General features: G+C 37.9%; 5 protein-coding genes across 14 annotated transcripts; 1 reads left to right on the plus strand and 4 right to left on the minus strand.

Moving 5' to 3' along the window:
• Positions 1–757: 757 nt before the first annotated feature.
• Positions 758–4577, minus strand: spata4 (spermatogenesis associated 4). Of its 4 annotated transcripts, none has more exons than XM_023328317.1 (6): positions 4364–4577; positions 3728–3857; positions 3361–3479; positions 2986–3182; positions 1716–1762; positions 758–1064 (listed from the first exon to the last, which is right to left on the minus strand). In XM_023328317.1, exons 1-6 carry the CDS (start codon positions 4459–4461, stop codon positions 978–980), a joined length of 678 nt encoding a protein of 225 aa, XP_023184085.1. In that variant the 5' UTR covers positions 4462–4577; the 3' UTR covers positions 758–977. The 4 variants fall into 4 exon arrangements, with proteins under 4 accessions (XP_023184085.1, XP_023184083.1, XP_023184082.1 ...); XM_023328315.1 differs by having other exon boundaries at positions 1689–1762; XM_023328314.1 differs by having other exon boundaries at positions 1659–1762.
• A 1445-nt stretch (positions 4578–6022) lies between these two features.
• asb5 (ankyrin repeat and SOCS box containing 5) lies at positions 6023–11993 on the minus strand. Its single transcript, XM_005800612.3, has 7 exons — positions 11678–11993; positions 10494–10573; positions 8899–9006; positions 8523–8673; positions 7980–8114; positions 6566–6757; positions 6023–6427 (listed from the first exon to the last, which is right to left on the minus strand). The coding sequence occupies exons 1-7, from the start codon at positions 11880–11882 to the stop codon at positions 6300–6302; spliced, it is 999 nt and encodes a 332-aa protein (XP_005800669.1). The 5' UTR covers positions 11883–11993; the 3' UTR covers positions 6023–6299.
• A 1124-nt stretch (positions 11994–13117) lies between these two features.
• Positions 13118–25400, plus strand: ctso (cathepsin O). The gene is made up of 8 exons (XM_005800591.2): positions 13118–13378; positions 14708–14813; positions 15034–15158; positions 18243–18410; positions 18506–18627; positions 22795–22958; positions 24361–24453; positions 24557–25400. Exons 1-8 carry the CDS (start codon positions 13208–13210, stop codon positions 24589–24591), a joined length of 984 nt encoding a protein of 327 aa, XP_005800648.1. The 5' UTR covers positions 13118–13207; the 3' UTR covers positions 24592–25400.
• Positions 24690–29837, minus strand: tdo2 (tryptophan 2,3-dioxygenase). Its single transcript, XM_005800590.2, has 12 exons — positions 29726–29837; positions 29486–29588; positions 29295–29385; positions 29084–29154; positions 28688–28815; positions 28406–28592; positions 28181–28288; positions 27958–28069; positions 27754–27811; positions 27131–27210; positions 26108–26198; positions 24690–25895 (listed from the first exon to the last, which is right to left on the minus strand). Exons 1-12 carry the CDS (start codon positions 29758–29760, stop codon positions 25742–25744), a joined length of 1218 nt encoding a protein of 405 aa, XP_005800647.1. The 5' UTR covers positions 29761–29837; the 3' UTR covers positions 24690–25741.
• Positions 29838–38361: 8524 nt separating this feature from the next.
• LOC102218607 (teneurin-3) lies at positions 38362–226966 on the minus strand. Of its 7 annotated transcripts, XM_023328547.1 has the most exons (32): positions 226351–226966; positions 226143–226274; positions 210499–210990; positions 208485–208760; positions 151271–151496; positions 137328–137566; positions 126097–126222; positions 118635–118849; positions 113769–113979; positions 112644–112745; positions 110382–110576; positions 108522–108722; positions 101516–101701; positions 98892–98912; positions 96671–96694; positions 95077–95223; positions 94344–94578; positions 88530–88649; positions 86139–86400; positions 85091–85358; positions 82593–82736; positions 71448–71697; positions 69629–69649; positions 63675–63907; positions 60993–61147; positions 51401–52284; positions 49193–49368; positions 48660–48895; positions 45397–45693; positions 41063–42674; positions 40498–40628; positions 38362–39987 (listed from the first exon to the last, which is right to left on the minus strand). In XM_023328547.1, exons 3-32 carry the CDS (start codon positions 210767–210769, stop codon positions 39235–39237), a joined length of 8217 nt encoding a protein of 2738 aa, XP_023184315.1. In that variant the 5' UTR covers positions 210770–210990; positions 226143–226274; positions 226351–226966; the 3' UTR covers positions 38362–39234. The 7 variants fall into 7 exon arrangements, with proteins under 7 accessions (XP_023184315.1, XP_023184314.1, XP_023184320.1 ...); XM_023328546.1 differs by having other exon boundaries at positions 226143–226966; XM_023328552.1 differs by lacking the exon at positions 126097–126222 and having other exon boundaries at positions 226143–226966.
• Positions 226967–276100: the final 49134 nt, after the last annotated feature.

Genomic DNA, 276100 nt, shown 5'->3' on the forward strand with positions numbered 1-276100 from the left:
TGATAAAGATTTTAAAATAAATGGGCTTGTTAGCAATATTCTAATTTATAGAACGGGTCTGCAAATTTGACTATTCATTTTTCATATTTGCCACACATTTTCAGTGGGATTTTAGGTTCTAACATTGATTTGTTAGAACATTTGTTTGCATCTCTGGCTGCTTGTTTGGTGCTGCTGGAAGGAAAAGCTTCACCCCAGTCTCAGTCCTCTGGTTTCTTCCTCCACTGTCCTGCATTTATCTGCCTCTGTCTTTCCTCTCATCCTGTCTAGAACTCTGTCCCTGCTGAAGAAATCATTTCTATAGCATGACGCTGCCACTTCCATGCTTAATGATGGAAAGGATGTGACCAGAGTAATGAGCTGCTCTAGTTTTCTGCCATAGAATTTGAGTTGAAGCTCAAACATTCAGTTTTAGTCTGATTTGAGCAGATCACCTTTTCCTACTTGCTGTTGTGCCATTTCTCCTTCCATATTTAGATGATGCATTGCTCCAGGAGATATTGAAATTTTGCGATATTTTTATGCAACAAAACTGGAAAAGTGCAAAAGGTATGAATATTTTTGCATGCAGTGTTGGCTCTTACATTGTCCTAATTGGGCAAAATTGTCTAAAAACAGTGTGGATACTTAAAATTTCCAAATTTAAAAAGATTAAATGACAATTTTAGCTATTTTGTAGCTACCAAAAGATAAGATAGATCTAATTAAACTAAATATGATGTTGTGTGTACATGTTCAATGAAACACACAGCACAGCTAACTTTTTCCAAATCTCATTTAAAATGTCCTTTAAGGACATAAAACTCTGATGTGGCAGTAGTGTTGTCATGGTGGAAGGATTTATCTTCCAACACCATTAGGAGCTTAAATCTCTGCTTTATGTGAAACATACAGATTTTTGAGAACATTTTATTTATGTTTTCAAGCTAAATAGCATTAAAAGCTTTTTAGCCGTCATGTTAGAGGTTGGTGGTTGGTCATCCTGATTCTGGCTCTTTTGGAGATTTCTTCTTCTTCTTCTTGTCTTCAGTGTTTGAGTGATCTATCTTAAAAAGGGGAGATAGCTGCAAAAGAAAAAGAAAACATCAGTGAACTCTGTTGGTTTCAGTATATCAATAGATTTCATGGGAATTAATTGCTGAAAAATTAATTTTGACTGGATTAGATTGTGTTCAATTTAGCATGAATTAAATTGAAACACCTTAAACCAAAAGTAAGAACTGTGTGCAAAAAAAAGCATTATCAATGTGTTTTATTTATTTTTTATTTTATAGTAATTAAATAAGCAGCTAGTTGGGTGGCTGAAGTGAGGGAACAGTATAAAATGAACTTCAAAACCTTCAGTTATTTCTTTTAAAATACCTATTAAGAAAAAAATGTGTGTTTCCGTATAAACCTGTATAAACTCTCAAGGTTCCATAAGAATAGTGGCAGCGCAGGTTCATTCATGAACAACATGCACTCAAAATGACCACACGATGCTGCCACCTACTGGTACAAACAGACACCGCAAACAAAGAGGCTCCGTACCATAAAATAAGCCACATTTCATTGTTTGTTTTTCTAACTGTTTTATAACTAAAGTAATCATTATTTGACATAGTTTTACTGAGAGATTATACTTCACCAATTCTGCAAATCAGTTGATGAATATTCACACTGTGATGCAGTGAGTGTAAAAGGTTAACCATTGAATTTCTGACAGGTTGGTTCACTTTTATCTCCTTGTAGGAAACAGGAGCTCCTCTCCATGTTGACGAGTCTGAAAAAAGAGCAAATACAGATATGGAACAATGAAGCTAAGTATATTTTACCAGTTATTAAAACACATGGAGTCCTCATTTTTATTTGACTACAAGGAAACATGAACTGATAAACATGAGACTTTGCACATTGCAGTGGCATTGTGGGGACAATCCATGCTCAGTGCTGCAGACATTCACCGTGTCTTGACTCAGAATTACATGCAGATTTTTTGTTTTCACAAGACTTCTTTAAAATCCTTCTGACCTGTTTGGGAGACAAACATTTATTGTATTCTAAGACAAAATATGCTTTTCATATTATCATAATGTATAATTTTCATAATGTATCAAACTTTGATATCCCTCTTAAGATGGAAAAAGTGAGCAGAAATAGTTTTTAAAAATGCATTACATGAAGAGATTTTTAAAGATATAAGTTCATGTTGTGTAGTTTTTCAAAACTGCACAATTGTTTAAATATTTTAAACAATTCCTGCACATTTTGTCTCCATTGTAGTGATAGAACGACAGATCAAAATGTTACCATAAAATGTATATATATATATATATATATATAAGTCAATTTTGGTTAAAAAATTAATTTAAATACCTTAGCTTTATCTAAATAACATACATAAAGCAGGGAATATCTGATAATATAATTTTACCACTTGCTGATTTCTGTCATGATATTAACTGTTAAAAAACTCTAAAGTTTGACTTCTTCCATCACTGGATTACAGAAAAGATCAAACATAAATAGTTAAAGGATAAATGTAATATTTTGGAGCCAACATACCTTTAAATACTGAAGGGATAGGATATGAATAAAACAAAATCAATCTTTCTATTGTTTGTAGACAGTTTGTTCATTTTAAGATCATTTTTGCCTCAGAATAAACAGGAATGTGGAACTATGAAAACATGAACTAGATTATCCTGCATGTGGACTCTGACCAGAGTGTCTCTGGAAAAGAATGGCAACAACCTGGGGAGAAACTTTAAGTCTTTTTTGTGTTTATAATTTTTTGTATTTATGCTTAAAGCATATAAATATCTGCAACAATAAACAAATATCCAAACAAATGTCACCCTCTTAATGAACTTCCTTTATCTTAGTCAATGTGAGATAAAGTCACCATCAGTTCATCTAAGTTGTGTGAAAACTAACTGCTGCTGCCACCTTTGTAAATCTAATCTAAAAGACTAAGAAAGACCTGATGACCCATGAGTGACCCACCGGTGGGGAGAGACCTGTCTGCAGCTGTGTGTTCCAGCTCTCTTTCGCCCCTGCTGATTTGTGCTCTCCTCTGGTTTGAACTGACGTCTGACTCGGCCATGATCCCTGCAGCTACCAAATTGTTCCCGAAGGACCTTGACGATGTGGAGTGAGTCAGTGACGAGGGTTGTGACTGCTGACCCTGGACATCCGTGACACTGAGAAGAGAGTGAATAGTTGGTCATCTGTTGCCTTTCTTCTTTACTTTACCAAGAAGTGATTTTGTGGATGTGACACATTAATTAGGTTTAAATACAAAAACACATCAAAACCTTGGTAAATTCAAAGAGCAACATCATGAGATAAGATAAGATAACTAGGTTTAACTTAAGTTACTTCTGATTGGTCAGCATCTCGTAAATGTCCTGCACCAACTGCTCAGCTGCTCCTGGTTCACAGTGTATACTTCCATAGATTACTTCCTTCGATAGCTCCAGATTCTTCTTCTTCAAAAACTAGAGCAATAACAATTTTGAGCACAAATAGTCCATAAAAATATTACAATGAGTTCTCATTAAAAATATACGTATACTTTAAGTTGTTTTTATATTTATAATATTCCTATTTTAAAGGTTTGTTTGTTTGCATGTATATTTGATCTAATTAACCCACATGCTAACCGGATGTGGAAAACAGCTCGTTATATTTTTGGATATAAAATATAATAACTTTTACTAACTTTAACTTTTTTAATAACTCTTACCTTCTGTATCCGGCTCCAGTTCTTCTGCTTGGAAGAAAATGATACTCCGTTGTGATATGAGTACACTGAGATGTCATGGGGGTAATAACGAGAAAATATCTCAGCAACCAGGTAACCATTGGATAAATCCCTGGAAGTGGAGGAGAGGACACCATTAAAATGAGTTGTGGAAGGAATTAAATGTCCATTCAAATAATCAAAATATGAATCAAGTACAGTCATTTGTAAATGCAAAATTCAATCATTAAATTCTAATAGTAGTAATGAATGAGATACATGTTGCCTCTATTTAAACAAAAACACAAATCTCTTATTTACTTAGAGATAAATGTTTACTCATTTAAACATGACTGTGATGAATTAAATAAGAAGAAAGCTATTAGATTATTTTATATTCAGATCTTCTTAGGTTACATCCAGTTTAAAAATTGTTCTGATAATATCTGTACACACATGCAGGTAGGCTGACATTTCTAGAGGTTTTGGAAGGAAGCAAACTATTATTCATGAAGCGACTAATTTTAAATAAAAGTTAGCGTGCATTCAGGGGAAAAGATGGTGTTATTTACATTTTATCAGCTTGGAGCACATATTTTTATTATACTATATTATCTAAAAGTGTAGTTATTGAAATACCTTCGCAGATTCCTTGGGTGAAATGATAGTTCCAGATCTTGGAGCCACTTGATGACTTCTCTGTCAACTCCTGTCTTATGACCCTGAGAATAAGACATTTTCCTCAGATGAAGATGAATCAAGATGAGCTCTTGGAAACCGCTAACATTTACTCCACCAGCAGTTAAGCTTTCCTCTGAAATGGCCTTTTTCTGTTTTTCCGTTTCTATGGCAACCAAACTGGCTTCTCGTTCTCGGCTTAACCTCTGCTGCCATCTAGCGGATAAGTAACAGTTTTGAAGGGAAATACAAAGCAAAGCGTTTCTGAATACTAAATTGTATTCAAAGGTACACACGTTTTATTTCACCTACAATTGACAATGAGATGCTTCAGTCTAAATGTTTATTCCTTAATCAATGTTATATAAAGGTTTTTTATCAAGTCAACATAAACAAAAAAATCATGAATGCACAAGAGTCAACTTTAAATCATCAAGTAGTGTTCAGTGCTTACAATATCAAATAAAAGAAACTTGTTCATGTATACTGTAGTGTGCTATTATTACATGAAAACCTCTTAAAACAATATTTTTTCCATTATAAAGTGCTCATGTGGTTTTAGTTGCTTGAACTAACAAGGCATCAAATACATGTGCAGAACAGAAATGAAGTGATATTTACTTTTTCATAGCATCTGGTAGGATGACTATAATATAAACTAGGGACCCCTAAAAGTTACAGCAGCAATTTCCTTTACAGTCAGTAACCTGACTGTAAGTTTTATTCACATACACTCCCAGTCAGAAGTTTATATCCATGCATTGTTCATTTGAACCATAATTATTTTACACACTTAAAACTTCAGAGTGGTTAAAAAAACAGTTTATGTTTTTAAAACCAGTTTATTTGAATTATTTGTGGATTTTCTGTAATCCACTCATGGTAAAAAAAAAAATACAGATGCATGCTTAAAAATTAAGATTCACCTAATAATGTTTGGATAAATGTTCTTTAGTAATTTGCAGGGAAACCATTAATAAGAATCGGACATGATTCTGGTTAGATATTTAACCATTCTTCTTTTTAGAAATGGGAAAGTTTGTTTTATTTTTCTTTGTATGGACTCTGCTTTAAGCACAGTGCATGAATTATTAATAGAGGTAAGCCTAGGTGATTTTAAAAATGATTCAGCCTGTTTTATGTATTACAAAGCTGGTGCTGGTGTGTGTTTTGGGTCACTGTCCCATTAGACTCCCCCTGTTGTGTCCAATTTTCACTCTTGCCAATCACACTGCCCAGCGAAAATGAAAGACATGAGTACATGTACAGGAACAACCAACACGGCTCCAGCCTATCATTAAGTGGAAAAAGCTAAAAGACGAGTGTCACCATCCAGAGGGAAGCATGTTTGGCATGGACTGACCAAGAAAGTCCACCTACAGCTAGAGCAGGGGTGGGCACTCCTGGTCCTCGAGGGCCGGTGTCCTGCAACTCTTAGATGTCTCCCTGGTCCAACACACCTGAATCCAACAGCTGAATCTCCTTCTAAGTGCAGTCAAGTTCTCCAGAGTCCTGTTAACGACCTCATTATTTGACTCAGGTGTGTTGAAGTAGAGATGCATCTAAAAGTTGCAGGACACCGGCCCTCGAGGACCAGGAGTGCCCACCCCTGAGCTAGAGGGTCACAACTTGGACACAGTTTGCTGCTCCCACATTTATATGACATTGATTCTGATGATGGATGGATGTAAAGTTCTGAGCTGAAGTGCATCTTTTGGTTGGTTGGTGCAGTTGGGTATTCCCTTTATTCAGTTTCTGCTCTGTGTCTGGTTGAAATAATCCCTTATGGTGTGTTGGGACCACAGCATTACGGCCAAACCGGTTCTGATGTGTTTAGATTAGTTAAAGGTATATTCCATAGAGTCCATTTAGGGGCACAATGTCTTGGTTCTGCTGGTCATTGGTACTGCAGGTAGTTCTTGAGCCTGTTGGGAAGAGGAAGGTGAGAAACAAGGTGGAGTCTGTCGCGGCCAACGCAGCTTCTGATGCACTGACGACACAACTGGCTCAGCAGGCGCGGCGTAGCTGTGAGAAAAACACACAAAAATCTGACCTGAAAATTGTTTGTAACAAATCAGGAAATAATGACGTTTTCACTGGAAGTAGCCTGGATGTGAGGAATCATGAAGCCAAGTTGGAACGCAGGTCAGCAATGAGTCGTACCTTCGTAGAGCAGCAGGAAGCCCTCTGTCAGACTGCTGGGTGGAGCCACGTCTACCGGCCTCTGAAACTCTGTGTTTCTGGCGTTAATATCAGCCCCAAAGTCCAGCAGCAGCTTCACCACGGCTGTGCAGTCCTTTTCTGCTGCCGCGTGTAGAGGCGAATCCAAGGATTTGCCTTTCTGAACGTTTGCACCTGTATGAAGAACAAAATAATGATCTGAGATCAGATTGAGGTCATGTACAGCTTTTTCATCATGACCATTAAATTCCAAGCTTCAGATTTCTGTCTTTTTATGTAAATCTACAAATTCACCACATTTTACATAAACTCCTTTAACCCTGAGAACCTTTTCATCTCATTACCTTTAATCGAGAGTAACAAGATTATAAGCATGAACAGTCAGCTGAAAATAAGCTGTATAATATGTTGTGTGTGGATTGTTTACTGACAACCAACCATTGTCTCCTATTCATTCCACTTGAACTTGTTCATATTTTGTCACTTTACAACATAAGATAATTGTACAGTGGAAGAAAAATGATGTGTGATTTTCACATTTAATAAGGAATTTGTGTGGTGTTCATCCGTAATCTAATATTCTCTATAACTATAACTTTTTACATCAATACCTGTTATGTATGATCTTGTATATTACTATCTATGAAACAGGTTTAAATGTCCTATTCATTTCTGGAAATGTGAAGTACTCCTACATTTGCAGTATCAAATCTTTACATTTGCCCTGTATTAGTATTTAAATTATTGAGCATAATATTAAGTGCATATTCCACCCTCTTGTCTAATGCTTTTATGTTTCACATTTTTTGTATATTTTATTCTATTTTTCTATTTTTTTTGACATTCCTATCATGTTTGTACTTGTGTATGATTGTTTGAGTAAATGAGTGCAGCACCTTCAAACATCTGGAAATTGTTCTCAGGGATGAAGCAGACTGGTGCAGCTCCACATTTCCCAGTTTCAAACCAGAAACCAGTGTGTATCAGAAGTTTCTAAAGCCATGATGTCATCATCATCTGGGCTTACCCTCATTGTCTAAAGAGATAGTAATTATTCTTTTGATTTTGAAACAAATAAATGTCTGACATATTCTCTCTCACATTATTGTAAAAATTAGCAAATAGACATAATTTTGGTAAGCATAACAGCCCTCAGAGAAGAGAAGTTTGGATTATTTAAAGGTGTATTTGTCTTTTTATTTGGTGCATGTAAACTTCTGGTTTCAGCTGCACTAAAGTTTTGTTCAGAGTCTTTTTAGACTCTGTAAGCATGCATTTCCACAGGGTAAGGATTTATATCCTAACCTTTCATATTCTACTTCTACTTGAGTGGATGCGTAGGACTTGCATCTGTCTCTGAGGAGATGTAAATATCCACACTGTGCTCCGAGCTAACCTTCCTTCAGGAGTTTCCTGGCACACTCCAGCTCTTGGCAGATGCAGGCAGTGTAGAGAGCTGTACCCAGGTGAGGAATGTCCATGTCCACATCGGCCCCCCAAGTCACCAGGGCCTCAACACAACCATAATGACCTGGAAGTAATGGAGCATGAAGATAGTAATCAGTATGCGACAATGTGAGGTGATTCTCCAAGCTGTCTTCTCCGGTCAGCTTCATTTATTTTTAAAGCTGTGGTTTTTTTACACTGTAGGTCATTTAGAAAGAGTGTTGTAGCAGAGCAGGAGACATAAACACAACTTGAAATATGGGATTGAGTGTAAGCCTAGATAAGGAGAAATATTGATAGGTAAAACATTGCAGGCCATCAATGAAGCTAGGCTGCTGTTTCTCAGCTAGAAAGCAGAAATATTTCCTTTTTCTTTTATGACTATTTCTTTGGATGGATTGTAAACAGCTTATGACCTGCTAAAGCAGTTTTTCACCCTTTAATGTTGGCTTTAGGCTCTCGTTTCAATACACCATATTCTGTCATGTTATACCTTTGCTGGTTGCTTCATGTATCGGTGAAGGTTGGTATACAAGGCTCTGGGGTTTTGCTCCATTTTCCAAAAGGATTTCAGTGCAAGCCACACTACCCACCATACAGGCATTGAACAGAGGGGTGACTCCATCAATTGTAGATGCATTGACCTGTAAAAACATTTTTATTGTTATTTTTAGCCCATCTTTAACAATGCAGGTTGACTAATGGCAAACGCCAGGGGGAACAATTTAATCGCTCTACAGTGTCCGTAGATGGAGAGCAGCACATCTCTCATTTGTTATCCCCTCCCGGAGTTTCCCATCCATGGAAATTACATTTGACCTCAGCAGAATGGCAGCATTAAAGAGTCTCCAGGCCAGAATGTGACTTACATTCGCTCCTGCATCAATGAGCGCCCTGGCACAGGCAACATGGTCTGCGAGGCAGGCCTCATGAAGGGGTGTCACATGGTCTATAGTCAGAACATTCACATTGTGACCCTGGAAACACAGCACAGCAGCAGCCAGAGAGACTTAGTGGGAAAATTTGTTTTAAGAAGCACTCGGCATCAGACGCGCTCTGTCAATCTCCAGTGGTGAACAATGGGAATTACACGAACATTATCAAAGCTTATCTCTTCGCACAAGACGGAGCCATCATCCTTAGTTACGGCTTTCAATGATTACTGAACTTTACCGCAAAGTCACATTTCAACTCCACAGATTAATTAGCCTGCTAATTAAAGTGAAGCTCAAACTGAAATCTGGTTGAAATTCTAGTAATTCACCATGTGAATAGTCATGTTGTCACTGATGTGTCTGATGTGAACAAAGCATCTCAAACTTCAGCACATGGTCTTCCGTGAGTGAGCAGAAGAAGAACAAAATGAAGATTGCAGTTTTTTAATCCAGCATTTCTTTAAGAATGATATAGGTAATAAGAATATTTCATTTTGCACTGAGACAGTTTTGGCCTCTAACACAGATAAACCCGAGGCCCAGAGATCCTGGGGCAACAGAACACACATCACAATGTGTCTCAACTTCAAACGGAAGTTTTGGGATCTTTTTGTGATCAACCAACACTAAGCAGTGCACTATAAAATCGAGGCAGAAAGATGCATCATTTTTTTCAACTTTTTTATGAGCAAGGACATAAAAATGTGGCACGACTTTGTAGCAATACCTTTCCCATCAGTCAAAATCTTTTGGGTTATTTTCTTACAAAAGTTTGACATCTTGACCTGCCTTTCTTGTGAAATAACTCAAACTCAGTTAGTTTTGATGGGTAACATCTGTACACAATAAGGTCTTACCAGTGATTCACCATTAAAATTGGGTCTGGTTAAAAACTGGGCCATTCTAACACAGACATGTTTGATCTAAACTCTTTTGTATGTTGAAGGTTATTCTGACAGAAAGTGAACAAGTCATTGAGATCCTGTCTTAGTTTTTCTTTCAGAATTGTCCCATATTTAGCATCTCCACTGCATGATGCTGCCTCCACAATGTTTCACTGAAGGGATGGTGTGTTTATGTTTTTGTGTTTGTTTTATGCAAGTTTGATTTAGGCTTGATCTGATCATAGCACCTTCTTCTATACACTTGCTATCTTTGTCCATTTTTCTGTAAAGCAAAGATTTGCAAAAGAATTAGTTAAAGGGGCTAAAAAAATATGCATGACAATTTTATAGTTTGTTTTGGTCTGTCACATAAAATCTCAACAGAATTCATTTAAGTTTGTGCTTTTAATGTGACAAAAAACTGCAAAAAAAATGTAAAGGATGTGAATATTTTTGCAAGGGACTGTGTATGCAGCTCACTATGACTTCTACCCCACACTTTCCACTCCTCTATCTCTTTATCAGACATTGAGTCTACAAAGGCACTGAGCGCAATTTAACAGCACCAGAGGTGGCAACAAAAGCCCAACATGCGTGGAGATAAGGGGACAGACATTACCCTCTGAGAGATTGTGTTCCCTTCACCTGTAAAATGAGGGTCCTCAGGGCGAGGAGGCGGCCCTGACTGGCAGCGTCGTGGAGGGGTGAGCGGTCTGCCCAGGATCCTGCAACAGGAATATAAATTCAGTGGTTGCTTCTCCCCACATTTATTCCAGATTGATACGTCCTGTTGTCCAGAGGAGAAACACGACCTTTAGAAACTACAATGTGGAACAATACAAAAACCTGTCCTTGTGATGCTTGATCCAACAAGACATATTGTTTTAGCTGTATTGGTTCTAACCTTTTGATATATATTCAAGTCAGTATTGTGTAATGTGAATCGCACCCCCACACCAGACACACCTGAGTCAATATCCAGAATAACAGCTGATGCATTCCACACGCTATCATCTTCATTATTCTCCTCCTCCATTTTCATCATAAATTATAGATAACAATCAACTGAACTTCCTCCTTTTATTCATGCAGCATATTTTCCTCAACTGCCATTTCAAATACAGACATATAGAGAGACATCAAACAGATTCCTCCTAACAAGGAAGACCTTATCTACAGGAGCATGACTAATATCCTGATTTGAGCTAATTGGTATTCCCTTTGAGTGATAGCTGCAGATTATGTTGTCGTGTCTGTCTTGCCCCAGAATGTGTCTCCGCGGCGCTTGTCCCCGAGAATGTGGAGTGTTGTTTTGGTTGCTGTGTGAGTGTGACAGGGTGCACTGCATAGCTGGGAATGGAAAGTAGGGCAGGCTGAGGTGGGTGGAGGGGGGGAGGGTGGATATCATGACTGGGTTCTATTATTATATTAGAGAGAAAGCTGCTGGGCTGATCAAGTCTTCGTTTAAAATGGAATACTTCAGGATTTATAAGTGGCTATTAAGCATGAAATGAAAGAAAAGTAGGCATTAATTCATATCCCTGCTATAAATGGGCATATAATTAATGGCTTTTATAGTAAATGGATAAGTGAAACAGTATTTATAGCACAGAAACTGTGTAAATATGGTGCATGTGCCCTTGATTTACAACCAGGAGGATTTCTTACGTCTGACCTTACAGGTGATGTCAAAAGTGTCACCATGAGACTCCCTTAAATACAGACGTGTAGTTGTGTCATATTTCACATCATATTCTACTTCATATAACCCAGTTTTATAATAAACAGCATCAACACAGTTATTCAAAAACTTTTCTCCCGGTACTCACTGTGTTGTTGACCGTAGTCATAGAACTCTGCTGATATCCGGGCAGCTTCTTTACGGTTCCCACGGACTATATAGAAGTATGTCAGCAAGTTGAGAGAAATCTTAACAAAGAGCTTGAAGCAGAACAGTGCCAAAATGCTAAGATAGACATTGGACAACTGGACTGCGAAAGGCTTGTTGGTGAGTTCCACCGCTCGGTCTGACATTTCCTCAAAAGAGTTTTGCTTATGAAGAAGGCAGGACCAGATGCTGCTCCAAAAGGCACAAGAGTTGCCTACTTTTCTTCCACTGTACTCTCTGATCGTCCGGACCTGACAGAGTGCAGCCTGCAAAAAAAAAAAAAAAAAAGCCCTGCAGCTGCTACTGGGCCTGAGAGCAGCTACTGCAATGTTTTTAAACACTGCCTGCGGGTGTGTGTGTTCACAAGTTCTGAAAATTACAGAAGTGCCTGTTTGGTCATGAGAATCTAACCTTTAGTAACAGTAAATGATACAGTATATATATGCTTTAAAAATATGGTTCTCGTAAGATTTAATAAATGGGTTTTGAAGAACCTACATTTTGTTTTAAAATCTAATAGTACATATTTTTTAATCAATCAAATTCTTAATGCACGCTGTCTCAATAAATACTCACTAGAGGGTAAAAGTAATTAAACATATTAGGAAAAGAGCAAAGAAAAAAAACATTGATACAATTATATTTTATGGATCTTCTGGTGGATTTAAAAGCGAAATGTTCAATTTGGTTTGGCTTAGAATAGAATAGAATAGAATAGAATAGAATAGAATAGAATAGAAATTGTATTTAATATCCCACATGAGTGAAAACACCAGATTAAGCATAAGTGGAAGCATGCATAGTCGCACAAAAGAAAAAGGCATAAATAAGAGGAGAGACTGTGCAATAAGATCAAATTTACAATGAAAAATAATACTGTACAGTTATTCAACTCAGCATTCTCAGATTAAAAGGAATGTTCAACAATATGTGCAAATGACTATTAGATATATAAGAAAATAAAAATTATATATTAAAAAATAAATAAAAAGTTAAAATATATTCATTGCATTAGTTTAAATTAGTCTTACAACTACTTTACCATATTTAATACTTATTTTCTTTTTTTTATAACAGTTACTGTACTGCTACTGTACTTATCAGTATGCCATCATCAGTTCCTGGAATCTGTATCCATTTCACAACACTTCTGTTTTCTCATCCTGTCAGACATGTTTGTTTTTATCTGTAAATCACCCCGCGGTAAATGTAACCTGCAGACTACATTATAAGAACTGATTGGTTGATCCTGGAAGAAGTGATAATGGATTTGGTTTGAACTGTGATATTATCATTTTTAACAGGTTGTTTTTACACCAGCTCTCTGGAGCGAAATTGTCAGCGTTTCCCTGGAAACGCCTCTGTAGTTCTGCGCGTGCGCGCAGCGTGACCGAACACCTTTTCCGCGAACATCAAACGGCCTTTCTTCCTGTGTTTACCTCTCCGTGTTGAGCTGCTTTTTATTCGTCTAATGGCGGTTTTGCAAATGTTTTCGGTTATTTTAGTTACTGCTGCTTGTTTTGGTGAAAGTGTTGCTAATTTAAATGGGTCTGGGATTGATTTCTACTCGTTCAGGAAGAAGTTTCACCGTTTGTATGAAGTCAACAGTGAGGAATTTAGCCGTCGTCAAAGCAATTTTCAGGTAAGAGATTGGAGATGATGAGGAAGAGATAGAGAGAAAATTTTTGTCCTGTTTTAACTCGAGACTGTTCTAAACTAAGCATGCAACTGTGTGGAAGCTAAACAAACGGTTACCTGCTTTCTGTTCAGGAAAAACACAATCCGACACGTAAAGTTGTAAAAATAGCGGCGCAGTTCATTTCCTGCAAAAGTTCAAAACTTGAAGTTCAAATTATTTAGTGTCCTGCTAAATCATTCATACCTGTTTGAATTTACAGCCACAAGTCCTAAAGTGTTTTATTGGACGTTTATGTGACAAAGCAAAACAATGTCCGTAATTGGAAGTGGAACCGTATTCACAATTTTAATATTGTGGGAAAAAAAAAATCTATAAAGTTATATTTAGGTGTATATTTAGACTATTGCGTCCTCTAACACAGGGGTCAGCAATCTTTGCAAATAAAAGAACCACTTTCTCCTAAATACCAAAGCGACAGAAAAAGATTTTAAAAACATGTCCAAAAATTAATTATTTTTAAAGGAAATTAAATTAATTTGTTTTGTTTTATAACAAAATTAATCGAAGTTTCACTGAGGGGGAAAAATATATATATATTTTCAGCAGAGTAAACCCTTTCAATAAATATGTTAAAAATATAAAGCGCATAGTGTGATGCTTTATAGGATTTATATCACACTTTACAAGATGTTTTGTTCTCTGTCACAAAAAATCCTAATGAAAAACATTCAAGTTTCCAGTTGTAGCAAAATGTGAAACAGGTTGTGAGAGAAACTTTGCAATGCAAATATTTGCAGTCCTTGTACCATTGGTGCTCTCTGTTCTAGATATTCGTTAGCTGCTAAACCTTATACTCTTTATAATTAATGACCTATTTGGTTTTGTAAGAACCACAGTGGAGGGGCCAAAGTGCCTGGTGGCTCTGGAGCCACATTGCAGACCTCTTCTTTGTTTTGCTCTGTCACAAAAAATCCTAATGAAAAACATTTAAGTTTCCAGTTGTGACAAGACATTACTGATGTTTAACCATCTTACAATCTAATGTAACACAATGCAAATATTTTAAAATATGTGATAAATGAATAATATTGTTTTGGTTGTTATCATGTACAGTTTCACTCCACATCCATTGTTTTGCTTTTTTAATCTAATGAGAATATTTAAAAATGTGTATTTTATTTTTTGTATTTTTCTGTTTTTCCCCTTGTTGTTTTTCCTTCTTTTTCTTTCTGTTCTTTTTCCCTCTGTCTTTCTGTATTCCTAGAAAATATTTCAACGTTGCTTTACTTGGTTAACTATCATCCAGCATTTGTGTTCCGTGTGTTTTTACAGAATGCTGCAGTGCGACATCTATACCTGAACTCATTTTCCAGGCAGACACAGTCTGCTACATATGGCATTAACCAGTTCTCTGACCTTTCACAGATGGAATTTAAGGGTGAGAGGAAAATTCCTTGTGGATTTGAAGCTTGCAGAATTGAATAAGTTGCATGTACTGAGTGTCTGTAAACTAGCAAGTTAAGACATGGTGAAGATCTTTTATCAAATCACTTCTTCTAAATGTGTTTAGTCATGTTGTCTGGCTCTAGAGGGAAGAACCATTGTTAAAGTGGATCTTTGTATCCAGGATTGAGTCTGGACTGGATCTTTGTTTGCAGATGTTTACCTTCGAGCAGAAAGCAGCAGTGCTCCTGGCTTCGTTGGATCGACCAGAGCGGGGCTCCCGGCCAAATATGACTGGAGGGATAAGGGAGTGGTGGCACCAGTCCAGAACCAATTAGCGGTAAGGTTAATACAGACAGATGATGGATATACTGGATGGCTGTTACACTCAAATCACTGTCAACAGAAATAAACAACGTGGATTAGTTCATCACATTAAAATTTGCTAATGGCAATCCTTTGGTCATAACAAAATAGTAATCAAAAAATTTATTTGCACCTTTCGGGAGACTGGAACAGAGGTTTACTTTGCAACAGGATAATGACACTAGACATACGGCCAGAGCTGCAATAAAATGGTTTAGTGTCACATGTATTTATGTGCTAGAATGACCTAGTCAAAGTCTGTACCTGGATAACTGCTGTTCAGAAAATCTCCATCCGTTTTCTAAACTTGAGCTGTTATGTAAGGAGAAAGCGCAAATATTTTAGTTTGAATTTGCAAAGCCAGTAGAGATGAACCCCAAATGACCTAAAGCTGACATGGAAGGTGGGGGCTGAATACAAATGCATGCCACACCTTTCAGATTTTGTTTTTTTAAGAAGGTTAGAAAACTTTGACTAAAATGTTTTCTTTGTCACAATGATGCACAGCTTTGTGTTTGTCACATCAGATCTCAGTAAAGTTAATTTGAGTTTTTTGTTTTCAACTTGAAAAAATGTGAATACATTCAAGTAAAATTAAAATATTTACAAATCACTTACCTTTGCAACGTCTTCGTTTGTACACAAGGAAAATTTGATCTTTTAAACTAGACTCTAATGTAATAATACATGTGCAGTAATTGAATGCTGTTTAATTATATTATTTGGTTTTATGATTAGATTTTTCAAACAGATGGTAATTTCTTCAGTTAACCTGGTTAATGTGGGTGGAGTGAAAGGATTTCAGTTAGTACTGGCAAAAAAACCAAGGTTGACCTTACTGAAAGCCGCCACCTGCCACATTCCTGCAGCTTCTCCACATTTCAGCAGCTGCTGTGCTCTCCACAGCTCACAGTGAACGTTAGTGGCAGAAAGTTCAGCTCAGGGCTTTAGTGGAAATTTTAATTTCAGACTTTAGCTGCCGTTCCGTTTAAAATGGAAAGCATAAGTTTGAATGTTTATCATAAAATAGATATTTTACCACGTCGCAGTTTGAAATGAAATTACGGTGCGAGAGGTTCACACATTTAGTTTCAACAATCTGGCTTCAGTTCGTCACCTCACCATCTGCCTCGCCAGCTCCTCCTGTCTCCAAAATGCAGATATATACGGCAGGTCAGTGGTGCCGTACAGGTGCACGCATTCTCACTTATCAAGTCTGTATTTTTGCTTCATGTGTGAAACAGGGTTGGTATTTTTCAGCCCTGGATTTGCGCATCTACTTTCAATATCAGGAGGGACAACTCATCCCTCCTGAAATATCTGATTTGCAGCTACTGTACTCTTAAGTACAGTTATGCAGTTCAAAATCCTAAGTTCCACTTAGTCTTTAATTATTTTGGTAATAGTATAAATAATTGCCAAGTATTTAAACTTTTTAAATGAATGCATGTTGGAAACTTTCACATTTTCACACCCAAATCACCTTCCCCTCATCTTGGATATATTTAGAAGTCTCAAACTAAGATTTACGACGAGTGCACAGAGAGTTCTCCCTTCTGCAAATCAATTTTAGTCTTGGAGAGTTCAGCTGAAGGTCAAACATTCATCTGCAGTAGTAATGGACAGAATACATATTTGAGTGGCAGGGGAGTTCAATCGTTAAGGAAAAGCAATGAAACGATGACAAACCAAGCCTTTGAGACTTCAGCTCAACGAGCAGAAGGGACCTGGGCTCCAAAAGAACTAGGCTTAGTGAAATGGAGTTGTTGCATGTCCTTTATGAAGGTTCACTTTTTGCTCTTTTTGTCCTTTATCTCTTTAGTAAGTCAATTTGCTGCGGGGGATGATATTTTCACTCGAAAGCACTTCTCCTAAGGGAGAGACGTAACCTATACAGGAGAATGCTGCATGATAACATGGTGTATATTTCATCCTTTTGAGTACAGGGAAAGTTTAGAGCTCCTGGGAGACTCTGTAAACGACCCGAGTCTCTGCACTCACCTACCTCAGCTCGCCTGCAGTTTATCTGCCCACATTTCTTATTGTCTGGCTTGTCTGTGGTCCTTCCTGGGCTCGGTACCCACGCAAGATTAATTTATAGGCAGAAGATAAAACACGATGCCATGCACACAGACACCAAATATCAAGTCAATTACATCAGATAAACTCTTCTCTACTCAAAGTTTCCTTGTCTTGATTCCTCATTTATAGCCTGGGTGCATTTCAGTGCTCACAGATGGCTTTAATATTTTGTATGCTTGGTGCATACTTATCTCCAGTCCAGGCAATCAGGATTGAATTTAGCTTCTGTATTGATTTTAAGCCATAGAACCACTTTGATAAAAAATAAATAAATAAAGTGTTTCAGACAGCAAACGGTTCATAATATTTATGAGAATTTCTGCTGAGGGAGTGAACATGATGTAGTGATCTCCATGCGGTGTGAAGAATATAATTTGTTAAAATATTAAAGAGGGGAAGGAAAAAAAACTATTTCTCCGCATAATAAGGTATTGCATGCTCTGAATGAAATAGCTACTGGTTTCTGGAAGGGAATGAAATCGACTTCTATCCATTTTTATTACAAGAATTACTTTATGCTTTATGAATATTAGAAATGATCGTCTCTCTAAAGCTTGAGTAACAGCTGGCTCTATGTATTTCTTCATAATGTCGCTAATAGATGAGAGTGGAGTTTATTCATTTAAATTTTCCCCAAGAATTTAGTTATAAAGTGTTTCTGTCAGTAGGTGGCAGCAGAAAGCAATTAGTCACAGTTCATTTGGTTTAGTCATCTCATCCATCTTTTATGATTCAATATAGCAAAAGAATTAGATTTGAAAATGTATTAATGTTAATTTATTGTAATTTAACAAATATTTTCTGCTACAGATTCAGTTTTCATCTGAACTCAGAGACTTTATATGTGTGGGACTGATTTTTGCACAAAGGCATCACCCACCTCTACAATTCCATGGAAAATAAATGCTATCAGACTAAATGTTTCATTGGCAATATTTAGCCCCTTACCTTATTTCACTGTTTCCTTGTTTTGTAGTGTGGGAGTTGCTGGGCGTTTAGCACAGTTGGTGCTATACAGGCCGTTCATGCTATGGGAGGCTCGCAGCTGGAGCAGCTCAGTGTGCAGCAAGTTGTCGACTGCTCCTATAAAAATGAGGGCTGCAATGGAGGCTCGCCCTCCCACGCTCTCGCTTGGTTAAAACAGGTGAGGTTTGCACTGCATTACAAGTTGAAACAGAAATGACTGTTAACATGTTCCTTAAATTTATGGCTCAAACTGACATGTTCTTTATAATGTAGACCAGAGTGAAGCTGGTGAGTCACTCAGACTATCCATACAAGGCCAAAACCGGAATGTGCCATTTCTTCTCCCCAACACATGAGGGTGTTGCTGTGAGGAACTTTTCCCTGCATAGCTTCAGGTAAGAGATAAACGTTTTAAAGCACAATGAGCAGCTGAAACTACATATATATGGCATTAAAATCACTCATTTCTATTTGTCTGACATTAATCCAACCAGTCAGGATTACTAACATTATTCCAGTTTTTTTTTAATTACTGTCTTCATATTCAAAAGTTTAATTGCACTGACTAGATTGCTGTGCCTTTAATTAATTTTGATGCATTTTAAGGCATCCTTCTCATACACACTGCTTTCTTTGGTGACATTACAAATTTTTATTTAGATATATTAGTGAAGACATTAGGAAGAGAATTGTGTAACTCCTGAAACTGTAATCCACAGTGCCGGTTCGATACCGTCCCGGGCTGAAAGGCCACTCACTACAAAGAAACTATTATTCCAAAAGCAACATAAAAAAACAAATCACATTCTGTTTATTTAGTTAGTTTATTATCCAGAGATTAATTGGTCTTAAACCAAAGTGTTTGGTTGGATTGATCAATGTTACAGTGAGTTTACAGACCCAAGAACACCATCCCAACCGTGAAGTATGAGGTCTTTTTTTATTTTGTTGCAGGAAGGTTTTGTGCACCTCACATAATATCTGCTTTCATGAGGACAGGAGCTTGTGTGGAAATATTGAAGCAACGTTTCATGATATGAGCTTTGAAGTTTTAATTTTGGGCTCAAACTTGCCTTCCAAATAGACAATGACCTTAAGCATCCAGCCAAAGTGGTTACAAGGGGGCTAAAGACAACAAAGTCAGTGTTTTGGTGTGGCCATCAATGGGTCCAAATTACAGCAAACTATTGTGGAAAGTTTGTGGAAGGATATCCAAGTCATAAATCATAAATTCTACAAATCACTAAGGAAATGTATGTAAACATCTGACTTTTAGGAAAAAGTAATTAAAACAATAACAGATTTTCTGTCATTTAGCAACTGAAAATAATCCTGGTAATCCTAACTGACCTTAAAAAGTAAAAATTTAGTCTGATTTAATATCTACATGCACATATTTGGTTTTAGTTATATATAGTAAAAGCTAACAATGAATGTAATTCTGAATTTTAACTTGGTGGTTAAAGAGGAAAAAAGTACAGAGGGTGTAGTATTTGTCCTGTCCAATCACAGACCACAAACCACCGTGATCAGTCTGTCAACACAGGTTCTGATAGCTCAGTAGCACAAAGGTGTTTCTGTCTGAGTCAGGTGTTATGGCTAATGAGAGGCAAAAATATTTGTTTACTCATGATGGGAAGATGGTTTTAATTGAGCTTTAATTTACGGACGACATTTTTCCAAAAGAAAATGTCATCTTCTTCAACTGTAAGACTGTAAATATATTTGAAACATCACATATGCTGAATGATAGTTTTCACTCACAGTGCCTATGTTTAAGCTCAATGTTTAAAGAGATGTTGATACCACTCCTTGATAAAATATGCAATGCTATAGATGTAGACGATAAAACCAGACACAGAAGGCTATAAGCATAATTGGATGCTTTTTCAGTTACTGTTTATTTTTAAGGGTCCTTCAAAAGGAAATTCAGTGAAAAAGCAACAATAATAAAAACCAGTCGGCCTGGTAATAAATCTGCTAGTTGTAATCATCTCACGTGCAAAGGAGACGCATAAATCACTTGCCAGGGAAATGGGAGGATGAGTGATGACCGTGGCCAAATGCCCACTGGTTTGTGTTGCCACCAGCTGGCCTGGACTGTCATCCAGGCAAAGAGTCTTATAAGCCTCTGCTTAGCAGAACACAGCAATTGGCAGCTGAAAAAGGAAGAGTTCAAGTGTTTCACTTGAGAGCAGATTTGCGCTGCTACTGCAGGACCCTGGATCTCCATCAGATGGACGTGTTCGCCTCGCATCTGTGTTCAGAAAGCAAAATGATTCAAGAAAAACTAATATATTCTGAAAATGTGTGAGCTAGCTGGGAAAAAAATAAAAGGAATAAACACCAGAAGCATGAAAGTTGTTCCGCTTTTCAAAAGGTGTGTTCTGTTAGATGTCAGAGAAATCTTTCTGCCTCCAGTCCGAGCCGTAAAAACCACCATGAGCACAGAGACTGACGACATCGTGAAGCAACGCTCCAACTTTCCAGAATTTGTATTGATCTGTTCATAGTTCTGAGTGAAGTTCACTGTGATGTTTATCAACAGCCATGTTTGTCCAAGGAGGTCAGGATGAGCAGGACTCACAGAAAGCTGTGATTTGCAGACTTTCTCTGGCTACAAATGTAATAAACCTGCACTGGTTCCCAAAATGTGCTCTGCTCAGATGAGACCAAAACTGAGCTTTTGGGGAGGGATGGGGGGTGTTAGGTGCTTTTGTTGCAAAAACACTAGAGCTCTGAATACAAAGGCATGCCACATTTTTCAGATTTGTATTTTGAAACATTTTGTAAACCGTGTATAATTTCCCTTCTGCTCTATGATTATACCCCACTTGGTGTTGGTCTGTCACTCACATAAAAACATAATAAAATATGCTAAAGTTGGTGGTTTTTAACGTGACATGAGAACATTCAAGCACTTTATTTATACAGCACTTTTCCACGGCTCTGTATGAGCCTGCCTAATAAAATAACTAAAAAGATTTAGAGATCTCAGGCTGAGAGAAGATTAAGGGAAACCAAGGTCATAATTTTCAGTAGTAATTGAACTTCAGGTTCTTAAATAATAGCAGAAAATCCTTCTGAGCCCCCAATGGAATCAGAGTACTTTAAATCAAACTCAAGCAGGGCAGAGCTGCTGCTTTCTGCTGCTATCATAGACCTTCATTAAATCTCACGTTTAGCCAGTTTTCTGTGGCTGTGACTTATTTTCTAACAAAACAAAAGAGATGATTGTAGATTTCAGAAGAAACTGGGTTAGATCCCTCATGGGAGAGGAAGTGGGGGTGATGGAGGAGAATAAATACCTCTGTGTTCACCTGGACACAAACAAGCTAGAGAAGTAAGTTTGAAGAAACTTGAATAGCATGAATTACATTGACATTTAAGTTTCCTCTGGAACTAATAAAGGATTTGAGAGAGGGTTGAAAAAAGTTTAAGGTGAAAAATAAAAGACTAAAGGAACTGATTTTTATTTTAACTTAGTAGTTTGGACAGCAATTCTCTGAACGTTTTTATTCATATTTCAGATCCCTACCTTGTTTCTAGTTAAAGCAAGTTGGTAGTGTTTCATGGGTATTGTTTTTGTTTAAATAAAAGCGCAACAGTGAAGGTGTATTGTGACCTTATAACACCTGACAGTCAGTTAAACAACAAAAACTTTGGAATTGACAGGTGAGGCTTTTTAAAGGTTGATGTTCAACTAGAAAACTGCAATCAGTGCATTTCTATCATTTGGCAATTTTCTACATTGAAGGAAGTTTACAGCTCATTATTCTCATTAACTGCAAGTGTGAGAGTTGAATATGCTATTATTTGTGTTTTGAATTTATTCTTATTTTCTGTGCTAATCCCATTTGTGGATTGTTTTTGTCCCTTATGACTCCAAATTTATCTTTGTCAATGAAACTTCCTCTGAATTTTCCGCAAGCGCAGCCTGGCCTTGTTAAGACAACTTAAAGCAAAGTAAAGATGATCTTCAGTCGGAGTAAATGCCAATGTCACGCTACCACTTGAATTACTCGTTTTACCCTTTTCAACAATTCTCTGATCTAGCATGAAAATGTCTCTTTTGACCTGCCCCCTGTCTTCAGGAGTGGGACGTCTTCAGATCTTTACTGCAGCACAGCGAAACACAAACACCATGACAAAGTCAAAGTGGCTTTTCAGAATAGTTCGTCACATAGAAAGAGGCCCTATGGACGACATGTAATGAGCCTGGCAGCGGAGGGCATCACAGATTCCCCCAGTGGGAATCGTCTGGCGGGATGACAGGAAGGGGCAACAGAAGGGGGCCTGCATATGCTCACTGTAGAAGAAAAGAGAATATATGTCATATTTGTTCAAAAGCAGATGTACTAATGAGAAATATGGATAGTAGATCAACTTTAATAGTGAGAAGATGGCAGAAGCATGTCCATCTTTCAGATGTTTGAAGAATCTTTAAAGCTTTCAGCACATGTTCAGCTCTCTGACTTTCTCATGTTCTTCAAATAGCAAGTTAATCAAAAGGCCAAAGAAGCCACCCATAGAGAATATGCTTCTGTAATTTTCTTCCACAGTGGTCAAGAGGAGGCAATGATGGGTCAGCTGGTGCAGTTTGGTCCTTTGGCTGCCATCGTGGATGCTGTCAGTTGGCAGGATTACCTGGGAGGTATTATCCAGCACCACTGCTCCAGCCAATGGTCCAACCATGCTGTCCTGGTTGTTGGATACGACACAACTGGTACAAACTCCTGCACTACATGCAACGGGAACATTTATGTGGCTCTGTATTCTGCTTTAGATAATGTGGGCTGTAAAAGTAATTTACGCAAATTAGTGCTGCGGGAGAACAATATGAGGCCCACTGTGTCACTAAGGGGAATATATTATTCAGAGATCGTGGAACTAAGATGTGAGGATTTTAGTTCCTTGCGTTTTGTTCCTCACGTTTGAAAATAAAGGGGATGCTAAGTTTACTCTTTTATTCCAGACCAAATTTCCAGTCACTTAATTTGTTAGATTCTCTTCCAGTCTGTTGAAATGATCAACATCAGGGGCTCCGATGCTAAAGAAAATGGAGTGTGGAGCCAATATTTGTTTTTCCAAACCTAATCCAGTTCAGTTATTCCTCTAACCAGTTGATGAATTCACAGTTGAAACTAGAAATGTACATACATCGAAAAGAAAGACTTGCACCTTTCTTTTCTCACTGTCTGAAGTGAAATCAGACCAAACTTCTCTTGTTTTAGGTCAGTTAGAATCAAATATTATTATATTTACTATAATAATAATAAATTATTACTATTTGGTAAAAGCCAAAACTAAGAGAAAACAATTTGTCAGATTTATTTATCAATGCCATTAAAATAAAGAAGTTTACATACTTTCCTTAGTATGTGGTGTAATTACCTTTCAACTCTATGACCGGTCAGATGTTTTGGGTTTACTTGTATGGAGTCATTGTCCATTGGGAAGACCCATTTGGACCCAACCTTTAACTTCCCGGCTGATGTCTTTAGATGTTGTGTCAATATTCTTTACATAATGTTCTTTCCTCATTATGTCATCTATTTTATAAAGCACATCATTTCCACCTGCAGCAAAGCAGCTGCTCATCATGATGCTGCCACCACCTTATTTCACAGTTAGGATGGTGAAGGCGTCCAGTTGGCTAGTTATGGTTCTCTTTGTGTTTTGCTTCCTCCTTTCTGAGCGGCCTTTCAGCCCATGTCAGTACAGGACCTGTTTCATTGTCTTTCCATCTTCAACAGTATCTTCACAAGATCTGTGACTTTTAAAGAGGCAATAATCATTCTGTATGCAAACTTCTGGTTTTGAAGACATTAATAAATAAATCTGATATTCTTTCATTATTGTGGCTTTTGGCAAACTGGAATAGTTTTGGTAATTCTGACTTGCCTAAAAAAGTAAAAAGAGCAGTTTGAGTTTTCTTTAACTGTAGCTATTTACCCTCATATTAAATTCCTACCATAGAAGACCCCCAACTGATTTTCATATTTCTCAGTTTGAATAATTTAACACAGTCTTATTTATGGTGTATTATAGAAAGAAAACAGTATTTATGTAAAGGCATAAACACAAACAACATATCAAGCTGATGAAATTCATGTTTTGTCTCCTAGGAGAAATACCTTACTGGATTGTACAGAACTCCTGGGGAACGACATGGGGAGATCAGGGTTACGTTTATGTAAAAATCGGTAGCAACATCTGTGGTGAGTTAATCTCCTTCATCTTTTTGCACGTTTTGATGCATTAATGCAGTCTGTTGTTCTCCTAAAGTGTTAATCACGCTTTTCTTTTTGGGTTTCTTCCCAGGTATCGCAGATTCTGTGGCAGCTGTTTTTCTTTGATGACAGTTTATATTTGAGTCAGATGGGTTTGTGTGAGTCACTGCATGCGGCTGCTTCCCGTTGCCAAAATGAAATAAGTCATCTGCTCGTCTTCAGTGTCACTGTGGATAATGCTTTTATTGAAATGTAGCCATCTTGTGTCACAAAAACAAATAAATCTCCTCATATGTTTGCAACTGTTGGATTATAACAACAAACTGTGACACAATAAAAGTATTTTCACTATGCAAAATACATGCAGCTTATTAAATACAAAACACATTTTAGAGCTCATAATTCTTCTATACAAATATATAATGAATTAGTAGATAAATACATTACCAAATTATGCAGAATACTATACAAAACATCTGAAAGAGCTACATCATTAGGATTATGTAATAATTCATGGCTTCTCTTTGATATCATCATATTTAAGCAGTGCAAATGTTCCTGCTTTAGACATTGACATTTTTATGCTTGAGATTTCATCTTATTTACACTTTGTTTCACTGAAGGTGCATCTCGGTTTGTCTGTAGCGGCCCGCTGTGACATGCTGACATGAAAGGCGTTCTGTAAAACCCGGCAGCGTTGTCCCTCTGCGTAAGGTTTGATCATTCCACCCACTGATCCGCTTGCCTCCAGGTCAGTTCTTCTTCATTTATATAACAGTTACTGAGGGAACATCTGAGCAGGTCTAATCAAGGAGCCGTCTGCCGCACTGTGACTCTGAGACAAGATTAAAGTAAAATAGCTTGATTCGGTATCGTGAAATATTTAATGTCAGACATTATGTCACAAGCTCTACGACTCGTTTTATTTTTGTGGTTTATTTTTACCACATGCTAAAGCTTAATATTTACAAGCCTAACTACTCAGTTCAATCTTATCTTTTTCTTTATACACTCAGTAAGTCACCTTTACATCCATTTAACTTGGTATAAAACAATAGGTTCATCATTTTACTTACTTACATGAAGTTTACTACAATGTTTATTGGTCTTGAGTAAAGTAAAGTTGAATCAACTTTAAGTCAGAGTGATGCTCTGACTCATGCATATATTGGCCCAACACAGGGGCTCCCTACACCTACACACTTGGCAAATAACTCCCCGGCTGCGATCTCTGTCACAGCGAAGGGAAGCCATAACAGACGGCTGAGATGAACTCCTAGTCCGAGTCCTCGCTGCTGCAGTAGGAGCTGTCGCAGCACTCGGCCATGTACAGGAAGGTGTGAACGTTGGGGTTCAGTTTGGGCACCCAGTGACGAGGCACCAGGAACGTTGCCAGGTTAAATAGATCCACAAACACTTTGTAGCGGTCACTAAAGAGAAAGAACATCATGTAGTTGTAAGTTGGACACTACAGAAAAATGCTGTTGCTCTGAAAAGTCCAAACTTTCTGGGAAACAACATCTGAGAAATAGGTTATTGTTCGATAAGAGTATCTCAGTTCTGTCCTTATCTAAATCATCTTGGATGGGCTCTGCAGAGTGATGTTTGCAGTCAAGAGACTGAAGTTAAAATTAAACAATACCTGACAGTGGATCTTAAGTAGTGGTAGCCTGATGAGCCCCCCGTGCCTGCTTTGCTGCCAATCATTCGATGTACTATGCACACATGGTTGTCTTGAAGGGAGAACAAGAAAAAAAAGTAAAAATCTTTGGTTTGATATCATTTGTGCTGCCACTTCCAGTGCACTGTTAAAGTATTTATATCCCTTTAACTATTTTACATTTTTTCATGTTAGGATTTTATGTGATACACCAACACAAAGTGACACATAATTGAAAAGAATATATCAGCTCAAAAGTTAATTTACAATCCATTTGTGTTCAGCTCCATTGATCGGGGGTGTTTCTCTAAACCTCTAAGGCAAAGAAGAGATTTTGCCTCTTCTTTGCAAAATAGAAAACTACAACACATACCAATGCTTTCATTCTTACGTTTCAATCTTGCATGTAAGCCAAAAAAATAAAATTTTAAACCCATCTGACGAGAACGCCACATGTTTGCTGTGCCTGCTGCATAGCTTGTGGCGAACTTCTCAAGGCTTTTCTTCATATCTTTCTTCTTGCAACTAATAAAATTTGGATTTGTTTTTACTGTACTCCCACCTCGCACCATTACCTGTTATACCAAGATTAAATTACTCACAAGTGGAATTTTCTAATTCTGTCGTTGTTTGCATTGAATTTTATTAAGGTCATTTTTTATTTTTTATTAAAATGAAGAGGGATGAATATAAATGGAAACATATATATATATATATATATATATATATATATATATATATTTTTTTTTTTTGTAAAAAAAAAAAAAAACACTTTGAAAACCATATACCCTTTTCCTTTTTACCTCAATATCATCCTCTTTATTGTTTTTTCTACATTTCCAGGTTTATGGACATCTAATCTGAGTCACTTTTTAATATCATATAGTCTCTATTGAAACTATATGGATGAACAGCCAGATCTGTTTATCCAGTTCTGGCTTTAAGCTAACTAAAACACTCTGTTGCTGACACGGTATATGCAGAAAGTCCCATAGAAATACTTACATCTCCATTTTGTCATGAGGGTGTCCATGTCCATGAGGGATGTGAGCAGCTGGAAGGGAACCTGGAACCTTGGCTCTTCCCTGAAAGGTAAAGGAAGGTTTGATGTTTTAAACATCTCATGAAAATCCTTCTAAATTTTAATGGGAGTAAAATGAGAGCAGCTGTCTCCTGTGCACCACCAACAACCTCGGCAGTTTTGCACTAATTATCACTGTGCAGTTGCTGCCGGATGACTTTGTTAGCTCTGCTGAAGCCTTAATGAGCCTCATGTGACATTCTGTCCTTATCACATGTGTTACGCAGCTACGACACCTTTAGGAAAATCTGACAGACATGCTCAGACTGTTGAAGTTTCCTCAAGACCTCCTTACTAGTGCTGTAGGTGTCGCCTGGCTGACAAGGTTTCAGAACCGGGCTTGTGATATGGAAATGTTATGGGGAGGAATTAATGAGCACCCCTGCCTCTGGAACTTGCACTGAGATGTTCTTAAGTTAGTCCCTTTGGAGGTGCCAACACCTTCCAGATATAAAAAGTAATGTATGAAGTGTAATAATATGGTGTAAATGCTGCAGTTTCACTAGAGAATTAAAGGTGGAGAAACACAAAGAAAAGCTTAACTTACCTGTAGAAGTAAATCATCAGAGCACCTTGTAAAGCCTTGTAAGACAGCCGCCTTTCCCCTTGTTAGCAAAAACAAAATATATTAATTAATTTGAAGCAACATAAATTTACTTTATTAGTGTTGCAAAAGTTCAAACTCGACAGGACTCAGTTTTGAGGAAACGTTGAACACAGAATATTTCCAACAGTCTGATTAAACGGCTACCTTTGCTGACCAGATGTTCATGACGCTTTTCATCAAATAGGGACATGAAGTGCTCTCTCTGTTGGACGACCTCAACCATCAGCTTCTCCTTCTCCTCTGACTCTGGCATTTTCTACAAAAATAAACAATGCCCGCAAACAAAAAAACCAAGTTCTGTCAATCATCCATGCACTTCGGGGCGAAGCTGGTAAAGTTTGTTCTGGGAGCTGAAGTTATTTCTTACCTCGATTTTCTTTTCCTCCACATTCAGCCCGTCAAATATATTGATTTCAAGCCGTTCCCAGAAATTGAATCCATCCACTTCCAAGCCAGGCGTTCTCTCCAGCCACTCCTGAAAGAAAGGCCCAAAGGTTTTATGCCATTTATTCCCTGCTCAGAGCAAGTCCAACCACACAGTTATGTGAATTAACGTGGTGGGGAATCAATGGCAAGAAGGACTGAGACGAACCTCAACCAGCTTCAGAAGTGTTGGCTCTTGCTCTGTCTCTAGAAGCGTCTCAGTGTCATCCCCTTTAATGTAGTCCTTGTAATGCCGTCGGTTGTAAGGAACCCTCAGGTTGTCCTGCACCCCGATTTTGTTCTCCAGAAGTCGAAACTGAAGGCTTTCAAACCCAGAAGCGGAAGTCAGGTACGTCCTGCAGACACAAGATCAAATAAACATCCACAAGCAATTCATTAAAGACATAGCGCCTAAACATATAGTTATTCATGAGGTTGCTAATGAGTTTACCTGAAGTCAAAGAAATCCAGCGCTGTCATTGTTTCCAGAACTGCGAATTGGTCGACCAGCAGTCTGAAGATCATTACTATCCGGTGAATCCGTGTGTTGACTTTGAGCATGTTGCGTTCATCTCTAACCTTAGGGAATAAAAAAACATATGACTTGACCAATAATGACAATACGGTCTCCAAAAACCTCCTAAGAGAAAGAAGCTGTAGTAGTAATGAAACGTGTATCGGTTTTGGGGCAATTAGACTTTCTTGTTTTTATCTGCCTGAGCTCTAAATTTAAAGGTAACTTTAATTCAGTCAGACACTGAGATCTGACTCTTGTGAACAGTTTGAAACCTTAAATATTGAGGCTCTAAATCTGTCAGTACAAAATATTCTTTTCTGTGTGACTTACATGTCCGCTGATGAAAATCTCCCGCACCGAATCGAGCTCAAAAAGAATCTGCTTGAACCACAGTTCATAGGCTGAAATAAAAATCAAAGGTTTCAACAACATAAATACATCTGCATCAGATGCTCAGCTGTCAACAGTGAAGTAGGTCATCAACTTTCAGGTAAATAATTTTCTGCTTGTTTAAACACCAGTAAGACATATTGAATGGTACCTTGGTGGGTGACGATGAAAAGATGCTCATCGTGGATTTTATTGCCTTGCAGTTCACTTTGCAACACTTGAGCTGTGGTTATTTTGTCCAGCTGAGGTTTAAAATTAAGTAAAGCAAACAGCAAATGGTTGGTTTCTAAGTTTCTTTCTTAAAAACGTCCCAAAGATAAAATGTAAGTCTTGTTGTTTTACCTGCAGGTAGTCTCCATAGATGATTCTTCCTTTACTGTCCTTGTCTGCCCCTGCCTGCGAGGCATCCTGGCTTTCTTCAATAGAAGGTTTACTTTTGAATAACCTGCAATATGACAGAAGGCAGCCCTCAGTCATTTGGACTTTTTTTTATCAACAGAAATGAACAGGCTTGCATTTTACTGTGTATGCAAAATGTGAAAAAAGAAATAAAAGTCCTTAAATATGATAACTGAAACATACAAATGTTTCTTCTCAAAGTACGGGCATCGACTCATGGTTTATCCTAGTCTGTTGCAGCAGAGATGTGTTCCTCTTTGTTTTATCAAAATTTACTAAAACGGTCTTCAACTCAGTCTGAGTTTTTAAAGATGCAACTCATCCAATCAGTCGGTCACCATCCGACCCGCCTCTATTTGTCCCATGCTGTCTGTGTTTATCTTGAACTCTGGTTACAATCTGGACTTTGTGTTACCAAAAAAAAAAAGATAAAAGTTCACAGTGGCTGATTTTTTTTTTAATGAAATCAAACTGGATTATTTTTGGTGTCAACTGAAAACATGGAAGTTTGACATAAAAAGCTGGATAGGAAACGAGGCTCACCTTCACTGCAGCTTACAGGAGAACATCATCTGCAGCAGAACCCAACAGGTAGTTCTGATTGTTTCATTCTGTTTCTATTTCAGTTCTTTCTTCCTTCGTCCTCCTTAGAGATCAATTGGACAGGTCTAGAACCTCCTGACTGTTTAACTCCGTGGTTGTTTTGGTGATGGGTTTTGGCTCCTAATGAAGAAAAATCCATCTATCATTTACAGAACCAGTAGAACGTATTGACCCCCCTTCACTTCTACATTTTTTACATTATAGACTTATTCTAGAACCAGTTAGTGTTCAGTTTTCTTTTTAAAAAAAATTAGACACAAAACAGTTTGGATTGACATGTTCAAGATGTGTTTGTTACTAACTCCACAGAAATGAGCGCTCCTTCCAGAAGGCCATTCAGGCCTTAATTGTAGAGGCCAGATAGAAGTTGGTTCTGCTGGAGGTTTCTTTCTGTTAAAGGGTAATTTTCCTCTCCAATGTCGCTGTGTGAATTCTCTGGATGAGGAATTACTGCAAAGTCAATGAGTTTGCAAGTCGCTGAGTACTACTACAGGATTAGTGGATTAGTGCAAGTCAATGATTCAATGCAATCTGCTGGGTTTCCTTAGAAAGAAAACTAAATGATAAAAAAAAAATCCTTTAACTCTCTTAAGTAGGGTGTGTTGTGAATTGGCTCTATAGAAATAAACAGAATTGAATTGTCCCAGAGTGACCCTGGAGTGAAGCTAAACATGGTTGTGACCAACCAGCCTGACTCGGTTTGAAAGGTTCTGCAGAGAAGAACGGGAGGAAAATGATCAAAACAGGTTTACTAAGTAAAGCAGGAATGTCTTTACTAAGCATGTGAAGATATTCCTGAGATGACTTAAAGGTGTGATTGCAACCCAGAGTTCCTCAACAATATGAGTTTAAGATATAATGAGATCATTCATATGTGTGTAGATTGCTGAGAAAAAATATACTCAAATCCATCTGAAATAAATCAGTAATGTAACAAAATCAGAAAAATTGAAGGAGTGTGAATAAGTTTGTTGCCATTATATACTGCTCAAAAAAATAAAGGGAACACTTTAAGTGTTAAACACCTGTTTAAGTGTTCCCTTTATTTTTTTGAGCAGTGTATTTACATGTCTCTACAATACCAGATGAGCACATTTACACAAAATGTCTTATCTTCCATTTTCTTTTCTAATCTTATGCAGAAATTGTATCATATTTTTAAAATGTCTTTACACTTTCACCAGAAACTATTTTTTGATAGTCTGTCTCATGAACAGTTTTCTGATCACAATGACAGCAGAAATAAAAAAGTGGTTGCATTAAAAAAAAAGAAACATCAAACATCTTTAGAAACTTAAACCGAGTCCAGAGTCATGAGCAACAATCCAATTATCAACTAAACCATCAACTGAAACATTTCCTTCCAGATTTGAGTTTTTAAAGTTTTTTTTTTAAACTATTTAAATTTAAAATTTCTGGCTTTTTAAAAATCTTGCGAACCTCTTGGATTATCATAATGATTGTTAGTAACATTAGATTGAGTGTTTTACAATAAGCAGTGAACCTCTATGTGGACAGCTCTATGCCCGGTCAAAGGTCATTGTTGCTGTTTACTGTTATATTTGTGATGAATCAAACAACCTGCTGTTGCATAACAGATGGACCTGCTCTGTTCTTTACACAGAATGACCTGCCGCCCTGCACTGACGTGGATTTTACAGAAATGTCTCATCTACAGATTCATGATGATGATAAAAGCATTTCTTTTATTTCTTGAAAAAAATCAAATTTTTAAAATCATTTTTATTCGTGGCTTAATAATAAATCAGATGCAATTTTAAAGGTTTTTTTCCTGTGCATGTGTGTGTGTGTGTGTGTTAAATGTTTTATGAACACATTCACATGCTTTTTGGAAATCACTGCTGCCAGTCTGCAGGTCATTCATCTGTAAATATTTGCACTTTGGTTAATATTTAATTCTGCTCATTACTGCATCTCAGTGGCTCTAAGAGTATTCTGTGAAACACTCCGACAGTTTCCAGAGAAAAAGCTTCTTTGTTTTGTAGAAAGCGGGTTGAGAGCTGCTGAGGACAGCGTGTTGGAAACGCAGCCTTGTTACACCTGCAATATCAGCTGTCACACAAAGTTCATGGGAACTGTTTGTTTGCTTTGGGTCTCAGGTGGCAGGTTCTGTAGAAAATAATGACAAGCTTGATGGCCTCCACCACAACACGCCGTCAGTCACAGCAGCCGTTTAGGAGAACCGTTGAGCCGGTTTCATCAGTGAAAAACTAAGATTTCACAGTCCGCCCTGTGAACCTCCCAGATCATTAGCTTTGTGTTTTTTTTGTTGCTCTTTGTGGACTTAACCAAGTTGAGTCCCATCAGCGCGTGCAGTAGTCCTACAAGATCAGAGGGATGGTAATAAGCAGCTATTTCTGAATTGGGACAAGGTACGAGCCTAGCATGAGGAGCAGCGGTGGCCCCAGAAAGCTTTGTTCTTGTTCCCATTTAGCTGGGATAAATGGGACTCTAGTGGAGACGGGTTATGATAGATGAAGTCTTTGAGATGACATGAAGCCATCACTGTAGATTTTCTGAGCCTTAACAAACCCGTCCATCACGCTGGAAGGACACAGGTGTCTTTATGAGTCATCTCGGAGGTCTGAGTTTGAGGCGGATTAAAAAGGAAGCAGGGAGATGTCCTGTTTTTGTTCTGGCTACCATGTGAACCCTTCCTGTGAAAGTTTACTCGTATAACTGTCTCCCCTCCATGTCTTTGAACTCTGCAGTCATAATTTCCTGCTGCGGGGATGTTTTTATCAAGCAGCGCGCCTTGCCTCCAGCTATGATTTGTGATCTTAATATAACTTTTAATCATTTTTCAGCTCTCAGCCCATCATTTTAAATGTCAACATTCTTATCCGTGAAAAGTGTTCAAAAATCAAACAGGGAAAAAATAAAACAACAAACGTGCCGGTGTGTGACCTGCATGTTCATTCTGCAGGTTTTCCACCCAGTCAGGACTAATTATTCTGAAAGCGAGGGCTGCATCCAGCTTTTTGCAAAATATTTACTCCCTTACAGATTTGTTCTATTTTTGCTTTTTTGATTCCATTAAAATGTAAATTTAAATGGACTCTATGTAAAAAGTAGTTGAAATGGTGTGAAAAGTTTCAATAAATACTTTGGTAATAACTGCTTTTCAACACTGTGAGAAATTTTCAGTTTTAGTTCTGTGAAAGTATATTTAAAAAGGAAAAAAAAAAAAAACAAGTTGTTACAAACTGGTAGATATTTTCCTTCAGGATTTTCTGCTAGAAAGTTGATTGTTCCCTCAGTTCGGAAAAATAGCCCAGACCATGATGCTGCCACCACCAAGTTTGATTAACTGTAGTGTTCATTTTCTGAAATGCTGTGTTAGCTCTCTGGTTGGTGCAATGCGACACAAACTTTCTGAAATATCTCAAAATATCTTCCAAATGTCTAAGTGATCATGGAGGTGATTTTAGGCAAAGTTTTTGTCTAAAATCAAAAAGACGTGACGTTTTACAGGTCAGACGTCCTGTAAGTGTTCTTGATGTTGTCTTGGAGTAATTTTGGTTGGATGGCTTCTCCTTTTTTCCAGTCTGTGGAAATTTGCTCTTACTTTGATTCCCAAAGACTTGGAAATAAATCTGGACGTTTCCCCAGGCGGATGGATTTTGGTCACCTTGTTCCTCGTCTGTTTTAAGATCACGATGTGGTGTGTTGTTTTTCTAAAATGTTTTGTGTTTCCAGAAAGTTTCTTTTAAAGTAATTTATTGAATCTCTAGGGCAGGTATTAATCAGACCGGAGAGGGGCTATTGAAGTTGGACTCAACCTTCCAAAAAATACAATTAATCACAGGTAATAAAAGATTTAACTAGAATATCAATTAGTTCTCCATGCAGGGCCCCGTTGGTTTGGGCAACCTTTTTTCCTCATCATTATTTGAAAACTGCTTTTGACATAAATTATTATTAGAAGAAATCTGTAAGAGTTAAAATACTGTTCCATTGTTTTGGAGTACAGAATCTGCCAGTTATGATAATATTCTTTTTTCCTAAATAAGATGTTTAGGCTAGCTTCTTTTTAAGGTTTAATTCTCTATGACTCTATTCTATAAAAGTATGATGTTGTCTTGCCATGTGGGGAACAAAGACTAACAGAAAGCTTGTGATCACAAGTGAACAAAGCCGGATTTTCTCTGAACATCTGTTGTTCACACACTGTCTGTGCACCAAGAGCTGCTTTTATCCTGCATTTTGTCACCTCTTTGGAAAACATTTGCAAATAGAAATAGTGTGTGTGGCTCTATGGATAGTTTTTTTAAGTGGGCAAATGAAAGTAAATAGTTCCCATATTTTTTGAAAACTTGTGCATGAATTTTTTACACCTCTAAATGAATGATCTTACTTCCAGGTCTGTGTAAAGCAGTGGGTCCACAATCTGTCCCATAAAAGTGAATGAACAATGAATTCACACTAGAATTGGCTGCTTGTTGAACTGTAACACATCAGCTGTAAACAGAAATCTAACACAATAAATGAATAAAGCTGTCACATAAATACCATAAAGCTCTATTAAACATGCATTAAACAGAATCTGAAGTGATTTGGATTATATTACAGTGTTTTGTTTTATTAAAAATCCGGAGATTTTTTTCCTTGTGATAGGTTCCTTCCAACTTCACATTAATTAGTAAATCTCCAATGGCATCTTCATTTTAAATAACGAGTTTCATGTCTTACAGTATTAATTTTTGACAGCTTATAATTAGAGCTTCCATTTTTAAAGTCTTTATCTTCAAAATAAAAAAATAAATTGCTGCAAAATCAAACCTGATTTGCTTCTAACACTGCGGCCAACCCATCAAAAGCTGAATAAATTCAAGCTTTTTATCTTTAGAACAAAGACTTTATGACACAATCTCTACTATAGACCTGTGCCAAATCTACAAAATCAAAAGATGTAAAATGATTTTCCATGATCAGAAGCGTGATTCTATATGGATGCTCTTTATCTAACGGAGAAGCTCAGTTGAAGCATGGAAACTGCTTGATTTTTTCCAGGTTCTCTGCTGTGGTTGTTGCACAATTCTCTTGGTTCTTTGATGTTTTTGCAAAGAAGTGCCATCCCTTTTATACCAGCCTTTGAAGTCGGTCTAGTTGGAGTGCATAGTGATATATAGCATGCTGTTTCTTGGCTATACTTACTGTGGTCACAGTGAGATACTGCAGCAGCACTGCGGTTTATTCTAATATCACTGGCTTAGCTATTCCATTTGATGTCTCTTTAAATTAACCTGGAGTTTCCAGAAGTGATTGTTTAGCTCCCAACATCTGGCTCTTTAATCACAAGAAGTTGACATGATTGTTTGAAGTTGGAGCTCAAAGCGGCGCCGTTTTCTGACCTTTCTGGGAGCGCGGCATCGGCAGCCATTACAGGTGAGCCCACTGGATGAGTCTGATCCATGTACTTTGTACCACTAGAGAGCATCAGAGGGCAAAGGAATATGGGAGGCCTTCATATTTAGCAATGCTTAGTTTGAGTGAGGATTTCTCTGAGGAGGTTGGTGTAATTTAGAAGGTACAGTGCCATGTTAAATATAAAATTCCTTAAAGCTTTTCAGATTATGTCTGGCTACAGCACCAAACTTTGACACAATAATGCACATTTATGACATGGGAGTAAAATTAATTAAATGCATTCAACATCTTTTTTTTCTTTTGATCCTAAGTGTAATCCAGTTTAACTACCACTGGATTTTCTTTCAACATCATCTTCAAAAATCAACTCACTGATAAATCAACATGAATTCAATTCAATAGTTTTTATCTATATATAGCACCAGTTCACATCCACTGACCTTTCAGCAGTAGTCATATTGAACATGCATGTTTCAACCACAGTGGGAAAACACTGGCCTAGATTCCAGACCAAGGGTTTCCAACCTGCGGCTCCGGAGCCACTAGTGGCTCTTTGGAGCTCCCTTTGAACTAAAATAATAAAAAACATACTTTTTTTTTCTCTTTTCATTATTTTCAGGAAATGTCAACATCCCATAGAAGCAAATGCATTTATTCTTTTTCTCCCACAAAGTTTCTTCTAAAAATAAAAATAAAAATAAAATGGAGGTTCTTCAGATATTTATCAAAAAAACAAGTTTTATTATTTTAAAAGATCACGTATCATTTAAACATCTAGACAATTTTTATTTAGCTGACTGAGGGTAAAATTGGCTGTTTAGATGAATAAGCCCTAAATTTAATTAAGAATCTGTGGAAATTCTTGAAAATTGATATTTTCTGTCTGGTCTGAGATTTTAGCTGTTTTATAAAGAAGGATGAACAAAATTTTCTATCTCATTACTGCAGGGGGTCTGATAATGCACACCACATTTCAGAAATCCTATTTAAAGAAAAAGTAAAAAAAATAAATAAATGTTTTTCTTCCATTTCTTGCTGCATCTTTTGATGTTTGTGTTGTTTTGTTGGTAGTTTTATAAAAAACGTTATTAACACAAAAATAAACTAATATAAGTTAATTGTACTAATGTGATGGGATCATAAATATAGCATTTCTTCACATTATTTAGTTTGATAAGAAGCAGATTATGTCAACCTTTTTAAATCAGTTCTAATATTCAGATATTCTTGGGGACACTTGAGCAGCAAAGAGGAGGCCAAACAGCAACAGCAGGAAGCAGCTTGTGTGCAGAAAATGTTCGGCTCCCATTTGGTTTGGGATGCTGTTTGAAGTTTGCCATGGAACAGAGCGAGCTTTACTATGAAGGGCTTGTTTTCAGAACGATGCATTTCATCACAGAAACCCTTCTGCACTTTGATGAACAGCACTTGGCGATCAGTGGAATCCTGATCACAAAGCAATTAGACTTTATGATCAGGAGCAATTAAACAATCAAAGATGCACATAAACCCGAACCTGAAAATTTGAGTGTGACCCTCGGTGAGCTGGCGGATTTCAGTCAACAGCTTCGTTTTCAGGTAAATTACACCCAGAATCCCTTCAGCTACGGTTCACACACTTCAGATGAGAACAGCTTCAAGCTGCTGACTTCAAAGTCAAGCTGCATTTGTCTTCTTTGGCTTTGTAGCTCAAAGGATGTATTTTCAATCATTAATGCAATTTGTGGTGTTTATTTTTTATTTAAAAACCCCTTGCTATTCATACATCGCCAGTTTGGAAGACTTTCTTTGATGATTTTCAAATTAGTGACTGATTAACGCTTGCTTAAGTTGTTTTCCTCTCGTTTTGAAAAATGTTTTAAAGTGGAAGAATGTATTTGTAAGAAGTATCCAGTGGTTAAAAACCAGAGCATCCAAAAAGAACCCTGAAATTATTTTAATTCTAAACGTTGCTCTGCCAGCCTCTGTTTGGGCTTGTTTATGTAAGATGACTTCATGAAATATTTGTGCTGTTTGTTGCTGCAATATTTATTGTTGGACAGGAAGCCATCTCAAAAGCATTATGCCCAGTAAATGTTAAATTTAGTGGAAGTGATAGCTGACTTTGCGTTAGAGATACATCACAGTTTATGAATATGTTTTACTGACAGTCTGTTTAAGCATCCGGGTTCCTGCAGTCTGGAAAAGTTTTCCAGGCCTGAACATTTATGTATTCTTTGTTTTACTGCTTAAGGGATGAAAAAATAGATTTTCTTACATAAATCTATATTAAATTTCCCTAATTTGCTTTTTGTGTGCCACATCTCAGCTGGATTGATTGTCACACTTGTTTGGTTTTAAATAGTTTTCTTACAAATATTTATTTTTTTATATATGGGAATTTCGTCTCCCATGTAAGAACCATCAGCAGTATTCTCTCCCCAATGCTGCACATATTTGCAATAATTCAATCTTGTTTTACACTTTATAAAAACACTATATACACACACGTTACAAGAAAGGAAAAAAACATTTTATTTAGCCTTTTTGATATATTTACATTTTGAATGTTTTTACTGACAAATGTTTTGCTTGTGTGAAGAAACTTGGCGAATAAAACTGATGGTGATTTTGAGAAAAGGTATCAAAAATGTATGATTAAAACTGACTAGATAATATTAATGTTATAGATTTCTAATTTGAGCTGATTTAAGTTGTCAAAAATGTTAAAACCAAACGACTAAAGCTAATGAAATGAGTGTTAGAAACTTGAAGCTCAGTAAAGAAAAACGGTGCCATTTGTGTAAACAGCCTGGAAACAAAAAAATCCCAAAATATATCAAGAATGAAATTAAAACCAGCTTGACTTTATTTATGTATAAACACAACATAAATTACTGTTAATGACTTGTACAGACATTGATTCAGTTTCTTAAAAAGAAACAAAAAAACTGCATAAAACTCTTGGATCATTTACAAAAGATGGTGTCCCTGTGATATCCAAGACACACCTGTGCTGCTCCACATCCTCAACAAAGTTCATCACGACTTCGCTGCACGTTTTTTCTCCCACAATTACTATTTTAGGTATTGAAACATCTTTTTTTCCATTTAAAAGCATTTTAAAGAGAATATGACATATTGATGTTTTACAGTGCTAAATCTGGTATACATAGTGGTTGTCTGGTGAGAATAAACATCAGAAGTCTCTTGGTTTTAAAAACAAATATTTGCTTGAGAACGCTGCTTGCTCTAGGAACGTGGATCCATGAACCCGGTACTTCTAGAGAAGTGCAGGGATGCATAATGTAAACATTTCCTCTGTTCCATTGACACTTTGTTCAACCACACGTTTCCAGATGAAAACATAAAAAAATCAAACATAAAACACCTACATCAGCTCAGCGTCTGGTTAAAAACATCCAGGTTCCTCTGCTTTGGAGTCCCGAGTCCAAAAGGCTTGTGCTACAGAGGAGCTGACCTGTAATTGCCATGTTAAGGCTTCGTGTAGTTGTACATTTACTCTGAAGTCTGTAGGTCACAATGCACAGCATCGCTTTTGACCCCTTTTTCTCCTTCTTTTTTACTCGTTTCTTTTTTTATTGTATTTTTTACAAAACAAAGCCACACTCTGTACATAACAGCAGCTGTTTCATTTCCTCCACATTGATTTCACTACCAAAACTCAGTTTCTTTGGCAGGTAACGCACCTCGAATTGTTACCTTTTCCCAATCTCACTTTGCCGCAGGAAATGGATGTTGTTGGCGTTATCTGCTAATTCCGGGTACTGCTCGATGGGAAGCACGTAGTACCCGTCGTATCCCAACACTTTCCCACCACTCAGCAGCTGCCTCTTCTCCCCCTCTGTCCAGGGGCGAACCCCCTCCTCCCCGTCACGCACCCGCTGCTGCTCTCGGGCCCACGCCCCCGCCAGGGCGCGCTGGCGTGCAAGCCCAACCACCCGCACTTTCTCCTCGTCCACCGTGGAGCCGTAGCGGATGTGAAAAGCCAGAGCCCCGGCGCGGATCTCCACGTCTGCAAAGCGGCGAGTCCTGCTGTCCATGACGGTGGTGGACTGAGACACCGTCATGTTGATGCCGTTCTCCAGGGTCTTGTGTCCGCTGGTAAGGTGCAGCGCGGCGAGGTCGGCGTCAGGGAGGCCCGGCTTCACAAAGAAGTGCGTGTCCCGTCCTTCTATGGTGAAGTGGAGGTCCTCCAGGTAGAACGCGTTATTGAGGATCGTCGCAACCTTAATGCAGTCCTCACTCGCCACGTTGAGCGTGTTTGTGTGGACACTGCCTTTATATATGGCAAACATAACAGCTCTTCCGATGGGAGACTTTGCAGTCGAGAACCACAGCCAAGGCTTTTCACCTCTTCGACCTCGGCTGAGATGGACCTCTGGCAGCCGCTCGAATGACAAGAGAGAATGCGCTTGTCTGGTTACTTCCTGCTGGACCCCAGAGATAGACTGTAGGAAAAGTGCAGTGAAACGTTAACGCCTGAACATGGCAGAACCTGAGTCTCTAGGCCATTTAGAACCAGCTACTGCTTGGCTTCACAGAGCTGCTTTTTATCCCTATTTGAGGCAGTGGTATTTTTAAGCCATGCTCTTAAGTCTAATGTAGATAAATCTCTGATGATTTCCTTTATGTGAGTGTGTTAAGGTTTAAGACTAAGGATTTCTTGCATATATAACATCAAATAGTGTTTTAACAGCAGCATTTCATATAAAATTAGACAGCATGAACACATTTCAACTATTAACCGAAGGTAGGCAGAGGAACACACTTTCTAGTTATATGATTATAATTACTATACAAAAATAGACCAATTAAGGTGGATATTCCATGAAATACATGGCAGTCTAATTAAGGGATGGCACCTTCAAGACAGTGAAGTAAACAAAGTATTTTTTTTTCTGTATTAGCTGCAGGTTCTATTTATCTGTTCAGTAAATAAAAGAGCTTTTTTTACCCACCGGCAAATCATCCCACAGCTGACTCTTCCTCAGCTCATAGGAGGGCATGCTCAGATCAAACTTTGGAACGGGAAACCCGGGAATGGTGTTGTGAAGATGAAACCCAAACGTTACAAGCCAACTGTTCACATCTGCAAAATCAAAAGAAGACTTTAAAAACTCATGACTCCCATCCTAACGTCTGTAAAAAAAAAAACAAAAAAAACCCCCAACAAAATGCAATATTTAAGTAACTACTTATCCAACCAATCCAGGCATATTTGAAAAAGTTATTCCCCTGTAATAACACCACCCTCAATAAGCAACAAATATTGCCCAATATAAAGGTTTCAGGTCAAACAGAAGACAACTATAGAGGTGTTAAAACTTAAACTCAGCACTGAGTTTACTTTAAAAATACTTAAATCATCCTCATCTTCATCATTCAGTTGACAAATCAATTAATTAATAGCTAATCTGAGCAAACTACTCAGTATTTTTGTTCAGTGGAGAACAGAAGAATAAAGATATGTTCTCAAAAAATACAATTATCAAAATTCTCTGCTTTAAGAAGAAGATATCTTACCTGCAACATACTCTTTCAGTTCATGGACCTTGCTGATAGGATTATTATTTCTGAACATGTACAAGTTAAAAGGAGCCGGCTCTTTGGCAACCTTTTTCCAAGCAGAGATATCTGGAATCGTCCACCTGCCAGACATGATATCATAATCCTGCTCTCCAAAGTGCAGCAATTTGGTCAGAGGATCATACAGTCCACCATGAAAGCCCAGCACCAGCTGAAAGTCAGGGTTAGAGTCAAAGTAGATCTCGCCGTACGCGGTGTACTGAAGCTGTTTGACCAGAAGGCCGTTGCTGGTGAAGACGGCCAGAGGTGTGCCGGTGTTATCACAAGCAATGTAGAACTCTTCTCCACTGCTGATCTCCATAGCAAAGAGATGACCTTGGAGGTCGTAGTAGAAGGAGGTGATCTCTGAGCTGGAGTGGTTGTATACATGGGTTATCCTCTCTGGGTAGCTCAAATCTGCGTAGAAGTACTGCAGGTGCTGGCCCAGACTGGTCTTAGTTGAGACTCTGCGTCCGAGGCCGTCGTAGCGATACTGGATTGTCCAGCCGCTGCTTTTGCTGTAGACCCTCACTAGGAGTCCTTTGGAGTTGTACTCAAAGATTTCTGCTCCTCTCTGACGGAGGAAGCCGTCTTCGTCCATCCTGTACTGGATGTCTCCGAGGCGGGTGATGCGGTCTCGCAGGTCGTAGCGCAGAGGCAGGAGCCGGCCGCTGTTTCCAGCATTCAGCAGGTGCAGATTTCCATTCAGGTCATATGTGTAGCGCCACACTACTTTGTCGTTTAGAAACACGGTCTGCAGCTGGCCGTCCACATCGTACTCATAGCTGTATTTGGTGGTGTTGGCAAAGGGACCAATCTTGAGTTCTCTCTTAGTGACTCTACCCACATCGTCGTACTGGAAAGTAATCCAATACATCAGTGAACGAAATATCTCATACTGGATCTCCTTGATGCGTCCGTGTGCATCAAAGTGTTTTGTGTACGTCATGACAGCCGTGGAAATGATCTGATTTATGTCATAGTAGATGACACCAAACTTCCCAAACTGCTCGATCTTTCCTGAGATGTCGTCAAACTGGTACAGGTCGATGGGTAGCGGCGTTTCGTTGATGACGCCTTGGACGCTGGTGACACGCAAGCTGCTGTCATACGTGTAATCGAAGCGTGCGTTCACCATGCCATCTTCACTGAAGCGAAAAATCTGCCGGTCCACCAGGGGACCAACTTGGCGATAACGGATGGAGCAGATGAAGCCTTCGTTCTGCAGGTTGACCGTCTTCAGCACACCTGCCGTCTCGTCGTAGGTGAAGCTGACTCTCGTGCTGTCGTACAAGATCTCAGAAATCTTGTTCTGCCGGCGGTATCTGTACAGAACTCTACGGCCGGTCCCAAGATGAGCTACTCTCAGCAGGAGGCCGTCTTCACTGTAATCCACAGCTACCGAGGCGTTGCTCTCAGGTGGGTGATAAAGGTTCCTGTAGTAGCCCACTGAACGGATGGTGTGCATGGTGTAGCGGGCCACACTTGGCATGGTGACAGCAGAAAGCCGCTCGAGAGAGTCGAACTCAAATATGTACTGCCGTTGACTGTGAAGCAGGAGAACCATAGACTGAGGGGAAGAGAGCAAAACACAGTGTTCTTTTTTTAGTCGCTTGCCTGCAGAATATATTTTCAAAGCAAGGCAGAAAGTAGAAATTTTCTGGTTTGAGGAAAGGTGAAACCTTGTGCATAAAAAATGTAGAAAGTAGAACTGTGACACTTGTGAGACCTGAGCTACCCGAGTTCCACATCATCAAATCAATGCAAAATTACCAAGAGAAAGGGATATCTAGTGTGCTAGGTTAGGACTTAGCTAAAAACATTTTAATGAGATACAGTCTGATTTAAATGTAATTCTTACATACATATACATTTCTGTGACAGCTGTCCCGACTGTCACAAGCAGACACTGCTGGTAATGGTTTTTTGTTTCCCCTTAATATTACTTTATATATTGATTAGTGAGTAGTTTAGATTTTTATCTTTAAATTTGTTTTCATTAGTCTGACTCTTTAGTTAACTATTTGTTGTGCACCCATTTAGTTAACTTTATGTGTCAGTTCTTTGTATATTTTGTTAAATACAACAAATTAATTATTTTTCTTTTGAGTTACCAGTTTCCTCTGGACCTGTGGCTGAAAATCAGAGATGAGCTCCAGCTGATTGGTGTCCATATATGGTTGTCAAACTTCCTCAGCAGACCATTCCATTTGTTCACCAGGGGAGGGGGAAATTTGGTCTTTAGTTTAATTTTACCATTTATTTAATGTTTCTTCTTTTGGAAAGTTAGTTAAATTCTGATATTTATTTCATTTATAGATTTAGTAATATTCTGACCAATATTTGTTAGGTTTTTGTGTGTTTAATTACCCCCTAGTGTGTGTTAATGGTCTGATCAGCCACTATTTAAGTTCCCCTCATGTGTTGTTTGTTAGGTCAGTTTGTGCTTGAGTTTGTTCTGTTACCACCTGAGTTGTAGTTTGTTATGTTGACCTCAGTTTGGGCCCAATTTATCATTTTTGGATTCTTTTTGTTAATAAATTAAGATTATATTTTGAATTTTCATCAACGTCTCTCTGGCTGGTTCATGCAAAACCTTCACAATTTCTATCAGCAATTTATTAACTCCTGGCATCCAGACAGCCTGCTTAATCAAGTCAAAGAATATGCATTTTTTAGAGTGTGCTCTGTCTCCCAAAGTCTCTCTGTTAAAATGTCATGCCCAGTCATCCGTCGCTACACTGAGGTTTCCTGAGCCCCCTTGTGCTGCCAGTGTCAGTGTTGACATGGCCTTTCTAGGTCATGCAATGACAGGATGGAGTCAGAAGAGACTGGAGGAAAAAAAAGTATTTGCATGTTTTTGTTGCTGATCATTCCTGCACAATTTTAAACACAGTCTACAAGAGATGAGGGGAAGTGTACATCTGAGAGCTGCTGTTTGACATGGAACAGCAAAATACACAAAATGCATCAATGTAGTTAACTTTTATTTATTTATATGTATCTTAAATGAGGACTGAAAATTTAACATATATGCAGGTGAAATACAGAGCAAAACCTGAAAAAGAGCTGAACATGAAGCAATCAAAACCACCCTGAGTTATAATATTAACATGCACCTATTAATAAAAATCAATACATTAAAAATATTTGTTACAAATTTTGACCAAAATAACATTTTCTGTTACTGTCATTAAAAGTAATCACAAACACCATTTTACAGTTTTTTTTATATCATCAAAAATTTTCCTTGAATTTAAATAGCATAACCTTTTATTACACGTTTTACTTGTGATCCGAAATCCATGTTCTGACTAGTTTTAGTGAAAGTGCCTTTAACTTATTCAACTAAATACAAAACACATTAAATTTCATATTTATATAAACAATAAGCAAACAAGCATATCCTGCATATTTAATGCTGCTGCTGCTGTTGGTGTGGAGACGACGCTTTTTATTGCACCGTCTGGATCTGGACAGACCAAACATTTCCTTATGTCTCATCTTAAGTACTTTTCTTGTTAAGCCAAAGACGATATTTTGGGAGCATTAGTTCTTCCCAAATTATTCTGATTATAGAGGTGAAACCTGAAGTTTACATACAGCAAATAAAAAGAGACGTCCGCCTTTTTTCCTCAGTTACTGAAGTTAAATCAGACCGGATTTCCCAAATGAGAAAATGATTGAAACAGATTTTTGTTTACATCTTCAAGATCAGAGGTTTATATAAATGACTGCAAAAACTGAGAAAATGTATGTCAAATTCTGATTTTGAAGACATTTACACATAAACCTCTGACATATTCTTTTTCTTGTTAATGTGATATTTTGCAAATACAAATAATTTTGGTCATTTTAACTGACTGTAAACAAGAAAAGTTTGATCTGATTTAGATGCAAATGTTTTGTGTCTTTCTTTTTGGTGTATGTAAACTTTCAGCTGTATGATTCTGCAGTGTTTTGGGTGGAGATGCTGTGTTTTAAAGAGTTTATGACTGAATAGCACATTTAGTCCATTTTCCACGATGAGCAATGCATTTTGAGGTAGAACGTCCTGCTGCGCTGCTCCTGCTCACAGCCTCACACAAATGTTGAGAACAAATGTAATTGTAGCAGTGGCAATTAGCCTTCCTGCTTAAATCATGTTGAGGCCTCCTGAACTTAATTAACCCTGACATATATCAGAGAAACAGCAGGGAAACTTAAGGTCCACATTTATCTTCTGGGGTAAAACTATTCTGCTGCACAATATATCTTTCTTATTATTTCTGCTGGTGATGCGATTTTCTCACCTGTTCAAGGTAGGTGTAGCTCCATATCTTCCCATCTGCAAACACCTTGGAAATCAGCCGGCCTTGGCTATCATACTCGAGTCTCTCGGTGGTGGGGCCTCTCTGTAGGGCACTGATTTGCCCGGTGCTTGTGCGGCTCACATTAACTGGCAGTAGCTTACTGCTGGGCACCCACAGGACCGGGTGGCCCGCAGTGTCATATATAATCTTTAACAGGAACTTCCTGTGGTCGTCGTAAATCTTCTCAGTCCTCAGGGTGCGATCGTAATCAACAGAGAGAATGTTCCGTCCATTCACCTGTGGGTAAAATTTAACAGCTGGTTAGATAAAAACTGTACTCTGAGTTGCAGCCAGGATCCTCTTTTAACTGAAAGCTCTTTAAAACGTACAGTTAAACAGAAAATAAAATATGTATATAATTCAAATGTTACTTCTTTTCTGTATAAGAGAACACATCACAAAGAGGAGCCTTTTAAACAGAAAGACACTGTAAACTGTTCAGACGGTCTTAAATTAAAGGTCTTAAATATGGTGGTGACAAAAGTCACAGTGAGTTCTTGCTATCCAAGAGAAGTTCATGAAGGAGAGTAAATCATAAATCTGCATCAGAGTCGGGGAAGAGGGAGCAGGAAGAGATGGACTGGACTTATATAAAGCTCTGGAATATTAATGATCTTCTAAGGCAGGGGAACGAAGGTCAGGCCTAAGGTCACAGACACGGTGATCCTAAAACTAGAGGTGGAAGTCCATTAAAAATTTTATAGAGTTAATTGCAGGGTCTGTTATTAATTAATCACAATAAATCAAAAACTATTTAAATGGGCAAAATAATTTTCAATTCAAAAACTTTTTTTGCTGCTAAATTATTGAATATGTATGAACCCTACAAAGATAATTATTGTTTTTAATCTGTTATTTGACCATCAGATTGGAGCTTTCCAGAGTTTCCAGAATCCCTTCTTCAGAAATGTTGAGCTGTGGACACTGAGATTAGAGCAGGCGAAGTCGGTGCTGCTGCAGCATGGTTAGCATTGAGATGCTGTTCTAGGCTTGAAAAGCTTTGCTGATAGGACAACTCCTCTTAACACAACCTGAACACAACAACAGACTTTTCCCGTCGGATCATGTTAGAAGCAGAAATGAACCCCCAGTGGGCCCAGAGAAGCGGCTTCGTCGTCCATCACTGTTGTTAGTAAATGTTGTTTGTGTGTCAGATTTATGTTTGCATGTAAAACATAAATTAATTAATCGAGTTAAAATTTTGAATGATTTAAAATCTGCATTATTAATTAATCAAAATGAATGTGTTAAAGCGGTTTAATTAAAAATAGCATATTTACATATCGATATGTTTCAATGTGTATGCATGTTTCATTTTAATATCAATAACATTTAAAAACCAAATGTTAATGGATTAGAAAGAGGTGTGATGCTTACGTTGGATTGTAATCACTGGGAATTTGTTTGGGAATGAATGTTAAGTGAGCAAACATGACAAACGACCTGAAACGTTATTTGTTGAAGTTGATTTCAACCATTAGACATCAGAACTTTTTCATCTCTTTTTCAAACTGCAAATCCCACGTCTAAATTTTATTGTGTTTTTTCTACTGATTTCTCAACCAACGAACTGTTAAATATTGCAAAGCTGTTCCTCAACTCCTTTGTTGTGGTTTAAGTATTTCTTTCACATAAACACATTTATGAAATATTTTTAACTCTTAAAAAAGTTCTGTTTTTTTATTCAGAAAATTTATCGTCCATTAAAAACATGAAGTCTTGGTGTATTTTAATGATGCTGAAAATAATAAAAAGGTTGAGAACATTCAAGTAATGAAGCTCCCTCCTGTTTGTCTTGCTTTCGGTATAATTAGCTTCTTACAAAAAGCAGCACAATCAGTTTCCTGATTAGCCTGGAGCACAAACTGCAACAGCACAGACGGCGATGCCAGAAACACGCAACAGGTGCCAAGCCACGAGCGACACAGCTGCTGCTCATCAGCCTTTTTAGAGGTTTAGTTTCTCTATCTGGCCTGAAGGACATCATGTTCATGGTTATCTAGTTATTCTAGCGTTTAGAGCTGCGATTATAAACAAATCGATTAGATTTTTGTGATTTCTGGATTTGATCTGGCAGTATAAATACTGATCATTCAGATTATTTTTTAATAACTATAATTTCGAAAAGTATAAGAACAATCCAAATATTTTTTTGAGCCTGGCATGAACACTGTTTTTAATCTGTTTTTAGCATATTAGCACAGCTAGCATTACAAAAACAACAACAGCTACAAAATGGAGATCCTCCTCTTAACTCTGAGATTGCCAAAACATTTGACACATTTTCAGGTTCAGCATTGAAAGCTAAATGTTAAAGCAAACCAACGACCATTAAACCACCGTGCAGCCCAACCGCAGACATGTTACTGAAAATAAAGGTTTTCTTTAACTACCTTCTGCACTTCTCTGACTTCGCTTTAGACATCACATGATGAAATTAGCAACAACTGAGTCATCTTCACTCAGTAACAGCGTTCATACCAAAGAGTGTTGTTAGCACAACTGTGACCAGTAATTTGTTATTTCATCACTTAACTGTCTTACCTTCACTGGTCAGCCTCTTTTTTTCCAAATGTGCCACATGCAGATATGGATGTGACTTTTTATTTGTATTGAATGATCACTGTTTTTTTATTATGCATATACTGTATGTAATCATTATATTTTTAGTGACACAGAGCAACACATTTGGATTTTATAAACTATAATTTGTTCAATGCTTGTAAAGTGGAAATAATTTCAGATCTGACACCAGAATCTTGCTTTGCAGAGAAGTTGTGGATGCTGAGAGTTTCACTTCAGAATTGTTTGTTCTTAATATATTTACTCCACTGTGGAGTGGGATGATAAAATAACCAAAATTATTAGCAATCATTTCTTTTACTCATATTTCACACATTTCTTAGGAGGCTTTTTATCTCCAGATTATTGTGAAATGTTCATCGCTTGCATATTGGCTTGGATATCATCTGCTGTCCTCTTTGTTTAATAGAAAGTGTTACTGGCAGCAACAGTGAATGTGTTGTCTTTATTTTAGGAGAAACAGTAGTTTTTAAACAAACTGCCCAGAATAACCTTCTGTTTACAGAACCAGTTCACACAGTTTTACAACCTCTCTTTTGTTTTTTATGCGTCTCATATCATTAGTGCCGCCTGTGCCACAGAGGGGAACAGAGGGGGATTTAAACCACATCCACACTTACCCTCAACTTTCGCCCAAATACGATAACTTTCCCTCTGGCTTGTTCTTTGCGAAAGCGCCACTCCACCAAGTTTTGCCCAACCTCTCCTGGCAGGCTCATGTTGCGCCTGGCGACAGTCGGGTTGGCAGCTCCAGTCAGGATGTGGGGCTCTGTTTGGTAGTGGGTGTCCATCCCGTTGGCGTAGGTAATCCTCAGCGAGTTGTCGTAGCCCACTTGGTAGCTGCTTCTACACTGGTCTGTTGGTGGAGAACAACTGTTTAGCATCTCTGATTTTATTTGAAGTCTAAAAGAAGAGTGATGTGAGGAAATAACGGGTCCATCTGGTTGTGGAAGAGGAGAAAGCACTTAGTAACAAGGTTGGTGTGTCTCCCTGACATCCCAGCCCACACTCCCAGAGAGCAATCATTTACACTGCCGGACCCTCTGAGTCATAATGATACACGACTCAGGCTTACTCAACATTGCCCTGCAGACCCTTGAAACAATGATAAATAACAGCTGCTGTGCTGTGGAGCCCGGCGACAAAGCCTTACCCTGAGCCAGAGTGTAGAAGGCTCGGATGGTGGAGGAGTTGGTGGTGATGCTAATTTCCTCCTCTGTCAGGGAGCTTTCGATGTCCACCATCAGAGCACTGTATATGTCTGTGTACAAGTTATTCACCATTCCCGTGGGGAACGTCACGTTCATTAGGCGGCCTTCACTGTCGTAGCTGTTTGACAAAAGGAAACATCAAAAATGACAAAGCATTTATATGTATGAGGGCTCCCAGGCTACAATGCATTTCAATTATCAGCTGTTTCATACTTGGGTGAGACGGCTGACTTTCTTGTAATTAAAATGTCACATTTTCATCCCCGGATATCTCACACTTCTGGCGCAGAAGAGGAAGGATGTCTGTGAAAGTGGCTCAGGCGCAAATAAGGCTGAGTGACGCATCTCACAGCTATCAGGAAGATTAAATAAAACTACACAGACTTATAATGAGTTTTATTTTATTTTTTAGAGTGATTGATGTGTCATAATCATGATTGGCTGTTTGGCTGTTTTTGTTGTAGTGAGGGTATCATGTGCAGCTTAATGTCGTGACAAAAAAATGACGCTGAGATGCTTTGCTTCCAAAACAAATTGGATTATGATAAAAAAAATCTAAGTGGCTTACTTTAATTAAATACAATTATTTATTTTATTTAATCTCTTTTTTTACACTTGTGACTGCTCTAATAGCACTGGTTAATAAAAAATAAAAACAAATGTAACTCACTTTATGGAGTTATTGAGGTCTAACTGAGCTATTTTACACATCTGAGGGACATTTTATAATTAGATTTCAATTAATTCTGCACCCATGGCAATTTGCAGGTAGGAATGATTCACCATTTATAGAATAAATGTGTGACAGATTCATGAAACATACATCACAAAAATAGTTACTTTTGACACTTTGAATCTAATCCTCAAAGCAACAAAAAATCTACAACATGACCATATTTAAAAAATATATTAATAGGGATCAAAGGTATAAAATAAGCAATTTTAAACAGCCAAATTCCTGGAAAACATTAAATCTGCCTTATGTTTCTATATGCTGTTTTAATGTGTAAATATATACAGTGGGGAAAAATGTATTTGACCCCCTTCCAAATTTCCTTCTTATTTTGCTTTTTTGTAAATAAGTAAAATTAATTAATATAGTGCTTCTCAGAAGACTCACAAAGTTCCTTACAAGTTAAAGTACATGTACATTTACAATATGAACAAAAAAAATACTGCAAAGAAATACAATAATTCAAAGAACGTTCGTATATAGGAATGGCTGTGAAAAATATCGGTTTTAGTTCAAGGTCATACAAACCCAGATCAGCTGACCTTAGCAAGCAGCTGAGGCAAGTCGGACACATATGAAGGTCCCTGGCCATGCAGGGCTCCATATGCAACAAAGAGAACTTCACACTGGACCCTAAAACCGACTGGACGCCGGTAAAAATGCCAAGGCAAGAATCATGTGACAGAATGGACCTGATCTTATCACAAGGTTGGCTGCAGCACTCTGGACCAGCTGAAGGCGGCCTATACATCATCATCAACATCATCATCATCATCAGGTCAGAATGTTATACTAGAGATCTGAATCACTATTAAGCTAAAAAAAAATAAAAAAACAAGAGCGTTTTAATATTCTCGCAAAGTCTGATGTGTAATTATAACAGACTTTAAAAACTTGACCACAGCTTAGGGTTAAAGGAACAACACAGGACAGTAAGAGCCTCTGTCTTGGCATCATCTGCAACACATAAATAGGAAAGAAAAGAAAGAAAGAGGTGGATCTAAATAAACTTAAGTGATCTTGCAGACAAATGTTCGCTTTAATCTACTGCACAGCCCACACATAAAAACACACCTTCATTAAAAATGTTCATGTGCAGATGCCTTTGATTTTTAATTAAAACTTTAGTAGAGTTGCAGTTTATTAATAATGACAGAAGGTAACATCAAAAATAAATAAATAAAATTTCAATTACATGACCGTTAATAGTTCCTTCTTATCCTGCAGATGCAGGGTGTGGTGTTTCATTCCCAAACACAATTCTACCTGCCAAAGAGCAAATCTCATCCGTTTACATCATGTTTATTAGCATGCACAAAGTGAAAGGTGTATTCTAATTTGCACTGTGAGCTGTTTCCTTAATTTGAAAGCTAAATCAATCAGACCGTGCCAAATCATTCCCAGTATTTCTACTCACTCATAGAAAGTTGTCCAGCCGATCTCTGAAGTCTTTGTGGCCAGCAGGCCGTTGTTGCCGTGATACGTGAGCAGCACCAGCTCCTGACCCTGCGCGGTCAATGTTTTCAGGCCACCGTTGGTGCCCATCGTCAGCCAAATCACCTGGTTGTCAGGGGCGACGATCCGCACCGGCATGCGGTTGGCATCCCTCCGGATCCTCAGCGTGTTCCCGCTGCTGTCGGTAGCAGCTGTGATGTCGTTCTCTGTGCTGTAGCTGAACGTGTACTTCAGGTCTCCGGTGAGCAAGCTGGCGGTGTGTTGGTGGGTGCCGTTGCTGTCGAACATGTAGACCTCCTGAGCATCGGGGGAAGCCACCTCATAAGCACCGCCATTGGAAGTCAAAGTTGGCCCGTTTCGAGAGATAGCGCGGATGCGGATGTTCCCCAGGTCTGCCACATATAGCGTTCCATCTGGAGCCGCCACTAATGAAGAAGGACCATTCAGCCTCGCGTCTTTGGCATAGCCGTCTCCTGTCTGATAGCAGTCGCAGTTGGCATCGTTCTTGCAGTCGCAGTCGGAGGGAGCTCCGGCCAAATGTGTTATCTCCCCATCCACGGAAACCTTCCGAATCCTGCTCATCTTCCTCTCATCTGTCTCTGCGACGTAGATGGCACCGTGGTAGGATATGGTGATGGAAACGGCCGACTCTAGAGGGGTTAAATGAGCTCTTTGTCCACCAGCTACGCCTCTCTCCAGTCCAGCCAGCGGGCAGTGGACGGGTCGGCCTGCTGCAATGCTGACCTGACCGTTCTCAGTGATGCGCAGCACGATGTTGTTGTCCAGAACATACAGAGAGTTGTCCATCGGGCTGACTGCTAGATCTGTGGGCCACTCTAAAATCACCTGCAATGCAGAAAATAATTACATATAATTCTAACTCTAATTTAATTGAGAAAAAAACAAGTATTTTATTCAGTGATATCTTCTTTCAGCAAAAGTGCTCCATGAAGTTATTTTTATAAAACTTTTATCACACACACACTCACAATGTGTCAGCAAACATAGCCAAAAGGCAGATGAATCTGCGCAGACTGAATCAGAAAAGTGACAGATGTTATTGTGTCAAGAAAAATAAGAGCCAGAAAGAATTACAAACCCCGGCCTCCTTCTAACCTCCACAAAGCTCACTGTGAATGGCAGATTGTCAGTGTCAGAGTGTGACAGAAGAGGCTTCACACTCAAATCTGGAAATCTTTTGTATGGAATATATCAAGAAGGAGCATTTTCTGAAGCACAATACTAACATCCTAACACACTGTGCCTCACAAAAGTATTCACAGCCGACGAACATTTAGATTTTGTTGTGTTACAACCACAAACTGTACTGTATTTTTATGGGGTTCTATATGATAGAGCAATACAAAGAAATACATTTAGTAATGTGGGAAGAAAATTCTAAATGGTTTTCAGCTTTTTTACCACTAAAAATCTGAAAAGTGTGGTGTACATTTTTTTTTTTTTTTAGCACATCCATAATTTTCACTGCAGTTTGAAACTGCAGGAGTCTCTTCCAGTTCTGCTCATCTAGAGACTGAATTTCTCACCAATTTTTTTTGACCAAATAGCTCAAGTTCAGATCAAGATTAGACTTTTAAAGTATTGCCACAGAATCACAATTGGATTTAGGTGTGGACTTCACACTATAGATAACAGAGAGCAGATGGCTACACTTCACTTGTGTTAGTTGGTCTAAAATATCAAATAAAATAAAAAACACTGAGGTTTGTGGTTGTAACATTTTGAAATCCAAATATATCTGTGAGGAACTGTTAAAAGATTTGTTTTAAATTTATTTGGCCTTCATTTATACAAGTTGGCTCATTGAGTTTCAATATCTCATTTAGAAGAGAGACAATTAAGCCAACCAATCAGAGAAAAAAAAAATGCATGGAGTTGAGAAAGTCAGAAATTTATTGTCTAGACAAAGACCTACATCTTTCCAACTTTTCCCAAAAATGCAGTTGTTCCATCACAATAAACAGCTTTAATCCAGTTTTGGGCTATTGCTCCATATTTGAATACAAACAGATCTACCTGGAGGGGATTAAGTCCAATACAGAATTTAAATCTTTCACCTGCAGGATTGTCTTTTGTTTACCAAAGCTGGGATAAAAGATTTTAAAGAGCCAGGAGGAACTCTGTAAATTTTGATCCTACAAGCTCATAACTGGGTTGTTTTGTTGTGTGGCTGGCATATAAAACAGATGGACTCCCCTCTCAACAATGAAACCAGGATCCTAAACCGTATTTCTGTGATGACCTGCAGTAGGAGGCTCCCTTCGGGAAGACACAGCAGTAGATAGTTGGTAAATCCACTTCTTTCTGACCAATAAACAGGTGATCATGTCTCAGTCACCATTGTTTTTGTGGCTGATCCAACCCCGGTCCTCTAGGCCCACCGTCCTACATGTTTTAGAAGTTTCCCTGCTTTAATGTTCCTGATTCAACTGATTGCAGTTCAACAAACGCCTGTTAATCAGTCATTAATTGAAATCAGCTGGACTGAAGAAAGGAAATACCTAAAACATGCAGGGCAGTGAGTCTGGAGGACCAGGGTTGGGAAACACTGATTTAGATGACTTCTAAACTCAGTTGTCTGAACTGGATTTTTAGGGTATTGTAGTAAATGTCTGTGTTTTATTTATTTTTAAGTAATTAGAAAATCGTGAATTATTTCCCTTTTATTTCATGATTAGACAAATCTCAATAAAATCCAAAGTTTCTGGTTTAAAATATTACAAAATGTGACATTTTTACACTTTGTAATATTTGCTAATAAAAGTGGGTTTACTTTATTAAACAACAGCTTCTAGTTTTACTCAGTGGTGCCGTCCAGTAGCTGAATGTTCATCTCTTCCAAAAAGTCTAAGGTCTTTGACTATTTTAACATGTTTGGGATAACTAATCTGTTCATTTTAATGATTTTCATCTTGACAGTGTTACATTTCTTAGTGGATTTCAACCTAAGTAAATGAGCATGTCTTATACAAGAACATTAAGCATGCAATTAACGCCTTCCTGCTCCATTAAAGCTGTGCGGTTTGGTGGTGTAACCTGAAAGAAAAGCTTCACATGGTGATCAATGACATATATCAGAATAAATCAAAATGACATGAAAGAAAAGTCTCCTGCATTTAAAGTGATGAGATAATTAATCACATCTTGTAGAACATTAAGCGAGCCAAAGCCAAACTCCTTCTCTAACAATTACAGCCGGAGTTTCTAACAGGATAAAAAGCTTCTTTTTCTAACAGCGGAAAAATGACTAACCTGGCCTTGAGAAACAACACCATGTCATTAAAACTGTCCAAACATCCCTAATTTGTGTTTTTCACTTGGTGATTAACAATAAAAAACAATGCCTTTAAGGCTTCCACTAGTTAAATTGCAGCGAGCCAGCTCTTCAGCCCGGGTGCCGGAGGATCACACAGTTGTGCCAATGCTTTGTCTTGGCTGCTTTGCACCAAATGAGTTGGTTAATAAGGAAAAAGTAACAAGCTTAATGCTTTCTGTTCATGTTCTCTCATGTTCTCCCTCTTTCAGCACACCACCCACTCACAAACACAAATACTGATTGCTTTCTGTTCTGTTCACAAGGAAAATACTCCCAAACATCAACTGAAATGAAAGCTTATTATACATTAATTGCACTTATAATGCAACAGAAAGAAATCATTTGTAATATCTGCTTTTGTCACATAAGATTATACAACATGTGTCTGGACCTCATGCATTGTGTGAGTTTGTGAAGTCAGGCCACCTCAGTAGGAGTAACAGCTTAAAAGCTTTTCTTGGTCTCTGAAGATACAATTTCTCTAATTTAGCATTTTCAGGACTTTATTAATATGTCCTGGATTACTTTATCTATTTAGAACACATTTTATGGACTAATTATTATTGAAAAAGTTCATGTAGTATTCATGTAAAACAATGAAGAAAAATCCCTTTTGACACACTGTATTTCTCACAATAAGAATAACAGAAAGCTGCTTGTTAAATTTAAAATATTTTTTGGTTTGAGTTATTCCCTGTCATGGTTTGTGAGATGATTGCAGATTTGAACATTAAAAAGAAATCACACTAATATAATTAGACTTAAATTAAATAATTATGTCAAATTACTGATTCAAAAGACAGATTTGATTCTTTGTACACAAAACCAGATTTTATGATCATGCATCCACTCAGTTTTCATGTCTTTTTGATCTTTGGAGTTTAAATAAAAAAAACAAAACAGTGTTACATTTAGAGGTCCCCACTGGAGATAACAGTGACATTGACAGATGTATGAAGTCTGCGACTTTTAAGATACAAAGAGTTATTTTTCCCTCATTTCAGCTAAATTAAATTAGTTTAAATTTGCTAAAGTTATCTACTAATAAAATTTGTTATATTTTTTAAAGAACCACTATTTCTTTTCTGTTTCTAGGTTTTAAAATAAAAATGTTTGCAAGAACAGGATATACATATATTTTGTTCCAATGGGATTTTGGTATTTATGGAAAATTATTAAAAAAGCACAGAGTTTGACATATGACTGGTCTCTTTCTGTTGCAAAAATATATATTTATATATTTTATGAAAAACATGAAAAGCAGCTGGTTTCATATCATTTTAGCCAAAGTTATTGAGGACCATTGTTGAAGGTCCAAAGAGCCTCAGGTCGACTCGCTCACCCCGAGTTAAGCGACAGCAGCCATGATGTGAAAACTCACACAGAAAGATGAAAACATTATGATGGCAGAAAAAAAAAATCAAACACTGAGGGAAACATGACCTTATTGTAATAAATGTTTTTCCAGTAGCTAAAGTCCCAGTTTGCTTCATTCAGACAAAATGTTCATATTAAGCCATTTTACACCAAATGTTTAACTGTTTTGATGTCAATATTTTAGAGGTTTTATTATCATTATTATGTCTTTCTTGAGTTTTTTCTCCTTACCTTGATAACACAGAAGGTGTGAAGTATTTTGTTTCTCATCTATCCAGTATGTATTTTGTCATAAATACAAACATGTTATTCCCAAATAACAGAGTTAGTGTATAGAAAAATGTTACCAAGTAATTTGTCATACTTGTTTTTGTTCAGATGTTTAATAAATGTGTTAAACATATCTTAATTAACCCTGATACTCAGTGAAGAAAATAATTATTTTTTTTAATAAAATGTGACATATGCATTCCATTTAGTCTGTGCTATATATCCCCCTATATTTATATACAGATATTTATATATCTCAGAGTTAATTTGTAAGGATGAATGTGTCTGAGTTGGGTTATTTCTATATTTGTAAGTGAGCAGCGGTCTCTGTTTTTCCAGGATGATAATTCATCTGTTTGGTGTTAGTTTCAAACAGCAATGCTTTGTCTTGCGCACAAAGTGGGAGGAATGGAAACAACTTTATTTCCAAGAGCAGAAGCAGTAAAACGAATCATGGTGTGAAAGTTTTCACTTTAGTGTGATGAAAGTCTGTTTTCTTGCCCTTTTTTCTGCATTATTCACCTGAAATCAGCTCACAGAACTCTCAAGGTGTGCAGCAGAGACAGATCTGGACGTTGAAGACTCTATTTAGCGTCCCAGTTTCAGAATCGTTTCTTGTCCTCCATCAAGAGAGGATGAGCTTTCGTGTTACCTTAGTCTGAGGTAGGAGACTGAAGCTTTCTTGGACAAAGCCGCCAGCAGTCGTGCTCCGCCAAGTAAAAGAGGTTTTATGTGATCAACAAGCTACAACTACTGAGCACTCCCTTATTATCATGTGCGGTGCCACAATTACTTGTGGAACACTAAACATTATTCAGCTCTGGCTGCAAGCGAGCACGCCCTCCCAAACTCAGTAATTATTCTTTCCTCCTTATAATTGGCTCTGAGATGAAAACTCATCTCTTTTTGGACCTGAAGTCACTTAGAGGTGTAAAAACCTCCCACTAATGTTTACATATCACCTTTATTACACTACATTTTCTAATGTAGTGACCGTAAATACATAAAATCTGCCCTTTCACACAAAATTCATCTTGATTATGAAAAATAACCTTGATGGATCTTTTAGCCTATTAGCCGAATAGTATCTTAAATGAATGTTATTTTGACCCTGAAATATGATCTCAAGTTTCTTCTGAATGGCAGTCAATGTGTGTCAAAATATCTAATATGAATGATTTTATTTTATTCATTTTGAAATTCAGAAAAATGTTGATCAATGAGTTACATTTTGAAAAAAAGCAAGTCTGTTCACAGTTTTCCCTCTAAAATCCTGATATTTGCACAGAGATTTCTGTGCATTTCTAAGCATTTGAGGACAAATAATTAACACTGATGATAAAGTTCATGGACAGATTTATTTTGGTATTTGGACTAACTTTGACAAACTCCAATTCAAAATATAGAATTATGACTTGACGGGGAAAAAAGGGAGTATCCTAGGCTGAATATAAATCCTTTAAATCAGAGTTTGTGTACATTGATATGGAGCCCTCAAAGGAACATGGGGAAAAAAATTATTTTGCGTTCCCTCGCAATACTTTTGTGTTCCCTGGCAATACTTTACTGATCAGTGATGTGGCATAATTGAATACTGTAATCCCTTCTGACGGCGGACGCCATACTTTCTGCTTTAATATAAGGTTATGTGAGGTTTTTCCATGAATGTTAATATCTCTTTGTGAAATATCTGAAGTTTTATATTTTTTTCTTTAGGATAGAAAGGCACCACAAACCTATGATATAAACAAAAACTTTCTGTAGGAAAGAAATAAAAATACATCCTAATTTGGACTATTTCTGAGTTATTATCGTGCAGTAATAAATCATCTGACAGATTTGATTGTCTCTGCTGTGCTGGTTGTCTGAATGGTTTAAAGGGCCGTTTTCATGCTCAGTTCCATCTCAACCTTAACAGACACAAGTATGCAGTGAATAAATCGATTTTCAATCTGTTTCTTGCAACAAAGAATTATTATAACACAAGGCAAACTAATGATGGTAAAGGGCAGCACTGGGTTAACTCTGGGAATCTCATCTGTCCGTGTATCAATCAACTCCAAACCACTTCTTTGTTCTGCAACAATTATCAATTTATTCCATTTTGATGATCATGCTCCAAACTTTGCAAGGACTGACCGCCCGCTCACCGTTTCCTCATACACACAAAGCCAGCAGGCCAGTGACCTTCCCATTCATACGTGACGACAGCCACGCCCACATTGACACGCCCACATCGACACGCCCACATCGACACGCCCACCACCCAGGTGTCAAAGCCGCTGCTCCTGTCATATCAATAACTACTTACTTCATTCATATGGCTCTTACAGAGCCTCAGTGAAAACGTGTTTGTTATTATTATTAACTCTTTGGTGCAAAACACTGATTGAAAATATTTTTTTTACTGCATGTTTATGTCTGTTAAGGCTAAGATGGAACTGAAAGCAGCTCTTTAAACCATTCAGACTACGAACACAACAGAGACACAATTAAAACTGTCAGATGATTTATTACAATAATAACAATATTACAATTATTACAATAATAATAATTAGCAATGATAACTCAGAAATAGTCCAAATTAGGATGTATTTTTATTTCTTTCCTACAGAAAGTTTCTGTTTATATCATAGGTTTGTGGTGCCTTTCTGTCCTAAAGAAAAAGATATAAAATGTCAAATATTTCACAAAGAAATATTAACATACATGGAAAAATCTTACATAACCTTGTATTAAGGCAGAAAGTATGGCGGCCGCCGTCAGAAGGGTTTACAGTATCCAATTATGCCACATGAACTCATTAGTATTATTGAGAGGGAACGCAAAAGAAAAAAAAACATTCCCATGTCCCCTGGAGGGCTCCGTACATTGGCACCGTTATTTTGTTCGTAAAAAGATAAAACATATATTGTTTAAGTTTTAGACCCAGTTTATGGCCAGAAATCCAGTTAAACCTATAAAGTTTAACTGACCAAACATGTAGTAAAATGCCAAATTTAGATTTTTCTGATGAATCAGTGAAACTGATGGATGAGATGTTAAAGTCAAGGCGTAAGGTGACAAGTTAAAGATAAAGCCTGTCTAGTACAAATAAGCGTGGATACTACCGTGTTTGCAAGTCATTATATTTTTGTCCTTCAAAATATAAAAGAAGGAAAAAGCTAGAAAATTAAACCTTTCTTCATCCTTTTTGAAAAAAATATAAAAATTAATTTCTGTACTTTCAAAAACTTTCCAAGGCTGTGGAAGAACCCTGATGTAATGAACCTGGAAAAGGATTGCAGCTCCAAACTGAAGTATTTAATTTACAAGTTCACTGTTTATATGTTCTTTTATTTCTTTAGTTTAAACTGTGTTGAAGGAAAATATTTTCCAATTTATAATTTTTGCTTTTCCCAGATTGTTCCTCTCATTTACTGTTACAGATTAAATACTATAAATCAGAATTAGACCACAAGCCATTCTTAAACTTTTGAGGGTGACCACATAAAATCAGTTAATATTTTTAATGTTCATTTCAAATGCATAAACCTTCCCCTCTTAAAAATAATTACTTATAGAATAGGTGTTTGTGTCTTTGAGTTGTTTTGCTTGAACATTTTTTTAAATTTTGTAAATCACAAGGGAGTACACATTATTGTGATTAATAGTATAATTAATCCTTCTATCCAATTTAACTGATGAAATACATCCTACTTTGGAAATAACCAGAACCTCCTCGCTTATTTAAATCTATACAAGCGATTGCTCAATGGGGAGGAACCAATTATTCCTACAGAATGGATTTCTAGTAGATCATGAGAATGATTAAGAATAATTATAAAATACACAAATGTAATTCAAAAGCAGCATGAAATCTTCTGCAATAATTGCATCTTTAAAAAAAATCACAACAAATGTCGTCTGAAAGTAAATGAGAGTTTTTAAATAATTTATTAAATGGATTGGTGAAGAGTCCAGGCTGTACCTGCCTCTAGTCCAGTGACTTCTGCAGATAGGAGGATAATTAGCTTAGATTAACTCTGCCTTCAAGAGTTGCTTTGTTGCGACAAACATTTTTCACATCATGAGGGAAATACCAAAAAAAAATCAACCCGTCTTTTAGGGCAATTAAAACTATTAGCATAAATAAGTAAGACTGATTTTGAAACAACTGAATATTAAGTGTATTTAATTTAACTATTCAGATTTCAATATGCTAACAAATTTCTTCTGGCAGAAAGCAATCACACTTTCTGAGGCAGAAGTTTAAATTTCCAGAGAGAGAGAGAGAGAGCTGTTTTCCTATTCCGGCAGCATCCAAAACATCAAAATTACCAAATAATTTGGAAACTCCTAGTAATACTAAAACCTATGAAGCGTGGAAAAAAGCATCCTGCAAGTGTTGCTTTCCCTTATAAACCAACTGCATGCTGTGTGTGTGTGTGTGTGTGTGTGTGTCAGTAACCACATCTCACTGTGGAGGGATGGCTTGAAATGGGGTTACAGAGCTTGGAGCACAAGGTGGCACTGTGACACACTCTGCAGAAGTGTTAACAGCTTTCTGGCACTTCTTTGTTTAAGTCACCTGATTGATGTCCATGCTGCTGTCACAGGTCAGGGGACGAGCCGATGTCAGGTCGTTGGAGCCGAGGAAAGTGGAGATGATGCCGTTCTGGTCCACCTTTCTGATCGTGGTGCCGTCGACGAAATAAATCAGCCCGTTCTTGTTCACGGCGATGCCTGTTGAAAGCAGGTGGGAGGTGGGAGCGGCGGTGGTGGTGGTAGAGGGGGGATGAGGGAAAAGGAGAGAAAACAGAGGGGAAAAGAGCTTGTGATAACAGGCAAACATGGTAGAGATGCCACATCTCTGCTTGCATGACTCAGTGGACAGAACACGATGGATACATGTGTCAAGCTCGCCTTCCCATTATTCAGGTCACTGCAAAAAGCACAGCCATCAATAATTTACAGGCTGCTTTTCTGCTATTAAATAATTTCTCAGGCAGAAGTGGGAAAGGCTGTATTCCTACAGTATATATATATATATACTGTATATACATATATATATATTTATATATGTATATATGTATGCACTTGCCTCGCCTCGTCACCCCCTCTGTCTAAAGACGACCTCAGAAGGCGGGGGGTGCAAACGGCTGCTGCTTTGTGGAGATTCTTTGACTTCCGCAATCATCACGATCCGCTCATCATTTGACAAACAAATAAGCGAGGGGAATACAACCGACAGCTGCTGACAATTTTTCTTGAAAGGGGTTAAAGATGCACAGTTGCCTTGGTGACAAGTGAGGGCTAAATTGTCTCAGTGATTGACTGTTAGCTCAAATCTCTACGCCAAAGCAAAGCCAAGCCAGTGTGGGTTTGCAATAACCAGATGTCCCAAACTGGGAAAATACATTAGCGGGGTGTAGTGGCTTCTGCATCACTCTCCGTGTCACTGTGCTGCTTAATAGAGATCACTGCCTTTGGGAATTCAGCCATACTTCATAACCAGGACGGCTGTTTTCTATCCGTACCGATTTTAACTGGCTGCGGTTCAGGACTTCATTTCAAATAGCCGCTGATCCCAGGAAGTACAGTGGATGACTACGCTATAGTTTTCCAAAGATTTTAACTGTTCTGAATGTGCTATAACTTTACTCTTACCTCCAGAGAATTTCTTCTTCAATGAAGTCTTTAAAAGCTTCTATGGAAGGTTAGTGGTTTGGTTTGACCTGTGGGCTAGGGCTGCACAAGATTGCTTTCTGCTAAAACATTGACGAGCTGTGGGAGCTGGCGGTGAATCCTTGGGAGCTGGCTATCTGACAGCCTGAGATTCTCAGACAGATGAAATGTGTCACATTTGAGCAGAGTTCAGCAAATGTCTGAGGAGAGAAAAAGGAAGAAAAAATGGAGCCATCTGCTGTTTCTTCTCTTGTCTCGGCTTCCACCCACTCCATCATTAGAGTCGTTCCCTCAGATTGCCTTCACTCAAGCCTTTATCACCTAGCCGAAGCTTAGCTATTGCAGTTGGCACTCAAAAGAAGACAGCAATGAGCGAAAAAAACAATTCATCCTTGCCTTTTATTCCGAACGAATTTATGGAAAAGGCGTCGATTTTGCCACAAATGACCCTCTGCTATCTGAATGTGGACAACAGGTTGTGCAAAGCACTTATCGGTTTGTGGGCAGCAGTTATTTCACAAGGAGCATTAAAAGCCAGGAAACTTGACTTTTACAGTGCTTTGCAGAAGAATCCAAAGCCCTTTCAAAGATGTTTTTCTGTTTTATCCAGCTACAAACACAAACTTCAATGTATGTTATTAGGATTTGATATACCAACACAAAGTAGTGCAGAAAGTGAAGTGGAAGAAACATGCTGCAGTTTTCAAACTTTTTGTATTTTACAAATAAAAGTCAGAAAAATGTGGCATCAATTTTCAAGTCTTGCCACATATACCTAATTGTATTTGTGTCTGGACTTTGACTAGACTCTATGGCTGTCCAACCCAGTGATTTGTAAGTAATTCCCCCCTCATGAACTGGTGTTGGCAGGTTTGCAATTGGCCTAAATTGTGCTGATGTCAAAAGCCTACACTGCAAAAACATAAAATCTTACTAAATATTTCTAATCAAATATCTTAGTGCACTTGAAATAAGACAACATAGCTTACAAGAACCTTTTCAGTAAAATATAGCAGCTTGTTTTAAGTTCATACCTCCTTAATACTAATGAGAAAGTTCTAGTTCAAATGGCAAATTATATTAGTGGTATCATGGAAAAAATGTACTTGAAAAAATATTGGAAACCGTGCCATCAGCTTTCTCTACTTTGTTTGGATGTAATGAGACAAAATGGGAAAATGTTCCGGTTGTGTGAATACTTTTTCATGGACATGTAAAAGAGTAAGAGAAAGATTTTAAATTAATAACATCAACACTTGGAATAATAATCCACAGGGATATCCTCACATGTAAACTAAAGTATCATTTGCATTTCTGGAGGTAACAGCTTTTTAACAGGGAACAGAAAATTGCTTTAATTGCTGAAGTATCAATGTTTTCTTAGGAGCCTTGCCTGTTTGCTTTGAATTTTACATGAGAACCACAACCAAAATTAATTAATTACAAATGAGTAAGCCGTCATTTGGCACGGTGCCCAAAGCACACATAAATTCACATCTAGCAGGTGCCACTTCAGAATGAGAAATCCATCACCGCGATCCACCCCTCCATTGAGCAGAACATCTTCATCAATTTTAAATGATACCTTTGGGTCCGGTGAGGGAGGCCTCCGGAGCTTTCCCGCCGTCGCCGCAGTGGTTCTCATCGAAGGGCAGACAGTGCTCTCCGGTTCCTGCCACCACCTCGGCGTTGGACTGCAGCTCCTTGGTTCCGCCCAGGATCCTGGGTCGGTAGATGCGCCGGGAGTTTGTGTCCGACACGTACAGCTGGCCGCTTACCGGGTCAGTTGCCAGGTAATACCGGTGGGCTGGGTTGTTGCTGCGTTCAAGGAGATAACTCAGGGTGAATTAAAGCTGCAGACAGCATTTATCTTTAAAAGCTCCTTCTTTACACTAGAGATGGAAACCTAATGCTTCAAATCCATCTGTAAGAACCCATTCATTAATCTCTATAATAGATTAGAAACTACATTCAACCAGACTTCTTTAGTAGAAGCTGACCAGCAGGTTATTCCTGCTTAATGCAACCTTTCACTCTGACGTTCTGAACCATGACAGAGCTCTCCTGGGGATTAAATATAATACATACACGACTTTATTTTCATTAATAGTGTACCACTATATGATTTTCCTTTAGGATTTATTAAAGTAGTTTTCAACTTGGTTCTGTTTTAATTAAATTCTATTCATACACAAAGTGAGCGCTGATAAAATTAAGCCTGTACCATCTGGGACTCACTCTCAGGATTCTCTAGTTAGAAAACTGCCCTCAGCAAATACTTACAAAAAAAAAACATAGGTTTACTACAAATGTTCCATTCATTCTGGAGATAAACACACAGAAATGAAGCAGCACAAACAAGCATAAACACAAACATGTACAGAGCAGGTCACATCTGCTGACAGCTAGCTGGAGAATCTGCTGATTTGTTCTTTTTTGGGTTGATTCTTTGCATGTTTGGACAATTATTTCCTGTGGTTTTGGATGCTGTGCAGCTGGAAGGATTTCTGCTCTTGCCTTTTTACTTTCAGACAGTTGCTACGATGTGTAACCGTGGCAACATGCTATTCTTTTGACTACATTTGATTAACATCTCAAAGCTCAAATAGAAACCTGAACTACGACCCCAAATCCAAGAGGAGTTTAAAAAAGATGGCAGGCAGGACCAAAGAGCAGTCTGTCGGCACAGACTCATAATGTCATAATGTGACACAGAGGCTCAGTTCTGTTAGCCACCAGCCGCTAAACTGAAAGTGGATCCACATTTATTTTAGCCAAAATCAAGAGTTTGCTACCTGCCACTATGTTCTAAAAGGTTTAGTTTTTTGGCCATAAGCCCTCCAGGTGAGCTCCACACAAAACAAAGGATGTTTACATCCTGCCTACATTTAGGTATGTTGGAGGGTCTGTTATGCTGTGGGCCAAGGACTGGGTTTGCAAATTAACCTGTGGCTAGCAAAGCTACACGAAAAATAGCAATTACTTTGTTTCTATCATGTAACATGGTTTACTGTGCTGCTCTTCATTAAATAAACTTAAATTGAATTGAGCCTGTTGTAGTTCATGGCCTCATTGACCAGTGATACGCCAGGACAGAAGAAATAAATAGTCATTTGTTTGAAAATGAGTCGTTGATTGGTTGTCCAGCAGAATGATGATCTAAAACATGAGGCCAACTCAACAGATGGATAACCAGACACAAAACCAAGCTTCTTAAATGACCATCCTACACCCCAGTCCTAAATCCATTAGAAAAACCTGAGGATGAGCTCAGAGTTGGAGGATAAGAGAAAATCCAAGACTCTAAACCATCTTGAGCGATTGTGCAAAGAGGATTGATTAAAGCATCCTAACTCTGTGACTCCAACTTTGCTAAATGTCATAAGAGAAGATGAGGTGTTTTCCTGTTGGTTGGAAAGATCCCAGCAAATGTATACAATGTTATTATTATTTTTTTTGGTTTGTGATGATGCTCCTGCAAAAAGAGATGAAGTTGAATTTACTGTTGCTCATGTTTAAACATCTTTTTTATAAGCTCTACTTCATCAAGATCCACAGAGGTTCCTAAACCTTACAGGCAAATAAATCCTGGAAAGGGCCTGGGTGCCACTTTGAGCAGCAGATTAATCGCCTGAATTAAAACATCTTGCAGACAAAGAAACTAACATGTTCAAGCAGGTGAAAGTGCTTTATAAAAATCACAATTCCACTCCTCAGTTTATTAAATAATTTGAGCACAAAATAACTTTCACTGTTAAGAGTTGACAGGGGGAATATCTATAGCAATAAAACAACCAACTCTGGTAAATATTACAATCTGTGTCAATCTCAGCAGTAACGCCATCTTTAATCACAAGCCATCTGAAGGCAAAATTATAGATCTGCTCCTTCTGGCAGGTGTTTATGTGAGCTAGGTGAGCAAATCCAGCAAATCCATCTGCAGTCCAGTGAAGCCAAAGGACCTGGTGCTAGGGGAAAATGCAGCTTTGTGACTCTGTGTGGCCTCCTATTTTATGCTGAAATACATAAGCCACCTATAATTCTATTACAGCTGATAATATAAAAAGGCCATTTCATTTACCACAAAACCTTGACTCTGAGGTTATCTCCTTGGCTGCAGACAACGACTATAAAGAAATCTGCAACAATAAAAATAACTGAAGTTCTACATAACAACAAATATAAAAGAAGAGTAATAAAGCAAACAATAGCATGATTGAATAAATCATTGTATGTTAAAACTAACCTACAGAAAATGATTACAGCCAGTCACTCTGGGTAGTTGTCATTAAGCATGTTATTTTGTGAATCCTGCGCTCTAACTCACTAATTAACAGTAACTTCTTTGTAGTTACACAGATGCTGCTTAAAATCCAGAGCTTATTATCAACTTTAAATTAGAAGCAACATTGTCATGTGAAACAATAATGAACTTAATTTGTGAATTTTTAATGCTGCGATGAAGCTCTATAAATAATTCCAACAGCCGGGAAAAAAAACAAAAACAAAAAGCGGTTGAACCTTTGAGGATGAAAAGAAAAACTGGAAAACAGAAGGTTGCAACATGGAAGTGGGACTAAATTTAACCGGATACCACCACCACCACGGGGTTCCAGTTTGCAAAGCAGAAATGACAACTTGTGTGCCAGATCATTTCATTTGTTATGAGACTCCTGTGGGGAGAAGCCTCTGGAAATTATAGAAATGACTGGCTTATGTTGACAAAGCGCAACAATTAATGGCATCTCTTTCTGCTTAATTTGCCTTATTTACAGTTAAATAACCTTCTGCAGTGTAAATATAGACACATGATGGAGCACATGACTGATATTTTTTATCTGCACAATAATCAAGCATGCAGACTAATTGTGTGTGACATTGGATTTCAACAAACTACATGTATTCAAAAACAACTGACCTCAGGCTAAACTAGCAGGTACTCAAGGAAAATTAAAGAGCTCAAAGCAGAGGCCATAAAAATGAAATCAGGTGGCTTCACTGTGCAGTTGTAAATGTTGCTTCTCCGGTTGTACTGAAGCCTAATGGTACCTCAGTCGATGCCGGTTCGGCCCTGGATCTGGATAATGTGGCGGCGAAATAAATGTGGCAATGAAACATCTTTGTAAAATGATAAAGATGTGGTCATAAAACTTGACGGCCATCATAAGTCCAAGTAAATGTTCAAAATAGGTGGGCACTATTTGAGATCTTATAAAAAATTCAGTAAGTCAAACATTAGTAACCCCTTATTTTATAGTCAACCTGCAGGGGGTTGGACATAATAAATGAGACACCTCGCTCCTGTGTTTTACGGTTCAATGAAACATTTATGCAACAAATATTACCTTTGTGCACTTTTCTGATGGTAAAACACATGGAAGTTTAAAGAGAAATTTTACGTCTTGAAATTACCAACAGGTTTTGTTGTTCATTTTGAAGATCAATTTTTTTCTTCCCAAAGTTTCCTGCATTTTTTTCAGCACATCTCAACAGTGTGACCAAACCTGTCACAGGTGCTAACACAGGTGTCAGTCACCTCCTGGTCAGGCAATCACAGAGTCCTGGAAGCTGGCATTGGCCTGCAGGGATTCAGAAACCTCTGACTGATCTGGAATTCAGCAGCTCTCAAAGCATCAAGCTGCTGCATGTCACTCTGTCTCCAAGCTCCACAAACTATTGGTTTATTTGTGCTGCACATCAACAGCAGTGCACAGAAATCTCTCAGTATATCTTTAGACTCTCTAACCAAAGAGAAAAACTTTCTTCTAATATTTTAAAATGATCTTGTGCTTCAAATTATCTTTAATCTTCAGTTTCCACCAATTAGAATTTCAGATTAGGCTCCAGAACATCTTGGCAGACTTTTAGATTTGCCACAAAAAAAGCAAAGAATAAAGAAATTAGAGCCAGTTTAAAAGCCTTTAGGCAGCACATTTCAGTATTCCTTTCATCCAGTGTTGGATTTTACACCTTTTTAAACCTATCTTGGTGTCTAATTAACACATGGCAGTGTTGAATTCATTAGGCCCGACAACCTTTTCATTCAGCTGAGTGTTTGAAATGATCAGGAAATCTGAGTTCACTACATGAGTCAGGCAAATTAGATTTGAAATCCACACAAAGGTCCCCATCCATTTCCCATAATCTGGTCATCTCACCAGAGGCGTTGCCGTGACAGCCAGCTTAATACAGTTACAGCAGTTTTACTGTCTGGAGCACCTCTTGCTCTTGTCATGTTAATCATTGGGAGAAGCTAATTGCTACCAAGAAGCATCTTCACTTGATGCAGTGATGTTGCCATGTTCATGAATACAGAGCAGTGGTGCAAGGCCCTCCGGATGAGAACATCTGCCAAACACCATCACTAGAAATGTAATTACAAGCTTTGCAATGATACTGAACTTTATTTCAGAGCTCTGATGTCGGACATGTAGGCGTCTCTTTGCATTTCTGCATAATTTTTCAAATCGGTTAAGGCTCCTTATGCATGTTTCCCTCTTTTACATAAAGCAGATGTACTAATTCTGAAAATCTGTGTGCTTTCCCTCGTGTTTAGATGTAATCAAACCATCACTGATTTGCTATAATTACAAAAGTCAATTGCCGGTGCTTAAATGAGTGTAAAAGGCAAATAAAATATATTTGTGTGGCGCATTTTCGATAGACAAAGCTATCTAAGAGGCTTTGCAATTAAAGTCAAAGACAAAAATGTAAAGGAAATTGCATTTAAAAACATAAATCATCTATTCAAAAATGTTCAAATGTATTTTAAAAATAAATAGATTTTATTTTTTAAAATAAAAAAACCTCATCAGTTCATTTTGAAAATGAAATGATGAGGTAATTGTTGACTTTTATATGGAAGCTGCAGAAGACAGAAATGTTTTTAGTCCTGATTCAAAGGAGATGACACGTCTAAGATTTTTAGAGATTCTGTTACTGCTAATTAATTCATAGTGTAAGGCCCAACACTATTAAGTGCCTTACTAGATCAATTATATGTTTAAATGTATTCTTTACAGAGAAGTAGTCTGGGAAATAATATAAATTTGCAATGATTCAAACTGAAAATAAAAGTATGAAGAACTTTCTCTGCATCCTATTTAGACAGGAATTTTTGTATTCCAGCATTTTCATTTCGTCTCAGTCTATCACAGAGCCTATGTTTGTTTGTATTTTCCATAGTATTTTGTCTAACTGATTGCTGATCTCCAGCATTGCCTTTTAGAGCCCAAAACAATACATGATAATACAAAAGCTCCATAAATTTAATATAACAGGGACATTTAGATATTGAAATAAAGTGGGGTAAGAATGGAGCCTTGAGGAACCCCACATGTAATCTGTTGCTCAGATTCATAACTAGAAAATGTCACAAAGTGTCAGTGTATAAAATAAAATCTAAATCAATGTAGCACAGTTCCAGTCGATGCTTCTCACTGTGATCTAGCAACAAAAGGCCGAGTAATTCAAGTATTTTCAGAGACGGTGACATGCAGAAAGGACAGAATAAAACATGCACTATAATAATTCACCTACCTGTGTCTAAAGTCTTTATTTCTATGACAGGATGCAGTGGAAGCAACAGAAAAAGAGGAAAGAGAATAAAGACAATGAAACATTTTAGTTGGAAATTTTCTGTTAGTATTTATATGGCTATCTTTTGCCATTTCTTTGATTTATGGATGTCTGACTCTCCAGTAGATTTTTATTATTTAAGTTTAAACTTTACACGATTTGTGAGATCTCAACAAGACGTATGTAAAATGGGCAATCAAGAGCTTGGTGAAGAAAGTAAGAAAGTCAAAGTCGTCCCCTTGAAGAATCAACACAGCCAGCAGAGAAGGTCACATGCAATGACAGTCTGTTTGGCAGACGGCGCAGAGGTGGAGTTATTACCCACAGAGAGGGAAACATGTCCTCCTGTGTTCATGAAGCACCATCCGGTATTACCACTGCTATTCTCAATTTGACCGCTCATATTGAAATATTGATTCAGCCATTTGCTACATTGACCACTGAAGCCAGAATATAAACACAGGCTTAAAGCGAGCACTGACTAAAGGAGGTTCAGGATGTTTCCATTTGTACAAGGTGGCATGACTGAAACTAAGTGCATGTTTGCTCTAAAACGATCAATTTCTGACACAACATTCTCTGTAAAACTGTTGGACTTTTTCTACAGTGTGACACAAAGAGATTTGGCTGTTTTTTTTAATTTAATTTAACAAAGCTAACATGAGTTCTTAGCCTCTTGATCTTGTAAAAGAGCTGCTTGGAGATGTAAACCATTATTCGTCTGGTAAAGTGTTGCTGAGCATGCAAGTTGGTTTATAGCGGCGCCCTGATTTTCATCCAACCGCTACATCATTTCCAACATCCGTTATGTAGAGGCGGATGCCTGTGCAGGTGCATTAGCAGGTTTCCAGGGTGGATTAGCATGTTCGCCTTCCAATTCAGATTTGCTCTAAACATTCACCCTTTTAATCCTGATATTAACTCTCATAATCAGTGAACAGACAGACAGCCAACAGTGCAGTGACCTCCATCATTTTAAGGCGATTTTCATGTTATTTTTGTCATGTATGCGTCTCGCAGAGGGTGAAGGCCCAATGTACATTTAATCAACATCTGCCACTTTAAAATAAGCCAACTGGCCGAATCAGAGTCATTGCAGAGAGAAGCCAACTTGGCATGAGGACGTAAATCATCCCAATTACACGCTGAAGACAGGATGTCTTTCCTAATTATGGAGATGGATGGGGAAAAGATTTCAAATTTCTATGAGAACTGGAAAGATGTGTGTGAGTTAAAGTCTGCCCACCGTGCCATTTTAGTTTTCCCTCACTATGCTGAGCTCTACTCAGCAATGACAAGAGAGATACTTGATTACATCATAATTTAAGGGTCAGCGAAAGTGCATTGTGTAATTTTCCCCCCTTTTCATTGTCTATCATGTTCACAAAACATTCATAAATATACAACAACAATAAACATGTTTGAGGCAGATTGGTTGGTTTTGTTTATTTCATTACATTTCTTCTATGTCTGATATAAAAGTTAGTTTAGTGAATTTAATTTATTGATTATTATTTAGCTAAATAGTTTAGCTAAATGTCATGTTTAGCTAATGTTGCATTTTATAACTGGATAAATATTTAGACATTTAACTAAATATTTAATAAATGTGAAGCTTTACAACTGATAATTATCAGCTAAGTTTTTAACTTTCTGTTTTGTTACACCTCAATATTCATACATTTGATTAAATGTTTAGCTGTAGATAGTTTGTTTCTATGTATGCATGTATAACCTTTGAGACTATAACTTTACATATGCTGTATCATTTTTCTCCTACCTGAGCTCCATGATGCTTGTCACGTTCCCAGATGGGTAGATGCGGCGGATGAAGTTGAAATCACCGACGTAAAGGCTTCCATCGATGCCCCAGGCCAGAGCAACTGGCGCCAGCAGCTTGTTGCCCTGAGCTTGCCCGTTACAGCTGGGACATGAGATGCTCCTGCGTCGTCCGTTCCCCATCACCGTGGAAATCACTGGGGGCTGGAGAGAGATGAACTGGTTCTCGCCGCTGCCCTTATAAAGGATTCCTGGGAAACAGCACAGCAGTTATTCACAGATGTGAAAGCATGGCTGTCGTTTGTTATTGGCACGACATAACTGGACTCATTATTCAGTTATCAAACCAGAGGATATGATGATGAGAAAAGACGGACTAAATGGACTGAATGGCAGGACTTTTGTTTATAACAAGAAAAGGCGAAACAAATTGTATGGTTTAAGGTTTCAGTTCTAGTAATGAAACTGTATTCTTGGTGCATTTGGTACAAAAATACAAGGATGGATTTGCATGACCATACAAATCCAACAACCCACTGACAGCTGAAGACAATAATTTTTATGTGTTTTTGGTCCCCAGCATTCTACTCATGGATATAGTCCCTTTTAATGTTCCTATAACTTTTCACTTAGGTTTTAGTGATAGACCAGGACAGAGGCAAATAAGACACATCTGTCTGTCCATCTGTCCATTCCTGTTAGGAATTAGACCTGGTGCCAAGAAGCTCATTTGCATGATATACATGTCAAACGTCTTTTAAAAAGCACATAAAAATTTAAAGTCTGTTTTTCCATGTACACATGCAAACACAAATCTCTATTTTGGTCTGAATTTTTATAAATACATCATTTTTAGTGATATTAAATGGAGCTTTTAGATAAACGGCCATTTGTTTTTCTAGATATTCGGCTTTGTGTCGACTAAGGCCCAGATTTCCCTCATTTTGATCAATTGTGTCATGATCTCTTTCAGACATTACCCAGAATTCATGACTACATCTCTTTTCATCACTGCAAACACTGCACCAATCTGCCTATTAATCTCAACCATTCATAAACCAGAAACAGAGTTTCTTAAACTATTGAATATAACAATACACAATTCTCTACAAATTTACCAATAAAATATTAAATACACCTTCAGCTTGTATTACCATTTTACCCCTAAATAGTATCAGGGAAATTAATGCAGTGTTTGTGTCCTTGGTGTTCCTGAGACAAATTATTAAAATGGAAAGAAACAAAATACAGCAGTTCTGTCTGAGAACTGCTATATTTTTTGTATCTGAGAATACTTTTTAAACCTTAAGGTTTGGTGTCACCTTTTTATTGGGATGTTTATCGTAGTTACTGGCTGGATGTCTGTAAAAAATCTAGGAAAATATGACATTTACATCATTCAGGCTTCAAATGGGGGGTTTTAATTCTCCCTCAGTATTTAGCTTGACTCCCTCTTGAGAACAGTTTTTTTTTCTATTGCAGGTGAGACACTGGCTACTCACCACTAATCCACATAACCTCTTGCTCAGACAATAATGTGATTTAAATAGCTCAGGGACCGGAGGCTGCACAGGCAGCATGCTGACCATCAGCATGGCAGAGCCGCGGCCCCGCCCCAGCGGATTCCTGAAAACCCTCCATGAAGCTGAATCATATTTTATATGAAATGATGTTCTTCTAACTTGACAGGGAAAGCGCTTCCCCCAAGTCACAGAGAGGCAGTAAACATAAACACGGAGATGTGGACACCGTCTTAATGACGGCCCATACGTCACGCTGAGGACTCACTAAACGTGGTGAGTCATAACAGATTAATATTTTAACAAGGGGCTGATATAACAGGCTTTCTTCAGAGCAGGGCGGGGTGGGAGTATGGTGGGACATTCTTCAAAGTGGGAAAAAACACATCAAAGGGAAGAAGTGCATGCTTGGAGCACTTAATTATTCACATCCAGCAACTTGTGTGATTTCACTCTGCCTCTGTCCTAATTAGTGGATCTATGACGCCACCAACGGCCACATAATGCTGTACTCCCACGGAGCCACACCGTGAGCCACTGCAACCCTCAATATATGTGAAATTAAGTGTGCAGCTTGTCCCTCCTCTGATTAGTTCCTCTCATTGATTTAGCTGATTGAAGGGCAAATTCAAATGAAGACGCAGACCAGTGAGACTCCTGACGATCTGACCAATTCGTCTTCTGTACCCGACAGCATTATACATGAGCCTCTAACCAAGACAAATAGGTCCAGGACGAGGCTCTCCGCGCAGCGCCTGGAAACGTGTGACCTTGGGACTTTAATTGAACTGTGATCCATTTGTCGGCACATTGAAAAGAACACACACAGCGCGATGAAAACACTCGGTGAGCTGAAAGGTTGAGGGTGAGCCCAGGAAAAAATGAACACATCAGAAGTGACAAATAAGCTGTATAATTTGATCTGAATTTTAATGTCTGTTTGCGTAATGACTTCTTAACATTCACGTGGAAGACAGCAATGTTGCTAATATGCAGGATGCAGCTGGGTGTGTAGGACATGGATGAGTGTCAACGTTGCAGCCGTCTCACAGTTTGGCAGACGTTCAGCTTAAAAGAATTAAAAAAAGAAGGATGCTGAAGTCGTCCTGGCAAGTCAGTCCCGTTCTTTCCATTTACACTTCCATCACAGTTTACTGTACACACAAGTCTTCCCATAGGCTATTAGACAGTGTAATGGAATAGATTAAATACTGCTATCAATCACCAGCAACCCCCCACCATTACACCCACACTTACTATTGACACTGTACTCTTTTACTTTGATTTTTCTCTCAGACACAATGTCTTCTGCCAGCTTAGTGTGAGAGAGCAGATTAAGGTTCAGCTTCCCTCCCTCAAGGACACTTTGGCCATGACACATTACGGCTGATGATTGTTGTGAGGATCAAGCTTGCGATGTCTCAGCTGGAGAGCTCCACTGATGGGAATTTGGCTTGTGACTATCCAAAGCTCCAGGCTGTAGGAGGTGGTGTTAGTGGGGGGGGGGGCTCCTACGGTGTCTCCACTAAAAAGGGGTTTTGGATTCCACAAACATGCATCCAGAACTATTTTGCACTTCTAAGTCTGGATGAGAACTCAGAGAACTGTGATATGATTTCCCAAAAGCGAGATTCGGTAAAACAATTTATTCACAAAGTCCTGCACAGGCTGCAGCAAAGTCCCCCAACAGATTCTGCGGGAGAGAAGTCAAAGAACAAGCATGGCAGCTGAATGGATCAGCCGCTCGGGACGTGTCTGCTCATCGATTAGAAATATGAACGGCTTCAAAATCTGGGGAGAAGTTACTTGCTCAGAGACGATGGATGGCTTCTCTCCTGTGGTGAATATACAGAACCAGAGAGTCTCACCGGTATGGAAACCTCAAAGATAACACAGACTTACAATACGATGCTCTTCAGAAAACCATTTCAAACACAGGAAAACAAGATGTCACTGGTTACGATTAAAACAGAGAGCAACAGCTGTCACCACGGCTGATCTAATTATTTAGTATATTACTTATTGCAGTAGATAATACCTGGGTTTCTAAACATCTACATGAAAAATAGAAAGAAAGACAAAAGAAGAAAATGAGTTTCAATACAAGGACTGAAGAAAAATTGAAAAGAAAAAAAGGACACAAAGAAAGAAAGACAAAACAGGAAAGAACAAAGAAAATAAAGAAGAGATACAACCCAAAGAGGGTAAGGGAAAAGGACACAAGGAAAAAAGAAAACCAGGAAAGATGAAAGGAAATAAGGAAAGAAAGGGAACCAAAAAGGGAAAGATGCAAAGAAGCCAGGCAGTAAGGAAGGTCAAATGATAGGGAATAAAATCCTAATCTGCTTTTCAACATTTTATCAGAGCTTAAAAATACTAAAATCAGATTCGCACTGAGGTGTCTCCTTTTTTTAATATTAAAACATTGGCAACCGCACTGGTGACATCGTTTTAGTTTCCACTCAGTCATTATAATTTGCAACTGGTAATATTTGCAAACAGTCAGATTCGTCTTTCACTTAAGGTAAAGAAAGGTCTGGCCGTCTTCTTTCAGCCAGCTGACCGGCAGTGGGGCTTCCTCTGGCATCTCGTTAAAAGAACTTTAAATTGCAGGAAGAGTTTAACGGATCATTTTGGCCATTATTTTTAGGTTGCTTGTTATCGGTAGTGGCCGTATGTCTAACTCAGGCGCAGCTAAACCTGCAGCTACTCAGAGACTCAAACAATGACAGAAAGACAGTCAAACAGTCCAAATATAACTGTCTATAAAACTGATGGTGAAAGAGACATTGAGGAGGCCTGAAGGCCATGAAAATAGAAAACCAGAAGAGGATTCATTACATGAATTATTGAGCAAGGGCCAAGATGTCATCTGCACAAACTCTGCCTGCTGCCTCCATATAGGAATCATAATTCCTGAGTGCGCTGCCCAACACGAATCCATTCCTACCTGGGAGACATTACACCAGGTAATAATTTGTTTGATAAAAGGCTAATTTGAATCATGTGGGGGGAAATAAAAAAACGTCTTTCATGTTGACATCACAGCTTCTGAGATGATTAATGGCGCCGGCGCAAGGCCGAGCCTCCATATGTGATAAAAAACTGGAGCGCCCTGAGCAATGTCACCTTGGTGACACGCGGCGAGCACAGAGAGTGGTAGCGGACGAAAGGGAGTGTGTCTTAATTGGACCCTGTCCTTCTTTGTTCCTCTTTGCTGTCTTTCTTCAACGTGCCACCCGGAGCCCCGCTGATCCTGTGTGAGGCTAACGGCAGGCAGCAGACCTCTGATTCCTTAAAATGCAGCATGTGTGTGAGCCATACAGTGCTTACTCTCACAAATACAGCCTTTCTGAACCCTGGCTGTGTCCAATAAGTATCGGCTATGTTACCCAAGATAGAGACAAGGTGCAGATTGAGGGGAAAGCATATCCACTTGTAACGAAGAAACGAGGGGCAGGAGGACACGACTACAGTGCAGACACCAGCAATTTGCCTTATCTGGTTTGACAGGCTGTGGAGTCGAGTCGGGGGGAGAGGAGCTTCTGCTCAGGCCTTACGCCACAAACGATGAGAGGAAAAACTTCTCAGATGTTCCAAGTGGAGCAAATATGAAGCAGGAATCACAACAAAGCGAGATAGCAAATGTTTGGAGATAAACTGCAGTGCACCGGCAGGACCACCGCTTGCTCACATGTCTGGTAAGGACATTAGTCAAGCCGAGGAGCATTAAAGAATCAATACCCGAGCAGCAACGAAGGCAAACAGTGATATTTGGATTCATCTTCTTGTCGACTGAGAATATCGAGCTGAATTTCCCTCCCAAACTCAGTAAATTCCTAAAAGCCTGATTCCTGACTGAATCCTTCACTGTGGAATGAAAGATTGCAAGAAAACAAATTTGGATGCATTAAAAACAAACAAAAAAGCCCACTAAAACCTTTCCACACACACACACACACACACACTGAAGGGCAGATTATTTTTGGACTGTGAGGAAACCGGAGTAGAACATGTAAACTCGAACCGCAACGTTTTTGCTGCAAGGCAACAGTGGCACCAACTATGCCAACATGTTGCCCCTGAGCGCAAATTAAAACCTTTAATTATTCATATTCTGGGATATTTAATGTTAATTTACAAAATACATTTATTACGGACAGGAAATGAGATAAGAAAAGAGCAATGCATAAGATGTGTTATTTTAAAAAATGCATATGTGTACTTATTTTTAACTAAAATATCAAAAAATATTAAAACTGTATTAGAAACGTCTTTATTTGTAAGATAGTAATAAAAACCGTCCTGCTGCTGAAAAGCATTTCACAGGTTCCCACTCATATTTTGAGAACATATCTTTCTGAGTGTGGAGACTTTCATTGCCATCATCCTAAAATTTAACTTGTTTCATCCAGTTTATACTGGTGAAAATTAATACCACTTTCACTCAAACATTTGTGGAAACAATAAAAGATTAATTTAAAACTAAATCTACCAGGAAGTTCAGCTGCAGTTTGGCACAATTTTTATAGAAGAGACTTCATGATCTATTTATTTATGCTTTCTGTTGTGTGTGGTTTTAATTTCCATTTTATATTTATTGTTTTGGTCATTTTGTTAATTTATTTTAGATATTTGAAATATCTGCAGCTCCAGTGCTAAGTGTTTTTACAAAATTAAAGTTTATTGATCTTTGAGATGATGAACTGGTATTGCTAAGCCATTATCATATTACTTGCACATGGTCTCAGACAATAATTTGATCATTTATCACATTAATATCTGGGACAATTTATAATCCAGTAAAGTCATGGAATACTTAATTAGACATATTTTTCTCAACATCTTACTGATCTAGATCTATTTTACAATGAATAATTTTCGGTTTTTCTGTAGAAAAAGTAGCATATACCCGGATTTATTATAAATGGATTTATTTTGCCTTTATTTACCCAGATGACTCAAAGAGAACCAATTCTAATTGATTTCAGATTTGTATCTGTAAAAACCACAAATAATCATTTAGCCCTTTTCCACCTGCTTCGCAATTTATGTTGGTGAATCAATTAAAATCTCAATACATTGAGGGTACTTCTGCAGAGAGCTGCACAAACTGTCACAAACAGCTGAGATTATTTCAGACTGCTGTCTAGCAGTGAAGATAGGATGGTGAACTTTTCATAAACTGTCTTGCCAAAGTTCTGGATAAAAAAACATCCAGTCCTACCAAGCGTGCTGTGTTGGCTGGAGCTGACAGGACTGCAGACTGAAACTATTCTGCACCGATATTAAGCCCCTGTCAAACAGAGGTAGTAATTTAGACAGAAAGCCACAAGACTGCTGAACTATTTTTGTTCATTTTAAATTTAGACAGACTTTGCAGTGATTTTTTTTCATAACGGGACAAGTGAAAAATGTGAGGATATGGAGCCTTGGGGAGACTGCAACATTTAGTGCACAGGAAACGCTCCGCGCCATCTGGTCTGTGCTTTATTTCTGTAATCACTGCTCCCATGTACAACAACAAGCCCTCAGCATGACGGTTCTTAAAGCAGGGCGACGTTTGGTTTTCTGACATCTTCCGACGCAGTACGGCTCAATCTAATAAAGGATGCAGCAAAGTATTTGCATATCACATGCTGCAGCTATCTGTTGATCATGAATGCAACTCACAACAACTCCAACTGAGACGCCGCCGCCGTGAAGGCTTTGGAGGTGGTGCGCTCTACTTTGAGACGGCTCGGATGAAACAAGGATGCACCACCAGAACACGAGCTACAAGCATATTCTTGTTTTCTTTCACTCACTTCACAAACTTTGGGTTCTGAATGGCTTGACAGATCGGGTTTGGAGATGAGCTTGGAATTCTGTTCTTTTGTTGCTTGACAAGATGCAGGACAAAGTAGAAGAAACGGTCTCTCTTCTCTACAATCCTATCTGATAAAAACACATTTTTCTTTATTCTCTGCAACATTATGCATGTAGTACAGATGTTTAGCATTAAAGGATGAACAGGAGTGTAGCTGTTAATACTCTTGAGAAGATTTAAAAATAAAACTACACTGAGGGAATATGCAACATAAACATGCCGCCTTACATCCAGAGCTCCTCTAGGTGTTGAAATATCAACTCACAAAAATTATTTTAGCATTTTCTACCTAAACTTTGTCGAATCTTGCCTAAATGAAATAAGTAAGAGGCAGATTTATAGTTGTGTGTCTGGAGGCTGCAGAGGATTTGTAAGGAGCCTCTCTAGAGCCAGTGAGCACATCCTCTTAAACCGACTCTACATCACAGCTGAGGGAAACTCCTCAGGGTCTTTAAGAACTAAGACTGCTTGTTTATTTTAAACTTTAGTCATCAGCAAACATTTTTTAAGTACTCAAAATATTTATCTGCAGCATCCGTGGTGTGCGGTGCAGGTCATGGCCTGTAGGAACCTTTAGCAGCATCTAGGAGCCGAGCAGAAGGAAGAACACCTCGTACTTTAAACAGCTTTAACTGTGAGACACGTTCACTGTATCCCAACAGCTTCTGGAGGCTAAAAGCTTTAATGAAGAACGACATCCATCTTTGTTCTTTGAAGAAAATTCGTTCAAAGACGCAGCTCTGCAAAGAGCAGTAAATCAGAAAAGTATAATATTCCTACGCTGAATTACACTTAAAGTGTGTGACAACGAAAAGCGAGAACACAACCCTACGTAGCCGAGAACCTCATGTTTCACTTTTCCATTCTACCTGATCGAAGGTGTCGGTAAATACAGACACCTCATGCTCCAAAGAAGGAACTAATCTAAGGAGTTAATACAAACAGGTCAAATCTAAGCGTTTATTAACGGACTGTTACATTTAACTCAACTAAATACTGACTTAAATGAAGAAATATCTTAATGCTGCTTTAGGCCAACCTACTGTACATCCTAACTCTTTGTAAATGTATACATTTTTTCAATAGAACAGGTTAAAATAATGACGTTTTATGAGTATGAAACTGAGCCATCTGTTATGTTACCTTTTCTTCTGAGCTTGAGTCAATTCCAGGTTTGGTACCAAGCTTGACAGCCAATGATGAATTTAAATATTTTTTATATAATTTAATCATAGCCTAGTGTAAAATGATACACTAAGGTGACATACATAGTTTTGAAAGACAAATATAGAGTTTAATTTCTAAAAGTGGTAGTGTCTTTAAAACAATAAAAAAGTCAGCGAAACATGTGTGGAAAAGTTCTGAACTTCTGTATTATTGGTACCGATTGGTCTCATTGAAAAACACAGGACTCCTTGTCAAAAGGTCAGGATTTTATGGTTGGAAAATTACACTTTTAGGATTCATTTTACACGGTATTTAGTCTCGGCTTAAAATGATCCACATTTTGACTTCAAAAAACATTTATATTTGAATTAAGTATCTGTCTAATTTAGCTTAACTTTAGTGGAACCATTTTGTTGAGACGTATTTTCAACCAGCTCCCAGTTTTAGTCTGTAAGGCTGACAATCCATCCAGTTTTAATAAAGCTAACTTCAGTTACCCTGAACTACGTCTGTGGTTATGTTCCAGTGAGTCTGTGATTAACGTCGTCCTTCTTGGAAAAGTCACTGAATGAGTAGTAATCCTAAATCAGCTACTGCTCTCATTAACTCTGTGTACTCAATTTTTCTTTCCTGTAGAAACTACTCTTGGACTAGTGCTTCTGTCTTTTCTATGTACCTTCTCTATCCTGTCTAATCCCCAGCTGATGAAGGCAGATCGACGTTCATACTTGACCTGGTTCTGTTGGAGGTTTCCTCTGATAAAGACAAGTCATTCTTTTAACACATACTAGCTCAGTATGAGGGGTTGCTGCAAAGTCAGTGACTCAATAAATCTGAGCTCCTTTTCCCCATCATATGTGTATAAAGTCAAACCCAATGTTATTCTTACCCTTTCAGATTAAAATTTCAATTTACTTTCATTGAACCAAGAAGTTTGTTTCTGCTAGGAAAAGATGAAGCCATCTCACAAAAGATAAGACAACTTAAAAGAAAGATCTGCTTTATTTGCGGCTCGGGGTTAGAGAGGAATGAATGAATAAAGAAATTTAAAATAACATTTTTTGAAAATAACAAGCAATTACAATGAATTATGAGTTGGCAAAAAAAGTCTGAGCGAAAACTATTTTTTTGCCCGAAGGGACGCTCCAGCTTTATGAAAAAACCTAACGTAGAGGAGAAGATGAGGACTTTTTATGATATATTTGTGGAAATTGTTCCTATTTTCACAGAAGCCATGAATTTCAGATACTGTTCATCTGCAGGAGTAGTTTATTTTTCAAGTCTGACACTTTTCTTTCTACTGGGATTATCTACTTTCTTTTTTTTTTTTTAAGTACACACCATGCTTTCATGTTCATGGACAAGGATGGACAGAAAACGCATTAAAAAGGGTCAAAGACCAGGGAAAAGTTTCAGAAAGCATCATGAACTATAGATCCAAACCACTTCAAAACTTCTTGAAAACAGCTAAAGTGAAAACACACACACCCGCCCACCCCCGCCCACGCACCCACACAAACAAAACAGAACTAAGCAAAAGCCTCAATAAATGTAACTATAGGCATAATGCATTTATTGTTCAAGCTCGCCAGCATACTGAAAACAACATGAAGTAGACACATGAAGAATACTTTAAAATTGATTCATTCCTGTCATTTTTTGTTTTTATTTCCTATTCATAAATCATTTTTAATAGAAAACCTACCATGGAGCAGAAAAATATAAGCCAACACTGCTGTTTAACAATCATAAGCACTAAAACAAAACCCTCATGAATCATAGGCAGCCCAGTCAATGAAAGAAAAACTAGAAATGCTCCAATATGACTATAGAGCCAGGCTGAATATTTTTCAGATGAAAAGGAAACCAAATTGCGGAGGACAACTGGAACAACAATTGTGCACCGTAGAGGTTTTAATGTCAAAACAGCGGTCTGGCAAACTGACAACAGACAGCAGCCTGAGGCCCAGAGGCAGACTCCTTAGAAGTGCCTCTGTAATACCGCCTTCCCTGCAGCCGCGCTCTCAAACCCTTAAACAGTGTGCTGACTGAATTTCTCGAGTGTGACCTCCATGATGCTGTCACCCAGCGGTGACTCTGCTGTTTTTGTACTTGATTATTTCATTTCGCCTGTTAGGCTCTCGCATGTCTCTGGCAGCGGCTCGACGGAGACCGGCTACTTTGTCACGTCCGTCATCGGTCACGCAGGACCCGACTAATCCATGCCAGGAATTAACTTTGTTTATTGAAATGATGTGAGAATCAAACCTGATGCCTGTTCGTCAGAAGCGTGAGCAGAAAAAGCCGTTGTCTTACTAAAACAGCTGAGTGGTGTTGAATCGTGGCGAACCCTGCACCCCGCTGACTTACACACTGATTTATTCAGTCATTACTGTGAGTGATCGGCCCTTCAAAACTCTCCTCTATTATCTCCAGATGGGATGACGAACCATATTTCATTCTGATTTGAGCCTTTACTGCGGTGATTCGGGGTAAAGACCACCTGCCTGTAACCCACAGAGGTACCTATTTCTGCACCACAGACACACACACATGCACACACACAATGCAGGTAATGAACGTTTCTTACCGTTTTGGATGTCCAGGATATGATGTTTGTCCAACATCCAACCTCCCATGTTAGAGGCATCCAGTTCATAGCCCTGTATCACCACCGTCCTCTTCTCCCACAGCACCACATCAAGGCAGGACTCATATTCATATCCCACTGACACTGAAAATAATGGCAGGAGACGCCAACGGTGAGCTGGGCTGCAACCTTTTTACTTGACACTTATAGCAGCAATGAGGCTTGTAGCTCGGCAGACACTGAGTGCATGTTGTGGTTGTTTTATGTGTCGCTTGGCTCTTTGGCTGTGCACTTCTCCCCAGCTGGGTTGATTTTAAAAGACCTGTGGGGTTTCCGTATCTCACCTGCTCCGTTTGAATTTTATGTGCTCTCCTCTTATTTATCTTGTGTAAATGCAAATGAAGCAGAACGCAAACCAGTGTGTGAAGGCGGGGGTGAGTCTCTTTAACAATAAAGGCTCAAGCGGAGCCCATTAAAGTAAACATCATAATCACTGCGATGTGGTTAAAAACACGAGCGGTGCATGAAGATGTCGGATTCTTATCAAACTTCTTGATTTTGTAAGAGGGTTTTCTGTTTTCAGGAAACTTTGAGAATCAGGGCTGAGCAGTGATATGGTATTAAGATACACCAGATTATTTTTAAAAGGCCGCTGTTTTACTTATTGAATAACATCTTTAAAAACTGCTAAAAATAATTTTGTTTTGGCGAAGAGACAGACCAGAAATTATGTTCTGCAATCATCTATTGTTAGGTGAGACCATCAGTTCTCAAACTTCTATGCAGGTACTGGTACCTGGGTTATTTTTAGTGCTTCCTGATTATTTGCAATATAGCAGATGACAGAGAACAAGTAAACAAGTCATTGCGGCTCCTTCTTTCTTATTTTTCTCTCTAAGGTTGAGAGTTGAATTTGGGAATAAAACCAAATGAATTTTAAACATGTTCTATTTCAGTGGTTCCCAAAGTGTGTGGCGCGCCCCGTAGGGGGCGCAGTGGCATTGCAGGGGGGTCACAGGAAAAGGTATGGATGAAAAAACAAAAAAACAGTTACACAAAAGTGTTTCACTGTAAAGATGGTTTGTAGTGTGTTTTGTTGCAACCTGAAGTGTGAAATAAACTTCAGTGGAGTTTGCAAACAAAATATGTGAATAGGTTTATCGATGTGTTTGCCCAGTTGATTTTTTTCTCTTTTTTGGGGGATTTTATTGTAATCCACTGGGGGGGCCCAGAAGAAAATCTTTGGGAACCACTGTTCTATTTCAAGACTAGAATAATTTTAACTTTCTGTCAAATACTTTAGATATGCGCAACAGAAAAATCACATTTTTAAAGTAATTCAGAATCAGATTCATCAGAAAAATCTGTGAATACTGAAGTGTGATGAGGCAGGAGTCCACTGTACAGTACTCCAGGTGTGAAAATGTTTATTGAAAAATACTTCTTTAAAAGCTCACCATTGGTTTACCACAGCTGACGGAGTCTGGTATTCAATGCAGAGATATGGGATTTTGATGTCAGTCTGTCTTTCCCAAATGGAAACTTTTGGTAAATTTCAGCTTTTTTATGTTAAAGTTCATGCTTGTAAACTTCAAGTTCTTAGTCTGAGTGAAGAATGGGTTTTATTAGAAAAACTTGGTATTTATTGAAGTGGTAAAATAAAGAATGGCTTGAATTATGTTGCTTGATGCAATTTGAGTTCATTGTTTCATCTTAAACCTAAGCCACATCAAAAATCCCTTTAAAAACAAAACCTATAGTCAGATGTTATACAACATAACCATAACACAGCCAGCCCTGCAGATGGAGATGATTTCTTTAAAAAAAAAAAAGACTTAATGTTCCTGGAAAAGGGATTTTGTCCAACCCCAATGAGAACGCTACTGTTTTCCATATTCACTTCTCTAAGTGTCTTGTCTTGTCTCCATGCTGTAACTGCGAAGTAATTTCCCTGCTGGGATGAATAAAGTACTTCTATTCTATTCTATTCTATTCTATTCTATTCTATTCTATTCTATAAAACAACCAATATGCATAACAAAAAACCCAGGATTAGAGTATTCACACATCAATATGATGATATTTGTATTCAACCATATTTAAAATAGTAATTTGGTAAAAAACAAAAAAAAAACAGTTCCACATTATCTTTTTTCTACTTGCTCCATGCAGATTTTTTAAGGCCACTGCCTCATAGGCAATATTTTCATTCTTGCACAGCTGCTGAAATATCATACATGGAAAATAAACAAGTCAGCAGAAAAAGCATCGGCCTTCAAAAAAAATGCCGCACGGAGGGATTTGAGGATTTCACACCAACTGCTACATCTTTATTGCTCATGGTAACCAAAGCAGTCCCCGGCCAAATAATCTTCAATTGAAAAACAAGTAAAATCAATCTCTAAAAGTTCACGCGAGGTTCAGCGCCTGAGGGCGTCTGACAGCGAACTTCTGCTTGCACAACATCTTTAGTGGGCAGCTTCACAGCAGGAACTCACCCACAGCCTCTGCCAGGCCGAAGACCTTCTGATTGTAGGCGTCTGTTTTATCCCAGATGAAGGTGTAGGAGAGGTCAGGGAAGGCTGGGAAAGACTTCTGGAACTGACGGCCCATGACGGCCACCATCAGGTGGACTTTCATCAGGCCAAAAGGGAGGCGATCCTGGGTCAGAAGCACCTTGAGGATGGGCTTGTAGCCAGCTGCCCTGGAGCTCAGGTAGACCAGGTTGAGGTCACTGCCTGGTATGGCCACTTGCTCATGAAGCACCTATGATTTTAATTAGCAGTCAGACTGGTGCCAAAAGCACAGTATGAAGAGCAGACATTCAAAAAAAACCTCACACACAGCTAACAGGAGCAATGGGAGTCTGTATTTAACTTAGAGAAAGGCCCTAATTACAGTTTATAAAGTTACTGTGCAATCTACAAACTCTGTGCAGATTACAGTGGTGTGCAAGAAAAATGGCTTCACCGTAAAGGCAGCAGATGAGTTCTTTAGTATCAACAAGCAGAATAAAAGTCAAATACTGTATGACTACTAACAGAAACTGTCTCTTTAGGGTGTCTCAGTTTGGACCTGAAGCTGCTATTATACAAAAAAAAAAGAAAAAGAAAAAAAAACACACATACACACAGCAGTTTGCTTTTCTGAGCTAAAACCTGGCACAGATAGATGCGGTCCCGACAGAGAAAGCAAAGGCTGCAGTCACATTTCGCAGCGAGGGATTTCTCTGAACTGGCCACAGACTAAACATATTAATCTGTGCTGCTGGGAGACAATTTATTGCTTTGTATTTGGGGAGATACTCTTCCATAAAGACCCAAAAGGCAGCCTGAAAGGCAGATCAGACCCTGTGTGAAATGAGCAAGACAAGCCACTGTGAAACGAAGATAACATAATCAAAACTGCAGCCTGTGATGCTTGGATCATTCCTGAGTGAAAATACAGCAGTCATTCAAAAGCAATCAGATATGAGGGGAATTTGAAATTGGCTATAAAAACAATGAGAGGTAATGCTTCTGAGTCACCTCGGCGCCGTCCGCTCACCTGGGTCTCAGGGATGATGGGGTTGTCCTCTGGGGACGTTTTGTAGAGGGTGGAAAGCGGCGAAGCCAGAATGTACGGGTTGGGCCTGACCAGGCCGGTCAGGTAGCAGCTGGGGATGTCGTTCTCTTCCCGCTTCATCACCACCGTGTCCATCACATGGAAGACGTTCCAGGGGAGCCACACGGTGCGCTGCAGTGTGGGGAACGGCGCTCGCTCATAACTCAGGGTCAGGCTGGCGCCGCCGTTCGCCAAGAGGTCAAACCTTCACAGGACAGAAATATGTGGAAAACACTAATACTGCTTAACTGTATCTATTGTAAACTAGCTCATTGTTTCAATGCACCATCTAAACCATTTTAACTGCCTTTAAAATCATTTACCATACAGATTATCCCCTATTCGCAGTTCACAGATTTTTCTGTGGAAGGTAAACTGAAATTCTGTATCTTGGTGCAATGCTACCTGACACGTTAAAGGCTGCATAGCAACCATTCATTTTCCTTGCCCCTGATTGGCTGTATCAGGGGCAAGACGTTGATGTTAGATTCTGCTGTAGTGATACGATGGTTTCCACTGTGCATATTAATGCATATTAAGGTATATTTGTTGTTTGAATTATTAAAATACTTAAGACTCCCATTAAAATGCATATTACTGGCTATTTTAACAGTTCAAACACCAAATATACCATAAAATTCAATAACACAAAGAGTGTTATTGAACTCTTTGTTCAATAACACTTTTATTTTCTATAAAAGGGCCAACTTGGCCCTTTTATAGAAAATAAGATCCACACTCTTCCTTACAGCCAATCGGTGCCAGGGAAAATAAATGGCACCTCTCTAATTAGCATTATGTGCTAATAAGAGATACGTTTTATTTTCATACATCCTTACTAGAGGTTTGTCCACATGTCTCTGAAACTACTTATATTGTAAATCTGTATTTTTCGAAGAGGCTGTACAATAATTTTAGCTAAATTAAAGATTTTTTAGAATAATATTGTTCTTCTAAAGTGAGGGATTTGTGGATTTAATAAAGTGATACCTAAACACAGAATTTGGGAGAAAAAAAAATATTTGGTTTGATTTCTGATGAGAGCTGTGGACAGTGAATCTTTTTTTCCAGACCACCAAAGCAGAGAAACTTTTTTTTCAAGTCCCAATCATTCAGCCTCCATTTAACATTCTCATTCACTGAATCTAATTTATTACTTCTGTTCAACCAGGCATGGCGGTGGCAGGAACGTTATGGCTGAATTTGGTTTGGAGCGGTGGTGTTGGGGGGGTGGAGTCTGGGGAGTTTCCTCTGGTGAACTGGTGTTAATTAGTACGACGTTACTGAGGGAAAGTTACTGGTTTGGAAATGAAGGGCGAGTCTTTGAAGTGCTGCTCTATATAGTCGCTGAGCTTCACACCCAGGGGGCGCAGCATCTGTGTGGTGACATCGCATGTATTCTCATGCACAGAGATACACTTGGAGGTTTCAGTGCATATGTACTTCTCTCATGCATGCCACCCATACCCAGAGTGACACACACACGCACACACACACACACACATATACGCGCCAACAGCCAAGCTGTGCAGCTGACCTAAAACAGCTTCCTTCTCAAGCTCTCTCCTCTTTTGGGCAGTGGGGAGCTCACAGCTGCAAGAGGCCATGCTTTGATGCTGCCCCTCCACCCTCCCTTCTTAACACACTGAGCGGATCTGTTGGCTAACCAAGTGTGATTATCCCCTACCATTTATCACGCTTCTTGTCAGAGAGTTACAGGGCGGAATATCTGAAGAAATCAGCTAATCCTCAGCCATACGGGGACCCAGGGACCGCGATTCATAACAGCAGCTGTACAACTCCCTGCCACTCAAAAAGCCTTTTTGTTCCACACTGGCAACACATAAACATGGCCTTTATGCGTTGAATTGGAACCAAAAGTCTGGTTCATAATTTTGACAAACGGTCGTGGGTGTGATCGCTCCTCCCTCAGCCTTTCTGTGAGATATGTAACATACGCTTTCCTTGTATGTGTTTGCACTCCCATTATTAAGGACCTATCTGTGGTAATAGCAGGAGAAGGTCAGACAGTAATCCCATGTTTTACTACTCCGCAGGCAGATTGATTCTACCCTCGCTGATTCAATGCATTTTAAACAGCTCGCTTCAGAATGGCCTCCACCATGGTGACATTTGCATGAGGAATTGTTCTAAGGCAAAATGTGATGCTGTTGATTTGGGAAGCTTTTTGCTCAACCACCAGGACACCTGCCCCACTGTTGGACGCCTTTTACTAAAACATGCAGCCCAACGAGAACCTCAGGAAAAGCATGACCTCTCCATTTCCTTACAAGCAGCACCTTTTGATGTTTGTGAAAACAGGGAATTGCTTACATGCCGTCCTGCCGGGTGATGGTGTAACCATAATGTGGGTAGTGCAGGAAAGACACGTTGACTCCAATCAGCGGCGTCCCGTCTCCCGTTAGGACCTGACCCCGGACGACTGATACCAAGCTGTGAAAGGAAACAAACAGAAAATGAGCTGAGCAAACAAGCGGCCGCTGCTTCACCACGGATCACAACTGCCACATGTTGGCCAGCGGCATGAAGAGAGAGGTATGATTCATTGACTGCTACCAACACACACGTCAGCGGCTGCTAGTCATGAAAAAGCTGCCATAAAGAGTCACGGTGTCTGTTTATTGCTTTAAAAAAGCCACAATCTATACAAATAAGAGCTTTTGTTAACATTTTGCTGTATCTTGCACCTCTATTGCAGCATTTATTATTCAAGAGAACACAAAGAAAGAAGCCTAGTTATGTATGAGTAAGCCTCCTTTCCTGACAGGTTGCAGCATACAACACCATTACAGTTCCTAAGGGTAGTCTTCTCATTTATGGGGACATAACAGTGAATAAAAATTCAATGAGCACAAATGGAGTTCATTTACAGATTACATTTTTCTGATTTCTATGAATAATTTCATAAGGGTGTGCCATATGTTATACACAGAGCCTTGCAGAAGTATTCACATCTCTTGAGCATGTTTAAATTTTTTCTCATTCTCAGCACAAACTTTAATGGTTTTGTTGAGGTTTTTTAAGAAAGAGCAGCTAAGTAAAATATAACTGTGAACCTGATTTTCAGGCTTTTAAATAAAAATCAAACAAGTATGTCGTGCATTTTTAATCAGCTTTATTCAATAACAAAACCGTCTCCAGCTACAACTGGAAGGCTTTAGCAAACATTGGACATCTACAAATAAAAATCTTTGCTTATTCATTAAAAAAAAGCTCAAGTTCAGTCAGACTGGATGGAGAGAGTCTCTGAAAATCATTGTTCAAGTCTTTTCACAGGTTCATTGGATTTACAGATCTGTACTTTGACTGGGCCATTTTAACCTATGAATATGCTTTGGTGTGAACCACTCCACACAGTGGCTCTGTATGTTTAGTTGTTTGTCCTGCTGGAACCTCTTTTCCAATCAAAAGCTCTTTGGAGTCTTTCCATCGATCAGATTCCTTGTCACTTCTGGAAAAGATACCCAAAGCATGATGCTGCCACCACCAGGCGTCATTATTAAGGTAAGTTCAGTGTCAGTTTTTTGGAGAGCATAATGTAAATGTGACCTTTATAAATTGTTCTTGGATCAGGTACTGCCTGTAAGAATATTAATTTAATAAAACGTAACGTGCAGTGGAGAGGAAATCCCATTTTTACTCTTTTGTAGAGCAAATCTGCCCCTGACACTGCAGGGCAACCGGCCCCACACCTGTTTTTCTATGATGCCAGGACACAACACAAAGAAAGCAAAGTCCAGATGACAGGATTCTGTTAGAGAATTGTGTGAATGTTTGGCTGTGTTGTTGCTTTATGCGCTGAATCGTCTACACAACATACTAAGGTAAAGGTTAATGATGCATCGGTCAATTGGCCAGTGATTAATATTCTCCAATTTCTTTCCTTGATCGGCTTTGACCATTGATCTGAAAGTCAAATACAGAAAAATCTGATTTTCTTTCCCCAGTTCATTAAATCAAAACAACAAATCCCCACTATTTTCAGTTCATAAATGCATCATCAAACATGTTCTTTAATGGACTTTTTGTTTTTGACTTCAGTAAGTGTTATATGAAGGTTACAGGCAGGTGCTTTGATGTATTCAAAGAGATAATTTCTAAGGTGGATTTAAAAGTAGTACCTCCGTCAGAGACATTTTTCCTTTTCTATTTCTAGAATTAAAACAGAATTTACAGAAACGACTTTGTTATAATCCTTAGAAAGAAAATTTAAATTGGTATGACAGACAGAGAAAATTTGAAAAGCCTGATTGGTGTGTCTCCAGTGAAGGTGAAACCTGAGATGTATAACAACCGAACAAGATTGGCAGTTAGATGCTCAGACGGCAATGTAACGTCTGTGTGGTTAATGAAAGCAAAAAAATAGAGTCTGACAATGAATATTCTTATTGGTCTGATGCTGCTGAAGGAAAATGTTTCTCTGAATTGCATCTGAAAGATCGGTGACTCACATGATTATTGAGAGAAGCATGTTTGGTCTTAACAAGCTCCTTTTTAAGACCAAAAAAAGGAGTTTTTTTTGGTCTTGTGTCATACCAGAGTTTCATGGCAGCAGGCTTTAAAAATATCAGCGGTAATACTCATGATGACAGATATTACATCGACAAGAACAGTGTTACAAGCTCTTCGGCTCTGTTACAGATACACTATTGATGTAAAAAGCCAAAATGCTTGTTGGCTGACGTGTCAAGAGACACTTTATAGCAATTCAGAACAACGAAATACAACGCCAGAGGCAAAGTGTCGCAAAAGACAAAAACAACAAGGGTTCCTAAAAGGAAAAGCACTGCTGCAAAACAAAGGAGGATAACCAAGAAAAGGTTTAGAAAGGTGAACTCAGAAGTGAAGATGTGAAAGAAAGATGCAATTTATATTCAGAAAATACAAAATGTTCAGCCCTGAAAATGTCAAAATATGAAGGTTTCCTGTTTTGAAAAAAAGCCCTATTTTCAAATAAGCACAGGAGATTTCTCTGAAAAAAACATTTTCAACGAGTACTTTTGCCAACATCCACACCCTGGGGTTGCTTTGTACAACCCACCTCCCACTGCTGACCAAACATGAATGCCTCTGGAGCAGATAGGGGGGTTAAATACTTCACTTCAGGACACCCCAGTGGTAGTTAGTCTTCTGTATGGGAGGGCATTATTCATTCACCAGCCCCTCTCATATTATTCCTGCTGCTAAATGGATTTGCTTCTGGTCAAAAAGCTTTCCACCAGCAGTTTCTTTTTTCCCCACTTTCACCTGGAAAAAAAACTGTATTTTTTTCCTTTTTTTTATGCATTTCCTTTATAAATCACAGACGCAGAAGATTCATACATGATTTAAGCTCCTGGTATCCTTGACCATTTTTCAACATGACTGCGAGGCCTTCAGGTAGAACTTGTATAACACTGATTCTCATTCCTAAATTCATGCTTGTGGGGTAATTTGTTAGGTCCGACCTGCGTTTGAAGGTAAAACGGAGCCAGACAATGTAATATTTCTCCATCAACATTTACTCATTTGCCATATCAGAACTGCAGAAGGGAATTTTAAAGGCGTTCCTGCTGCATTTGTCATTGGTGAGTAAAAAGTGCTCATTTGGCCGCTTTATCTGCAGGTCATTACATATATGAGACAGGAATGATCAACAGCATGAGCCCCTCTCTTATTTCTCTCCTTGCATGACCGTGTGCTGTTATTTATTTGCTGTTTTTTTTTAAAAAAAAGAAAAGAAAACAAAAAAAGACCACTTAAGAGCTCCAGCAAAGGCTCCCTTTTCTTCCTCGTGTCTCTATTAATCTTTGGAGAGGCAGACGGATGATGCGAGAACTGAAGCCCATAAACAAACGCAAAGCAACACCACCTGCTGAAACTCCAGAAATGAATCATAAAGTACATGAATTCTTATCTGTCACTGTCCCACACTGGCTGCAGAAAAACACCATCTGAAATCCCAGTGGGAGACTTGTGTGGGGACATGCGATACGGCTGTGGAACCATTGTGGAGGAGAAGGTTTGGACGGGGGGTAGAGGGGGGGCGGCGCTACACCACAACACATGTTTATTCTCTCTGCTGTGCAAGAGACAAGTTTACTGCCGAGTTCTGAAACCAGACCACACACTGGAACCGGCTCCCCTTCTGTCAGATCACACAACAACTTTTTGGAAGAAAATGAATGACCTCTAAGTATTTCCAATTTCTCTTCTGTCCCACATCAAGCACTGTGTGACTAACAGTCGCCGCTGCCGAGGAAAGTCTTCTTTATCGCCATTGTTGCAGCGATTCAGACGCTTCTTTATGAAGCAAACTTTCACTTCATGACAAGAAATGTTATTAAAAAGAGCTTTGAAACAAACGAACACCACTAAGTTTTACTTTTAGTGTTAAAAGGCATTCATGCATAAAGTTGAGTTTTTCCACAGCAGTGATAATGTGGGCGGGGGTGGAAATATTTAATTGTCACATTTAGCATTAAGAATGTTTGCAGAGCTACTAAAATTCTGTTTTTTACTCTAAAGCTGACTTTGGAGAAAAGATAAAAAGAAAAATGAAATTTTTGAGAAATAGAGCAAATGCCACAGCCAGACATGAAATCGACAGTAAGCTCAAGACAATGAGGATGAGGATTACTGAGAACCCAGCTGAGGGGAATTGCCTCATTCTATATTTTCAGTAAAGCATGCTATTTACATAAGGATTACTTTAAATTGTTGGATGAAATAATCCCAAAGCCTTCAGCACACAGTTGGTAATCATTTTCCTCTACATCAGTCGCCCAAAAACTTGCTTCTGTGCAAATGTGAATGCAATAAGTTCCTGTTTAATTAAAAAAAAAAAATCCTGCTTCACACCTTGAACCACAAATTATATTCTTCTCTGTCCTTTACATCAAACATTTTAATCAATTCCTTTAACTTTGACAAACCTGACACTGAAGGTCCACATTACAGGTGAATATAAATATGTATGCATATAAAAGTGGTTCAAATTAAAATTGTAGGTGTATAAAATACACAATAAATAAATGCTAGATAATTAAATAACAAATTAAATAGAAATTAAAAAATTAATAAGTAAGAAGATATTTGAACAAATAAATGAATAAATGGCTAGATAATAAAATTTAAAAATTAAATAAATACACTCGCATTTAAGCAATAGTAAAATAGACTTATTTCAATAACTTATTTATTCAACATATTTAAGTACATAAGTAAATAAATGACCAAATTACCTTGCACAAGGGCCGTCAGAGACGGGCCGATGAAAACATGAATATCATTTCTTATAGTGTATTTCAGCAACAAGTAAGCAGCAAAAGCCTTCCACTTTAGTTTATGATTTATAAACTAAAGGAAAAAACTCAACACTAAAATGGAAACTGTGTCGACTTGCACACAATAAAGCCCACATGTGGACTTTTAATACATTTTTCATACAGAGATAACTAACAGAATAAGGTTCTGACTGCGTTTGATGTTCTTTTGTTGGAGGAACAGTTTCAAGCGAGCATCGCCTTCTCACTAATATCAAAGATTTTTTTCTTGTGTCTAAGAGTTGCAGCTTCAGATCTACAAATCTGTGATGGTTGCCCCACTGATAATAAAATATGTATATAAAGATTTCTAAAACTGTTATCTGGCACATTGCACACAGTTTTTTTCCTTTTAATGTATAAAATTTTCTTGTTCACTTAATGCAAGCAAAGGGTGTCCAAACCTTTAGCCAAGGGGGGCATAATTAAAGTGTTTGGGAGCAATGTTTAATAATATTGCTTTTTTTCCATTTTTATCCACTAAACTAAACTATTTTAATGCAACAATAAAAGTAGTCTGACTCCAGTATCTGAATCAAGCCTGAGTTGGGTAACCAAACCTGCGATAGTCTTGAGTCGTGTTTTTCTGCCGTAAGGACTGCTTAAACAGAGAACAAGCTACTCCTGAATTACTTGTCACTTCTGGCAGCTAAACTGCTGTAAACAAACTCGTCATCTTGACTCCAAAGACAAATATGTGTGACACTTGTGACGGTTCGACTGCACAACCGCAGGTGCCTTCCTCACACAGGTAATTAGACAGCAAACAGCCAGCGTGAGCCAAATAATTAAGCAGGTGTCGGTGGCACGTAAAGCTGCTTACCTGCTGTTGAAAGGGTTATCTCCAGGTATCACATGGCTGCCACTGGGGGCGATCAGGAAGCTGACCCGGTCATAAAAACTTTTAGATGAGGGCTGGTTGGTGGCGGCGGCACCGGCAGCGGCACTCTGGCCCTGGCCGGCGACGGCGGCCGGGTCAGCAGAACCGCGACAGTAGGTCTGACCCTGGCAGGAGATCTGAGCGCAGCAGTCAGGATCCATGCAGTCAACGAGGCCATCTGAGAAAAAAACACCAGGGAGACAGAGGGGACGGGAAGACTTGATGACCTGGAAAAATCTGGGCTGAAAACCTCTGATGCTGCTCTGAGTGCTGATGACTTTTTAGATGAACTTCAAGTAAGAGCAGAGATGCTGACTTGACACAAAGTAAATTTTTTAAAGTATCCCTGAGGAATTGTGAAAGTTCTGGGGCTTGTAATCAGGCAAATAAGTGTTTCATTGGAAATCCAGCCTGTGGAGCATTCATACTATAATCTCAACCTCTCTTTCTAATTGATCTACTTTATATTTTAGAGCATGCTGCTTAACAATCTGCACTGCTGCTGCATTTGCATACTCTTCTCACTGATGTTTTATGTATGATTGATTTGTTTTGTTTGTTTTCTGTGCCACTACGGAGCCGGATCAAAAGCCGTTTTCCTGTCTGGTGCAATAACGGTTCCCGGTTAAGTTCTTTCTTCTCAGACGATTTGTACTCTACGTTCGCTTCTTCCTACCTCCCTCATTATCCTTGCCGTCGGAGCAGAGCGTCTCCGTGGCGACGTCGCAGCCAAGGCCTCTCCATCCGGACTGGCAGATGCAGTGCCAGACGTTCTGATCCAGGACGCACCTCCCGTTGTTGTTGCACAACCCGGGGCAGCCGTCTGTCAAAGCATCACGGCCGAGAGGATGAGGGAGAGAAGGAGAGAGGAGAGGGAGGAGTGAGGAGACAAGAGCAGAAGAGGGCATGTGAGAGTGGAAACGGGGGAAGAAGAGGGGTAAAAATGATAGAAGACAGAAGTGAGTGAACATACAGAACGATACACCTCTGACGGGACTGGGGATGGGGGTGGGGGGTGTGAGAAGTTACGGTCGTTTCACATGAGTTGAAGGGGCAACGACTGAGAAAAGTGAAATATACAAGAGTAAAGAGGGTGAAATCTTTCACTTGCTGTTAGTAGAATAATGGGAGTGAGAGAGTTTTTTTAGATAGATTCCACCTGAATCAGTAGCATAACTGTTATTAATAATAATGATATATATATTTTTATTTATTGACAACTTCAATGGTTGTCTTGTTTAAAAATGTACACAGAGTTCCTGCACATTTTTACATATGAAACTACTTTTCAAACATAATGTCCATAATTATCTGAGCTGTTTTCAAATTCAAAACTTCTCTATGAATGGAATATATTTCTACAGTGGATGGATTGATGGACGGATGGATGGATGGATGGATGGATGGATGGACGGCTGGATGGATGGATGGATGGATGGATGGCGAGTTGGATGGATGGACGGATGGATGGATGGATGGATGGATGGATGGATGGATGGATGGATGGCGAGTTGGATGGATGGATGGATGGATGGATGGCGAGTTGGATGGATGGATGGATGGATGGATGGACGGACGGATGGAAATATCAATATTTTCCTGGTTTGTTTTGTTCTATTTTTCCGGAGCTGTAACTTTCAGACTCTTCCTCTCGTCTCCAGACTGCGGAGAAACTCTGTGTACCGTTCAGATCGGAGATTCTGGCAATCCTTCACTCCGGGTTCCAGCGACTTTGCCTGCAAATAATTAGCAGGAGCCGCTCGCTGCAGATGTTGGAAACACTCATGTGAAGTAACAGCAACATCAAAGGGAGGAGGAAGTATATATGTAAATAGGGGGAAGTAGGAGAAGAAAAGGAAGGGGGGTCAAGAGTCTCCACATTTACAGAAAACAGTGCACTTGCTGCCAGATCGCATTCCTTCTAATGGAGGGTGAAGACAGGGAGCTGAAACATGACTAAACCACACCAGTTCTGGGCGTTTAATCTGGCAGACACAGGGAGTAACGACAGAGGTGGGGAGGAGGGAGGGGTGGAGAGGGGACGTACCGTGGAGTCTCATGTGAGACTGGTTCAGACGGACAGGAGATGAGGGGACATATCGTGTGGGGAAGGTGGGGGGACGTGTGTGAGGGGGGAGCAGGATCACAGCAGAAACATTATGATCGACTCGGACATAAAACAGGTGTATATACGCCGTGCTAGGAGAGACAGAGAGCAGGGAGGGATTGTTCATGACAATCTCCCTTGTGGGGGTAGTGGTTCAATTTACCTTTATATCCTATCTTGACTGCTCCTATTACACATCCGAGGAAAGGGAAACATTTGGAAAAGAAAATTACTTATCTCTGCGGTGGCAGTGTGCTAAGACTGGCAAACACATTTACTTAGAGTAAGTTGCAGAAGAAAAAGTGGAAGCGGTGTCTGGAACACAGCCGCCTGCAAACGTAGCTTAAATATTTAGAGAAAAGGTCCTGCAGGTCGTTGTTTTCACCGCCTTTTAGCTGGACTCTAAATCCAACCGCTCCACTGTGGAACGTAAATCAAAGTATTCATGATGATTGTTAATACTAAGCTTGAGTGACAGCATACAGGTGCATCTCAATAAATTAGAATATTGTTAAAAACTTTATGTCAATTTTTTTTTTAAATGCATTCAGTTTTATTACACACATTTTAAACGTTTGTTTGAAATAAATTAAATACATTTTCATAATTATGGCTTGCAGGTAATTAAAAAACAAATTTCAGTTTCTCAGAAAATTTGAGTATTACATAAGGTAAATAAGAAAATTCAAATTTTTAATTGAAGTAATTGCAGGATTTGTAATTAATTAATCACAAATAATTACATTTTAATGGGAAATCTCATATTAGCAAGATAAGCAACATTTTCAATTCAAAAAACATTTTATTGAAAAATTATTAATTCTCCTTTTTACACAGCTTCCACACAACAATAATCTTTTCCAGCGTTAAATCATATCGTTTTTTGAAGCAAAAATTAACCCCATCGAGCCAAAAGACGGAATTTTGTTTTCTGTTGCTGTGGCTGTTGGTTGTGCATCAGATGTATGGATGTGACAGAAACACACAAGCACAAAGGTTCCAGCTGGAACTGTCGTATACAAAACAATAAAAAATAAATAAATAAATAAAGCAATTATTTGGGATACAATTTTTAACAAGTTAAAATCTATACATATAATTAATCAAAATTAACTAATTAAAATTAAACTCATTTACATTTTGGGTCATATCAAATCACAAATGTCCTCAAAGGGCCAGTTGTGGCTGAATATAATTATAAACCCATTAAAACACACTGTTAAAATATGAATAAGTAATTGTATCTGTATTCAATGAGTAATTCTTAAAATTAAATAATATGGAACATTCTATTGCTTTAATATAATTTGGCAGTATTTGATTGATAAATAATATTTAAGCATACAACCTTTATATTGAAGGTCATATTTATGTCCCATACAGAAAAACATAAGTGCCTTGAATCTGACACACGAGATCTAAAAAAAAAAAAAAACAGAATAAACTGCTAACTTGATGGTCGTCTGTCAATTTCCATAAGCAATTGCTGAATTAACTGGCTGTTAAGACAGCTCTATGTCTAGTTTAATAGAAAGTTTAGAGGAAGGAAAACATGTGGTAGAAGAACCACAACATTTAAAGCATTCAAGAGTTTAGGAAAGATTCAAATACTCTTTTGGAATTCAAGAAAATATAATATTTCAATTACAAATCAAGATAAAGAGCCACAGAATCAAAGCTGCTTCATGTCTAAAGTGAAGTTTTCAGATTCAGTTATGATTTCGGGAACCATGTAATCAGCGCTGCCGTTCACCAGGACATTTTGGAGACGGTTGTGCTTCTCTGCTGACAGACTTTATGGAGTTCCTCGTTTCTTTCTCCAACAGGACTTGGCAGCTGCTCACACCGACAAAAGTACAAATATCTCCCACAGCATCTAAGCACTAATTCATCCAAAAGCAGACCCAATCTAGTAATGAGTGCATGTACTGTGCAGCACATTACATGCACTGTGCTGTACTGTAAAAACTGTAAAAAGTAAAAAAAAAAAACTTTTTAACTTAAAAAGTTAAAAAGTATTAACTTTTTAACAGGCTGACATGCTATTCATTAAAAATCCTGATTTATTCCTCTTGTGCAATATTTTATTTTCTTAGAAACTGAATTTAGTTTTTTTATTGCATGTAAGACATAATTACCAAAATTAAAGGGAATAAATATTTAATTTGATAATTAAAATAATTTACTTTAAGTGACAATATAATTTATTGAGGATTACCTGTATGACTAGTGTTAATGAAAGAGAGGGAAGATGCAAGTTCACCAAATTTATGCTTTAAAGCGTTTGCATTTTTAAGCAAAACATGGGTTCAGTTTGATTAGAAGCACATAAAAAAATATTTATATAAAGATAAAAGTTTTGAACAAAGGGAAAGTCTTTTTACCTGATACTCTGGAATCCAAGGCTACACGTGTAAGCCAAGACGGAGTCGGAAAGAGACAGAGAGGGAGGCAGACAGGCATAGAAACATGGAATAAAGAAGAGAATGGATATAAGAAAGAGTTAGGCAAAGGCATGCAGAGAAAGAAACAAACAGAAAATCTATTGGAGAAATGGACAGAAGTAACAGCAGCTACAGTTACAGAAGCTTATTTTTAGCGTAGTGAAAGGAGTGAAAATCTTTTAAAATAAAGTTGGAGTGATTAATCAGAATACTAAATGTCCCAATGGGTAAAGGAGCCTTGATTTGTTCATATATTTCTGTTTAAAAAACCAACTTGAATCAATTCTGCAGCTTGTCTTGGGTAAAACGAAGCCTTTGTTAACACTCTCCATCTGCTTTTTCTCATTTAAAACATGCACAGTTTGTCTTTTCTTTGTTTTCGGACCATCTGAATCAGTTTCATCCCGGTCTGCATCAAAACATTTCTCTGCCTGCATGTCAGCATGTGTACGGCCTCAGCTTCCAATGTGAATGGATCAGGAAGAACAGTTCTCTGCTTCTGTGCTTTCATTTTTTTTATTTTATTTTTTTTTTACATCTTTTCATCATCTCCACTTCAGTGATTTTTCAGTGAGACAAATCAAAAACACCTTCGCAGCAAACCGCAGTGCTGAGAAAGCAGTTGACAATAGGGTAAGCCTTGCATATAAAACAGGATCTAGATGCTTGTGAAAAAGAATGACCAAGGAAGTGTTCCATTCAGGCGCTGACCATGTAATGTGATTAAAAGGCGCTTTGTGCAAATGGCAGTTATTCAGAGTTTGAAAGACAAAATAAGCTCCCAGTTCCTTTAAGAAAAGGTAGCACACTGCCTATTCATGAGAGTCCAAAGCATGGAGTTACTTTCCTGACGGGAGCCTCGAACAGAAGAAAAGAAAGAGAAAATGGATGATGACGTGCAGAGGCGGCCCCCGAGGAGGGAAAGATTAATAAGATCAGGAATGTGACCCTTCCAACAACTCCCTCACTGCAATCTCCTCTCGCCTCAGAGGTGGACCCGGGCTGCAGAGAGGGGATTGCTTGAGAGAGAACCTGTAAATACGTAATTAGGACTCGAGAGTTTTGGAGGGTCGGATCTTTTTGTTTCGCGGCTAATGTGCCGCCATTGAGAGGCAGGAGGATGACACTTGGGAGAACGGTGTTTGAGGCTGGGTGTCAAGGTTTAACTACAGGACCTTTGGCAGAGGGGAAGATGTGGAGGAAGTCTGAAGTAAAGGTCAATAAGAAGTGGCATCTCAGAACTCATTATCCTCATTAATGCCAGGTGAAGCACTGCTATTTTTGAAAAAAATGATATTCCAAAGAGGCCTTCCAACAGTTTCGTGGCTCCCTTAATACCTGCCCTTGACTCACTAATACAGAAGACCCACTTCAGCAGTTTAAAAGGTGGAATATATTAATTTTTCATATAAATTACAAAGTTAATATGTGGTTCTTTTGAAGGAAGAATGTGTAGAGTGGAAGAAAAAAAGAGCAACAGATGACAAAAAAAGCAAACATAATATTCAAAGATTTACCATATGAATATTCAAAATTTTCACAAAAATTATGTTTTTCAGCAATCTGTTCTTCAAAGGATTGAAATATTTCCATTCACATCAGTTTCTTTATATCTCTTGCAGATGGAGGAAAATCTCAGCAGAGAAAACATTTCCATTCGGATCAGGAGGTCATTGCCTGTGGAAAACCAAAGATTTGCTACTAAGATGAATTTAATAAATAAAACAGTCTGGGTGAAGGTGAAGGTACAACCCAAAGCTGCTGAAGGAGAAATTAATAACATCTAAACTTGAACAAGAACACAGAGTAGCACGTTGTTCTTACTGAATAGGTTTTTTAATGAGTGAAATGGCTCTTCACCCAGGGTGCCTCTGCGTCAGGTGGAGACACAAGCTTTAAAAAATTATACATGAAATTTACAGCTAAATTAGATTTTACTGCTTAGTTGTTTAGTGAGTGAGGAGTTGGCAGAGTTTGACCATTTAAAGGTGAATAATGCTTCATTTATTCATTTTTACAGAACTGTATTCTCCAGGACTGGTTTCATTTGAACTGGATTATTCTATACTGTGTTATATAGAATAATCATAACGTTAGACGTATTGTAGCATGAAATTGAAATATTCTATATTAACTGCATACTCTTTAAATCCCAGTTTGGATTTATGACAATTATTTGTAAAAAAATAAAAATAAAAAATAGAAACAAAACTTCCCATGTTTGGGAACCAGTCCTTTAATGGTTTTCAGTGAGTTTGACAGACCGCCTCCTGGCTGCTCTGATAGTTTCAGTTTTCTGTGAAAACTGGGCTCCAGCCAGCAGAGGTTGAGCTGTGCACCCTGAAAACATCACTAACAACTCCTGTCTAGTTTGTGGTGGTTGTTAGAAGAGCGTGGGCAGCAACAGAAGTATAAAATGATCTAATGCCTCGAACCCTTTCTGAAAATACCAGCGTTCACTTTCCAGCGGTGCCCTTTTATGCCTGCCAATAGATGAGTTCCCTCTGGGGCCTGGGTCTCTCTGGGAAGCGTGTGGTGTAGGTGTGTGTGTCGCCGTGGCTCACCGATGGTGCAGTGCTCGCCCGTCCAGCCCTGGTGGCAGTCACACTTGCCCTCCCGGCAGACTCCATGGTCAATGCAGCGTGGGTGACAGTCCCTCTGCTCGCATTCTGGTCCCGTCCAGCCTTCCTCGCAGTGACAGGCACCACCGATGCAGGAGCCGTGGGAACCGCAGTCCACCACACACACCTCTGTTGCAGAAACAAGAGAGCTGCTGAAACATGCGTCTTCTGTTCTGTGAAAGCCCTCTACCTCCTTCTGCATCTGCCACTAAAAAACAGGAAAAAATCCCTGTCTAATGTTTGCTCAGAAGAGTTAAACTGGGCCAAAAAGTTCAACAGTAAACAAAATTTGTTTGTAGAACCATCTGTACGTTTGTTTCCACTGAACAACTATGTGCAACTTTTTGTTGATTTAAAGTATAAAAATTCATGGAGCTTTGGATACTTATGTAAGCATCGTCAAATATGAGAAATGTGATGCTTGCATATTAGAACTTAGCTGTAACTTAACTGCACAATTTTTGCTCCAAAGAGTGAAAATGTTTGCCAAAAAATATATTTCCATCAACTCCCAGAGCCTGGAAACGTCCAGACATCTCTGTAGCACATTGAAGCTAAATAAAAAGTGACTGTTTTACACAAATTGAATAAAATCTTAAATGTTAAATAGAAGCTTTAGGTTTCTAAAAATGCAAGTAGTAAGCTTTCAGAGTCAGATCACATAAACTTAATCCTGTTTCCTTCAGCTGCAAATTTTTGAGCGCTGAAATTATCTGATCAGCAAACTGCTTCAATCCCTCTAACAAGTGGCTGTCATCAGGAACTGTTAACAACATACATTAAGCATTTGTCTCAATAACTACCTTGGAATAAAAGAAATAAAAACAGACTCTTGTTTGTGATGCTTTCACAGTTTAAGGCTCCACTATTTTCACGGATTGCATTATTTATCGGCGCGGCTCTATTAAAATGAAACAAAACCTGTCTATGTCTAAAAAGCTTGTAAGAAAAAAGAACTGCAATTACTGTATGTGGAAAAACTTCCAAAATAAGCACTCTGGCAAATTATGAAGCCTCACTTGCCTGGTCTTAACAGACTGAAGCTGGGTTCTTTTGTCTCGACTCAGAGATGTGTAATGAACATGCTTTCTTATAGTACTGCAAACAGAAGAGCAGCTGTTGCAGATATGTGCTGTCTTCAGAAAACTGACATGACTGGATGTGTTGTTGGGGAGGAATCTGAGTTTTTCATGTTAAAGCTAATGCTCAACAAGCTGCTTCTGCTCTTACGGGAAATGGAGACGTGCAGATTTTACCGAAAACAAGAGCTACTATCAAATCTTCAGAATAATGATTTTTGCTGTGAGAGAATAATAACTCTTTTAAGTTTTTGGTCACAAGGCTCCCACAGGTGGTCACATAGTAACCCAGAACAATTGTCACAGGTAAGGTCAAGGGTCATGATTCAACCATCAGGAAGTGAGACTGGACAGAAATTCTTTTGATAGGAGAGTTTGAAGGGTAAAATCAATCCCAGCCAAATTCATTGTTGACAAGTTTCTTTTATTTACTCGTTTCTGAACGCATCACCATGCCATATGAGTTTTTCCTCTAGCTGCAGAACTGGACTCTGCTCAGTGTCTCAGAGATGCTCCTGTTTCAGTTCGATCATCACAACTCTACTAGCCATCAGGACACAATGACTATCATTCATCAGAAGATCCTCGTCTTTATTTGGACACTCGTTTATGTTTAATCAATGTTTATGTTCCTATGGTTGTAAGTCCGCCCTCTTTTATTGTTTGGCTAGTAACTAAATATTGTGTATTGAGTTCTCTGTTGAAAGTAATCTGCTTTTTAGTTGTTTTACTTGCTCCTTCTTGAGTGTTTTGACACAGTAACCATTATTGTTACTATGGATATGCAATTAATCCTAATTGCATCTAATTTGGCCATTTTGATGCTGTTAATCAGCTATTTGTCATTTTCAATGATTCTTTGCAGAATTATGCTTTTATTTCATTGTGTTCATTTTGTATTTCGATCTGTCCTGTTGGATGGATTGTATATGTTGTGTGTTATATATTACTGTAATTTCTTTTATCATAAATACATTGTAATAAAGAGTGGAATGAGTGTAACTTCTATCTTCTGTTACGGATTGACAACATGAGGAAATTGCAGATTTAAATCTGCTGAATTATACCAATCCTTCAGAGCTCACATGTTTGGATTATATTCCATCATTTCTTTTACGTGAATGGTCCCCAAAAATTTCAGCAAAATGTTGTGTAGACTGACCGGACAAAAGTGTGTGACCTGTTATATTTGGTGTAAAACTAACCCAACATTCTGACAGATGGGTACAGTGGTGATAGTGTGATGGTCTGTGGTTTCTTTTCTGCTTCAAAATGAGGAAGATTGGTGAAATCAGGAATAAAAATTAAACTCAAAATACTAAATGTTTGCCTTTTTAAGTGTCAAAAGGGGATGAGCAAAATTTTTAAAATGTGATTAAATTTAAATGTTCATTTCAGAAGACAAAAAAATTACCTTGAAACTTGTTGTGGAACCATTCCTAAAAAGAAAATCAAATGACAAAAAAACAAACAAAAAAAACACTGACACCCCGGTAAGTTTTTAAATCCAACATGTTGATAGGAAATTCTTTTTAGACTGCATTTCATATCGACTTCAGAGAAAATAAATGAACCAGAATCATTTGCAGCTCACAATGTAACAGGAAAGTAATAAAGTAGCTGCTCATATTGTTCATGATTTTTCCTTTAATCCAGTCCACTCCCACTGTTTTGCTCTCACTCATCCCCTTCACTGAGGTTTTTTTGACTGTCTGTCTCCTCCAGCTCACTGAATGGAGTTTTTCTTCGATTGAGGGACCTTGGATGGTTCTGATTAAGCTGAGCAGACACTGTAGAATATTAAGCGTGCCTCTGGAGGGGAGTCATTTAATTCCAAAGGAATACCTCCTTCTCATAGAATCTATGCAATCAATTTTTCATTAGTGCAAAAGTGTTTATCTGCCTTTAACATGCCCCTGACTCGAGCTGGATGGGGGTTGTGGGCGGTCGATCCATGCTACAGCTTGTTAATTAAAGTTTATTTAATTGAAGAAGAACCGCAGCATTAATTACGAAGGAATCCTCCACCCAGCCAGATGGGTAAACTCCCCAACTCTTGGACCGCACCGCAGCGAGGCCAGACTTATCAGTTCTGCTATTGACAAGATGTCGTGCTGCGCGAGTGGATTTGTCTGAAATTTTTGAACACTTTAAAAGAATTGAAAATTACTTCTTTAGACAAAACCTAAATGAAGTGGGACACAAAGGAGGGAAAAAAACCCTGTTCTCTAACACAATCGTTCCTTTGTTCCTGGGCCCATCCAAACTGGCTTCATGCTGCTTCAAAAGGTCTGCAAAGGAACCTGTTATTTCAAACGCACCGTCCCGACGCATTTACGCTTTGATTTTCACAAGTTCAGCCCAAGAGAGATATGCTCAACTCTTTTAAAGAGACTGAAACAGACTGAAAGTTCTGTTTTTAATTGTTTGACTCAGTATGTGTTCCACTTCGGCTGCAACACGCAGGGAAGGAGTCATTTCTGAGAGGGGCAACGGCGCATAAATCACCTGATTCTCAGATAGCAGCCAGGAGGGGCCAGCCTTTGAACTAACAAGACACCTACCTGTGTCGAAAGGCAAACCCATCTAACGCACAGAAGGTAACTAATGAAGAGACGGCTGCAGGGAGACAGGAAGACAAAAATGTCTCCTTTTCCCCACATCACACGAGGCTGCTACCAACGACTTCCAAAGATTATTTCCAACTAATCTCTAAGTCCACACATGCAAAGGAAGAACATATGCTAAGGTTCAGAGGAATAAGAGTTTTGGTATTAACATATGTTTCATCTTCAATCAAGGTGTTGATTACAAAACTGTAAGAGTGTGATCTCACCCACAGTAAGATTTAATTAGTTCAAAACATATTGAATCGGATGAATTTTTTTAGGTTTAAATTGTTGGAGATTATAAACAAGTTGCAGATGTCACCTCTTGCTAAACAACACAAGGACGTTTGTGACTGTTAAAATCATAAAGTTTATTTGTTTATTTATTTTTTTAATCAGGATGAGCATTGAAACCCTTCTGGTAACTTTTACACCCATCGTACATATAAAACATTTTAATCCCAGTCTACTTCCATGTCACACTAAAACACCGCTGATTCATTTATTTGTCTTTTAGTTGATTTACAAAGATTAAATACGTTTAAATATTAAAATATCTGGGACAGTTTAGGTTTGTTGAGGTATTTTTATTTTCCAGCCTGTGGCTCTGATCCATGTTAGAACCAGTTTAATGTGATGAAACATGGCAGATTATGAGCCTTGATTACAGTAAAAATAACTACCACCAAAGTCCTGCAGGAAGAAAACTATAGATGCATCACAAACACAAACTCAGATTCATAACAGGTTAATCACTATCATTAAAAATTCAATATTTAGTTTCTTATAGAGTTAGAGAATGATGTCTACAAAATAAAAATAAAATAATGTTAATCCAGAAGTTTAAGTTGTGGAGATGAAGCAGCTTGGATTTTATGTCTCTCCTCTTCCTCCACACTGTAACAAATTAATGCTACATTTTCTTTCATTTGAAAATACATGAATCTTCCCTCAACTCTTGAAAGGGTTTTGCTTTGCACTCATTTAAAAGTTGTGGCTATCCTTTTATGGCTTTCTCTACCATATGTTTTCCTTCCACTAAACCTTTTGATTGCTATATGCCTGGATATAGCACTGTCTGACTGTAATTATGACCAAAGAGCAACAGTCCAGCCATTTTTCTCTGACTTTTTCCTTGCTGATAGTGCCCTTTTACTGCTGTGCTTTTTTTCCTTCTACTGAATTTTCCATTAATGTGCTTGTATGAAGCAATCTGTCTGCTGGACGCCTGAAAAGGCAGCAGGTTTCTCTGTAAATAGTTTTTATTTAAAAATTGTCATGTATTATTTTACTTGTCTATGAGAGTGAATTTTGGATGTTTGTTTGCTATAAGCCATGATTAGCAAGAAGAAGTAAATGCTTGCAATATATCAGTTTGTGTGGGTGTTAATCCTATATATAAATTGCATTGTTCAAACTGAAATAAATTAACCTTTCAATGATTTTTTAGTTTTTTGAGTTGTGCCTGTGTAAAAGAAAGAAAATTTGCTCTTGGTGTGACAGGTTTCTAAGGCGGTAACGCAGCGTCTCACAGCGGACGTCTCCTTCTCCCGGCCGAGGCAGTCAGAGGCAAGAAGGTAAAAAAATCTCTAAAGTACGAAAAGACGAAAGGTGGAAACGACCAGCTGCTGTATTAAACGAATAAACTGATAATGAAGTATCATTTCCCGAGGAGTCTCTCCTCAGTCCTCCTGTTTATTCACCAAACTTTCCAAGCGTGAGCGGCTATCAGATGTAAACATTTGTCTTCTCAGACTCAAGGAAAGCATTTTGTGTTGGATTTATTTTCAGCGCTCACCCTCAGATTATTTTCTAGATATGAAACATTGAGGTTTCCATTGTGCAAAAAGACACAAAGTGTCTAAAAATCTTCTTGTCCAAATAGCTGGAGCTGCTTACATTGTTCTGAATGCATTTTGAACAAGTCGACACAATTATTTAAATGTTCATGCCAATCATGCACTGAAAGTGTTACCTTACTGAAAATAAGCAACCTTCCTAAAGAAAATAGAGGAATGTAATGCAGTGCTCTCAAACACAGAACTGGCAGCACTGCAGCAGTTTAAACCGGACCTCACGCTCCCATTTATCACCGTGGCTCCAGGCGCACGCTACGAGTTAGTGAGACATCACAAATGAGTAATTTTGTTGCTCCCTTATGGAAAATATCAGAAGAAAATAAGGTATATGATTGATTCAGAGCTTTTTTTCCAAATTGTCACACAATAATTTTAGAAAATAAATGATCCTTCTATCTCACTAAATTATATTTTAAAACCACAACCAAATTTTTTTTAATAGTCGTTTAAAAGTAAGCCATATATCACCATCACAGCTGTCATAATTTCACCAGGACTTGTGCTGCCAAGTTGAACAATTATTCCTTAACTTTCCGAATAATAAGACACCCACATGTGGCCCTACTGCGCTACAGCAGAGATGTGTTATTTCAACTTGCAGCCTGTTAGTAAAGGCGCATACGTCTGCTGTTTGGTGGACCTGGTGCCTGGCGCAGCGAGGGGGAAGTTTGTTTGGAATAAATACGGAGAAATGTGGTGCCAATTACATGCTAGCGTGGCTGAAAAGTTACCCAGGGATAGAGTAGAAAAGACATAATCCCACAGATCTAACCACATAGATTGATCCAGCAGAAATCATTATAGCTCAATCATCAATAAAAAAGGACTGAATGGGGAAAAAAGGCTACAGATTCATTTCTTAAAAGAAAAAAGCTTAATATCTTCTTTAACTTTGGTGAGAAAAGCATGTGTGTGTGCATGAGTGTCGGTGGGTGGGTGCATGTGTGTGTGTGTTTGTCTGGGATCTGAAAGCCTCTAACTTTCTGCCTCCAGTGATTACATCGAAAAAGTTTAAAAACACCAGAACTGTCAAGTTTAATTAAAATACTAAAATTTAATTACAGCTGAGACTCTTGATTAACAATTGAGTCACTCAACAGAAAAAGTAGTGAGCTATTCATCTGGGAATCAGCAATTTACCATATTCCATTTAGAAGGTCAAACATAACAGCTGTAATTCTTGGGTTTTTAATTGCTGAGCTTCTTGAATACGCCTGTAAATCTCATACATTCATGACACAAATATGCTGTTTCAAAGCTGTTGTCCGGGGTTTAAGGAGCGCGTTCTGTCGTCACTTTCAACGCTCTCATTTCACAGAGGCGAGTAGTTGCAGAATTAACAAAATGAAAACATCCTCCAGTCGACACATGCAACAATTGAAAGGATAAAATGGTTTCTGACCTATGGAGCAGTCGGCTCCCGTCCACTTGGCCTCGCAGACGCAGGTTCCCGTATCGGTGTTGAACGTGCCGTGACTGGAGCATTGCTCTGGACAAGTGCTCTTCAGAATCTCGCAGCTGATCCCTCCCCATCCCGGGTTGCAGTGGCACTCGCCGTGATGACAGGCTCCGTGACCGGAGCACGTCGGGTCCACACAGTCCACTGAAGACACACAACCAGGGTGACAGCTATGTCACTTTGCCACTTCTAGATTTAAACATATTTATTTACCCTGGCCACTCTGAATCTTCAACCAGCCAAAAGTCACTTTCAGAGAGGAAAAGCTCGAGAGCCGGATGATGGCGATCGAGACGCAGCTGAAATTTTCGCAGGCTTTCGTTGCTGCCAATAGTAATTTTCCACCCGATGTTCAACTAGCTGCTCTACGATGTATTATAGGGTCGTTCCAACATAGAAACAGTATAATTATGCTCCATTATAGGCACTGTGAAACAATGCCCAATTAGTGTCTAGACTGATATGATCAATTACTATACTGATCTTGGGTAATAATTGCCAATTATGACCTACATAATCAACCTATTACTAACTAGAAAGAGTTGCCAAAAATATTCCATCTTCCTGCCTTATTCCCATTTTTATAAGGCTGCAACTAAAGAATATTTTAGTAATCAATTATTCTGACAATTAATCGATTGTTCTAATTGAAAAAAGGCATATTACGTAGAATTCTCATTGAATCACTTCAGCTTTTTTTATACATTAGAAATGCATAAGAAAATGCAAATAAAAAAAATGTTAGATTCATTTTTTAAATAAGAAAATAAACTTATTTTTGTAGGTTTTTTAGTGATTGTAGGAAATGACGCATCTGCAGCTACAGAAATACTTCCAACATCAACATGTGAAAAGCTCAGTTCTTTCTGTTGGACTTTGTATCAATAAAGTGTAGGGCATCTTTTGATTAGTTAATTATTACCTGGTCAGAAACATGTGCTTTATAGAAGATTTTTTTCTGATTTTCAACCAGGTGAGCAAAAAATATGCCACTAAAAGAACTTTGGGCAGAACATTACAAATAAAGCTTTTTTTAATCGTAAATGTAAAATGCATATATTTTTTGTACAGTTTTAGCTGAATTACTGCTCTGACTGTGTTGTTCTTTCAGCAACTGACCTTTCTTGAGTCTGTATATACCAGTTAGCCAACGATTATTTCAATAATCGATTCATCACGATTAATTGTTTCAGCCCTACTTTTAAATGCATTTTTATATTTGCAAGGAAACTTAAAATAATCAGGAAATCCTTTAAGAGCTACAGATGCAGCTCCTCCCCAATGCTTCTTCACGCCAAAGAAACCTCAACATATTCATTAGTGAACTCAATAGCTTTGCCATGTAGGGTCAACAACTCCCACATGTAAATCTGAGCTGATAATTGCCTTTTATCTGCATGCGGATCAATAAAGTTAAATGCAATGAAGTGAAAGGGTTGGAGCTGGGAGGGGCGGCTGACAAGAAAGAGGAAGCAGCTCTTTCTTAACAGAGGAGCAGATGCCATAAACTGATTGATTTTCACAGGTGTCATCATCTGTGGAGGCCTGTGGTAGGTGACTGCATCGACGGGCAAAGTGTAGTCTGTTCAAGCTTGTACCCCCGATGAGGTCTTAACACTTAAAGAGAGTTAATTTATACACACAATATCAATAACAACATCCAAAGCATTATCCGCTTGGTGGAGTTGAAAACGCCGATTGTTTCACTAACAGAATGAGTCGATTTCCCCAGAGCATCACAAAGAAATGTGTTGCATCGGTCGGCTTTGAATCCAGCAGGAAGAGTTTTTCTTCCTGGCTTACCTTGATCACAGTTGACTCCTTTGTGGCCGGTGTTGCACACACAATTTCCCGCCACACAGAGTCCGTGTCCCCCACACTGCGGATCGATACACTGGGCTGCTGGAACGTCACACTCGGTGCCCTTCCAGCCACTATAGCACTGACAGCGCCCCCTGGTGTACTGGCCATTACCGCTACACAGCACGGGGCAAGCAGCTGAGGAAAGAAATCATGTTTGAGGAGTCAAAATTATGCAAAAATGTAAGTTTGGGCCATGACTAAATTATGTTCTAGCTTTATTAAATAAAATCTACATGCATTAGACTTTATGTAGCTGTAATATTGTTGTAGAGAAGCACCAGGAAGTTGCTGGGAGGCCATATTTAGGACTAACCACGGAAATTTTCAAAAATATTGGTCCTGACAGGTAACCGGCTCGTCAGAAACTTATTATAATAATTAGTGTTGTATATTTCTTCTGATCAATGAACATAACCTAAAGGTCACATTAAAAACAATCTTTTTCCATGGAAATGCTGTTACAAAAGCCCCTTCTCCACTGCAAAGTCTCAGTCCAGCTGGCTAATGTCTGGTTTGGTTTTAGCTAAGTTGGGTGTGTCTCCATTGGTGTGTGTTCCTCAGTATTGTGGCATGAAAATGGGTGGGAACATGAGAATGTGGGCCAGTTTGAGCTTGCAGGAGCTGTGGTCGATGCTCTGATGTCATTTGCAGCGATACTCAGCAGAACCTTGAGGTTGTGGTTAGATGAAATGTAATCCAGATATATACATAACAACAGTGGCTTCAGTGACTGCGTGCAGCAGCAGCACAGTGGCATGCAAGGCCCTTTGCAGTCAAAATGAACGAAACAAGGGGAAGGCATCTCAGAGCACATTATCTTGTGCACTAAAATTTTAATTAAGATCTGAAACCCATGCAATGTTCATTTATTTTTTATTTAGTCATATGGCAATTATTATTAAAGGTATTATTAGTTAAGATTATAGCCAGTGTTACATGTCATCCTCTGTTTGGGTTTTATTATGCCTCACTCAAATAAATGTAGCTGTTTCATTTTGTCTCAAAAACAAACAGCCCAAAAGTGCAAAGTAGTTAAGATTAAAGCTTGACCCAATCAGCGAAGGAAGTCTAGTGTCAATGACACAGATTGTGAGCAATACTCAGCTTGGCCCGGGTAGAACCACCCTGAAGTTATGAAAGATGGGTAGGAACTGCTGGTTCCGGTCGGGACTGACTGTGGTAGAACCGGTTTAAGGCCATGTTCTAATGGCTTAAGTGACTCATTTAGCTATTTTCAGAATTGATCAGATGTTAAAATAATAATGGAGAAAGCACTGCATCAAAAGAAGCTGCTGAGGGGAAAACAAGAGTAGAGGATTCTGCAGTTCAGTCAGGCTGTGAGAGAGTGAGAGAGAGCAAGACTTCTCACAGGAAGGCTGAACGACAAAGCTGCTGTGTTTTATGCATTTAAAAATTCAACCTCAAAATTTTAAAGCTAAGGTGAGGATCTACATTCTCAAATAGATTGTGTTAGGTCAACAGAATGGGCTCCATACAGGAGACTTGTTATGAACTCAAGTCCAATTAGTACCCAGCCTGAGCTGTGAAACCCAATATGATGCCTACATGCACATGGTCTATTATAAAAAGATTTTACTGAGTACATGACTGCAAGCATTCGTTAAAATGGAAATAAAAAAGGAAATATTCCAGATGTGCAGGGAGTGGAGTAATGCCTGCTCTTATTTCTGCTTTAAATTAGTCCAAATATCTTGTTAGCTTAGAGATCCTCAAAAACAGAAACAGCTCTAACAATTATGTCCTAAGGAAAGTTTTCTGTTCAGGTTGAATGTTGTTCTCAGGGATCTAGAGTTCTTGATTTTCACATGTTTACCTTTATGAATGAAGGGAAGCTAATTCAAGCAAATGCAATTTATCAGTCAAACTCCAGAGATGGAACTTGATTTAGCTAATTTTTCTTCAGTTTGAGTAAGCACACGGGGCCAGATTCAGTTTACTTCAGTCTTATGATGGTGGAAATAAAAAAAAAGACATTTTTACTCTGAAATCTAGGTGGGTGGAATAAAATCAAACTGAACTGTGGCCTGGGTTAGACAGACAAAATATACTTCTTGAGATTAAGGTGAAATAGGTCCATGTTAAACTTATCAGATCAATTTTCCATTAAAAGAATATTGAACTGATAAGCCCTAAAAAGACTGAAGGGACCATTTAAAGCAATTATTAAAGCTGAGTAATTACCTCTGGAGCAGTAAGGTCCTATGAATCCAGGGAAGCAGTGGCACGATCCCGACACACACTCTCCATTCCCATAGCAGTTGTGTGTGCACTCTGTCACAGACTCTGTGGGTGCAGAAGTGTGCAGCTATTAATACCTCTATGAACTGTCATGTTCATAGAAAAAACCTTTAACAACTGCATAGTGAAAGAAAATGGCATGAAAACCAAGCTGACTTCTTTAAAGAATTACGTGTCTCTTATGTGCTGTGCTCTGATCCAGCATGGCATACATTTACAGCTGTTTGTCTATGTCCCACTAAGGTCTAAGCCTCCATAGCTGTGCACTGCATGCTTACCGTTCGCAACTAAGCCCTGTTAAGTAAAATCCACAAAGATGCATTTTAAATTAGACCATATAATTCCATGTCCTTGAGACATTTCCTTCCCCTGCTGTCTCCTCTTCTGCATCACCAACACCCCAGCCCCGTGAATGACTGATCATGCCCACACAAGCCATGCAATCTCCTGAGTGTTTACAGCTCAAATCCTCTCTGAGTTGAAGTTAATCTGACATATCCTACAGACAGATCTTGTGTTCTTTCAACAGACCAACGCTCATAAATCGTAGCCCCAAAAGACCAGGGCCCTCATTTTGATGGGCGTTAAGAGGACCAACTTTTATGTTATTACTTTAGCTTGTATTGGATGTTCATTGAGCCAGTGTCAGACTCAAGCAATTTTGACCTCACACATCGATACCTTCATATTTGTAGGGCTGGATCAATGGGACTCCCCAAAGGAAAGAAAAAGAAAAACGTTAACTCAACCCTAGTGTTTTTCCTTCTCCATAACCCACAAGGAAATTTCACAGACTTCAGAACACGGAACAGGTTGTTAGGAGGGTAGGATCAATGCTCTGTACAGTCTTGCATTATAGTGCTAAGCACAATAATCCACTGCAGTGGAATGAAGACCTAAATCTATGCTGTGCTCTGCTCAAACTTTGTGGAAACTCAATTTGTCTGGGAAAGATTCTCGGATACTCACATTCAGGCCCAGCTGTTCCAGGAAATTAAAACCTTCCAAACATGTCATTACACATCATTCACACTCATTAGCCCTCCCAGCAGACGTGTGTCCTCTCACCCTGGATAATAGTGTTGTAGGAGACAACTTCCACGCTTCGTCCGTCGTTATAAAATGCAAAGTGCCACACCCCTGAGTCCAGGTACTGGATGAATCCGGCTTGGTGGACGGTGACCGGGTGATCGATCCGGGCCCTTGTGTCTGGTTCGCTCAGGGTCCACTGCTCTTTGGCAATGAGCCGGCTGCCATCCAGGAGCTCCACAAAGTCATACTGTACAAAATACAGAGAGCTTTTGTCAGCAGATAGAAGCGTTTCCTATTCAGTCTAAAAAGTAAGAATGTTTTTTTTGTGTAGGATACTTTGTATGCAACCAGTGGATTTCCATCTGATGGTATATATGCAAAGTTTTGATGCAAGAAACAGCCAGAAGTGAATTGTGTATACATAGCAAATATTCACGTATAATAATTGTTGATTTTCCTGTGGCAGGTATTTGGAGTTGATAGATATTGTCTGGAGAGGTGTTTGTGTACTGATGGAACTGATACAGCTCTGAGGCAAATGCAAAAACTATGTTGTGAACTCTGATGGGAATTTAAAATACATTATGTGTTTATTACAGTCTGTTAAATTAACCTTGACAATGTGGTGTGAAAATGCTTGTCTAAAAGTCGGATTGGTTCAACGCTGCTTCATCTGCATTGAATGAATAAAATATGTATCTGTTTAGTTTTTCCAGATTAAGATTAGCATGAGTGTCACATTTTAATGTCTCTAATGTTTGATATGTTTAAATTCTGTTATAATTACATTTATTTACATAGATTTCTGATAAAAATACATATATCAAATGTAACAGATTTTGTGTATTTTTCCTTTTTCTTATTGCATGAGAGTATTTCTTTTTTTCTTCTCAAAATAAAAAAAAAAACATTGATTTACTGTGTAAACAAGGTGCTACGAGTTATTCCTGCCAATGAGTAAAGAGGTGCATCTGCTCTCATTGCACCTGCTCAGCAGCACCTGAACCACATTTTGACTGGCGCCGTAACGTGTAGCAAAAAAACAGCGCAGTGCATACAGTACAAACAATCCCCAAACAGGCTGCAGGCTGCAAAGTAGCACAGCAGATGAAGACAGCAGATCCCCAGGCTAAAGCAGTTGTTAGCTACACAGATGTACTGTGTCTACACTGAAGTCTGTGGCTGGAAAAAGAGTCTGTGGGCTGCTAAGGAGTGTGATGCATACAGATTGGCTCTGTAGCTGCGTTTTGAAAAGAGCAGCAATTCAAACCCAGAGATGAGGCAGGTTGCTGCGAGTTAAAAAGCACCGTTCTTTTTCAGTTTTCATATGCAGATTCCTATAAGATTTCTAACAATTTCCGCATTATGCTACAATATAAGAAGGAAAATGTGTTTATGGAACAGTTTTAACATTTTTACACAAATGTTGAGATTCTGCAGATATATAACAGTCTGTTTATTCATGCATGATGGCTGCCACTATAGATCAAAGTCAACAAGGTTATTTTTACACAAGCACAGCCTGACATGAATATTAGAAAGATCCCCATCATACAAACAGACATTTGGAAATTCAGACAATTTCAAGAAGATCTTGACTGACTGGAAGGAGGGAAAAAGGTCGTTTGAGAGATTAATAATGTACATTTCTTATTCTTATTAACATTTATTTATTTTTTGTTATTTTATCTTGTTAGCCTGTTTTTGTGTTCCTCTTCTCTATTTTTTGTATTTACTTCGTGTTTTTACAAGGAAAACATTTAGGAAAATAGTTCAGACACCTTTGACAAGGCGAGCTAGATGCAATCCGTCCAAGCTGATTATGTGGAAGCAGCTCAGCGTTGCTGTTTCTGCAGCATAAGAAGGATTTTTTTCCCCCTCTTCCACCAGCCTCAGCCATACTTCTCTGACTTTGGAAAGAACTTCTACCAACCATGTGACTACAAAGCCAAACATCCCCCACTGCATGCACACTATTCATGCTACCGAGGTGCTCCGAGTGCAAACATTACATGTATCTTCAGCAGGCGCTCTCTAGTACCAGGTTTTCTGAGACTGAAGGTGAAACATAGAAAAATTGAAAAAAAAATCCTAAGTTCTTTAAAACAGCTAATTTACTTTGCTGTTTTGTTCATTTTTCAGTTGAATTCAGTTTGATATATGTGTTGAAGTTTTAGTCATTGACTTAAGAATTCTTCAAGTAGTTAGAAGATATATCTATGCTTTTATTTTGAAGTGAGTGAAGACTGTTTCCTCTCTCACATTCTAACAACAGAACTAACAACCCTGCAGTTCTCTAAAATGGTTGAAAGAAGCATAAAAAATACATCAAATTCAGAGTTTCAGCAAACATAAATGTGTATAAAGCAGGAGAGAGGTCAAGTCAACATCCCGGTTCAAACTCCTTGGAGAGAAGATGAGTGGGTTGGGAAGAGATATTAACCTGGCAGAAGTTGACTTCTTGTGTTGTTGACTTGAGGGGGAAGTAATAAAACAGTTCATCCCACAAGCATTGCACCCCCTGGCCAATCGCATACATCTTGATTACCTGGTGTGAAAGCTCCCTAACTCATCTCAATCTAACAATACAGGTGAATAGCAGTCATGAGACCAAGTGTGAAGAGGTTCCCAGATGTCTCCTGGATTGAGGGGAAAAGTCTGTGCATTCCCAAGTCTTTGAACGCAGACTGACTGAATGCAAACCTCAAAGAAAAAAAACAACAAAAAGTTACTTTCTTCAAACTTGTCTGATTTGTATCATCACAGACAGACACTCAATAGCTGATGGAGGAAGTCTATATTTGACAAAGGTGGAAAGGTTGTTGCACTTAAATGCTGTCTTGTCTTCCAAGCAGTGAATGCGACGAACAGTCAATATCTCTCATTGGGGTCTTTCATGCTCAGTTAAGTAAATGCATTGATTTGTTCCTCCAGTACCTGAGCAGAATGTAGTTTAGAGGCAGACACAATGGACACAATGTTGAACATTGACAAGGATGAGTGTCGGAATAGCAGTGGCTTAAAACATGAACGTAGCGTCTTGCTAATAAGGATGCTTTGGACTTTGATTTTGTTCCGTTACCTTTTTCTATTCATCCTTTCTTTCTCTTTTTTTTGCCTTGGAAGTGCAGACTAACTCACCTATTGTTACTTATATTGAACTTTTTTCCCATCAAAGTGTGGCCTTAACACTCCACACTTAAGTAAAGCCCACCTGTACTAAGAGGGAATGAGTAGAAGGTGAAGCTGAGAGCTTTTTCTGTTAAGTGTGGAGGAAAATAGCTATTGTCTGAGAGCTTTCATCACCATCAGCACACACCAGACACTAAGATGCTCAGAAATGTCATTCAAGAGTTTTGTCGTCAGACATTCTGGAAACACTTCAGTTTGATATTAGCGTATATTTATGGGAAAGGAAACACAGATAAAAACAAAACTAAGTTTTTATTTACAAATGAGCAGATGTTCAAAATTCACAACACAGTAAGTGAATTAATAAGGACAAATAAATTACCATCAATAATTAGGATTTATTGACAAAGTTTATATTGTGTTAAAAGTAAGAAAAATTTCAATGTTAAAACAGATACTTATTATTTAATTATAATCTATTCAATTATTTGGTGAAAGCTGATTTTAGATTTCCATTTTGACAACACATTGATGACAAATACTTGATGAAGCTATAGAATAACAAAAATATAATGAAAAACTACAAATAATTAACTGGTGACAGATTAGTATAATGACATGGAAAACAAAAAGACACTTCATATAAGGTTTGGCCATTTAGCAGTATTTGCATGAAGTAGTGCAGGTTGCAATAGAAAAACATTTTACATATTTTGATGCAAATATTTTTGTTTAGCCTCTAGAATAAACATTGGCAAACAAGAGACTAATTTTTCCCAAACGTATTTTTAGATGCTTACGTCGCCAGGCTCCTCAGTATTTTATGGTTCCATCTGTTTTAGTTAAAATTGTTAGGTGGCTTTTATTTAAAATCTGTCTTGAGACAAGCAATGCTTTGGTGTGAAGGGTCAACATGTGGAAATCTGTTCCTGCAGAACTAAAACTAAACCCTGTAATCATTTTAGATTAAAACTGAAACAGTTTCATAACCAAAATCAACTCTGTAGTCATGAATAATTGCTGTCAGTCTTCACTTAATTCAATGGTTTTGTGTTTGGCAATGATTTGCTTTATTTTCTATTATTGAAACTAAATATCTCTGTGTTATGCCTTAAAGCAAATATCACACTGTTCTCTATTTTGCCATGTGTGCTGCATATTGACAAATTTACTCCACAGGTCTAAGTTTATGGAAACAAAGACACTTATGTGAATCACCAACTCCTGTCATGTTTTTGAAGTTTTTCTGTTCTGTTCTTGTGCAGGTACACTGGGATCAAACTCCCAGTTTAATGCAGAATATGGACAACTAAACTTAACTTTATGATGATCTGACCAACTTTTGTTCTGTATTCAAACATCAAGTCATCATTTGAAATAAAATTTTAATATTATGTATGTTACTAAGTGGTCATATAATAAATAGGAGAATCAGTAGTAAAATAGGTCAAATGGTTATCTTGAAATTTGGTTTCAAACATTGTTTTGTGTTAAAAGCAGTGGTAGGCAGTGTTGGACTGTTATTGATCAAAGGTGGAGCTCCTTCCTACGCAAGGCAGACATCAAATGGTTTTATAGAGGTATTATTTTTTTCACAATTTGCATTTTAAACAATTGGTAAAGAAGTACTGAAGTGTGTGGTATATGATAATCCTAAATACATGCCTCCCCATTTATAAACAAATGAAATAAAGTAAAACCCAATAACAGTAGAATTCCCAATCAGTGCCTGTTCAGTACAAAAAAGCAAAGTTTTCAGGGTTTCTTTACCTGAGTGTGCGACGGTACGAGACCCTTTCGCCCATAAACTCCAATCAATGCGCTCTTCTGCACAGAGATGTTGAATTTAAGGAAGTGTGGCTGCTCCATGCTGAGCTGAGAGCGCCAGAACACCCCTGGCGGGACACTCTGTGCCACCCGCTTTCCGATGTCCACCTGTCCGGTGTCGATGGAGCTGTTTTCAGGTTGAAGAATCCCAGGCTTTCCTATAGCAACATTAAGAAAAGAGATTGTTCATTCAGTCACATAAACCACTTACAGTTTTCATAAATTATTTCTCTTTGGGTTTTTCTTTGCTGTTGCTCTCCAGTGTTTCTCAATTAAGACAATACATAACTGTGAGTTTCATATTTCTCCAGATGGGCTGTGACCAAGCATGACAGGATAAAAGTCCTGTTTCCAAGCTCTGTTGAGCAAAATAAATAAAAAGAACCATATACAGAACCATATATATTTGTCTTTTTATAACACACTAACAGGGCAGATCTCCCATTTTGTTTTTGGTCCTTGTGGTTCATGGAGTGAGGCTTCATATCAGATAAGGTGTAAATGGAATCTGTCAGAAGCACTTAGAGCTTCCTTGCCAGAGCAGGAGCTGCAAATCAAAACAATTTGCTGAATGATGTCCTCCAACTGTTACCTTATAGCGCCAAGATTCAGTGGGAGGTTATAGAGTATAGTATGTACTTACAAGGAAAACTGAAGTGGTCAACGTTTTATCACCTGAACAAATTTTCCTATTAAACAGTAAAATGCATGAAGCTATTGCCATAAAAAAGCTGTGGCTGGTGTAGGCATGCTTATAGAAGATACAGAGCGAGCTTGGCTTTGCCCCTCCTCTTCAGAGGCATTGTGGTGTGCCGACACATGTACTGTAGCTGTGACTATATCTGTTTGTGCCAGACTTCCTTTATTTGCATGCCTCAGTGTTGGGTGTGTAATGAGGCCATTGCCTGTCACTTCCGCTTCAGTCAAAGTGAGGCTTGGAAGCCAAGTTTACCTCTGGGGAGAATAATAGCTGGCTATTGATTGCCTTTAAACAGTCCAAAACCTGCCTCATGCTATCTTAATTAGCAGTACTTATGAGGATTTAAATCTAGCCCAGTTTAAACAATTGAGCTTTTGCCTGGCCTATTCAACTCAATTAATGCTTCCGTGGCTGTGCATTTTAAGCAGCCACACTGTGCTCGGAGATTCATTTGGTTGTTTTTTCAGTAAAGGTGAGCTGAGATGGCCAGCTTGCTTGTTGATGAATACACAATAACCCAAGATTATGATTAGAGACTACAGAGCTGTCTGAAGTGACTCAATTGGTGAAAGATCTCTATAAATTTCCCATGGTTCAGTTAGAAAAGGACAGTGGTGGTAGTTTTTTTATTTATTTTTTTACTATAGCAATATGTCCTTCTTGTCATTTAATTCTTGGCTTGATTAAATTTATGTACACTCAGATACTTTAACTACCCATTAACTCATTATGACAGGTTTTAGTTTATGCTTATATATTCATTTGAGATGTAAATTTATCTGTTTTTTATCAGCACAGTTATTGTAATAAACACCATTTGAGTACATATGGGGATTTTGAGATCTATTTAGTTTTACACAAACTTATTTACTTTGTCTTCCTCTTTATTAAAGATAAAAATTGGATATGAAATTTTGTAAGCTTGAGGTTCTATTTAAAGTATTATAGGTTACGTGAAAAAGCATATTAAAAATCCTTCTTTCAACCATGAGTGTATGAAAGTTTATTTTCATTTCAAGTAAAATGCAGCTGGAGCACATAAAAAATGTCCCTCTGTTTAAGATGTGCAGAACATTTCTAGTCGGATGTTTATATTGTTTATAACTTTAAAATGTCTCAACACTTTTTCAAGTGTGGAAAAACAATAAATTCAAAACATCAGTTTGAATTTATTGTTGATTTTCTCTAATCTAATTGCAAGGCTTAAATATATTAATATACTGCTATATAATAATGCTTACAAGAGCTGCCTTTAAATAATCTTCAATAAAATGTAGGCCATCCATTCAGAAAGTTTTCTGTTTTCAGAATAGCCAGGTATAAACCATCTGATGCAGACCGTCCTCCTCAGATGAAAGAAAGTTAGTTAACATGATCAGAGTCTGCTGGGGCTCATGTCTGCCATGAACTGGAAACTACTGGAACACCTGTGGCCACAGTGAAGCAAATTTCACACGCTCCAATATTAACACCGTTAGGCTTGACTGAAATTTGCAGCTGCCCCTCAGGCACATGCCAAATGCTCAGTGAGGAAAAACATTCATATTGAGTGTAGAAAAGTATTCATTTCTATGGCCATAGTGACAATGTTTGGATGAGTCAAGATGAGGCTTTAAGGCTCTAGAACAATGGACCAGCACGGTGATGGCACCATCATGGTTTTGGGCTGAACTGCTGCCACTGATGCTGCATTGGCCAAGGATAATGGAATAATGAAAATGGTGGATACCTCCAAATTCTGCAACTTCATGTCAAAACATGCCAGTTGATGCTTAGTCACACCTGGATGTTGTAATGGGCAATAATTCAAAAACACACCAGAACTGTTTCTGGAAGGAAAGAATGAACTCAAGTTCATTCTGAAATCAAGTGTGAAGAAAACAGATGGACTTGTTTTTTTGTGCTTAAAAACAAAACCATAATTTAGATAAATTAAACTAGAATTAAAGAATAAAGAAAGAAAAAAACCAGCAGAATTATGTCACACCCTTGTGGATAGCTAAAAGCAGCTTCTTGCTAATAAAAATATTAGTGAGTTTTTTAAAATGTAAATTAGAGCTTATTTGCATTATTTTGGACCATGAGTGGATGACAACTTTCACAATACATGTACATAAATTATTTGCAGGTGCCATATAATCTGCTCTCAAACTCTCTACTTGACTGAATCAGGATGTTAACAAATAATTTTTAACACATCTTCAGCTGAAACTGAATTTAAATTCAGTTTGTTCATTAAATTTCTAACCTCCATTATTGAATAAGTGTGTTCACACTCACACACCCACAAGCGTGCGCACACACCCCCACACACACGCACACACCTGTTCTGTTACATTTATGTGTCAAAATCTGAATAAGTTTGGTTCACCATTAAACCTAATATAACAAGAGGATTATGAGATATGATTTTATTAACTGCAGTTATCTTTGTTGCATTTTTGCTTCTGACAGGATTATGTCAGGATTATGACATCTTTGCCTAAAACGTGTTTTCAAAACTGGAATACATTAAAGTTCTGGTATTTTGCGCAAATAATTTATTTTTAAAATGCACTTCAATCTATAAAAAAGAGAATAACATTTTGAAATTAGAATGAAAGCAAAATAAAAATGTCTGAGCTGAATTGTAGTTATTTTAGGTTTCAAAGTCAAAGCCTGGAAAATAATTCTGTTTTCAGAAATCTTTACATTATTTCTCTGGTAATTAACCAACATCAGATCCTAAAATATTCACATTTTCACTTTTATTAGTAAGATCTTGGAAGATAAATAAGTAATTATGTTCATATTAATGGGAAATCACAACAAAGTAAGAATTATTGTTGTTATTTTTTTAAGTGTAGAACTTAGAGATGATGCAGAGTCCATCATGTTGCAACAGCATGTTTCTATCACAACCAATCCAAAAAGTAGCTTTAATGCCACCTATTATGGGAACAGGTCTGTTCCGGGTTCTGATCCAGATCTACTGCTGCACGTCCACAATTATTATCAATTAGAGAAAAAATTGAGTAGATCCAAGGGGACCCTGGAAAAACCATTTAACACTGATGTTTATAGACATCTAATTTAGTTTTCATGCTCATACTGTGCAGTGCTGCAGGAAAATGAAAGCAAAGTGCACACAAGTGACCACAAGCTGGTATCAAATGGCCCGAGCTGTGCTGCTGTGCTCTGCCAACTAGAGGTCACAATAAATGACAGCAAATCCGTCCTGCTAAAATTTTCCAAAGAAATGCAGCTAAAGTGTGCTAAAGGCGTAAATAACCGTTATTAAATGAGCAGTAAATCACAACTATATTTACTCTTTTTTATCTCTGTAACCACAAACTATCACTGTAGCCTTGAAAAAAAAAAACCTTGTATCTTTTATTTATAAATTTTGGTTTTGTTTCGTCAGTCTGTATAACCATCTGAATAATCAGTGTCCCAAAAGGTTGAAAAGATTTTTAGATTCTTTATCTGATGAAACACTTAAAATCTATCTGTTGTGTAAATATCTGAAAGAATAAATTTGAAGGAACGGAATGTCTTAAACATTTTTGTAAATGGTCCACAGCTTTGAAAAGCACCACAAGTGGTGGGCATGTAGAAGCAGGTCAGAGACAGTTTTCCTGCTGCTGCTGCTTGTTTCTGCTGACTTACAGCAGATTGGAAGCAGGAAAGGCTGAATCTGTACGGGAGGCAATTATTGCTGCTATAGTGCAAAAATTCAAACATCAGTCGCTGTCATTCCCAACATTGATGTCCTTGTATTGGCACCATTAGGAAGCACATATCAATATTTATGCATAAGTTGCATAAGATACAAAAGGAAGTTTATTTTTTTGAAGACGGATTGTGTTCAAATATTTTAAGCATCACATCTGCAGGTTTGTTTGAAACTCTTAGAACTCTGTAGCAAAGGTACATAATAATATAAATAATGCATTTGTTTATTGTTACTAATCATATATTTGTCATTTGTGTTAGAAACTACATAATGTTAACAGCTGTACTGTTAACATTATACAGCAATGTGTCATTTCCAGCACTTTGCAAAAGTATCTACACCCCATTATTTCAAGCCACAAACAAAAACTATTGGGCATTTTTTATGGTTTAAATCATCACAAAATGAATCATATTTGTAAACTAGAAGAAAAATAATACATCTTTTACATTTTTTTCCAAAATGGAAAAGAGGTAGAATCAACAGAAAAAGTAAACTGACAGGAGACGTAGCCAAGAGGCCCATTGTACTCTGGAGGCACAAGGAAGCTGGTTGGATCTGATGGAAATGTAGCTGCAGCTAAAAACAAATACACTGCAATCCTAAAGAAAATATCAGTAGGTGGCTGAAAATGACCCGAGACTGGGGCAGAGGATCACTTTCCAGCAAGACAGCAACCCGTTCGCACACAGCAAGAGACACACTTGAATGATTTATGATTACAGAATATTTGTATGCTATAATGGCCCAGTCAAAGTCAAAGTCCAGACTGAAGTCCAACTAAGAATCTGTGACAAAGCTTAAAAATTAATGTTTGCAGCTCAAGCTCAGTCATACTGGAGGAAAAGTGTCTGCAGAAAAGTGTGTGAAGCTGCTAGTTAGACACCTCAAAAAGCCTGCAGCTGTAGCTACAGTAAAAATCTGCTTAACAAAGTATTGGCTACAGAGACTATAACACATATGCATGTCGCACTTCACAGTTATCCATTACTTATTATAGTTTGAAGTTGCAAAGTGAAAAAAAAGACTTATTTTGCAGGGCATTATTTATTTGAAGGTGGAGTTTTTAAGCTACAAAGCGAATGTCTTTTTATTTTAAAAAAAATAGAGTAAGGCCCATTTTGACAGAACATTTTATCTTAACATTGAACTTGGTAAGAATGATAAATTGTTAAAAGTTTCCCTGTTATGCTCTGTAATTGCACGTTCTAGCTGTGCCTTTGCAATGCACCAGCCCAAAATCAGGCTTTCAAAAAGCTGGAAGAGGTTCAGCTCAGGTCAGAGTAGTAAATATTTAAAGTGTGTTTGGGTCTGATTCAGGTTTTTAACTGCTGAAAATATCCACACAGTTGTTTTTCAAGCATGCTTGAGTGTGGAGGGTGAACACCTTCTGCACCTTCCACCAGTGTTCGAACTGTCTGCACATTTAAAAACCAGAGGAATTCAATGTGAAACAGCTTAAAAGTATCTAGCAAAACAGTAACAAATCGATTCTGTTAGTGAGGTTGGAAGTAAGGAGACAAGTTTTTGCGAAGTACGAGCACAGTGACAACTAAAGCCTGAACTACTCTCAGTTTTAATCATCTCTTTTGTTCTGCAACTACCAGCTTGTCAGCTAATGATGTTTTCAAGAAAGTACAGAGATAAAAAAAAAAACTGGCTTGGTAAAAAATGCACTTCAGCATTTATTAATTTTCAAATAAGAAGAGTTTTAACTAATTCTAGGCTAGAGCTAACAGATGTCGTACAGCGACAGGAAACACAACTTTGTCTTTCTGGGTTTTTAAGTGGCAGGTTTTATCCCACACAATTTTGGACAATTTGGAGACTACAGAGCAGCTGATACCCACATATACACTACAGTAGTCTTTCTTAGATCTGAAATACTTTGTTGAAGTCAGAAAAGAGGAGTGAGCCGGATGAAAAGGATCTTCCCAACAGAATTAATATATTCATGAAGTTTAAATGTGGTGTCAGAATTATTTTCCAATGATTTTTAAAAGTTGCCAAAAAGAATAAAACACCAACACGGACGCCAAGGTGTAAAAATGTAAAATTGTGCCTGATTTATAATTTAATAACAATCAGCCCAATAGTTGATATGTTGATAGAAAATAATTGTTTTAGCAAACATAAATTTTAAGATTTTATATGCTTAGAATAACTTTAAGCAGTTGGACTGAGAAGACATCCTTGAGGGACGCCACATGAAAGGGGGATTGAGGATGATGAAAAACAACTCAGCTTGTACAATATAAATAATTCAAGAGGAATTCCTTTAATGAAAGCACAATGCTTCAGTTGAAAGAATAAGATGCCATAATCCAAAGTGCTCATAAAAATCTAAAAAGAGTGCTATGAATCTTTTATTAATGATCACAATCATTAAAACCTTTCAGAAGTATTAATATACAGAGCTTTTGAAGCAGGATGGAACATGTTAGTGGCACCATGTTAGTTTTTCCTGCTTCTTGTTTAAAATGAGCCAAAAGAGTTTCAGTCATAAGACGGGTTTCGAAGATAAAAGAACAATGTCAAGACATCATCTAAGACCCATTTTATAGGGACATGAGGTCGTAAAGTCCACTGGGACCAATAAAGGGAGCTCCGACAATTTCTAATCACTTCAGCTAGCACAAAAAAAGAAAAATGCTTCAAGTGATGGGAAATGTCAGAGAAAATGAGGGAAGAAGGGGGTCATAGATAGGGGAGGCTTTGAGAGCTGACACGAACAATCTTTGGCACAAAATCCTTCATAGTTTTCATTTACGTCTCCATCCAGGTGTGTCTGACAAGTCAACGTTTGCTTTCACTTGACACCACTGGGAGTTTAGAATGACATAAAAGAAGCAACCCTGCAATATAAACAATTTAGCACATTTAAAAAGCAAAGTCACAACTGCTTCTGTATCCAAATATGGCATGAGAAAAAAAATATTTGAAACAGTAGGATTAATTGTACAGGAGATGTCAGTGTCTTTTTTTCTCACCATCAGCAGCCAGAGCTGTTACTACGCTTGACTGGGTGGGCCCTGCCTTCCCAACTCCCCCGTTTTCAAAAGCTGGCTGGTTTTCCAACTCCTGAAGCTGCCAGTTGAGACCAAAAAGGTGCATTGCTGCGAAAAACACAGACATAAAAGATAAACAAATCACTGTGTGGGCTTGCAGGAAACAATAAGCAAAACGCAAATAGTTTCAAACCACCAATCAAGCCACTTATGGACAAAAGACCTGTGGGAGCGCGCAGTGCAGGCGGAAAAAAGCAGCTGTTTAACGCCAAACATTCGCCTCTACATTCTGTTGTCTGTGGCCAGTCAGCCAATGGGTGGCTTTTGTGTAAACCTTACAGCGACACCGGCCAGACAAAGTCATTTCAATCGATATTGTGGCATGTTTCCTCCGGGAGTGCTGTTCATTAAGGTTCCAAAGTGTCAGCTACTGCATCAAAGAGAGCAGCAGCTCGAGTTTCTATTTTGACACAAAGCTTCCACTTCAGACAAACACAAGATCCATTGGAAAAGTCTTAAACTCCCTGAGTCTAATATGTAAGAGTTGCTGCTAGTTGTGTGTGAAAGACTGAGACAGGCTGGGGGGCTTGGGTGGTGGGGAGGGACATGAAGTGAAAGACTTTTAAGAAAGTGGAAAGCAGAGTATTGAGAGAGATACTCACAGCAGGAGATGGAAGTGAGAAGGTTAGACTCTGCAACACTTCTCTCGTTGTCTTACATAACTAAAACGTGTCTGGCTTTCATTCAGACAACCTGCTTTATTGTCACAGAATTGGATGCAATCAAACTGTGCTCTTGTTGTTTTGGGAAAGTGAGGCGTTTCTGCGAGCGCAGCGAGAGGGCTTATCTCCTTCAAAGTCACCAGCCAAGGGAACATGCTGAGGAAGCATCTTGATTTCCGACCATTTGATCTGCGGGAGGAACTTTTCTCCAACACCCGTCGCACGCTGGGAAGATGGATATCGACTGCAGCAAATAACATGAGAGGTGGATGCAGGGCCAGAGAGAATATCAAATGTGAAGGAGACCAAAAGAGAGATGGAAAACTGGTACGAACAGCTTGTCAATAGATACTTTGTCAAGAAACGGGGTGCGGGTGTGCTTTGTAAAAAGCCTCCTGATGGAAATACATGGCATCAGTGGAATGGGGAGGCATAGAAGATGTGTCCTTGGCAGATCAAGTGAACAGGTGTGGCGTAGCCTTGAATTTCAGTCATATTTAACATCAGAGTGATGATATTTAGCCATCTAGCATATTCAGTCCAAACCATTCTCGGCCCCACAGTCTATTTCAGTAGCCAATAAAGTGAACCAGACAAAGGAAACGATTTCTGATTGTTTCATCAATACTTTTAACAAGAACAATGCTTCTGAAACAGGAGTGCCTAATATGAAAGAGATTTGAACACATCGACTAAAGTGGGAGAAGGCAGTGCGTTCACATCTCAATGTTTTTCTGACTTTAAGTGTTTCATCTTTATCTCAGTCAGTGAACTGAAACTTGCAAAATAATGCAGGAAACCTTCGGTACATGCACTGAAAACTTGGGAAGAACTGCGGTCAGCCTTGTGAACAAATGAGGTGACATGCAGCATTGATAAATTTTGGTAATTCCTAAATTCAAAGGCCTTTGATAAATTTCAGTTAGACACAGTTTATTGTTTTAATCAGGTGACTGGAACTGGAATATTCCCAATTGACTGCAGGTTCTAGTTGTCATGAATGGAAAAACAACAAACGGAAGATTTTCTGCCATGACTTTTTTCTTGCTCTTCTCATCCTACATGTTTGTATCGACACAAAATCAACAGTGGAGTTTTTAATTCCGATTAATAAAGGTTTGTCAGCTGGTATTTAGAAGATTTCTTGTGACTTTCCTTCAATTAAATTGTTCCACAAATTCCCAATTTATTGACTTGTCCTTTTTGACAGAGTCGGGTTAAATACAACCAAGACAAACAGCACTTGTGGAAGAAATGGCTCGTCATCTTTTGTTAGAGATAAATCCTACAATTGCTAAAATCTGATGTCACTATTTTTGTTTACATTTTGTGAAGAAGGAAGGTGAACCTTTTCAGAGGTTTTTCTGTCGTTCCCTTCAGTGGTTCTTGGTGCAGCGCCCCCACGGGCGAGGAGGGGAACAGGTTTTTCAGAGGGTTTGGTTCGTTTGACAGTGCAGTGTGAAACTGAAACCAGAGGAAAATGAAACAATGTTGCAATTGTGTTCGTTAATCGATCTATGTCTACTGGACTATCTGGTGTAAAAACATCCTTAGCTTAAAGGGGGTTAGTGTCAAATGAATGCTACATGTTTTAAATTTTATTTGTAAAAATGTTGAAATCTATGGGTCATGTTTCATCATTCTGTGTTAGTCTGTCATGTAGGAAGGAAGGAAGTTGGCTGCAGTGGATTTTATTTGGGAGTATCAGATTAAAAGGGCTGAGGAGTTAACACCACATAACTATTTATTTGTATAAAAACTCACTCACTTTGTGATTATGCACTAATTTCTGTTAGTCTATCAAACAAAATCCCAGTAATATACACTGATGTGCGAGATTGTAGCCCAACAAAATGTGAAAATACTTTGGAGCAGAGAACATAAACAGACAGGGATTACACGCAAAATATTACAGTTGTGAAGAATATGAGAAACTATGAATGATAACACTCCCCAACATTTCATGTCTTCATTTCAATAAACACTCATAAATAAATATAAATGTTGGAATTGTCGTCTTGGTTCAAAGTTATTCTGAAGAATTATTTCACAAACATCAAAAATTGTAATTTAAATTAAATAAACTAACACAGGCAAAATGTGAAATCCCACTGAAAGAAGTAAAATGTAGTTGAAACCGAATGTCTTCAAGCCTGAAAATAATTCTTTCCTATATTTTGCCGTCTTACTGAGATCTTCTAAATTATTCCTCTCCTGGAAATCATAGTTGCATTTAATCCATCAGCTCTCAAAAACCTGCACAGATGGGACCTGCAGCTCCAGATAAATGCCACCCGCTGGACAGAGCATCCAGTTCTTGGATCAACATGTTCATGGCTCTCACTGAGGTAGAACAGCCTCTTAATCAGATCTGAAAGCCTCAGCTGTGGAGATGAAGCATGAGTGTAAGGCAGAACTTCAGTCTAAAAAGAAAAGAATGCACCAAACCCTGACCAAAAAAAAAAGACTGACAGCGCCAAATAAAAGTAGGTTAGTACATTACTTGAAGAAGAAAAAGTAGCAGGTTCCTTTCTTTGAAAATGCCTTAACGTGAAACAAGAAATGCATTTAAGAGGCAAAGACAAAATCAGCTTTATCAAGGGAAATGCTGCAGGACAATCACTGCACTCACACAAGGAGCTACAGCCTTACAGGAGAAACATTTCCACTAATCATTTTCACATTTAATGCTCTGCTTTAACCTTTAAGTTGACTAAAAACTTCTTTCTTTCGGCTATAACATCTGTACCAAACTGCTGTCCCTGAGGTGGTGAGGCGGCCATGTTTAAAATGAACACGACAACATTTAACCTAAAGAACTGTAAGAATGAACACATGAGGCTGGATACAAGTTTCTCTGTCTGAAAGGACATTTCCTGCGCTGTGTATTTACGCTGGACCCCAAATCAATTTAACGTAATAAGGAAAGAGGTTCTGTTCTCTGCACATCTGTCTCATTGTGTCAAAAACCCTCCATGAAAAAGGAAATTGTGTATCAGAGGCGACAGAACTGCAGAAAGCTGCTCTCAATGCTCTCCGGCTTGGATCTCCACTTACCTCATCAACAAATTGCTTTGAGGTGAATAGCCCTCAATTTATAAATTTACATAAGTTATTTCTACACAGCGTAGACCAGCTCAATTAATATTTATAGGCCAGGAGCGATTCTCTTCCAGAGCAAGAAGGCTGAAAAAGCAGGCTTCTAATCGCTGATGTCAAAATGTGCCCTGGTGGAACATCAATGTCAGCGATGACGGAGAGCTCGAATTTATAAGTTCACTCCACGCTTGTTTGAGCTCTGACATCCACCACGCCTTTCCTGTGCTGAGGCAACAAATACTGTTTTCACCATAAAAACTAACTCATACTTTGTGATAAAATCTGATTTTCAGATCAAAGGTCAAAGGTCCAGAACAACAAATCCAATTTGTTAATCCTGTTTACAATGTACAAGTGGTACTTTATGCCTACAACTGTTTATTAGTGACCCTAAGCTGCTCTAATTAATAAATATGAAGCATAATGAGTGCTCAATGTTTTTCCAAATTAATTACTTTTCATGCCTCAACAAATAAAATGGTTTTCTTTACTCAGAGCAATAAAGAAAGTAAACACAGTATCTCAACGTGAGTACACCCTCACATTTCTGTAAATATTTTATTTTGGAAAGAAAATAAATGTTTCAACACAGTAAATGTCTGACACTTTGGTGGAAAGTTGTGCAGCTTGAAAAACTCCATAATAATGGCTCTTAAAACCTTTTGCTTAAATTAATTAACAGCCATCTAATTACAGATGTTAACAAATGTAAACTTTAGCAGTTAACACAAATTGAATTTTCATAACAGAATTACAGTATCTTAAAATTATTATTTTTAGATAAATGTTTCTTATCATGTTGGAAACTATTGCTTTTGTTATGTTTTCTATAAAAACATAACAAAATACATTTAAAGAAATGTAGTTTTATGTTTGTCCTTATTTTGAAAAGGAACTAAACTTGTTAACTTCCAATACTATATATCTTTTTTCCAAAGGTCATGAAACATGTGTGCCTCTAAATGAGCCTTTCTACTGAGTTGAGGGTGAAAATGACTCTGTGAACTGTCAAGGTTGCAGACCCCAGCCCAGTTAGTGAGCAAATTTCACTCCAAAGAATCAATGAATTTAGGTTAGGTATGCAAGAAATTCATCAAAGGTAGAAATTTGAATTTTTCATGGAAAAACGCAAGTTAAACTGACTGATAATAAGACATCACTGATCCTTTTTTTTGCACAATTTTTGAATTTCCCTTTTTTGAATTGACTTAATTCTGGAGCTGCAGAGTTTTATGCAGAAAGAAGGTCCTGGGTTTGAATCCCAGCCTGGGGTCTTTCTGCATGTCTTTCTCCCCATACAGGTTCAGATTCTCTCTGGTTACTCCAGCTTCCTCCCACAGTCTAAAAACACGACTGTTGGGTTTACTGATGTCTTTAAAACTGACTTTAGGTGTTCCTTCCTTTGAGTCTCTGTCGTCCTGTGATGGACTGGATACCCGTCCAAGCTGGACCTTAGTTACTGAAGACTTTTGTAGCCAAGTATTTGTAAAATTATATACATTATTTTAATATAGACCTATGTTATTCAGTTCAAGCCCCTGCAGAGTGTGTCACAGAAACAAACTGGGTCTGTGTGTCCTGGCTCCAGATCAGAGTCATATTCAGATTCTCTGGTACAGAGTAATAACCTCTAATACATGTAACTTTCATGCATTTATAAGAGAGCAAAGAGGCATATCTGCAGTCAGAGTGACAACAACAACTTGGAGCTCAACAGCTCTGGTTATGGAGCTAAATATTATTTCTACTAGAAGCTAGCTGCTACAAATGCCTTCAGGGGATTCTTAGAAACAAGCAGAGCAGCTCATGGCTGAGAGGCTGCTGCTCTCAGGACAGTTTCTCCATCATTCCCAGTTGGAAAAAAATCCCTTCTACAAACCTAACCAGGGGTTTAATTTTGGATTCTGTGGTAAATGAAGCAAAGATTAGATTCTCTTTGCTTCTGTTCAAGAATAAATTAAAGCTGTAATGTTTTTATCTCACAGGAGGAGGTTCCTGCACCATCCTGTTTAAGGAAGTTTTATCCATGTAAACACAGCGCTACAAGCCATAATTTCTGTTATATTACTTGAAAATGAGCATCTTTAACATTTGTAAAGATGCACTCAAATGAGTGAGGTAGAGGAAGAGGTCATCTTTCTCTTGTTTTCACACAATCTGTCCGCGTTGTTTCTGCACTCAGAGCAGCGGAGCTGAAGTCGGTTCTGATTGGCCCGTCTTTTATCAGAACAATTGTTGAAATTCTTCCAGTTCAGCCAGGTTGCAGTAATGGGAAAAACTCACCTCAGCAGGTTTGCCTCATTTGAATTGCAGGAGCTGTTGCGCTCGATTAGCCAGTCTCCAGATTTTTAATGCAGCTCTTCTTATGAAGATTTTGTTTTTTTACATAAATAAAAACACAAAGCAAATAAGTTGGTGTGTTGCCATTAACTTCAAACATGGGCCATTTTGGCAAATAACAAATGCAGCTGTGTATTTATTTGTCTTAGAGCTTATCTTTTTAATAATGAGGCTGAGTGAGCCAACGGTGGAGGAGTATTAAAATATGAGTGCACATTGTCACTATTTCAGTCATGGCGCCAGGTGGTGAATGCAAGATATGAGAAGTTGTGCAACATTCTCAGACACCTTGAGGCAAGAGAAACAAGGGTGAATCTGTTAAAAACACTCAAACATAAACATGAAATTCCCAAAACTAAATGAGCCCAGTTCAGGAACACTTAAGTCCAAAACTGTTTCTAAATTATGGGAGAGAGAAAAGTGAGGTTTTGACTCCATGATTATAACTTAAATCTTCATAAATAAAGTTAAAGTCTATATTCCATGTTAGCTGTATTATACTTTTACAGTAATACTGTTTAAAAGAATTGAAGGTTTACAGACATAATAATGATCATATTAACTATACACCAGGTTTCTACCACATTTAATCTAATGGGAAATTAATCTCCCTCTAGAAACACTACAATCAGTAGGAAGATAAATACATCATTGTATTTATTTAGTTTAATATTCACCTTAAGTTCTTAACACATTCTAAAAAATGGCTCCAGTGAGTCAGAGTGGTGACCTGCCCAGGATTGCCCTGCTGATATTAGCATCTGATATGTTGCTCTTGATTCTGCAGTAAGTACATTGCACCTTCTAAAATCAGATGCTAAGTGTGCTTTGTTCTGTTTTCAACCTTAAATAGTTGTGAATTCATTTCAAAAATTGCATTTCATGAATAGTTGAATAGTTTTTTCTCAGAAGCAGAATCATAACTTTAGAAATTTGTGGACACAATGTAACTAAATGGTTACATTGTGTGTAACTATTAATTCATGTGGGCTTAGTAGTATGATTTTAATTTTTCTGTCAGTTCATACTGTTAGTTTCCTCTGTCTCCACCTTTGATATAAAGTACGGTAACTAGGAGCTCTGCAACCTAAAATCTTTTCAAAGAAAGAAAATCTTTGATTCTGACACAGTGGATCCACTCAGGCTCAACATTTAGAGTCTTATCTTTTATCTTTATTTTAAAAAAATAATCCACTTATCAAATGGTCATTAGACAAAAATTTGAATGTAAATCTTTTTTTTTTTTCCATTAGAAATACATTTTTAAGATGTTTCTTGCAGGCTGGCTCAAAATATTTGCAGATGGCAGGTGACTAGAATCACTATGTGAATTATGACCTTTATAGTGATGGGCTAGTTTTGATTCTGTATTCCATATAAAATGCAAATAATCCGACAACAAGACTGGATCAGCACTGGTTCTTATGGATATTGGCTGAAATTACTGATCTAGATGGAAAGCTGCTGTGTTTTTGGAAATCAGATATTTGTAGATTTTCACCTATTGCAGAAGCTGCATGCCAGTGATCAGTCTGCTGCTCAGAATCACCTTCTTCAGAGATATTTTAGTGTTAAAGAGGAGAAAACACAACATCTGCTGTAATTTCCATGAATTTACAAACATCTAGAGGGGTGGAAGCTGTCTCAGGTTTTTACTGCAATTAATAATTAAATAACTGAGGAGAAAACTCTGCAGCTCTAAGGAGGAGCATCAGCAGCAACATGAAAGCTAACCTGAATCCAACATGTTGCTTCGTTTTATTTTTGATCTTTTAACCTCAGTATGCCATGGAGCATGAAGAGTTTGGGAATATTGGGATCCATGCCTTTGACGCAAGGCATGAATATCTACATTACAGAAACGCCACCAGTACTAATAAAATCATCTAAAACAAGATTAAATGTATTTTATTTACTTAATTAATGACTGTAAAAGAAGAGCTTATTAAGGAAGGGTTTTGTCACAGAATCCAGAAACTTTTCAAACCATTTTAGAAAAATTTACAGAAGAATAAATCTAAAGAGTTGAAGCGTTTTTAAAACAACAGTTAACGTTATTGCTCTGAGGATAATTATGCTACTATAAAACTTGTTAATAATAATAAAAATGAATGGATGGGTAGTAATATTACTGAGTGTCTGTGTTGATTTTTCATATGAAACATTATTAAATGTTTACAGTTATTTAAATCATATATGTGAACTTAATTCCAGCATCTTTATTTATTGTAAGACTTGACATTAATAAAATACATTTATTGTTCTGATCTCACAATATGAAGAAAAAGATTCAGGTATCTAAATTAATAAGTATAATTAACACCCTGCAAACAAACTCCAATAGCTCTGCAAAGATTTATGAGATTAAGAATAAAAATGTTGTGAATGAATAAATATAGCAGAGCAGTTTGAAACAATAGCTGAAGAAGTTAGACTTTCCCTCAGTAAGCTGAGCACATTAGCCATTGCATCACAGTGTGAACCGCACAAAGTAACAAACCAGTTAAGTCAATGAAGGGATTATGAATATCGATACTGATGTAGCACATTTATGACCTCTCCTCCAAGGGAGCACTTCCCCTCTCTGTTCAGCAATAAAACACTGGTTATATAGGATCTCTCCAACATCGCTATATTTCTCTTTATACAACGGTGTCACATTTCCTCTGCCTCCAAGCTGGGTGAATACTTATATATCCGCTCAGGCAGAAAGCCACAGTGGAAGGATTAAGGGCTTGGATGACAAGGGAGAGCATGAGGGAAGATGAATCTGTAACAGGTTTATTGCTGTGGTCAAGATTCCAAAGGTTACCAAGGAGTCAGCTTTGACATATGCTATAAAAACAGCAAAAAAAGAAAAACGCTTTCTTGTAAGAAATAATGCCCCAAGGAGGGAGAGTGGAGGGAGAGTATCTTATCCTCCTGACCGAGATAAAAGCGTTTCCTGTTTCACCACATAGGACAGTTTTAGTTCTTGTAGAACAAAGGCTTTGTGGACCAGTCTCTTCTTTACATTCCATGTTCTGAAAACTGGTTCTCTTTTTGTACAAATTTGGTTCAAAAACTTCACTAAAACAATCCTGTTTGAACTTCAGAGATGGTGTTTTAATGTAAACTCAGGTGGACATAAACAGGGCATTGTTCTGCGAAGCGTTTGATCACAAACACTGGGATGATGCACAGCTTCCTGTCAAATAGAAAAGCAACAACAATTTTTTTTTATTATTGGAGGATGTACTGATGCATTGTCTGCATATCTGACTGAAGGCTTGGTCAGATAAACTCCTCTGAATCCTATCTCGACATCTGCAATTGCTGCAGAACAGCAAGGAGGAGGAATGCCATCTCCATTCACTCCCAGCGGCATGTCAATCATTTGTTCCATTTGACCGGAAGACAATTGTTCAATGCCAGAGCAGATAATATTCCCCCACCTAAATCTGAAATTCAGTGCCTCTGGCACAAAAGATATACTGGTTGCATAAACTCATGTGACAGGTAGAACTGCATCTCGTCACCAGGTCCTCAAAAACACTCAGCTGCAGCTGAATGTGTGTGGCTTTTTGTTGATTCTTCCAAATAAACTGATTTGAAACAGTCGACTGGGTTCTGATGGTGAAAGATTGCAGTTAGTAGGAGTCTGTTTATGAATTGATACGGAAACTGTACCAACAATGCCCTGCAAGGCAATTTATACCTCGTTTTGTTATGTTGCAACCACAAACTTCAATCCATCATCTGTAAATAGAATCAGCTCAACGGCGAACTAAAGAGGGGCGTTACAACAGAGTACCAGGGCCATTGTAGATCATTTCTGCCAAAAAGCTCAGAAATTGTAAGCCTGAAATTCTCAAAGTCATAAATTTTCTAAAAAATATATGTTATACTATAATAGTAGGCACAAATGTGCTATATCTAAACTAGCATTTTCAGACATCGGACATCAGATTTTAAGAAACACCCTTTGAAAATGATCCAGCTGTGCATCTCATAAATGTACAAATTGTTGAGGATTTCTGTCTGTTTTTACTTGCAAATGTCTGATTTTATTATTCTTATACATCTGACTATTTAATGTCAGGAAATGTCTTATTTTTGTCTTTATTTTTTATAATGAAAATGTATTTATTTATTTGTTTCCCCAACACATTTAACTCTGCATTCAAAACCCTGAAAACACAAAAGCTGTTCTAAATTAAATCTTACTCATTGTCGAATAGGATACTTCAGCACACCAGTTACATTAAGTGGCTGCAATCATTCTGCTTAAAGTACACAGTGATTATATTCAGTCATATTTTCTAATATTTTGATATCAATCAATGCTCTCCTTGAGCCAACAGTGGAAAAAAACATTCAATTTGTAAATATAACAATCCCAACCAATGACTGTCACAGCTCTCATTAAATATTTTTTTCCGACTATAATTATGAAAAAATACAATGACTACTGATTCTCACTGCTAACCCACCATGACACTGTTATAATTAATCATAGAAGATCATGGTAACTGTGGAGGAAATGCAGAACTTCACAGCTCAGGTGGAATAGTCTCTCCACAGGGTAACTATTAGCCGTTCTTTCTACAAATTTGGTCTTAATGGAAGACAGGGAAGAAGAAAATATCCCTGAAAGAAAGCCAAAGGAAGTCCCATTTGTAAGCTGTATCAGGGAGACATACCATGAGGAAAAAGTTGGGTAGAGGGTTGAAGGGGTTAATGCATGTATTCCACACTTTTCAGAAATTACAAGTATGAAGAATGTGTAAGGGGTGTGTATACTTTTGTATAAAGTGCTAAATCTGATAGAAGGGCTCTTCGGATGTGCGTCCATGACTGAGACTAAAGCAAAACTCTGCTTCACACTCATTTAAAGTTTTGGGAGGAAGCAGGTCAACCTTCGGATTTTTTTCCTTTTAAAGCTGTTTTAATAGCTGTCAGATTCTTGGAAGCAAATACATTTCCTGAAACTTTCCCATGCGTGCAGTGCAACCAAATGTAAACTTTTGCCAAACGTTACAGCTGCTGCAATCTCCTCTGAGCCTTCCTTACCTATGCAGTAGCAGAGAATGATGGAGAGAACTACAGCCACGGCCACGGCGATCAGGGCAGTGCATTTCCAGGAACAGTGTTTAGGTGACTTCTTGAACTTGAAAGCCCCCCTGGACAGAGTGTTTCTGGGCAAAGGGCGTGCAGGCGTGGAGTAAACGGTTCCTGTTGCCATGGTGTAACCGGGAGCTGTGGCGCCAAAGAACGGTGTGGTTCCCGTCCCCGTTTTAAATAGAAAGTGCCTGAAACAAAAATGAAAATGAAGATTATAATCTTATGAATTTAAAAGCTGGTTGCTCTCTAGCATTAACTCAAATCCTAATAGCTTAAATGAGTTACGAATCAGTTTAAGCTGCTAAAATCTTAATAAAAGTGATTAACTCGAACATATTTAACACCACTCAAAGACTCCAACATGAGCAGCTCTGCAGGAGGATCTCAGCTTTAATCTAATATCCAATCTTATCCTGACACTGAGAAAGGTGGACCAAAAGTACCTCATAAAAACAATAATCTCACTTTTGCCCTTTTACAACCAGGCCTTTGCTAATAGCCCATTATACCTGGGGTAATTAACAGGGTTTAATCAAATACACCACAGAGTGATCGTCTTATTAACTTTTAAACCCCACGTGAAAAGCTCTTAAGTAAATGAATTAAGTCTTGTTGCCACACTTGCCACTACTTAGAGATTAATACCCAAATGCCTTCCGGCTTATGGGGACAGCCAGGGAAATTGAACAAATTGACCACGGTTTGCAGACATTATACCAGTCTGCAGCTGTATTATTATACTACTTTTTCCTTTTTATTTAACCAAATTTTAAACCAATGTTTGATTTCACACTTGTTTTTTGTATTGTTTTTATATCTGAAATAATTAGAAGCTCCAAACAAAAGGTTTAAATGAACACCACACTGTTCTTTTGCAGGTAATCAAATTGCTTATGTGAGTTTAAAAGAGAGGAACATTGAAACAAAATTTATCATTAATGCAAAATGCAACACTCTAAAAGTAAAAGCTAGCAAACAAAAGAACTGGCATTCCTTTTTTAGTATAAAAACCCCTAAAACATAATCATGAATGGATTGTTTAAGGTTATTTTATTATTCAGGAGAGGCCGCTCTGCATGAACACTTCACATGCTCTCTTGCACACATTCCACCTAAGGCTGCCTCTCTGGCTACATCACGGTTTTGCCTGTTCAACTGGAACACTTTGGGCTGGAGCTCAACATTGCCCTTCAAAATGTAGAGAGGTCACAAGTTTCAGAATCTATTTAAATAATCATATATAGTTCATACATGGTATTTACATTTTCACAGCATAAAAATACATTTAACTTTTTTTTCCTTTCTCTGCCATTAAACAGAATATACCTGATATTTTATGTTAGTTAGTGTGATCCAAATAATGAAACTTTTTTTAAAATTTTATTTACACTGCTTGTTATCCAGCATCACAAGTTCACATAAAGTTTCTTAGCCTTTGGTTGGAATCTGTTTTTTAAAGTTGGGTCAAACATTTTGTTTGCAGTAACTTTAACCCATTCTTCCAATGACACTCTGACCAGCTTCAACCAGCACCTTAATGCAGTATTTTGCTTTTGTTCTTGTTCATTTTGTACCAAGACAAAGCATGTCTATTTTCTGAAATCTGTGACTGCTGGACATCCACGTTTTGTTTATACTTGTGGAGTAAGCAGAGCGTTTGGGGCGAAATTTTACAAAACATAAACAGATGCGCCTCCATTTAAATCCAGTGTTTTACAATGGTGGTGTTATGTATTTCCCAGGAAGATGGCACAATCAATTAACTGTTACCTTGAGTTTTTATAAAAATACTGTATATATCAAACATGAATCAACAGAAAGTTGACTTCGCAATTTGATGCCTTGAAATTGGTGTCTGTCTCTTTAAGAAGCTCCTACTCTTTCCGACCCTCCGCCTTCAGCATGTCACAACAATGCTTTTCATTTTACCATTTACAACCAGAGCGTTGAACTGAGAAATAGCCTGTATGTTCAGTTCAGCGGATGTCCAGTTCCACCAGGTGTTTGCTAATTGCTGCTGCAGGCACCTGAATGGCCGCCAGGGGAGATTCAAGGATTCCTCACACATGCAAGAAAAAAACCAAAGCAACTCTCAAGGTATATTTTTGATGAGTTAACAACATAAAACATACAGTAGATTTTGAACATAGATTTTGTTCTTTATATCCCCCCTTTAAACGATCCAAGCAGAAGCTTACACAGTCATGACATAAATATCTGGGCTTTTCTTAATTAGTCAAAGGCACAGAAAATGCAGTATATCTGGTTTTAAAGTGTCAAAAGCTATTTTATTTTATTTGTTTTACTTTAATTTTTTTACTTTTCTGGGATCAATCAAGCGTATTTAACACTGATTGGTTCAAACTATAAGTTGAGTCAAATTAGATGTTGGTGGCAAACAAAAGTTTTTTTAAAGAGTTTAATGAGAAAACACAGATCTTTTTTGAAGAAAAAGCAGGAACAAAGAATTAAACTATATTCATATAAAAACCTATTTAAACCAATGAACATGATGTTCTGAAACTTGCTTTGCTCCACTAACATCTTAATTATTCTGTACTTCTAAAATTCTTACATAACACTTCTCCTCACTTTGGTGGGTAAAAGGTTTTAATGTCTGTACAGATCCCGAGAGAAGAGGTTGCCAGGGTAACTGCAAATTCAAACTTACCAATATACTGATAAAGCCTGTTTGTTCATCAATAATTTGTGCAGCACCTGTGAAGTATCTATGTAATCTTTGTAAAGGCTGTGATTCTTTACTAAAGAGCTTGAAATCTGGCAAACTGAGCAGAAAATCTAAAGCAGACAGCTGAAATTTTGTGTAGTTCCACTTAATAATTAGAAGTACTCTGAATGTTCCTAAAGTGCTCTGTTTCTGTCATCAAAACACTTCAGTGCAAAAGGATTTTCTTCATAAAGTTTCCCACGTCGAGTGGAGTGTGTTGTTTTTACGTGCTCACCATGAGACGATGTTCACATTTCGGTGCTGCAGCTGATATTTCAGCCGCTGTTTGTCTCCTGTGAGGTTCCCTCTGAGGTAAAATCTGTTCTGATCAATTCTTGACTAAAAGAACAAATGTCAGAAGAGCTCTTCGACGCCCCTGACTGACACGTGCCGTTATGATCAGACAGGGATTCCATTTAAAGGTTACAATGCCACATAGATGGAATGACAATGCAGCCGCCATCTGCAGGAAAAGTTCTGATTACCCATTCTAGAACAATCCGTGCTGTAGCTGTAGCGCCAGACTCCGTAATATGAAGTTAGGTATGAATTGAGGTCAAAACTTGCACAACGTTGGCGGCGGCAGACGTGCAGTCAGACACACAGGCAAATAGACCCTGCTGTCTGGGGAGTTAAGTGTAAGTAGATGCAATCTGATGAGCTAGACAGACTCGTGGATTCGTGCACACGTGTGCAAGAAGAAACTGTACTCTATCTAAGGAAGGTGAATACCTAATGCATTCTGGGTAGATAGTGTGGAAACAGTGTTGCCTGCAAACAGATGCAGTGAAATCTGTGCACAATCTTATTTAAGCAATGCTATGAATATATTATTCTCTTATGGCCTTCAATTCTAAAGCAGCAGAACTTGAGAAAGAGAAAAAAACAACACAATACCATAAAGAAATATTACATAGGGTGCCTTAAAATATTCATACCAGCCAAAAATGTTCACGTTTTTCTATGTTGTTGCCACAAACTTCATTGTATTTTATTGGAATTTCAGATAATAGACCAACAAATAGTTAGGTTTTGAAGCTGAAAATCCCACATTTGTGGTTTAAATATGGTAAAGTAGGCAACAGTTCTGAAGGTAGGGATATTTTTGCAAGGCACTACAAGATACTACAGATGCACCAGACATGTAAAAAGTTGCATTCAGAAAATATACACTGTTGAAAACGACTACTGGGTGTTCATACCAGAACACCAGTGGATGAGAGAAAATCTTTATGCTCCAGCATCTGAGACAAATTCCTTTTTTGGACATTTATTACACTTGACATTTAAAGTAATTCCCATGTTGATGGCTTTCATGTTACCCCTCTGTCTTTTCTTTCTAAAATGCAGACTGAAGGGGTCTAAAGATAAACTCCTGTTGGACATGATTAACAAACAGCAGACTAGTGTAAATGTCTTCTGCTATAGACACTGGATGACCGGCTGTAATTGATTCCAGTCAGTGTGATGCAACATGGCACATTACTATGCTAATCCTGCCAGTGGTGTGTTGTGAGCGCAAGAGAGAGAGAAGGAAGAGAGACAATGAGGAAAGTGTGAGGCTGAGAATGAATGCCTGAGTGTCGGTGAGATGGCGGCGTGTTGGTGTGCACGCCTGTCTGTCCCATTGAGGAGCCTGAAACACAAAGGCGGCAGCCGGCCTGCTCTCCTCTGCACTCACAACATTGCTTGTCATCATGATGACATTTAAAAACATGCTCAAAGAGGACAAAAGACTAAACACGGAGTGGGTGGATGTGTCCATGGCTAAGCTCCAGCTGTAGGGACGAAAGAGCACATAAGAAACAATGAGGATGGAGCGCTTCAGAATGTGTAATCTGCATGTTCACCAGAGCTCTGAGTTAGTCCTAAAAATCCAAGGTGAGAGCTGGAATAATCAGGTTGCTTTAAATATGGCCTTAAAAAATGACCACAGATGTAATTTGACATTGCAGTGACTTGTTTTCACACTCGCTGTCGCAGTGGTCTCCTCATCAAAGCACCACCTGCCCTGTTGACAGGGGGTCTGCTAGCAGGTGCTATGATGCTGCTGCTAGCTCTGCACCATGAGATTGTTCTTCAGTGTCATCCTGCCCAAGGAAAGCAGCGGGGGACAACCTTGGATCGCTGCAACAGGGGGCTCGGATTATTTGCAGGTGGGGTTTTATCATTTTAATAACTCTGATTGTGTTTGACAGCACAACAGTTTAGCTGTTGTGCACATACACTACTGTAATTGGGCATATCATTATGACCACCTCCCTAAACTACCCTAATCCACTGAGCCATGCAAGAGTGCTTGATTATGTTATAAAATGGAGCAATCCCAACCCCGTCAAAACCTGAACAAACAGATTGATTTATTGCATGTGATGCACCTAACAGTCTTGGTTTTTACATCTATTCCTTTTTTTCACATGCTCATATAAAAGTGCTTATATAAAAGTTTACAGGTTTAACTGGAAAACAGCTTCTGGGATCCTGGTTCTACAAATGCTGAGAAGCTTTATTGCAGCAGACCCAGAATGCATGACATTTGAGTGGGTTCTCATCTTCCTGCTGCAGACCAGTTGGTCTGTGCAGCTTGCAGTCTATCTGAATACTGCAATGCAACGCAACATTTTCCACTGCTTTTGCAATTTCTCTCCATTGCTATAAAATGTCTGACTGAAGAGCTCACGTTGAAAGTAAGCAACCTTTGTCACCTGAGAGGTGATAAAATGGAGGAAAAAATGTATAATTATTTCAAATATTTGTCATTGTTATTAGGCTCTCCTTATAAATGCTTAATAAATAGATTTTAGATATACTGTTAATTAAGCTGCAAGCACTTTAATAAATCGTTAATGGGAATGTATAATACATTGACTAAAGGCAATAAAGAGTCAAAACTGATCAATTTCATTTCATATCAGTTTAACAGTGGAATTGTTAAACTAAACATTTCAGACTGCATTGTTACCCTGACATAGGTAGCTTTGCAATTTTACAATTTTGATAATTGTAATTTTTTATAATGCAGTGATAAAGTACAATAGTAAAGACTAAAGAATAATACTTATTAATGCTAAACATGCATACAATGTAGGAATGTATTCTGAAACTATTAATTGAGCAACTCCTAAATGAACAGATTAGGTCACCATTTGGAAAGAAACGAGTCAGTTTTGTCTCGTTCTCATCCTCAATTAATGTATTATAAAAACTGACTCATAAAGTGGTTTTGAATTCATTAAAAATATAAATATCAACTATTTATTAGCCATGGACAAGGGGAACCTTATTGTACAGTGATGACTTTTATTTATTAAAAACGGACATACTTTATGGCTGCAGCAAATGATCAGATTTTTGGGGTCCAAACTTGAAGGAATAAAAAAAGTTTACAAAATGTTGTAAAAAATTAGTTGCTCTATTTGCTCCATACATATGAATGCATGGACTCCACTAAACCCCTGAACGTGTCCTGGGGAATCTGATGCCAAGATGCCACAGATCCTCTAAATCCTGTGAGCTGGGGGTTTGAGCCTCCATGGGTTGGACTTGTTTGTCCAGCACGTCCCATAGATGCTCCGCTGGATCGATAAAGGCCAACTTCATCCACTGCTCTGTGGTTCAGTCCTGGTGCTCACTTCCCTTTGGTTGGTGCTCTTGACTGCACACAATGGCGAGCATGTATTTGACAACAAGCTACAAAGTACGATGTATTTCAACGTGTACACTGTTCATTCTTCGTACTTCTTGTGCTAGTCTGACCTCTGCAGACTGAGTACGTTCCACAACAACCACAGTTGTGGAGATGCGCTGCCTCGATCCTCTTCCCATCAGAATCTGGCTCCTTCTCATTCTCGCTCAAATCTTTACAGTTGCCTGTTTTTCCTGCTTCTCAAACAAGAACTTTTTCTACAACATTCTCACTTGCTGCCTAATGCAATCTACCCACTAACATTTGCCAGCATGTATCTATCAGTGTTCATGATGTTATGCATCATGAATATTTTTAGTCAAACTTGGGAGTCTAATTCTAGCACAATTATGCCTTGGAGTAATTTTTAGACACAGCTGTGGTGGGGACTATTCCACTATAACGTGTAATAACTGTTTATATGAATAATTATTTATATTACCCCACACTGAGTTTTAAAAATCTTTGTACCGTTTCAAAATGTAGCTAAATAATTTATATCTGTAGACGATATGCAGCGTCAACAGCAGCAGTAACAGTTTCTAAAGCTGACTACAATAAATAGAAAATGTCGCAGAACTCTGAAAGTGGCAGAGACGTGTTTGCTTGGCACTAAAGATGTTGGCAAAAATAAATAAGAAGGCAAACACATACAAAAAAACTACATCTTGAGGATTACTACTTTGTCTACTCTACCATCCACATTGGCCGTTAACCAGCAAACACTTTGAGCTCCTCTCAGCTCCAGAGGGCCAGTTGGCTGGTATCTCACACATGACTAATCAGTCCTGGTGCAATCATGACACAGTGAGTGGACATACACTGTAGAAAAAAAAGTTCAATTTCCCCCCTCTTATGTGGAGCGTGACTGAGTCATGATTTACATGTGCGTACCACACACTTATGTCCACCCCTACGCACAGACACAGAGCAAATCCCACGTACTTGAATTACCACTCCCAGTTTTTCTCACCCTCGAGAACAATCCCAGCACATTCTCCATCAGGAAAATGAACTGTCTGTGGGACACTGTGGAGTGTGATGATTTTAGAGCTGAGACATAATTTCATTTCACCGCAGGACTCCTTTGACACGTGAATCCAATGAGGATTGACAGTACATTTATAACGGCAGCGTGTGGCTCACAAGGCCTTCAAGAACTGATTCTGAAATATCATAACGACGGCCATATTTGAATCTCATTGAATTTAGGAGCAGAAAATGTTGAAGTGGGCTCCAAAGGACATTCAAATGTAGCAGCAGATGCACACCTTAATTTATTCAGTGCAGCACATAGACTCTGGAGCTTCTCTCTTACAAGATAATGGCATTAAAAATACGAATTTCACTCCCACTCGTATAAACTATTTAAAAACAAAGGATTAAGTATTGCTGGAGAGTAATTGCCCCGTATGTGCATTGGTCTCTAGGGAGACAGACAAAGGCATGGCACTTCATTATACAAAGAAATTCAATGGAATATCTAATTGAAAACATCACAAAAAACTATTTCGGTGAAGCTGAGTGGTGAGTAAGAGAAACCTGCAGGGTGAATTAAATGTGCTCCTTCCTTTTTTACATCTGAATGTCTCCTCAGTGGTTGGCAATATCAAGCAGAATCGCTGCTCAGCCTAATGTTACTTCTCAGACTCACTGGTTTCAAAATAAAAAGAATAAAACTTAATTTAGATTCATTTCATGGAATTATATCAAGTTCATATCAGAAAGTAGGACTGTAGATTGCCATATGTAGACACAATCATATTTCTCATTAAAGTAACGCTATGCAGTTGCTCTCAGAATGGGATTCAGATCATGCTTTTTGACCCATCTTGATCCTTTTTTTTAAGCCTCTGATATGAAAATAAGTGCTTTATTTTCTTCCCGATGGTTTCACGTTTCAGACTTTTACAAAGGAAGTAATTCTTCAGTTCATTGTTTGGTTGACCTAACCGTCACCTTTCTTATTTGTATACCATCTTGAGAAATCTGCAAAAGAATCTGTAAATAAATGAATAAAAAAGATGACAAGTGATTTATCAGCTGTGTGGCCTCAGCTGGCTGTTAGCTGCTAGCTGCTAACTCTTAGCTTATCTGAGTTGAATTTAAGCACCATTTCAAACTTTTAAGGAATCTAGATTTCAACTTCTCAAGTTTAAAATTCAAAATACTTTGTCTTGAGCTGAACATTATATTGAACACATGTGTCTATTATGTACAATATTGCCTTCACAATTGACTGCTTGGATACAACTTGAGTTAGGCAGTTTTAGCTGTATTCATAAATTAATCTTGCGCATGCAAATTATTTATTTCACCAGATGCGCCATGATGATGTAATTCTAGACGCAGCAAACCTGAATTAGACAAAACTACAAAGAGATTTGAGATGAAACTATGACCTGTTTAATGATTTTTATGATAACATTTCTGCTGGTTAGTGTTACTGTATTAATATTCTAAAAACACAAGATCCCTATATGTTGTAATCTGTCTGTGATGTCATTTTTTAAGAGGTAGTTCATAAGTTTGCTGATTTTGTAAGACATAGCAAGAAAAACACCAGAAACAACCACAATGCACAACAGCTGATCACTATCATAACAGATTTACATTCAACTGTTGAAATCCTTCTTATTATTTCCAACAATGAAATCTCTATTGTATTACAATCACTAGTTTAAAGAATTTAGATTATAATTTTGCTCATATAGAAGAGATTAAATTGTTTTAATTGTTGATATTTTTTTCTCAGACATGAAAATTTAAATATTAGCACTTTTATCATGATAACTCCATTGTCTAATAATCCTTTTAGCATATTTAAACCCATTTTAACAAAACTGTGTGAATATTAATACCCATGATGAGTCTGCACACAATAATCATCATAATAAAATTTTACACTGTGACATTCCTAATAGATAGTTTAAAACACAGCTTGAGATTCATTAAAGCTTTATTTGTGAAAAAATAAAAATAAGCTTTTCCAATGCTTTCTTTGTATTAAGACCTCTTTAGAGGAGGAAAACAAAAGAACCAAAATGTACAGATGAGTACACTTATTACAGATTCTTTCAAATATGTCTGGATATTGATGAAAAGAACAAGATGTTTTGCTAAACAGCTGCATTCTCACGCTTATGAACCTGATATTGTCTCTAGTAGTAACCTGCATGGATCACTAAATCCCTGTTAGATGCATGTGTGGAAGTCGATGTTTGTTTTGTTCAACTTTTCCTGAGCTACTGGGTGTACCTCTAAAGAGAAAATAAGCCAAATTTATGTTAGAAGCTGCCTGACAGCAAGATTAGTGACTTTTATCAATCACCATAAAATAGTGATCAGTGGTAAAACAGTGCAGAATTTGTCACTCTTTCAAAGAACACTGAAAGCTAGCTGGTACCAAGTCAAATTAGCGCACTCGGGCTTTGAAGACCAACACTTCTAGGGGAGGTTACACACACATATTTCATTACTGCTAATTGCTGTAAAAGTAGTTAAAGCTGTCAAATGAGTGTTTTATTTTCAAAGGGGTCGTCATATCACAGGAAATATATTAGGCAAGATCATAACATTGTGATTCATTCTTGACACTTTTTTAATCAAATCCCTTGTACGGAATAATTTACCGTGTGCACACATGAGCAGGTCTGCAGAGCTGCATGAGAAATAAAGTCTGTGTCACTCTTGGAGACCGAAATGAGATTCACCTCCCCAAGGTACCTGCAGCTATCCTCTACACACAGATGCTGTTGCCTGGACTTTGCTGCCCCAAACCCCCTGAGGGCAGCCTAATGAGTACATTCTTGAGCTTCTGTTTACATTTCCCAACCCGGTGGTTTTCATGACATCTGTAATTATGTTCTGAACCAGGTCTTCCCTTTTGGCCCTGTTGGTTCGCAGCAGCCCTCGGTTCCCACCCACTGACAAGCACTTGATTTAGAGTCCACCATGGTGATAGTGATTTATGCCTCGGCTGATGATAGGTGTGTACATATTGTTTTGTCAATACAGCTAAGACAGCTCAAGGTCACTGGACGGTTAGTATTCAATTACAGTATCTTCCTGGAAAAGCAAAACTGTCACCACACATCCCAGCTGATTCCATCAGATCTTAAGAAGTTGGCTTTGTGCTGCTCCAGTTAAAGTTTACAATCATGAAAAGGGTGCATACCCCTTGGCAGGGAAACATCGGGCTGGAATCCATCTAGTCGAGGCTATTTCTTAGTCAGAGCGCCATGCTCCGCACTTCATTAGCCAAGATATTTTAAGCTTGCTGATTAGGAGAGATATATCTAATATTTCAGGAGAAACAACTTGGCTGAGATACTAAATAGAATCTTGCACAGCAGATTGTGATATAAGACAAAATCCGCTTACCTAGATTCTCGTTAAGCTATAGACTCTTTGATTTCAACTGGCAAGCTCTCTGCTGTTCCCATACTTCACACTAATCATGAACTCTCCTTCTCACTGTGAGCTGGTCTTATGTCTAGTAATCAGCCCTTAAGTGCAGGTGATTACAAAAAAGCAGAAAAATCAGTGAACACTGTGGTCATTAATCAAACGCAGCAGGAGCTATAATATGTCATGCCCAATTTGTGGTGTAATAGTTTAACTTGATGAGAACTGCTCCTTAAAATTGGCTTAAAAATAAGCCATCCCTAAATATTTTAAATCCCAAAGTGATTTATCATTTCAATGCCCCCTCCAGTTTGGAGGAGTGACACTAAAACATTAATAAAATCATCAGCTATAAAGGATGGGCGTTGCTTTTTGTGCGTTCCACAACCCACCAGCTGAAAGCATCCATCCCTTTTAATACAATTTGAGCCTATTTGCCACAAACTAATGGAAAGGCTTTTAATACAAGAACTGTGAGGTAGTGCTGCGTAGTTTCTGAGATTGGTTTAATTGTTCATGTTGCTAAAACGTAACACACAAGCTGCCAGCTTAAAAGAGGCTAAAGGAGTCATTATTCTAGTTATATGTTATTTACTACAAATTGAGTTTAAGATGCTTTAATCCAGTGGTCAAAACACAAACCACTGCAGATCTGCCAAAAGCATTTGCAGTGGTTTGCATAAGTACTCTTACCTACCTAATCTTTTTTATGTTACAGTCAGAAACTGCAAATTGTATTATAATTTTATGCTACAGACCAACACAAATCAGCAAACAAAGCGAAAAAAGAATTCAGTCATATTCAGACAATTATAAAATGTTTTCCAGTAAGGCTCTTTGATTCAATTTAAAGTACTTTAGATTTTTGTAACTGTTATTATAATAGTTCAAACCACACATATACCTTAATATACATTAATACGTACAGTGGAAATTGTCTTTGCACTAGCTCTACAGTATTAATTATCTACAGTCTTATCTACAGTGCCATTGAAAATGAGCAGTGCTCTGGGATTGGCTGCTTTGCAAATGGCACCCAATAGTGTGTCAAGAAGCTTTGTGTTCAGGGATTTCAGCTTCCCAAGCTGATTTTTTCCTAATCTTTTAGACATGGGTAAATCTGCAAATAGGCAAATTTTTTGCAATTGATTTTAAGTTACAGAAAAATCCAGAAAGAGATGAAGCCACAAACACTGAACTGCAAATATAGGCAGAGGTCCACTGTAGCCTCACGTCTTTTGTGTTTTAGTGTTTTTTGTTCATCCTACTTTGTAAAACAGCTCAAACTTCAACATATTTGATAGAAAGCAAGTCTTGCAACAAATTCTTCATTGAGGTTTGGTCTGAACTTTGACTAGGCTATGTTTAGGGTCATTTCTAAAGTTCTGTCTTAGTCTCTAGTCTTTTACAAACTCTAACAGGTTTCTCTTAGAGCACTGAACTATATTTAAATGATTTACCATCAATCATTGTCCTGCCTGCTTCCTTGTCCATACTGAGCAAAAACAATGATGCTGCCACCACCATGTATAACCATTTAGAAGGGGTGATCGGTTTAAAGTGCAGAACTATTTTTCCTCATACAAAGCATTTTATTAAGGTAAAAAAAAAGTTTTTTTTTAATCTCATCTGAGCACACTTCTTGTGAACCATCAATCTTAAAAGTCAGATTTGTGGTGAGCCAAGGCCCCCAGAGTTTCTGTCAGCCTCTTGGCTGCAGTTCCTTTCACAATATGTATTTACACTCTTACCCATTAGCTGACTTCTGAAGAGAATAGGTAGTACTGCATGTTATTTAAGGGCATCAAAGGGAATTCTCCTTCCACATCTTGGAAGTCTGCCTATCTTTTAAAATCCAAAAGAAATACTTTGATGATTGATGTTGTAACGAGACGGATGTTCATTCTTATTTCTGATTGCACTTTCCACATTCAGCTATGTCTGAGATTGACTCAATTGCTGCAAAACTGTCCATGCATGCTACTTTTAGAAGTACAAAATTATGAGCATAAATCATGAATGACTTATTTACAGCAGTTTATTTCTGCTTTGGCTGAGAGAGAGAAAGAGAGAGACATGAAATATATCTGATAAACTGGGAGCCCTGGCTGTACATTATAAGCTTTCACAGGGTGAAAACTAAAGAGAAGTGTTTATGGATGCTGAAACAGAAAACAACTATGCTAAATGATGCTATAAAGAAGGTTGAAAAAAACAATTTGTTGTTAAAAGAAGCTTTGCTTTGAACTGAGGAGTTGTCAAGTAAAAAATGTATAGACAAAATTAAGGAAAGCTTCTTCAAACTTACTTTTTTAACATTTGGCCTTCTAAAAAGATTTAATCAAATTAATTATAAACAAGTGAAATGTGTTTATATTGAACACAATTGCACTGAGTGCTGTATTTGTCTGCTATAATAGAGGTTATTTGGGTTAAATGTCTTCTGATGAGCAAAAGACATGTACAGAAGTCTTTCATAGATATTTCAAATCATGAGAATGATCCTGTTAATTCTTTCTACTATAAATGACCAACATCATCTGTCTGAGAATGTGTTGTATCCACATTTCTTAAAGTAAAAAAACAAAAAGCACAGTGACTACAAAGAGGGTGCTGTCTATCAAGAAGATGATGTTCAGTCCATTTTCGTCCGGTACTTTAAGGCTTGGTTGTTACTTTGAATTATTTCAGATGACAAAAGCAAATTGTCGGTTTAGTCACGACTCATCACTAAAATTATTAGAAATATAAGAAATTATCTGGTGTTACAGAAACACATCAAACATGCTGCTGGTTAGAGATTTAAAGCATCTAAAGTGAGCCAGACTATAAAATTAGAGTAAAGCAGTAAAACAAAGTTATAAGTGAGTCTTTTTCTCCCAAAGGGTTTAATTAAAATCCTATAAGATTTGATAGGATGGGTTTTGGGGGGCACTGACTGAAACAGAGTTGGGAGAAAAGACATTTATTACACTTAAAGCTTGCTTCAGTTCATCTGTTGGGCATCATTCTGCTTTCTGAATCAGTGAATTTGACATCAGATTGTGCTGGTGGTCGCTGCGGGTCACCCACCTGCTCTCCAGGGCCACATTGCTGCCCAGCACCCAGCTGTCCTGCAGCTGGACGCATTCCGCCGTGCTCTGCAAGTCAGCCGCCAGGCCGGCTGTGGGTGGTGGACTCGGGCTCCGCTGGTTGGCCAGTGAGCTGCGGCTCAGGGAGGTGATGGACGGGTGCTGCTTATGTGGGGGCGGGGCAGGTGGGATGGGAGGCGGGGCCTGTTGACTAGTCAGATTGTCACCTAGACAGAAACATGAGAGAGCGACAAGAGAATATCAGTTAACATATTCCTTAGGTAAATCAAAATAGAAGGAAAAACTGTGCGTTTGTTTTGATTGAATATGCTAAAAGAGTTGAGAAACGACAGATGGTTGCATACCTTCTATACACTACATGACAGGCTTATGGCAACTTAACAGACCAAGAAAAGCAAATATAACCAAGAGCAAGACATAAAGATGAGATGCAACCACCGCAAAAAAAGAGGCTGTTTTTATGAAGACACACATAATAATTGTCACAAAACACCACACGGCTGACAGTTGGGTTCTCTTAAACAGAAGGTCACTTAGAGAGGCAGCTGTTCCTTTATGGGCGCTTAACGCAATGCTTCACGTTTGATTACAGCCAGAGAAGACTCTCAAATAACTAATGACCAGAACATCCATTAGGGCTCTGAAAGAACAGGTTTTCCAATTTCACACAAAGCTGTGTAATTGGCCCCCAGAATGGCATGTGGTGATTATCTATCCATCTTCCCTGTTTAAAAGGTAAAAACCCACAGTGCTGACAATTCTGATTTGCTCCAATGAGCCCCAAATGGGTATCATCTTTCCTGCCTTACAGAGGCTTGGAGAATATTGAGAAAGCCCGGAGCTGTGCCGTTTTAAGGAGCTTCTGTTGTTTTTGCATTGACAGCCTGAATTTTTACAAAGCCTAAAGGAGTTTAGATTTACAGCAAATATGTACACTGAAGGTCAGCGCATGATTTAACCTTTGCTTCCGCAGGTGTGTATCTGCGTCTGTGTGTGTCTGCAAAGACAGCTGGCTGCACAGAGCGACTCACTGAAAGGACACAAGCCATTGTTTTGAATGGGGTCCTTTAATGGCCGTGCAGTTTGTGTCGGGGTGTGTAAGGGGGGGGGGGGGTGCGCGCCTCGGCTTTTCAGAGTGCCCTTCTGTGCATGAAACGAGCTGTTCAGTGGAGGCAAATGAGCCGTTTGGTACCACACAGCTAGAAGGAAACATGAATGCCAGTCGGAGCAAGGCAATCATTTCCACTGCTTAGAGGGAAAAACCTTCAGGCTTCTGTACGGGCAACCAATTAGTACCAATATGGACTCCCTTCTAATGTTTAATATAGGAGGACAGAAAACGTAGCATGAGAAGCAGTGGAGTAGAAATAGTTTCTGACAATTATACTATATTGTCTGAGTAATTTATACTGTAGCTGTATTGAGTAAAAAGACTTTTTAGACGTTGAACTGTTAAAGTATTCAAACCTCCTGAAACTGCTTATTTTATCACATTGAAAGAAGAAACTTCTACAAGTTTTTATGAAATTTTATAAAACATCCAAAGATGCAATTCTAAAGAGATTCCCTGTGCTGACTGAGGAAGAGTATCCCCACAGCATGACGCTGCCAACAACTTGTTTCACCATGGCATTCAGAGTAATATGCAATGTTTTTCTTCAAACATAGGGCCCGATTTACAAATAAGGAGTGCTAAATTGCGTGAACAAAAAAAAAAAAAAGATGTATGTGCAGAAGAGGTGCAGACTGCTTCTTTAAATGAGGATTTTTTTTCTGTGCTCCTGGCTGTTGTCTCTGAGTGTATCAGAGAATGGAGCGTCAATAAAAAAGAATGAAGTAGAAAGTCATAATAAAATAATGATAATAATAATAATGCATTTCATTTAAATAAGCATACAGTGTGGTACACAGTAAAAACATTAATCAAAACAAAGCTCTAGATTACTGTATTTAACTGGTTTCTTTAATCTGTTCCATACAGACAGATTTTACAAGCACAATTTGTGGAACATGCAGCAAATAATAATTATCTGTGTCGCCTTTTGTAGGTAATACAGATGCACTCCTGCAGAGCATCAAAACATAACAGTCTGAGGCCATAAAGTTATAATGTGCTGGAATTATTCCGTAATCCTGCACCTCAAATCGACATAGCTGGAGGATATTTTTAACTTATTTTTTTATTATTTTATATTCTTCAATTGTTCCAAATATTTGACAAACAGTGTCTTCTTTATTGTATCTATGTTTCCTGCTTGTCACAATGACCACAGACATTTCTGCGCATTTTGGGTGGCAAGAATTTACATTTACATAAACTCCTCCCAGTATTTTGCACTTTCTGATGATCTGCATATGTTTTGCATATGCTGACACAATCCTATTTGCATGTTGCTTACAGGTCAGGTTTGGAAATGCTATTGAGTTTGCAGTTGATCTTGTATGTGCTAATCTTTTGTAGATCAGCCCCGTAGCACTTTCCGTATCAGACAAACAGTTTTGGTTTCATTTTGGTAAAATCTAAAAGAGAACGTCTTATTTTACAGTGACTTTCTTCTTTCCACTGTTTCATAAAGGAGAACTGGACTGCAACACTAATAATTGCCCTCTTGGCAGATTCCTCCACCTGAGCGCACATCCCTGCAGCTCCTCCACAGTCACTATAGTTTCTGTGACCCTGCCCAGTCTATTGGTTTAGCTGGATGTCCATGTCTGTTCAGATCATGGACTGAACAGAGATCTGTGAGGATTTCAGAGTTTGGGAAGTTGTTTAATGATTTCTGTCTGAACTGTCTCCTGTGTTCCTTTACCTCCAAGATGCTTGTTTGTTCAATAATGTTCTCTCTTAAACCTGTGAGGCCTTCACAAAACATCCTATTCTGGATTTAAATTATTCACAACTGAACTATGTTTATTAATCAGAAGACTTCCGAAGACAACTGGTTGCTTTGAATTTTTCAGGGAAAAAAGGAAATGCCATACATTTTACATACCTGTGAAAAACCTGAAGACAATGCATAAATTTTCTTCTATATGAACTGCTTTGTCTGGGTCTACATAATAAAATCCCAACAAAATAAGAAAGGTTCCAGTGGTTAAGACTTTTTTGCACAGCACCACATGTATATTCGTCCTTGCAGACCCAGGGATGAATAGATTGCTAGTCAGAAACGGGAGTAACAAGAATCCACAGCTCTAGTGCAGAAGGCCAATCAAAGATTAATTACGTCCTGACTGCAATTACACAGCAGCAGCATGGGGCCATAAATTCCATAAAAGCAAAATCATCAGAAGCAAATGAAGGTTGTTATTTTTCCCTCCTTTTTGTGAACTGTGATTAGAGTTTTATCAAACCCAATCAAACATGATCCCTTCAGCACCCCACGCCACCGTGTTCAAAGCCAATGCTGATATCTAAATTAAGCATGAATTACCAGAGATCAGTTGCAGTGCTGGCATTTGAAAAATATAAGAGTGCCATGACTTGGTGATAAGGAATACTAGACATCCACTCAGCTCCTGGGTGAGATGGGAGCCCTATTAGAAAAATGCTTAGTAGGCTGATGGAAATGGAAGTTATCTACCAACTCTGGCTGCTTCTACTTTTTCCTTCAGGCCGTATGGTGCTGCAGGAGCCTGCAGCACCCATGTGCTCAGCTTCACTTCCAGCTGCAACATTTTTCATACAACAGTCAGGAACAGAGATGGAAAATTGAACTGTGTTATAGAAAGTGGTTAAAGAAAATCAAGAAAATTAAGGTAAGGGTGGATACTGACATGTAGAAAGTGTTTTGTTATGAGAAAAATGTGCTCATCCATTCAAAATTCAATTAAAATTCTTTTCTTTATGAAACTCTGGTATTTATTCTTTTCCTTTTCACACCAACATATTCAATAAAAAGTCCCTGAAAACAGCCTACATTCCCATAAGCCATTACAAATAAAGATACATGGTAGATATTGAACAAAACTGTATCCATTCATCTCAGTGTTTACATATCGATCTCGGCATCTTGATTGTCCTTGTTTTGTCTGCTGTGGCCCCGGGAGCCTGAAACTGCAGTGCAGCCAAACCTCAGAGCCACTACAAAAAACAGAGTTTGCATCACAGGTGCATTATGTTTGATGGGAATGGAGCGTGAAGGCTTTCACTGTGAGACACTTTATGATGAACTGAGATGCTAAAAGTCTTAAACTGTTGCATGAAATAAGCTGTTTTGTTGCTGAGGACACAAACTGAAAACCAGGTTCTAAACACACAATAAACCTTCCAAAGAGTGAGATGTGACATGCAGTAAATCTGAGCGTTAAATCTCACGATAATGTTGGAGGAGTGTGACTTCTCAGAAAGTACTGTATGCACAGATACGCAAAGCAGCACTAAAAACTCTAATCTTTCTCTTTAACTTATCCTTGGTATACTGCAAAAACAATAGTTTCTAGTGCAAATGTCATAGTACCCCTGAAATCAGACAAAACTAATTTACAGGTGTCTTTTCAGGAACATACAGGAGCATGTTTTAAGTAAATAATTCCTAAGTATTGATAAAAAAAATAGTAGCTTCCCTGGCAGATTATGCCATTAACACTTTTTTCCCATCAAATGAAAATGTTAAATGGCACAGATCCCATTAAAACTGTAATAATTTACAGTTATAAAGTTCTTGGCCAATCTTAGTCAAGAATCAGCTTATTGCTTAAGATTGTTTGCACAAACAAGGAACCTGAATGTGCTTTTCAAACACGCAGCATATCGACGCAACACACAAATATGTAAACTTTAGAGGAACTAAAATAAGTACAAACGATTATATACAAATATTTGCAGCCATTTTTGGTAAGTAGCAGATGGTATTTTAGATTTTCTCTTTGAATGTTTGTGGTATCATACTCATAACTGCTTTGAATGTGAACAAAAAGCTTTAAGAATATAAAAAGATGGCTCCATTTTGGGCTAAATGCACCAGAACATAACTTATCATCCTGCACATCAGAACCTCCGGCTTTAAGATCTGACTGAGCAGCAAGTTTTGCCCTTTTAAGCTTTTAAATGTAAATCATTGCTCCTCATGGAGTTTCAGTAATACATTATGCAAACATTCTGTGGCTTTAAGGATTATATCATTCATATACATTCATACTTCACATGTTTAATATCACAGTCAACATTTTAATTGCATATTCATGTTCTGCCCTTCAACTATTCATCTGTTTAATTTAGGCCTTTTGCCTATATGGTGGACACGATTCTTTTAAAGGTACGGGTCGTAACACCATGTATTTCGTTCATGTACTCAATTTCCCTGCACACAGTAGGTGACAGCCTGTCTGAGTGATGTCAGGCGCCATGGTTTCTGGTCTCCAATTTAAGGTGTAGGTTTGAATCCAATTTCTGACAAACAGTTTTCTACTCAGCACAGGGTCTCGCTATGATGAAAACCTGTAAGTGAGAAGCTCAATGTGATTCCAGGTAACTCAAAGGGAAAATGTGGCACTAGCAGTGCTCATTCTCTGTGTACTTCACTGCAAGAGTTGGATGTCTGAAAGCCACTGGGGCAGGCCATGATAAATGTGGGCTTTTGCCACTTTAATTCACATTACCCAGTGGCAAGCATACATTATGTCAGACTGTCCTTTTTCAGAAATAGGCACACAAAAAATGAGTCTTTTAGGAAAGCTTGGCATTGTTTTCCATCAAGACTGAGAGAATTAAGCTGGCCCTTAATGTGCAAACTGGGAAGGCAGATGAAACAGCTGTGAGGTTTATTGAGCTTTGCTTTGAAATCAGATCAAGACGGATGCCTCCTTTGCATAATTCCTCAACGTCAGCTTGTCATCATCTCCATCAGTAACATACTTTAAAAAGGACCTTTGTGATTAATACCGCATGCCAAGACTGAAATGACAGACTCATTCCCGGCTTAATGATGCTTCCCCGTCTTATCAAAGCTGTTGCTTTATGGAGCATCTGAAATTTTTTCATTAACAGCACCTAGAAATTAACTTTGTTTTAGTACTCTGATTTCAGATGTACGAGATCTTAGTACAGATTTATGACACTGGTGTTAATGGAAAAATGCACTTGATTGTAGAATTGTCAGAAAATGCAATTTATCTCACGTGGGTTTGTTTTTTAGTGCATCTCACATCACTGTGTTAGTTAGAGGCTGATGCTGCTCTAAAGCTGGCTTCTCAATGCTCCATGTGTCTTAAACACTTGTTGCCATTTTTAGTGCAGATATTTTTTAAGGGGAAATTAGATTTGCACATTGCTGGCTGCTTTGAAAATATCTTTTTTCGATTATAAAATTGACAAGCCTTGAAGGCTGCGCATAATGTTCCAACACAGAGTCAGGACACAATTAAAAGCCGCTTTGCACTCACCAAAGCTTGGCAGCCTTCGTGAAAGTCTTTTCATATTCATTGTGTAAGTACTGCACAAAGGTCTTGTGCCATTTTACTCTCCATTAAGAGACTGATGCAACTGCTAATGGAATTGAAAGGGCATTTTCTTTGACTAGATTGCCCTTCATCAATAGGAAAATTGCTGTATGTGTGGATCAGAAGAATTCAATCAAAACAGATCACAGAACCTAGAGACGCCACTGCTTTTCAATAACATCTCACAGTATTTACATTTTACAGGGAAATACCAAAAATATCCACGAAATGAGCCAGCACCTCTATCCTTAAAAGTTGAAATTGAAAAATATAGAGATATTGAGGGAAATCTGAACCAGTCTTTTATTTTAAATGTACATTCCAATATCCATCCATCGCTTATACCCATTTATCTATGCAGGGCCACAAGGTGCTGGGTCCCATTTCCAGCAGTCATTGGATGAGAAACCAGGTCACCAGTTCACACAGGAAAGACAACCATGCACACGCACATTCATAAAGACAGCTTAGAGAGATTAATTTACCTAATAATCATGTATCTGTGGGAGGAAGCTGGAGTACCTGGAGAGAACTCATGCATGCAAATGCAAACTCCATGCAGAAACAACCCAGGATCTTCTTGCTGCAAGGCAACAGTGCTTCCCATTGCCGTGAAGTCATATTCCAATAAATGCTATACAGTGTCCATATATTAAATGCATGTGTTAAATCTGGAGACTCAAAATCTAAGCTTTGCATTAACAGAACCAGAATTCTGTTTTTATGCTCCTTTCATCTGGAACAAACTTGCAGAAAACTGGAAAACTGCTAAAACCCTGAGTTCCTTTAAATCAAGGGTAAAAACCTTTGAGCTGGCTTTGATTCATGATAACTGGAGCATTGATCAATATGTTTAATGTACATTTGCTTGATGATGATGGATTTTGACAGAATGTATTTTTTGTTGGTGTTTAATAATTGGTTACTGTATTATACTTTTATAGCTGCTCTACAGATAAACCTGACCTAACTTGGGAGAAATCATATTTATTTATTTTTTTCCAAGTAAAATATCCAAATGTGGTGATAATTATCTCAGCTTTCAGTGGAAAGCTGTGAGGTGTAATTTATTAGAAGTGATTGAAAACTATTCGCTACATTTATCTTTAACTGCATAATAGACATAGTAATAATGTTTTGGGGTTATCTTTTATTTTTATATGCTTTTCTGAAAAACATTTTGGCAGCATTATAAAATCTAGTTTGAGCTTTAATCAACTAGCCCTTCTTTTCTGTCAATTTAAGAACCTGACTATTTGTATTTCAAATAAATATTTATCTCATGTTTTTTTTCTTCAGTTTTTTCCTCATGTTTAATGAATTTCTTTAGTAGACATATTTATCTTTTGCTCTCTCTACAACCTTATTTTTCCAGATTATTGCACACAATCATAATGCAAGACAGGCAAATGAACTCCAGCTTCCACTGCTTCATACTAAACACTGTCATTATTTTTCATTCTGTAAACAGGATTATGAAGCGGTTATAATGAAACTGCACTCCGCTTTATCTTTTTCAAAGCTACTGAGGACAGACTTAGGAAATGTCTTTTGACTAAAAATGCAATTATTACTGTTGCTCTGTTTTTGTTGTGTTTTACAGTGCAAACAAAAGATGTGAGAACACAGGAAAACATGGTATTTGGAGTGAGGATGTTTTTTTTATATAATAATGACAACTTGAACTTACATGACAGATACTTAAAAGTATTTTTATTTTTTTTTTAATTTAGTTTCCAAGTCAGCCCAGAGACTTTTTTTGCAGACTCCAACTTTAATATTCAGCAGTAAGACACAGAGGCTTCCTCCTAAGAAGTCCTGAAGGTATAGGTGGAGGCCAGACCCGGTGGAATCTGGGAATCAGACCAATCAGAAAAAAAACTTGCCCAGGGTGAGTTTGGGGGTTATTTTCTAGCAAAGACTGTTGGAAATTTCAGGGACATGGGGTTTTGGGAGAAATAAGAAGCAGAAGCTGTTTGAATTCTATCTTACTTCCAGCTGGAGAAAAATCTGCACCACTCTCACAGCCCTGCCCGCTCTTCCTCTGACTCTCTATGTGATCAAAGACAGATATTTCTTTTAAGCTGTTTCTGAGAAGAGGAACCAGGACGTAACCAATGTTTCAAATATTACATAATCATTGCAATATATAAAAGTATATGAAAAAGATTTTTCTGCTTCCCATACATTATTTGGTCCTAAAGAAATGTACACTCGTCGGCACAAACTAGGTTGCTGCACATTTAAAATGTAGTTTGTAAGAATATCTCTGAAGAGCTGAAACCTTTGAAAATACACTGTAAAACAATTGCTGCTTATCTCCCCGCACCCTGCAGTCTCACCCTCCTCCAATCACTACTACAGATGGCAGATCAACATACAGATGATGACTGCTTAGCCGTTCTCTCTGTCACTTCTCCGATTACATAGCAATTACATCCCTTCTCAAAAGCTGCTTTGACAATTAGTCTGCTGACAAAACACTTAGTTCTATTTATTCATGTGTGGACAGCTTTGGCTTCTTTGATTTTCCAGCAGATCTTACACACACCTTGATGGGAAGCTAGCTGTGTTGAAGGCAGCATATCTTCTAAAACCTACCACAACTTGCATGCTTTCTAAAGTTTTGTTCTAGTGTGATCCAACTAAAATCAGAACCAAAGTCGCAATTTTACTTTTTCAGTAACAATAGGAAAATGTTCTCCCCGTGCCTCACTTATTCTCTCCGGGTACTCCGGATTCCTCACTCAATTAAAAACTAATTGGGTTCTCTAAATTTGCTTAGCTGGTCATTTTTCTGACCAATGCAGAAAAACACCAGCCCCCCCCCCGCCCACAGCCCTGCAAAGTGACATGCTAGAACTGAAGACAAATTTCTTGGCCTGAAACTAAAGTGCTCTTTTATTGCAGCAGCATAATGTCCAACTGAAAATCCTTATTCAGTGGGAAGAAAATAACATGAAGTATTTTTTAATCATTATTGGCAGCACTTGCAGTTGCTTTGAAAGAATGTAACTGAAGCATTTTCAAAATTTATGTATCCTTTACTGTTTTATGTTGATCAAAGGTTTTAGGAACCTTTAATTTGTAATCAAGAACGTTCTGTTTCGCCAGAAATATGATGCAACACTTAGGTCCATTATTTAAGCCACTTCCTTTTAGGCAGAACGGAAACTGTACTTATAAAATTTAGCCAAAAATAACAGGCTTCCTTTAACAACCTTTGGACACTAGCTTAAGGCCAACTGGCTGCTTGGGAGTGATACCAGTAAAAAGCTTCATCTTTCCTACCATCACAAATATAAACGTTGAGATTGCTGAACTCTACTGGGACTTTAACTAGGACTATGCACTTTAAGCGTATTTAATTTATATTCCAGGTGGATTTGCCTTAAAACAAAGGCTGAATATATAAAATGTATGGTGGAGAACTACTGGAGAGAATGTGGAGCTGTTTCTCTTCCAAAGGCCCAGGAAATCATATTCATGTCATCAGGAACCCCTTGAAGAACCAGTCTATATTATATGCAAATTGGTAGTTTAGCAGGAAGCTGAACATGGTCCACTATTTTGTCTTTTGACAGAAAGAAGATCCAAAACATGACCTCTAATCAACACTGAAAGAGTTGAACAAAACTCAGCTTTCCTTCCATCCCAATCCCACAGACTGTCTGAGCTGAACAACAGAGAACGCTGCACAGTCTAGAACTGAGGTGCCCAGGTCCAGTACTCAGCTCCGCAGAGGCCTTGTAAAGAGCCATTCATTTCATTCAGGTGTGAGAGAGAGGATGCATCAAAAAGCTGCAGAATATAGTAGCTCTCAAAAACTAGACGTGGGAAGCCCCGATCCGGAGAGCTTGGTCAAAGATAATGTCAGGCTTGGTAATGGTCAAAGATCCCTCTTTCTGCACGTTCAGCCACGGGAAATGTTGAAGCACACGACTGCAATTCCTGCTGGAGGAGAAGCTCCTGTCCTTCACTGCCGTGAACTGTTTTGATGAAAAGACTTTCCAGTTGAAGCCTGATGTCATAGTACCAGTAACTATGCCATCATTGGCTAAAAGAAAATATAATTTTTATATTTTACTCTGCTGAATAACTGCACTAAAATAAAAGGTTGGATTTTCTAAAATGTTCAGCATGAGAGCACAGCAATAAAAGATTAATTCGCTTAAATGATTTTTATACATATTTACCGAGAGTGCCATTAAATTTGTATGTGTCTGTACACCAGCGTACACTACAGAACATTTTCTTTGGTTCCCCCAACAAAAGAGTAAATCCTGAGCATGAAAATAATTATATTTCAGGAATAAACCAGGCTGGAAATAATTCAAAAGGTTAAATATCAAGTTTTTCAGGAGACGATCAGAGACAGTTTAAATCCTAACATGTTTTTTATTATAAAGGTGTGAAAAAAGAGAGAATTTAAAGACAATTGTTAAAGAAGATAGTTGAGTGAGAACTATGATGAATGCTGTGTGTTCCATATAAAGCAAAACAAAGACATAAAACTATTTATTTGAATTCTGGCCAGGTTATTCACAAGAAGTAACTTTGTACACATACGCCAGTTATCAAATTTGTTAATATAAAATACAGAATAAACCAGCTTTAAGAGCATTCTACATTAGCATCATTGCTATTTCTCAGTACATTAGGAAACAAATGAACCTTTCCCATTGGCAATCTCAGTTTCAGCCCACATTGCATCATTCATGCAGGCAACAAATTCCAAGCCTGACAGTTTGTTTACATATTTAATGTGCTTTTTTAATAACTACATCAGCAGCAACGTGCCACTTCCTCTCACATTGAAAATCAATATTCCCCTGCATCATCCTTTCTGATCTTGAAGGAAGATTAAGATGAGAGTAAGCTGCAATGCATCAAACGACAAGGAAACCTGAGGACACTGGGAGACATGCTATTATACAAATGTCTCTGCTGATCCCTTTGTTGTGAATCTGCTGCATGTTTGAACTAAACTGGCCCGGAACGTAGCCATTCGCTCACTATCTGTATGACTGCGGGTGTTTGAGCAGCCGCTCTAACAGCCAGTAGTTGTGATGGTGAATGGTTGATGGGGCCAACGTGAAACCCTTGTTAGGGTGGTCCAGGCTGGCGCAGGGAAGCTTTTAAACATTCACAAGCTTTGCAATTTATTTTCAACTGCAGTGCATCTCAGAAGGTCAGAAACAACAATAGAGCTGCACCATGTAGTTCTGCACAGGTTTGAGTCACTTCTCTGACCGCGGCAACAAACCTGCAGCAGTAAGTGCACAAAAAAGCATGTTCTCTATGCTTTTTATATTTTACATCACCCCTCCATCATCTGGTGGGGGTGATGTGCATTCTGAGAACTATTCATATGCCTCCCTATTCATTTACAGCTCACTTCCCCAATCACTTGAGAAAATGGTTTGAGGACAAAAAAAACAAAAAACACTTATGGCTGTAGTGGCGGTCTTTTCCAGCGGTTGCTGTAATTGCATTTCCTGTGCAAATCGCTCAGTTTTATGGGGAAGCCAGACAAAGAAAGTACTATCCATCTAAAAACGGGGAAAGCATATCTTTTCCTGATTAATTGTTAGCATATTGTTCTCAACTGGATGCACTCCACTTGCAGAGAGGACTAATTTTCACCTCCATTGTGAGAACATTTGAGGAGGAGGTTTTCTCTGTGTGTGTCTTTCACAAAACAGAACACAACATTCTCCAGAACTTGATATCTTTGTGAGGAGCCAAAAACCTCAAATAGAGTTATACATTATTCAGTTTATTACTAGTGCTGTGTGTCTTTTTCATTAAGACCAGGCTCAACAGAGGCACAGCAAGAGAATCACAGAATCGTTTTCGCTAAATGCACATTAGGGGGAACACCTGTTGCTTGCAAATAAGTAAACATTCAGTTTGACAAAAATCTAAAAAAGAATTGTCAATTAATCACTACAACAGCTTCATGCATAGCTGCATATGTAGATATATTTACTCAATTACATTTACTTCAGCAACATTTTAGGAAAAATTTACTTTTAGGAGTATTTTTAATACGCTGTACTTTTTATTTTTACTTGAGTAATTTTATTATGAAGTATCGCTGCTCTTACTCGAGTAAAATGTCTGGATTCTCTACCCTCTGTCAGAAACTTCACTGAATGAAGAAGAGGCTTCACAGACACAGACCTGCAGTTTGTGTTGAAGTTTCATGTTTTTATTGAAAGATATTCATTTGGAAAAATGTTTACCTGATTTTCTTATTTTGTAATTATAACAAAATAACAAAACAATTAGTTTTGCTTTGGTCGTTAAAATACCAAAATTTCCACATAACTTTACATTTTGTCATTTTGAAGGTAACTTTTAAATATTAAATACTTGTTGCTTGTTTGATCAGTAGCCTTTTAACCAAATACTTTTTGAATAATTTCTTGGACAGCTACTTTTTACTTTTACTTGAGTAAAAATATGTAAAAGAATATCTACTCTTTCTTGAGTGCAGTTTTTGGCCACACTACCCACCTCTGACTCTACGATGCTTTATTTGAGTGACCAAGACAAAACAGTGGGTAGTGACTAAAAGGACGAGATTGCAGATTGGCTAGAATGAGTTCCCTCTGCAGGATGAATCATTTTCATACCCCTTAAAAATTATGTACTACTTTGTGTTGGCATGTCACCTAAAATCTCAAGAAAATGTCCAAAGGATTGTGGAAAGATTGTGACCAAAATAAAAAAAAACTTTAATCATCTTACACATAAATAGAGCTCATTTCTTCAACTGGTTGAATAATTCTGTTACCAGGTAACAAAAATGTGACAAAACGCAAAAGTGTATTCAGCTCAACATAAACATTTCTAATGCTGTCTGGGATGTAAAAAAAAATATCCCTGTATCTTAATACTGCAAAAATAAAAATGCATTTCTTTAAATGTAATATGCTGGAATTAAGAAATGATAAATATGTGGTCCTACCTTAAACCGCACACATTAGCTCAGCCTTTAATAATTAATGGCCTGTCATCTAAGTCTGTTTATCTAATGAACTTTCATGGGCAAACAATGCAAGCTGAGCCATGTTATCTCTCCCATAACGGGCTGCTTCCAACTTGTCCAGATATAATTCTTTAAACCAACATTTCTTGCAGCGTCTGGCTCGAGAGTTAGAGCTATAGCACACAGGCTGAAAATCCCTCTGCTTTCCAAAGAGCTTTCCTGGGGCTAAGGCTATGAATTGATATCCCACTGTTGCATTACTCCTGGCCACTGAGCAGAGCATGGGACAAGAATAATAATGGGACAAATCATTGGTTTTTCCTCATACTGCTTACCAACTTGTGCATTAGAGTGGTGGGGCGGCTCATGCTGAAGATGTCAATAACCTCAACGGGACGTGAGTGATGAACTTTACGTGTGCAAGCACGTGTTACACTCCATGCACGCGCGCATTGAAAACACACTCTAAAGCCCACTGAGAAAAGCCTCCCAGCGCTAGTGATGTTTTGGAATTTTCCGTCAGAACACCCTCTGTTCCTCTCGGCGAGAAGAAGATGTAACCCGCGTACCCTCTGAGGCTTGCTGCATGCTCAATCAGCAACATGATATGGCCCACGGCTGCGCGGTGAGGTCACCGCTGGAGTCTTGAAGACTGATCATGCATGAGGTGGCAACACGGCACTTTCTGACTAATGTGCCACGGCTATGCTGCTTCCACAGCTTCCGTCCGGCTGCACAGCCTCGGCTCCACCCCGAGGAAACTGGGATCTGACTACAAGTCTCTGGGTATTGAGCTGGAAAGTACAGAAATTTTTCTAGACATGGACTATTAAAATCATAAGCAGTTTGAGCTGTGAAATTTGTGACTTATCACAAAGTTTTAGCTCTGCTGTGGAACAGAGACACTGTTCTGATATGACAAGCAATCCACTTTAATCAAGATGACTGCGTTTTGTGCAACTACAGTTGTAAGTGATGTCCCTCGAGTGGCCTGGCATCACAATTCATTAGTAAAACTGGTCTTTAAAGCTTAATCCGCCGTGCAGCCTTTCTTAATTTTTAACCTTTTCACCCTTCAATCTCAGAGTGGCTCTCAAACACTTCTACATCATTCTAATCAACAATAAAAGTGGCCAGTGAAGTCAGATGTACTGTCCTTCAAAACGCCACTTTATCTGACAACAACAGACAAGGCTGTCTGCGCTCCAGTCTTCATTCTTCTTAGAAAATACCACCCTAAGCATCATCTGTCATGTATTGGCTGCAGCCTAACATTTCACTTTGTTTGGCAGACATTGATTTTTACCTCCAAGGTGTTGTCAAGGAGGCATCCAGCTCATACATACCTCCTGTGCCGTTTCTTCAGAGACCGCTTTTGCAGGAACACACACACACACACACGGATGAGTTCAGAGAAATTATTGTATTTGAAGGTAGCCAGAATTATAACCAGATTTGTTCAAAAGGAGCACCTGGGGGCATCAAATTTACGTAATAAACAGAGAAACACATTTTTCTGCAAATATTTCTGTTCCTAATTTATTGTGAAAATTCAGCCAGCACATAAACACACAAAGATTTAAGCAGATTGTTGACATGCATCAAAGCATGTTACTACTGTAAAAAGTGGGAGCCTGTTGAGATTTCCCAACACTTTCAACGCCAAATCGCTCAGCCAAAAAAACCCTCCAGACACCAGACGTCAAAACATGTGGTCACTAACGGATTTATCCAATCCTCCATCCATATGTTTGGTGGTGTATTTTTTTGTTGCTTAAGCAAGTCAGATAAAAGCAATTTATCAACCGCCGTCTTACCAGAGCCCCTGCCCATCCCTCTGCACACAAGAACACATATTTGCAGCGTAGTTGAGCACCACTTTATATTCATTAAGTGTCACAGTGTTATAATAAATAGCTGGCTCCAAAGAGCAACAATATATCTTGTTTAAGGACTCATTAGAAACCAAAAACAATGATCTATGAAGAAGTCTTAAAGGTAACATCATGTCACAATCTAATGATAATATTAATGGTAATATTTACATTTAAAATAGTATATAGGATGATAACCTTCAAATGGTTAACCTTCAAGGGTCAGGTTTGCCAAAATCTTTGAATTCAGTTGAGTTTTTTTATTACTGTCTCATAAACAGATTATTTTGGCTACACACAGTTTTACACAGAAAATTACCATATCTGTCCTGATGAAGCTTCTTTGTCAGATTAAAAGTACCTGTTGAAAACAACCTTTAAATGTATTAAAATGCTTTATTTGTTCGTCTCCTATAATATTATAACCTCATTTTTTGGCTTTAAGAAATGAACAGCACTTTAAGAAGAATTACAATTGACAGAGATAAAGGCTTAAAAACATCAGTCTGGGCGTCTAATCTATAAAATGTATTCCACTTAGCATATTCATTACTGAAATAACGTTTTCATGCAATTCTTATTTAAATTAATGTGACAAAGTGGGGATTCCCACATAAAACTTGGAACATCTGTTACCAATTTTGACTCTCAGATTTTTTCATACCAAATCAGATTTCCAATATTCTTTTTCTGTTTCTTACAAATGGCAGAAAGTATTTTTAAAAACTTGTTTTTCTTTTAATCATAACTTCTGGGAGTAAACCTAAATTCAAAGTCTAAATAAATACAAACTGTAAAACACGCTTATAAAACAAAATGGTTGGCCCTCAGCGGGCTGACATCAGAAAATTCAGATTTTCCTAAATTTAAATCTCCACAAAGAAAGACTGATAAAATTAATTTATTGAGCACCCCTAATATAGTAAATTATGGTTAGTAAAATATTCTGCAGGACAGAAAAAATAACAATGGAGACTCGTGGTCTTTGTCATTATTATAATATACTGTATATGTCTGCTCACAAGCCAATTAACAAGAACAACATAATGGGAGGATAAGCAACAATGGTAACAATTCAGGCATGTTTTCATCCTTGAACTGTTTTTAATGAATTGTGAAAGTAGAACAAATGATCCTTTACAAAAGTAATTTTATTTCAAAAGATTATCTTTCTTTTTCCTAACTTTGTGAAAGAAATGTCATATTTTTTGCTTGTTTGTTGTTTTATTTTCCTTCTGACCATGTAAAGTACTTTGAATTGCCGTGCTTCTGAAAATAAATAAAATTGCCATGCCATCTCGACACCCCTTGTTGGTGTTTCATGACATTCAGAGGGTCTCTTCGCCAACTCTGAGAACCTCTGGGATAACCCAGTTCTATTTCTGCACACTTTATGGCTTTATTTATACAGCATTTTGGGTCATCATGCCTGAATTCACTCATGGATGCACATGACAGAAAAACAGCTAGTGTTTATGTTTAGTTTTGAAAAACATTTTCCTGGGATGAATGTTTCCCAAACCAAAACAAACTGGGGGGGTTAAAGTCGACCCACTGCTGTTACAAATCAGATTCAGCAACAAAGATAAGAGTAAAGAAGAACTGATCACAATCAGAAAGCCAAAATTAAGGAACAAGACTTAACTATGCTGAGTCCGTCTTCGGTTCTGGGATCCTGGATGCATCTTGTGGGACGACATACTATGTGTGGCCCCCATTTAATAAAAACCATTTAGCATTGCTAAGCTGCTTGTCACAGGTACTTCGATAACCATAAGTAAGGGTCCATGTTGCTTAGAAACTGAAGTCTCTTCGACAGAAAACGGAAACGTAGGACATTATTGATCAATCCGGTTCCATCCACAACAGTCATGACATGTAATGAGAGCAGACACAGTTATTAAAATGGCGGAGCCACTGTGTGAAACTGCTGCCTGTAGCAGAATAGAAATGACAACTTGTATAGAGCTACCAGCCTCATGGAGACCGGTATCCTGAAATTTACTTTATAGTTCTGGATGTTCCACTCTGGGAACAACACTTTTCCTCTCCTCTCTCAAGGTTCAATCTCACCTCCATTGTGACACCATCATGTTAATGGAAAAATTGTCTTTTTTTCCTCCAAAAGCTACTGTATGGAGAGAGAGAAAAAAAGACAGACAGGGGTGAGGCATAGCTGTTCATCTCTCTGCCTATTTACATCTTGCTGAGAGCAAGCATCATAAAGCTGCTCTGTTTTTAAAAGTGCGTTATAAATATCCTGAAAATTTATGAAAATGAAACAGTGCAGGGAGAGCAGCTTCATCATTCAGATGCACAGTAGACTGATAACTCTTTCCAACAGTTCAATGGCTTATATATTAGAAATTCACTTCAAACCGGTCAAAAGTTCAGTTCCTGCAGCAGCTAAAGTGTTCTAGTGTGCATGTTGCAGAGTTATTATGGGCTCACTTATTGTGTCACACTTCTAAAGAAGAACATACACAAAATGAAAATCTTTTCGTTTCATGCCTAAAGCATAACCAGCAGAATATATAATTTAAGGTAATAGCTGGAAATGCAATCAGTCCCATTTTATGCATTTGATGAGCATCTTGAAGCCTAAAACTTGATCAGCACATAAAACAGAAATGAACTGGCATTTGCATCTCAAAAATATTATTTTACTTTTTTCCGCTGAACATTAAAAATCGCTGAATATTAAATATGTTTGCACAAGTGTGGTGGCGTTTTTATGTGCATGAGTGGGCGCAAATGCTGTTAACATGCTGAGACCACGAGAATAGTACCAAGCAGGTAGCGATGATGTGTTGACAGCTTCCATTAAGTTTCTATGTGCACATTCCCCATTCACACACAGGGCTATGCATGTCTTCAGTTTAGTTGGTTGTACTTGTAAACTATACAATTTGCTTTTCGTGCCTCAGCAGGCATCAATTAGCGCCTCCCTCGCGCCTCTACATCTGAACAGCACTGAGTTTGGTTCCGTGCTGCTTGGAACATGTTGTGAATCTGTCATGACTCATCTGAAAGAGAGGAAGTGTTCAACACGGGAGAGCTTAATTATTGCTCACCTCGGGCTTTTAAATCAGGACTGAATATCAGACATTGTGCTCCGTGAAATGGCATTCATCACTTCTGCAGAATTATATCCAAAACTGTACTTCATGTTGCAAATAAGAAATAAAAAGATATTCTGTCTCAGGTGCACCTGGATTTGGCAATTGCGCAACATGTGAGGAAAAACAAAGTCTTTAATGAATAGTTTTTATACCACAGAATAAAAACTGAGAAAAAAAGATATATACCAAAAAGAATCACATATTTCCAAAAATGTGCCTACTTTTAACAAATGACAATGAGGCATTTTAAAAAAGAAAAGAACAGCAGACATGTGAAAAGTCTTTTCTTACTAGTTTCAGACGGCCTTCACTAGTCTAGTTGTTGATGTGGAAGTAAATGCGGTGCAAAGTTTGGGCTGATCAGTTAGTCAGCAGGAAAATGAACAACAAAAGGTTGTCATGGGGATGCATGATGAATTTATTACTATATGATGAGCAGAGATCAGTAGTAACTACTTGCACTTACTTCAGTAACATTTGAAAAAAATACTTTAGGAGTAATTTTACTTCATCATTCTTAATTTTTACGTGAGTGAAATCATTATGAGTATTGCTAATCTTACTTGAATGAACTATCTGGGTCCTCTACAGTGGGTGGAGTACCCGCTAGAATAACTCACTAAATAAAGTTAGTGACTTAGCAATGAACTCACCAACTTCCTTTGGCAAAGTTGGTGAGTAATTTCAATAAATAAAGAACAAACATGTTTTTACCAAAAATGCAACAGATGCAGAGAACATGCAATTTAAATTAAAGTGAGATTTTTTGTATCACAATTAGCATAACTTTATAACCAACTTTTCATACAGTAATTAAAAGCAGAAAATCAGTCCACAGCCACAAATGGCCCCCGGGGCCCCACTTTGAACTCCCATAGAGGGACCACTAAATGCAAGAGCTGGGTGCTTCAAACTCAGCTGTAAACTACTCCAGTACGCTGAAGGTGATGGCTGAAGAGATCCCAAAAGAAAGACATCATCTGCATAAAGTAAAGAGCCTGAGGTTCCCCTAACAGAGATCCTCTCCACACTGGGAAGGATCTGGTCTGCTGTTTCACAGCCAACCCAACTTCAGTTTTCAAAATGATCCACTACAAAAGAGAAACTTAAGTGCTTTCATGTACTTAAGTACATTTATTAATGTACTTTATTTATATCATTGTTTCTTTGTTGTATTCCTGCTATATATAAAAATTACTGCATTTTTAAAAGAATCTTATAATTATGACTCCTGTAGACATAAAGTCTCTGGGGTCAAACCTTGTCATCTTGCTTCTGTACTGCAATTCAATTCATATCAAACAGTCTACTTAGCAGTTAAACTAAAAAAGTCAACTTTGTTTTCACAGGTTTTCATTGAGACAGCAGCTTGATGCTGTCATAAGCCTCTGCTGATGGGCCTTTCAGCTGCGCACGCAGCAGAACGTGACATGTCTCTGTGGTGGAAGACACTGATCGTCCTTCAGATTGGGCTTAATCATGTTTGCTTTTCCCAATTAGATAAGGAAGGAACGTCGTCAACACTCGAGCTCTCCGCCGTCTCCTCTGATGGTCTCCAAGCTTTCCCTCCCGCTCACCAAATGGCATCAGTAGGAGGCAAAGGATGGTCCACGTTCACACCCGGATGAGTCATTTCACACTGGAATACATCCATCAGAATTAGGATCTCAAAAGCCAAGATGAGACTGACAATGGAAACTGAGAAGTGATATTTGAGAGAAAAGGCGGCAGAGAGAGCATATGGCTTCACAAAACCGTAAATTGTCAGTTTATAAAAGGCAGCAGCTGGTTAAGTTTCCTGTCTCGGATTAGTATTGACCACACGGAACTGAACAAAGGCTTATTAATCTAACATGGTTGGCATGAGAGTGTGCAGTCACACTATCACAATTCATCCATAATGCACAATCAACTGTCACTATTTGAACATGTTTCTCCTTCTGTGTCCCAATAGTGCAGTTTTTCCTGCCCTGTTGATTTTCTGTGGCAAATATGAAGCCAGATCGTAGCAGAAAGCACAATCTGTGTCTGAATAATCCAGAGAAAGGTAAGGAGCTGAAATCATCTCAATCCCTAATCGGCATGCAGAAAACACAACCAATCCCTACAGCTCGACACAGTCTTTCCCCCCTCGTCAAAACGGAAAATAAATCAGTTCTAAAAAATAATATATCACAGAGAACGATGACTGCATACATGTAGAATATGATCTGCTTCTTTTAAACCCTGCTTGTGCTCCGGATGCCGTGCAAATAATGGAAGACAATGAATTTTGACCTCATCCTGATGTTTATTCAAGGCACTGTCAATAATATAATCCCTATGATTTAGTTAGAAATCACATCTGTCACATTCAGGTGAAGGCCACCTTTCTTCTACATATTCATGAGCAACAATATTGACTAAATGTCTCATCTGGCTAAATATAAAATGGGTTGCGAGGCACAACAGGATCAGATAGCGTGAACATGAGCAGAGGAGAAATGCATACAAGAGATTCTGGGATTACCTCAAAGCTGGAAAGCTAACAACGTCTTCTCATTCAGGTCTGGTCACTGATACCCAGAAGTTACTGTAGAAAATGTCTGGCAGGCGAAGCGACAACTTCCCAGGCAGCATGGCACTAGAAAGACTTTGAAGTTTCCTTCTGCACCGGTGCCAAGCGGTCAAAAACAACAGCTTCTGTTCTCCAAACGTCATGCTCTAATTCATACCTGCAGCCACAGTGTGCTAAACCGCAGTGGTCAATAAATATAGCGGGACACGGTCACAGAGAGTCTTTTCTGTTCTCTGAGTGACAATAGAATCTCATTGTCAGGTGTTTAGGCAGATAAGGTCGCACACCCTCTGGGATTAGCGTCTGCTTTTCATCAGTGTAATGCTTTAAAAACAGGTTTAGCAAACGTGCAGCGGATCAACCAATTTAAATGCTAAACCTTTTTCTCATGTAGAAGATTGGGGCCAGGGGCTAAACACATACAGATAAACAAATCAACCTAGCTGTAAAGACTGAGAGCGGGGAAAGCAAATGAATGACCCTCGCTGTTTTATTTGCAGAGGCAGATCTGGGAAATTGGCGATATAGTCTGCAAAGTGCTGCGGTTGATTCTCTTGTTTAACGTGATAACACTTTGAGTGTCGAGTCCCTCAGAAAGAGCCGACCTGCAGGGCGGGGTGGGGGGGCTTTGTTGTTGAGAACTACTGTGCTTTGGGAGTTTGCTATAGCAGAATGAGAAGCTGGTTTTGAAATGTCACATAAGCAGTAGAAGTCAGTTGCAAGTACAGTAAGAGTATGTACCGCCACTGCTCAGACGCGACCCGCAGCAGTCATTGAATTAGGAGCTGGCTGGATCATGCTGGGAAGCGACATTACTCTTTGAGAGCAGCATAATGATCACTATCAATCTCTTTATTGTCGAGTCACATTAGTGAAATATCAGGGAAGGGTACGGGAAAGGGGATGGAGACTGCCGAGAGACATCCTCTACCATGGCGGCATGACAGTGCATTAATCACCGAGGCGGCAACCCTCTCCATGGCCGGGATCAGGACTGTCAGGATAAACATGCTAATGTTTAACCCGGGAGGGAATGTCTTGCTGGTGACCCACCATGCTGGCAGCTTTTTGCTTTGGAAAACATTCCAGCTTTCTCATTTGAAATTCACATTTTTCTCTCAGGCTATTTCAAAATGTCGCAGCCGATATCTCCAGTCATCTTTTTGAAGGAATTCAGAGTCAGCCGGGGAGACAAAACTGCCACTATTTCACAATCAGTCGGGCTTTACAAAGATTTCTGGATGCGGATATCCAAGTCGGTCATTTTCAATGTAATAACAAGCATGAAAGATGCTGTATTTAAAACTATAATACCACATCTTGCATGCACCATGAAACAGCAGGATGAATGCTTCATGACTTTCAGAGCCATATAGGGAGAGATGCAGAGGAACTCATAACGATTTCATCCATTAACTCCATCAATCTGAGTTTGCTCCATCAGTTTTACTTAGTGCTGAATGTCTCAGCAGTCTCTGCCAGAGAGTTGCTACAAGTGCCTTTGCTATGGGGGATAAATTTTGGAGGTGAAACTTTTTTTTTCATTCTTTGCTTCTAGTATAGCAGCACACATGTCACCGTCAAGTGGTTTATGAAACCAGCCCTTCCCCAACTCCGCTACTTCCATCTAAATAATGAATACTCTGCCACTTGCAGTAATCCTCTGGCAGCTATTCCCAGAAATAGAACAAAGATAGACAGAGCACTCCTTCTCCCTCCTTCACTTTTAAAAACAAATAATGGTGATTTCTTTCCTAGACGCTGCTTTCTGAATCTTACGGCGTGTCGGGGATGTGGGGCACCGCTTGCAAACAGCAAAAAGAAGAAAAACCTGTGAAGTGCTGAGTTATTGCCAGTATTCAACATTCTTGGCCACATCTAGGTCGCAACTTCAAAGTTTTACTTAGTACCCATTTGAAGGAAACATCAAAGCATGGATAAGCCAGCGATTTCAAAAGGCATCAAGAGCTAACCTAAAAGGTACAGTACTGCAAAGGGCACCTATGAGCTTTCAATGATGGATGATAACAAAGAGACAAAGCAGATAGGAGAAGACACGCGTATGAGAAATGGGTGAAAGGAGTAATAATTGGTGGAAGAGGTGAGCCTATATTAAAGGGATCTTATATTAGATGGTATGTTTAAACTCTTCTACAAATTTGTTCATCTGGTAGCAGAAAGAAAAGTCAGAGCTGATGAGTCTGGGGAGAATATCTGCCTAAGTGCCCTATTATTTAGGAATAAAGGCTACTCTCTGCTTCTCTTCCCATCCACTGCCCCTGATTATGGAAGAAGTGAGAGGAGGGGCTGAGATTTTTTTTTTCTCCTCCGACATGTCCTATTTCACGCAGATGTCGTAATAAGGTGCAGTTAGCCAGTTTCATCTGCCAAATGCTTGCCTGAGACCCAGCATTATGGGAAACACACACATCTATGGTAAGCATTCTATTATTCCTAGAAGAGGTTGTTTAATGCATAGCATTACTCATTTACTGTAACTTGACTCTCCCACACAAATCTACTGTAGGCAATACAAATCTAAGCCATCTTGTTATAATCAATATCTTCACTATTTGGCTATTTGTTTACTCATATTGCAGTGCACTCTGGGTAGCCGTACAGCACAACACGCCTGTGAGGCTCAGAAACAAGCAGATAAACAGCAAATTTCACAAAAACTAGCAAATAAAGACATGGAACATTGACAAACATACATTCTAAATGTGAAGAATCTGAATGTGAAGACAGTAAATAAAGTAGATAATTGGCGCACCATAATGAGGAAGTGCCAGACTCATCAAGTAAGCAGAACCTTTCTGTTCCAAAAAGCTGGAGAGAGCTCTTATACATCTGGATCTCATGGACATGGCATATTTTTATGTAGATCTATGCAAATCTTATCAACTTATAACTAGAAACACAACAATTACAAGTTTCATATTTTTGATAAATATTATTTTGTGTTTTAAAAGTACATTACCAATATTTCTCTGGAACCAGAAAAATCCAGGTTTTGTTTTCCAATCACATGCAGATTATTTTAGTAATTGATTATCCTAGCAGTTATTCTTTTTAATTAATCAAAGCAAATTCTGCGTATGTTTCACTTTGCTAAAGGAATTTTTTAAAACTAAAATATTAGAATTACAAAAGAAAATGTATAAAAACAAAAACTTAAATTTCTTTTTTAAATAACAAAATAAACATGTTATTGTCTAACGTGCAACAACATAGCATTACTTTTGTGTATGCAGGATCATTTGTAGCAGAAGATGCATCTACAGCTAAAAAAATACTTTTAACACCAACATGTGAAAAGCTTTGCTTGAATTAACATCATTACTGTCTAAGGCTGATAGGTTGATTTGGATTAATAATTAGAGAGCAAAAGGTGAATGATAGGAAATTTCTTTTACAGATTTGTAACCAGGTGAAGCTAAAACTGCCACTCTTCTGGATTTCTGGGTAGAAGACAAAGAAGGTTTTTCATTGCAGATGCAGAATGTATGTACTTTTCATAGAGTTTGGTCTTAATTACTGCCCCCATGGTGTTGCTCTTTCAGTAAATGGCTGAAAGAGTCTGTACTGTATACTCCATTAAATCAATGATTACTAAATTAGTTGAGTATCTCAATAATAAATTAATCACAGTAAATCCAATTAATTGTTACAGCCCTAATGCAAAGTTTCAGACACTTTGCTGCAGACTCAGGCACTTCTGCCTCTGGATGTCATCCAGAAGTAGAAGATGACATCCGGTGAGTATTTTAACCAGCAAAAGCCACAAGTGTTCCTGCACTTTGGACCAAAAAAACTGTGCAAAAAGGAATTTGTAAAGTATTTTTAATTTTTTTTTAAAATTAATAATACACATAATCTGTCTTTACCCAGGTTTGTCTTTGACAAGAGACCCGAGCAAAATATAATGAACTCCAAACTTTACACAAGTTTTAATGTTAAACTATAGTAGCTTAAGTCTGGAATGAATTGAATATAACAGTTTGCTGATGGATGCACTGTGTGTTTGTGATCATAATGTTGCACCATGAGTGATGCACTGCATAGAGAAATGACACACTCACACATGTAAAGTTTGATATTTACATGAATAAATATCAAACTGCACAATACTATCTTTTCAATAAATATCTTATGTATTAAGTCTGGCCACAGAACTCTTGTTTCTGATGTTTCTTATTGTTTTTTTTTTATTTACTTTTTACTAAGCTGCTATGAGCACAGCAGCATGTTGCTGAAAGCTGCTGAAGAGGAAGTGTGGTCATTTTACAGCACATATATATGCAGTCCGGTGATTCTTTAATAATTCAGCAACCTTATTTGAATTTTTTTCATTTTAGAATTGCAAAGCAGATTAATTTCACATTGTTTGAGAAGCGTTTACAGCACAGGAAGTTCAACTAGAAACAGAAGAACCGAGTCGAGCTTGGCTGCAGCTCCTCCGTTGATCATTTTACAACCATCCGCCAGTGATGCCAAGCGAGCTGCATGCTTATCAGATCTCATATTAAATGTCAACAAAATTAGACCTAAATGAAACCTGCAAAGAGGGACAATTACCCAAACAGACATTAATGTTATCATCTCCGATCTAAAAAGCATCAAACTTTGCCACTTGCATCAGCCTCGATTGATCAAGTGGCACCGTAATGACAGCTGTGAGACCGAGGGAGATTAGAAGCCTGCTCGGTTCTGACCCTGGACGTGAAAACAGCGAGGTCTGGGGAGGCTATCATAAAGCGGCTAAATGGCTTATTTCACCTCAAGCTCTCACAGCCACCCACTGGTATCACTGCTTGGATAATGATGCCAGTAAATGTCTGCAGTAAACAACTGAGGAACAAGGGCCCCAGCCTTTTTTGCTTATTGACAGTACATGAGGAAAGGATGATCATTATCATATGAATTCTAGTCACTCCAACAAGAACGTTGCAAGCACACTCACCCGCAAACACACAGCTGTGTGTCTTTAACAATTTATAAGTGCAGACAGAGATGGTCAGAAATTCAACATCACATCTAAAGTAAAATATTTTTCTGGGGTTAGAAAAATCTCTTGGAAATAACGTTCTTCTCCTGCCTAACAAATCAGGCTGTAGCAAGCAATAAGTAAAGACATTTGACTCACAAATCTCAAAATATAAAACATAAGAGACTAAAATTTTGATTGAAAAAACCCCACAAAAAAAGTTGTTTTTCACTTGACAGTTAAATAACTATAAAATATTAACTGTTTTTGCTACTCTGTTAAGGTTGGAAAGTTAGAAAAATAAAAACAAATCAATTATTGGTACAAGATTTTAGGAAAAGCAAAAAGGTCAGGATTGATAAGATGGTCATGAGTTATTTTTCATTTTAGTCAAAACGATGTTTATAGTATGATATCTTGCAGCCTACACTTGTTTTCTTATTGGCTTTTTTAAATTCATTATATCACATTTGGATTTGCAAGCTAATTTGTTTAAATTGCTGGTAACGCCTTGTTAGCGTTACCATGTCAACAACAGGCGTCTGTGGTATTTACTTTAATAACAGACTTTACTGTAAGTCTAATAATGCAGGCTGTCGCCAGAAAACAACGACTCTTTGGTTGCCAATAACCAATAAAATCGTAGGCGTTAAAGAAAAGCTTGACAGAATTGCTAAGAATTACTGAACTTTTGTTAGTTTATGCACTATCTAGAAGAATACTGTTTGGCATTTGCCTTTCACCATCAATACCTTTCTCCCTTGGATTTTAAAGGAGCCGCGTTTTAATTCAATACTAAAGTAACACTGCCATGTACACAAAAGAAACCTTTTTCACTTTCACGTAGAGTCAGAGTAAACTTTTCTTATTTTTGTCATTGAGGATCAAGAAGATATGATTAATTGCTAAATAACAAAATAAGTACAATTAAAAAGATAAGAAAAATGTTTTGAACTTTTGTCAAAAATGTAAATATATTTCCTAAATATTTTTAAAAATTACATTTTAAGATCTATGACTTGGGTAAGGCATTTGTCTACTTTTTGTTTGCACACCTTTCAGCTCTGCCCACAAGTTTTCTATGGGATTGAGATCAGAGCTTTGTGACAGCCACTCCAAAGCTCTAAATTTGTCATCGTTAAGCAACTATGTAAGTAATGTGGTGGGATGCTTGCGGTATCTGTCCATGTGCAGGACTTTTGTGGATTTATAGTGTCTTGAAATGTTGCTTCAATATTTCTGTTCCTTGTGAACACTATTTGTGAAGTGCACAAGTTCTTCTGCAGCAAAAAAGTAGAAAAATGATACTGCCACCACCAGACTTCACAGTTAGGAAAGAGTTCTTGACTTGTCAACTCACCTTTTCCTCTAAACATACCAATCTTCATCATGGACAGACTATTTAACTTTGCTTTGATCAAACCACAGATCCAGAAATTAAAGCATTTGTTTCAGGGTACATTTACAAACTGTAATCTTTAAATCTTAATTTTGGAGATGGCTTCTTCTTTGCTGAGTGGTCTGTCAATGTACAGCTTTATATATCTGTGACCATTCAAAGTACCTGAGCTCCCTCCACTACATCTTTGTCAGGACAACACAAAAGAGATAATCTTTGATGTAAACCTCTTTTCAGATTAAAGTTATAGAATGAAACTGATTTTTTTATTTTCTGTTTTTCCTTTATAAATAACTATTATGTAAGATCATAAATGCTTAAGTAGTCAAAATATTATATAGTTTTCTTGGATCTTACAGAGAATTTCCTTTTATATTCCAAGAATAGAACTTAATAACTAAAAAAAATATGTATCCACACATGTGACTGAACTTGAGGTTAAAGATAACCGATATATGTTTTTAAAGTATCATGTACAAATAATAGTTATTAGTCTCAAAAAGGTCTTCCTTAAATGCAGAATATTAATTACAAAGCTTCAGGTAAAACTATTATTATTTTTTATCATTTCACTTAACTTTTCCCCAAAGGCAGTGTCTTAAGCTTTCGGGTTGCTGATTTCTGACCCTTGTGATTTGACAAAGCTTTAATTGAAAACAAGAAATCACCGCCTCTCAAAGCACTCAGGGACAGTTTTTCACTGATGGGCTCTCCGAACCCCCCCTTTGAGATTACTTTAGAGTCAGAAGTGAAGATGATTTGGGAAAAAAAAAACTAACGTCAGCGTCACCTCCTGAGGAATCAAGGGGAAGTGTTTGCTCCACTTTTCAATTTGTCATATAATCGTACATCTGGCACCCTAATCTAACTGTATAGAATCAAGGCTAAGCATGCACCATACACCGATCTACCCCTGCATCAGGCTCCGTTTAAGGGGAAGGAGTTCAGAAAACTGAATTGGTGTGCAATATACCTTCAGGAAGTGAAACTTTTTCAGTATTTTTGCTTAAACTTGAAAATACCTTTTGAAAGAGTGAGTGATAAAAAAAGTGTGGCTTTTAGTGTTTTTCTTGCTGTTTAGAGATTGGAAGGAGCTGATTTCTCAGTGGACCTTGAATGAAACATAAATTCAGAGGTATAGATGTGGAGGTCGGGCTCTGCCAGAGAGAGCACACCTCATTCAGATATTACATTAATTAAACAACAGTTAATCCTGTCATTGCATAAATTATGGAACAGTTTATCCAGAAAACTGCACCATGATGCACAAAGGTTTTTGTTGATGAAGGCTCTCACTTGCACTGAGGTCACAAAGAGTATTTGCCTGGAAGACGACGGGCAGAATGAGCCTGGAGGAGCCGCTGTGTGAGACAATTAAACCTGAGTATTGATGTCAGAGTCTAGTGGTCATAATTTACAGAAAAAACCAACAACAAATAAAAAGCTAAGTTGGGAATAATTTACAACCCCCCCAGTGAACTGTGATTGATGATACTCAAGCTATCATTTATTTACTGATTGGACATGTGCTGAATGATGCCATTAAAGCTTTACCTCTCCTGCAGCATGTATGGAGATACATTTGCCACCGCCTCCAGGGACATGAAGCTATTCTTCAGAAGTAATTACTGCTGATACGTAAGAAGATGGCTGCATCAGTGCAGTGCAACCCCTATCATCTACTGAAACACGGAACAACAGAAGTAAACTTAAATAAATCTGTACAACAAAAAACTCAAGTCTGCAGTTTTAACACCTCAGAGCTGGACCATAAGTGAGTGAGATACCTCCTAAGAAGCTGCCGACAAGAGGATCATTGCATTCACCTGCTCTTATTTACCTCTCACCTCTGAATGTATGTGGGACGGCAGCCATATGACCCCTTGGAGCATGCAGACTTATTTCTTTGTTGATGCATCGGCTCTGCTTACGTTGGCCACCACTCACCACACACCAATTACTCTCTGTCTTTGTAGCTAGTGGTCTGCTAAGCACTTCAATTCATCTCTGTCTCCCAGGCCATGACGTCAGCCCAAAATGATTAATCAAAGACGAGTCATCAGAAAAGCAACACCTATGGATAAAACCTGCTCGCATACATTGGCTATAATACTTATTGAATTTCACATGATTCTGAGTGAGAGGGATTTCTAACCAAAGCAGCGGTTTCTTTTGGAGAATAAGAAAGAAGTGGAGGAATTAGCTCTTATCACTCCAAAGCAGTTTGGAAAGCTCAAGGCAATGCTCTACGCCGAATATCATCAAATACTGAAATATTCCTCTCTCTTTGTTTGTTTCCCAGAACCGAGCAGTGATGCTGATGTGTGTTTCTGTGAAATTTCCTCCGAAAACATGATTGACAAAAATCTTTCTAGGTAACAATCAATAACTCAACCCTAGTTCAAGTCTAAATCTGCATTCTCTTATTCCATAATGCCAATATTTCAAGACATATTGACCTGATTTAGGGCCATGTGCAAGATGCTGTAATATTACAGTACACGTGTTAGGCTGCAGTACCAGTCTGAACACAACACACCACCCCCTCAAGAGAACCCACAAGAGGAATGAAAAGAATACAATAGACAGTAGATTCCTGCTGTAACAATAAGGCCCGGGTTAGAGAGGGGCTGCCGGTGCACAGCCTGCTGATGCATTATAAACGTTATATCACCACGTCCAAGTTGTTGACAGATCCGGTCCATGTTCAACTCCAATTTGTCAGTATATATGTTTTTAAAAATTATTATGCTTTAAGATGCAGTAAACAGAAATGTAAAGTAGATAAACATTTAATTGCATTTTATGTGCAAATGTTAAAAATATGGATTTTATAGAACTTGGTGTGTTACCTTGAAGAATCACAGTAGCTGTTCCCCTCTGAAGCCTTACTGCATTAACGTCCACTTCTCAGGCTGCGATGCTGCTTTGTTTTGGCTTTCCTAAAGCTCTGGATCTCCTCCTCTTCCCACAGCTGCTGCACGAGCCACGGGCTGCACGAGAACACTATCGCTCTGACACATGGATGGCACTCAAGCGATGTCAAAAGGGTTAAAACCTAGTGGACCGGAAAGTCATACCAGCATCGTTCTAGTTGCCAACCGCCGCTGCCGCACTCTCCCTCAGCTCTCTAACACCTCCTCCCTCTCTTTCTTCTTTTCCTTTTTTTTTTTTTTAAAACTCAACCTATCTCGTGGGCTTCTCCCCCTCCTCGTGTGAGATGGTAGACAAGAGCGCCGGGCGATTTGCACCACTCTATCACGGATCGTGTTACGCTGTCTGGCTGTAGCGGCGGTCACAGATGATAGGCTGAGGAGGTTTGCGTGTGTGTTTACCCCCTTAAAAAAAAGCAGCGGCAGAGGAGAGAGGAAGCAAAAGGGAGGGAGCGGTGGGACGCCTCCTGCAAAAAACAGAAACGAGGAGAACCCTTCAAGAAACATCATGAGCCCAAGTGAAGGGTTCTGTTGGTCTTCATTCATTGATGTGAGTGCCAGACAGCTGACTGGAAACCCCAAAGTAAAGATTTTAAATGTTGGTTTTGGTCCTGTTTAATGACATATTCCATATCTGTTGGCTTCTTGTGTATGGATTATTTACAAAATCTCCTGCAGACAGAACATGGAAGCCAAACAAGCAGCCGTCACATCCATCAGGGCTGCTATAATACATATTAATTTTTGATCTTGCTGATCAAAAATTAATATATATAGAACAGAACAATGAGGACATAAAAAATAATTCATTACTGCTACATTTCCTCTGAAAAGATGAAAAGAACTCCACTTATTTAACTTTCGATCTTATCTTGTTGGTTAAACAAGTTTTTTTTTCTACTTTGTATCCAAAAAAGTTTTAAAACACACAAACAAATTTGATATTAACTTTTACAAAGTTTTACATAACATCCAGGTCCATCTTAAAAGAAAGTTGGTATATCGAGAAACTTATGTGTTAAAATAATTTCTCCTGCTCCCTGAACCACTAGTTTACAATTTTGCCAATGAACCTTGGCATTGTCATCTAAAAATATCCCCATATCATCAGGGAAGGAAACTCAGCTGATGGAATAATCTGGTCAGTCACTATCTTCAGGTAGTCAGATTACCTCATAATGTTGCAGAACCTGAACCCCAGATCATAGTGCTGCCTCTACCAGCTGCTACAGTAGACACGGGTTCTTCTGTCTCTCTTCTTACATCGATGTGCAGGTTGACTCTAGTCTCATCAGATCACATGTAAACCTGCCGCAATAACCAGTAATAGATTAAATGAGCTTGATAATTTTCAGTGTGATCTTTAATGTTTTTTGAAAAGCAATTTAGTTTACATAGAGATCATAATCCATTTTATTTATGTTTCAGTTGTGTGTGGTTTTTATTTTTATTTAATTTATTGTTTTTGGTTGTTGTGTTTTATATTATTTAAAATATCTTCCAGTTCCAGCGTTCCTTAGAAAATTTAAGTTTACCGTTTTTGAGAAGATGAACTTGGATACTTATGGCATTACCTACATATTGCTTGAAAATGTTCTCATAACAATAACACTGTTGTTTATCTTAATAATTACTCTGACAATTTATCATCCAGCATATTTTGATATCGTGACAGGCCTGATCACATGACCTCCTTCCATTGCTCCAGAGTCCAATCTTTATGCTCCCCTGCAAATTGCAGCCTTTTTCTCCAGTTAGGCTACCGATTAGTGGTTTTCTACAGCTGTTCAGTCCCAGTCTCTTGAAGTCCCTTCTCATTATGCAGGTGGAAGTCCTCTTACTTTCACCATTAAACATAGCCCTGAGTTCTACTGTTTTTCTTTGATCTGATGTCACCAAACACTTAAGTGACCACCGATCACAATCATTTAGATTTTCTTTCCAATCACATTTCTTCCTCAAAGACGATGATTCCCCATACCTTTCAGTTTTTAACAATGCGTTGGACTATTTTTAATCTAATTTTAGTGGTTGCTGCATATCTTTAGATGCTTTCTCTACTTGATGCTAATGATTTGACCCTTCTTAAACAGACTAACATCTTTTCCACAACCACAGGATGTGTCTTTTCACATGGCTGTTTAAGAAATGAGACCAGCTGGGGTTAAATAACATTTTGGAGCTAGAAGACGTATTGTATTTAAACAATATGGTGGGTCTTGTTGCCTCATAGTGTCAGAAGCAGACTGGCTGTTTCAAAGTTGTCTTTATTAAATTAATGGCAGGGCAGTCATTATTGTGCTCTTTCTGCTCTGACTGGCTGACATTCTTGTTACATCTAGTAGCACAATTGCCTTGACTAGATTGAGCTTCCTCTGAAATGTCTGATACATTTCAAACAAACCTGAAATGAAAAATAAATATGAATACACGTTGCCCTATCCACAACAACTACGCAGTTATTAAGGATTTGTTTACTGAGGGAAGCGGCAGACAAATTTAATTCTTGAACTTGAACTGCATAAGAAAATATGATGTAACTAAAAGTGTACAAGTCAAACTGCAAACAGAAGAAAACAAACCATGACTATATTAAAATCCAGGGACTATTATGACAGGCAGAATGGCATAAAATTTAAATTGAGACTGCAGTGTTCATTAGATGCTACGTACTTTAAATAGCATACCAGGGATTCCACTTCTTCCTTGTGGATATTTTTCAGTGTTTCCACTCTGCTGTAGATGGAAATACTGTAGGGACTCTCATAAGTTGCATTCCCTATTACAAAGTTTGCAGTTTCAATGTAAAATCTTTTCAACTGCTGCAGTTTGGTGCTGAATTTATCAGTTTTCTACACTTTCTATAATCATCAAAGATAAATGTTTTGTGTCTGTATTTTTTTTCTCTAAGACACAGACAAATCAATGATGAGACAAACTTTAGGTGACAGGAGAATATGAAAAGACAAGCAAGAATTCATTGCACACTTTGTCGAGGAATAAAGAAAAACTTTGGCCTCAGAAAAAGAGAAACTAGCCTCAGCCTTCAGTATGGCTCATTTGATTGAATATCTCACTGTAAATGATTTGAACAGTAAACTCATAACTGTATTACACAGACAAGAATTCACTCATAAAAAAAGTAATTAGATAACTGTTTAATAGCAGAGATAAAAGTAACTTTTCAGGTATGTTATCTGCTTTCACCAATGCAAACCTTAAAATATATGTAAATAAGAAAGTAATATTTACATTTTATGGCAATGCAATAAATCAATGCTTGCCAAGAATATATTTCCTTTATTCTTTACGCCCACAGCTTATACAAGTCCCTAAAGCTTAGAGATGGGAACATTATGATGATGACAGAGAAAGAGAGGAAGGAAATAAATGTTGGGTAATTGCAACTGATATCGTCAGCTAAATATTGAATGATAAATATAGTAATATTATGTTGTCCTAATCTGATCATGCAGCTCTAAGAAGTGACAAATATTTCCCAGAAGGGTCATAAGAAGAGTTTTAAACACTGCTAGTTAGATGCTTTACAGGCAAAGTCAGTCCAAAAACGAAATAAAGTTTTCATCAGTGTTACTTTATATTCTCTATGTTCTTTGATCCCAAAACCAAACAGAAATGTTTATGGCTGTAATTCATAGGTCTGTCAAGATAAAAAAAAATGCTGGACAATACATTTTTCCAGAAATTATTGTGATAAACAATAGTCTTGTCATTTTGAGACCATTTTCAACTAATGTAAATTCAATACTGGCATATTAATGAAGGCACACTTTCTTAAAGATCACAAATTTATTTCTAAGGAACATTTGACACCTAAAATTTTTTTGAAATATTCAAAATAAATATACAAAACAACAATAATTGAAATGCATTATGAAATAGACGAAATTGCATTTCAAAAACAATTATTCATTCAGCATAGACGGGGAAAACAGGCAAAAGTGCAAGCAGTATTTTTCAAAATGTTGTCTTTGACAAAATTAAAGAGGAGTATCTCTTTCACAATTGCTGTCCAGATGGAAATTATGAAGCTAATTTTAATTTATTGTGTGATTGATTGATTAACTTGTTTATTATTTATTGTGGATTTTGTGGCTTTTAGTCATTTTTCTATGTTAACGTCCAATAAAACTGGTTTTATTAATTCACTGTTACTACTAGTCTTTCATTAGACCACCCTTTTCCATTTAAACTCCAGTTTTAAGGATGTGTTTGGTTTTGAGGCATAAATGAGACAGCCCTCATGCATCATCAAGGTTATTTCCTTAAAAGATTAAAAGGCTACTCCACAGCTACTGATATATCTGCTTTCAAAACATTCATTTTCAGAAGAAGTTCGCATTTAAACTGCAGCGCTGGATGTGTAATTACTGTGCGTTGGGATCAATAATTGCTTGAACATCTAAAGTGATGGTGCTTGCAGATATGCTAGTGAGAATGTCTTGTTCTTTTCACTGAAACATAAAGTAATATGACCCCTACGACCACTGGTCATTTGTAATTCTGAAAAGGCGTTCAGTGTGAATACATTGTTAATTATTGCCTCCATTATCTGATGTCCAGTAAGAATGAGGTGATGATGTGATTATCTATAGCAAGACGTTGCATAAAAGAATGCAACACATTTTGCTCTGTTTTTGTTGTTGCCACAAGAGAAAAGAGGAGGCGGGAGGAGGGAGCTCTATGTCTGTATCTATGCAACCAACAGAGGTTAGAGCAAGACCAAAAAACACATTTTTAACTGCTCTACAAACAAATATCTGAAAAATGTAGAGTATATATCTCTTCAGTGCCTGTGAGTCAATATCCTCTCAATGGAATTAGTTTAGCATCCCCATAGCATGATGCTGCTGCTACCATGTTTACTGTGAGGATGATGAAGGACTGCTGTCTTAACACACATCGTGTTTTGTGGATTTAATTAGACTTTATCTAATTAAGGCATTCAAAGATACTTGACTGCACTGAATCTTATTCAGGGGTACCAGAATAAATATACATGAATACAAATGCAAACCAAAAAAAATCTGAAAAAAGTTATTACTTTTCCTTCACCTTATAAAACAGTCCGACTTTGCGTTGGACTATTACAGACAATTAGAATTACATTAAATTATAAATACACTAAGGGTGAAATTCTGCAGTCACGGAAAATAACTGCATGAACTTAGTTAAGGTTTAACATTTCAGCTCTTCATCAGATAATATTTCAGCTGAACATATAAAATGATAACCGCCTATTTAATGGTGGAACCATGTAGGAGTCCACCTTTTATATTGACAATAGTTTTTTGAGCTCAAACATTATTCCTCTGAAGATTCAGACAGTACAGAAGCAATAACTGCAGCCACAGAGATGATTATCACTGCTGATATGTGATTTCCTTCTCTGGTCATAAAGTAGAACAAGCTCCAGCAAATGATCAAAAGGCCAGTATTCTCCTGTGGTGTAAATAAATTCCTGGTCCCCTTAGCTGGCTGATTAGACTTTTTTGTGTAGTTGTATTAGAATTTGACATATTTTCAAGCTAAACGTGTATATTGGCAAATAATGACCCAGGAGATAATACTTCTATTGAGTAGTCATGTTTTTTAGATGGAGATCAATTAAATGTTTTCACATCTGTTTCTCTGCAAACACCCAATTAAGGTAGGCAGTGAGCCATGATATCAGCAGTTAATATGTTATCACATTAGGCGGATCTGGAAGTAAATTTTGACTTACTCCAATTGTTCCATTCAGGAATCTGCTGCTACTGATAAGAGATTATTAAGTCAAGCAGCACAGCAGCGCATCACATCTTTATGGTGAGATCAACTGAGCATTTCATTTTGAGAAATTATGGCGTGAAGACGGCGGTCTGTAATAATTCCCCCTTTTGTTAATGGCCAACAACTAAAACAGCACAAGGACTGATAAGAATCCTTTGAAGGTGGACATCAAAAGTGATGCCTCTGGGGTTCAGAACAAGAGGGAGCTTCTTTGACATTTTCCTGGTGCAGCCACACATCGCCTCAAAGAGCTTTGGTCACGCTTGTGGGTTCAAGTTGGAAAAAAGTGTTTAGAGTTCGGACTGGACTCGTTGATTACAAGAACTGCCCCAGTTCTGCACTGCATGAGTGAAATTCTGAAGGAGCGGTCCAAGTGATTATATTCATCTCTCATTGCGAAGATAATGTAATGAGACTCTGTAGGACGGCTATTTTTAAGATGGAAATATTTCTACATTAGTCACTTTGGAACACCTTGAAGATAACGTCAATTTTGCCTTCCTTTGGGAATAGCCAACGGCCTCATTATGGTCCCAGGGGATGTGCCTTAGTAAGGTGGAAGACTTAAAACTAGGTGCAGTCAATTGGGAATGTCACTGCCTTTTTCACAGTCCCTACTGCAGGAAAAACGTTCAGTAATCATTTTTCGGCCCAGTATTTGTGCATGTTTTGTCATATTATTTCTTGTTTACAACAGACCACAATGAGAACTTGGAGTACAGTATGCAGAGGGCTTAGTTTGGAAAACAGTAATTGGAGTAACTGGAGGGATGCTGAATTAGGGTTTAGTTTGTTTCCTGTCAGAGCAGGTTTACCCCACAAGCCCTCCACCCCCATGCCAAAACACCCACAGTCAAGTAGCTTATTTTCACTCCAGCAGCATGTGCAAACAAAAAGGGCAAGAGAAGGAGGGGAAAGAAAAATACCATCCGCATTAGTAAAGATGCTGCAGTAAGTTTCACCCAAGTAAACAATATGGAAAACAAGACGGTATTTTCTCCGCATAATATGCTTAAATCCACAGCTAAAGGGAAAACGGGCTCTTACTTCTACTAAAGGGCTGTTACTAAATAATAGCTATTCAGGCCAGTTTCAATTTTGACAAGCCAAAGCTGTCTAAGGTCGTCAGTTGCTGGGGAAAAAAGAGGTGGGCGGGGGATGGAAGGTCTCTTAGTGTATGGTTTAAGTCCAGCTGGTCTTTAGAATAAGGATTATTTGTTGCTGTGGCCGGTCTCTCGCTCCATAGGGGGCTGGACTGGGTGCTCAGCTTCAGCAGACTCCCCACCGAGACCCCTGGGTGAGAAGACGCTGAGAACCCCCTTGGTTCTTAAAACTGGATAATCACGAACGTGGCGGATGCTTCCCACACCAGCGCCATACATTAGGGTGTGAAAGAAAACGAGCATGAAGAGCGAAAAACCTCAGTGAAAAGGGGGATGGAGAGTGAGTTGGCAGGGGATTGGGTTGAGGGACATTGAAGACGAAGCAGAAGCAACAACTGTGAGTGTGGCAGAACTCAGACACTGCATTACTGCCAATCATAGTGCCTGCTCTGTCGCAGAAAAGAAAGGAGAAAAAAACTGAGGGAAGAATGCAGGGAGTGTCACTGTGCAGTAGATTTACCTTTCAAAAAAAAGTCAGGGGCAATAATAGGTATCCAAATGACAGCTCTGTGCCACTACACCCCCAACTAAAGTTAACCAGAGGTCCTTATGTCGAGTGCCAGCAGCAGACACAAAGGTCTGAACGGTAGGGTGCTAAGGCAGCTAGCACAGCATGGCTAAATGGGGCAGGTGATTTCCCATCTCCTCCACTGCCCTCGAGGCACAGCCAATCACTGCTGGGGAAAAGTGCCGCACCAGCCTGCAAGCAAGGAAGCCAGTGAGTGGAAAAAGCAAGAGAGGGAGCTGGAGTCTATCTGGGGCCATGCATTATTCACATGCATCGCTACGGCACTAAGACCTCCACAAAGGAAAGGCCTCAGGTTCCATCAGTGCCGACTTGTTTCCAATCTATTATTGATGGCAACACTACACCCTATACTTTTCCCTGATTTACTGGATTCTATCATTGTTTCTATAATAAAGGCCATTTCCAGTAAAGTCAGAACAAATGAGGAGAATATTTCCAAGCATGGTGCCAGTGGGTGCTACAGTTTATTGGAATCTCTTAGAAATGGTTTTAATTACACAATTCATACTCAGGATTATTCCATTACTGAAATTAAAGTTTTTTCTTTTGGAAAAAAAAATTTGGGTATGAACAGAGTGTTATATCATACTGTATACACGGCAAAACCTGAAACCTTTCTGCAACCATTCGTCATGTCAAAGGTAGCTTTCCATGCCAAGTTAATGTCAGCATGGAGACCTCCAGTTAGACCTAAGTGAAATAAATGAGCTATCCAATTACCACATTATGATCACATGGTGCTGCCATTAAAATAAAAAAATAAAAAAAGATACTAACAAAATTTACCAACCAGCTGTGTCCAGCATTAGGTTTCGTCTCATGTTTGTTATTTTAAATCAGACTCATCAGTTTCGTGTTTCCACCTTCCCTTTTTTACATTATGTTTGCTAAATAATCCTGCACTATTCTTCCAGGGTTAACAGGGCCAAGAACTTTTTAAGGACTTATGTGATGTACAGATGGCCCACTTATCAGAGATTAAATGATGTGTTATCAGTGTGATAATGCCTTGAATAGTGCAGAAAAGCTAAATTCTTCCTTTATATTAAGATTTTTATCAGATAATGTCAAATGGTCCCAGATCTCACCACATTATTACCATGCACACATCAAAGATTTTCCTCAATCTCTGCAGAAACACAATCAATCTGCTCAGTATGCGCAGCTAGGACAGTGGGCCATGTCTCCCTTTGAGAATGTCGACACGTTTGACCGATGTGGAGTCGATCCCCCAGATTGTGGCTAATCATCATTACCGGCTGCTGAAACAATGACTTTCTTTTAGCTCACTCAGCTCACAGAAGGACACAAGGGACCTGGTCGTTTTTCTTGGTGGTTTAACACTTGAGTTGGATTTGAGGAATTAAGGCAGACTTGGACTCAAGAAAATCTGCACTCTGATCCTTCATCCAAGTCATTATCTGAGTTGTAGCCACACAGCATGTCTAGGAGAATTATACAAAATTCATCATAAGCTTCTGTATTTCTGAGAAAGTGTAATAGAGGCAGGGTAGGCACAGCAAGTAGTGCCTCACCTGAGAACTAAAAAGCAAATAAAATTGTTAAGCCTAACTAATAACACTTATTTTACACTTATTTTGTCTAACTAATAACACTTATTTTACACTTATTTTGTAATAGCTATTGAGTGCTCTTCTGTGAAAGCCTTTTTAATCAATGGGGTTCCACAAGCCTTGAAAACCAGCCCATTATTGTGATTATTCTGTTTTACATTTTTTTGGCATTAGGGGCTTTTTTAATGTAAAAATCAGTCAGCAAATGGGCAGAGAGATTGGCACATCACTGCCAAGATAATTGTAATAATTTAAGTTTTTCCTGTTGGAATTCTTTAAGGTAAATCAAAGCTAATTTAAAAGATCAGTGACTGCAGGTTGAACAAGAGGTGGCATATATACAGTATATATACTGTATGTGTGTGTGTGTGTGTGTGTGTGTGTGTGTGTGTGTGTGTGTGTGTGTGTGTGTGTGTGTGTGTGTGTGTGTGTGTGTGTGTGGGCGTGGGTGTGCGTGGGTGTGTTCTACCTTTCCACAAGAATTTCTGATTATGTTCAGTTTCCAGTAAATGGTGTTTTGACCCTGTAAACTGAAAATGTTCTAATTTGTATAATGAAATCAGATCCACTCTAAAACCACTCTACATCTTAGTAGACTCAATCATTATAAGAACAATCACTTAGATGACTTTTGTGGTGTTTTACTTATTTATTTTTTACCATTCATTTTACTTATTGCTTAGTTATAACAGTAACACTCGACCCTGACAACAAGCACTCAACCAAAAACAAACAGTACCGCATGCTGCTGTACAAAACTGCATATTCAGTAAAATAGGGTTAGTTTCATGCATTTGTAGGCTAAGAATAAATGATGATCTCAGCCGGTTCCCAAACAGGAACATAAAAAAAATAAACCAATAAGAGGGGGATGAGGACAGATGCATAGTAGGCAGTAGAGGGGTAATTCTCAACAATGGACAGTGGATTATAAAAAATGACTTCTTCCGTACAGTGCTTAAAGGTTAGGTCTCTATTACACAGAGAGCAAAATGTCAGCGGTATCCCCTGAAAGACTGGACTGTGATATTAATGGAGAGTCCTGGGAATGGGCTTCCCCTGACTGAGTTTTACCCTCTACCAGACACATTATTCATTTAGTTGTCAGCCTGCACCTGGTTCATGTAACACTAACATCTACAAACTAAATGATGGAGAGAATATAGCCCACCCTGGTACTCAGCCAGTGGTGAAATGAATGTTGTTCATGGAGAGTAAAGTACTGTTAGATTACCTAAAAGCTCTTCACCCACACACGGCTGAAGTTGTCGCCCAGGACGCATTAGCATAATGTTCAATTTTCTAGCTAATATTGAGCTTTCATTTGGTTCTGCCTCTGAGACTGAGAGGATGGTACAAACAAAGCAGAGGACCTGAGGTAAAGCTGGCAGCAAGCAGTAAAAACGCATACTATCCATTTCCAGTACTTTGACCAAAAATATGCATATTCTATCATCTAAAACCGGGAAACTTGCTGCATCTTCAGTGGATCCTGCAGCAGCTGAGGAAAAAACGTGCACCATTCTAATAAACTATTGTATAAAGATCAATTGAGGATTATTTCCTGCATGAAATGGTGCACATATATTTTCATATTCAGTCATCACAGACACCTTCATCCTACAAGCAATTATAAAAGCAGCTTTCCATGTAATCTAACCATACAACATCACTTAAAGCACAAATGACAGTGTATGTAGTGTTCCGTGGAAATGTGATAGACCTGGACAGAATGACACGATGATTTAATATGTTACTGTGCGAGTCATCAGTCACACAGCTCCCACTTCATGCAAGATGCAAAATGGCTTCTGCATGAGGGAGGCTGCAGCAGTGGATTATTTGTGAGTAATATTCTTTTGCTGTGGTAAATATATTGTGTCATGCGGTAGAGGGTGGAAGAAATATTCTCTCTCAAGCTTTTTTAATGAAGTCCCAAATGTCAACCCCATACTTCTTTCAAGCACAGCCTCCGAGACTCCCCTGTTGAAGCCTGGCTGTCCCTCAGTGCATCTCAAAGTGATGTGAAAACAAGCAGCCCCAGTAAAAGGCAGCCGACAAGACAAATAAAAAAGCTGCTCAATAAAAGAGGGGTCAGAGTTCTACAGTAAACATGTGGTCCAGGTCATTAAGGTGTATCTTTAAGACTGGAGACTTTTGATCAATTATTGAAGCCCTGATCCACTGTGATTTAGGGTGGTCAGTTCTGGAGAACCCAAGTGAAGCACAGTTTGACCAATCTGATGATAAAAATGACTTAAATCTTCACCACTTTGTAATTCATTTGAAATTATACTTCACTGCAGCATCTTTACAAAAAAAATCCCTAAGAGAAAAGGGGATCGTTGAGAAACGCCATTATAGTAAAAAATGTCACTGTAATTTAGTGGTTTTGGTAAGTGTAGCGAGGAGAGTCACAAGCTGAGTTCAAATTAGAACCAACGCATTTTCCCTCAACAATGGTGTGGAGCACAGAGGGGGGGGAGGGTGGACATCCAATTACTGGAGTGCTGTGTGTGTCATCTTGACACCACATTTCAGTTTCTTCAGCAACGTTTAAAATATGCCAGCCGTTCAGTGCAGGCGGCGCTGCGGCAGGAATTGAAAGACTGAGCCTTGAGTGGTTAAGAAACCATTGTTGGTGGCGGATCAATGTACAATGCCGCATAAACAACTCAGTATGGTATCAATATGCTTATTTTGACAACTTCTGCCCTCGTACATTCAGCTGAACCATCTATAATTATAGACTGGCGATTCTTCTGAGTTCCAATGTGATTAACTATGACAGTAACTTTTGAAAAATGAAGAACGTTGGCTTGAAAATCGACTATTCTTCAGCTGGTCAAACACAAATCAATTTGACATTTATAGATGTCTGAATGAAATCTGAACTGAACAAAGCTGAACAGTAACGGGATCAGACTGTAAGCAGTGGACAAATTTATTACATCTGATCTTTTTGAATAAATATAGAAAAGAAGTGACAGATAAATAAATCTTGAAATGTAATTTTGACAAATATGTTTATTTTACAAATAGTGTGTACAATAAAAGAAAAATTTTGGGGGGATGAGGAAACAAAGCTTGTTAAAAACCTAGTAAAAATGAATAGTTTTGACTCATATTACATGACTATAAGAAAAACAGAAGAATTTTTTTTCATAATATTTAACTGCTAGGCACTGGCTTAATTTTACACTTAATTTTGTTATGAATATTTTCTATATTTATTTTAATTGTCATGAGGTAAAAAAGTCAACAGTAAAAAGTGGCAGATGAAGAGGAAATATAGCTCTCTATTGCCACCACTCCCCTCCCCCAAAAAAATCTATTTATTTTTTTCATGCTGCTAAAAGAAATAAACAAAAAACTTTTTTAATTAAGGTGTAAAATTGTATTTTTCTTCTGTGTTCATGCTATTATTTTAAGATAAAGGATGTCTATGTCCATGTTGTTATGCTGTCGTTTTCCACTAGCTCATTACTGTGGATTAATCCTTGAAGTTATTATATTCAATAATATTTTATGTATGGTGTGGCAGTTTCTGCCTTAAGGCGATAAATGTAAAGCTATAAAGTGAGAAATGCACAGGAAATTATTAAATGCAGCAGACTAACATGGGTGAATTCAATTGAAAATGATTATTCTTTAGTTAAAATACAGATGAAGGAATAAAACCACACTAAAAGCAGTCAGGACTGATACAGGCAGCAATATAGTTTTGTTGTGTTTCCTTTGTGAAGGTATCCTTCAAACTGCCTGCTCCCATCCATAGTGAATGTGTCTTTCTAACCTTTAGAGCTGCCATGCAAAACTCTGCTGCAGACAGCTCCTTTGGGTAATGCAGAAAAAGACAATAGGTGGAAACTGCTCTAACCTATTTGCCAAATGGTCTGTCATCTAATGCCCGGTTGCTGTTCTTTTGTCTAATCCTTCTTCTGAGACCTCTAAAAGGATACGTCGCTCTAATAAGATGAATGGGCTTTGACCCTGGAGCTGCTAAAAGCCAACCTGGCCAATTTATCTGAGTGACCTCTACTCTTGGCAGAGATGGCTTCACCTCTCTTGGAAGCCTTTAGGCATGATCAATACTCCCGACGCAAAACAATCCACAGGAAGAACCATCTAGAAGTTAGGAATCAGATACTCATTCCCTTTGGATGACCTTGGATTATTTACTTAATCTCACAAATTAGTGTTTGTTTTTTTTCTGGAAACTGATCTTTGATTTACTTTTGTGAAAAAATTCAGACAAAACCACTGTGTACAGAATCCAAAGGAGGCGCATGATACAAACGGCTACAAAGCAGCTGGACTGGCAAATCCATTCAAATCCAATCAAGTATTCATAAATCACTCACTTCTAATGTAAATGAACATGAGCAAACAAGAACATAGAAAAAAAAATCCTGCTTCATATGTAATTTTATCACACAAATGTAAATCACACCTATTTAGGGATCAGGGCTGCAACAATGAAAGGAGTCTTTTAAGAAGATAGAAGATTTTGATGAGTGAATGAAGAATTTGGTTTCATGTTGTGCATGTTGATGTTGGGTTGAGTTCAGCTGGGCCCAGATAAAAGGCCTGGCTCTGACGCCGAGGCAAAATACGCAGAAAAGACGCATCTGCAGGAGAATATGTTTTCTTTCTTTGAGCATGAATCACTTTACATGGTGTACAATATCAATCGTTGGCCTCAAATCTATATCTGCAAAGTGCTTAGGTTTGCATTGGTGATTAGATGAATTGAACTGAGAACAGTCTGTTACTTGAGCATCCCTTCATATCATGGATACCTAATGCCTTTCCTCTGCCACTGAAGTGACCACAGTTTCAGGATGCTTGGCTCTGGGCACTTGGCCAGAAGGCTTTATGTATTCTGATACCATTCATTTTTAATCAGGACCGGCATATCCTTCCAAACCTCTTGCAAGTTGCCTTTGGCTACAACACTTCCATTTTGCTTTATTTTAATTGATTTGGCAGTCCTCCACATTGTCAATGGTGTAAGTTGACGGTTACTATTGCTAATATTCTGAGTGAGGGCTCATTTCAGATGCTTGCGTTGGTTTCTTTTTCTCACTTCAGAATCATCCATTTCCTCGCACTAAAGTTTAGGCTGGAAGTATTATGTGCATTCAGCATATTTCACCTGGCTTTTGAGTTTGACAAACCCGTCTTGTGTGCACAGACGGAAGGGTTTCTTCACATTCCTGCTGTGGAAAGGGACACAGGAGAAAAGGTAGGGAATCTTCTCCTGTGGCATAATGAGTTTGACAATGAAAGTGACACTGCGTCCTCTCTGGACCTTGCTGTGTGATCAATCATAACAATAGCTCACCATTTCCTCCTCTAGATACTGACCTTTCTCCCTTAAGGAAAGTAAGAGAGTGCAGGTATTGGGAGTGTGTGTGTTCCTCTCGATTGCACCATCACCTTCTTTCCAATCAGCCCTTGAAGTCTTACTATGAAGCCATTAGACTGTCCTTTAGAAGAAGAGCACTGCTCAATCAAACTGCCCTACTAAAGGAATATGGATTTGTTTTATTTTGCAATTCAATCTATTTTAAGCATAGATGACACACTTAGAGATTTGGAAGAAGATGACATCAGGATCATAAATATATATTCTAAATCCATCATATGAACAGTTAAGAAGGTAATCTGATGCTTTTACTCCAGCCAGCAAACTTGCCAACATTTCATGCAAATATCCATGAATAAGATTATTTCAGGCTGATTTTGCTTGAAAAGAGTCACAGAAAAAAAATAAGAGCAGCTTGTGGAGAGAGCTGTTAACAGGGACACGGTACTCCCACCTCTAGGCCTCGTGTCTCAGATCAGCTAAAAAGACATTTTATTAATAGTCAACTAGTTTAGCTTCTGTTTGCATTTCTGTCTCAGCACTTTCATAGAAAACCTAAAGAAACAATCAAAACAGGAGTAAACCAGTTCAGTTCAACTTAAAAATACAAAATTTATCCCAAAGGGAAATTAAATTTTATTGTAAATTATATCATCCAAGTAACTTCAAAGAGTCATTGTGGATGGTGATGCGTGGGTCAGAAACTCTCCAGTAACAGTCAGTCTTCCAATTAATCTGAAGAGGCCTCTGACTGAAGACTGTTGCTGTATAGACTCATTACTGAAGACACGCAAACAGCTCAATAACCAGGCAGCAGAAATAATATTCCACAGTAATATGTGTGGCTGCTAGAAAGCCCTGCTAATCCACCTTACTTGTTTTTATTGCTTCTTTTTAAATCTCTGTCTGGTGTTGGAGTCGGGAAAATGGTTCTTGCCCATTACGAAGGGTGGAAGAGACGGTTTGAACTTCCTCCTCCTCTTTCTGCTCTGCATCTATGAAGCCTCTTTTTCAACTTCTCTGGGGTCATAGGTAAGGTATTATTTGAGCTTTTGAGATGCTAATCAGCTGCTCCGAGTTGTAAAAACAATACCTTGTGACCATGGTTACGCATCATAATAAGACTTCAAAAGTAAAAGAAAGTGAGAGAAAAAGAATCTGTTCAGCTGCACAGCATCTGAAATGCCTCGACCCAAAAAATGAACAAAAGTTTACAGAAAGAACAAATCATAAACATAACAGAGTTACTCCAACATGCCGCCACCATAACCAGGCCAGTCTAAAATTTTACAGTAATCTTCTGTATTTTAATGTGACTAAGACCAACATGTCTCTTATTAGGAGTATGTCTATAAAAGACTTTTAACTACTTTTAAACAGCTTTATCTTTATGTAGCAATAATCTGTACAGAAAGCACAGAAAACATATCTCTAGATGTTATAGCATTTTATTCCATATTTTTGCTTAATCTATGCAACAGAATCTAAAGAATAATCCATTTTTAAAGATGATAGAATTATCATTGTATTAATCAGTATGTTACAATGTTTTTGCAACAGAACAGAGATGATCTAACTGAAAGCAAATCATCTTTGTTTTAGTTTAAAACATTTGTGTAAAAACTGTAAATATTTCAATAACTAATTTTTTTATAAAGAACTTTGAAAGGTCATGTCTGTAGTATAATGGAGAATTAAGTTATTACTGGCTATAAAGTACACTGTAAAATTTGAAATTACAAAAAATGTATATATATATATATATATATAAGCCTCTCCTCTGCAACCTTTTTCTCTATGTTCTAGGATTTTTCTCTTTTTTTAACATTGTCAAAATGTTTTTCAATCATAATCACATATCACTGGCTACTTTCAGTAATAGTTTCTGAATGAAAGACATTGCTGGAATTTTATACTAAAAATCGAAAGTTTTTAAAAGTGATATTAAAAAGAAGAAAATGCTTCTCTTTGCAGGACCTCAGTCATAAAATATTCATCATCAATATAATTTGTTATCTCTGGTTGATGTCAGTCTTTCTTTGCGGCTATAAAGAGTTTATATGAAGGAAAAACGACAGACATGAAATGTTAGTGAACAGAATTCAAGCATTTCTGTGAAACATAAAAAAAGCAGAAGAAACACCATTCCTATCACAGCAGAGAGTAATTTATTCTTCTGTGCTCCAGAAACAACACCATGCAGGACCCTCACTATGTACAAGTCTCAATCGATGCATTGTTAAATGAGACAAACATAGCCAAACTATCCATTGCAGCAGCAGGTTGCAGATTGAAGGATCTTTTCTGAGGTTAATGTAGAAATGAGCTGCTATCATGACGTAAACTGACTGAAATTCTGATTGAAATGAAAGCTTTAAAATGAAACTTTTATCCATCTGTGTAAAAAAGAAACATTTTTTTTTCTGCAACTATGAATACAATGTAAAGAAAGGCTATTAATTATATGTGTCTAAACCTTTATTAGAAATTAACACAAAATATGTAAGCATGTTTAGTGGCATTATTTTTTATCTCTTAATTGACCAACTTCATAGAAGAGAGAGGGGGAACCTCTGGTTTATCATTGGAGCCTGGAACATTAAAACTCCACTCCATGGCTGAAGATACTTTGCAATTCAAACACTTTGGCCCCAGTGTCTTGCTGAAGGACACAGTGAAGCAACAAGCAAAAAGACTTTCAAAGCATCCCAACTGCAGACATTCACATTCAGGTGCAGAGATCACCTTGATCTTTACCTTTCTGATTGCCAACGTTAAAAATGGCAAAACAAAAGGTTAAAAACCGAAACCAGAGAAGCAACAGACATAACTAATACTCCTCAGTCCCGAGATAGATGACTAAAAAGAAGAAGACACGAAACCAAATGAAACTGATATGATAAAGGAGTCTGGAGACAACATCTAAATACCGCATGTCGATCCAGAACAGGACAGGAAAACTATACCGGCCCATATGAAACAAAGCAGACGTGGATACTGTATCCTATCTGCTCAACGTTTGACCGTCTTCTCAAGGTTATCAGTTTCCAGCCATCTCTTTAAGCTGTGGTATTTCCTTGCATGCAACAAATGGAAACAACTAAACTACACTCTGAATTAATCACACTGCAATCTCTCCATGACACGGATGTTTCCCTGTGAGACCTTTTCTCGAGGATGGCTGGGTTCTGAAAACCATTAATTGTAGAGAAGATACCAGACATACATATAATTACCAACAAAACTAATGGATCAACTTGATGATTTTAGTCCCAAACATTAATATTCATAGAATATAAAAATGTCTTCTTGTCTATTTCCATGTTGCACGGTAATACAATCAGTCAATTAGGTTGTGTGATGAAATGAAATGAACCATTTTCTCCTGAGGACGGTAAATAGTGGTCTCGTAATTGACAAGTGTAGAGTAATTCCTAATCGTAATGACAAGTCCTGCAGTCTCCCTACAGAGTGTGATTAGTGTGAGCCATGCAGAGCTGAGACATTGTATGCATGATGTGAATTACAGGGAAAGGAAGAGTTTTGACCCCTATAAGCAAAGTTTGGACGCCCAAAAAGAGGTGAAAATATCAGATTGGGAGGTATAAAGCATTTATTTATTCCCTCTAAGTAGTGCATTTTATGTACGTGTAAAAGAACCTTGTAAAGAAGACCCTAACCTGCCTTTACTGATTAAACAAGCTATAAAATAAACCTCCCTAGTGAAGCGCTACCATCATTTGATCCAAGCTAAGCAGATAAATAAATGTTTGTCTCCGAGAAAAGAGAAAGTGGTTCGTTTTTTATTAAGTGGGAAGTGTCCAATAGTGAATACCTTTAAACTATGGCCGACAATTTACAGCCTCTTAAAATATTATAGGGCTGTTTCACTAACACTGCCTTGTTTGGGAAAGTGATTTTATTATTGATTTATATACAATCTTACTTTTGTTAACTTTTAATCTGGGTGTGTAATGTTGAGAATTTTCTTATGGGGATTAATATAGTATTTCTATTCTATTCTGTTAAACCTATTAATACTGACCTGCAAGACTCAAATTAAATGCTAACCTCAGTGTTGTGTTTTTATACCATAAAGAGTTATGAATTGATAAAGAAACAGCCTTTTGGGTCTATTAATGTTTTAATTTTTGGATTTTCTCCATCAGAAATTAGCTTGGAAATACATTAAAAAAACTCATTTGTTTTTTAGGTGACTCATCATGGAAACACTGAAGTTTAAATGTAGTTTGATTATTTCTGATGCTTCAAATATTAAAATGCTAAAATTAAATCATCAGCAAAGTGATACACACCTCAATTTTTACTAGCAAATAGCTGACAAGTGGATAAATAAAACCACAGTTTTAAAAAAATAATATTTAAAGTTGTTGAAATTCATCACAGCGTTTTATTTGTATGCTCTTGTTGATCTATATCTTTCTTGAAAAACATGGGTGGGACATAAATGAAACAGCACCTCATATGAACTAAATATATGCTTGTAGCAGTATCAGATACATTTCAGGACTGTGACAAAAAAATATCTGGTACCTGAAATTTCAGTTTTAATTTTCTTTTTTTTTACATGGAAATAAAATTAAAAATACTTTTTATTGATGTTTAGCCACAGAAACAGCTTGTATATTGACTTAATATTAAGATTTCATATTGCATTAAAATGTAACACAAGACAACTGCCTTTCTGTGGATCAAAATATAAAATAACCAAGTTTTGCAACTATTGTACTCATGAATGTGACTGTAGGAGGCGCTGTTTCTTGTGTAAACCTTGAGCTGCAATTTTTCCACAACAGGAATACAGTTTAGCAAAAACATACAAAGAAAAACATTCTGCAGACAAGAAAATTATGGACAACCCTGAGCATCCTTTTCATACAACAACATAGAGTCTTCAGTCAGAGGCTCCTTCAGATTTGCTGTAATACAGACTGCTACAGTAGATCCTTCTTGCCCAGAGCCATCCGCATCTACAACAACTCTTTACAAATCCTATGATAATATTAGTTACAAAAACAATTCATTTCCCCCTTGGATAAGTAAAGTATTTTTGAATTTGATTAGAATTGAATATAGCATATTTTTTTAATTTGGATGAAGAAATGTATTTTAATGTTTTTTCAGCACTTTGTGAGCTCTTGCTCACCCCATCTACACCCCGAGGTGGGTAGTACCTAGTTACATTTATTTAGTTACATTTAAAGTAACTTTTTGGAAGACGTGTACATCTAAACAGTGGTTTCACTGCAGGGTATAAGAATGTGCAACAACTGATACAGTTTTAATTTCTCTTTGGACTAATTTAGGTTTTTATTATTTATAACCTTAAAAAAAATCAAAACAAGTTCAAATTTATCTTCATGTGTTTTTGATTAGCCAAGAAATATAGTTTATATTTCCATTTATTATTCAGTATTTTAAAATGAAAATCAAATAACCACTCCATTTAGTTTTTTCATTACATTACTGGTTTCTTTAAAAAAAAAAAAATCCAGTAACTAAAACATGCAAAGACCTTGGAGTATCTCAAGTTAATGTTGTTGAGGATTTCCTGAACAGAAAACCTGTCGGGTCAAAATTATTATTATTATTTTTTTGTTTTTATAAAAAATAGCTCACAAATGTCTACTAAGTTCTGATCAGACCAATTATTTACTGTGTGTGTTTTTTATGTTTTCTTTTTGTCCCTTTGCTGCCATAACAACCACAGTTTGTATTTTTCACAGCAGAATAAATGATGTTGACAAATTTCCAACTTTCAGGGTTTAACTTGTACCCTGGTCATCTGTTCAGCAAACATTGCTTCAGGAAATACAAGCTGGACAGATGAAACAGCTTTTTAAGATAAAGAAAAATGTCTTCACTTCATTAAGAAACAAAAGAAAAACACAACTGCTGATTATTTCACACAAAAGTGTTCACTGAAGTAAAATTACAGACAATGCAATTTAAGAATCAACTACAAAAAAATAAAGGGGAAACAAAACAGTGATTAATGATTACTGGATTAGCATAAATTTAATCCCCCAAAAATACAATAATGTATTAATTAACCAGTGATTATTAAGCTCACAGCTCTAAAATTGCATATCTTAAAATTATAGCTCTATTTTTATTTTAAATATTTCAAAATTTTTATTTAAGTTTTTTTTGGGACAAAATATGAGCATGAAATAAATCAGTTTTCACACTGAAATAAACAAAAGATGTATCTATTTTCTATGTTTATTTTATCATCTCAAATTGGTCCCTCCTTACATTAAACCATGTTTAACTTCATAGTAAGATTTGCATGTCTGAAGCATATGAAAAACACATTCATTAGGAAATACTTCTAGAGATGCAAAAAACCATCTTCACATTGATGTTATTTGAAATTCTATCTTTGAAGTATTAAAGGGACATAGTAGCTTCAAGAAAATCAGCTTTTCCTTATTAATATGCAAATTTATACAGCCAGACACTCCAAAGTCTAATCAGATCATCTACTCAGTGGGGGGTAGCTGTGGTGTGTGAAGAAGTTTTTCACTATGTGGTGCTGTGATGTTGTGAATGTGCCTGAGCACAAGAATAAACCAAAGAGACAAGAATGCCATCATTGCACACACCGTGAGTCAGGTTGTAGAAGGGAACTAGGTGGGGGGAAAAATCAGGGATCATTTTGTCGTTTGAGCTGAAAAAGGCTGAAAAGTCCCTGACCTCTGTTCTTCCAAAACAAGAGGGCAGTGACCCATTCAAGACTTTCCCAAATCACTCTAAAACAGAAAGCAATGTATGAGGGGTAAGCACAACAGCTGCCATGACATCTCTTCGCCGAATCCTATATCCCATCACCCTGAGCACTTTACAGCGGTGACAACAGCAGCCAGAAGAGAAGTGGTGACAGTAAAAATGATGGCGATCAAAGCAAACCTCCTCCTTTGACGAGGCACCAAATAAAACTCAGACACACCTTTCTAACCCCAATCAACAAATCATGAAACAGTTTGCTCTGCCAATAACTGGATATTCTTCAAGCATCTCACAAATGACTGTCCCGCCAGACCAAAGGGTATAGGAAAAAAAAAAAAACTGATATTATTTATTCTTTTAGAGTTCAGCTCGTGTCATGTTGAATTATGAAAGCGGTGAGGAAGGATTTCTTCATGCTACGATCAATAGGCTGATTCCACTGTCACAATACTAGGCGCAGATCTGAGACAGGAGTTTGACAGATGGCTTGTCACCTCCATCAGCGTGACGCCCCTCCGGCATGTACGCCAGTGTGTGCGCGCAAACATGTCCGCACATTTGGTTGATTTCTCTAATCTTAGGAAAGTATAGTGTGACAAAAACACCAAAGTGAGATACGGAAGTGTGTGTGCATGTAATGAGTGAGCAGCAACATGCAGAGAGGCATGTTAGAGGATTTCTGTGCTCCAAGGAAAGCTCGCTGTGCTACAGAACACTTTGCCGTGACTTCTCTCCTGATTTAATTAACCTTTTACTGGCTCTGTTCACGCAGTAAATCTGCTACACACAACTGTAAAATGTCTATGACCACTGTGTAGACCTGTGACTTGAACAAATTGAAATTCTTTTCTGCTACATCCCCCTAGTAAACACTCCTGGATAAGAACACGGACATGCAAGGCCCTGCTGCTTCCCCACGTCCTCTATGAAAGCATGAATGCAACACACTGTTTCCCACAATACGTTTGGACAGGAGGTGCAGGCCACAGCAGACAAAGCCTCTACAAGTGTCCCTTACTGGCAGCTTAGACAAAGAGTCTGGTGGGACTGCTTGCCTGGCAGTTTCTGAAGCAGATTTCCTCAACTAAAGTGTGGAAAGAAAAAATGTCCTGTTGCACAATTGACTTTAAGGCAATGGCACAAGAAGCTAAATCTGGATCAGGAAGCAAAGAGACAAAGATGACAAGGACAGAATAGGAAAAAAAACAGAGTAGGGTACCAGTGAAAGATAACAACTCAAATAAAAAATAAAAACGTCCCACACCCACTTTGACAACAAACCATTTAAAAACATTTTCTATAAGCTCCAACTAAGCTACTGTAAGAAAAACTGGCTATAACTCTAATTCATACCAAATTTTAACAGGAAGGATCTAGTTTAATCTGGGATCAACTTACTCAAACGTGGCTCAAAACAAAACAAAAATTACAGACATTATGGCAAATTTTAATTTAATTCTACATTTTTATGACAGTTGATCACCATAATAAATATAAATTCTTTAATTATCAATAAAATAAACAGATGCAGCATGGTTTATGTATATGGGTACAAAATTGTTCTAGAGGTAAAATGTGGAAGGAGGAAATTAAGGTTTGAACTGGTGAGTGGGGAAAAATGACCCAAATATCTTACAGGAATATTTTATGCAAAAGCAAATGCTACTGCCAATAATAATAATAATAATAATAATAATAATGAATAGTTATTTAGAATAAATAAATTAATTAAATAATATGTAATAATAAAACAAATATAAATATTGAGATTAACATATAATAAAATACATTATAGTTATTATTACCAATATTCTATTAGCAAATATAATTTCGCCCAAAATTTCTTATAAGCTGCTTGCTCCTTGTGTGTAACTGTGTTTTTGTCTGCTTCTATTTACGTGTCTTGTGTGTCTGTGTGTGTGTCTGACTATTTGTATGTAACTGTGGACAGAAATAGAGTAAAAGGTCATCTGTGGTTAAACTGTGAGAGGAACCAGAGGCTGCCTTTTCACACCTCAACACGAGCCGGGGGGGGGAGCCCTCTCCAAGGCCGCAGACACGGATAAAAATCCCAGAACACGGTGGCTCTTTAGCCCAGGATGGCAGACATTACCGGGGAAGTGGTTTGCTTCAAACCAAGCTCCAGCAGGCATCAAGTCCCTCCTTTAAACAATAAATCCACCTGATATGTTTCATAAAGTTGAGGAGAGCTGTTGTCAGGTGCTGAAGCTCTCCACCTGTAATACCTATCAAGCAAGCGTGAGCTTTCTTAAACCCTATTAGGAATACACATCAACTGGGCCATGCAATGTTTTTGCTGCATGAAGTCATTCATGTTTTATGAAGGATATAATATTGATTTTAAGGCCAGCACAGCCAACATTGGAGGTGTGTGTGGGGGGTGATCAGTCTCCTTGGTAGTGTTGACTTTTCCTCCGAGGATGCTCTTTGACCTAACACAAACATACTGAAATATAAATATATAAGCAACCTTCACAACAAGGTTTTCATTTTAAAGAGTGCACTTTAGTAGTTAGCGCCCCAAGCTGGAGAGAGACGAGCACACAATGGCTTTTTGTTTTGTTTGGAGGGAATTTGTTCACATTTTTAAATCAAGACATTTTCTGTCCTTAGTTAAAATTCATTTTCTTCTGGATGCCCTGACAGAACCTGAAACAACTCTGAGCACCAAAGATCATCCTGAGGTATTAAATCTTAAATCTGGATCACATTCACAATAGGTTTTAACAAAAAGATGTCCATATTCGCAGTTAGAGTGGGGAATTACAACATGTAGTTTGCAGAATTTTACATTTTTTATCATTCTTAATATTTTTAACTATATTTAATCAAATTACAATGTCTGCGAGAAACTAGAAATGATAGGGACACAAAGTGACCCACATTCAACTCCATTTGAAATCCCAATTAGACTTTGCATAACTTAAAAAGGTCCTTCTAGAATCATTGATACTCTCTAATATGACTAAATAAACCCAACTATGCATAAGTATATCCCACCATAATTACTGTTTGAACTGGAGGTTTCTCTCTTTTTATTTTTTTAAAATACATTCAACTAAATTTTAATTGTGTTGCAAAGAACTTCAACTTAAAACATTAATGATTTATTCAATTGTTTAAACTCTATAATTAGAATATCCAGGTAAAATATCTCACAGGAATATTTTATGCAATATTCTCTGTGTGGAAATTACTTTTCTATGACCTTTTTTTTTTAGAACCAAGGGCACTCAAAGAGGTTTATAATGCTTATTTTATTTATTTAATTAATATATTTATTTATTCATTTATTCATCTGCCTTTTCTCCATACAACATGTATTTATTTATTTTGAAAATAAATAATTAGCTGATATTGCTTGAATAAAATAAAAAAATATTTCAACTATAGACGTCTTTATTTAAAAATTTTCTTTAAAGCCACCAAGTAAAAAGACAGAAAAACATGAATAAAATTTAAAAAATACAAAGAAAGTAGAAAATGAATAAAGGAAGGGAGAAACAAAGACATACAAAAAGACAGAGAAAAACAAAGATGGAAAAGTAAATAAATAAATAAACAGGCCAAAACTAATACACAAACACTGAAATATTGAAATAATTTTTGGACTAATTTAGAAAGCCTCTTGTGACACCCATTATCTTCTGAATCAAATATGCAAAAAACTCAATTTCTCCCTGCCCACAAAATAAATCAGCTTTCATTCTTCTTGCCATCCCATATGAGAATTTACGGAGCTGCAGACTGACCCCCCCGGTGACCCCTCAGGGTTCATCTGTTTAAGTAACCGACCTCTATCCCTGAGGTGAATATCTGCAGACACCACACGCTGCGAACGCGCAGGCTTCGGTACTTGTCTGTGTCGAACACTCTGCAGAACAGAGCAAATTACAATGAAATATCGAGTTCATTTATGAATAAGTGGGGCTGAACGGCCCCTTGTCGGAGCTTCCACATGCATATTGAGCTGATAGAAACCTTTGGATGGGTCATTTCTCTTAGCTGCTTCATTAAATAGTGAAAGTCAAAAGTGCAATGCTTCCTGCCAAAGGAAAAAAAAAGACAAAGATCTATAGAGGTGGAACAGAGGCAGGTTTTTTTTTTTGTTCTGACTTGAAACGCAATAAACCAAGAAAAGGCTATAAAAAGAGACAAAGTTTGAATTTTAAATGATGTGAAACTGAGAATAAGAAAGAATTCACTTTTCGCAACATTGAAAAAAAAAAAAACATTTCCTGCAATGACCAAAAATATAGACTCACTCCTGCCTTGCGAGTGACCTTAACTCCCAGCAGGACATTGTTCAAACCTGAGCCAATCAGTAGAAGCTACTTGAGGCATTTCCTGACTGTGGAGTGTGCAGGGGTGTGTGTGAGGTCACACACTTTTAAGTGGTGGTGGCGCAGAAGGAATCAAAGCACAGGAGAGGATCTATTGAAGCAAAGCTCTGTGTTCTCCTGCGAAATGGACCAGCCTCTTGAGATGCAGTTTCGTTTCTGGCATATAGAACAACAAATGTGTCCTGAGTGAGGCGCCGAGGAGGTGAGGAGCATTTCCTTTGAGGCCAGTTTCAGGAACAGATGCTTGAATTTGAATTCTGATGGCATTTTGAAAAGGTAGAGGACTAAGTCAGCTCCCCCACCCCGGTAGACGAGCTCCCCGTGATGAATGCTGCTATTAAGAAAATGACTTGTCTCAAATGTCAGACTGTGACCAATGTTTTCAGTATAAAAATTGATAGCAAGAGAACAAGACATGTTCTTTTTTACCCTCTCTTTAATGTCCTTGCCAGGAAAGTTTAATAAACCCTAATTATTTGAACTGCCTGCCATTCTTTGATAACATCGATTTCTTAAAAATAATTAGAGCTTTGCATCACATGTGTTACAATGGTGACACCGTAATGATGATGAATGACATATGAAGTAAAGAGAGCTTTCAGAGCACAGAACTAATTACAACAGAGAAAATTAATTTCAAACCAAAGATTAGGAATACACCAAAATACAAACAGGTGAGATGATCAACTTAAAGACTTTATGATGCAAAATGAAACTAAAGTCATTAAACAGTAAAATACCAGTATGAAAGAATCAAGCTGTGAACTCAGTGTGACATAAATGAGCCTAAAAGCAGACAGGTACACATTTAAACAATCCATAAACATTGCCTCTCTTTGGTATAGAAAAGATTTGCCCTCTTCAAACAGAGAAGCCCAATCCTCCAGCTCAGGTTTTCAGCATGATCAAATTTGCACTTCAAACCATTGTGCCCATTTAATCAGCCATTATGTATGCCCAGTCAACCACTGCAGAATTTCTAAGCAAAATCTCAGACTGAGGCGCACAAAGCTATCTTTGATTCTGCGATAGCCCATGGGGAAACTTTATCAAACTCCTCGGCTTCCCGCCGAGACGGACCAGGTGACTAGCAAGCACTCAATCTCAGGGCAAAATTTTTCTCTGAATGCAGCAAAGACTCTCCCCTTTGATCCAAACAAAGACAGCTGCAAATGCCTCTCTAAAAAGCTGCCCCACCAATCACACTTCCACCTCCTTCCACCAATCAGGAGCTCGTCTGCAGCACCAACCATGCTGCTGCTTTTTCTACCTAGTGATTTTCTTCCACTTTTCGAAGCAAAGAGGGGGGTGTGAGATGCAAAGTGTGCCCTACTCACCCATCTCAGTGTCCGATTTATTGTCCATTTCCGTGTCAGTGAGCGTGAGCGCCGAATTGGAACGGCTGGAGAGGCATGAATTCTGCCCAGATTTTGCCCCCGTTCCCCAAAGAGTTATGGTACGTTCCGGTGATACAGGTTCATGGTTTTCTGTGGCAGCCGGCCCCCGGGTGTAGCTGCTGAGTGGGTGGGACAGGCCGGTCTCAGGGCAGAGAGCCAAGCCTCTGCGAGCTGCTGGCTCACAAATCCCGAGCTGCCTCAATGAAAATGTCTGTCCTGTAAATGACAGCAAGTTGTAAAGTTAACAAACCGAGCAACAACCAGGTTAATAACCAAGAACACAACCTCCTGATGAGCATTGTGACATCTGATTCTTAACATCTAAATCCCCCACATTTTCTGCAATCAATTAATAAACAAAATATTCTTAAATCAAAAATAAAGTATTTAGTTGTGATAAAAAAATGTTTTATCAGGCACACACAATTTAGAAAACATTTTAACTATGTCAACAACACATGGTTTTTGCTCTCCACTTGCAGCTAGTTAGGGCTTCTATTCTACATGCACCAGAAAAAATAATAAGCTGTCATAACTGTCTATGCATTTTTTTCCCAAGGGATAATGCACAGCAAACAAAAAAGCTACCATTGAGTTCAGCTAGTAGTTCCAGAATTATGGGAAAAACTATTCCAACTTTCAGTTCAATGTCTTCCATGTAAAAACAAAAATAAATAATATATAAATATATTTATTATAATATTTCTAATTTTATATGTAGGTATATAAACCCCTATGTTCTATAAGGCCAATCTATATAATTATATATAAATGTATATACTGTAGTTAAAAACACAACATAAAATTTATTTGATTGTTGAATAATTATGCAAGTGACAAAAACCACAAAAAATATTATGTTTTTATAATTAGATTTTTCTTTTAATACAGCAAGTATTTATAAAATATTATTGCATTAAGGAAAAAAATGTTTTAGTTATTCTATTTTTAATTTTTTCTACCCTCTAAAATATTAAGCAAGTAAAATTGTTTGAATTTTATTTTGGTTATTCACACACATGTAGGGGTGTGTGTACAAGAACCAACACACACACACACACACACACACACACATGCTGAATGAAGTAAATATGCTCTTTAAATCTGGCATTTACCATTATGATCTAAGAAACAGATTCCAACTCTAAATGTCTACATTAAATTAAAAAATAAAAGCAGTTTTCTTCCCACAACTTCATCTTGATCCCATTAAATCTGAAACGGACACCAATTAGCACTGGGAAAACGTACGGGAGTAATGGATAGATTTTCTGATTGCAATCTTATGAGCCCAACGAGTGCCATAAAATAGAGTAAAGTGCTCAAACTTTTTAATTACACAATTTAAAGCAGCTTCCACCAGCCAATTAAAAGCAAGTGTTACTTTTTAGGCACTGTTTTTATATTTTACCATAGTCCAGAATGGTTGGAATGTTTTATAGGATCAGGGGAGCCCATTGGATCATGTTCTAAATGAGTTTTCTCCAAAAGTTTCAGAAAATAACACTTGATTATGCCTTTGTGACTTCCTTAATTGTGTTTACCACAGTCTGGAGGACTTCTTGGGATATTGTGGGGTTTTTTCACATCAATTTTGCATAGATAAAAAGGATAAAACTGAGATTTTTCATTTTGGTAAACAAATGACAAAATCCCTGCATCCATGTTCATTTTCCTAATTAAGTCTCACACTAGTAAACAGCAGCAAATCAACAAGGATATGAAGATTTTGTTACTTATTGTATTTACTAAAGTAGAGAGAAAGAAAGCTTCCACTTTTGTAAACTGAAGGAGTGTTTTTCCATCACTTCCACAATTAAGCAGTCACATTTTAAAAGAAAAATGTTAGTTAGACCTTTTCTCATATTACTGTCAGGTAAACATGTACATCATATTTCAGAAAAGTATCTAACATATATGCAACATTTGATAGAAAAAGCCTGTTTTCACTAACCAGGCCTGGTGTATTCTGCTGTCTCCTTGTGGACCATCTCCTTGACTCTGCCTCCAAACAGCATCCGTGAGGGGTCATGGTCGTAGGCCTGCAGGGTCTCGCTGGAACTGTACGATTTCTGAGTGGGAACACGACAGGCTCCGTTGTCCCGGTCCGTGGAGGAAGCTGTGTAGCGCCGCTCCCGATCCTTGTCTCTCTCACAGTCTCTGTCCCGCTCCCTCTGGCTCTTGGACAGCGAGCAGAAAGGCCGCTGCTCCCTCACCCTTTCCATGCTGCCGGCATGCTGGGCATCCAACTCCCTCCCTTTTGCTACTGACACTCTACTGAGGCGTTCACCACTGGATTATTTCACTTTCTTTCAGCTCCCCCTTCCTGCTCTCTCTGGACTATGATTCTCGTCCTGTGACTGATTTCCTCTCCAAATCCCTCCTCCTCACTTCTGAACCCCTGTCGCTCTTTTCTTCAGTCCATTCGACTGTCCACCTGCTGCACCTGGGGGGAAAAAAACGAGAGATGAGGAGAGGTAGCAAGGAGCTCCGATAACACTAATCCCACAGCTTCATCTTCAAAACCACACACTTATCTCGTTCTCACTGCCCCACCCCAACGCTCCCTCCACACTTCTGAAACTTCACCCATGAACACTTGACTTTTACTCTTGAACAACTTCCTCTTTGTTGTGCTCAGATGTTAAAAGTGGGTTTAGCTCCTGAAACTTGACTAAAAACAGTAAAAAGTCTTTTTGTCAATTTGTTCATCTGGAAAATATAAAACAATCTAAATTTACAACATACTAAAATAATATTACAGCAAATATTTTCATTCTGTTTAGCAGTTTTCATTTAAATACACAGAGGAGCAACGATAACAAGGGCGAAGACAAAGACTAATTAAAAATTAATAGCTCCTATATATATTTTGTTAGGCTGTGGCAGCTAAGTAAAAAAAATATAGGAGCTGATCCCTAAATTATTAAACCTTTTACTTATTGTGCTAAATATACCTGCACACAGTTACTTGTTTTTTAAAGATCTGTCTTGAATTTCTGCTTCCACATCACTAAAATGGAGGTTAAATGCAAGTTGTTGTTTTTTTTTTTTTTTTTGGAATAGTCAAGGCTCTGAAAAATCATAACAGAAAAGTGTTTCCTGGAAAACTGCCACTGATGGAGAGCAGCCGTTTCCCCAGAAACCTTTATGCATTTGCAACAGGAATTATTCATCGTGCGCCCAAACAAACTGAAGAGTGAGGAGAAACCTCACCTGGATCTGTGGTGGAATTCAACCCAAAGAGAGAAGCGATGAGAAGTTAACTTTCTGTCGAAGAAGGATTTTATTTTTCACTGTTTTATAGGAGAGGTGAAAAAATTGTGGACTGTCTTTCTAAAACTGTGTTTGAAAGAACTTCTATTCAGTTTGGATCTTAACTTTCGGTTTTGACCAAGAGACGATTAAAAATCTTCAATTCCTTGAATAACACGCAGATAGCCTTTTAGTGTAATACCAAACTGTAACTGTGCCCTCCTCATTTTGCCCCTTCATTCTTTAGTGTTTCATACCAAACTTCAGTCCCTTTTTTCGGGCTATCAAATGGTACCAGCAGTTGCGGTATAACCGCCAGGCAAATATTTTATACCACCTTTTACAACCAAATATATAAAATGATTATCTGCATAATTTTAATAACTTACTGTAAAGACGTGTAGTTATATGACTCCAATAAATCTCATCTAGCAGCAGAAGGTCATTCTGCTTATTTCAGTTGGATCAGATCAGCTCATAATCCTATGAGCCAATTGGATCAAATTGGGATAAGAACTAAAACAAAAATAACTGAATAGGGGTGGGCGATACTGCCATAAAATTATATCACTATATATATATATATATATATATATATATATATATATATATATATATATATATATATATATATATATATATATATATATATATATATATATTAAATACATAAAAATATCACAGATGATATTCCACGTTTTCTGCTTTTTCCTTTTTGGGGGGTGAGGGATATATATATATATATATATATATATATATATATATATATATATATATATATATATATATTTCCTTTCCTTTATAAAGTCACTGTAACAGAGTTACAAATGTCCCTTTTTGTCATTCATGCCACTCGTTACATCACTACATTAAGAATCTTCATATATATAAATATATACAAAAATCACACATGTTTAATGTCTGAAAGAAAATATAAAATTGATAAGTAGAAATAAAGAAACAGCCTGAAAACAGCTACAAAATGAAAATAAAAATACTTCGGTATACAATTAAAACATTAGTTTTACAAGATGTTAAGTTTCCCCCCCTTATGTTTATTTTTTTAACGCAAGCATTATGTGCCAAACTAAGAACCGCGTTTAACATTTTTATAAGAAAATATTCCTTTTAAAAATGCTCATCACCAAAATATACGCCAATAAAAGTCGCAAACAGTAAAAGTTTTTGCACATTTCCTAAACATCAGGAACTTGGTGACGGTCAGTGTTTTCAGTTTTAGCTTGCCACCCTCCCCCCAGCGCCGTTTTCATTACTTTACCAACAATGACTGAAGTTTGTTTCATAATTTTCTTAAAGGAACATCTGACTCGGGACACGAAGCAATAAAGCACCTTCAACTCTCACTTCTACTGATTTTTATAAATGTTTAGGAGTTAGCAGACGCCAGTAGCTACAGCAAGCTAGCTACAGCAAGCTAGCTTCTTCTATTTCTTAGTGTCGTTTCCTGGCGCGTCAAATTAACCGGTGCTTAACAAAATGGTCAGGAAATATTTCTCCTGTTTTATACAACTCGGTGGCCCTGAACATTGCGCTAAGTTATTTATTTTCGGGAAGACGTTTGTGTTTGATACAGTTTATTCGCCGTGGCAGATCGGTTCGTTTTGTGTAGTTAAGAGGTGAGCTGCTGCTGCGGTCAAAACACAACTGAAGCTACTGCGTTATACTTACCTTAGATATCAGCTAATTCTGTGAAATTCAGTCCAGTCCAATACAGACTGTCAACCAACTGACCAGATTTTTGGCGGTTCAGCCATGTTTGAGTTCACCTTTACAACTTCATATCGCAGAACGCGTGATGACGGGGTGACGTATTTACGCAATGAAATCACCATGTCACGATAAAATGTGACATGGTACATGTTGTTTGTTATATATATATATATATATATATATATATATATATATATATATATAAAGTTCATTCTCAAAGGTTATAGCGTATTTTAGGTTAACCTTGAAATTTTACTGAAAGCAGAATATCCCTAACCTTCCATGAAGTCCAACTGTAGCAAACAAGAGTTTTGTAAAATTATAATGATGTTTAATTTAAAAATCAATTAGCCTCTAATATGTATCATCATTCTATTCATCTGTTTAACATAAATTGTTTTTCCTTCACATAGAATGATGGATTATTGTACATTTAAGAAGACCAGGAGTTTAAACTAATTCCTTGAACTTGTTTTTTAACCATATTTTTTGAGACTAAGGGGAGCACCCATTGCCCGCACATTCAAATAAATAATGGAAAACCTATTTACAAAACAACTGACACACTTTTTCCTTTTTTTGTCTCTTTCTTTTGGAGTCCACAGAGGAAGGCCGTCCTGGGCAGGAAGCCATATTGCCCACCTCTGGATGTCTTATTAAAACTGAAGACATCGACAGTATTTTCAGAAAAAAAAGAAGTCTATTCATCAGTAAACAGGTTAACAAATTGAGCCGAACACACCAAGAAAAAAACCTCCTGATTTCAGGATCTTTCCTGTTTTTGTATGACCAGCCTGGCCTTTGACAGAAGTTGCTTATATGCACAGGAGCATCTCATATATCAGTTAAAATCTTCCAGCTGGTATAAATTCATAGATGACTTCCCAACTGTGCTCTGCAATGTGAACCAGGGGGATATGAATGTGACCAATCCCCTCCCCCAAAAAAATTATCGTGGAATGTGGAAGGGAGCTGTGGTGTGTCAGAATTGTTTATTACCAGCCATTTTCCACTGCCTCCTGACACACACTCACACACCACGAACTAAATTTCATTTCTCTCTTGGCTGAGCGGTAAGACTGGAGCATCAGACTCCATCTTTTCCCAAATGAGATCTACTTTGTTTCACATCAAGCATCAAAACATTTCAATGAAGCCAGGATAGTGTACCGTCACACTGCGAGATAGCGCCAGCCCCGGAGACTTCCCAAAACCTGGAGCAGTCACCGGTGCAGTGCAGGATGCAGGGATAATGAAAATTGTAAGCTCTTCCACACCTATTAAACTTCCTCCCCCACCTCCCAAAGTTGACTGATATGATTCTGTTTCCCTGAAGGGCTGAGATGCAATCAGCGACAGACTCTCCTGTAACCCTTCCACTCAACTCTCCACACTGCACCCCAAGCAGTTGTTTTTAGATGCCGCAAGCTGTCTCAATCACATCTCATCAGTTTCAGCAAATTGTACACACCCGTCCAGACGGGCAGATTAATGCATGGGATGAGTGTGTGCGGACACGCCCAGGAGCATCCCTGATTACGATCCTCGTCTTCTTTATGGACTTGTAAAGAGATTCGCTGTATGAAGAACAGCTAATGCTACAGGTCTCACCCACTAAGCTGCACTCTGCACTATAGTGGGATTTAGATTTGCGTCCTAATCAGCTATAAGCCCTTGAGTGACCAAGCATGGCCCTGTATAAACATCCCTGTATGACTGAGGATGGGATCTATTCACAGCTACTTCAAGTGTCTTGCTTGTATGTAAACAGCATTGCAAGACACCTGAGAGGTATTTGTGGTAGTCTAAATTATGTACAAAAGGTTCTAGACACTCTTGTTTGTGCTTCTGCAGTATCAGTAAAGTCTGAACTTAAATAGACTGAATGTGCAATGTCTTCATTGCAAAAAAATCTGCACCCAACCTCTCAAAAGAAACAAAGGCAAGAAAGTAAGGATTTGCCTGCTTGCTTAACTGTAAGGCAGGCCTTTTCACTTTCTACCTTCCTACCTTTGATCATGAAGCTGAATCAGGACAGTCAGTCACCCGTGACCATTCAGTAGAGGAGTCGACAATGCAAAATTAGTGTCACACAGAGGTCCTCCTGCGAGCCACTGAGCCACGGAAGAAGACAATTCATGAGCTATGTGGCGCAGCTCTACACACATCTCAACAACTCCCCTGCCAGTCGAATACCGTCCCCCCCGACACCTACTGCTGTCCTACACTTCTGCACTTCTTTGAAGCATAAACCATAAACCATCTGTACGATACAGTGAGGGGAAACGGCTCCAAGTCATTTGGCTCTTCAAGGCAGCTGAAGAGGTTTCAAGGGTCTGAGATTTACTTGTTTCATGTCTGACAACGAGTATTTTATTCATCAAAGATGTCCGAAAGGGAGTTTTATGCTTCTGATCTGGGATTTGAAAAGGATGACCAAAAGAGAACAAGCAATTTTTTATCTGATTTTGAATAACAAGTATGTTGGTTTTCTGAAAATAAACTGAAGAAACCTGGGTAATCTCCACTTTATTCATCAAAAACCCTAAAAATATTATTTGATGACACAAGAAAGGGTGTTTAAAACACAGGGCAACTTTGTTAGCAGCTCTACAATTAGTCAACTCATTAGGGCTGAAATAATTAATTAACCAATTAGTGAAGATTTGTGTGCAATGTTTGGGATTCGTATAACGATAAATCCCACTTATTCTCTCAGCTTTTAACACCAAGAGAAAACATGTTGACAAAACGTAATTTTTTTATTTATGTTTTTAATTCCTGTAAAAAGCAGGAATAAAAAGTAAAGATATACTCAGTGTGACAATTTTTAAGATAAAGGATAGCTTTTGCATTATTCTGCCGCGAGACGGTCCCATATTCGATGATGATTGATGATAAGCAAACAAGCCCACACACGGCTCCCTATTGAAACATTTAAAGATGCATCAATCAACCAGTAGTGGATTTTTTGATTGGCAGGTCTGAAAAATTAAGTAAATGATCCTCATACCTACTAAATGATTCAAAGCTGATGTATCCTACCATATTTGGTGTATAATGGCACCACCTCACATCACGCAAGTCTGTGCTCTGTTTGAGCTAAATAAAGATCAGATAAAGGTTAGGAAAATATGTGTCTATGCATAAATAGAGATAATCAGTCAGTCTGGGGATTAGCAGATCTGACCTTAAAGAGGACCAGAAATCGGTCTAGAAAAGCCTGATTGGCGCTTCTCTTGATTTGTGTCTGAACTGTTATTAGTGCTTACGAAGCATTATTACTTTTCCAGTTAAACCCCTACGCACCCTTCTTGAAACTAAGCTCTGCCAACCTCAGCTTAGAAAAATAATGTTGGGGTGCTGTGGTGGCGCAGGGGCAAATCACAACCCATGTATGGAGGCCTTTGTCCTCGTGGCGGTAGCTGCAGGTTCAATTCCCGGCCTGTCGACATTTGCCGCATGTCTTCCCCCTCTCTCATTACCCTCTTTCCTCTATGCTGTAACTGCGAAGTAATTTCCCTGCTGGGATGAATAAAGTACTTCTGTTCTATTCTATTCTAAATTATTTTTATTATCTTGTCTGATACAATCTGATGAGGGTAAAACAATAAGTGTAGCAGCTGAAATCCAGCTGGTTTATGCTTGTTACTTTAGCACACAAAGCATTTTACAAAACCCGAGTCGTCACTGCTGACCGGACTGCTGAAATTGCAAATATTCACCAGGCTTTTTGCCCCGTAATTGTATTTTCACAGGGCGGCTTTACATATCAGCTCAGATCTTCCTGTGTCTGACCTCTGTAAATAATGGTAATAAAGAGTGTACTTGTCCGCACTGGTGTGTCCCTCCAAGACAATTCACCTGCCACCAAGTGGCCCGTCTGTTGCCCCTCACCCCCCACATCGTGTTGCTGGCTATTTGCTGGAGCACAGATCAGACAGCTCTCAGCCACGGGGAGTGGTGAGAGTGGTTGATGGAGCTTGTGGAGATCAGGGCTAGCTCGCTTTAACACAGCCAGCACCTCCAACAATAGCCGCCTCTGACAGCTTTGCATAATTCATCTTGTCGAGTTTCACTCTCTCTCTCTCTTTCCTCCTTGACGCTGCTCTCTCCCTCTCCTCTTTCAGTTTATCTTCAGTCCCTTTTTCTGTGCCTCTCGGCGCTTGGAGAAGGAGTGAGGGAGAACCAAGGCAGTGTTCCATCAGATGCCGCCTGTTTCCCCCTGACACCAGTGATTCTGGAGACAGAGGAGAGTTTGTCTGCAGGATGATTCCCAGACTGTGAATCCTGGATGCCATCTGAACCACATTGTTTCCCTTCTTTATTGAGGTTCAATGCCAACATCCCAGGCTGCAAGAGAAATTTCTGAACTGCTGTCTCAAATTAGAAAGAGAACACATTTCTTTCACTGGTTAATTGAATTGGAAACATTGATGGAAATTATATTATATATATACAGTATATACAGTATATTACATTCCTTAAAACTTTCACTGTGTCCTGACAGTATAACATGAGAGAGATAATCTGTGAAAACAGGTTGGTCAGAAACAATCAATAAGAGCCAGGAGGAGGGGTTTAGCACCATCAGTCATGGTTGTAGATGCGCTGCAGCTGTGCTAATGATGGAGAAACAACTTACAGGAAAACTATTTATCCATTCTCATAGGTGGCCATTCCAACTAGTCTAAGCTTTCACTGTAACCTATGAAGGAGCTGTAGCCTAGCAGAGTGCAAGGTCGTACACAAACATAAGTAACAGCTTAGACCCTCCTCCTGGCTCTGATTGGTTGTTTCTGGTGTATTTCTGCAGATGGCTGTAGGACCACAGGGAGAAGAAGAGCTTGATTTTTTTTTTTTGGATTATTAGTCTCAAACTGTCAGGAATAGTGACAGTTTAAAAAAAAATTGAAAACATATTTTTTTTAAATAGTTACCCACTGCAGCTTTAAAACTAAGAAGAACAATAACATTTTGTAAACTGCACCTTCACGCAGAAGTAAAAGTGCTGTTTGGTCATCAAATAAATTTTGTACCAGACATAAGGAAACAAAATGCAGAGTCTCAGAAAGGCTTCAGCAGCAACAAAGCAGTCAGTGTCTATCCAGGTGTTTCTGAACTGTTACTGAACAACTTCTATCCCCTACAACCATCACATAAAGGCACAAAAATCTCTATGAAGAACACAGGCAACCCCTAACAACTAATGATGCAATATTATGGTTTGCATTATTAAAGTGGTCGCCTGCTGTGACTGAAACTTTGGTACCTCAGTTGCTTTAAAGGTTGAGACAAGACATACTCTTTCCCCCAATGAATTTGTTTTTGGCAGTTTTTGCTCCACTGGCCAAAGGCAACGCGGATGAACTTGCTTAAAGAGTTTACAGCTATAGACGTAGCTGAAAAAAAAAACATTCACTGGGATGGAAGGAAGGATTCTATGGTAGGAAGCTTAATACCATAACACCTGTGGGCGTGTGTGTGGGCGTGTTTGTGTGTGGGTTAACATGTCACTCCAGCGTGTTACAGACTGATCACAGGTCTGTAATGACACATATTCAAGTTTCTGCCATTCCATATCTCCTTTATTCTGCAGTGAGTGGGAGACAGAATCGTTATGATGTGTAAAAAAAACTGATTCCGATTTAGTTCCTTACTTGTCTGAATGTTCCAACTGAAGAGATGAATCAATTTTTGGTTTCAAATCTGATACAGACATGAATCAAACCAACAGAAGAGAAATGTTCTTAGTTTTTTTCTAAAATTTGTTTTGCTTTTGCATGCCAATTAAAAACAGCATAATGATCAATTGTCTGACTACAGGGAGTGATTGTTGTCCCACATTAAAAAGAAGGTTTTATACATGGTTTTGTACCCAACATTGACTATGTGTCAATTCATGCCAGCTGAGAGCGTCTGGTGCCTACTTTGATAGCCAATTTTATAAACTAAGTAATAAATAATATCTACCAGTAAGGGTGTGCCTACATTTATTTTTGGTAGAATCAGGGATGTTAATGTTCTAACTTTAGATTTAACTGGTTTTATACTAGATGGTAAAATTGTATTAATAACACCTTACTGTTAAAAAAAAACATGAGAATCTTTACTCAAAATAAGTACTGTATATCAAATGGTTGTTGTCAATATGATTTTCAAATTATTCAAATAAATTACTTAGTTTTATCTTTTAATTTTTTCTTTTGTTGCTGCAATCATAATTTTTTTCTGGAAATATGGTGATACAGTTTTACCAGTTTTATTCTACCAGGGGGGCACAGCTGGAAGAGTCCAATCCCAACTATGCAATGTGCAACATGTTAGATAAGTTTAAAAAATGGTTAGACTAAAACAAAAACCCAGAAACACATTTTGCTGGCTCCAAATTCCTCTGCAAATGTTTGGAGGGATGAGCTTACTGCACTCATGAGCGATGATGAAATCCTGCTCTGTGTTGGATTTCCTGTCTCTGAGTAAGATGGAGAATATTCACAACTGGAGTAAAGTGATGCAAATCTCTGATACAGTCACTTCAGATTATTCCACGCTTCTGGGACTCGAAGCTTCAGCCCTCATAGATGCGGCACATTTAAAAGATAAACAACACCATAGTGAGAGTGAAAAACAAATGATAAAAAAAGCAGAGTTGAACCCACATCATTCTGTTTTTCTTCTCCTGTCTTGTCCCTCCCTGCTAAATCATAGCGGTCAACATCAAATTCTCACTATTTTATTGCTCCGCATTGTTGTGTGTGAATTAAATAATGAAAAAAATTGTATGTGCCAGTTCTAAGATAACATAATAAACAGCATAATAAGCTGAGCAGGGATGTTCACAAATCCCTCAAATAACTCTTCACCAGCAACTCATATGAGTTCTGCATTCACTGAATCTTTTAGTGGGGAGAAGAAAAAAGAAATAAATAATACGAAAACACAGTCAAATTCAGTTTTTGAAATGTAATTGCTATGTGTGGACAAGTGGAATAAAAAAAGGAGCTTTTTTAATGTTTCTTTTGCAGTGGCTGGATCCCAAATGGTAATAACAGGTTATTCAGTGAATTCATACATACAGGCAGCTGCGTTTATCTGTAACCAAGGCTACAGATATTGAACCCAGCTCTTATCAAAATAGGTGCTTCCTTCCGTATCACACAACCAATTACGCTAGACAGTCTTAATTCATTGGGCCACAGCCTGACTCTGTGATATCAGCGCAAACGCAACGCCTGCTTCACATATGGGATCTGAGGAAGTAATGCAGTTCATGTGCATTGGCTTTATTGAGAACCCTGCAAGACAGCATCAACAAATTGCCAGGTAATGCTTACTCAGAAAAAAACAGCTCCACGCTGTGTAAAACAAATTCAGCCGCGCAGACCTGTGGCAACTTACAGACAAAATCCATGATCGACCCATTGTTACGGAAATAAATTAAATTGTAGTAATACCGCGCCTACAATGTGATGACGGGAAAGAGCAATCTCAGTGCCACGGAGAGGCAGTGCAAGAATGAAAGCATTTATGTGCACAATAAATCTGGTAAACAAAGGAGAATGGATTTGACTGATTGAGAGGAAAATAAGGGAATCATTGATCAAATATAATTTATTCTGGGAAGAGTGGATTTTTAATTGCGAAATTCTCAATCAAATATCACTCGAGCTTGTCTCTAACCTGGACATCTTCTGCCGGATCCTATTCAAAGAGCACTGAGACACAAGCTGAAGATCAGGACTGGAGTTACATTAGAAATGCTGTGAGCATACAAACCTGGCTAGCAGATAAAAATTCAAATACGGAGAGCTATTCCAAAGTGCTGACACCGGGTGTCATTCAAATGCATCGCGCATGATTGTACCACAAACTAACCCTTCCTCCTTTAGAAAATGCAGGGGCAGATGGAATATACACAGCAATCATAACAGTCGCAGACAACAGACTGGCGGAAAACTTCAGTCATGACTACTGCAATGGGAATGCAATACTCCATCGCTGCTGCAACTACGGGAAACTATAAAATCTGACCAAATAAAGACGCTGATGTTCTGCTAAAAATACAAATTCACATAAATGGTCCAAAATAAATCAATATACTCTCTTCGGTGGTATGAAATTAGAGCAGGTACACACTGCAGACACAGAATGAAAACTCATATCGAGTGATTTTTTTTTTTTTCTTTAAGCAATTGTGCCGCATAAACAATACAAAAAGAATCTAGATGGTTCTATTCTTCGCTTGTCAGCATTTTAGGGAGTATGTAGGTCATGATGGCACACTAAGAGAATACAGAAACACACTGCAGGCCTTATAAAAGAAACATCAATCTGAAAACTCATTGCATTGTAGAGGTTTCAACTTTCAGGGGAAAAACTTAGAAAGTCTGACCAGCAACGATTGGCCAGAGAGCAACTCCTGAATACACATCATACGCCTCTGGAAGTCAAAGATTGCTGACCTGTATACTATTACACTGTCTGCGAGGCTCCAGCTTGTACACTCTTCAGTCGACTGATATTCCATATTTTCTTTCTCTTCACCCTTCTGAGAAAATAAAAAGCCACAGAGAATGTGTTTCTGACTGGCTTCACACGCCCTACTCATCATCGCCCTTCGTCACCGATCAGACATCAGGCTTTCAGCATCACAGAGGCCGTGTCGACTGAATTATTGAGGCCATCAAGCGGCTTCATTGACAAGCTCTGCTCCCGCCCAGCTTCCCACTGGGCTGTCCAGGGGTCACAAAAGACCAGACCTGAGGTCTTTGGCAGGCTCAAGCTATCCCTTTTTTCAGTGCTAACGCTGCTTTGTGAACATGCAGAAACACCAATGTGATGCAGAAATTATGTAAAACAAACAAAAGTGAACTGCAGATGGAAGAAAAGCATAAATAAAAAGAAACTATTTTGAATATTTTTTCCATTTCTAGGCAACCAGTAACAGTGACCCCTGACACCCTTAAAATGTTGAACAGTTTGTGAATTCATATATAATTCCAGTTATATTCACAAAAGCTGAACTTACACACTGCTCTGGGCAATTTTCACAAACAGAGAACACGATGAAATTCTATTTTATTCTCCCTATGACACAAGTAAGTGCATTTCTTTTTGGCTCTCCTCACCAAGCCTCAGCCTGGAACATGCAGGGAGAGGTTTTCTGTTTCAAAGTCAAGCCCACTGTCCAATCTTTCCGCCTGGTCCTGACCCAGAAAGCCCACTGGAGCCCGCTGAGCCATAAATGGTAATCTGTAGGCTACAACAGTGTGAGGTGGCGCTACATCCAGAACTGGACCAGCAGGACGGTATCCTGTGGTTGGTGGCAGGTGGCTTTAATCCCAGCATGCTTTGGCCACAAAGACTCCAATCAACCCTCCAAAAAACAGAGCTGTCATGCTTGAATATCTGCTTTTCTTGATTTTAAGCAATCCAGCTGCAGAGTGGCTCCCGCATCATCACAAACAATTACCAATTTAGTTGTTGAGTCTGCAAACGCCTACGCACGGCATCGCCACCGACACGTTTGCACGCATGTGTGCGATAAGATGCAGGATCAGTTTATGTTATGAACAAAGCAATAAATCATGCTAGGCATTGCACAACAGCCATCAGACAGCTACAATAGCCATTGCCTTGAGAACACTCATCCGTCCTGTTCAATCAGAGCCCAATTTCTGATGTATCGCATCAACGTGGAACATTCATCTTTATGTGAATAAAAATCCCCATTTATATTCTTAGCTGTCTCAAGCTTCTCTGTAGTGAATCTATCAACATATTTATGAATTGGGTAAGAAATAAATATGTTATACACAAAGCGGTTGTGCATAAAGCATATGCCATGTTTTTTATGGTGTTTTCTGCTTTCCTCGTGCAGCAATACAATGTAGTTAAGGAGCATGGTAATGCATCAAGTGCTGTCACTAAATATCCCTTCTCTAAGCACATTTCAAGAGCACGCAATCCGCTCCCTTCCAAATCCAAGGGTGACTTTCAGCAATAATTTGGCAACTTGCACAAATCCCACACACCACCTTTTCCTTTCATGATGCTTTCTAAACAGGATCAACTTTGTTGCAGGTGGGCCATCACTGTGCTAAATTCAAGTAATCCTCTGACTGCAGGGCTTCCGAGTGGGAAACGACTATTGTTTGATGGGGGTTACATCGGTTATGTTAAACTCCAATCGACCTAAAGAATGCACTATAGCGTGCTATGCAAGCACTTTTCCACTATTCATCATGATGCCGCTCTGCTCTCGTGGGAGTGAAGGGAAAGTGCATCAAGAGAAAGAAAAAGCAGGTGAAAGAGAGTACAACAGACGATAGCAGAGCAGGATTTGTGTTAATAGTAACAGATTAGAGGGCAGCAATAATGTAAAGTAAATACAACGTGGAAGCAATCCGTCGAGCCTGGGGAACTGGTGGTAGTTTGTCAGGCTGCATTAACCTTCACATGTTTGCTCCGACGTGTTGAAACAGGCGACTCGGCGACGATGTTTGGCATATCAAATGTTTTAATCCCAGAGGTCATCTTGTGCCACTCTCAGCACCCGCAAGTAAAAAAAAAAAAAGTGAGATACTGTATATGCAGGTCTGAGCACGGACTGTTCTTCCACATCACTCAGGTGTTCGCAGGACGAATCATCCTGACTGCTTTTTCTAGAAAATAAAAAAAACTGTGTAAAGCCAGGATTCAACTTGGGATCATCAGACAGAATATTACATTCTCCACAGGAATAATGAAAAAGGGAATTATCTAAGAAATAAACAATGTTGTGTACACAATTCTTCTAATATTTCTGAATTAACTAGTATACAGTTTTAAACTCAAAGCATGGATTAAAGAATCATCCACAGAACTTCCCGGAATTCTTCTATGAAAATGAAGTCACCTGCTTCAATTAGTTGACTGAAAGTCAGTGACGTTAAAAGCTGAGGAATTAGATTAAAGCCTCAATAAGAGGTCACAGCAGAAAATGTCTCAGTGCTCGATGCGTAGCCATCTGCCAGACTACGGCGCTCTCCATAAATAGTGAACTCCAGCACGTTTTCTCTACAGCTGTGCTAAATGTGTTGATGGACAGAGAGCAACTGGCATCCTTCTGAATCCAGGTGTGTTTCTGAATGTGTCAACACAACGTGTCATTTATCAGTACACTCTGGCAGCAGGAAAAGAGTCGTATAGGAGCCTGGTTGATGTACAGGGAGGCCAGTTCCAGTTATGATCAGTGCCTCTGTACAGGAGATGCGACTGTCGTGCCCCTACGGGGTGCCAGAAGAGACAGATTGTTGTCTCTGGGAGTTTATTGGTTCTCATAAAATACTTGCCACGTCTTCCTAAACTTATTTTTTCATCCTCGTAGAAGTACATGTCATGATTTGCAGGGAGGTTGGCGTGAACGGAGGGGCAACAAACCTTTCAGCGAGCATAATTCACCACACACGCCCCAAGTAGTGAAACTCTGCATTAGTTTATGATTCCAGTCTTTGTCAGACATGGAGCATAAAACATAAAGTGGCCTCAACTGTTGTAGTTCCTCAATCACACTGGGGAAAAAAGCCATAAATCAATTTAGTTGAACAGATATACTTGTCTTCCTGGGTTATCATGTGGACTCAGATGCATGTTTTGGAGATTGTGTTCAGCCTGATCCATGTCAGAGTTCAATCAGATCAACGTTTCTCTCCATGGTAGTCTGAGCACCATTCAATGTTTAAAACCACAAGATAAGGGGGAGTAACCAGAAATCTTAAGTATCTTGTGTAATTGCAATAAAAAATTATTAAGTTGAGAGAAAAGATCACAGTTGTTTCTTCTACGGGAGATGTGGCCGAGTTTTCACCGGTTAGGCTCATCTCAGACCTGAGCAGCTTCGGATCTCAAGACTTGTTTCAGAACCAACAGACGGCTCATGTTAGGATTTTTCACCAGATCTTAAAGCTGAAAACCCAAACTATGGACTGATGAGTGTAAAAGTCAAATGGCTCTTAATTAAGAGTGAACTGAGTAGTTAAGTTGAATCACATATGAGACTGATTGATTTTTCTAATCACAATAAGTTTTTGTTATTTTATTTTTTTAAATGGGTCAGCCCAGGTTTAAAAAGTAAGAGAATAGGATGAAGGTTGGTCTCATTCATCATTATTGATGGTTTAATGATACAAAACATCAAATGACCATGTGTAATGTGTCTTCATTTTTTAGTATTCCCACTCAATCTTTAAAATATGAAAATTTGACACCGCTTCTAAATCAAAGAGGCAAACTCTGCGTTTTATTATTAAACTTCATATTGCAAAGCAAACCCCCAACCGAAGCTGATCGGGAAATATCGTGTTCTCATTAAAACAGGATGACTTCCGCAGCTTAAAAAAAAATAATCAAAAATCAAAGAACATAAATTTAATTCATATTTATCAGCGTGGAGATGGAAAATGGGACAGGGATCCCAGCAGGTTGCGGCGCTGCCTCTTGTCAAAGGATACGGAATATTACAGAAGAGCAAATCCGGCATGTTTACAGCACAAATATATTGTGATTTTTTAAATTTACTGTTGTTTGGATTTGTAGAATAGTGTTAATATGGAATAATAAGGGATCACTGACCTGTAAGGAGCTGCTGCGGGTCTGTCCGAGGCGCATAAACTTCCAGCGGTGCGCTTCGCTCCCAACTTGCAGGCAGCAGCGCGCACAATAAACCGCGTGTGCAATTTGGCAACGAGTTTATTCTTCTCTCTTCTGCACACACAAAAAAATCACCTCTCAGTCTGGTTCCAGACGCGGAAACCGATGCGCACGTCTCGGAGCAACAGACTTGTGTCCAGCGCTGTGGATGTTGTGGCGACGGAGCGGAGAGCTTGAGCTGCCAGCTCCGACAGAAACGTGTTTCTGCTCCGAAATCTTCCCAGTCCTCCCGGCGAATCAGCTCAGGCAGTAGTTCCAGCAATACATCTGTCCTCCCCCCTCAGGAGATAACACGGATATACATTTCCTGTCGCCAAGCAGCTGTGCAGGAAATTTAGAGGGGAGAAAAAAGGATAGAAAAAAAATTCCTTTCCTCACTCGGTAAGGATGCGGATGCTCGCCATCCGCTCCGCTGCGCTTTTGTCCGATATGCACTTGTCAGCTGGGAAGCTGCGCATCCCGTCCTCAGCCTCAGCCTCAGCCTGTTCTCTGTCTATGAGCACCGGGACAGGCCGTAAATACAGAGGAGGGTCAACTCTGACCTCCAGCCTGTGAGCAACAAGCAAACGGCGACACCTGTAAACAACAGGAGGAGCTTCATTAAGAGAAAACTAACTGGACGTCTCAACCCGAAAAATTCATTTGATGCAATTACATCCAAATTTACTTAAATGGAAAAAACATAAAAATCAAACAGCAGATGTGGATTAACTGTGATCAGGCCACCTGGCTGCTCTCCCCCAGCATCCTCTCCTCCTTTTGTTTAGAGAAGCAGTTCATTAAGCTTACAGTAGACCTGTAAGGACTCCCAGCCTTTTAATTGGATAACTCTCAAACCTGCAGTTTCTTACCTTCAGTCAAACAAGGGAAAAGCCAGATTGATGTAAATAAATGTTATTTCTTAGCAGCAAACGCAAGCAGCTAAAGGTTACCCAAGCTGTTAATTAAACTGTTAGATAAACAAGGAAGCCTGAGCCTCACTGTTCAAATTGAAATGTTGCTTGTGGGTAAAGCTCGATTCATATTGTTTCAGTCCATCCACCATCTGTAGCGCATCCATCAGCTGTAGAATGGATACAGTACAAAATATGCAGTTTAACTCCATCAATCAAAACCACCAAAAATGAAGTCGCTGAAGCCTCTGCTGCCATGGACTCTGGGTGCTTGGAAATCTTTAACATAGGAAGTAGTCCTGGTCCACTGCCTTGTTTTCTTTATTTTCACTGTCGCCACCTGCTTGCTACAATCAAACAAATATTATTTTAAAAATAACAGTTACTGAACAAAAAGAATGATTAAAACAAATGAACAAAATATTAGAATTTAAAACAAGTGAAATTAATTCAAGTAGAAATAAAATATAGGTGAAAATAAAATAAAATAAACTTATGCCTTAAGACGTATTCAGTCATATATGAAAAATTTTCAACAGTTTTGAAACATTCATTTATTTCACTACGCAAAACACATTCTATAGATTAATTACACACAGACTGATTAAAACAAACAGAGAAACAAAAAATCCTGTAACGAACTTTGAATTGCCTTGTTGCTGAACATACATTCAGACACATTCCACAGATTCAAAAGAAAAATATCTGCCAGAAATGAGGAATTATCGCAAAACTTTCGTATTTTTAACATAGTTTAGATATATTCATTCATGCTTTTATTACTTTAAACTGAATTATTATAAATAAGTCTGCCACCGTCTTAATTATCATGTCTGCAGTTTGTCCAAAATCCTGCTGTGTCCTGATCTCATCCCTCCAGCCTGAGCCGCTTTGCTTCAGCTCTCCAGTTATTTCTCAGTTCATTTTAAGGTTCTGTTGATCATGGGCAAGTCCCTCCAGACAGCTGATTCCAGTCATTTTCATCCACCTTCAAGAGCTCCCAGATCAACGGATAAACCTCTACCTGCCTGTAGACGATGTTTCAAACTCAAAGAAGACAGAATCTTTTCAGTTGCTGGTCCACTTCTAAGGAAACACATTCCTTGATGTTTAATGGGCTCTTTCCATCCCTGCCTTTAGTTCAAGACTGAAATCTGACATTCCAAACCTTAGGAAGGATCAGACATGAAATGCTTTTTAGAAAATTTTTGAATTGATAAAACTCCAACTGTTTATTATAGTTATCTGCTTGCTTTTAATGAAAGAAAGCAAAAAAGTAATTACTTAGGTTTCTCCTTTTTTGAACCACAATCAGTATCATCTTCAAGAAAGTTGCTTTTGTAATAATCATAACTAATAATAAAACATTTATATGGATTATAAAACAAATGGCTAAAGCAGCATTTATCACTTTCACCATTCCCAAAAGTATTTTTTGCTACATTTTTAGAGATAAAATAAACATATTCAGTAACTTGTTACTCAATAGAGCAGATTTCTGAGGAAGGAATAAAGTTTGATAAAGTATATTGTATCAAAAACTATACATCTGGAATTAAAGGGTTAATTTGCCATTGTGTATTATTAGTAATAGTAGATTTTTGTTGCTTTTTTTATTCATTGTTAGTATTCCTAAAAACAGTATAAAACTCTTTGTTCAATGAGATCTGTATTTGAATGTATTATATAAATAAAAATATTTAATAACTAATATACAAATAAATTCAGATGCCTCTTCATGTCTAGATTTTCCCTCCTTGTTTCTCACAGGACCATTTAACAGCATGAGAGGAGGCCATTCCAACGCCCTAATGGGCCTCAGTTGATGATAATGCAGACAGACTTGAAGTTCTTCTGCACTTTGTAAAGTGTGAAAATTTCATCTTGATGAGCTTCAGCTGCAGAGATAAGTCCACACGCCTCCCAGCCATTCTCTGCCCTGGCCTAACACCAAGACGGCTCAGACGAAAACATACGGGACTCTATCTGATGGGCTTCAAATGATAGCATTTAGAGGATACTGCACAGAAAGCAGAGTTTCATTAATTACAAAAGCAACAGTCCGCTAATCCCACTAGAAAGGCATTTTGAGGCTGAGTCGTTTTGGTTCTGAGGGAGAGAGAAGAGAGAAAACTAACAATACCAATGGCAGATCACAGACCTTCAAACTATGGTCTGCAGGCTCCGCAGCTCAATAGGGGGCCAACTACTGCAGCTCTGACAGGGCATTTTTCCTTTAAATCCCCTTCCTGAATTTACCCCACGTCTGGCCACATGCAGAGATGAAGTTATCACTGAGGACAGCTTTTCTCCAAGCAAAATCAGCCCTACCCTCCGATGCTTGATTCCTCTGTTACACCCGCAGCACATCAAACACTCGCCTCCATCAAATGGCATTATCTGCATAAAAGCCAACTGCCCAACAATCTGTCTCCAACAATGCCATTCAGTCTTCAGTCAAGGGCATGCAATAAAGTAAGGACATGAAAAGGACCTGAATTCTTAGTCTTCTATTTTTCTTTTACTAGCAGACAAAATATGTCTCTGCTCACTAATAGTTTTTGGGATCTATCCAAAGAGGCTGTAAATTAGTTACTAAGCAACATATTCACCTCCATTGTTCATGCAGATGTTATTTTACGTCCATTTAGTTTCCATACTCAGTTCAGTATTACTTCCTTCTCTCCTGTAACACTTTCAGCAAGGCACACACACTCCATGTTGATGCAGTCAACTGTGCCCTCTATTGGAGGCCAGTCACTTCCAGCACTTGAATTCAAAGACTCGATGAAAGGAGTGTTTCAAGAATTTATACCTATAAAGTGAGTGAGACAGAGCGGGAACGATTCAATACCAAAAATGCTTTACACCAAACAAATAACCCCCAAACATGTTAAAGATTGATTACTTCCTAACAGGATGCTGTTTTATCAGTATGAACACACAGTGCTCGATTAATGCGTCCTGCAGTCCAGTGCCTCTGGTAGACTTATAGATTAAAGTTGGGCCTAGCCTCTAAAATTAAATGTCAGAACATTCTGAGAACGTAGGACCCGGTTATTTGCCGCATTTGCTTCCCAGGTTGCTTTTGGCTCTTGGGGTGCGTGGCAGAATGCACAAAACATGAACCAGAAACTTCACCACTGAAGCCCAAGAGCATCGCATACATTAAAGAGTAAAACACTGCACCTTACTACGGCTCTGTGTGTTTTACATATGTACGGCATCAGCAGAGAAAACAGATGGGCCACACCATGGGGACAGAGAGACCTGTGGACATTACAAAAAAAGCAGCATTGACAAATTATGCATCCTCTCCGTTACTCACTCTGTGTATGCAGGAATTTTGTCCCCCAGGGGTCAGACAGCGAGCCTGATGTGTTCAGAGCTGTGCCTCGTCTTGTCCAATGTCTGTTAAAAAGCAAAAGCAACAATGGATGTGCGCTCTGTATGTGTGCAGTGCATTATATTTGCACCGTAAAGGCTATTGCCTTTTGTTAGTTGGGTATTGTGCTCAGCAAACTAAACGGACGTGTATAAAGGGATTGGACAGAACTTCTCTTTTCATGTGGAAATGAATCCCTTCGAAACGGACAAAACAGCTTTCACCCTTGGTTATACAGTGAGGATTTTAGGGATGAACCTTTTCTTTTTTTTGCTTTCATATCTGAGCAACAGAGGACAGAAAAATAACAATTTCATTCACAAATACATATTTATGTCTAGCAATATCAACATTAAAAAATTGTTTACTTCAGTAAAGATGAAGTGTTGCATTTTGTCCAGATTTATGCAGAGGACACCGACAGTTAAGGCAGAATGGTGTTTAAAGGAGGACAGAGGAGGATGCCTCACTGCCAGGTTTCCAAATCTCAGAGGACATTTTGAAACAAGCTGGAGGTGCCTTGATTTTCTTCTCAGGTTGTTCTCTGAACCTGTCTATTGATCGGAACTGGTCAACGAAACACCACCAAGTCAGAGGAGGGAAAAACCCAAGAAAACAATTTAAGAGCAAACAACAGATGATTAAAAATCCATCAGAATCACAACTTTAGTCTTCTGTTATTTTAATAACTTATAAGTTTGTGTGCATTTCTAGTGAGCACCTCCTTACATTTAAAGCTCTTGGACTCTTGTCTGACAAAGACTTTTATTTCTAAATAAATATAATTTACTTTTAATTTTGTTGTAAAAAGTACAAATAAAATAAAATTCACAACTAGTTAATCTTCAGTCTTACAGAAGTGGACTTTGGGTTTTCAATTTGTGTTCCAAAATGGACTTACAGTAAAATGAAACAGCTTCTCCAATACTGGTCAGGCTCAGTGTCATTCTGAATTTTAAAGATGGGTGAACAACCTCAAAGGCAAAGAAACCTGTGGCAAACCAGAGCAAGCAGTGGATACAGCGAAGCACATTTAGTTAATTTGAAAAGCTTAAGAAGTAAGCAAGCAGAGAAAGCTCCAGAAATAAATCACGTGTTCTTTTGCTTTGCACAAGGATTATGGAAGACAGAAAGTAGCAGACAGGCATGTTAATTTAATTCCATCTTTTTTTTTGACAGAGAATGTCATGTCTCTGGGACTATTGTGGAAAAGGTATGTTGTTGTTCATTAACAGGAAGCATTCTTCTTCATGTCACAATTTTACATTGTGATAAGTTACTGAAATCCTTTCATTATCATTAGAAAAACTATATATATATATATATTATGATTTTGAGGAAAAGAAAAGTTGATTGAAACCATTTTTTATCTGATACAATGAACCAAAAATATTAGTCAGTAATAATTTATTCAGAAATATTGCTGGTTAAAATATGATTGAACTATGAGAACATCATGGCAAAACTATATTGTGGTATTTGGTTTGCACCGTTTTGAAATGTTGCTCCTAAGCATGAGAAAAAAAAATCACTTCCAGTTGACATACACTTGTCCGAAACAGCAAGTACACTTTATACATTATATACATAAATATGCCTTTTTATGTCTTATCTAAATATATATATATGAGTTTTTATTCTGTTTTTCACATTTTAAAATGGTGAGCAAAGATTTTTCTTACACAATTTGTCCCACTTTCTTGTCTCTTTCACACAAAGACACACACATAAAAGCTGCCTCAGAGGACATTCTGTCAGCTGGTTTGACACTGTCAGAGCTTCTTTTTTCAGTACTCACTTAAATGATGCAGTAGCAGTCAGACTGCAGTACATAGAAACAAAGATGGCTTAAGGTATTGAGAAAAAAATTATATTTTCCAAATAGACGAATAATTACATCTTACTGTTACATAATTTTTCTATTCTTTATATATCTGTTTCAGGTCAAGTCAGTTAAATGATGGTAAATCATCACAAGTTCCTACAGGGATGTTTTTTGAAAATGTATAGATTCAATGTGTGCTACTTTCAGTTTACATAAAAATTAAGAACTATATCTGGGATTCTACTTTTTTGCAAACCCAAAGTAGTGCATGATCCTTTATGCAGAGGCAGGTGTCTGCTGTTTTTTTACCCTTCTATTTCACATAAAGTGTGTCAAGTGCATTTTAGCTGAGTCCAAGAAAATGTCAATACTGTCAACCAATATGTGAGTTTTAATGAAAGGTGTAAAGGCAAATAAACAGCCGAGTTGAATTATTGTGTTTTACTTAGAATAAATTTAACATCTTATTCAAAATGCAAAGTGCTGGTCTCACTGGAAATATGCATGTATTTCTACAAATACAAACAAACAAATGATGCCAATTTAAGCAAAAATAATTGTGAAAGCTGTTGAATTTTCTGATTGCTGTCATATATTTCCTTCGCCGGGTTTAACAGCAGCGTATCCATGACACTCTGCAGCACAGAAAAAAATCAAGTTGAAGTTTACTTCTCGGGTAATAACTGCCTTTGGATTCTTGAAAGTGTTTGCTTCTCCCCTGAGTCTGTGGCTAATGCAGCCAATTCAAAGAGTTATCCACAGCCTTGCTTTTAAACACAAAAAAATACCTCCCAGAGAGGAAGCAAGCTGCTCTCTAAGTAACTGCAAATAACTGCACCTCAGTCTCAAGTTTTTGGAGAATAGAGGAAGATCTTAGAAGAAAATGCGAATAACAAGGGCACGTGGAAACAGAGGCCATTTTTTAATTGGTCCTGGGTTTGAAAACATACTCCACCAGGAAAGACACCTCTGGTTTGTTTTCCATCTTGGGTAAAAAAAAAAATACTTGTTGGTTTTCAGCAATAATTAGCCCACAAACCTGAACTCCTGTAGCATTTTTTCAGTGTCCTTGCATTCGGTCTCCTCATGTTTAGGATTTTGTGTGATCAATGTGCTGTGAGATGGTGCTAAAAATCTAAATCAGTTTTATGTGTTTCAGATTTTCATCCTTAACCCTTATAATATTTACATTACAAAGTAAAATGTTAAAGCTGAAAAAAATGTGGAATTAATTTGCTGGGGCTTTTTAGATCTTGTGATCTAAAAATATATATCTGCTTTCACATTTAAAGTCAAACACATTCAGTTCAATAATCACTTATTTATCCAAATGGAAAATTAAATGTTACCATAACTTATATCCACGTATGTTTAGAGAAGTGTTGTTGATGGTGTTGCTGTGGATATGAAAAGTCTCCTACAGCAGTCAGCCTTGCAAGAAATCTAAGAAGGCTTCTGACTGAAGACTGTTGCTGTTTCATAGATTCATGACATGCTAACAGCTACATTTCTGGGCAGCAGAGCTGAGATAATATTCAACAGAAATGTGTTCTGGATGACATTATCAGTTTTGGAAGAACTGCTAATCCACCTCATTTGCTTTTTCCACCCATTTTTTAAATCTTTGTCTGGCTGTATGGTTAGAAAGCTGGGTAGAAAAGTCCTGGAGAGGGTTTGAATTTCCTCCTTCTCTGTCTCTGCTCTTCATCCATGAAGCTTTTTCAACTCCAGCAGGATTTGGGTTGAAGTTTATGTATTTTTTGAGCTTTTCACATTTTAATAAGCTGTTCTCAGCTGTAAAAACAATGTGTTTTTGCTATGGCTGTGTAAAAAAAATAAAATAAAAGCAGAAATCCAGAACCAGAAGGAATAATTGTCTAAGCATGAAATTATTCAGCCAAAAACATTCTGAATAGAAAAGTCAACAAACAACCACATCAGAACTAAAGTAACAGATCCAATCCAACATGCTGCCTCCACGAGTGGCACAGTTCTACATCAGGGATTCAGAAATATCAATCATCATCAACAAAGAAACAAGCTGTTCTTCTGTAAATGAAAAATAATCTAATTTCAGCCCGCTAATAAAATTTAGTTTCTCCAATGGCACTGATTTTAGAAATGCCTTGGTGCATAACAAAAAACATAAAAAAGTGAATTTATGGATTGGACCAAATGCAGTGGTATGGTTTCAGACAACATATTAGAAACCATTAAAAAACAGAATGTGAACAAATAAGTAAAGATGCTTAAAAAAAATAAAATGTGGGATAATAACTGTGTAATTGCAACTCAAAAACTGTGTAGATAAAAGGATGGAGCACAAAAAAAAAATCATCTACAAAGATGAAATGTCTCAAAATGTTGCCAAATGATAAAAAAAAGTAGGTCATCTCACACTTTAAGGTGAAATTTCCTTTTATGTTGAACATTTATTGTGTTGCTTAAACAAGACAAAAACACACCAAAAGGCAATCAGCTGTAGCATTTTAAATAGGTGAGATCAAACAGCTTCTCTGGTGAAATTTTCTAGTAATTGGTTAATAATGTGATGCAGATGTCTGAGCTGCACCATACATGTTTAACAACCCTCCAAAGCCTTGGAGTTGTTTGTGTCTCAGCAGAGGGTTGTACACACGTGAGCTGGTAATAAAATCCTGCCTTACCTAAACAGGAACTGCAGCACCACCTCCCATTTGCTGCCCGAGTGAGACTGATTCGGCTCTAATGGTAGCTAAGTATACCATTATGGTTTCAGAAACTGGTTGTTTCTTTTAAGCAATAAGCCATAACACTTGTTTTTTTGTTTTTATTTTCTGAGACGACCTGCTTAAAATATAGGCAACTTTTGTGTGCTAAAAGTGCCATGGCAAGAAAACAGCACTATGTTTATCAAAGCTGGAGTGCATGTTACTGTACTCCAACACAGGGCTAATGAAGAGATATGTCTTCCATTACACAGCGATATTCCTGCTGCAGCGATTAGAAAAGTCTCCAGAGGGGCTCCATCACAGGCTTTCATTGAGTCTGGACCTTTGCAAATCTTCATATCCTGCACAATTTTCATAAATTGAAGTCTAATGAGCGCATTTGACATAACTAGGATTTATTGTCTCAGAGGCTTACCAATTTCACCGCTGCACTGAAAATTATGAATGTCAGGGGTTTAATCATATTCATACATATTCTCAATAAGCGGGTTGGGATGTGTCGTGTGAGTAAAAGACTTTAAGCGCCGTTCTGCCTTTACTGTAGGTGTGTTATGATAATAGATGCAAACATGCAGAGCACTAACAACCTCCCCGAGGTGGCCCCTCATTGTTGACGCTGAGCACAGAGCAATATCTTCCTACAGATCTCTTTGGGACTCCAATCAGGGCTTTATGGCAAGATGCTTACAACCAGTTTCTCAATAAAGACATGATCAAAAATAGCTGCTGTGTTAATGTTGTATGCACAATTTGTAGTTTGATACAGACGTTGTGATTTTTTATTTTTCTGCACATTGTAGGTTAAACGTTCCATACTGTTAGCTGTAAAACAGCAGGGAGATTAATCTGAAATCCCAGTTTTGTCATGAAAAAGCTCAGCTCTTTTATGCTGATAGTTTTATGACTTCACAAATTAGTTTTAGACACAATTACATTTCCTCTGTGAGAAATTAGAGCCGCTTAAACCCAGTTCTCAGTGTGGCGAGAGTGAAAGAGGGATTGTAAAACCAAACTCCATTCTAAGTTAAAATCAGCCCTTCATTAAGGCCCACATCTTCTTCCGAGTCCATGACCACTCTAGGAATGTGACCAGTCAATTTTTCAATTAGCTTCCCTTTTCACCTCACAAATTATCAAGGGGCTCAGCTGTTAAGCTCTGGATTGGGATGGATGGCGTACAACAGGCCTACAGTACTCGGCCATTGAGAGCAAAGCAAGCATTGATAACAACCCTTAGAACTATTGACATGATAACATTTCAGGCTTCTGGGCCACCGTGGCACTGAGCTGCAATAAATTGAGATGAATGATCAGTCGATGACAATTTCCATAATCGTTATACCTTCCGTAATTCATCAAGGTAATGATACCCGCGCCCCTAATGTCACATTTATTCCATTTTGTGCACAGCAGCAGGCACAAAACGAGCAGCCCCCCCCCCTCCTCTGCCCCCTTCCGACAGGATTGATTACAAACCAACTGCTCTCTGCTCCTGCTTGTGAGTGGAAGAGCAATGTGTTATTTGACCAAAAATAACAATGAAAGAGATGGGAAATTCAATCTAATTCCACTCATTCACCCCCCACCCCCACCCTCCATTTCGCAGCCCGTGACAGGCGAACAGGAGGCCATTACAGTTCAGCTCTGGCACCGTTTCTGAACCAGAGGGGGAAACAGAGAACTCTCCGTTTCCTGGCTCGTGTCGAGATTCATCATTATCACATCTCCCGTCTCTCCCCCCCTCCGCTCATTAGTGACGTAGTTCCTCTTTGACAATTATATATCATTATTGGTGAACAATAGCAGTGTGAATGAGCGCTGCGATTCAATTACAGACACAGTCATTCAAGATTAATTTCCTTCCCCCACCCTGTGAGCGGCACATCACCACAGACATGCATAAGCACACCTTGACAGAAATAACAGCTCCATTCATGGAGGAGGGTAACTAAGGTCTAAGAATTTATCAAAATGGGGCGTTTGGTCGGGTTAAACTTCTGCTACCACTTCTCCCACATCAGTCTGTCTGTAGCACTTGGGTTGGGCTTTTATATAAATGCATTTCTAAAGCAGTAAGAACCAGACCATCACATAAACTCTGCACAACTACTGAGGAGACTTTACAGGGTATAATGATGTTAGAAAATTAAATAATTTGATGTTGATGTTGCAGCAGGATGTGGTTACTGGAATGCTTGGCTTGATCTGAGATTAATTGAGCTAAATGTGAGACACATATTTCTCGTGGCAAGAGCATCATTTATGTTAGCATAGAGAGGAGCTGCATCTTTCTCCAGATGATGTTTGGGTTTTGTTTTAGGTCACAATAAACACAGAACAGTTTGCATGAAATATCAAATGAATGATTTTACAGTTTTAAGTGACACAAATTAATGCATAATTGTAAAATGAAAGAAAATCATTACATGGTGTTTTATACAAATAACCTGAAAAGTGAGGCATGTTTTTGTATTCGGTCACCTTTACTCCTGTACCACCAACTTTGTCCCAATTTAATTTATTTCCTTCCATGTGTGTCAAAATGAATCTCAAAATAAATACAGCTGTTTTGTGACTCAGAGCTTTTAGAGAACAAATAAAAGCAAAACAAAGGAATAAATACATTAAACTGTATGCTGCCTTCAATTTTTGAAGTTATGATTGAAATTGGAAAATAATTTTTTCTATAAGTTAACAGACAAAACACAAATAGTGGAAAAGATACATTATGTATTACAATATATTTAAAGAGAGAATTTATTTATGTTTTAATTGTACGGCACAGTTTCCCTTATGGATATGGAAACCACGCCACTAATGCATCACAGTTTCCACAATGAAACCATTCACAATATAATAAGTAAATACATAAGGGAAAGGACTTTAATACATTAATTTTGATTAATTTCATAGATTTTAATGCATTAAAAATTGTAACATATTTAATAGTTTTTTGTTTTCTTTTATTATAAAAAATAGTCCAGAGCAAAAACCTTTTATTGCATTTCTGGTACATCTATAAATCTAATTCGCACAATTAAATGCATATTCTAATTTATTGAATATGAATGTAATACCGCTGTGTATCAAACTGATGGTTGAATAACCTAAAACATAGATTAAAACAATAACTATCTTTGTTGTTGAGTTCATATTTATTCAGTAATTTCACTCCAAAAATAGTTTTTGAATAGAAAATCTGATTTTTGTTTCTCAAAATGTGGGTTTTGATTAAAATAGGATTAATCACAATTAATTAATTACAGACCTTGCAATTAACTTGATTAAAATTTTTAATTGAGTCCCATCACTAAAATAACTAACTAAATAAATAAGGAAAAGTGAGATGTGTGAATGAGGGGAAGAAATGTTTCAGGCCTCAGTGAAAACTTGCATTTGGAACGGAAATATTGAAAGTCAACATAACATCCATGGGAAAGAAGCTTTTATTTATCAAACAAATAGTTCAGTTTCTCCTGAGAAGCACTAAAGCTGGTTCATGTCCCTCTTATAGTTTTTGTATCACATTTTCAGGAGCCTGGGTTTACAGAGGACCTCCTGGTTTTTGCGGGGATTAGGGATCACAGCTGCTTGTGAATAGCTGACGCAGCAAATATTTGAGACCCTGTGAAATGCTTATAACGGTGCATTAGTTCAAACACACAAAAAATACTTAATATACATGAATATGCACAGCGGGAATCATCTTAGCTCTACCAGAGTGCAAGTGAACATCTACAGCAAACCTTGAACATTTAAGTCTACAGGTTCAAACTCTCTGAGCTTGAGCAGTTTGGACAGATTAATGGGGAAAAGCTGGTAGAGAAAGACTTGCAGTTGCAGTCTATCAGTAAAAGATAAATCTGAAATGTTTTTATCCCATATTGACTGAATACAAGCACACAACTCACCTTACACATTTTCATTTGTAAAAAATATTAGAAACAATGTGGTTTTTCTTCCTCTTCACAGCAGTGCATTTTGTGTTGGTCTTTCATATAAAATACCAGGAAAATACACAGAAGGTTGCAGTTGCAGTGAGAAGGCATGACTGCTTTTGCAAGGCACTGCAGCTAAGCTGTGAGTCCAGATCCCAAACTGGTTCTGCTGACTTCTAAACAAAACAAATAAAAAACTAACATCTTTCACAAGTGAGACCTTGGAACTATGAAACTGCTGGCAGGTTTTCCAGGCGAAACAGACTTGTTGTTTTTGTCGTGAAAATAGTTGCTGAGTGCTTTGCGCTGCATTATGTGCAGAGAATTCACACTACTTGTTTACAGATGTCATCCAGGTCCTCAGAATGCAAAAGCTACTTTGTCAGTCCTTTCTCTTTATGTTTGCTTGCTGCTTGTTGTAGGGTTCAAGTAGGACATCTCATTAAGAAGGAGGATCAAACAAGGATTAGTTTGCACAGGGAGTAGCTCTGGAGCTGCATTGCTTGCAGAGTATTCCCCTTAATATTCAGTCAACCTTGTACATAAAACAGTTTCTTATCACACCTTAGTCTTCGTTTTATATTTGACATCAACACGATCACCAGAATCATGATTTTATGCTTGAATTGAAACTGAATAGTTGAAAATTCTGCACCAGCCTCTAACTTCCAGCTATAACCTAAAGCTCCCTCAACTTCACGTCTTCCTAGAGATTTTTCCTTGATGTAGGAGAGGTAACATGTTTTTCTGAGGGTCAAGAACTCACATCAATACTTGATAGGCATGTTATTGATTTCTATTTGCAAATCCTGAGCCAAAATGTCAATATGAATGTCTCAAGTAAACATCTGGGACTGACAGACAATGCTTGGGGAATAAAAATAGTGGCCATCCTTGGAGACCCTTTAGAGCAGCTGATGAACCAACATCCCCATTAAAAATAGCCAAGCAATGGGACTTAAGTTTACCATTTAGAAAACATAATTATCTCAACATCTTTCCAAGATGAGAAGAACTTTCCCAGCAGCCAGGCTGAGCTCTACAGAGGGCGAAAGCAGCAGGGAGTGGATATAATTGAGCTGAAATTGGTCTCCCATGGCAATGATACTTTGTTCAATCTCGTGGGCTGCAGCGATTGGACGGTCATGTCCCTCTCATTCCTCCTCTTGAAAAGAGGTTGAAAAAGGGCCGTCTTTTAGGTTCCCTACGATCGAGTCTTTGATAGGAGACATAATTCCTGCCTTCAGGGATAACAAGATAGTTTGTCGACTGGAGACACAGCATATCTGACTACTGTGAATATTAACTATGTATAGTTATGTCAGCAACAAATGTCCAAACATTTGTAAGGTGAATTATGGATTCATTTATCTGCATTTGACATATCTTCTTATTCCTGTAATTGTGCTCTTTCAGGCTCATGTAAAGTAAAAGTAGAAATCCTTAAGGATGTCTTCTGTTCTGTAAACAGTATTGCATGTGATCCTGCAGAAAGAAGCCTAATATTCTTACATGAGGCAGAAAAATAACTTGTTTATATTTTCTGACCTGAACCAGCGTTTGAATAGACTAATCAATTTCTCAAGCATTTCTTTTGGATCGATATGTACATGTGGGGGAGCAGAAAGTTGAGCTAGCAGGGGTCCTCAAAGACATAAGGGCTTTTAATTCAGAGAGGTGAGTCATGTGGAAATAAAAGTCCTGTTCTCCTTCTGTTTTTATTAATTATTGTAACACTGAGCTCACTTTGGCACAAGACCCTGTGATAAGGACGTGACAGGAGCATGTTGCCTGAATCAGAATTGGTTAACAGCAAAGGGATTTTGACAGAACTGTATCCAATACAATTAAGTCATGATCGCTCTCCAACTCAGCGAGCTATTTTCATTGTGTGATGATGATGTCTAAGTGACAAATACAGTAGAGTCCAAATAAAACGTTGCCATCATCTCTGTGAGAAACATTATAATCTGGATTTAGAGGATTAATGTCCCCCTCCTGTGGAGCGTGCAGCATTGGTATAATTAGTTTGTCATGTATAGTTCATTCTGGGATGAAAAACATGATGCATGTTGACTTATCCTTAAATAACACAAAAGAATACACATATACATAAATAAATAAAGATAACTGTGATTGCATTATAATCCACAGGAAAGCAGATCATGCAGTTAGTTTAACATAAAATGAACAAGAATTAATTGAAAACAAATTCAGCAACAGGCTTTCATCTTGTTTAAGAGTTTTTAGTAAAGAATCCTTTTTTATTTTAAGATGAAATTTAGGATATGGAAAAAAATGAAAATTTGCACAATGTATGAAAATATTGGCAAGTCTCTCATGAATAATAGGTTCAGTTGTTTTGTATGTTTGCATTTGCTGTGCAGTCTGTTTTGCATGTTAGTGCGGGAAGCAAAAGAGACCCAAAGGAGTCAACATATGAATAATAATCACCAGTAGTAATAATTTTTTACAAAAATGAAAACCTATGATTTTCATACTATACTTTTATGTATAGTATTATCATTATTTTACATTATAAATTGTAGGATAGGTGAAGGGTCTTTATTATAACTTGCATGTATGTAAATTGGATTCTTTCATATAGACATTAAAATACCAACTGATTCCAGTTACATTACAGTTCATTGAAATCATTTTATTATGGGAACTAGCAAAACATTTTGTCTTCAAATGAAGACCAGCTGATTCTTTGATTCTAATGCATAATTTATTTTGGATAATTCTAATTTGTATTTTATTAATTGTGGAGTAGATAAAAACATCGCAGTTGCATGTTTTGCCCATTTTATCTGTACATAGCTTTATGTCTTGTACAGAAAACATCAAAACAAACACTATTCTTCCAAAAACAAAGAAAAAACCTCTGAAACCAAAAATAAACTAAAATGCACCATCTAATACACACATTATTTACTCACTGACAAATATTCCACAGCAGAAAGAGGGCGTATCTTTTTGTTCTGCAACACTAATGTAAAAAAAATCACATTTTCTCCCAACTTTTACAAAGTTTACTTCTAAAGTAAACAGTTTGACCCTGTAATTTTGCCTGTGAAGCTCTATTAGACAACAACAAAATCAAATGTTTCTTGACTGTCTGCTCAACAGTGAGCTGATGAAACCACAGAGGAAGAGAGAAATTGATTGGCTTGAAGGTGGCCCAAAACAAAGGAAACGTTGCCAGGTGAACAAATGTCAATCACTCTGCGGCTGCGACAGTTAAATGCTGCTGGGAGTTTTGTAAATCGACCCTGAACTGATGAGGCTTGTGTGACTTCAGCTTTTCAGGATTAACACGTTTGCCTTGTCCATGTGCATATCAGTCACCATCCAGCATCAGTATCCACAACAAACTTTGTGGAGAGGTCACAGCAAACCTGCGACAGTGAGAGTACCAAGAACAACCAACTTCAAGTGACTAATGAAGAGTATGAATATGAATACCTACAGAGTAAAAACAGAGTCTAAGAAAGGCTCAAGCAAAGTTGCAAATTCATTTTTCTACTTCTCTGAAGTTGGACTTATCAAATATGTTAGGCTCAAGTACTAAACCTCAAATCTGACTCAAGTCTTGGTTTATGCAACTTAAATGTATGTGTGTTATTCTATTCAACTCAAAAATCAAATCTTTCAACTTCACAGACAGAAATATCACAAGAAAACCTTTGAATTTCATATCCCTTTAACTGCAGTATCCAATATGGCTTCTACGCACATGAAACAGTGAAATCTTTACCAGCATTTTTGACGGATTCTACATCATGAAAGAAGTAGCACACATAGTACTGTACAACCTCAAAACGTGAACATTTTTCTGTACTGTTTGAACACATGAAATGAAGATAAATACGTTGCTGTCATCTACTGATTCTGATAAGAATAAACTCCATAGAAATGAGGAAACCTCACTGGTTTTCTTGCAACAGTAACAACATACTATTTTTATACTGTACACTGTTAAGGCAATGCTCCCAAATTTCATTACAATTCCTTACATCAGTTAAAGTTTACAGGTTACATATTTGTTTGGAAAAATGCCTCAAAGTGCATCAACATGTCTGTTAGTGTAATCTTCCTAGTAATTGATGTAAAATAAGTCTGTACTGGCTGACAGTTTCAATTAGTATTCAGAGGATGCCCTGCAACAAACTGCACTCAGATTTAACTTCTAATATTGGGTTTTGAGAACAGGTAATGACATATTCATTCAATTACATTTATTCAACAAAAACTACTGCTTTCTACCTGAGAAATACTGTGAATCATTAAGATATCCTATTACAGAAATCAATCTGACATTGAAAAATTGTGGTAATTACTTTTCTCTCTGCATTGTATTCAATAAAAGTTGTCATCTTTTAGAAATTGTATGAACTGCTTGTTTGCATTGATGTTTGCTACAAAAGGTTTTTGTACAATGAGGATAAAGTAAAACAAAAAAAGACAAAAAAAAAGCCATTCTGCAGAGTTTGTTGTTCAACTGACTGACGTTCCTCATGATAAATTCATGGCGGTGACAAGGCTGAGTGACTCTCGGGCCGTGGGTTAATTTGTCAGGAGGCCTGCTGAGCTATGGGTGGTGGCGCCGTGGCAGAACAGAATGTCACCATCCCGTTATGGGAGAGAGGGAAGTAGGTCGCGAAATGGCTGACTCTGTTGACCTAGAAGCAAAGACGTGGCTGGTACGATCAGCTTGTGAGGTTTAACATCCTCTTAAACTAAACTCACCGCCGATCTCGCTGTTCAGGTCTGGTTTTATTATTTTTATAAATGCTTGAGGGAACAGATGTTGTTGTAGGTGAATGGACAGATGGACATATGCATCGACAGGTAGATAGATGAACAACTGTAAAATCTTATTACAAAACTTATTCAACTACACAGAATCCCTAATAACTTTTTAACTCTACCACTCATCTTTAACTGTAACTGGCTCAGCAATTTAAAATTGCAAACATGTTTGTATCCTTTATCTCACTGAGGAAGTCTCCACTCTGTTGATTAAATCAATGCTGTAGAGAAAAAACTCTAAACAATGAAACATTTGTTTTATTTGAGATTGTGAAATAACTTTAGAATTCCATCTTTTTACTGAGAGTTTCATAATAAAAAAACTGTTTTTGTTTCGACATTCACAGGTTGTCTGGAATAAACTACATTTTGGATCCCACGGGGCTGGACGAATGAAGTGCCAGTGGAGTGGTGCCAAATACAACAGACATGATGCTCCAGACGTTGGAGCTGTTTAGGAAGCAGAACTAACCAGTAAAATGAACAGACAAGGTTTCCTCATACTATGGATCTTTCTTTAAGACTGGATGAGTAAGTAATGTGTAAAAAGTCCAGATAAATCTTTGGGAATCCTTGTGATTTGTTCACTTGGAATTAGAAATTTTCAAGCTGTAAATTGGAGAAATTAGCTTGGGTGAAATGAATGAACGATTGAAAGCGATGTTGTAGTTTCAGCCTGAAACGCTGTAGTTCCTCACCAACGCAGACATGCAGACATGCAGTGGAAGAAACAAACTATTTAAAATTCCATCTCATGGGGAGCAGAGTGGTATGCAACATAAACTTTTGGAGATACTGAAGATTTTGAGACTGAATGCAAAAAATGTAAAGAAAGAAATACCTTTTATTTTCAGCTTGGAATCAAATACTTGTTTGCCTTGATACTAACAACAATAATGGTAAATTGCATTGATTTTCTAGCTTATATTTTAAAGTTGAAAGTTAGAAAAATCAACACATGCCTCTTCATGTTGGAATTTTGACTTCAGTAAGTCATATGTCCTCTATAGCCCAAAATTTAAAATCCAAAATGGCCAGTGCCCCTATTAAATAAACTAATAATAAAGTAGAAGTTACATGCTGCTTATTTGTGATTCTGTCTCACTAAACCATTATCAGACAAAATACTGTGCAACATGTAAATTTGGAAAGATGTTGCTTTAATATCTGAATGCCTAAAATGCAAAAATAAACATATAGAAATACAATGTTACAGGCATGAAATCTTAATAGCTGTTAACTTGGTATCTAAGAAACAACAGGAATCCTCCTGGTTTTCTGGCTTGCAGCTGGAACACATTTGTGACCCAATTATAAAATTCGGCATCGGAGGCAAATAGAACAGAGAATAAATCTTGTCAAAAGATGCTTGGCTACATTGTTAATTCCAAAAGTCATACTTGTAAACTCAACTGTAGGAAAAACCAACAAGAAACTAAGTGAGAATTTTGACTTGGTAAATTTAACCAACCCACACAATTCAACTTGACTGCTGCACTTATAAACTGCAGTGGATGATGCTTTAATGAAAACATTTAAAGTCAGGTGTGAGATCATCCCAAATTCTGGGCTTCTGATGCAAAGAAATGCAACATGATCATAAAGCCTTACTTTTAAAAGATTAAAATAATTATCAATGTAATATGTTCCTCACATGACAAAAATACTTAATTTTTCCCCATCACTGGTGCATCTGGATCACACACCCCAGTGGAGGCAAAATGCACATGAGCTTCAATAAGTAGTGAAATAATCACCATGATACATTAACCATGAGCAGTTATGGTAATGGGGCTGAACATGACCTGTTATGCGAATGATGTCATTAATTAAGCTTATTACTTTAAGTTTTAATTAGCTAATTTTTCTGTCAGTGTGTTTGTCTTCACTCGGCTGCTGTTAAAATGAGCCGAAGGGAGAAAATTCCTGATGTGCAGCAGTATCTGAGTGAAGTATACTTCATGCGTACATTAACGTACATGCAAAATATACATATATATATAAATATCCTATTTTTATTTACATGTTTCCACTATTTAGTTGCCAAGCAACACAAAGTTGAAAGCACATGCAGTACTATTATTCTTTTATTATATACTGCTCAAAAAAATAAAGGGAACACTCAAATAACACATCCTAGATCTGAATGAAAGAAATATTCTCATTGAATACTTTGTTCTGTACAAAGTTCCATTTGCACAACAGCAGGTGAAATTGATTGTCAATCAGTGTTGCTTCCTAAGTGGACAGTTTGATTTCACAGAAGTTTGATTTACTTGGAGTTATATTGTGTTGTTTAAGTGTTCCCTTTATTTTTTTGAGCAGTGTATAACACAAAATGCTTATTTGTATGCTTTAAAAAGGCCTTGATACTCCTGAACTGTTCCATATTTTGTCTGTTATTAGCACATGTGAACTAGTTGCACTGGATTTAATTTAGGCATATCAAAGTAAAGGGGTGGCATGATGAATGTGTTGCACTTTTACAAATATTATTTTATTAAAAAACTTTTAAAAATATGTATGATTTTCCCTCCACTACACAATTCAGCAATACTTTGTGCTAGTTCATAACATAAAATCTTAGATAAAATATATTTATGCTAGAGGTTGCAATGTGACAAAAAATTCAAAGGGTATGAATACTTTTGAAAGGCAGTGTGAGTGTATGCGGTAAGTGGTCATACCACAGACAGTTTAAAGTGTTCATCTCTTTCAGTCCCATCCAGGAGAGTGGAAAATGGCCACCGAGCTGAAAATCAGGATCCAATTCACAACCCATGAAGCAGAGGTCAGGAGTGTCATGGAGTTTTCTACGCTGTAATGGATGAGCGCTCAGCCTACTCATCTTTAAAAGAGAAGGGCTGTAAAAGGACCAAGGCTCGAGTCTCTGATGATTCTTCATTAGATGTAATTGTCTGTAGGCTCAGAAGACGGGTCGTCTTGTATAAGCTCCACACTCCAACCGCGCTCCCACAAAATGTGCAGGTGTTGGAACCTTTTCCGGCACCAGTCCACTGTATCTCATCCTCCACTTGCGAGCACACTTCTTGGACAAAGGCTTAATCCAAACTGCTGTCCAAAAAGGGAATGGCCTGTGAGAGGAATGTCTTGGCCAGATAACAGACATCCGTCTCCAAGTCCTCGCAGGCAGATGAAGAAAAAAAACTTCCTGACCACACTGTTAACAGCATTTCATTGTGGAACGGCAGTGAACCATGTGATTGGTCAGCCAGTGGGCCATGTTTGTGCATTTTACACAGCTAATGATTACAATCGCAATCAATTAATGCAATAGAAAAAACTCCTCCCAGTTATAAAGTCTAAGGTTATCTAAGGATATGCATGCTCTGCAACTTTGCAACTTATGTTGGGAGTAACTACAATGTGAAACTTGAAGGTGTGAAGCATGTAGGGATATTTTTGTAAAGTGAAATACTCAAGCACAGAGCCAGAAATGCAAAGTTGGACAGAATGTTCCAGACTTTTGGCAGAATGGTAATAAAAAAAACTCTGAACACAGCAGTACTGGAACATAGGATCAGAATCATGGTTTATATGGAATACCAGAAAATACCAATTACCCACAGGCATGTTTGAGTATATCTGAGGCTAAGAGGGTGAAAACCATCATCAAAGTGCTCAAGATACTGATTCACTGCAGCAGATTCTAACTGAGCAGCTAAAGGGTCAACCATCTTTATTTTGGGGTTACACTCTGAGGACGTCTTAGATGATAAAGGCTAGAAAAAGGCAAACATTATCATCTGTTAGTGCTGGCTGCCCACACAGTAACCTTTATCATTGTTATGTTGTATTGACAACAACACCAGACAGAATGAGAGAGTCTCTCTTCTAGTCAATGGAACTCGAGACCGAGACCGTCTGGTTACTCCTCATCAAAAGAAATCGTGACAGACTGAATCCCAATAATCCATCTTCACAAGAGTTCAGAGGAGTTTTACAGCCCTCGCGGGTCACTGCGTCCTCACCCGGGAAATGAGCTCTGAATACAGAGGAGCCCATAAGATAACAACTGCCTATAGTTACTGAACCTCTGCTTCCAAGTCAGCTTTAGGTTCACAAAATTCTCTATAGAGCGCTACCATTTTAAAGCACACAATCATCTGTATCATTTTCAGGCATCAATTGAAGCCTTGATCTCACTTCACCCAAACAAAACCAATTCAATAAAATGAATGCAAAACTTTGTCTGATGTTGATCACTATGTTCACTGTCCACTACAGAAGATCAGTAAATAGACAAAAATATGAATACAATCCTGCCATTAAACATACAACAGAGTATAAGGAATAATAAGGGATAAAAAGGAAAACCTCCTTTTGAGCTGGAGATCTGGTGTTCAAATCCCTCCGAGTTTTTCTGCTGTAACAGTGAAATGGTGTTTTATAAACACATTCAAAGTTAACAACTAGATTTAGTTAGAGAACAACGTGTTACTGCCTGCAGCTTAAACCTGTAAAAGCTGCAAAAAAACGTTTCCTCATTTATAGAAAAAAAGAAAAGAAATGAAGAACGGCTATAATCAACCTAAATTTGATAAAAATATACGTGATTCATCCCAAAGGGAAAATAATCATTGTCGTAACTCACATCATCCAAGTGTCTACAAGGAGCTGATGGGATGGTGATGCTGTGGGCTGGAAGGATCTCCACTAGCAGTCTGTTAATTAACAACTCTGAAGAAGCTTCTTACTGAAGACACTGTTGCTGTATTATAGTCTAATGTCATGATATGATGACAGCAGAGATGATGTTCTGGTTGACACCATCAGTTGTTGGCCAGCAATGCCAATCAACCATATTTGCTTTTAATGCTCCTCTTTAAATGTTGGAGTTAAAGATCTGATGATATCTGATCTTCGTCCAGTATGAACTACAGAACAGATGGTTTGAATTTCCTCTTTGGTCCATCCATGAATCCTCCTTTTCAACTCCTGTAGGGATTTGGGATCAGAGTTAAGACACTATTTGAGCTTTTGAGATGCTAATCATCCCAGTTGCAAAAACAATGCACTGTTGCCACGGTTACACATTATACAACTGTCTGAAAGTAAAAAAGTAAGAGCAAAATCCTTCCAGCTGTGCAGCATCCAGGACCAGACAGAACAATCATCCAAACCTGTAACGACTCAATAAAAATTATTTATAAAAGTTTACAAAAAGAACAAATCAGAACACAGTGCAACATCAACATGCTGCCATCATGAGTTTGAATATAAAAAGCCGATTGAGATCCAGGTAATTTTACTTTTCTCTCTTCTGTTACAAACTCTGAGTATAGAAATCCGGATAAGACAAAGCCACCTTCATTTTGTCAGTTAGATTATTTAATTTTATTTCTTTTTTTTTATTTAGTCAAGTGGTACATTGTGCATTGATGAACATTTTCAATAACATAAAAACACAAATATCATAGCCAAGGATGATTTTGGTCCTAGGCAAACCCACGACCTCAGGTGAGACGAGGCATCGCTTCTGTTCTTTAACATTTGTATAGTAAACGTTATATTCAGTCAGGTCTGCTGCTTTCTGCATATTTATTTTCTTTGCTTGCAAAGGAAACAGGTGGAGCACATGAAAACAATGAAATGACTAAATAATCCCTGAAACACTTAATTTATTCAACACAATTGATCAACTCCCAGTAAAGTGCAAAGGTTTCTGGTTTTGTGCAGAAGATGGGCCACATTGAGTCTTTAGGTCTGACAGCAAAGAGCACTGTCATCAGGAAGAACCTCCATGAATAGATTTGAAAGGATGAATAATGCCTTCTTTTCTGAGACACAACTTAAAAACATAAAAGAGATTTTTTTTATCCAAAAGCATTCAAATTCTGAGGCAAACCTAATGCACCCACAGCTCAGATCTACTCTTTCAGGGCAATAATCGAGTTAGCACAGACGTAATCACATTATTGAGTGCTCTGCTTTTGCCTTTGAGTTTACATGCAAGGCTGCTGTTGGAAAGGTATGCTTCATATACTGTATAACTCTTGTTTTCTCTGTTTTTTTCTCTAAAGCAAAAAAAACCAAACAAACAAAAAAACACAAAAAACAAAAAAAAACAGTAGAAATCTTCCAAACCAGTTTCTATTGTAGTCCTCCCACACATACACAGGCATTGATTATGATTATATAGTGATTATGCATTCTGCATGCCAGCCACGCAGCAGAAGAGTGGAGGGGAGCATTAAGGGGCTTGGCGACTGTGGGACCCCCTGCTGAGATGAGAGGGAAGGTAAGAGCCAAGGAGAGGGGAGTGTGGAGAAGGCTAACCAATCGGCTGCGTGCTCGGAACAGGACCAATCATGGCTGTGGCTCAGGGCTCTGTTGCTCCCTATTTTTGTCTAATTCCTCTCTTTTTCTTTACATCTCTGTCCTGTTTACTTATCTCTTTTTAAAAGCTCTCTCCTTCTAGCTCTTACCCTGAGTTTTTCACTGCTACCTGACTCATAAATCATCCAACTGGGCTCCATGAACCTCTTTTACCTATAAACTCCGGAGCACACCATTCAGCGGCCGCCTGAGCTCTGCCTCCTCCGCTTAACACTTTCTTCCTTTCTGATTCGGTGGCCTCTCCTCTTTATAGAGTCAGATTATTATTCCGTCTGCAGTCACTAAGGAGATACACACACCATCCATCACAATGTACAAATTCTCAGTGCGCAGATTTGGTTGGGCTCTAATTAAAAACCCCTTCCACTCGTTTTCTTGAGAGATAATTAGACTTTCATCTCACCAGGATGCCACATCCATAGATCCATTCTTTTTTCTCCAGGAAGCCTATAGGAGGAAAAATGAATTCAAGGGCTTTAAACTGCTTTCCTTAAGGGTGCCAGTCAATAATTAAAGGTATCGTTATTCTTCTTTTTCTGTTTTTTTAAAAACACAAATTCAAAAAAATGAGTGGAAAACCATTAGATGCTAATTCTAATATCTTGAATTCTTAAAGAGGAGAGTTTCTCTTGAATAAATAATCAAGGTTGGACTCTGTGTGGGTGTTCATATAGACTCTAGGTCTTTTAAGAATCCAAACTGATGCAAGGCTCTACTTAAAGAGTCTATGTAAGGCTGTGATGGGAGTTTGGAGGCCGAGGAGCTCTGGGCCTGATAGGAGACAGCTGGAAGGGTTGAATTATTGAAGAGCACGGACCAGCTCTGAAACACGGGCCATGTCCTCCCAGCTGCTCCATGTGCTGAAGCCGACACTTCAGCAGTCGTCAGACGTGTGCAGCTAACAGGGTCCATCTGTTATTGAGGCGTAATGAACGCAGACATAGCCATGGAGAAATGAATCACTGCCACTTTATTAGTGCATCACAATGGTAATGACTGTGCCATCCGTGCAGTCACAACAGTAATAATTATGTTATTTGATATTATAATGATAATTAGAATGCAGATGATGGAAGGGGAAAACGGTGCTGATGATACAGGTGATGTGTGTCTGTAATGATGATGACAGTGCACAAATGCATGGTTTGGAAAAAAAATATTGACTTGTGGAAAACATTTACATTTGTGCTCATTATGCATGCATGAAGCAGGAGCAATTTGCATCCTAGCAGTGGACGAGGGGTACCTGCAGGCCCGGAGAAAAATAACAAAACATAAAAGTCACTATAGCTGTAATTGTTGACAGTTTCATGTAAACACCTGCCATAAGGAAAACTCATCATTCTAATGTACTACAGGGCAGCGTTGAAAGGCACACCGAGTCCAACCTCCAAAATCAATACCCAGCATGCCTTTCATTACATAAGTGAAATCTGTATTCATCTCAGAGATATATATTTATCCCACTTATATCCTTGGTCTAAGAGTAAATTCATTTAGTAATGATTATCTGACTCAGGTAAAACCATTTTCATTCACTTGTTACCCTGAGTTAGTGACAAGGGCACAGCAGGGGTCACTTTTCAGCAGTTTTTAGTTTGAATTAGCACCATCAGCGCTTGGTCTGGACTGTGTTTAAATGAGAAATATCCATTTGCTTTAAGATCGTCTTATCAGAGACAGTGCAGTGACAAGAGACAGAAGGAATGTGTCTTAGCTTTTGTACCGATGCTTTGCTTTGAAAGTCGACAGAGAGGTTGTGTGGGGGCGTTTCATCAGTGTCTTTACCCTGGAGAACTGCACTTAGATAAAAATACTTAAACCCCCATAGCTGCCTCTGGGGTAGCTTTATATTCAATGTATTTTTATGTCTAACTTGGACATTTTTTTAACTGGTGGTAATGTTTCTTTTATTATTTTCTAGCAAAATATTGTAAACAGCAAAACCATTTTAAAATGTCATTTTCTTTCATGTTTTCCTCATTTTGTTGGGATTCTACCAAGACTAAAAGAAATAAATAATTTCTCCAGAATCATTTCTTTTTTTTTTCCAATAATAAAAATTTAGCAGTGAGTTAAGGCAAATGTACGTAGTTTTTATTTCCAAATTGGCATTTTAAACTGTCATTGTGGAACATTTCAGTGCAAACACCTGTCACATTTTCTTTGAATGGTTTTGGAATCATAGTTGTCTGAGTTCAATTTAGTTGAATTAATCTTTGTTAAACGGTTTACTTAGTGTTGTGTCTTTACAGTTTTTCTTTATTTTTAATTCTGGTGTCTGTTATTCCCCTCACTTTTGCCAACCTATAGCTGTAAATAAGAAATCTTTTTTCTTCTTCTTTGTAAAACAAAGTTTTTGGAAAATACATAAAGTCTGTTTTTGTACCTGTTATTTTGAACCTTCACAATTTTGTACCTTTGCACGTTAGTAATTCTAAGCAGTCAGAATGTCCCATTTGACATTAGAGTCAAATGTCCCAAACAGGGTTTGGATTCATAATCAACTGAAATAAAATATTCAGAAACAAATCTGAAATTAAACTTTAACAATGAATTGTTATATTCAAAAATGTTTAGAACTTCCTGCATGTTTTGTTTTGGGGGATTTTATGTTTTGCCAAATGTAGAGTAGTAGATAACTCTAAAGTGGAAAACAACTACATTCACTGAGTTTTCTGGGGAACATAACTTTAGATTATTTGCAGAAAACTTGTCTGGTTGCAGGTTACTATTTAAAGAACTTCTCTAAAATATTAAAATAAAAGTATTAAATACAGCAAGGAAGCTGAAATATCAAGACACAGGGCTGCTTGATACAATGGTGTTTGCAGCCAATCCAGGAGAAGTTAGCTTCTGCAGCAGCACCAAGACATTCCCACTGTATTAACACAAATTATGTGAACTGTTAAAATAGGAAGGTTTTTAGAGGGGCTCTCAAGTAGATATTCACAGGTAAAAGCATTTCAACATTTGTAAAGGTTAAGCTAACTTTTAGTCAGTATGACTCAACTTACGATGCACAAAAACTGGAACAAAACTAACCAGCTCTAAAAGAATTAGAAAAACCATCACAGACTGTTTCTGCCTGACAAACTGGCAACCCATGGAGACCTCAGGTCTGGATTACTCCGAGCTCATTTTACACAAACATCACACAACAGGAACAGAGATTTCTAAATAGAATCTTATGTGTGTATATGTTTTTGTTTTTAAATACACAGATTTTCTCTTGCTAAAAATGTGCAACTTTGTCAGGTTCAGCCCTGTTAAAAGTAAAAAAATAAAATAATTTTTTAAATAAAATTCTTTCAACTCCTCAAGCTCATCGAGATAAAACAGTTACCAGCTGCATCCCACAAGGGTACATTTGGAATTTCACAGACCATAGAGTTCGCTCTCCGTTTCATTTGCACAGCTATTCAATTTGTTTCTCTCCGTTTCAAAGCAGAAAGATAATTGTAGCTGGCACTATCAGAAATCATTTCGTCCATCGTTACAAGATAATGTTACACAAGTTTTTGTGTCAAGTTGATGTAATTACCATCTGAATTAATAGCGCCTGGGCCTTCGATCAGATCTGCTTCAACATCAATAACAGACACTGAAACCCTTGCAGTGTCACCATTGACCATTTTCCTCTCCAGTTGTGAGAATGTACGTACATTACAGCATGACATCTTGTTTCCATACAATTACTATGGATGTGCTTGTTGAGTCAGGCAAGTGTTTACATGTGGAAGCCATTCTCTGAGCTGTTGCTCTTACTGTGGGAGTTCTCATTAGCAGCGACATCAGTAGCTGGAGCTCAGCATCACACCCTTGATCTTTTTCAGTTGGCCTTACATTTCTAGGCATGTTCTGTTTCATTCACGTACAGCTGATTTGCAGCATTACTATGACAATTCCTTGGAGTAAACATGTTGCTGGATGTTGACGAAAAACTAACTTGTTTTTGGTTCCCTTATTAAAACTACCTGTAGCAATGACGGTAGTTTGCTGTCTTAGTCCTACTCTAATTAGCTGCTACAAGGATCTGCAGAGAACAACAACATCTTTGCTGCTCTGCAGGGGGTAGCAGAGGGTCAAACAGAACTGAGCACCGAACAGAAAACAGCAGCTCACTCCAGTTTAGCAGCTTTTAGCATCCTAGGTACAATTATGGAAAACTACATGGAAAAGCGACTCCAGCTACACTGACCTGTTCATCATGACTGTGCATCTTCTACTTAAAAAAGACAACGCGGACTGCTTGCTGTTTTGTAAGACACACCTGGACTCAGCAGGGATATGCTTAGGAACAGTTTGAGACTATTTGGGATGTGGATCATTGTTGTGAACATTACTCTGAGTTTCTGATTCCTGTCCTGCTTCAGGGAGAGTTCTTCCACAGCAAAACGCTGCTCGCTTTCAAAGACCCCATGCTGGCGTGCCAGAGCATCAGCTCCATCCGCGCACCATAACCGAAAGCGATCCCAAATGTCTTGTGGCATAAGATAAAACTTCAAACCTCTGCACTCATTAATTAGCAGAGAAGCATGATTCTTGCTGTATCGACATGAACAGAAAGGCTGACTGGTATCAGCTTCTGTGTTTTTTCCTAAAACATATTTTAAAATGTCTTCAGATTGATCACAAATAATATGTGGGGGAATAAGATTGCAGTGTTTTGAAAAAGCACTCATGCCCCTTGGTCATTTTCATATTTTGTTACACTACAAAGAAATGAGTGTACATCACTGAGAATTAGTGGGATCACCACAAAGTTCTATGTGATTGTGAAATGAAAGAAAAATAAACCATAGTTTCCAACATCTCTTATATATGACAATCTGAAAGTGTTACATTGCCGTTACTCCCAAGTCTCTCGTCTCTACCACCTTTCAGTGACATTTCTGTCCATTCCTGTTAGCAAAATAACTCAAACTCAGACGGAGAACATCTGTGGACATCAACTTTCAAATGTTGAAACAGATTCTTAAATAGTGTAGGACTGAACTCTCTCTGACTCTCTGACTTTGCAGGATGAACAGATGTGTTGATGATGACAGGGTTAGAGACTTTTAGATGGTCTGAATGCAGCTTGAACTACGTTTCCAGATGTCAGACAGTGTTTTTAGAAGAGTGTAAAGCTGTATGTTAGAAACTTCAACACACAGGTTGGCGCACATGTTAAAATCAGTTGGATGGATAAAACAGCCCCACATGTAACATACCATAAGCAAACTTACACATTGTTTATACAATTCAAACTAACATTCTCCACCCAGTTCCACATCTTTAAGCTTCTCGGAAAAATCCGCTTTCCTATGTGATTACAACTAGTTGACGTGAAACATAAAGAGTCACATCAGAGCACAGAACTGACTTGTCTAAAAGTCGACCAGTTGGTGCAACCTTCACCATAAAGACCAGAGTGTTTTTTTCATCAACATATTCTCGTACTGTGGGCATCTCTGTTGTTTCTCGGATTGTCTATGTTGTCAGTTTAGGTGGTTTATTTACTACTAGGTGACCTAGTAGGTGAGTGGACATTATATAGGGGTGTCAGAGTAAAGGGGGCAGAAGGCAACTGCAGGAACCAAGCATCTGTTCCCTTAAGTTTAAACTATCTTGTATAGCAGGGGTGTCAAACTCCAGTCCTGAAGGGCCGCAGTCCTGCAACTTTTAGATGTGCCTCTGCTGCACTACAGCTGAATAGATTAATTAGGTCATTAGCAAGGCTGGGAGAACTGATCTACACAAGGAGGTAATTAAGCCATTTCATTCCAGTGTTTTGTATCTGTGGCACATCTAAAAACTGCAGGACACTGGCCCTTGAGGACTGGAGTTTAACACCTGTGTTGTATAGTTTAAACCTAATCTTTGGTTTTCAATCATACAAAATTGGAGTTAGCAGTTGTAGGTGGCAAAGGTTTATGGGGTATGAATACTTTTGCAAACCACCTGTGCTGTAAATCTGACGAGCAAATATTACATTTCATTTAATAATTCTTGCTTTGCTGCTTTCAGCTAACAGTAAATTAGGTTTCAGAAATATGTTACATTAAGATATAAAAGTAAGTGTTCTAATTTTGCATAAAAAATGGCTGTAATTGTATTTTACTTATAATTAAAAAGGAAAACAAACATAAATTACCTTGAGAATATGCATTATTGCATATTCCCAGCATAAACCCCCAAAGGTAAGAGGATTGATTACATGGCCCTGTCTTCTCCTGGCCTAATTAAAGATCTAAGCGATAGCCTCTCTTGGGGTTATCTCAGCTGTTTCATCCGTATGGCATGTGATCCTGATATGTAGCTCACATCTTGTACCTATAGACATAAAATGCACTTAATTCAACTTAATTTGTACCACTAAGTTCACCGTCATTTCACCACACAGAATCTATTTGTCAGGCTGATTAAACAGTCGTCCAGCTTCATGTGGAGGAAACGAACACGAGGAAACAAAAACAGCTCAGAGATTTTCAACTTTTCTCCCAAAGCATCACATCAGGAATTTCTCCTTCGATGTGGGGAAGTGGAAATGACACAACCTCCACCGTGAAACCTGCTGTGAAAGCTGTCATAGCTTTTACCGTTTCCATGGCGTCCTCCAAATCATTCATAATGCATGACAACAAAACAGATGGCGAGGCATAAATGTAAGTCAATGCCATTGATTCAGTGATAGATGCCAATCAAAGCGCTGCCAGTGATGGCTTTGATGAGGGGGGGATGATGAGAGTTAACATGCTTCATTATGCTTTCTCATTATCTGGAGGAAGGCACGGCAGCAAGTTTTCACAAATGGACCTCTCGCCTTCACAACAGCTTCATTTGATTCCAAATCAATAGTTCTCTCACTAACCTGAAAGAAAACAGTGATTAAAACGGAGCCACAATTCTCTCAGCACTCTGGAGGACCTGCTCCTTTGGCTTGGCAAGAAATTTAATTTGGAAATCAGCATCGCTTAAACAAATCTTTACTCAGCAAATGGGCGAACATTGTCTTTTGGTGAGTGAAGTCAGTGGGGATAGGAGCGGTGTCCAATCCTGACGGGAAGCTCTATTGCCAGGAAAACAATTCGATTGCGGTGCTAAGATTGGTTATTTGTCTCAATAGCTTACATTATTCCTCCCAATTCATCCCAATTAAAACATCTGAATAGGTTCAGTCCCAGAAAAAAGCCTGAGTCGCTGCTCAAAAACATATCGACACCGGGATGATTGATTTAGATTGAATTCTTCAATCTTACAGTGCCTTGAAAAATGATCTATCCCCGTACAGATTTCTTCCATTTATGTGACACAAAAATATTTTAGACCATCAAACAATCTTTAATACCAGACAAACAGAACCTGAATGGATACAAAAAGCTGTTTTCAAAGGTTGATTTATTGAGGTCTTCCCAGCAGTCCCAAAGCTTTAGTAATGGCTTTGTGTTCTTTTTCTTTTTTGTATTTCTCTCTTTCCTTCATTCTCTTTTTCTTTCTTTCAACTATCATTTGAAACATGCGTCTTGTATTAACTCAGGTTACCTGTGGCTCATATAAAAATTTTGTGAAAATATGAAGCATGTAAATGTTACATAAAAAGCAAAAGAAGAAATGTCTAATGGCAAAAACTACTTTCTACAGCACTGGACATTTCAACCACACTTCTTCAGTCAATGAAAAATGAAAAGTAAATCTGAAAATGTGAGCTATAAGGCACTTTGTCATCAAGGCTGAATAGTCGGGTCAAAACTTTCTGTAATGTCTGCAGAAAAGAGGACAATACAGAACCCAGCAGGCGCAAAGGTGCAGAGCAGGAGAGGTTGTAAAACTTTATTCCTTCATTTTAATCAATAACATTTTAAGATATCATTGGTTCCAACGTGCAGCAGGTGTTGTGTTTGCATTTATATGTGTTGTGAAGCTGAATGGGGAGATCTGAACAGGGAAAGCAGAGTAAACTTCATGAATCAAAAGTTGAGGAATCATCAATACATTTGAGCATCCGGTTCTGATTTTTAATGTTATCAATGGGACTATTTGAGGTGTTAGGAAAATACTATAATACATCTATAAATACGAATATGAAAAAGTTGATTCACACTCATCCTGTTTGCTGTATGAATTGTTTAAACTAAATTTAGACTCTTGTTTTGCAGACTTTTCTGCTTTGGAGGGAAGTTGATCTTTCTTTGACTTTTCAATTATTTAATGACTTGCTTATGAATTATTTACTCAAGGACTAGGAATATGTTTAAATATTCAACTTTACTTAATCTAATGATTGTATTCATTATTCTCCAACACAATAATACTTGTTAGACAATGCATGCCCAAGGTTTATTAAACTGAACAACAACTATTTGATGTGGAGCCACCCACCTGGTTCACCATATATATATTTTTCAGAAGATGAGACATAGCAAAAAAAATATTCTTGATTGTTACTATTTATTATTATTATTATTATTATTATTATTATTATTATTATTATTATTATTATTATTATTATTATTATTAAGCTTAAAAATAATGATGAGCAATAGGATCCCCAAACCACTAAAAAACAGCTCAGCAGAATAAAATCACCTTAGGGTAAGATTTTTAGGAAACTTTAAAATGTTTGTGTAATTAAATAGGCAAAGATATTTTAATTACACAAACATTTTAAAGTTTCCTAAAAATCTTTTTTATAAATCTACTGTATATTAGTTAGAATGAAAAAGTAAAGCTAATTAAATAAAATCTGATCAAATTTGTTGCTTATTGGTATTTCTCAAAGGATCCTTGTGTTTGTTATTTGCCAGACCCTGGTAATGTGTACAGTCTGCAAACATTATAAAAAAATACAATATTTATATTCTTGGTTTTTGTTTGTGTCTGGGATTTTGGGGATTTACGTAGACTTTAGGATTTTGGCTGGATTTTTGTTTGACAAACAAAAACATGGTAAAATTTGTGCTCTCTGATTTAACTATACCACATCATACCAGTTTATTTGGTCAGCACTTCAGAAATACTGAACAAAATTATACAAGACCAAACATAAAAAGCACAGGTCAGCGCCTGACAGACATCAACACAGAAACGTGTATGTAAAATATTAACATTTTGTAAACGATGTTAAATTTTAATTATTTTAACACCTATTTAGGTTATTTTATTTGTACATGAAAATCCCAGAATACATTTTTTACTAGGTCTACACCAAAGAAACATAACTATACTTTTGTAAAAGGGTTTAAAAGTTGAGTTTTAACAAAATCACCCACCATTTTTAGTTCTTTTGTTTTACAAAAAGAAGTTTTACTTTATAAAATATTTTTTTGCTTCATTAGTAAATAACAGAAGCAGTATAATTATTCAGCTTGGCACAATGACTTGAGACAGTAATCACCATTACTGAGAGTAATTACTACCTGGGTTATTTGAAACATAATCCTAGATGTGAACAGAGATCAGTTGTTAATGGGCATCTTGTCCCTGTGCTGAGTGATAAACACACTCATAAGAACTGAAAACATAAAGGTGAATCTCAGGCGCATTAAAACCTCGTGGCTATTTGTTAACCTTCTAACCCTAACAGACCTGAGTTACTGCAAACAAAGTCTTCCTAGACGCAGAGACTTTAAAATATGACTTAAAAGAAAGCAGAAAAGCATAAAAAAATATAAAAAATTTAATTTATTCTCCTGCAAATCCAGATTATATTCCACTAAAAAAGCTTCTGTTTGACATTAAGTATGCTGTGGTAGTTTTCTCATATTAACTTGCCTTTAAAGGAGCTTACCTCTGCAGGTGCAGTGCAGCATCAGGACAGCAACATGCCGAGCCATTTATAGCGCAGATTACAGCACAAGCTATTTTCAGGGGCAGGACACAGTGGCATTTGTGAGTAAAAGACTTAGTTTGTTTTTTTAAAATCAAAATAGTATCTTTTCAAATGAGTCCAAGTAAATTTAGATCAAATAGTCTACTTTCTTATAATGAACAAGTTTTTCAAGAACAAATAAATAAAAAACTATTTTTTATCAACAGTATTACAGTCCATCAGGAGAGGTCAGAAGTACAGCCTCTGGCAGCGAATCTTCACTTATTGCTGCCTGTCTACATGACAAAGGCTGGATTGACACTTGCTTTCCTCTGTTGCAGGATTTCTAGTCTAAGTTGTCAACAAACTTGACAAATTGCTTCGTAACCAGAGTGTTCAAAAGAAACCATTGTCATAACCGTTAAGCATCAACAGGAGAAGGAGGAAAGAAAATTCTCTTCAGCTTAGGACCAAACCAGCCCCACACACACGCATGCACACACCCTCACAAAATGGAAAATTATTATTATTAATATTATGAAAAGCAATTCCTAGTTTCATAATTTTTCAAAAAGCTAAAATAATACTTTCATACATTTAATTTATTCTCTGTTCTAAATGATTGTCATAAATGTTCCAACACACATTGCTCTGACTTCAGAACTACCACATTAACAGACACATAGTGCTATGAAAAAGTTTTAGAGATATCATCTGTTTTTGTCAGACTTTAATGATTGAGCTCAAACTAATTTTAATATCACATATAGATAACCAGAGTAGAAAAGCTGTTCTGAAAATAGGATTCTATTAACTATGGGGAAAAAAGATGTCCAACCCAAACTGGTATTCTGTGGAAATGAAATTACTCCTTTTATTTTTAAATATTGTACTAAACGTAATATTTTAACTTTTTTATTGTTTCAGTTTACCACCATCTTACCTGTACAATAACAAAACCCAGAACCTGTCAGATAACATGAAGTAGGCTGAGCAATATCTGATCTGATCAGAAGAAGTTTGAAACCAGGCTGGAAACATTTCAGGTTTAGTAAAGGGTTAAAACTGAGTTTAGAGGCTCGAGTGAATCACAGTGAGATCCACCATCGACCATTAATGCAGGTCATCACAAAAAACAGAACAACATCGAAAGCTTTTCATAAGTCAGTGTTCATGATTCAACAATAAGAGAGAGACGGGGCATCAACGGTCACCACCAGGTCAGAACCAAGGCTGCCCTGTTGCATCTGGTGCAAAACAGAATTATCTTCCTCAGAACATTTTGACTTTTCATTAGTTGTATGCAAAAATCATCAAAATTAGCAGAGACAATTGCTTGAACCGTTTAATTCTTTGAGTTTTAACTCTGAATTCAGTAAGTGAAATTAATTCCGTTTAGGATTATATTCTAACATATTAAGATCCACTTCAGCAAGAGCATAAACATTTACTCTAACTTTAGTATTTAGGCAAGGACAGCAAAATAAGGATTTTCTAAACCCCACAGAAAATAGACCCCAGAGTCTCGCAGACGAGCATTAAGGCATTGAGGAGATTAGATGGTTTTCCTCTGCCAGTGCAAACATTGTTCGGGCTAATTAGCACATTTTCTGGTATAATTTTCTCTAAGTAGGTTGTTTACAAACCCCCTCACTGTCACACCGCATAAAGGGGAAAGGTGACTTAAACAGATTAATACCCACACCCTTTCATCCATTTGCAATGAACAGAAAGGAGGTAATGTAAAGGGAGACAAAGAGCAAAAACTTGGTCAAATTACTGCATTAGGTAAACTTTTATCTCCTAATGGCCGGGTGTTTTATGTGCCTGCTAACAGAAAACAAATTAAGCAGCTAATGATATGGATTTATGCACATTTTTAAAATAGGTACTGACTTAATAATGGCTTGTTCTTAGGAATATGAAAATTGGATGTTGCAAATTTAATCGAAGAGGGGAAGTAAAGCAACAGATCATAATGAGGATTTACACAAGAACAGGGACCCGGAATGTCCCTGACAGACTTTAAGTCTGTAGCTACTTTAAAGACAAACAGTGCATTTCCATCTGATGGCTTGATTAACAGCAGAAGAGTACAACTCAACACAGACTGAGTGAGCGCTGGCACTGCACTTTAACAAAGCTATCAACTTCTTACAAAGCCTTTATTGATCAGCTGTGCCTCAGTCAGTCAGCAACTGACACAAAGACAAAACAAGGTATTGATTTGCAAATGAAAGAAGAAATTCACAGAAATTGTCTAAATTTAAGACAACTTGAAAATTGACAGAAGTTACAACAACTCTGTTCTCTTATTTCTAAAAGCCTTACGTAAAGTTACAAAAGATGTTAATCATCACTCTGTATAAAACCTTTTTCACCTCAGCTCAACATAAAGTTGGGTCCAATGATGCACAGGTCTTACAAAGGAAGTCAGCTTAAAAAGTGATCTGCAAAGATTTTCAAACTAAATGCACTTTCCAATTATTTGATATCAATTCCTTCTCAAGACAGTTCTTTCCATCCTTAGGGACTCAAAGAAGAATTTATCTCATTTTGGAACAAATCCTAAAAGATTTGGAGCCCAGAGACTATCTTCAGGGCAAACTCCTCACTGTTCCAAATTTGTTTTGGCACTCTGAGGGTGCAGAAGTAATTCTGTGATAACGTTCCAAATTACTAAAAGCAATGATGACATAGGACCTAAGAAGTAATTATTTACTCCTTAAATAGGTTACCAGGTTGGCCTTAAGCTGCAAAGGCTAATTAATAAGGTGGTAGGCTCACTCTCTGCTGGGAGGCTGTATTCCCTGTGTGCCTCCAAGTGTTTCCTCTTTAGTGCAGAACAACATTGAACACAAAGCCCTTGACCCCAAAATGGTCAAACTTAAAGCAAATAATGGATCTTCAGCTCAGATTGAGTTTCTCCTGCAAAAGGATAAAATCTGCAGACAGGTGAAAATAACTGCTTATCCAGCTGGTGGATGTCCATCCACATTTCACTTTAAACCAAAGATTACACGCTTCTGAATCAAGTCAAACATGACTTATTCTCTTTTCAGTGAAACTTTATCATCAACAGTAGTCAAAGCCTTTGTTATTCAGCAGCTTTTTGCCTGTTTCCCTGGTATTTTGACAGTTTACCTATAATGACCCGTTTTAAGGCATTGAGGTTGGAAAGCCTCTTTGGCATCAGTCTAATCTTTCGTTCCTTCCATAGATCCTGGGTCACCCCAAAACACTGATATTGCTTCCAGTCAGAAGAAACATGCTGGTGGAATTAAAGATTATTTTAAGCCTAAAACAGCCGGAGGTATGAATAATTAGGAGCATAACTGTTTTTCATCCCTATTCAAGAATCATTTCTGAATGATCATTTCATCATTTCAGATTTTATCTGAATCTTGACTATACAAATAGTTTGTTTTTCCTCTGAAACTGATGGACTTTTCCTCCTCCTCACATAGTGGCTTGACAGAAAATCTCCAACAGCCCCACTCTTCAGGTGCTGGTTGTCTCATCACAACACTACACCACGGAGTTAAAAAAGATACAGTTAATCAGTCGCTCCATCAAACAATTTGAATTCCTCCTCAGCATGCTAAGGTTACTCCTCGTCAGGCAGTTGTGCGTCTTATCAGAACATTTCAGGCAGTCTGGAGTAGAGAAAAAGGGAAAAGACAGACATGACCCTGCCAGAGCTGGAAAAAGTGCCTCTTCTTGCTCTTTTATGCGTGAAGAGGAATTTCAATCTCAAGAGTAATACCTGTGGTTTTGTGATACATCTGCCAAGACATTTTTCAACTAAAGACATCTCCATCCTCTCCCTCCCTCTTAAAAGACCCTTTGAAGATGTTATGGGATCAGGCTTTATGCAGCAGTTGTATCCAATGCAGCAGGAAAATCCAAGAGTTTGCAATGTAACAACACTTTACTTTCAGGGGAATAGCCCCACAACCATCCCATTTTCTTTTTATATCATGTTTTTATAGTTGTTTTACCGACGTTCAAATAACTCGCACACCTCAGTAGGCTGTCAAGCAGACCGTAGCCTCATGGAAATCTGATTCCGAGTGATCTTCAGCTTTGTCATGCAAGTACGAGACTGCAGTTTTATTAATCTGTGTCATAAAAATGGATTGAACAATAGCACCGTGTGGTTAATGCTTCAGCCCCATCCTCTGGAACACAGGCACAATTACATTGTGATTGACTCAGCTGGATCTCTAAAGCTACTCATGAACACCGCTCTGCCTCTTCCCTTTGTCTAACTGCTTTTTCCCCTCCCAGCTGAGTGACCTTAATGGACCCGTGGTATGCGAAGTGCATCTAAAACCCTCTACCCGCGTGTTTAAATGTATCACTTGTGACAGCGAAAGGAGGAGTGAAGAGTGATTTCAATAACTGGAAACAACAGCACAGAAGTCAATGCAATAGAATTAGGAAGTCTGGTCCCAGAAGTTATCCTGAGAGGTTCTATTCTTTACTCCAACTTACAGGCTGCATTCAATGTTTCACATTGATGTACGTCTTTGTTCAGTTTTATTGAAATCAACTCCCAAGATGAAAAAATAAATAAATAAAAATCATACATAGAGGAAAAAGTGAAATAATAAATAAGAGCACTGCTCTCATTCTAGTTGTCGACTTATAATGTGTAGCAAAAATGCAACGACTTATTGTGCCATTAATCATAAACCTACTGCACAGCAAAGGAAGGAGAGCACATTATACTTTATTAAACACACTGTAACCTAAGCAAATAACTGTCTGGATTTAGATTCAATTTATTTCTTATTTTAAGAACAAAAAGCTTGCTTATGTAAGAAAAAAAATAAGCTGGCAGATTGTTCATGAACAACGGTCAGGGACAAATAGGCTCCTCCACTTGAAAGGAAAACATCAATTACCAACAACAAACAAAGTTAACAAAAAAAGGTCACAGTATAGAAAGCTACAGCAAGAAAACAAAATGGTTGCCTTAACCTCTGCATACATTTTAGTCACTTCAGTGGACTGCTATTCAAATGCTGTTTTTTCCATCTATATGTTTGCTTATGTCAGACTTTCATATAAACTCCTTCCCTTGGATGCTTAAACAGTGGTTCTATAATCTGTCATAAGAGGAAACAAATTAGGATTCATTTTTCAAAGTCATACTTTAACCAAGTTATTCATTCATTTATAAATGTTAGTTTCAAACTATTTCATTAGCAGTTTAGCAGTTTGGTTTAGAAACTAAATATTTAGCTCAGAACAAAATATTTAGTGAGGAAACTAAATAATTACCATTATTTAGTTTAAAACAAATTAGCTTCAAACTAACCTTTTAGCTCAGTGCTAAGTACTTCCCTAATATGCAAATTCCCTTACTGATGACGACCAGAAGAGGACTGCCAAAATAAAAGTTGGGCCGTGGTACCTTTATCATAAACCTCTGCTGGCTTTACTAATTATCTTAAATTTTTGCTCATGGGAGCCAGAGCAGAACAAAAACCATAAATCCAATGAAAAAAGCCAGCAGGGAGTGTGAGCAGAAGAGGGGTTTAAATACTGAGGGTGAATGCTGAAACAAAAGACCTGATGAACTAACAGGTTGAGAGCAGAAGACAGGCTGAGGAGAGAGAGAAAGAGAGAGAGAGAGAGAAATATAAACATAAGTAGAAACACTTAGGAGGACTGAACTTAAGTAAAACAGAAACAAGACTGATCTAATCAAAGAAAGAAACTAAGGAAAACAGAATAATCAAACCTAAAAACAGCTCAAAACATCCCAGGAGATAAAAGAATGAGCCATTAAAATGCAAATACAGATATTTACCTATGACTGTACCACAACACTGACTGTACCAGCAAAAGTTTGTTTTGAGAGGTTGAGCTTTTATTTTGACAATCCACTTCCGGTTATTGCCAAGTATCTTTTTGTATTAGCTAAGTATTTACCTCTGAGCTAAATATTTAACTAAATCCATTTTCAAGCTAAACTTTTAAATTGAAACTAAATATTTACTATAAGGCTGAATATTTAGCTTGGTAACTATTGGTTGGAGCTATATGTAGTTGGAGTTAAATACTTGGCTTACGAGTTAAATATTTGATTTGAAACAGTTACATTTTGTAAAAGAAAATGAATAACATTGTGAAAATAACTGAAAAATTAACTCCAAGTTTTTGCTCTAATGTCAGGCTAAAGAACTACAATTATTCCTGTTAATTTTTGACTAACTTTACAAACTGAACCCATATTTCTGAAGCCTGACCCTTTGGGTGAACTGTACTGCATATTTAGGTTTTTCTCTGCCTAACCTTAATGAGCAGGTGATTACAAGGTTTCAGCAACATGATCAGGAGGTAATGAAAAGTGTCCAGGAACACAGACGCATAAAAAACATAAAGAACTGAGCAGGACTGAGAACCACTGTTCTGTCATGCCTTCAATTGCCACCTAACTGGTCAACTAAGATCAACAAAAACATATCAAAACTCATGTGACAGATGCCACACAATTACAGTCACATTTTCTGATAATAGATTTCAAAATCCATGACCAAGTGTATGATGTCCATCTTCCTAATGGTGCCCTCTGGAGTCTCAGAATCAACCCTATCCCTAACCCAACATCTGCAGGCATACAGAAATACTACGCACCTTGGAAGTGCCAGCCCTTTACTGGTTTCAGATCCTCACAGGTAACTTACAACACTTACCCACTTAATAAAAACACATCAGTAAAAGATCATTTCATGCATGAAAAGGTTGAATTTATTCTGAGAGCAGTGATTTCTGTTTCTTTGCTCTGCAAACATTGTTTTTCCAATCCTAAAGTGAACCTGGACATCTTTTGTGTTGAACAAAACGAGCTGTGTGGTTGTGTTTTCCAATAAGCAGTCATTTGACCGCAGCCCATGACAACAAACCATTATGCAGCCCACACTGTGGGGTACGCTCCTGTATGAAACTTGCTTCTTCTCCCCATGGGGCAGCAGCCCAGCATAAATGACATCTAACTGGCCACCATCCTGCTCCTGCTTAGCTATGCAAGTCATTAGAAGTGCATGCATGGATTTATCTTTAATCCTGCATGTCTGACAGTCTGTTCGGCAAGCTTTCACAAAATAAAAAATAACCAACATTGGATGCTCTCAAACATAAATTTGCAGGCGTCTCAAACATTCAGTCACAAATAATACAGCTGTATCTAAGCCCCTGCAGACTATGTAGATGCCTCACTGACTGTGCAGATTTAGCAATATGATCTGAAGACCTGACATAACGGAAGGTAAAAAATGGTTTATGCAATCGACGGGCTAAAATGAGGTCTTGTTATTGAATGACATTGGCTCTTCTTAGCATATGTGCATAGTATGTAAATCTCTATATAGGGTAAGTGCATTGTCAGTGGAGATTGTGCATCAAAAAATGCAATGCAAGCATTTATGTGATTTATCTTAAGGCTTCCCGACAACACGTGAATAATAAAAAAGACAGCTTCTGCTTGGCCTAACAAGACCAGGATGGATTTTTCTTTTCTTCACCGGTCAACATTTCTGACAAAAGCTTTTATTTATTTTTTTCTATTTACTTTCTATAAAATGAGAAATGCCTATAGAGCCATATAAATATATCAAAACAGTCAGCTCCATGGGGTAGATTTACTATTGGTAGTCATTTTCACCAAAACTTTGATATAAGCTCCTACATGTTATGAGAAGTACCAGGGTGTAATAAATTACAGATCGTTATTTTGTTGTCCAATTAAATTATTAAAGCCAAATATGAGACTAAATTATATCAAAATAAAAAGGGAACCAATCGGCTCCTTTACGTCTTCATACATCTGTTCCCCAGTATGAATATAAGCCAAAGGCTCAATAAGAGGTGCATTAAGATTCCTTTATGTAATAGACAAATCACTACTGCATAAATGTAAGATGGTGCTTAGCCTCCTTCACTCTCAGATCCCTAAACTCCAGTCACCTAATTACCAAATGAAGAATACCTGGGTATAATTTAAGATAAGATGCTGTGTGAAGACTTTAGAGGTTTGATAGAGAAGATTATTGAACAAACTAAGGAACACAGCAGATGGGTCAGGGATAATGCAGTAGATAGGCTGAAAGCAAAGTTAGATTATAAAACAATATTCCAAGCTTTGAGCATCTCAGAATTTTGTTCAGTCCATCATCTGAATCTGAAAAAATGTTGCACAACCACAAATCTACCAGACAAAAATGTAGGACAACTATTAGTCTTTCAGTCTGCAAATCTGGACCTTATGAAATCTAAAAGCCATTGTGGAAAGAATATTTTTCACCAGTCATGTTAGGGACACTGCAAATATGATGGTGTTCTGGTCAAAAGAGACAAAAATTGATGCAATATGTGGAGGAAGACTAGCACAGCACTATCAGATTAATTATGTTAAAATGACCCCATCAAAGTCCAAATTAAAATCTGTGGATAGATATGAAAGGTGATGATCACAGCAGCTCCCCATTCAGTGAACCCCTAATATCACCAGGGATTAAAGGTGACAACTACTTGTGAATAGTTGCAATCCACAAATAAGACCCCCTGTTAAAATGCTTATAGCTGCCCATTTCACCACCCCAAACACCAAATACCTTAATGTGCATTGGCATGTACCATCTCAGTACTACTGAAGCCAACATGTACAGTCTACATTATCTCTACTTATGGGAGTACAACCAATCAGCAGCAAATGTATTGTGTTCCTGAATTGACTGCCAATACCAGCCAATAATGTGTCAAGTCTCATTGAAATAGTTGGTCCAAAATACCTCAAACTTTGCCCAGCCAGACCGTCTTAAAAGCTTACAAAGAACAAGATACAACTCAGATACAGTAACTATCATGCTTAACGTGACTACATCCATGACAATAGGAACATTTTCATTCTTCAAATGAAATCTTGACCAAATCCCATGGGGGTTGTATTTAATAGTAAAGCCAAATACATCAGCAGATTGAACACCGCAGCTTAATGACGATATCATTTTATGAGTCCAGGGTTACTCTTAGTTTCCTGTCATCTGGAAAAAAGTAAAACTGTAAAGACATTAAACATTAAACCCAGATGACTTTTTAAAATATAAACCTTTCAAAGCAATTAACTGTAATCAATTCCAAAAAAGCAAAAATAATTAATAAAGCATGACAAGGAAATAACATGACAGAGCGGCTCTAAAATATTATTTATCTTCTTCCTAGCTAATTAGGATTTCTTGGCTATGTTTCCAAAGGAAAACATTGATAGACCAGTTGCCTTTTTTTCTCCTTCTTTGTAACTTCATGAAAGAGGAAACCTAACTTTTCAGGTATTGAAGGATTCTACTGATGTTAGCTGACAGACCTAACTTGACTGTTCTCTGAAGACAGATCTGTTCCAAGCCTGTGCCAGACCATGAGGTTTTTCTATATTCCCTTCTTGGGTCTGACAGCTGGTATTGGATCTTATAGTTGGCATTTTACCCCATTAACAGGCTTTGAAAAAGTCAAGTTGTGTTTTAACATACCTGTCAAAGCCTTCAGAACATTGGCAACTGGGTTACAATGGCAGGTGTCTGGACTAACCTTCGAACAATCCAACTCCAAAACCAAAGAACAATGTTTAATAAGAGAAGAAAAAGACAAATGTGATATATAGCAACATATATTTACGTGTTAAAAAAAGTTATTCATGCTGAGGAATTGGTTTTGTTCATTAGGGTGTCTATGTAAATGGCTGAAGGGAAACCAATTCTTGTTTAAATGGAAATGTTTTTTTGTTACATGAAAAACTAAGCCACAATAAATAATTAGAAAGGTTTATTTTACAATAAATAATTGCTAAACATTTTTCACCATGATATTCATCCCAGTTCAGCTTATCTGCCTTTGGAAGATCTGTAACTTTGGAAGTTTGCTTTTCCACACATTTGACAGTTTATGGGTGTTTTCACACCTGAAAATCTGGTAGACTCTTAGAATTGGGGCCAAAATTGCCACAATTTGTTACATTTTCAGTTAGTAGAGTTCACTTTCTGTCAAACAAACCCAACCCTTTGAGCAACCTATTCACTCACTTGCCTGTGGTGGCACTGTATCAAGAATCACTGAAGGAAATGACACAAAAACCTCTGAAGAAGACACTGAATGCAACTCCTCCCTTTACAAATTGTAAACAAAAATAGATTTTAGTGGTTGTAGGATTCCTCTCTTGTCTTTGGCAAATGACAATTTCTCCCACTGGCGCTAGACCCACACATTTGTTTTGGTGTATTTACCCAGGATGCCCTAGTCAGCTTCCTGATTTTGGAGCGGCCTCCGGTCCGCTTGGTGCCACATATGCATTCAAACTGCACTAGAGTTCACTGCAACAGAACCAAGATCTAGGATTGTAGGCAGATCAGGTTTTGCTTTTTTGGTCTACATCAGAGTTCAATTGTGCATTCACATCTAAAAAAATGAACTGAACTTTCAAGGCAAACGGATTGGAGTTAGATTACAGCGGGCTACACAGGGCTGGTGTGAATGCACCCTGTCACACTGATCCTGAAATCCAGGCCTCAAATTTCCTGCCACTTTAAGACACGTCTCTGGTCCAACGGATATACGTTTCGTAGCATTTTAAAGTTACCAATGTTAAAAAAAAAAAAAAGAAAATCAATGTCCAGTTTCCTGCAGTGATGTTGGTGTAGAAAAATGCTTTAACCTGTTTTCTGCCCAGACATTTGTCAGTGTTGCCGTTTAGACAGCAGGTACTGTCCATCAGGGATTATACAAAGTGCTTTCTGTTCTCTAGTTCCACATGCTTTTTGTTCAGGTACCTTTACAGTCACCTACACCAACACTGTCACTACCCACAGAGACTTCTGACTGATTTTAAAAAACAACTTGAGAGGACATTGTGATTGATGAAGTTATTATTAACAAGTTTCTTTTATGTGCTGGTCTTTAATTTGGATCAATAACACAGGTGAAAGCAATACTCTCTGTTCCTCTCATCCATTTTTTCTCCATCAGATACCTGTCAAATCACACTACGACTTCCTATTGTTAAAGAAAAAGCAATGAATAAAATATTAGTGAAAATTGTATTTTTATATATATGAATAATGTAAGAGGGTGCATGCTGTTAGCGTCCACGTCTCAAGGTTAGACTATATTGTTAGTTTCCCCACCATGGCTCAGGCTTTGTTCTTGTTTGGTACAAAATCAGAGAATCCAATTCTATCAAGTTTTTTTTTTGTTCTAAGGGACATTTTGCCTCATCTGCCAGGATATGTTATTCCTGGAACTTGAAAGAAAATCCCAGCATGAAATATGTAATGTCAAGGCAGTACCATATGGTATCATTTGGAGAGTAAGCCAAACTTTTCACCTCAGCCTGTTTCCTTCTCTGTCACAATCAGCTGCCTCCTACTGGGAGCTAAATTGAAGCAGATGAAAAATAAGGACTAATGGAAAGAAATTTGGGATATATGCTCAAGTGACTCGACAAATAACTAATAACTTTATGCCAAAATTGTTCCCCAAAGGAAACTTTGTTTGATGAGCATCTTTTCTGAAAAATCCACATCATCAAGGTTTGACCTTTTTTATTTGTCTCCATCTATACTGAGTATGAGAGAGAATAAACACTTTTTCCTGCTTGATTCTGCATAGAAGGGAAGGAAAAATAATTGTTTGGCCTCAGCTTTTTATGTATTGTAAGACAAAAACATTGATAACTAAATAGAGTGCAAGGACTTGGGAGAGCAGTACCTGTCTGTCTGTTGACGTCTAAGAAGCAGGTCTCACAGTATTCAGTTAAACTAAGTCAGTAAAAATGTCTGTTCACCATGGTACGATCAGTTTCCATGGTAACCAACTGTTGCGTACCAGCCTGTGGGTGGCGCTCTCCACTCCTTCCATTATTTCATGGGGATTTTAAATCAGGCAATCACTAGAGACCTGAACTGGATCCCCTGTTTTGTGGATTTCAGTTGTCAGCAGTAGGGATGCAAGTTATCATGAATGAGTTCATCTAAAGTTGATTGAGCTTATGCATTGACGACTAAATAGTATTCAGCTATTTTCTTAAAAATATTAGTTTTCTTTTGTATCAAGAGGGCTGACAAAAAAGCAGCACACCATTATATTTTAATTATTTATAAAGGATGGACATTATAATTTCTATCATTTCTTCCACCATCCTCCAATTATCATTAAAGACCATCGTTATTTCCCTCAAAACCCAGAATAACCCTTCTTTGCAGTGTCTCAAGTAACAACTGAAAACCTGTAAACCATATTATTTAAATACAACCATAGTATTTAAATTTGATAAGAACCTCCTGACTGTAAAGATCTAGTTGCTTATGTGTGTTCAAATACTTCCTGCTAAGTGTTGCTCCCTACAACCATTCGAGTTATTTTATTGGTCAGCTATAGCAATTTACTCAGTCAAAAGCACCCACTCTTCATCAGCTATGCTGTAATGAAATTGTAGGCTACCATTTTATTGAAAATACTAATAAGAAATGACTCTTTTGCCCTTTCAGAGCCAGAAACACGTGGCCCTGAAATGACAAATGAGTTACATCTAAATGGACATGAAAAGAATGTTTTATCAATCCCAGATGGGAAATGATTTTTCCTCTGATGTTAACAGAATGTGGTATTTACTAATTTATGAAAGAAAAAGCAAACAATCAGAGCATATGGAAAAGCATGTCATTGGTTTTATCTAGAGTTATAGCAGCAGATATAGTCGCTGTAAAGCGTTGTATCAGTGGGCAGGAATGACCTTTTGTACTTTGGATCTTGTTGCAGAAAAAAGGCTCACAGTGAAGCCACTTCATTGTTTAATCAGTATGCTTTAGAGGGTGTGTACTGCAGTGTATCAAGCTGAACATCTGCAACTATTTTTTCTCAAAGCTGTAAGGCCTCAAACACCGTCTCCAACACGTCATTTCTCTCAGTTTAAGTTTCTTCTTGTCTCAAGCTTTGATGTTATAGCACCAATATATGACTGAAAGGACAAATACACCATCTATCACAAGCTGAGATGTGAAATCTCCTCTTCTTTTCTGTAGAAAGCATAGTTATTCCTTTCCAGACCTTTCCTGCTGGGGTTAACAATCATGAAGGTGTGCTGGTCTGCTTTATGTGAGGAAGTAACACTGCACATCATCTTGAAAAACATCCCTATGGCAACATGTGGTGGTATAAGCATCATGCTTTGGGGGACTTTTAATCAGCAGTGACACAGAAGCTGGTCAGAGTTAATAGGAAGGAGAGTGAAGCTAAATTTAGGGAAATAATGGATGAAAACCTTTTAGAGGGTCTGAGGTTTATCTTCCAGAAGGACAACAACCCCAAACATTCAGTCAGAACTACAGTCAAGTTATTTAAATGAATTAAATTGGTCTAGTCAAAGTCTCCAGACCTGAATCCAACACAGAACCTGTGGCAAAACTTAAAAATAGAAGAGGACAGACCTTCTTGGTATATTACAACTGAGCTTTAAAAATTTCAAAACGCAAAAAATGTTAACAGTTTCACTTTCTAGATGAGCAAAGCTGCTAAGGACATACAAAACGAGACTTGTAGATGAAATTGCAGTAAAATTGGTTTCACAAAGAACAAGCAAGGTTTGATTTGCAAAATCATTTTCCTTTGACTTAAAAAACACCAGATAAAATGTATTGAAAAAGCCATGAATACACCTGCAAAACACTGTGATCTTTGCAGATAAAGTCCAATCTCTTTTCACTATCTAGATTATTTACACACTGGTCACAAGTATTTTTGCAGAAATTAAAGCTCTTATTTGTGCTGATGACAGAACTAAGAGTTCACCTGAAAGTTTGAGTTGTAGAGGGTAAAGAGAAGTGCTGAGTTTCAGGTTCCCTGCGGTGCAGCCGTTCTGCCAACCACCTCCTCAAACACAACTCTTCTTTCTTACGAACTGTGATCTGTCTGTCAGTTAGTCAATAATCCAAGCAGTTGTGGGGGCAACTACCTTTATTTTCTGGAGTTTCTCACATAGTGGTAGTGAACGCTGAATTGTGTTAAAAGCACTGGGGAAATCAAAAAAACATTATCCTCTCAGTGTTGCATGCTTTGTCCAGAGGGTAGTGTGCTCACTGAAGAAGGCAGAGAAGTGCTCATACTGACGCTCAGTAAAGAAAACAAAGCCAAGCAAAATAATATAGAATAATATAAAATAGCTGGGATCATAACACTGCTTCCATGAGTTTGGTGACTGGCAGTACCCATCGTGATGCAGCAGAGAACATCTGGACTCATCAGACCAAATGACCCAGTGCACTTCTTCAGAGTCCAGTCATTAAGCTGTCTAGGCTGCCTTTTTAACCTTTACTACGAACAAAGACAATCTCCCAGAACCCCAAATTACTGCTGATTTTCCTTTATTCGTTTAAGTGTTTGCCAATGATGGTAATTCTAAAGTTTCTTTCACTTTTTCCCACTTGAATATTATGTTTTATCAATCTCCTTTAAGGTTTCAGTAATGCACTGCAGCCTTGAACCAACTGTTAGTGTTTTTGGTAACATCCTGAAATGTTTTTCCTTTTTTTTTCTTAGAAGACCAGAAAAGTAAAATATAATTCTGAATCAGAATGGCATTGATCTATAATTTACTCTGCTGTCTTATTATTTCCATCAATAGATCCATTATGGGATGCAGAATTCACTAAAAACATTCATGGATTGTAATGTAGGATACAGCAAAATTAGTTACCAACCTTACATTTTACACAAGAACAAATTAGGACAATTGAAAATAACAAACAAATTCTAGGTAAATGAAAGGAGTCTATGCATTTTGGGTTGTGTACTTTAAAAAACGATTAGGTAACGACAAAGCTCCAGACAGACCACATTTCATGGTGAATCAAAACTTCAGACGTTTTGTTTAGATCAATCAAATGGTAAAAGTATCAGAAACATCAAATCACAACAAATATAACTTCAAGGCATTTTACAAACAAGTCATTTACATATAATGGAAAGTTTTTTATGTCGTAAATTCAGTTCAAGTTAAGTCTATTCATTCCAGTTTCATGCAGCACAATACAGCACAATCAGTCAGTAGAGAAATTGGTCAGTTACTTAGTACTTGAATTGCGTTTTCGCTAAATACCTTATCATTCTTACTTGATTAAAAAGATGTCACAGTTTTTGGTTGCTCCACTGCATGTGAGCCCCAAAATAAGTTACATTAGAACTGCAGGTCAATTTCATGAGGTCAGAGTGAGTGTGAGACAAAGCAGTTTGTTTTTCAGATGCTCTGGTTCAGCATTAATACTTAATTAAACAGAGAGTAATAATTAGTACTACTTATGTGTGGAAGTATGCAACAATTTGTTGTGTAAAATAATAAGTTTCTGAATTTTGTTACAACCTAAAACCGCACAATGTTTTTGTAGATTTTTCTGCAAAAATATGATCCCATAAAATGATGCACTTCCAAAAGAGGTGGTGCAGATTTAGGCAGGCACTTTATCAACTATGAAACGATCCTAAGGACAACCGTAAGAAATGATATACATTCATAATACAAACAACCTGAAAATGATTCAAGCTACAAACAGAGCAGTAAAAAAAAAATCATAAAATGATGTGAGCAATAGCCAACAAGGGCTGCTTACTCAGCTTGCTGACATTTGCCAAGCACAAACAAACCATCCAACATCTACAAAAGCACATGCAGCAAATACTTACCTTGGTTTCCTTCCGTCTCCAATGTAAATTAAACCCTTGAGAGGAGTCACGGAGATCCCAATCTGCCAGCAGCATAGCAAGGTTTCACTTTGCACCGTTTAAGTGGTCAGCTTGGAGCATGCTGGTGTAAATAATGAGCGTGCCCTCTGAAGCAAGTCAAAAGGATGCGCACCTATATAAAAAAGTGGATGCCATTTGTCAAGTAAGTTAATATGAGAGCAGGTCTGTGTCCAACTACAGCAACATTTTACAAATGTTAGAATAGTTGAGTTTAAGGGTCACAACATGATAGTTCTAAGAAAAAAAAAAAGATTTTTCCAGAAACACTCTTGGAAACGTTAGCAGTTCTGCTTTAAATACAACTATAGATGTACATTTTGCCTTATTTAACATCTCTCTCTGCATATATGATAAAAACTAACTAAAAA

This window comes from Xiphophorus maculatus, chromosome 23, assembly GCF_002775205.1.
Source record: "Xiphophorus maculatus strain JP 163 A chromosome 23, X_maculatus-5.0-male, whole genome shotgun sequence".
Classification (NCBI taxonomy): Eukaryota; Metazoa; Chordata; class Actinopteri; order Cyprinodontiformes; family Poeciliidae; genus Xiphophorus; species Xiphophorus maculatus.

Excerpts from the sequence above, each read along its gene's own strand:
- asb5 (XM_005800612.3), bottom strand. The coding sequence starts at position 11,882 with ATGTCAGACCGAGCGGTGGAACTCACCAACAAGCCTTTCGCAGTCCAG. Across the intron at positions 10,574-11,677 it reads TGACTACGGTCAACAACACA|GATCCTGGGCAGACCGCTCA; the intron begins GTGAGTACCGGG and ends TTCCTGTTGCAG. Across the intron at positions 9,007-10,493 it reads TGAGGACCCTCATTTTACAG|GGTCACAATGTGAATGTTCT; the intron begins GTGAAGGGAACA and ends CTGTGTTTCCAG.
- LOC102218607 (XM_023328547.1), bottom strand. The coding sequence starts at position 210,769 with ATGGAAAGGGTGAGGGAGCAGCGGCCTTTCTGCTCGCTGTCCAAGAGC. Across the intron at positions 45,694-48,659 it reads TATTTGGGCGAAAGTTGAGG|GTGAATGGACGGAACATTCT; the intron begins GTAAGTGTGGAT and ends TTTTACCCACAG. Across the intron at positions 39,988-40,497 it reads AGCTGTGGGATGATTTGCCG|TCTATCTCTGGGGTCCAGCA; the intron begins GTGGGTAAAAAA and ends CTTTTCCTACAG.
- tdo2 (XM_005800590.2), bottom strand. The coding sequence starts at position 29,760 with ATGAGTCGATGCCCGTACTTTGAGAAGAAACATTT. Across the intron at positions 29,589-29,725 it reads TACTTTGAGAAGAAACATTT|GTTATTCAAAAGTAAACCTT; the intron begins GTATGTTTCAGT and ends GTCATATTGCAG. Across the intron at positions 29,155-29,294 it reads TTTCATCGTCACCCACCAAG|CCTATGAACTGTGGTTCAAG; the intron begins GTACCATTCAAT and ends TTTTTATTTCAG.
- ctso (XM_005800591.2), top strand. The coding sequence starts at position 13,208 with ATGGCGGTTTTGCAAATGTTTTCGGTTATTTTAGTTACTGCTGCTTGT. Across the intron at positions 18,411-18,505 it reads CTCTCGCTTGGTTAAAACAG|ACCAGAGTGAAGCTGGTGAG; the intron begins GTGAGGTTTGCA and ends TTTATAATGTAG. Across the intron at positions 18,628-22,794 it reads TTTTCCCTGCATAGCTTCAG|TGGTCAAGAGGAGGCAATGA; the intron begins GTAAGAGATAAA and ends TTTCTTCCACAG.
- spata4 (XM_023328314.1), bottom strand. The coding sequence starts at position 4,461 with ATGTCTTATTCTCAGGGTCATAAGACAGGAGTTGACAGAGAAGTCATC. Across the intron at positions 3,480-3,727 it reads ACTGGAGCCGGATACAGAAG|TTTTTGAAGAAGAAGAATCT; the intron begins GTAAGAGTTATT and ends TTATTGCTCTAG. Across the intron at positions 1,065-1,658 it reads TACACTCACTGCATCACAGT|CTATCTCCCCTTTTTAAGAT; the intron begins GTGAATATTCAT and ends TTTCTTTTGCAG.